At 44.4% G+C, this 288,358-nt stretch overlaps 1 protein-coding gene across 1 annotated transcript; it reads right to left on the minus strand.

The window, feature by feature from the left end:
• Nucleotides 1-17,892: 17,892 nt before the first annotated feature.
• MYO10 (myosin X) lies at nucleotides 17,893-208,822 on the minus strand. The gene is made up of 40 exons (XM_084881644.1): nucleotides 208,287-208,822; nucleotides 169,375-169,473; nucleotides 125,886-126,044; nucleotides 112,835-113,022; nucleotides 103,564-103,698; nucleotides 101,654-101,771; nucleotides 100,969-101,074; nucleotides 100,401-100,504; nucleotides 93,608-93,737; nucleotides 92,495-92,613; nucleotides 91,141-91,287; nucleotides 90,865-90,965; nucleotides 90,693-90,759; nucleotides 89,622-89,714; nucleotides 89,027-89,095; nucleotides 88,755-88,837; nucleotides 86,477-86,585; nucleotides 83,899-83,979; nucleotides 51,389-51,513; nucleotides 51,171-51,285; nucleotides 47,280-47,386; nucleotides 46,154-46,387; nucleotides 45,395-45,440; nucleotides 43,820-44,686; nucleotides 42,509-42,632; nucleotides 38,759-39,002; nucleotides 35,113-35,208; nucleotides 32,568-32,661; nucleotides 31,833-31,888; nucleotides 29,713-29,855; nucleotides 29,288-29,482; nucleotides 28,146-28,303; nucleotides 27,698-27,821; nucleotides 26,743-27,040; nucleotides 25,554-25,761; nucleotides 24,285-24,421; nucleotides 23,290-23,410; nucleotides 22,226-22,678; nucleotides 20,739-20,930; nucleotides 17,893-19,352 (listed from the first exon to the last, which is right to left on the minus strand). The coding sequence occupies exons 1-40, from the start codon at nucleotides 208,305-208,307 to the stop codon at nucleotides 19,251-19,253; spliced, it is 6,168 nt and encodes a 2,055-aa protein (XP_084737770.1). The 5' UTR covers nucleotides 208,308-208,822; the 3' UTR covers nucleotides 17,893-19,250.
• Between the last annotated feature and the right edge of the window lie 79,536 nt (nucleotides 208,823-288,358).

Consider the following 288,358-nt stretch of genomic DNA (forward strand, 5'->3'; position numbering starts at 1 on the left):
GCAGCCCCGACGGCGGGCGGGTCTCTGCCCCCGGCCGCCCCCTGGCCCGCCACCGTCTGTGGTGCTCTGCGTGCGAAGACCGCAATAATATAAAAGTGGGATTGAGAAGGGAAGGAAAAATACACGTGGCTCAACTAAAGAGCATCTTGTCCCCTCTTTTTTACATTCGCAGTAACAGGGGACCCCAGCTTTGGGGCGGGAGGCGGGACGGTGAGGGGGAGAAGGGGGCGTTTCCTCTCTCCAACTGTGGGCAAAGTCCTCTGGCTCCAAAACACCATTCGTCTGTGGGAGGCACTGCTGGGAGGCACTGGAAAGAGGTACAGATGAGCTCGGTGGAGAGAGCCTGGGTCTGCGGACTGAAAGGTCCCAGGTTCGATTCCGGTCAAGGGCATGTACCTTGGTTGCGGGCACATCCCCAGTAGGGGGCGTGCAAGAGGCAGCCGATCGATGATTCTCTCTCATCGATGTTTCTAACTCTCTATCCCTCTCCCTTCCTCTCTGTGGAAAATCAATAAAATATATTTTAAAAAAAAAAAAAAAAAAAAAAAAGAGGTACAGGTGAGCGGGGAGCTCAGAAACCAGAACCCGCGGAGAGTGAACACTTTGCGTGAATCCAAATGGTTTGGCAAACTGGACTGCGCTCACGTTCCTGTCACCGCAGGCGTGGGGACTGGGAAAGGCTCTGAGAGGGGGTGACTGGGAATCCTGAAACCTCGCATACCAGCCCTCACTGGCCCCAGTACTTCTGCGTGAGTGTGGGGAGACGGTAACTGTTTATGTTCACTTTTCACCACCGTTTGCATTGTTTAAATGTGTATTATTTAATCCCCCGGAGAACCCATTTGGCGCACTGCACACTCAGAGATCCGCGGCAGCTTCAGGGATCGGCTAAGCCTGGGCCCCGACCTGTCACCGACCCCAGGTCTTGCCTGCAGCCCCAGGGTCCTCAAACCAGTCTGGGAGGGGAACCGTGTTGACCGCTTAACAGAGGGGTGCAGACATCAGGTGGGAACTCAGCCCCACTTTAAATGATCACCTGGCACAGCCCCTGATCAGGTGCCCAGTTAGGGCCACCACCTGGCCCAGGCCCTGATCACATTCTCATTCCCGCCATCAGTGGCCCCGCCTCTGATTAGCTACCCACTTCCAGCCTATCATGTGGCCCTGACCCCTAATCAACTGCCCACTTCTGGCCTATCTCCTGCCCATTCAGGTCTGACCACTTTGTCCCAAACCCTTGAAACCCTGGAAGGTCCTGCTTCCCGGGTGCCATCGCCCTGGTTGGCAGTCTGACCTTGCTCTCACACCTGTCCACAGTCCCTTTGCCAAAGTCCTCCCCAAAAAATCCTTCCCGCTTGTTCTCTCTTTCATGTGGGACTCTGACAGCTGGGATTGGAAAGGAGACAGGAGAGTAGTGGCTTGTCCAGGTTCCAATCCCCCTGTCCATGCTTTTCTCTAGAATAAAATGCCCCTCCCTCCATCCTGGGGGTTCTACCTGCGATGAATCAGGGCATCTTACATACTCCTGAAGTCTCCATAACAATTAAAAAGCCCATTGGTAAGGGAGCCTCTGGGGAAAGTTCTATAATGTTCCTCTGGGTGGTCATTGTATACGTTTATATCTGTGTACATACTGCAGATGTGTGCACTTTACTGTATGTATGTAACACCTTAGAAAGTTTACTCCTTGACTTGATTCAGGTTTATTGAGCACCTACTATGTTCCCAACTCATTGCTAAGCTCTGTGGATGTGGCTTCCACCTACCAGAAGCTCCCATCCCAAGGAGGGGCCAATAACAATTGTGAAAAAGCCTGTCATAGAAATGATCCCTCTGTGCCCAGTCCTTACTTAAATCGTGCACCTGAAATTAGGGACGGATGGGAGGAGTCAGGTTTCAGGAGGCTCTTTGGAGTAGGTGACATCAGCCCTGGACTATGAGGAGGAGGGAAGTAGAGAAGGGGCTGGGGGAGGAGGCAGTAGTCTGTTTTGGGAGATCCAGAAGAGAGAGAGAGAGAGAGAGAGAGAGAGAGAGAGAGAGAGAGAGAGAGAGAGAGAGAGAGAAAGAGAGAGAGAGAGAAGGTGTGAAGGTGCAGGTAGAGGTGCACATTTCTTGAATGATCCACTCATGAAGGCAATGCAGAGTCTCTGGGGTTTCTCACGTCCCTTTGAAGAGAATCCCTCTGGCAACCCCAAAGAAAGTGGCCTGACAATGAGAAGCAATGTAGAAACCATTGGGGTTTTTCTTTATTTGTTTACAAAAGAAAAACTATCTTTTCCAGGTGTCAGTCCTTCCTCATGGCCCTAGTGGAGGAGCTTTGTAAAAAGAAATGATGCTGTACTGTGTAACCTGGCCTTTATTTAGCACTGGGTACAAGCCAGGGGGTGCAGTATGCTAAAATGTTCGCTAGACTCCATAGCTGGAGGGGAGAATTTAGGGCAGAGGAGCTGAGGAGCCAGACATCCTAGCGTCCAAACCAGTGTGGCTATGCTTCCAGAAGCAGTCTGCAAGAGTCCTCCCTCCTCCCCCAAATCCTAATTCCTGTCAGGATCTGTTGACATAGAAAAAGCTGTTGACAACCAGGACATGGAAAAGCTAAACTACATTTGTTCTATGTGGTTTGCAACCTTATCATTTTTATTTAATTGATAAATCTTCCTACCCACCTTTATGTGAAATCTTTTCTTTCTCTTTTGGTTAAAATGGCTAAGGAAAAAAAGTGCTACACTAAACTGTTTTTGCATAAAAACACAACTAATTGCTCTCATTTGTCTTTTTCACCTCCGACCTCCAACTATTACTGACAAAGGAATAATGTCCCAGGAGTTGACACTGGCATAGACATACAAATGGGTGCTACAGCTGGGTGTTTTTTCTTTGTCTGATTATCTTTGTGATGCTTGCATAATTTATTCAGTGCTAAGACTACATAAGAAGGATGCTAATGATGGTTAAAATAAACCTTGTCCCATATTTTCAAGAACTTGTCATGATTAAAACTCCTGCGGGTATCCTTGCTGTTTAAGATTCTCTTCTGAATTTTGCATCTCTGTATGTTGGCTAAGATTCTCTTCTGAATTTTGCATCTCTGTATGTTGGCAACAGAGTGATTAACATGAATGAGCCAGATGATTTGACAATATATATCCGGAGAAAACAAGGAAATAAGAGGGGAAAAGAGATAGCAAAGCAGTTGTAGCCACTGATTCTAAGAGAAATTTTAGAAAATAGCACAGCTCCAGCAAAGAAACTAAAAATACACATAGGAACTCTTAAAAAGAGGCCACTCACCTTTCCCTTCCAAAAGTAGCTAGAAAGTTTGTAATAGGAGAGAAAAATAATGAATAATTAATTCCCATTCCAAGAGGCCAAATAGACCTCATTAAGCTAAGCCTTAGAATGAGAGGGAAATGCCTCAGTATTATTTTTCTCCCTAAAGTGTTCCATGTTAGAATTCGTCAGCAGGTCCATGACTTCTTAAATGAAAGGAGCCATGCATACATGCTGTGTTGTATGCTAGTCCTGCAGGTAGATTATTTTTGTGCTGATAATTTTACGAAAGCAATTATACCCTCCTGTTCTTACCATATCCTCTACTCCGTTCCCTCATTTTCTTGTCACTGGGCCAAGAGAACCTCGGTAGTTCACACTAAGCACAAATAAATAGGAACCTCACACAACAGCCACCTGCAGGAAATGGAAAGGAAGATGGTACCTGGTTTCCAAGGCCCGGCTCTCAGAAGGGATTGGCTGTTTCTGTTGGGGGATTGTTAGGGTCACCAGAGGAATGCACCAGGCTGAAAGTGGTAAGGGATTATAAATGTATCAGATCATTTGAAAACCAGATGGGCTGAGCCCCAAAATGGCACCAGCACCCAGGGATGGGGAGTCAAAAATTGTAAAGGACTCTAGGCAGGCTTTTTCGAGTGGGAATTCTCTGGGCAGGTCCAGATCCTGGGCAAGTCCAGAGGGGAAAGTGACTGGTCTTAGCAAATGGCATGTGGCCTAAGTGAAAAGGAATGCGGGTTGTGTGCACCAGCTATGCTCCCAGGGTAGCTATTGCTCCCTAATAATAGACAAGAAGCTTTTTTAAGGCTTCAGAATGGTTAATTAGGACTTAAGCCACTCCAATAAGAATATATCCTGAAAAGGTACTGTTTATCCACAGGTACACACATCAACACACACACACACACACACACACACACACACACACACACACACACACACACCATCAGCAAGGATGCCTGCAGGACATTGACTTCCAATCCCTTCCCACCAGGCAGCAGCGGTTACAGTTGAATCAGCCCACCAGCCACTGTTCGGGAGGAGTTCATAGAGAGGACTGGACCGCCTGTTGAACCACCAGCTGGACCAGGCAATGGGGGCCTCCTCTCCCCCTCCCCATCCTTGGAATCTACGTTCCTCCAACTGTTTCCACAGTGGGAGCCGTTTCTAGGACACAAGTTGAGAGAGTGAGGTGTTGGTGAGACCATCTGGACTAAACCCTGTTAAAACCTGTGAAGAAACCCTTAAGATTCTGGCGGGCAGGTGTGGAGATCTCGTCTTGCAGCTGCCTAAGACAAGCCTAGCGAGGTCCCTTGTTTATTACACCCGCCACCTCCCAGCCTGGATGTGTTTTAGGGGGGCCTGTTTCAAATTTCACCCAGGGAAATCCTGAGGTTGCAAACCAACAACCTATTCTGCAGCCTCTTCTTTTTTTTTTCTTTTTGGTCCTGGTTCTGCCTCATTGCACTTTAGTTTCATTCATGCCTTATTCCTCCACTCATTGATCATTAACCACTCATCAAAGGCTGCTTGTGGGGCTCACAGTAAAACAAGCAGGACTGCTTATTTCCTTCATGGTGCTTAGGTCAGAGACACAGGAAAAGGAATCTGAAGAAGGTGGCTGGGGGGAGGGAGTGGGGAGCATGTGCAGGGGCCCGGGTAGGGAGAAGCTGGCCTGGCCCCAGAGGAAACCAGGAATAGTTCTGAATGAGGGGACAGCAGATGAGCAGGTAGGTGCTCAGAAGGGCCTCCTCTGGGTGCAGTAAGGAGCTGAGCTTTGGGGCCATTGGTGGGCTGACTACTGGAGAGTGAAGTGGCAGGTTGTGTTGTAGGGAGGTGTTTCTGCTCAGTGGATTTCATGGAGCCTGGCAAAGATACCGGCACTTTTCCTTGTCATTCACTAAGATGGGAGAGGAGGAGGAGAGTTTTGGGTCACCCTAGAAAATGCCAATTAGGCACTTGAGTACAGGGGCCTGAAGCTCATAACAAGAGATGGATGCAGGCAGGGTAATGGGCTGTATGAGAATTTGGTGGAGGGCAAGGCCCGGATGAGTTCAGAGATGCTGCACTGCCCACCTAAGATCAACTGCAGGGAGCAGAGAAGGTGATGAGACACGTGGATAAACAGACCATAGGGAAGAGTGTTTTGAGCATCAGTCGCTAATTTAGGCATGATCTTAATGAGGGGGAAGGGGAAGAGAGAGTTCCTGAAATTTGTGGGTTTCTTTGTTGTTGTTTGTTTTTATCAAGGAAGTGACAGACTCCACACACCAGCCTCCTGGGAGCCCAGGAGCTAAGCTGACTTCCCTGGAGGGAGCAAGGGAGTGAAACTGTCATGTGATTTTCTCTAAATCCAGGCCTCCGAATCAGGCCTCCAGTCTCAAGGGTATTTTCTAAGTTAAAATTAGATTAGCGGAATAGGATGGAGTAGCTGGGAGAGTCCCATCCCACAGGCATCCCTTCAGAGTGTGTATTTGGCTTGTCATCTCTTACTAAATTTAGTTCATTAGAAATTAGGCATAACACACTGGTGCCCCTTTAGGCTGGGCAATCAATGGCCGAAGGTCCTGTTGGGAACACACATTCAGGCTGTGTAACATGTTATCCTCATAGACTATGCTTGAATGGCACAACCGGATGTTTATGGCACAGCCGGTGATATTCACGGGGACCCTTCAGCTTTGTAAGACTCAAGTGTCTTCTGAACCATCAAAGGAATATTAAGGTTCTATTTAATATAGTCCAAAGTTCAGTCTACAGGATGTCTTCACTTAATATTCTCAATAGGTTCTTGGAAACTGCAACTTTCAACAAAACAATACATAACAAAACCAAGTTTCCCAGGGATTAACTGGTATAAACAAGAGTTCAGTTCCTACGGCATATTTCTGGTTGCAAAACATAACATCATCAAACTTTTAGGTAAAGACCCAAAACACTTCTAATATTAGACAGTGCAATAAATGCTAGCTATTCTTACATTTAAGGAAGATGAATAAAAATTATGTAAGATCATTATTCCAACCATCTTATTCCAGCCTCTCCCAGCAGCTCAGCGAGCAAGGACGGGACTCCCTTCCATCACAGGGCTGCTCACACCTACACTCACTCAGACTGGACAGCCGGCACACATCCGCTTGCCTCACATGCACATCTCTGGGACGTAGGAGGAGATCCATGGAGAGAATGGAGAGAATGGAGAATGCAAAAACCACACACATAGTGGCCCTGGACAGGAACCCCCTTATTTTTTTCTTCTCATCATTATAGCAAAATGACACTGAACTCAACAACATATGTGAAGACCTGCTATATTTGCATGTAGGCCAATTTATTGAAAATTGATGGTTTCTCTCTACCCCATTTGCACTCATTCCTGGCTTAAATCCAGGTCCTCTGGTGTCACAAAAATTATGTAAAATAATAAAAGAAAAAAAATTACAGGCCACAGAGCTCATTCTGGATTGCCTGTAAAAGCCTCTGGCTGGGACGGAGGCCTTTTTCCTTTCTCAATGAGAAGATGCATGTGAGTCAGGGTCCTACAGCTTCAGAGGCTCCTGCTTCCAACGCCAGCCTCCCGTGGGCCCTGAGTTCCCAGGTGCTGGGCATGGATTTCTCAGTGTCTGTCAACTGCTGGCATCCATGCACCTACCTCAGTTTGTTCTCCCAGTGATGGGGTTGCTCTGGATCTCACCCTCTAAGAAACAGAGGACAGAGTTGGAGGGGAGAGGCTCCTTCCACAGGAATGTGCACCCCAGTGGGTCCCAACCAGCCGCCTGGCCCTAGCACACACCTTATGAATTAAGCCTGCATCTTACCCTATACCATATGGGGCAGGGGAAGGGGGAGTCTGATTCCTCACAAGCCTGATTGAGGAGGACAGGTAGGGTTAAAAAAGAGTGGCATTTACAACTTCCCTGTCAGCTGCAGTAAGCCACAATCCTCCAGGCAAGAAATATGGGCGTAGGTTTGCTTCTGGTCTCTCCTTCATTCTGTCTGCAGTAACCATATGTCAGGTTTGCCCACCACGGTCCTGGTTTATGGCTGCTGTCTGGCATGCTTATTTATAGCACTTCGCTTTTCCTTCTCAAGGATGTCCTGGTTTGGATGATAAATTATATGCACTCGCCATCCATCTCCAATCTGTTAGCAACTATGAAGGATCCCTCCTCTTAAACACTCCCATGCCTATATCCCTGTTCTCAGTCTTAGGGCTGACATCGCTGTTCAAGCTTCATCATTTAGTGCCTGTCTAAACCGTGGCAGCCTCGTACCTCCTCCTCTTCCAATCCACCTTGCACGGCCCTCCTCTAAAACAAAGTTTTCAGCCCTGCCTGGTTTGGCTCAGTGGATGGAGCTTCGGCCTGCGGAATGAAGGGTCCCAGGTTCTATTCCAGTCAAGGGCACATTCCTGGGTTGCTGGCTCAATCCCCAGTAGGGGGCATGTAGGAGGCAGCCAATCAATGATTCTCATCACTGATGTTTCTATCTCTCCTTCTCCCTTCCTATCTGAAATCAATAAAAATATATTTTTAAAATAATAATAAAAACACAGCTTTCAACATGTGACATCCACCCAAGTGTTTAGGACAATGCCCAATTACCTAGAACAGCTAAACCTAAATAATTGCAATCCGTGTTCATCTCTATCTAAAAGCTTTAATTCTCTTTAGGCAGATTGTTGCTCCCTGTAGTCAGATTAGTTCTTGACTGAGTCCACACCCCAAGCAAACCCTCACATCCATACCTTTGCTCACACTTTAAAACCTTTTCCTGTCTCTCCAAGCCCTGGCTCTCCTCTCGAGGCTTGCTCACTCTTCTTCCTCTAGTGGAAAGAGCATGGGGTTCATAGTCAGGAAGATCTGAACTTGACCCAAGTGTCCAGTTATTAACATATCTGAGAATGAAATGCACTTTAACATTTATGCCATAAATTTTATGGCATCATAGACCCACTAAAATATACTAGCACTCTGACTCTGTATTGTAACACTGTCTCTCTGAGTCTTAGTTTCCTCATCCTTTAAAACAGGAGTAACTCCTGGCCCTAACTTGGTTTGGCTCAGTGGATAGAGCGTTGGCCTGCAGACCGAGGGTCCCAGGTTTGGTTGGGGGCACTTCCCCAGTAGGAGATGTGCAGGAGGCGCTGATCAATGTTTCTATCTCGTCAATGTTTCTAACTCTCCATCCCTCTCCCTTCCTCTCTGTAAAAAAAAATAATAATATATTTAAAAAGATAATAATTAAAAATAAATAAAATAGGAGTAATTCTTGGTTCTGAAGACTGTTGTGGGAATTACCTGAGGGAAATGCAGTGGGGACCCAAGGGGAGAGCATCTCCGTGGGAAGCTGGATTCCATGCCCAGCCTTTTGGGAACATTTGTCCAGAATCTCTTGGGAAGACCTGCACCACATGGAAAAAGTGTTGCAACAGAGACCAAAGTTTGTGCCTAATAGAATTACATTCAAATTCCCTGCAGTGTACAGAGAGAGAAGGAGAAACTGGTCTCACTCCTGGGTGGTTTAACCACAGCACTCCACTGAAAATTCTGTTCAGCTAAAGCAGACATTTCTCCAGCGGTAATGGATGAAGTAGCTTTTTGTTGGAAATGGTATTTGCAAGGAGAAAACGACAAAAGCAGTGTTGTCCTTAATTTGTTCTTAGGTAGCAAATCTTCCAGAGCTAATTCTATGTCAGATGTCCACAAATAGTTTCCTTAAGCATTGGGTCAGAGCTGGTGTTTTAATGTTGTTCAGTTGGACGATGGCCATCCCTTGTGAGACGTCCTTTCCTTGCTTATAAAACTTTGCTCACTCCAAGAGGCCTGGCAAGCCAGCTCCCCTGGGGCACGACCTAGCTAACTGGCAAGGGAACCTGCCTCTCTCTCAACCACATCAGTAACCCCACACCCAGATCATCAAGGCTGGTGTTTATCTCTCGCTCGTGGACCTAATGCTGGTTCTCAGTGAAGGGCAAGAGAACATCAGATATGGGAAGAGAAGAAGAACCCTGTGGTGCAGGGTTTGAATGGGAGCTCTCGGTAAGTATGAGATACAAGCTCATATACTAGCTCCGACAACTGAAAGAGCTTAGAATCCCTGACACCCCATGGCGATGAGCTAACTTGGGGAGCAGGTGCTGGTTTCTGGCTATTTCCTATCAAAAAGAACCAGGGCTCCTTAGAGAGCTGGCTGATTCTAGGTCTGAGCTAGGAACATTTGGTGTACTAAAAAGCAAAGACATGTGTAAAGATGATTCACAATCCATGTGAAAAGGACACAGAAGCCAGCTCAAAGGGGATCCCACTGACCAAATCTGGGAAACTTGGGGGATTAAAAAAATAATCTTGTTAAAGGATAATACATTAAGGTGTTGTTGTTTTTTGTTTGTTTGTTTGTTTGTTTTTAATCATGATTCTATAGTGATTAGCAAAAGAGAAAGAGGAAAAGTTCTGCTTTACAAAAGATCATTAACAAATACAAACTAAATTATAGATTTAGAAAAGCACCATTTTGTAACTCTCATGTTAATAATTGATTCAGGCAATGATCATCAATGAATAACATGACTTATTGGGGAAAAGACTAGGGAAGAGAGTGTCTACACAGCCTCACAGGTTACTTATGCATTGCATGGGGATTCTTTGCATTGGAGAGCTGTCAGTCTCCCCTAGCTGCATCTCCTCATGCTTGGGATCACCACTATCGGGGCAGTTGGACCTTATGAGCTCCCTGATCTAATGCTAGGGGAGGGACACAATAAAATGTATCGGGAATATTTTACCCGAATCAAATCCTGACAAATCAGAGGGATCCCGAAATAAGGATGATCTGCAAGTCTATCGACCTAGACCTTCAAAACGCATGGTATCAAGAACAGAGGAAGAGTTTGAGGAGAATAAAGAGCAATAGCAGCCAAATCAGTGCTTGAAATTTGATTAGATTCTGGGTGGAAAAATAATAGCTATCAAGGACATATGGAGAGATATTTAGGAAAGTCTAAGTCCAGACTGCACGTTTGGTAATTTTGTTGAATTAATATTGCTTTTCTTAGGTGAGATAATGGTGCTATGGTGTTGCAGGAGAACGCCCTTATTCTGAGCAAAGCAAGATGCAACACTTAGGGGTGAAAGCCATGGTACAGCCATCTGCTTTTAGCAAAAGGGAAGTGTGTGTATTATATATAGACAGATAAATAGAGAGAGGAAACGGGTGTGGCAAGATCTTGGTGAATGTATGTGAGGGATATCCGGGTATTCTCTGAATTTGCCTGTGGGTTTGAAACATGTTAAAACAACAAAAATGTTTTTAGAAGACTTAATGAAAGAATAGAAAATAAATTTCTTAATAAAAATATTTTAAAAGACAGTTCCCTTCAATTTATTTTTTCCTTAAGATATTTCTCCTTTCCATGAACTCTTGCTTGTCTTAAAATCAGTGGTGCCTCGCATAACGAACGCCTCGCGCAGCGAACTTTGGACAGGTTTTTCATGAAACCATCGGCCAAAAAGCAGAAAATGGATGAAGATGTGCAAGATTCGGTAGACTCTACTTAGTCTGTCTTAAAATTAAAAAAAATGTGTGTTGTTTTTTTTTAAAAATTATGTTTTTAGATGTATCTAAATAAAAATATGTCATCTTAGCATTTTTTTTTATGTCATCTTAGCATATTTTATGCTACAGAACGAATTATTTTTTTTAACATGTATTGTTATGGGAAAACACGTTTCACATAACGAACTTTTTGCATAACAAACTTGCTCCTGGAACGAATTAAGTTCGTTGTGTGAGGCACCACTGTAATACCACTTAGCACAGGAATGAAATGATGGTTGAAATACTATAGCAACAGGAAATTAAATATTTCTATTTTCTCCAGAGAACAGTAACTTACCTCTTTAATTCAACCTTTTTATATTGAGCATCATCTATATATAAGATACTATGAGAGGCACCATGAGAGATATATAGATGAACAACAGTATGGTTTCAGCCTTGAAAGACTTACTCTAACACAAAAATGAACTCAGCAATCATTTTTTGAGAGACCATTATGAGCTAAACAAACGGCAGGACTAGAAATCTAATTATGTATAAAACAGTCCCTGCAATAAAGAACCCCTTGTCTTTTGGGAAATACAGACACACATTAATTTCAATGGAATAAGACAAGATCAGATTAAAAGGTCTGGTTCTAAATATTGTGATCAAGCAATCAGGGACAACTTCAGAACAAAGAGTACCTCTGATCTCGGGCTTTAAGGGTAGGTCACAGTATTTTCAAGACGAATTGGAAAGCATTTCAAGCAAATGGAACAAAACGTGCAAAAGCATGTAGGTGTGAAATAGGCATGACATATTTGGGAATCTGCAGTTAAATATAGGTAGAACTGAAATATAGGGTATTTATCAAGGGGTAAGAGAGAGGGAGCTAGAAATATAACATGGGCTACTTGATAAAGAGCTTGTACATTATAATAAAGAGTTTGAACTATACTCTGTAGGCGGTGAGAAAACTTTGGAGGTGAGTGACATGATCAGATTCTTATCTTAAAAAGATAACCTGGTGGTGGAGTGGCAGATGGATTGGAAGAAGATGAGGCAGAGAGATAAGGTAACTGACATTTGTAATAGTCCAGGTCAGAGATGCCACGACAGGGACATGAAGACAGGGTAAATGTAAGAGACATTTAAAAAAAAATACATTTTTATTGATTTCAGAGAGAAAGGGAAAGGTAGAGATAGAAACATTAATGATGAGAGAGCACAGGGGGTAGGGGGGTGAGCAGAGGGGAGGGTTCCTGTTGTGTGTGTTGAAAGGGAAGATCAGCTTCTGACCCTCTCTGAGCAGAAGCAGAATCAGCAAAGCTTACCTGGACTTAATAATCACTACTCACACGAAGCCAAGTTGTGCTTCCTTACAGATACTTGACACATAGGTAATACTTTCAACAATAAAGATAGAAAAAAAAAAGGAAAGAAAAAGTGGTTGCTGAGCCTCGAGCTGCATTTCCAGGCACCCATGGCATGTAAGTACTAGTAAGTAACACCATGTGACTAGATCTTGCTGAAAGATTATAAGCAGAAATAATGGCCCTTCCAGGTTGAGATGTAAGTCCTTATCCAATCCACTGCTTCCTTTCTGCTAGCTGTTTAGGCACAGGTGACCTTGGCAGCTAAATGTTGAAGGCAGAATGTCTGTCAGCTTAGGCCCTGAATAACCACAGGAGCAGAACCACCATCCTCCCAATATGGCACCATGTTGGGTGCAAGAATCATCTTTAATATGGTCGGTGGTTGAGATGCAGGAGTTTGTTTGCTAAAGCAGCTGAAGTTACCATAGTACATGTTCTCTATAAATTCAACTTCAAACTGTTTTTGTCTGATGTGATTTTTACCAACTTTGAAGGTATGTTTGTGATGGTCTGACTTACAGAGTATAGATTGTGTGATAAGCCTGGATTATAACATTTACTCTGGGAAGCCCAGGATGTTTTACAGAGCTAGGCAGCTATTCTTTGAAACTGAAAATGACAGGAGAGAAAAGGCAATGCTAATTCATCCAACTTACACTTTTTTTCTGTCAGCTCCTTAGTATAAGCAGTGTTTTTTTGTTTTGTTTTATCTTCAACCAGGCAGGCATTAAACCCAGCCCCGAGGTATGTGCCCTGACCTAGAATCGAACTTGCGAACTCTTGGTGTAGGGGGTGATATTCCAACCAACTGAGCCAGCCAGCCGGGGCTGAGCAGTCATTTTAAGTGTGGGCCTATGTACTGTGCACATCTTGCAGACCTGTTCAGGTTTTCTGGCCTCTTGGGTCCAAGAAGGTTGGCGGACTCCCTGTAGGCCTGTGGTGTTTCACCCTTGAGAAGTCAGGCTGTGTATCTGGTGTCTCTGGATCCTCCTGCCACAGACTTAAAGGAAATGCTCCCCTACAGGATGTGGGTATTAATTTCCTACTGTTGCTACACGCAAGTTACCACAAGCTCAGTCGCTGGAAACAACCTAAGTGTATTTTCTTCCAGTTCTGGACATCAGAAGCCTGCAAAGAGTCTCACAGGGCTGAAAGGAAGGTGTCAGCAGGCTGGTTCCTTCTGGGGGTTTACAGGGAGAACCCATTCCTTGCCTCTCCTAGCTTCGAGGTGCCAGCAGTCCTTGGCTTGTAGCCCCTTTGCAACCTTTTTAACTTTTTTTTTTTTTTTTTTTGTCACATCTACTATGGAGTCTGATCTTCTGTCTCTCTCTTATAATGTGATTCTATTGGTCCCACATGGATAATCCAGGCTAATCTCAAAACCCTCAATTTGATCTCATCTGCAAAGTCTCTATTGCCAAACAAGGTAACATTCACATCGTTGGGGGCAATTATTCAGCTGGCCACCGTGTGGGACATGGCTTCGTAGCACCAAATGACATGGAAATGTGAAATCTCATCTAGTGAAATTCGACCAATGGAAACAGGAGACAGGACCAAGCCAGGAAGAGAAATTTATTTCCTTTCCTCTCTGGAGGACTGCTCAGAGGCGGGACTTCACCACAGCCTGTGCAAAGATATCCCATGTGGCCACACACATGCTCCTGCTGAGCAACTGGACTGGGACTCAAAGCAGTGGCTGGCATGGAAATACATCACTTCGCATAGCTTCCTACTCTCCCTGCCCAGGAACTGAACTTCCCAAAGCATCAGCAGTTAACCTCCATTCTCTAAGGAATCTCAGCTGGGTGACCCCCAAATTGAAAATCATTTATTTACTCCTCCACTTATTTAAGAAAAAAAAATATTACTGGTACCTACTATGTTCAGACACAGTTCTAGTTAACAGAGCGACAGTAATCAATACAAAAAAAAACTGCTGCTCTCACCAAGCTTATGTTTTCATTGGGGAAGACTTTCAATAGACAATTGAACAAACAAGAAACATCACTTAGAGGCAAACATGGAGATGCGATAAAGACCAGCTATTTTATGTTTGAGGGTGTGGAAGGCCGTTCTGGAGAGGTGCCATTAATGCTGAGGCCTGAATGACAGTCATTGCATAGAACCAATGGAAGAGAATTGCTTTTAATGGCAGGTATCAATTTGCAGCCGATGTGCTTCTCACATGGGTGATTCCAAGTCGTGAGCTCTGGTTGAACAGCAGCAGAAATTTACTTTTAAAAAATTCATGACTCTTCCAAGCAGAAGGCCAGATGGTTTAAAATACGAAATAAACATTTCCAGCAGAAGCTTTTTACTAACCCATAAATGGGACTTCCTTTTTGTCACAAAGGGCTGCATTTTGTTTTATTTTAGAAATTAATTTTTTATTACATTTACAGAGCACCACTGATGAGGAAGGACCATGAACTTAGAAGCCATATGTCATTAGCTTCCTCACTGGATAAAAAATAAATTGGGTTATAAATCCATTTCCTTTAAGCTGCAACATATTTTTGTGTGGTTTTTAAAAAATATATTTTTATTGATTTCAGAGAGGAAGGGAAAGGGAGAGATAGAAACATCGATGAGAAAAAAATCATTTATTGGCTGCCTCCTGCACACCCCACACTGGGGATCGAGTCCACAACCCAAGCATGTGCCCTGACCAGGAATCAAGCCGTGACCTCCTGGTTCATAGGTCAATGGCTCAACCACTGAGCCATGCCAGCTAGGTATGATATTTTTTGTTTTTATAATTAATTGACATTTGTTTCATAGTATTTTATGTTTCACTTCATTTCAATTGCATTTGTAGATCAGTTTACATCTTAGTTCCGACTGTAGCATACAGATATCATGGGCTTTGACTTCTGACAATATCTTATTTCTTCAGATCATCTCTTAGTTATCAAATGTTTTTTTTCATAACATTCTCAAAGGTATCATTTAAAAAATTATAATTGGTTGTTGCTGCTACGTAGAAATACTTTAGTTTTCATTGTCATTTATTTACTTATTTTTTTAATTTAAAAAGGCTAGCTAACTGGAGGATGAGAGACCACATGGAACAGAGCTCAACCCTAGACACATGAGAAAGCCAAGGCAAGCTCAACATAGTTGACCTGGCCGCAGCTGAACTGCAGCTGAATGCCCAGCTGAGCCCAGCTCAGACAGACAACCTAGAGAATTAACATGCTTGTTGCTTTAGCCACTGAATTTTGGAGTAATTTGTTACACAGCAAAGCTGTCACAGCAAGTTAAATTTTCTAAATCTCAAAAAGCTATGGACAGTAGGTGTGTTAGCACCTACATCATGCTCACCGTGAGAACACAATGAAATAATGATGGTAATGCCACCCCTGGGACAGCCTGAAACATAATGTGTGTTGAGCAAATGGTAATCAATGCCGCTGGCCACAATGGAGAGATGGTCAAAGGAAAACACATGGCAGTGTAAGAAATAATGCTTAGGAATCCACATTCTGTTCATTTAAAAAAAATATATATATTTTATTGATTTTGTACAGAGAGGAAGGGAGAGAGATAGAGTTAGAAACATCGAAGAGAGAGAGTCATCGATCAGCTGCCTCTTGCACACCTCTTACTGGGGATATGCCCGCAACCAAGGTACATGCCCTTGACCAGAATCGAACCCGGGACCCTTTAGTCCCCAAGCCGACGCTCTATCCATTGAGCCAAACTGGTCTCGGCTACATTCTGTTCATTTTTGCCTCATGGATTTTCTTCATTCATTTGTGCACTGTGCTACCACTACAAATCTGCGTTTGTTTTTTTCTTTTTTTAGCGCAGTATTCTCCTTTGAACTCTCCTCCTTGCAGAGGGTCCAGATATTTTTGCTATGACACAATCAACTTCTAGTTTCATATATTTATTATCTTTTACCCCCACCGAGGCTCTAAGCCAGTGGTCGGCAAACTGTGGCTCTCCAGCCACATGCGGCTCTTTGCCACATGCGGCTCTTTGGCCCCTTGAGTGTGGCTCTTCCACAAAATACCACGGCCTGGGTGAGTCTATTTTGAAGAAATGGCGTTAGAAGAAGTTTAAGTTTAAAAAATTTGGCTCTCAAAAGAAATTTCAATCGTTGCACTGTTGATATTTGGCTCTGTTGACTAATGAGTTTGCCGAATACTGCTCTAAGCAACTAAAAGACAGTTCTTATGGTTCATTTGCAAACCCTACAGAAATATATATTTTAAAAAGCTAAACAGCGAGAATTTAGTAAAAGTTAAATTGTTATGGTTGGTGTGGATCCTTGGAATTATCTCAAATAACGAGGCCTATTAAATTTCAATGTCAAGTTACAAAGTAAACTTATAGAGAACAACTCCCCCAAGAGATCAAAGTTACAGAAATTGCTCGTTTTCTTTTCTGGCAGGTCATGAGGAATCATGAGAACTCTAATCAGGCAGCCGGTTCCCACCAAGCAAACATCTGGGTGCCTGCGGGGTAACAGACCCTGTTTATGTCTCAAGCTGCAAATCAACTGTAATCCTGCTATTAGCTGAAAGAGAAAACAAAGTCCCTGGGAAAACTAAAGACAGGAACCAAGTATATACTTGCTGAAACCTCTTCAATTTTCTCATGTAGCTTTCCTCCTCACTCAAAGCACTTAAAGCTTTATGAGTGTCTTTTACTTTGAGGTTTTTTTACTTAAGTCATTTTCCTCTGAAGATGGCCTTTTTTTTAACTGAAAAATTACTTATTGACACGACCTTGTGTGCAAGGCCAAGCTTTCACCAGCGATGGGTCCAACCACTCATCTTGTTCCAACTCTGCACACACTCACGTCTCCTTGAGTTTGAAATGAGCCATGGCGGGAACACTGTCACCAAGACAACCAGCAAACACTATGAAGCAGACTGTCTCCCCCCACCCCACCCCCAAGAACCCCCATGAACCCTTACCAGCGCATCGCTGCCAGAGCTCCAGGTTCCGGGGAATTACCCCTCTCATCTTCTTGAGTACAGACACCGGGTTTCACCAGGAGACATCAGTTACCATCCTCACTGCTGGGCGGCTAATACCCCAGTTTGGGGGGTTGATAAAATAAGGATGAAACGACAGTGTGTGCTGTTGAGTCAGTTTGGCTGGAGGAGGAGGGAGGTGGAGTGGCAGGAAACAGAGGTCGAGGCAGCCAGGGCAGAAAACACAGGGTACTGTGGTGCAGATTACCATTTTGCAGAGAGAGTAATAGTTTTGAGTAGGAGAGGCATATATTTGGATTTACGTTTTATAAAGATCCCTTTGGGCGTCTGGTCTATGGAGAATAGCATGTATGGGGGCTGGGTGGCACGAAGGTGGAACCATGTGAGATTCATGAAGGTGCTCTTTGGGGCCAGGGCAACAGAACTGCAGCATGGCCCTGACGCCTGCTGCATGCCATCTGCACCTCCACCCCCTTCTCCTCTGCCATGTTGCCAGACCAGCTCAAGGTCCACCGCCCGCCCTTCACCTGTGACTTCCTCGAACCCTGCTTTTGCTCCGTGCCCACAAGAGCAGTCGAGACATCTACATGTCTGTTTTCAGACCAGTGATCAAAGGCATTGAACACCCAGCTGAGATACTCCGAAGCCCAAAGCCTTAAACCCCAAACCAACAACAAAAATCAACAAGACCCCATCTGAGTTGAGAGCCGCTCGGATAAAGAAAGCACACTGTAAGATATCCGCTAATATCTTTTATTGTCAGACTTTCTTGCAGCCAACAAACGATTTCACTTTCACATGGCTGTCCATAGGGGATAAGGCATTATTCTTTTCTTTGTGGGTAGACTTAATTGGCCTAAGGCTTTACAACTTTTCCACGTGAAAATAAAAGTCCAAGACCAGATTATTTTTCTCCCGGTCAGAAATGCTGACTTATTTACAGGCACCTTTTCAGACCACCGTGATAAACTTGAGATAAAATTTGTGTTTTATGGTAAAGCCTCAGCATTTAATGAAAGGGTGCTTTAAAGACTTGCACATGTGTTCACCTCTGGGGAGCACAGCCCTTCTCCTGTATTCAACGTGGTTATACTGTTGATTCACCCAGAGCCATATGAGCTAACTTTCAAAGAAACATTTTTTTAACTTAAATCTTTTAGAAACTCAAGACTCCAAAAAGACTTCATATAAAACAGCCCTGGAGCCAGCTGTTTAAGAGTGGTTTATAAATACAGTTATTTGCAGGCTGCATATCTGTTTATAGCACAGCAGACACAGAATGCAGACTTTGCTACATGAATAACAAAACTGAGTCCAAATGCCGCTTTTGAAATACAGCAAAGATGGGGGCGGGGTGGGAATCCGGGAATCGGTTTGTTAATATCACCACCTTATAAAGTAAAAACTGGAGACCGTAACTCTGAACTATTAAAATATACAGACAGACTGTTTACACCATTGCACTTCCTCTTTCCCTTTGCTTTTAATACTCTTGAGACAATGATTAAAGTGATGGGTTTATGAACACAGGCATGCACAAGCAAGCACATTATACTTAAAAGATGAAACAAAGAAAAAAAAAAAAAGTTAATACGCGTCCTCCGGGAAGGCTGCCAGCAGCACTCCGACTAAATACACCGTCCCCTTGCGCTCCCTGTCCCCCTCCCCCCTCCCTCACCTTCCCTCAAAGTCAGGGAATCAGGTGGGGAGGTTAGTGCATAGTTGATGGATAAATGCCCCCCCCACACACACTTCCAGGCTTTGCCAGTCTCCCCAGCAGGCTGGGGAGCGGTCCCCTCAGTAGCACAGTGAAGGTCCAACAAGTTAAGGCACTTCTGGCTGCTTTGGCAGCAGCGCGGGTATGTTTTCCTCTCTCTGTGTTAAGGCATACGTCATCTAAGAGTAGTAAAGCTTTGGAAATCGGGTTAAGGTTGACAGCATCATACATGATCACTGAAGTGGGCGGGGCGAAAGGTCCCTCGGGAGACACCTCCCTTCCGGAGGCTTCCAGAGGGCCCGGCAGCTCTGCCCCGGGCTTGGCACGCCAGAGCGGGGCATGTCCAGAGACCGAAGACACACGTAGTCCTGCCTGGGTTCACCTGGAGCTGCCCTGGCTGCTGACAGAGCGCGAGGTGCTGTAGCGCTTCTTCACGATCATGCTGATGTAGGCTTTCATGAGCTTGGCCACGTCCACCACCTGTCGGGAAGCAGATGGGCACAGGGTTACCAGCGGGCCCAGCCCCACAGCCACACGCCCTCCCAGGAAAAGCCAGCACCAGCCCGCCGTGCCAATCCACAGCCCAAGGTTTGTCTGAAGCCACACGTTTACCTGCTTTTACCTATCCCTAGCCAGGGAGCGAGGGAACTGTGGCTTTTCCAAACAGTGTGCACCACCTGGTGGTTCTTGCGTGCAAACACGACAATTCTGCTTAATGTGAAACTGTCGGACTTTGCATATTAAAAACAAACCAACAAACCCGATGATGCTAATGTTGGCATCGCTAGGACTGGGATTTCTCTACCCTCTTAAAGGAAGGGTGAACAACAGAGCCTACAATCAAGGCTGTGACAGACTGGATCGTATAGTTTGAGTCAGCACCTCATGGTGCAACTGAGAAAACAGAACTGAGACTCTGAGGGATGGGCAGAGAGCGGCAGGCGGCCAGCTCTGCTCCAGGCCTGTGCAAGCTCGAATCAGCTCCTCCCAACCCCTTTGGCCCATGGCTTCTCACGGCTGGCCTGGATCCCTGCTAAGACATCCTTACTAGCTTCCACTTCCCAGTTCTCTCTTTCCTGCTAACCAACCAATCCCCTCCCGCATCATTGCTTGTCCTCACTGTCCTTACTTCATTCACAGAGATCTCAGAGCAGTTCCCCGCTGTCCAGTGGAGTCCACCAAACCCTGCAGCCTGGCACCCGAGATCCCCTAGGCAACGGTCCCCACACCTCTCTCCATCTCAGGCCGGCCTCCTCTGCCATCCTTGGCCTGACCGCTGCTTCCAGCCCCTCCTCTCCAGCACTTAACAGCCAGATTGGCAGCGGGGATTCATCTCCATTCCCTGCCTCCACCCGTAGGCAGCTCCCTATGTGGAGACTTCAATGGGCTTCTTCTATCATTGTCATTATTATTATAGTGTAAGCTTTGGAGCGGACAGCACACACATTTCAGGGGTTTTTGATGACTCGGTGAGCCAGAATTAGCTCTACCCAGGATGGCCACATCCCTGGCTTGCTCCTGCTCCATGGACACCACAGAGACGAGTGTTACTGCTGCCATCAGCATCCACTGATCTTCCCAGACTCTATCACCAAACGATGTTTTCTTCTTGGACATCCATATAATTTCTCTCTATTCCTTTCCTCCCTGATATAAGGAAACCAGGTTTCTCTGTTGCAGAGGCATACAGAATAAATTTGGGGTGATCAGATTTCAGCTGGGAGAAACCTGAAGCTGGATAGGGACCGTCACACTGTCTTTTCCCATGCCTTAGTGAGAAATATCCAAATAAAACTACTTGGTCAAAGGCATCAGGAAGTGGCGTATTATTTTTCAATTTTTTCAAGGCCATGGTTTGCCTCTTACCTCGCTGGTTTCAAAGAGCAGCTCCCGCTCATCCACCACAATCTTGTACGTGTTGGCCAGGGGGGCCCCAAAAGAGAGGATGTGTTCATATTGGAAGACTTCTAAGGGCCTCCCCTCCCCACGCTTGTAGACGGAGACAGCGTCTGCGCTGACGCCCAGCCACAGGTCCTGGGGGAAGCCGCCTTCCTTGCACTGGGGATGAGAGTGAGTGTGTGGGTTAGATCAGGAAGCAATTAGAAGCACGGCACCCAGAAAACGAGACAGGCTTTCAGGCAGCCTCTGCCCAGAATATGGAACACAGGCAACGCGCACGTTTATGCCAGGGAACGGAAACACGAGGAATGGCATCTCTCCGACGAAACCTAGGATCACAGAGGAGATTCTTTACATCGCTCTGCGCTGAACAGTTTTGGCTCCTTGTGAACAACACATGTCTTGACAGGGAGCAGCAGTGACCTGCTGTGTGGCAGTGACCGATCTCCCTGGGTAATGACAGACTTGCCCGCAGGGTTCAGGGGAGGGAAAGAGAGCCCAGCGCAGGGAAATCAACATGGGCTGATCTGAACCAGCACAGTGGCACCCGCACACACAGGAGTGACACCAAGAGCAACCACTAGGACAAAGGATCTGATTTATACTCAGAAACCAATGTAATTCAACCAACCAACCAATCAACAACCAACCCAAAGACAGCACCCCATGGAAAGCCATGAAGGAACCTTGAAATATAAAATCAATCTGTAGATGTTTACACTCTCACTTCAAATAACATCCTGAATTGTGATAAGAAAAAAAACGGAAGCCCATCTGGTCCCAGGGCTGGTAAGCTTATGTTAAGGGACAGACAGTAAGTATTTCAGGCTTATTGGCCACATGGTCTCTCTCACATGGTCTCTTTTAATGTGAAAGTGGCCAAAGATATATAAAGGAATGAACATGGCTGTGTTCCCATAAAACTTTATTTAAAAAAAAAAAAAAAGAGGCAGGCATGGTTTGGCCCTCAGGTTGCAGTTGGCCAAGACTGGATCTAAACCATCAGTAAAATAAAAAATAAAAATAAAAAGTCTACTTTCACAAAACAGAAAAATTTAATGGCTAGATTCCAATTATGAAACAGAAATGCGTCCCTAAAAATACCCATGGGAAGGAAAAAAGGTAAAATAATCCAAGTATATACAAAGTTTTGAATACATTGTTCTAATTCTTAAAATTTTTTACATTGCATTTCTACTACTTTTTATTGGATATGTAGCTTCATATTATTAAAAAGCATTTACTATAAAGAAGAGAAAGAAAAACAACAACCACCTTTAGTGGGTGGGTGTTAAGAGTAAAATTTGGGGGGCTCTAAGAAAAGAGGGAGCGGCGTTCTGACCCATCCTCCCTCCTGCACACTTGGCCATGGGCGCACTGGTCTACGTCCTCAGACACAGCCTGGTCCCCGAAGCAGCCACTGCCCGCGCACCCGCCCAACAGCAGGCTCTCACCTCCACGTCAAAGAGCGTGGACCCGTAGCCGGGCCACTCCTTGATCACGGCCATATACTTGGCCATGGCCTGCTCCTGGCTCAGCCCCTGGAACTTCTTCCACTTGTCGATGATGCTGGCGCGGGCCGAGGAGACCTCTTCCTTGACCCACATGTCCAGCATCTGCTCCTCCTCCGCCTTCTGCCGGCCCCCGGCGCCCGGGCCCGTGCGGAAGCTCCGCCGGAGCGTGCCCTCCAGGAAGCTGGTCCGCCGCTGCCGCTCGCACGGGGCGCAGCTTTTGGTGGCCTGGCTGATGCGGGCCTTGAGCCTCTGCAGCGAGTACACCTCCTCGAGGGGCGGGACGGTGCTGTGCAGCGAGTAGTCCCCCTGCAGGTACTGCAGCCGCAGGGCGGCGAGCACCTGGAGGTTTTCTTCGGGGGCCGGGTAGTGGCCGTGGATGACAGCTTCGTGGGCCTGGAAGGAGCGGGCACAGCGTTAGGGGCAGGCACAGGATGCCCGCCTGGCTCACGCCTCCTCTGTCACATGTCTCTCAAATGTCACCTTCTCTGAAAATGGTACCCTGACCCCGCTTCCCTGCTTCCCCAGCAGCACAGATACCATTGAACACGCATATTTTATTCCTGATTGCCTCTTAGCACAACTAGAGCAGTTCCTGGCACAGGAGTTCAACTAAAATGGCGTAAGTTTCACCTACAAGCAGCCGACCCTGTCGATGTGGGGAAGTTGACTGCCATGTCGAATTTCTAAGGATTAGCAGTCAATGTACAAAGGTAGTAGCAATGGGTTCCACCCCTGTTCTCTGATAAAGGAATCTGTGTCTAAAAGTTCCTTTTAGCCCAGCCAGTGGTTCAGCATCAACCAATGAGCCAGAAGGTCCCAGTTCAATTACCAGTCAGGGCATATGCCTGGGTTGTAGGCTGGATCCCCAGTACGGGGCGTGCAGGAGGCAGCCCATCAATGATTCTCTCTCATCACTGATGTTTTTCTCTCTCTCACCCTCTCCCTTCCTCTTTGAAATCAATAAAAAAATATATATATATATATTTTAAAAGAAGTTCCTTTACCTGTTCAAACATAAACGCGAATTCCACACTGTCTTTCGGCACGTTGTCCGTGTCCAGGAAGCAGTAAAGCTTGAAGTAGAATTTCCAGGGCAGGTCGCCCAAATCAGAGGTGGCAGCCAGCCTACAGACAGAAGTCAAGAGACATTCAGGAAGCAAAATGGGAGGCAGCCTTGGGTGACCCACCGGGAGCTGATTGTCCACGGCTCATTCTCTGCAAGGATGCAGAGCTTCTGTCCATGCTCAGACAGCCCAGTGGGTAGAGATGAGGATGGAGAGAGCGAGAAAACAATAAGAGAGAGGCTTATCAGAGACCTTTCTGATTTCTCCTGAACCAGTGCTGGAAGCCATGCTTTCATCCGGGTCTCACTTGAACACAGCAAACAGGCAGCCTTCAATTAAACAGTGCTAACAAGTATTTTTCGAGCGCCCCAGTCTAGTTAGTGCCAGCTAAGCTAAGCATTATGCTGAATCCATAGAAAGGAAAGAAACTAAGGCGATTTCTTCATTCCCAACCCTCAAATAATCTACAACATTTATACAAATCCACATGAATATCACGGAGGCTGTGTTCATATGGAGCAGGCATATTCTTTTTTGCCATTAAAGGGACATAAGAGGCACAGATCAAAATTAAGAGTTCCAAGAGAGATATAAAGAGTTCTAAGTTGGCTTGTGTCTAACTAGCTCCGTTTCAAAGCTAAAAAACAAGAGAAAACCTATGAACCAGGAATACCAAAGCAATGAGTAAAAGAGGGGACAGAAGGAATGGGGCAAAGGAACAGTGACAAACTGAACCATGTCTCAGACAGTGAGTGGCTTTATCTAGGAATCAGAAAATCAGCCTGCAGAGATGAAAAGCCAAGCAAGCGTCAACACAGGTAAAATAAAACAAACTCCAGTGCACACGGAGGCTGGAAAGGGAAATTCAAGCCCCCTACTCTTGTTCTTAGCTGCTTTTAGTTACTCGGCTGGCACTTCAGGGAGAAGGAACGTACTTTTCAAACTTGGCTAGCACGTCGGCGACGATGGTCCGGCTCTCGATGGCCTTGTCGACGTGACCGTTGGACTCGAACAGGGCGAACATGTTCCTGCTGTCCTCCATGGCCAGGCCTCTGATCAGCTTCTCCACCACCTGGAAGACACGCCGAGGCCGTCAGCGCCCAGAGCTATGCTTCCGGAATGTGCCTTCCTGGGAACTCGGAGGGAGCTGCCAGCAAGGGAGGGTCCAAAGAGCCTCCCCAACTGTCCTGTGCGCCCACCCGGAATCCCAAAGTTTCTCTTTTGTTCTCTTGAAACCAGTTTCATTAGCTCTTTCTCGGCAAAAAGAACACAGGGAGGGGCAGACATTGGGCCAATGTCTTACAAACCCATATGAGGAGGAAAAACACATGAAAACGGAAGCCCTGTGCCTCAAAAAAACTGAGAGAGAGAGAAAGAGAGAGAGAGAAAGAGAGAGACAGAGAGAGAGAGAGAGAGAGAGGGAGAGAGATTTTAGTTCCCAGCATGTCATCAGTTTGGCTCAAATAAATTTTTATAAAAATTAAAACAACAACAAAAACCTGCAAGTCACAGCAGTGATTTCTACTGATGTATCTTCTACACAAGAAAATTTCGGCCTTTACTTAAATGTTAAAGGAGAGAGAAAAGCCGAAACCGGTTTGGCTCAGTGGTAGAGCGTCGGTCTGTGGACTGAAAGGTCCCAGGTTCGATTCCGGTCAGGGGCATGTACGTTGGTTGCGGGCACATCCCTGGTAGGGGGTGTGCAAGATGCAGCTGGTCGGTGTTTCTCTCTCATCGACGTTTCTAGCTCTCTACCTCTCTCCCTTCCTCTCTGTAAAAAATCAATAAAAATATATTAAAAAAAAAAAAAAAAAAAGGAGAGAGAAAAAAAAACAGAAAACAAAGAAAAGGTGTTCATTTGAGTGAATATTCCAGATATTTGTGTGGAAATAGCAACACCTTATTAGAGAAGTGTGATACCCTTGCCATAGCGGACAGCCAAATCAGGGTGGCCATCTCTATGAGATATGCCAGTGCTTGTCAGATCAGCAGGATTGGGACTGTCACAGATTCACGGGCACTTGATTTGCTGTCTCTACTCAGCTTCAATACCCATTTTTATCTCTTCACACTGTGGCTGGTTGCAGGAGACGTCTGTTTCCGTGTTTACTGAGCAGCCACACTATGTGAATCACGACAGCCGATCTGACTGTGCACCACTTTCCTGACGTAAGCGAGTGGGCAGCGAGGCGGGCGGCCCTCACCTCGCCGGCCGTGGTGTGGGAGTTGATGGTGATCTTGCAGGAGCCGCCGCCGTGGCAGTACACCATGGACGTCATTTCCTGCCTGTGGATCAGAGCTTCTATCTCATCGCGGGAAGGCACAAACTCTCTGCACTTGGTTTTCTTAAGAGATTCGTAAATGAAGAGGGCGTATTTTTCCATCTCGGTTCCTGGAAACTGTTCCCGTATCCTAGGAGACAAGTACCAACTGTTAATTGCCAGACTGGGGACGGCTGGCGGCTGGCGGCTGCTTCGAGGTGGCGGGCAGGCACCTGGTGGTGAATGGAGCAAACACCAGCCACGTCCCGGCAGGGGCCCAGCACAGCCTGTGCAGGCTCAGTTAAAATACAAACAACAACAACCCCAAAAGCCAGTGTTTGTCAGAGAGCAATTCCCACCTCGGCAGGGCTGTCGCACTTGAGAGTCCTGCCTCGGACTGTCCTGTAAAAATGGTTTTCCACCGTTAATCCGGATCTGAACCAGACCGTTTCTACATGTGTTTCATCTGGAATGCGTACCTCAGTTCGGGGTGCTTTCGCTCTCTATGTGACTGTAGTCATTAAATGTACCCAATGTCCTCTGACACTTTGGAAACTACCCTGAAGGCGACCTGGTCCCTGACACAGCCTCTGTGGCTTAGACAGACAAATGCTGTCTGTGTTCCCTCGGAGCTCACACCAGCCACCCACCGGTCTGACCCAGAGTCCCTGACCCCACTAGGTTGAGGTCCTCTGGATCCGAACCACAGTCCATCACACCACCTGCGTGAACAGCTCTGCCCAGGCCATCGCATACCTTTTCCTCATTAAAAATCATTTTTACATGTTTAAATGTTCTATTCATTTCAGGAGTACAGCTTAGTCGTTAGGCATTTATATACCTTACAAAGTGATCCCCCGACTGCCCCCTATAAGTACGGTACCCACCTGACACCATTTATAATTATCACAGTATTAGTGACTATATTTCCTGAGCTGTACTTTACATCCCCTGACTACTGTGTAACTACCCACCTGTACTTCGCAATCCCTTCACTTTGTCACCCAGGCCCCCTTCCCCCTCTTCTGACAACCGTCTGTGCCTATGCCTCTGTCTCTGCTTTGTTTGCTTGTTTTGTTTTTCAGATCCCACACGGCAGTGAGATGCTGCGGTGTCTGTCTTCAGCTCGTACCTTTTCAGGTGGAACTTGAGGTACTTGAGGATGCCCCGGCTGGGCAGGAAGGCGCAGCTCAGGCACGTCAGGATCTGCCAGCTGCACAGGTTGCCGGCGCTGCCCGGGTGCGGCACCTTGTTGGTCTGCTTGATGAGCTGGCAGTACAGCTCGTCGCGCAGCGGGCGCAGGTCGTGCCCCGTCTGCAGGATGCCCTGGATGATGGGGATGGGGTCGGACATGGACTCCAGCTGCTGCAGGGAGTTGAAGATCTTGATGGCTTCGTCCTGCAGGGTGGTGTAGCCTTTGTCCTTGAGCACTGGGGAGAGCAAACCGACAGGGGTCACGCCAGGGGGGCCAAGAAGGACAACGTGAGCAGCAGGTGAGAGGAAGGAGCGGGGACAGACAGCTACGCCGTGACACAGCGCTCACTGGTCTCTGTAACTTTGAGTCGGCTGGAAAAAGCTGTTAAAGCACAGAAGGGTGCCCTGGCTGGTGGCTCAGCTGGTTGGAGCTTCGTCCTGTTTACGGGTTCGTTCAATTCCCAGTCAAGGCACATACCCAGGTTGCAGGTCCATGCCCAGTTGGGGCATGTGCAGGAAGCAAATGATCAATCTCTCTCTCTCTCTCTCTCTCTCTCTCTCTCTCTCTCTCTCCTTCCCTCCATTTCTCTAAAATCAATAATAATAAAAACTATGGGGGTAAGTTACGTTCTGTAAATCACAACTGTTTATGAATTATATAATTACATAACTGTCTTGTTAGGTAATTAAATTACTTTATCGTACAAAATTCTTACTTAAAAAGTTGGTCTGTTGCCCATTGGTTCCATAATCGGAACGAAGACTGCAGCATCGGCTCTTGGCGATATTAAGGTGGCAACAGTCCTCGCACCACTACAACCACGGGGTGCTGACAAGTGAGGGGGCTGACGGGGAAGCAGGCCCAGCGCCGGGAGTGGTGGCCGGGGACTCACGGTTGAGGTTGATGTCTCCGTAGGGCAGGGGCAGCAGCGGGGAGTGCAGCGGGTGGTGGGTGTGCCGGAGGATGGGGTTCCGCTTGTAAATCTGCTCCACGACATCCGAGTTCAGGCAGTTCTCCTGGGCAGCAAAGGGGCTGTTACAGAACGCAAGCCAACGCATGGCAAGAAACATCACTGCACCTGTAGTCTCCTACACACCAATGTGTACCCAAAGTCTACACCGTCCAGCACACTTGAAGAGACCCCAGTCTGTGTCTGCAAACAAGCCAAAACCACACGTGTAGACTGCTAAAGGGAGGGCTACGCAAACACAGAATTTACCAAGCGTGAGCTCTGGTTACAGAATAAAAATGGAGCTTGACTAATGCTGATGCCTTGATGTGCTGAAGGTGACAATCTGGAGCGACTCTGAACCACTCGGGTGGGCTCGGAGGCGCCCTACCTTGATGTCCTGAATCAGCTGCTGGGTGGGCGTGTCGATGGGGGCCTTGGTGTCCGTCACGTTCTGAATGGCGCTGGACCACCTAGTGGCCTCGTTTAGCAGCTTCGTGTAGAGGCGATAGCAGTGCTTGCGTCCGTACACGGTGACGTTCCAGTAGCCTGCAATACGCACCGCACACATGTCAGCGCTGACCTCTGCGACCAAGGCCATGCTCCTGCACCTGCATCCCGGGAGTCCAGCCTACGCCACCTCCACCTGAGCCCCTTTAATTGCTTAGTGCAATAGTCACTGCTGAACTCGTGCAGATGCCTGGCCCTGCCCTGGGTATCCAAAAGGCAGGAGTTCACAGTGAGAGAGGAAGACAAACATAAGCTAAATAAACCCAGAATTCAATGTGCAAAGTGTAACATTTGATCTGGATGGAAAATGCACAAACGAAGCCCCTTTCATGGCTCCTGGACTAGAGAGAAAACGCTGCCCACAGTTTTCTCCTTCTCCCTCCCTGTTCTCCTCTCCCTTCTCAGACTCTCCCTGAAAACACCTGCGCTAATAATAAGCCGCTTCTGTGCTCAAAACAAGCTGTCAGTTGGAATAGAGTAACTAGTAACTAAAAACATACCAGTATTTTTTTTTACATGGAATAGTTATATTTTTAAAGGAGCACAAAATCACACCTAGCAACATAAATCAAAATAAGCCTGGAGCTATTTTGTATAATACTGAAAAGAAAAGAAAAAGGAAAAAAACTTAGCTTACCCTCTATTTTATTTAAGTTACATTCACTGGCAGGGTTTACCTTTTTCCAGATTGCATTCTGACTATCTTGGCAAAAATGACAAAAACAATGAAACTCAAGCAAATAAAAATAAAGCTTCCTGTAGGACAATCTTCATCGGTTTAACATGTTCCTGTTCTTAGAGGACTCTTTCTGCAACCCCATCCATCAAGACCTCTTTACGATGGTTTAAATACTAAGTGTTCACATACTAAGCACAGACAGCCTCGGAAGACAAGTCAGCCAGAGAAGAGCTTCTTTTTTTGGGGGGAAAAAAAGCACACCCAGAGCAGACCCAGAACCCTTCTGAGTTGATGCGGCCATTTTGCACTCAACTCACTCGCTGTGAGTACACGGCGCCGGTTACCTGTCTCTTTGAAAACCTTCTCGTCCGGGGGCACGACCGAGCAGAGGCTGTTGAGGACCAGGGTGCCCAGCTTCAGAGCATTCTTCTCCGAGCTCTTGTAGTAATCCAGGGAGTTGTGGGTGAGCACGAACCACCGCTTCTTCAGCTTCAGCGAAGACACCTTTGGGCTGTTCTTGACTTCTTTGTGCAACCACCCTGGAGAGCAAGGGGAGAGTGAAAATCGAGAACCAGGAAGGGAAACGCCAAACACCAGGTGATCATCGGCTCCATGCTTACAAACGATTTGCTAGAAACGACCGTGATCGTTTCTGCCTTATCTCTAGCAAGTCAATGGCTTGGAAAAGCTGCTCAACACGGAAATGGTGCAGACGCCCATGCACATGAGAGCAGGAGTCCGTGAGAAGGAAAGCGTCGCTGGCAGTCACCTCTGACGATGAACTCCTGGCCCTCCACGCGGGTGTCGCCCTTGGACCGCTGCAGCAGTGTGATCCAGTGGTGCATCTCCTCCGGCGTGTCGGCGTTGCAGTGCAGGACCCGGTTGGCCGTGATGATCACAAAGGAGTTGGGCCTGAGCGACAGGGCGAGAAGAGAGCAAAGCCGCTTAGCTCGACGGTGAGCGGGATCCCCTGTGTGTGAACCAGGCCTGAATGCCCTGCTCCGGGCTCACGGGTCCATGCGGACAGACGCGGCTCTGCTATTTGTGTTTTACGGTAAGGACGGCGAGCCTTGCCCATTTCCGCGGGATTTATTTTATGCATCATTAACCTTTTCACTTGGAGCGACACGTTCTGCGGGCCCTGGAAGGGAACACGTGTCTCCGTGCAAAACTTTCCAGATGCAACTGGGTTCCGGGAAGGCTACCTAGGGTGACCGTGGGGGAAAATTTTGTTTTGATGCCTCTCCAAAGTAAATCTCTTCCTGCCTCTGGGGCCTGCCCTGGGTGTATTTCTGTGCGTCGGTAATGAAATGTCAGGCACCAGTAATAGAAGATCAGTGAAAAGGTGTAAACGGAATATCTTACACACTTCATTATTCCGGGCGCAAAAAGCCACCTGGGCCCCTGTTTTCAAAGCAATCTAACAGGGGCTCCTTTCCCAGTCCGGGGTGGCATAATAACGGAAATTTACTTTTCCCCTTCCTCAGCGCCTTGAGCCTCTCACAGGTCCTTGGCTCATACCAATTCCTCTAACTAACCATGTCAGCTAGGGACTGCCTCTCTTGCAAGTTCAAGTGCAGCGAAAGTTCAAGGAAAAGGAAGATTAACAAGAGTATAGTAGGCAGAAAAAGACAGGTGCTCCTCAGCAATAAAGATTTGTCTATAGCTGGGAAGAGAGAAAGGTGGGCAGTTGAGGAGGAGGAAGTCGAAGCAGAGACGGGAGTCCTAAGCATGATCACACGCCCCACCTGAGGGAATGAAGGGCTGGAGCAGACTGACACTGATGAGGCAGGAGTGCCACCATCAGAGTAAGGATGTGGGCTCTGGGAATTGCCTGGCCTGACACACGTGTGGCAGGTTCCTGAGCCAGGCGTGGGAAGGTGCAGGGAGAAGCCAAAACAAGGACCTATGGTCCAGGACAGCCTTCATCAACGGGGCCATGACGCTCCAAAACTCTAATGCTGCCTAGTGGACACTAGTTTTGTTGTCAATCTGAATACATTTCACTTTCTGAAGCTGTTGCTGAAGGCAGGAGCTGATCTGATTCTTACTCAGAGTTCACAAACAGCAAAGAAAACCAAAGATGATAAAGGCAGAGGTCACTGAGACAAGGAGACCATCTCCAAAGACAATATGCCTTCAAAAACCAACGCTACTCTGAAGGCGCAGATAAGGTAGACAATCCAAGGAAAAGAAATGCATATAATTTAATTTATTAATACTCTACATATAAATGCCAATCAAAATATTTTTAATTCAGCCCTAGCTAATGTGGGTCAGTGGATAGAGCATTGACCTGTGGACTGAAGGGTCCAGAGTTGGATTCTGGTTAAGGACACATGCCTGGGTTGTGGGTTCGATCCCCAGTGGGTGGCGTGGAGGAGGCAGCTGATCATATGATTCTCAGCATTGATGTTTCTCTCTCTCTCCCTCTTTCTCTGAAATCAATAAAAATTAAAAAAAAATATATATTTTGAATTCATTATTAAGTTTAGAAAGAAGAGCTACACCCTTTCTGGAATACTGTGCTAAAACAGTTTTCCTACACAGGCATTTTCCTCCTGTATGAATCCTGAGTTCATGCTGTAACCAAATAAAAACTATTTCTCCAATATGTGTTTTTTTATTGTTTTAAAGGACTGTCTACATTAGGTTTCCACTATCTCCCCCAGCATTGCCAAAGAGACACAAAGAGGAAAACTTTCAGATGATGTAAAACTGGGTACCAAGAACGAAGACGGTGGTCTGCTGAGGTTGACCCGGTGGGAACATGCGGCTCAGAGAATTCTCACGGCCCCAGAAAGAGGGAGGGGGCCCAGAAGGAGACAGAGAGATGTGAGCGCATGCAGGTGACCAATTACTTTTGTTCAAAGTCACATCTGAGCTCACCTGTCGGGGCTGTCGGACGCGCACACGGAATCGATGAGCCCCACGTCCAGCGTGCCCTGGAACAGATGGGGCAGAAAGGAGAGGGCGTGAGAGAACTGTTCAGAGACGGAGCTCGTTACCTTAATCCCCCCAGACCACGACCCTCCAAGCAGGCCAGCAAAAGGCTCCTAAGAAAGGCATTTGGTGAGTACAGACAGCCTCCAGGCAGGACAGGTTCTACAGTTCACTCATTAAAAACAGTATAAATTAATCTGTCTGTTTCTTCTTAAAGTGCCTTCAGCGAGGAGTGCCTATGCACTTCTTTCGGTAATACAAATGTTCTGAATTTTATATTTATTCTGCTAAGAAACTTTGACGTTAATTTTTTCTTACGAGAAGATGAGACGTTATTTCTAAAACAAGATTTCTATGGCTCCGTACAGACGAAGACAGAATACCATTCAAGATTCACTAAGTCCTGGTAGAAAAAAAAGTGTAATGTGCTCCCATGATTTGGTAAAAATTGGGATTTGTTGTTGTTCTTGTTCTTTTAATGGTTTGAAGCAGAAGAATTGGAACCTGTTACTGCTTCTAATGTATAATTTATCCTGTTCTTATGTATGATTTTTTAGCCAGAATATTCCTGTTTTAATCTTTAATTACTATTCTGTCCCTTTAAAAATAAAGATTGCCTAGAAATTCCCAGCTCCCTCGCCTCCCTCGGGGCATCGCCTCCCCGCACGGATGCTCACTCACCACGGCGTTCTGCGGGTTTGCCTGCTCATCGTGCATCTCCCGAATCTCCTGGTCCGTGGACGCGTGGACCTGGCTCAGCACGCTGAACCACTGGCTGTGGGAAGGAGAGCAGCTGTCAGCAGTGGCTAGCCTCCACATTTGCACAACAGCAATGCCCTTGTCCAAGGAGGAAAACCACCGGGCCTCCGACCGACGGTGCTGTCCACTTGCTTAAACGTCAGGGCACATGGGGGTTTCCCACCACCAAGGAGCAAAGGTAAGAGAAAGAGCCGAAGCACCCATCCGTCCCAGCTGTTGCACTTTCAGATCATTGGGAGGGAGCCCCTCCAAATCCCACAGACCTTCACAGACATTTAACCATGATCACGAGTTCCTAGAGAAATTGACAGGAAACATGAGATCCTCAGTTCTACCCAGAACACTTCGGTGAAAGATCCTGATGGAAAGCCTGGGAATATTCAAGTGCTTTTTCATGTTTGAAAAGTAAAGTGCAAGGGGAGAAGGCCACTAATGTAGGACCTTCTCAGAATGGGCATTTGAAGTCCAGTTTCCTCCTCACCGCCAGGATGGGGGTTCCAACCACCAGGAGGATTCCTACTAACGTGAAGGAAACCACAGGAGAGATGGAAATAGAAAACATTGCTTGGAGATGAAAATGGACATTCATTTTGATCAGAGAACTCTTCATTCTCCATTTTGGAAGAGTTTTCTCGTTTCCACCAGAATCAGATAATAAAGGAAAACATGTCAACCCCAGGAAAGTCAAACAGAACAAAGGTTATGATGTAACTAGAAAATCAATACATGCTTAAGGAAAATCACCATGACTATCTCTCTGTCCGTCCATCTACCCAACATTTATTAAGCAGCTACAAAATGTGGGCAGTACCAAACAGGAGAGACGCTAGGACACCCTCCTCCTGTAGAGGGTAAATAGTCCTGGAAATGTTGGGGGATCCTCTGTAAAGTACATGACTGTCTAACCACTATGCTGTACACCAAAGTCATATTACATGTAAACTGTAACTGGAAAAAGAAAAGACATATGCATACTCCTACTAAATAAGGCAGAGAAAGTACCTAACACACATGGATATTTAAGTAAAATAGTAGCATCTATATGTAAAGAAAAGCCATGGAAATTATTTATAGAAAAGCACTAAAATCTATCACCTGGGATTCCTGCAGAAGAAAAATGTGACCATGTGCTTGAAAATACTCAACATATGCAGACACAGCATATACAGGGAGACACGGGCAACTTCCAGCATCAATTTGCTTTGTTGAGTCTGGTCAACCCAGAGGCAAGACTGCAGTCATTGTTTTATGTGGAAGCTCCAAAATATCCCAAATTAAACACTAAAAACACATGCAAGATGGAGGCCGCAGGGATCACTCACACACACACACACACACACACACACCCCACAGAAACAAAATCGGCCAAGCTTTCCATCAGTACAGACTAACTTGGACTCTGAAAGAAATTTTGAAAGATGCGTTCCACTGGTCAGAGGAAAAAGTCCTTGGCTAAAATCTTCCACATGTTAAATTTAGCAGGTTCATCATGGCACCAGACACACCGGGCAGCTGCCAAGTGCTGAGCCTGTAATCCAGCTGAAAGCTGTGGGCATTCCTTGGACTACAAACAAAAACAACAAAAACCTCCACACGTGGTCGCTATGCACCCCAGACAGAACGGTGGGCTACAACCCCAGGTTTGCTTGTTTTTCCAGTTTGTGCCCGAATCTGTGGATCTGGGCAGGGTTGTGTGTTGTCCCCGGGGGAAGAACTACTAGTGTTTTCTTTGCCCTTAATGCCGCTCGCCAAGGTGTTGTGTCAACACAGAAGCGTTCAAAGGGCAGGCCCGGTGATTTGTGAGCTGGAAAGGGAAGAATGTCAGCTGAAGGATGTCACCCTCATAAACTGGAAGGTCTTTCTCTGGCATTGCTCAGAGTGGATGACAAAGATAGGCAGCATCACCCTGCAGGCTTCAGAATACGGCCTGAAATACAGAAATTCTCTAAGCTTTAACTGTCTCTTCTGTCCTGCTGAATTCTTCCATATTAAGCCTAAACACCTTCCAGATGTCACTGCACCCTCATCCGTCTAAACAGCCGGTGGTTGACGCTCCTGCCTCTTCAATCCTTCAGCAAACACAAGCAGTACCCTTTCAAAGCTCAGAAGCTCCGGAAGGGCAGGCTCTGAGCTGAGGGTGGCTGCGGGTTACACAGGCAGCTGGTGACACTAAACTCCTAAGCTGGGATGACAAGGGTCCGGCAGGCAGCGCTCGAAGCTGGGAATCCTGAACGGGGTGCTGTGAGTATCCAGGCCTGCTCAGTGAAGAATTCCCCAGGAGACATGCACAGCAGTCTCTTAGGACGCAACAGTCCTTCACCCATCCTAATAGGAAAATGCCACTGAGCAATCAATCAAACCTTGTCAGAGCCAGCGGGGCAAGCAGTGATCTGGGTGACGCCCAGGTCTGTGGCGCAGGAGCGAGGAGGTAGTTACAATGAGGTCGACGCCACAGCGCCCGCCTTACCTGGCATCTTCGGGGGACTCTGCGATCAGGTGGAAGGTCCTATCGGCCATGATGATATCAATCCCGTTCTCTTTGCTGGTGTTATCTATGATCTCTCTGCAGGGGGGGAAGCGCCAAAAGCAAATCAGGAACACAGAATTCTTAACAATTGGTGAGAAAAGAGATTTCACCAAAACTGATGGTTGAGCTGGACACCTCCTTAAGCCTCATATGGCCTCTAGGGGGAGCCAGACTCCTCTCTCCTGCAGAGGGGGGCAGAAGGACTGCTGGCCTGGTCAGGGTACGAGCTTCCCAGTCTTCTCTAGGGAGGGGCCCCTCTCACCTCACACTGGCATCACAGGGCCTGGCCCTGCTCAGGCCCCAGATGGCTGGGGCAGCCCTCGGGCCTTTCCTTCCTGGGGTTCCTCTCACAGCTCCTCAATGGAAGGACCCCCAAAGGGGGGCTGGTTTGGCCAGAGTTCAATCCCAGTTCATCATAGCTTCCCATTGCGGTGGGAGGCCTTGGCTGACACCTCTGCTGTACTCAACCTGACACAGCCTCATTGTTTCCATGCGGGACTTTGGGGCCAAGAGCAGGATTGAGGTGTCATCCCAACACTCCCTGAACAGCCCTAGAGGTTTCAAGTCAATGGACGGGGTTAACAGCATTCGGATAAAACATCAGCAGAGTAAGGATTGGCCCAGGGAGGACAATAGTTGATGAGGGATCTTGGGGATAAAGCCAGTTTGCTTTGCCAACTGGAATAGTACAACTGCTCCCAGTACCACATTCATTTTACACCTGCAAAACTACAGAGTCAGACTAGATAGGAAAAAATAAGTGTATAACCTTATAGCCAGAATCACTGAGATGAGATAAAATATTACACAAAAAAATGAAGGTGAGTCTTTACTGAGTGGCCTGGGATGCCTCTTCCAAGCGGCAGGTGAGACCTGAGCAGTGGGGAGGGGCCAGCCAGGAGACTGGAGCAGGATGATAATTCCTTGGGCAACACTGTCCGGACCAGGTCGTCCTGGATTAGCCACTTTGTCTCCCAGGAACCTTGAGAGCTGAGGAGGTAAGACTGTGGTCTGGCTACAAGGCCATGGTCCCAAGTCCTGGGAATCATTCAGCAAACACAGGTGGGGGCCCTCTGCGGGTGGGACCCTGGGCTTGCCTTTGTAGAAAGCTTCCTTGGAGATGGGGTAAGATGAGATCTGGATCTGGAAACTACAGGATAAATGAGGCAGCATCTTCAATAATAGGTAGAAAGGGAAAGAAAGATGGAAGGGGAATTTATACATTAATGGACTTGGGGGATCTGTCCACTGACTGAAAATTACAAACCTTACTGGGATTCTAACGTAAATATCTGTGTTTTCCGATGGTCTTAGGCTCTACAGCAGCGATTCTCAACCTGTGGGTTGTGACCCAAAGGTTGAGAACCGCTAGCAGGGTCACCTAAGACCATCGGAAAACACAGATATTTACAGCAGCAAAATTACGAAAATAATTTTATGGTTGGGGGTCACCACAACATGAAGAATTGTATTCAAGTGTCGTGGCATTAGGAAGGTTGAAAACCACTGCTCTAGAGACTATGACAGAAATGACTAAGAGCTAACATTTCCTCAAGTCTAAAGTTTACAAATAGCTGAGGAACGGGCTTTATTAAGCAGCAGAGTGAGGTGCTAAAGGAACATACAACATGCAAAGTGTCAATCCCAAGACCATGACCCATATGTTTCTCGCAGCTTCCTGGCATCAGTGGGTCCCCCTCCCACGGGGTGAATAAAGAGGAACATCCTGGTCTGTAGGGCTGAGGGGAGACTGCGTGAGGCAAAGAGCTGTGCTATCTGTGAAAACCTTTTGGAGGATTCAGATTCAAACCGAGCCTGGGCTCCTACAATGAACCCAGCCTGAAGGCAGCCCGGAAAAGCCCAATACTCTGCCGTCTGCATCTCATTATTTGTCTGTAAACGCCCCAAACGCTTTCCTCTTCCTGTTTGACTTTCCACTTTTTCGAGAATCATTTTGTAAAGCTGATCATTCTGGATGGTTATTTTTAGGACTCATGACTTCAGGAGTTCATTTGATCTCTCTAAGCCTTTATTACCAGTTTTCTAAATACATAGGGTTGCTCAAGCAGAGTTGGCTACAGGTTATGATAAATAAGTTTTATGCTTAGCATCTAGTTTTCAGCTGCCCCTAATTCCAACATTTCCTGAAAATCTTACTTTTTTTTTTTTTTTACAAGGGGATTTGGAAACACTGTATGTATGTACGTATGTATGTATTGTTGTTAATCCTCACCTGGAGGATATTTTTCCATTTATTTTTATAGAGCGTGGAAGGGATGGGGGGAGAGAGAGAGAGAGAAACACTGATTTGAGAGAGACCCATCGAATGGTTGCCTCCCGCACACATCCTGACTAGGGCCAGGGATTGAGCCTGCCACCGAGGTTAAGTGTCCTTGACCGGAATCGAACCTAAGACCCTTCAGTCTTTGGGCCAATGCTCTATCCACTGAGCCAGGGCTGAAAAACCTTACTTAATTTTTTAACAAAAAAAATAGGTGCTCAAATGCTTTGTACAAAGAGGGTAACAGAGAAAGGAGTCTTCTTGGGTTCAAAGACCAGCTCTGCTTTGCTCATTGCTGAGAAAGAAGATGGTACATATTTTCTCCACGGGAAGAAGACAAATGCTTCATTTCAGAAAACACCTCACTTGGGGAGGTGATCAGCAAGTACAAAAAAATGGGTAAGGATGGTCAAAAGTAAAAACTCTCTGTTGTAAAATAAATAAGTTGAGGGAATGTAATGTACAGCATGGTGACTACCGTCAATAACACATATTGTATATTTTGAAAACTGTTAAGAAAGAAGATCTTAAGAGTTCTTATCATAAGAAAAAATATATAACTGTGGGCTGATAATCATTTTGCAATATATACAAATACCAAGTCTCTAGAGGTGGTACACCTGAAACTGATATAATACTACATGTCAACTAGATCTTTAAAAACAGGACAAAAAACAAACACCTCCCGATTGGCAGTCAGCTCCCAATTCAGCAATCTGGCACAGCTGGGAGTGTACGAGAATTGAAAGTGGTATGTTGACCAATAAAAGGATGATAAAGAGTGAGCTTCTGTCTGTGGACTGAAAGGTCCCAGGTTCAATTCCAGTCAAGGGCATGTACCTTGGTTGTGGGCACATCCCCAGTAGAGGGTGTGCAAGAGGCAGCTGATCAATGACTCTCTCTCATCGATGTTTCCAACTCTCTATCCCTCTCTCTTCCTCTCTGTAAAAAATAAATAAAAATATATTAAAAAAATAAATAAAGAGATTCTCAGCCAATCGTTCAACCACGATCCCTGCAAACAACCAATCACGGCTCCAGAGGGCTAGTTCCATGTCCAACCAGCATCGTGCAAACGAGAGCCATGTTTGCAGGTAGCCACAGAAAGGGACCTGTTCACAGGTGAGGTCGTTCCCCTCATTTCCTCCCCAAGCACGCCACTGAAGTGAACGGTTGGGACGCACTCAACCCGTATGGAGCCCACTGCCTCAGTGAGCTCGCACCGGCTGGCTTTGTGGCACCAGCAGATGATCCAGCTGCCCCAGAGCACCACCCGCAGGGCCACTCCAAGGCTCATCAACCTACTTTGCCGTCCGGATTTCCACGGTGCCCTTGAGCTTCTCCTCGCTGTCGTTTTCAAAGTACATCAGCTTGGACTGGCGGAGGACAAACCAGCGCCGCTTCCAGTTCCTCCTGGACAGCGTGGAGGAGCCGCCGCCCTTCTTGTGGAGCCAGCCTTGCTTGAGGGCCTCCTGCTTGGAGCGGAACCACAGGAAGGTCTCGTCTTTGAGGACGCACCAGCGGCGTTTCCAGGAGTTCATGAGGCCACCTGTTCCCCGCAAGATCGGGAGGGAGGGGTTTAAGAAAAGCCAATCAAATGGGATGACAGTAGCAGTGGGTCTTAAGGCTCGGCCTGCCCTTTATTTTGCCACAGGTGACCTGCCCTCAGACACCCCTCAATGAAGGATGGTGGCATTGCCGGCTTGTACAGGGGATGCTGGGTTGATAGGACACTTGATATTGGCTGGATGACACAAGAATGTTGTCCCCTTCGTATGCTGACTGACATCGAACCCTGCAATGAGTCAGGGGCTTTGGGACGAGAACCACTTCTGTATGTTTACCATCAAATGCCCCAGAGGGGAAATTAGTTTAAAATGGTTTCAAAGTTTATACATTTCTTCCTGTTTGGTCAATATAACATGTCTTGTCGGTGATTTTGTAGTTTAGCAATAAACTCTAACTTACAAAGAAAAAAGGACTCTTTTTTTTTTGGATAAACACATCTTAAAGAAAAAAGCAGCAGCATCTGAAAACAAGATGTGTAAGGTATAGGATTTAGAATATGAAATGAAGTAAGACTCCACAGTGAATTGTAATTAGACCTAAAAAATGAGGTTAGCTATAACTTATTTAGTGGGACACTGTTTTTTGTTGTTGAGCAAAATTACACAAGGAGACAAAGATATACGGACGTCACCTTTGATAAAATAAAAAATATTTCTAATACCTTTCTAGCAGGATAATTTTATCTTAGTAGTCTACACTTTTCAATGACACTCCTACCGCTATCATTCAATAATCTGTTTTAGCCCTAGCTGGTTTGGCTCAGTGGATAAAGCATTGGCCTGTGGACTGAAAGGTCCCAGGTTCGATTCCGGTCAAGGGCACATGCCCAGGTTGTGGGCTTGATCCCGGAAGGGGGGAAGGGGGGGAGAGGGATGCAGCCAATCAATGATTCTCTATTATCATTGATGTTTCTCTCTCTTTCCTTCTCCCTTCCTCTCTGAAGTCAATAAAAATATATTTTTTAAAAAATCGGTTTTAATGTATCCACTTTAGAACACAATCTACTTCAATAATTTATTATAAAATCTCCACATCTTTTTTAACTAGCCAGAAATTAAAGTAAGAGACATTTAAACATGGATATTGAAAGTAGGTATGAAGAAGTTATTTTTCTTTCACATATTAGAAAGAAATGTAAATAAAAGACCTCAGATTAACTTCTTCAATGACTGTAGATCTAGATCGCACATTGGAACAGATAAGGCAGTGACAACACTGCCTTTGTCTGGCGTGCAGAGAGCACCTGCTTCGTTGAGCAACACAAACTGCCGCCCTTTCCAGTATCTGGAGCACTGCTTGCTCACCTGGCTGAGAAGTCTTTGTGGTCACGCCAAGCTCCAGAGCCATTTCCTAACAAACAGCAAACTTGCCAAAGACTACCAAAACTTTCTTTCCTTTTTGATTTGTGACTTTAATCTGGGTTTCTCAAACAAGCCCAGAGGAAATGGCAATACAAAGTTATTCTATTATCTTATTGTCTTTAAATGATAAAGGTTATTCACAGTTGTTTCAAAGACAGATTACAACAGTCATCACCATAGCACTCACTGCCAGTGTATTCACTCTGTTGCTCTTATACTGTCAATAGGACTCGTGCCCAGCCCTTCCTCTGCAGTTTTGGGTGCTCTCTCAACAGGACTTCATTTAGAGAATTTGATGCAATGCTATGAGTTTCCAACTGCAAACACCTTTAATAGAAGGATGGGCTGGTGAAAACTCAATTTATGCCCATATCTGGTGGTTAATTTTCTTTATTAAGTAGAGGGCCAGTGCACAAAATTCGTGCACAAGTATGTGTGTGTGTGTGTGTGTGTGTGTGTGTGTGTGTGTGTAAGTGTCCCTCAGCCCAGCCTGAACTATCTCGAAATCCGGGACCTTTCAGGGGATGTTCCACTGCTGTTTTAAACCAGCAGTCGGACATCCCTCTCGCAACCCGGAACAATTGGCTCCTAACTGTCCACCTGCCTGCCTGATCGCTCCTAATCACTCTGCATGCCTGCCTGATCACCCCTAACCACTTTCCTGCCTGCCTGATCACTCCCCAACAACTTTCCTGCCTGCCTGATCACCCCCCAACAACTTTCCTGCCTGCCTGATCACCCGTAACTGCCTCTGCCTGACTGCCTGATCACTCCCTAACTGCCCACCTGCCTGCCTGATCACTCCTAACCACTCTGCATGCCTGCCTGATCACCCCTAACTGCCTCTGCCTGACTGCCTGATCACTCCCTAACTGCTCACCTGCCTGCCTGATCATCGCCTCAGCCAAGGCGACCCAGCACTGACTGCCGAGGGGGCTGCAATCAGGCCCGGATAGAGGCTGGGAGAGAAAAGCAGAGTCTGATTGCAGTCCCTGTAGCACTTGGTGCTGGGCTGGCATGGCAGAAGTCAGTCCTGCAGTCAATGAACATGGGATCTATTAATATCTCTTTAAGAGGAGTTGAGAATATAAAGTACAGTGTAGAGCAATTACTTATATTATTTCACATAAAACTCTTTTCAACTAAGGTATTTTCCTTTATTTGAAATGTATCTTTATTGTTGAAAGTATTATAGATGTCCCTTTGTTTTAGTCCCCCCCCCCCCCCCATTGATCTCCTCCACCCTCCACCTGCCCCTTCCAGACCTTCCCGAGACTATTGTCTGTGTCCATGGGCTATTCATTCCTATCTAATACATATAAATCTAGAAAGATTTAGAGAAAATAAAATAAAAGATATGTCAGGTAAATATTGAACAGAAGAGTTGAATACAGTCTTGAAGCCAAAACACAACTCATGAGATAAAGTTAGTCATTGTAACTAACAAAAGGCTCCTTTCACTAAAGAGATAAGATGGTTCCCAATACTTATACACATAACAGAACAGTGTGGGGGTTCAGAATGAGCCTCACCAAGATGTGTCTCAGTGGTATGCATATTTTTGAGCTAAGAGCAATTTTAGCTTCATGCTCAAGTGAAAATTCTGCCCCTCACTTTTAACTACCTAAAAATTTTGAATTAGAGGCCTTGCCTATAACAACACATTATCCTATATAATAAAAGGCTAATATGCAAATCGATCAAACAACAGAACGACTGGTCGCTATGACTTGCACTGACCACTAGGTGTTTAATTTAGGAGCTGTCCCCTGGTGGTCATTGTGCTCCCAAGGTCCCCAAGGAGTAAGGTGCAGTGCAGTACATTCCAAGTTCAACAGCAATCCCAACGTCCAACCATAACTCTCATCACTGGTAACCGTGGCTGCCAACTCTGTCCTAACACTGCACCAACCGAGGGCAGTCGGGGCAATGTTCTTCCTGGTGTTACCGTGTCACCCAGGTCACCCCACCATTGCATCCTCCCCGCAGCTAAAGACCCTGACTCTAGGTGGGAGGCAGGGGAGGGTGATATTTCCAACCCCCTCAGTCAGCCTCAGTGAAAACACAGCCTCCACACCCCCTCATCCCACCCAGACCCACGCGCCCTGGTGGCTGCAGCTCCTACCTTTCATGTACAGAAAGCTGTGGAAGTAAGGCAGCGTGACGCAGCTGTACACCGAGTCCCGCCGGTAGGAAAGTTCATCGTCCGTGTCGAACCTCGAGTCAAAGTCCTCTTCACTGTCTTCAAACTGGACGAGGAGGAGAGAGCAGCGGTGAGCGAGAAAACCAGAGAGCAGGCACAAGCGTGCCCAGCATCTACCGGCATCGAGAAAAGGAAGAACCACCGGCAATGAAGCCACACACGGTTCATAACATTACAGTGGCGTGGTCCCCAAGACACTCCCACGGTCCCTTGCACGGATACAAAAAATGCTAGACACACTTTAACCCAAAAGCCATCTCCTCGAAAAACAACCCAGCTATTTAAAGGCCCAATTTTCATCAAACCAGGCAAGAGTTAACTGCCTTTAAATTACTGAGCTAAAAATACCGAGTCTTAGAAAGTCAAGGCAGTGTTCAATTCATGGCCAACAAGGCGGTGGAGGTAGGGGTGGAGTTAAAATTAAGTGATAAATAGCCCTAGTCGGTTTGGCTCAGTGGGTAGAGTGTCCGCCTGGGACTAAAGGCTCCCAGGTTCGATTCCTGCCAAAGGCACATACCCAGGTTGCGGGCTTGATCCTCCCCCCCCCCACCAATAGGGGGCGTGCAGGAGGATCAGTCCCCAATGATTCTGATCATTGATGTTTCTATCTCTCTTCCTTCATCTCTGAAATTAATTAAAAAAATATACAATATATATATATACAACAACGATGTTTCTAGCTCTCTATCTCTCTCCCTTCCTCTCTGTAAAAAAATCAATACAATATATTTTAAAAAATAAATAGAAAAAAAAAATAAAAATTTTTTTTTTAAAGTAAGTGATAAATAAATGCAGACTCTGGAAAAGACACGTTTAAGCCCTGAAAGATCCCTCCCTTTCAACCAGAACAAGCTAGGACATCCTGTGGTGGGGGCTGTGAAGCTACTGTGAGCCAAGTTCTCCAAAATGCCCTCAGCTCTTCTGGTTCCAATCAGGGCAGGTCTCCTTCCCTGACTGGCTGCAGCGCAGGGACAGACACAGCCAAAGTCTCCTTAGGCTTTGGGCAAAACGCAGCGCTGGGCTTTGTGTCTGATCTACAGGAGACACATCCAAGTTCCATTTACTAACCCGATTGATTGTCATGGGGAAGAGAGAAAGTGGTTTGAGATCGGCTTTAGGAGCCTGACTCTGAAATCCTGGCCTGGTCCAAGGGATGGGGCAGCAGGGGTGTGGCTCAGGACAGCTCCTATCTCCGTGGGGGGCCCCGGGGACCCCGGGGGAGAGGGTCCTCACCGAGGACTGCGCCCCTTCGGAGCTGAAGCGGTAGGCCCCGGAGCTGTTGTAGGTGCCCACGGAGCAGCGGTAGTCGGGGGACCACTGGCTGCCGCAGGAGTTGGAGAAGGTCACGCTGCTGCTGGAGGTGACGGCGCCGTCCCCGTAGTCGTCCTGGTCGAGGTCATAGTCGCCCTCCGGGGAGGGGAGGCCCCCCGCGTTCTGGGGCAGGCAGTAGGTGGGCTCCCCGCTGGAGGAGCTCTGCTCGGAGGGGGCCAGGAGCACGGTGCTGTCGGCACTGGGGCTGGTGGGCACCACCGTCTCGTTCATGTAGGGGTCCTCCTCCGAGGACTCGTCGCTGGTCCGGATGCCGCTCGTGCGCTGGTCCGAGTGGCCGTGCTCGCTGGGGTTGGGCGAGTCCTTGAAGGCGTCGTCCTCGGCCTCGAAGCCCTCGTCCACCTCCTCCTCGGGGTAGGGCTGGCTGAAGTTGAAGGTGGGCTTCTCCCCGCTCGCGCTCTCCACGAGGTCACCCAGCTCCCCGGAAAACTCGCTGCCCACCGACAGCGAGCGCTCGATGTTGCGGACGCACTCGTCGATCTCGTCGAAGTTGAGCGACTCCAGGAACTCCTGGGCGGCCCGGCAGGCCTCGTCCTCCAGCCTCTTGAGCTCCTGGTCGCGCAGCTGCTGCAGCTTCTGCAGGGAGGCCTCGGTCAGGGACAGCTCCTGCCGCTCCTTCATGCGCTGCAGGTCCTCGATCTCCTTCTCCAGGCGGAGGATCTCTTCCACCTGCTTGTTTTCCTTCTGCTTCTCCAGTTCCCGGTGGAGTTCGGCTTCCCTCTGGCTCTTCTGCAAGGCTTCCAGCTCCTGCCGCTTCCGCTCCGCTGCCTCCTGGACGGAGGGGAAGGAGGCGTGAGGTGTCACAACAAGAGAACAAGCATCGCTCCTCCTCTGCAGTGACGAACCACCACATGCTGTTTTGGGCTATAACTGTGATCACCCTCCCATCCCCAAGTTGATATGTGGAAGCTTTAGCTAACCCTCAGGAGCTCAGAATGTGTCTGTATTTGGAGACAAGAGCCTTGAAAGAGGCAATTAAGTTAGAAGGAGGTTGTGAGGTGTGTCCCTAATCCAATCTGACTGGTGTCCCTGTGAGAGGAGACTGGACACAGAGGGACACTGGGGGTGCTGGCACAGATGCAAGACCTTGTGATAACACAGCAAGGAGGTGGGCACTGCCAGCTAAGGGGACAGGCCTCAGAAGAAACCAAACATTCAACATTTTGATCTTAAGACTTCTAGACCTCCGAATGGTGAGAAAATAAATTTCTATTGTTTAACCCACAGGGCTGTGGCACTTTGTTATGGCGGCCCAAGCACACTAACACAGTAGTTTAGAGAAGTTACGCTGTCATGATTCACACTAACATCTTGGACATGCACTAATTTTCACCCAACTGTAACAGGATAGAAATTGCACCGTAAACATCGCTCCTAATGTTCTTCCTACATCTCCGTAGGAAGACACTCTGAGTCAAAGTGTGTGAAGTGGGAAGGAAATGGACGGACGAGATGCCACATTGTCACTGCATTTGTCACCTGTTGGGCGTGGAGCTCGGCTTCTCTTCGTGCCCTCTCTCTTTCTCTAAAAACGGTAAAGAAAAGACAGTGAAAATAAACAAACATGATGGGGGGAAAAAGAAAAAAAAGAAATCCCAGAACCACTTGTCAGAGAATGCTCACTTTCTTTAAAAAGCTTTGCTAAGACAACTTAAAAAGCAAGATGGAAGAGGCCTCTTCCTTTGGCAATATACGCTGAGTGGCAAGATTATTATGATCTCCAAATGCATAATAATCTGACCACTCAGTGTATAGCCTATATAATAAAAGGCTAATATGAGAATTGTCCCCTCGACCAGCAGGCAGGCCAGGCAACCACCCATATTCCCCCCTCCGCGTTCCCCCCGTCGTGGCCAGGCTGGCAAGATCCCACCCATGCATGAATTCATGCACCGAGCCTCTAATATGTGTGTGTGTGTGTGTGTGTGTACACATACACATACACATACACACACACACACACACACACACACACACACGCACTGAGTGACCAGATTATTATGCGTTCAGAGATCATAATAATGTGGCCACTCCGTGTATTTACTCTCTGCATGAAATAAAAACACACACACAGAACCAGCTTCTCAGTGCTGCCAAGACATTTTACATTTGAGCCACCAGACTCTACTGTTTCCAACAGCAGATTGGGCAGCACCCATGGGGATCTCTTGGGGTGAGGATGGGCACTGAGCCTCCAACTCAACAGGTGTCCTCCTGTGTCATCCGAGGGCGCCATACCTTTCCTCTTGCTCCCGCCTCCTCTTCTCCTCTTCCTCCCGTCTCCTCTTTGCTTCCGCCTCCTGCTTCTCCGCCAGCAGCTGTCTGTACACCCGCCGAGCCATCTGACCTCGGACCTGCTTCTGGAAGACAATGGCTGCCCTCCGCAGGTGCAGAAACCGCCTCCTCAGCAGGAATGCTCTGTAATTCTTCTGGATCACCACCACGCAAGAAAGGACCTTCCTGTATTGCTTTCTGAAAACGAGAACAAAGACACAGCACAACAGAATAACTGTGGAGGCAATGAGGCTTCGAGGCCTTCCAGTGAGTTTCCGTTGATGCCACAAAATAAAGGAACTGGACCTCGTTTGGGAAGATGCTCTCATTATAGAGTCTGTCTTGAACAGGAGGCCCCTTTGGGCAAAACCAAGGCAGAAGAAAAACAAAATAACAACAACAAACAAAAGAAAAGCAAGAACCCTATCATGATCCTGGCTGAAAATAAACACATCATCCCTAATGCCGACTTTGAGAAGTTCTGGCAGGAAGCTGGGTTGTAAACAGGACCAAGAGATTTTTAAAGATATATTCCCCTGTTCCTACGAGGGGGGGGAGGGGAAGGACAACATCAAAAAAGTGGCCACAGCAGGACAGCTTTGGACTGCAGAACATGTAGCAGCGCGGGGTCTCAGGTGGCATGCTGGTCCACGGGAGTGGACAGAACTCAAACGCACATGAGAAGATGCTGCCCTCTCTGGTAAACACTGAAGGTGGGCCTCTGTGGACCCAATGAGACACCAATATCAGCAGCCAAAACACCAACGTTAACAGCCAGGCCGCCTCTGGCTTCTGTATGCCAGAGCGATGAACCTGGGAAGCAGTTTAAGCATCTCAGCACGGTCGCCTAATCCCAGTGCTCTAATGGAGAGGTTAGGGCCCCCTTTCCTACTCTCTGCCCAAGGCAAGCTAACGAGGCATCTGGCATTGGAAGATAGGAGCACTGACCTGGGGCTCTCCTTCGCCTGATCCTAACCTTCCATCCGGGTCCCCTTTAAGGAAAAGCACTCGACCAGCCTATCCCACCTGATGGATTGTATTGGGAAGGCTGCATGGAACTTAATGCCTGCTCCCCTCTGATGCTTCTTACCGTGCCAAGTAGCCCAAGACGTGGGCCCGGATCACCATGGCTGCCCGGGTAACTTCCTCCTCCCGCAGCTTCTCCAGTTTCTGCTCCAGGGATTCTCGAAGGAAGACCTGTCCAGGAGGGAGTGACAGGTCAGATCCAAAGCAGGTGGCTGGTAGAAGGAAGGCATCTCTGAGTCAGAGATATTGGGTGTGTGTGTGGGGGGGGTGTGTGTGTGTGTGTGTGTGTGTGTGTGGATGCACCAGGGGGGACAGCAGGGAATCTTAGGGCTTTTCTCCCCTCGCCTTAACTCTGCTGTAAGCACATACAGCCACGCTTTACAGCCACGTGCTTCCCCACTCCCCGTGGGGAAGGGCCTTGTTGTTATTATTACTTTTTAAACGAGGCATAAACTAACACATAACATTGACTTAGTTTCAGGTGGATATCATAATGATTCAGTATGTATACAGTCAAGGAGGGAAAATTTTCCTTCCTACCCTCCTTTGTTCTTTGGGCTGATCTAACAATTAAACTGACTCAAGACAGATGAACAGGAGGAAAGACAAATATAATTACGTCCACATGGAGGTCTCACAGAAATGGGCCCCGAAGTGACCAGAGCAGGCGGCTTAGATGCCAGTTGTAGGCACAGAGACGATTACTCATGAAGATTAGACAAAGCAAAGGAGTTTGTGTGTGGGGCAGCAAATGAAGGAAGTAACCAGTTTCTCCTGCAGCCTTCTCAGCCTCGACTCCCGCCTCTGGTGATAAGGATGAAGTCATCCTCCTTGTACTGGGAGGACACTTTCACACAGGGAGTCTCGGCCTGCTTTCAGGGGGAGTGCGGGGGAGGAATCAGAGTGCCTCTTTTTTGCACAGCTGTTTCTCAAGTAACTTCAATAACTTCTGAAAAAATATTTTTTTTGGGGGAAAAAATCCCTCAATCAAGATACCATTATGTTCTCTTGAGGGCACATTTTCCCAGACGCTGCTCTGCCTGCTCCCGGACGTTGGGCCAGAAAAGGAACTACTGTATTTTCCGGCGTATAAGAGGACTTTTGAAACGAAAATAAGTCAACCGAAAATCGGGGGCAAAAGACCAAAATTGCACAAAAATTATCTGCAGATCTTGACGGCAAAGTAAGTCTTTTCTTTGAAGTGGGGGGTAGTCTTATACAGCGGATATAGACCTAAACCTATGTTTTAACTGTAAAATTAGGGGGTCGTCTTATACGCCGGAAAATACGGGTAAAGAATCCGACCACCTGTGACCCACGGCCTTACCTACTCCTGCCCTGGGTTCCCCAACATGGGTAAAACCACAAGTAACGCTCCTAAGTAGTTTTTTTGTGCAGTCCTATCATTGCAAAAATTACTAGAAAATCCAGATGCTCATCAGAAGTTCAAGGCTTTAAACGCAAAGACATTCTGACAGCAATACCAACCGACACACACGCTAGTCGCATAATTAAGTCAAATGGTGGTCGGTTTAAGGTCAAAGTCACTTAGTGTACACAATTTATAAGCTCTGTTTACATTTACTTCCCAACTTTCTGTGAATTGATAAGCTTCCTTCCTACCGCTTCTTCCAGAGTTTTACCAATCACAACTTAAGTCTTCTTTAAAGCTCCACTTTTTGACTACTTCCCTGATCATGTCAACCCACGGGGAGCTCTCCTCCGGGGAGCCTGTGTTCTCATTCATTACAGGATGACTCTTCAGTTGCATGTGGATGTCTGCTCTCCCAGCAACACAGTGAACTGAGGGCCATGCCCACGTCTTTATGTCTCTGTGTTCCCTGTGCTCTGCTATGCCGGCTCCACGCCTGGCCCGGGCCGGGTTCCCATAAGGAAAGTTGTAAGTGAAGCTACACTGAATCCTCGGAGCTGAGCAGGGTCTGTTACTGGCTGCCTGAGTATAAAGCAGTGAGACGGGAGGAGGATATCTGTTTGTAGTAGAGAATAGAGTATCTTTCTGGTTAAAAAAAAAAAAAATCAAAGCAGACTATATCATACTGCCAAGAGTGGACCCTGAGCCATCTTCTTTAGAAAGTCTTCCTTGAGCGATTAAAGGTATGGCATCCTTGTGCCATTGACTGAGCTCCTACTATGTGCAGTGTGTACAACAAACAAGCAACTCTACATTCTCCATTGGGGAAATGCAGAGAAACCCACAGGCGATGACAAGAGATTACAACAGGGCCAAAAATGGGATGAGGTGGGATGACAGAGGAGGGGCTTCACCCAGTTCTGGGGTGAGCTTTTGGGATGGGGTACCCAAAGATTGTCAGAAAGGATTCCTGTCAAAATCTACATTTAAGTTGGTAAGTGAAGAATGAGTTGGATAAATTAGGAGGGGGAGCAGAATTCTAGGTAGAGGGACCCATAAACCTGTGAGGACACACCGGGAGGTGACACCCCCCCCCCCCCATGAGTTACTTTGCTTATTATGAGTGGAATGGGTGGAACCTGTGACTTCCTCTAACCCACAGAATATGGAAAAGGTGATGGGAAGTCATTTCTGTGAATATGTCCCCTTATATAAGACTCCATCTTAGGAGGGTTGAGGAAGGGGGTCATGTGGTCAAGAACTTGGGTAAGGGGGTGTCTAGAAGCAGTGAGCAGCCATAGGTGGTAGCCAGAAAGCAAGCGGGAACCTCACTCCCCCAACTGCAAAGAAGTGGAATCTGGTACCACATGATGTATTGCAGAATTGTACACTGAAACCTGTATAATCCAGAGGCAAAGGCTGCCCTGGAAGGAATTCTGCCTGCGGCCTGGAGACCCTGAGGGGAGCCTCCAGTACTGTTCCTGGACCCCTGACCCACAAGTACTGACATAATTGTTTGTAGCCATTCGTTTCACAGCAATAGGTCACTGATACAATACCGCTGCACACCATCTCTACCCTATTAGATGCTTGGACCTTAAATAATGCCTGGCCACTCAAAATAACTCAAGAGCAGAAGAGAAGAATGTCCATTATATGCTTTCCCTTGCTGAGTGGCCCTGAGGTGATGCCCAAACACTGGGTATTGCTCCCACATTGGTCCATGTTATGATGGCCTGAATGTCTGTGTGTCTGTGTCCTCACCAGCATCTTATGCTAAAATCCTAAGGCTCAAAGTGATGGTATTTGGAGGTAAGACCTTGAAGAAGTAATGAAGTTCAGGAGGGTGAGGCCCCATGATGGATTAGTGCCTTTATAAGAAAAGGAAGAAAAGGGAGGTAAGGGGAGGCAGAAGGGAAAAGGGAGATAAATGGTGATGGAAGGAGACTTGACTTGGGGTGTAAACACACAATACAATATACAGATGATGTACTGTAGAACTGTATACTGAAACCTGTATAATTTTATTAACCAACTAGAGGCCTGACGCACGAAATTCGTGCAAGGGGCTCGGCCCTCCCAGCTTGAGCTTTGTCCAGAAGGTCAAGGTTGTTCGGCTGTGCAGGCTAATGAGCATATTATGCTTTTATTATTATAGACGTTACCCCAATAAATTCAATTGGGAAAACAAGAGAGACACCAGAGCTCACTCTGTCACCCTCCCACCCCCATGTGAGAGAACCTAGCAAGAAGGCAGGCATCTTCTCAGACATGGGGCTGCCCAGCACGTCCCAAGCACCGAGCTGCCCAGCAACTAAAGTCTGCTGGCTGCCTGAGAGAATACAAACACAGAAACACTTGGGCCAGTGTTTCATGGTGTGCCCTAAGAAAAACAGAATCCCTGAAAAGTCAAGGACTTCCCATAAATACTGTTTGGAAGACAAAAGATTAAGTCGGGCATGATCCCAACCATATCCTTCCAACGCAAAAAACAAGAGGCCAGCAGGACCATAGGACACGGAGCTGGGGGCTGAGAGGGAGGAGTGAGGGTAGAGGGGAGGGGTTCCTTCCCTGTGGCTTTACCTTGGTCTTCCCCAGCTGCCACTCGCTGTGGGAGGAGTCGTAGAGCTGCAGCAAGGCCGTGCACTTCCCGCGGATGTCCTCGGGCACAGCCACGTTCTGCATCAGCACTTTATACCTGCAACGCAAGGGGGCCACAGGGGTTGGCGTCACCTTTCGCTGCCCTCCCTCTCCTCCTGATCCCTCTGAAAAGAAAGTGGATCTATTCCGCTCCATCTTGCCTCTTGTAAAAGTCCTGGAAGGGTCTCCGGACGGCATAGCCAGCCTTGCGGATCCTCACCGTCTCCAGCATCCCCGAGTACCGCAGCTGGTTTAGCACAACTGCCTGGTCAAACTGGTCTGGCATCTGAAACATGCGGAAGGTGAGAGATAAAGTTAACCAGGCCACCCCACCACTGTGCTACACACCCACACCCACCCACCCACCCCACACACTGAACCTACACCACAAACAAACAACAAACAAACAAACAACCGCCTTCAGAAAGTGACTCCCCCAGAGACCCATCTCTTTGCTTCAACAACCATCACATCCCCGCCCCCGCCCCCCCAAGCTGTCAATCCTGCCCACCCGGGAGCCCACTTACTCGTACCCTTGGATTTTTTTGGAAGCAAGTCCCAGCTATCACACTGCCTCACTTGTAAACATATCATTATCATTTTCTCATATCACAACCACATTATCATACCTTAAAAGATACCAATGATTCCTTGATATTAACAGCCATGTCTCAATTTCTGATTGTTTTACAAATATCATAAATGCACCACCATATTTAATTCTATGTTTCCCAAAGAATCCAAAGTGTCATACAGATATCCCTTTACTTACTTTTTAAACTTCAATTTCAAAGCACTTAAAGACATTTTTAGCTAATAAATACAGTGACCCAGTGAGGAGGAGGGAAGGAATGGGGGTGGAGAAAAGGGACAAAAAAGAAGAACTTTAATTGTCTCAATTTCCAGTCAAATACCCCATTTACGGAGAGCTCCATACCATGATGACTAAACAACCAAATCCCAGGACATGCAAATTCAAGACAGAGGAAATCAAACCAAGACCGAACATTCTGAAATGTATTCTCTTATCCATTCAGTTGCCAAACAAACTGGCATTGCTCACAGGACAATACAGCCTTTCAGAGTGAAGCCCAAAAGTAGGCCACTTCCATTCACAGCTCTGTGGGCAGTAGTCGCCTTTTAATTCCAGCACGCATTCCCTTTCATTAATCTGAAGTTTGTTACCCTACACAACAGTGTGTAAAATGGCTGGAAAATAGTGCCATGGGCTAGAAGTACATTGATTAAAAGTGCAAAATATGGAAAGTGGTGATTAAAAGTGCAAAATATGGAAAGTGGCTCACATTTGCCATTAATAAAGTTGGTCATTAACATAAAATGAGGCTGAGGGCCATGCAATTCTGTACTCGTTCCAAACTAGCAACACATAAACTTAAAGAATGCTGCACCAATCTCCCTCCCAGCTTTTGACGGAATAGCTGTCATCCTCTCCAGCAGCTGACTTATACTTAAGTTGACTTCTGCAAACACCGGTCAAATTGTCTTAACTCAGCAGGATTCTCCCTGGGGATAGCCAACAAGTTAGGGCAAACATCCCAAGAATTGTGCCTCAGAGGCTTCTAGTCTTGATTATTTCAAATATCCTTTGAAAAGTGGAAAAACATAAAAGTAAGAAAACACAATTACCCTTAGTTACTGTTCTTCTTTACTATTTGAATTAACAACACAGAGAGAGGCAAGCTGCCCTGAAGATATGTGGTTAAAATGCTTGCTTACATTTATTTGGTAACATAATCTGACCAGCCGCAAAGACTAGTGTAGCGCTAATATAAAACAAACCCCAGATAAAGCCTCAGACCTAGTCAACTTTGTTAAAGTCGTAACCAGAGGAACCTCCACACTTAGCATGCAATCACTGGATGCTCTAAAACTTTTTAAATAAAGAATCTCCTTGAAGCTTTCACCATTCCTGACCCATACCGTTTCCCTTGCTTCTTTTCTGCCAATCTCTCTCTAACAAAGTCCACACAATTCCATAGTTTGGCACTAGTTATCAAAACACTCTAAACGGGATTGCTAAAGGGATGCCCCATCCAAAAAGTGCAGCCGCACTTACCATCATCCCCGTGTCTCCGAGGAGCACTCCACTCTGTTTGGCTCTGGGGCCAGAATTCATATGGAACGCGACGGCCGCGCTGACCTTTCCGCCACAGCCAAAGACACTGAACAATAATGAGCACCATTCCTGCGCTTTAAAAAGTGCCCGGTTGCCATGACAACCCCTTCCATTCTCGGGCTAATTAGTGTGGTGTGGTTGTAGGATTTCATATGGCCCAGGGAGGGGTTGGAGGGGAGGGAGAGAGCCGCTGAGAGTGGCCACTCCTTCCAGGCGCCCACTGTGATCGTGTTTCTGCCCTTTCGCAGAGAGGGAACCAGGGGAGAGGGGTGGTGGTGTCTATAGGCAGAGTGTTGCAACCCACGCTGCCATCGTGAGGGGGCTAACCCTGTATTTCCACCGGTGGTTCTGTCTGGAGTTCCCACTTTCTCTTCTGGTGAACTTAGTGTTCGAAGATGACCCAGCTGGAGACGGGACAAGCCACAAAGTGAAAGGCACGATGGATGCCCTTTAACACTTCACAGTGCTCCCCAGGCTTCGCTGGTGAGTCCCTGTCCGGAGCTGAGCTGGCTCCCACAAAGACCGCCTGCAGGTACTCACAGTGAAGTTTGGATGGCGATAATTAAGTGAATTTTGGAAAATAACAGCCTGAAGCCAGGGCAATTATAGTCACAGGAGTCTGGTCTTAATCCATTTACTGGATACTAAATTAATAAACACCTCTGCATGCAAAGGTCCATGATTCATGCTTGGAAGGGGGCGGGGATTAAAGAAAAGGTGGAAGGTAGATTTTTTTTTCCTTGAATCAGCACCCCCTAACAGCAAAATACAATTGTCATGTAACTGATAAACCTACGTCATTATTACCTTAGCTGAGTCCATAGTTTACTTTACATTCTAAGTCTGGGCGATTGTAACATGATATAGAGCCACCATTAGGGCTGCATTCAGAGAGGTTTCCTGGCCCTAAAAACTCGCCATGCTCTGCCTAGTCATCTCTACCCTCCAACCGCTACTAGCCACGGATCCTTTTACTGTCTCCATAGCTTTATAAATCCTCACCTAAGGATATGTTTATTGATTTTAGAGAGAATAGGAGAGAGGAAGGAAGAACGAGGGAGAGAGAAGAGGGAGAGAGGAAGGGGGGAAGAAGAAAGATGGAGAGAGGGAAGATGGAGAAAGAGAGAGGAAGATGAGAGAAAGAGAGAGAGAGAGAGAGAGAGAGAGAGAGAGAGAGAGAGAGAGGGAGACATCAATTGGTTGACTCCCACAAGCACTCGACTGAAGACCTAATCTACAACCCAAGTATGTGCTCTGACTGGGGATCGAACTCACAACCTTCCTGGTGTATGGGACCATGCTCCCACCAACTGAGCCACCGGCCAGGGACCCATAGTGGCTTTTTTCAGACTTAATTTCTTTTACAGTTTTAGATTTCCCATAACCCCCTGCCTCTATACACTGCACAACCTCAGAGGGGCACAATTTTGTTTCCAGGGGCCCTGCATGCAGGATGGTGATGGGCACACCAAACACCACTACTTATAGAGTAGAAAGCCTAGTACAAAACATAGGAAAGATTAGAATGGACTTCCTCAGGAATATAGGAGAGGAAATACTAAGGAGAGGAAAAACCCCAAGTCCCACCCAGAGTTTGAGCTCTTACAAGTGCAAGCACGGATGGGCCATTCCCCACAGAGAACACAGCTCAAACAAGCACTGAGAGCCAGGAAAGAACCTGGCCTGTCCCACAGTCCGTCTGAGGGTGGACAAAGGAGGTGGGGAGGGACCTGGGTGATGGTCGACAAGGCTCAGCCTCCACAGCCATTGTTTTCGAGGTAAAGGCTTGGAGCAGGGGATGAACATGGCCGGACTCTGCCGAAGAAGGACCCCTTCCTGGCAACAGCACAACTGGAAACTGGGTATATTTGATATCATGTACATCATGAAATGCTACCCAACCATTTAAAAACAAAAAAACAGTTCTGGCCAGTGTGGCTCAGTGGGTTGGGCATCGTCCCATGCACCAAAAAGTCACCGGTTTAATTCCCAGTCAGGACACATGCCCGAATTGTGGGTTTGATCCTGGTACGGGGCATGCAGGAAGCAGCCGATCAATGTTTCCCTCTCATCATCATTGATGTTTCTATCTTTCTCCCTTTCCCTCCCTCTCTGAAAGCAATAAAAATAAAATAAATAAATAAGGAACCAAGCACTGATAATGCTACAATATGGATGAGCCTTGAGAACATTACACTAAGTCAGCGGTCGGCAAACTGCGGCTCTCGAGCCTGGGTTTGCAGCTCTGTTGACTAATGAGTTTGCCCACCACTTGGATAGGGGCTTAATCACAAAGAACAATAACAGCCTATAATTACAGGAATAGAGAGTCTAGGTCAGTAGTTGGCAAACTCATTAGTCAACAGAGCAATTGGAGCCGCAGTTTGCCGACCACTGCACTAAATGAAAGAAGCCAGCTCAAAAGACTACATGTTATCTCATTTCGTTCATATAAAATGTCCAGAACAGGAAACCCACAGACAGAAAGTAGAGTGGTGGCCGCTTAGGGCTGGAGAAAGGGCTGGGGACAGAGAGGAGGGAATCGCTGGGAAGACGGGGGTTTCTTTCTGAGGTGATGCTGTTCCAGAAGTCACTGTGGGGATGGTTGTGTGCACCATGAACCACGGAATTGTACACTCTGAAGGGCTCCGTTGCATGGTAGGTGAATTATATCTCAAGAAAGCCGCCCTTTCGTTTGTTGTGGTTGTGTGTGTACTGCCTTCATTTTTGAACGACTTTTGTTTTTTCAAAAGACAATGTTTTAAAAGAAAGGGAGACATGGAAGGATTCAGACTGGAGACACGGAAGGATTCAGACTGGACGAGAAGAGATGGTGCAGGACCGAGTCTGCATCCTGGAGACAGGATTAAGTATATTTGGTTTCAGGTAATTTAACTCCACACACACACACACACACACACACACACACACACAAGAAAAACCTTCCCTCCCCTACAACCTGAAAAAAGTAAGGTTTCAGGATGCCTAGACCAAACAAATAGAGCATGCTAAGCTCTCCACAAAACGCAATTACGGGCAAGCCCTGCCTTCTGCAGCTTAAAATCTAAATAAAGGGCCACGGGGCAGCGGAGTGATTTACGATGAAAGGACGGAGAGGAGTTCATGTATGCGTTAATGAATCTGATTACCCTGCACATCACCTCGCCTTCCATCATTTCATAAACACGGCACACAGAAAGCAAGAGGTGTGGCCGCGGGCTTGGAAATCATTGCCTGTCTACGGTGTGGGGACGTTCACGCTGTGCTTATTTAAGAAAATAGAGTGAGTTTATCATCACCTTTGGACCCTGGAGGTTCGAATGCTCTTTGCTATTTGAGAGATCTCACAGAAACCAACCAAGGCCCCGGGGAGAGGGGTGGGGTGGGGACCCAGCCTGCCACTCAGAGGCCAGTGGGGTTTGGTGCGGACCAACCAGGGCTTTCGGGAGAAGGGATTTTTCTCTAAAATGATGATAAAGCCGAAACCGGTTTGGCTCAGTGGATAGAGCTTCGGCCTGCAGACTGAAGGGTCCCAGGTTCGATTCTGGTCAAGGTGATGATGTACCTTGGTTGCAGGCACATCCCCAGTAGGGGGTGTGCAGGAGGCAGCTGGTTGATGTTTCTCTCTCATCGATGTTTCTAATTCTCTATCTCTCTTCCTTCCTCTTTGTAAAAAAATCAATAAAAATATATTTTTAAAAAATAAAATAAAATAAAATGATGGTAAAAGTCACCCATGCTGATGAGGCATTGTATCTGCAAGTCATGGAGCCAGGTGATGGCAGGGCAGTCAGCACTAGGGGTGAGGGGAGACCCCTGCCTCCTGGGAGAGGAATACAGGCCATTCGTCACTCTGAGAGAGGACACGCTAGACAAGGGCGTGGGACAGGCACATAACTGACTCTTATGGCACTCTGCCATCATCCATCGTTAGGCAATATCACTTAACTGGATCAGAGATTCAATTTTTCACAAATTTGGTTTGGGGCGGGGGACACCTCTCTAGAATGGCATACTTTGTTTGACCATACATTTGTAAACTGACAACCCTATATGTCACTGTAATTTACGGATGGACCTTGTGCCAAAGGAACTAAGGTAACGTAAACTGAAAATACAGCGGTAAAGTGGGAAAAGAGTAGAAAATGCACTGTGCTCCCCCTTCTGCCTTGGCTGACAGGAAGCGCAAAGTTAAACTTCATTCTCTTAATAACTGTCATTAACCAGGTATTTTATATCGCCTTCCTTTTTGAATGACTTCATAGATGTTAATCAACAGATGTCTCAATTCCTTTAAGAAGCGTATATTTTAAAGTCCAAAATAGCCATAAAAATATAATGTTAAGGACATTAATACATGTTTAAAAGAACATTTCTATCGTTCACCCTTCAAAGACCTGCTGTTGATTTTACACACAGAATTTCCAATTCTTGTGTAACAGCCTTGCAGGAACCAAGGCCTCTTTCATTTATGTGTGTGAGGTACCAGCAGCCATCCTTCACTGCATACACCACTGGACCACAGAAACCTGACAGGGCTGGCTGCGTGGGAAACATTCTTCCACTTTGTAGATGCGGACGTTGGGACTGAGCGAGGCTCAATGGCCTGTACAAACCAGTTTTAATAATTTGCTTAACTCAAACCATTTGTACTCCTGAAAACATGTAAATCAAATGTGCACACATCAAACCTATTTTCCTACTGATGTTATAAAAATTGGTGGCATATTTCCAAAGGATACAACTCTCAAAGCAATGAGTTGAAAACTTCTTTAGGGGAAAAATTATGCTGGAAACAAGAATTCTTTACTGTGATAAGCAAATACTGCATAGCAGGGAGGGGAGAGACTTTGCAACAAGCTTTATACGGATTTAATGTTTTGGGTAGACTGTGTTTGCATTACCATTAGGGGATCTGCCTCTATCCCAATTCAACTCCAAATACAAACAAGCAAAAAAAAAAAAAAAAAAAAACCACACCAAAAACCCTTACCTGTAATAACCCTTCATCAGCTTTATAAAGTCAAAGATTCCGGAAGTTGGTCATGTTACACAAGCAAAGTAATATTCCCAGCCCTATACTGATTGAGAAAGTTTTACTAATTAACAACAAAACAAAAAACTAATTAAAGAAGATCTAAGGCCTCTCGATCCTTATTTGCTCTCTCCGCTCCATCAAACTCCCAAAAGCAGTGAATACATTTTGGATAAGAAATGTATCAGGCTTTGAACAGTTTTCAAAAGCATAGTTACTAAAACACAATACGATTTTCCTGGCCTTGCACAGGCAGCAAACAAAAGCCAACAGAACTGGCGAGGGAGGTTCCTCCCCTGGGCTGTGAGACACTGGACACAGTTCCTGCCACCTTGCTAATTCTCGCATTTTGGTGGCAGAGGCAGAAACGAATTTTCCCTGGAGGAAGGGTAATGCCCTCCCAGGTGAGGAGCAGGGAGCAACACAGTTACACGACTGGCAAGACGGGCGAAAGCCATGAGTCAGTCCTGAAATTACTCACAACCCAAGCACAGCCTTCCCACCACCCCTGCCAGTCAACAGCTATCACCCCGAGCGGGAAGCCCCCGCTCTGGTGTGCTCGCCTCTGAGCCACTCGAACCCCACTTCTTAACGGGAAAGGGGAAATTAAAGTCTACGCAGGCACACATACCCATGCACGAAGACATCTGTCTGAGGCACAGCTGGTCCTGCTACTTGTGTTTCCCAAACTCCCAGCACACCCACATCGAGACAAAGGCTTCAACTGCACTATCAAGGCCCTCCCCTCATATGTTCCCTCCCCAGGCCGTACACCCCTACGCACACCCTACGTTTGAGCCAGATTATAGATAACTATTTCTGGACTAAAATCTTCACTTCCTGCCTCACCTCAGCTGAACCAGCCTTAGTCTCGCCACCTCAAATGTTCTCCCGTTGTCTTTCCCTGTTGAGTGTGATCCGTTTCTCAGATGTTCCTTCTTCAATAAACTGTTCCTGATGCAGCCAACAAGTAATCCCCTTTCCCTGGGTTCCTGGCACATGAGGTGGCCTTGGCCAGGCTTTCCCTCATGTCACATGCTGGCATATCCATTAGACATATCCATGTGAACTCCCCATTTGGATTATAAAGTTGTAGAGGGCCCCCTGGGAAGGCACATGGGCATTCTTTAATTATTGTCAGCTGAACCCAGTGGTGTTGGCAAAGCCTCGCCCTGGAAACACACCTTGCCAAAGGGGTGAGGGTGTTGTCAACTTGACCTTCATTTCAGCCAGTGGTGTGGGTTTTGATATCTAAATCCAGCCTAGCACTTGGAATGCTCAGCACCTACTAGAGAATGCAAATAATCTCCTTTGTCTTGACTTTTGGTGAAATTTCCTGGTATTTGGGGGAATAAATTAAACACGCTGCATGAGCTCTGGATCACTCTCTCTCCACCCGAAGAGGGCAGTGGTTCACCCAGCCCCAGCTTTTCTTTCTGTGTCTTGCCTCTTTCTTTTCTCAATCCCCAGCCACCTCTACTCAGGAATTGGACCCACTCTCTAGCCTCGCTGGATGCGGAAAAGAGAGAAAATAGTTACATAAAGTCTTCCCCTGGCTGGTGTGACCCCGTTGGTTGGGCATTGAAGGGTTGCTGGTTCAATTTTTGATCAGGGCACTTGCTCAGGTTGCAGGTTTGATCCCCAGTCAGGGGCATATGGGAAGCAAACAATCGATGTTTCTCCCTTTCTCTGCTTCTCCCTTCCTCTTTCTGTAAAAATCAATTTTAAAATCTGTTTTAAAAAATAGCACTACCTACACCTTAAACAGGAACTGTTTCCATTAACGTAGAATTAAGCACTCCACATGTATGATCTCACTTAATCCTTATAACCACGCTATGAGTTACATCAGACCACGTTGACCAAATTCAACGTGTGATATAAGGCAAACAGAGCAACCATTCAGGAAATGCCATTAGCTGACATTTGCTCAGCACTTCACACTTTCTGAAGAACTTGTACTAGACATCATGTGCTCATCTCCACCCCCTGTGAGGTGCACAGGACATTAGTACTTTCATTAAATAGGTCCAAAGAATGTGAGGGACCGACGCCACATCCACAGTAGTTACCAACCCAGAGAAGCAACAGATGCCCACTTCCAACATCAGAATCCCTGCAGATTCTGTCAAAGCTTCCCTGGGACACTTATCAACAGGTTCAAGTCCAAAGTGACACCAGGTGTGCAGCTGCTAGGATCATCTGTGGATGGTTGATCAAGTCGCTTCTTTTCTGGTGCATGGATTGGCTTGTATTTATGAACTTCTGTGGTGGCGGCAGCAGCAGCAGCATCACTTATACTACAGTAGCAACAGTCCTAGTAACGGTAGCCACAGCAGTCCTGGCAACAGTCCCTGTGAAGGCTACCATGCCCCTTCCGTACTTACTATATTCCAGGCACTATGCTTGCTATGCCATGCTGGCTTTATTATGTCAGCAACTCGGTATCAGATGGGTGTTATCATCACCCCATTTTACGGATGTATAACTTGAGGCACAGGGAGGTTAATGACCTGGTCTAGGGTCATAAAGCTCATGCTTATGCCAGGCAGAAGGAGCGTGATTCCCAGCCAGCACGCTGCCTGTCCCGTTGGGTGCCACTCAGGAAAAGGGGGAGGGCGAGTTCCCCCGGTTCCCAAGTATTCACCACTGAACAATGGAGTCTGTTTCCTGGTACACTTTTCCTGGATATTCTTGAATGAAACACATCACAATAGCTAACTTGGTAGTGGACGTTAGGCCCAAACAGAAATCAACTTCTGTGAATTAAAATGCAAATAAGACAATACATTGAACTCATTTCGTTAGAGCGGAGGTTGGGGAGGACAACTCCCAGCCCCATAGATTCTGCCACCTGTTTTTCTAAATAAAGTTTCCTTGGAACTCGGCCATGCATTGTCTGTGATTGCTTTCACACCACAGTGGCAAAACCTACAATGTTTACTATAAAAAAAAAGCCTGCAGACCTGAATCAGAGAATGAAAGACGGCTAAAGAATGCACTCAAACAGTGCAAATGGAAATTACGTGCTAAAGGTAATTATACAGAAGATTGGGGGGGGGGGGGGGAGGGGGAGGAGAGATACACAAAAAATAATGTAAGTTATTTCATTAATAACTTTGAAATTTACTATGTTGAAATGACAGCATTTGGGACATACTGGGCTACAACATATTTTTAATACTAACTCACAAAACTAATTCCTTTCTACACTTTCAAATGTGGCTACTGGAAGAATTTTAATTTCCTATCTAACTCACATTATTTTTTTAACTGCTAAATTAGGCTGAGCCTCTGGTCTACCTGGACCAGTGAAAGAACAGCAAGCTTGAAGTTATAATTTTACTAGAGGTCTGGTGCATGACATTAGTGCACTGTGAGGGCAGTGTGTGCGGAGATTTCTCTCTCCCAGTCCAGGACCCCTCAGGGGATGTCTGCCTGCCAAAGAAATTATAATTTTATTTACTTCGGTTTCATATTCAGAGAATGCTTTATATAAATGAACTGCGAGACCACTTTATTACTAGGCTTAGATAGATACTAAAATGAAATATATCACTTCTTATGAAAAAGTTATCTAGCATTCAGAGATGAAAAACACCCAAAGGTGAAACAGAAGAGACCCCATGAGTAGTTTTCAGGAGACTAACAAACAGAACTCTAGACAGATGTATTAGGGCATGAAGAATTTCCATCCACTTCAAATCAAGACAGTGTTTCTCCAACAAAATATATTAATTTAATTTTTCCTAATAAACTTCTATTTAGTTTCCAGAGTCACTCAAAGATTCTTAGGATGTTTGTTGGTTTTTTTTAGCAATCACTGAACTCCGATTCTTCAGCACCTATGTTAACATTGAAATAGAGCACCATTGGGGGAGTTGGTAAGAAAGCTAGACTGAAACGGGAATACACACTGATTCTCTCCCCTCCCCCACTCCCACCTCCAAACTGGCAAATCTATGCTTGGAAAGGCCAAGTCTAAAGCTCCCCAAAGTGCAATTCAAGCACTCTGTCTTTTAATTGCTTCCTTGGGACATAGACTCCTTTGAATCTCAGCTACCATTGTGCCCATGTCACACACTTGTTTCCAAAACCTGCAAATGGCCTGAAAACCACAGTATGGAATGCTTCCGTGAGCTGCAAGAATGCAAGCCCACCCTCCTCCGAAGGTCTTTCTTCCATTCTTATTCCTTTCCGGTTTCCTGATTTTAAGGACCGCCCGAGCACCTGCAGCTCGGACTTCTCTTCCTCTCCTTAGAATACTGCACGCTGCTGGGCTTCCTTCCCGCCTCTCCTGCACGCAGCAGATGCAGAGGCCCCCAGTCTGCCTCCAGCCCATCTGTGAATCCCCAGGAAACTGGAGGAAGTTCTCCATCTTCATGCCTGCCCCTCCCCTCTGGGGGACCAAGATGCCTGGGGCTTTTCCTGTGGACAACCGCTGCCATAGGATGTCCCTGCAAAGAGGGGACCCCTGGATCGATGACAGTGGAGCTGGTGTTTAAGTCTCAATACTGAATTTAATTCCTTCCTGAATTAAGAGCAAAACAGCAGCCCTAACCGGTTTGGCTCAGTGGATAGAGAGTCTGCCTGTGGACTGAAGGGTCCCAGGTTCAATTCTGGTCAAAGGCGTATCTTTGTTGCTGGCACATCCCCTGTAGGGGGTGTGCAGGAGGCAGCTGATTGATGTTTCTCTCTCATCAATGTTTCTAACTCTCTATCCCTCTCCCTTCCTCTATGTTAAAAAAAAATAATAGCCGAAACCGGTTTGGCTCAGTGGATAGAGCGTCGGCTTGGGGACTGGAGGGTCCCGGGTTCGATTCTGGTCAAGGGCATGTACCTTGGTTGCGGGCACATCCCCAGTAGGGGGTGTGCAAGAGGCAGCTGATCGATGACTCTCTCTCATTGATGTTTCTTACTCTCTATCCCTCTCTCTTCGTCTCTGTGAAAAATCAATAAAATATAAATAATAATAATAATAATAAAAAAATCAATTTTATACATATACATATACATATACATATACATATACATATACATATACATATACATATATATATATATATATATATATATATATTTTTTTTTTTTTTTTAAAGGAGAGAAACAGCAAATAAGTGGTACCTAATATTTAAATAGGGGTTAATCCAACCAAGAATTTTAATTCTCAAATAATCCGATTGAGGCAAGTAGATAAGCCAGAATTATACATGAAGGAAGTGAGCAGATACAGCCTGAGTGACAGGCCCAAAGTCACCTGACTAGTAGGCACTAGGACCTATACCTAGATTCTGTGCTCTTCCTCCTCTTAGCAAAGCCAGAAGGGCACGGCTCCACGTGTGGCCTGTGATGGCTGCCGTCTGAGACGTCTACCAAAAACGGGAGGAAGCACTTAGGAGCTTCACAGCAATTTGACATGGCTGCTTAATTTTTCTTGTATTCAAAGGTCACAGTGCACCACCAATTGGCAACAATAAAAAAGAATGGCTCTTTCACCACACAGTTTAAGAAGTGCTGCTCTAGAAGTACCAATGTCAAACTGAGTACTGCTTTTTAAAAATATATGTTTTATTGATTTTTTACAGATTAGAAGGGAGAGGGAGAGTTAGAAACATTGATGAGAGAGAAAGATTGATCAGATGCCTCCTGCACATCTACCGGGGATGTGCCCGCAACCAAGGCACATGCCCTTGACTGGGATCAAACCTGGGACCTTTCAGTCCACAGACCAAGGCTCTGTCCACTAAGACAAACTGGTTAGGGCCTGAATACTGCTTTTAAGGAATTTTTTTTTAAATATTTGTGTGCCCACAAATCTATTATTGTTATGTACTTTTAATTAATATTAAATAAAGTACCAAGCTCCATAGATAAGTACTAAGCTCCATAGATAAGGAAAATATATTTTATCTAAATTCTTCCTCAGTACTTACAAGTGCAAAATGTCTATCCCAAAATCTGATATCACATCCTGACTAAAAGTTCTCCAAACTGCACACAAGATAAAATCCAGACATTTTTTTTGTATTTCAATCTTTCCATCTTCATACCCTCCACTCCTCATCTAAAGTTGTGATACTGTTATAATTTAACCTAATGCTATATAATAACAGGCTAATATGCAAATTGACCGAACAGTGGAATGACTGGTCTTTATGATGCGCACTGACCACCGGGGACAGATGCTTAACGCAGGAGCTGCCCCCTGGGGGTCAGTGTGCTCCCACAGGGGGAGTGCCGTTCAGCCAGAAGCTGGGCTCATGGCTGGTGAGTGCAGTGGTGGTGGCAGGAGCGGGCCTAAGCCAGCAGTCAGACATCCCCTGAGGGTTCCTGGACTTCAAGAGGGCACAGGCTGGGCTGAGGGACACCCCCACCAGCACACAAATTTCGTGCACCAGGCCTCTAGTAATTAATAAAAGGAAAGGAGCAAAGATAAGGCCGAATATGGGTTGCCCAGTAAAGTCTGGGTGAAATAGGAAATGTACTTGGCTGTCAGTTCACACCTGGGAACAGCTAATTGGCTAGAATGGGCATGACCACTGCAAGTGGGGGAAGATTTGAGATACCTTAGGCTCCTAAACAAAGGATTTTGCTCTACTGCCCTCTTGTGCTCTTGCTCTCTTGGCTCCTGGCTTTTGGATCTCTCACACTCCTACATTAGCCCATGTGCGCCGACTAATGGAATGCAACTAGCCTAATGCTATACTGGACCCAGCTCCACTGGGAAAAGAAAACTCCGGACGCTGGCTTTGCTTCTAGCTCTACTGAATCCTCAACTGCACCTCTTCCAGGAGTGGATTAAGGGAATGGGACTTGGCAAACCCAGACTTGTAATTCCACGAAAATAAAAGCTTTCAACCACATATCATTCTCCCATGGGGAAGGTGGCGGCCTCCGGTAATGCTTATTCCAGGGGCACCCTGCTCCCAGGAGCAAAGGAGAAAGCCCATCCACGCGTTTCTCCGATAACAGTTTTACTCAACCCTCACTCGTTCATGGAACGCTCGCTGCACTCAGGGCAGCTGGCCTGGGAGTGAGATCACTCACGCCAACCCTGCAAGCCCCTTCACCTTGGCCAGATGCTCTCCCAGCTTCCTGCGGAGTGAGGCTCGGCCACAGGCCTGTCTGGGCCTAGAAACTGGGAAAGATGAGGCAAGCCTAATCAGGGGATCCTGGGAAAAACTTTTCCCTTCCTAGTAAAAGAGCAACCCACTGAGGCACCGCATTCCATTCAGGGGTTGGTATTTACTCTCAGGTGCCGAGGTCTTTGTTTGCTTTATTCAGTAATGCATCCTCCCAGGCGCACAACAGGTAGTCACGAACTATTGTTGAAAGAAGTGACTGTGGAAGTGCTGTGAGGATGGGATGGCTGAAGGACCAAGAGAATCACAGAGGCATCTATGCAAAGCCCCGACATCGCTGAGCCGCTTAAACAAGCGCTTAGTTTTAAATGTGATACTTGTGTGTACAAACTGTGTAGGTCACTGGTGGTCCAGTTATTCCATTTAAAAAAAAATTTTTTTTAATTGATTTCAGAGAGGAAGGGAGAGGGAGAGATAGAAACACCAATGATGAGAGAGAATTATTGATCGGCTGCCTCCTGCATGCCCCCTACTGAGAATCAAACCCGCAACCTGGGCATGTGCCCTTGGCTGGAATCGAACCTGGGATCTTTCAGTCTGCAGGCTAGCGCTCTATCCACTTAGGCACACCAGCCAGGGCGGTGGTCCAGTTATTCTGTGTCTTGTTGCTGAAGAGTCCGAGTCTGCCCAGAAGGAGACTGAGGGGTTAGCATGTGTGTGTGGTAGACAATGAAGAGATATCGTAGAAAAAGGGAAGGAGAGGACACCAGTGGGGAACAGGCTGAAACTCCAGAAGACCAAGATCTGTGGTGATCATGAGAGGCTGGGGTCTAACTTAAAACTGTATAGTGGTTAATGCTGGTTAAGTCTCCAAAGGCAAATCAACAATGGAGCAGGGGTCAGCAGTGCCCACAGGAGCTGGTATATTATGCCAAAGCCAGATGAACATCACTAAGTTGTGGTCAAGTTCAAATCTAGGTCAGAGAAGTAGAATCAAAGACAGAATGCACGGGCCCACGTTCTGTTGGCCACAGTGAGAACCACTAGGTTGTGGCCTCACCTGAACCAGCCAAAGAGCCGATGGCCTTGGGATGGGGTCGCTTTAGGAATGCGGTTCTCAGAATATGGTGAGGACCTGCCAGAAGGAGGAAGACAAGGAGAAACAGGCGCCTTGGAGGAGGGCAGGTGAGCTAGCTAATGACAGATGCTCTCAGTTCTTCCGTGGATGGCACGGTGAGGTCATGCTGGAGTGGGAAGGTTGACATCAGATTCTGGAGTATGGGAAAGCATGGGGGAGTGGGGTGAGGGAGCAGGGAGGCCCCCTCCTCTTCCTAGGCTGGCACGAACGGGAACCAGGACCAATCAAAAAGCACAATGCTCGATGACTGGCAACACGATAGGACCTGCGACAGAGAGGGGCACGTGGGCACTATCCAGACAGGGCTGGCAGTCTGGAGGGAGGAGAGATCAGTGAGTCCAGAAGCCGCAAGTTCATGACTAAATGAATGGTTCACCAGCTCCCTGATCCGGGACATCGTTTTGTGTCTGGACTCACTTTGTGTCCATTCAAAGCTGGACACTTAGAATTTGATCACTTTTTAAAAAATAGGTATGTCGCCCTGACCGGTTTGGCTCAGAGGATGGAACGTTGGCCTGCGGACTGAAGGGTCCCAGGTTCGATTCTAGTCAGGGGCTTGTACCTTGGTTGCGGGCACATCCCCAGCGGGAGGTGTGCAGGAGGCAGTTGATCGATGTTTCTCTGTCATCGATGTTTCTAACTCTCTATCCCTCTCCCTCCTCTCTGTAAAAAATCAATAAAATATATTTTTTAAAATAGGTATGTTATGTTCCAATTTTATGAAGTTTTTAAAAGGCCTGCCAGTCAATGTAATGGAGGCAGGGGGGTCATGGGGAGACCATGAGAAATGAAGGACTGAGAGGCCCGTGTGGCAAAAAGGAGCAAGTCCACTCCGATTAGGGAGTAAAAACAACAGGAAGATAAGAGGCTGAGTTGGAGAGACAAATTTAAATTCTGGATAGATCCCATAAGTGTAACATTTGGAGTTCTCCGTAGTTCAAGATATTAAAAAAAAAAAAAAAAAATTGATCCTGAAAGTCAATAAGTATGTGTTGAAAGAGACTCAGAAAAATACAAAGAAGGGAGCAGGGACGAAGGGCAGGAACTAAAGACTAGTTCTAAATCAACCCAAAAGCCCAGGTAAAGACTGAAGGGCCAATCCTCGGTGTCAATAAAGAAAACAGAAGGTCCAAGCCCCGGCGCCAATCCCATCTGGCAATCCTTAGAGCGGCCTCCCTCTGGGATATGACCTATTGCCATTTTATTTAATGCTCGTAATTAAACCCTTTTTATCTTAGCGAAACCCTAATCTCACTCTGTTCATCATTATGAACATTTCTGCTTCTCAGTCCACCCTACTGAGCAGGTCATACATCGTCCCTTTATTCAGACTCGCTCTGAAAATCCCGCTGAGAAATACAAATTAGAAGAGAAACACAAATTAGGAGGCAGCTGTCCCTCTTTGTAGACTCCGGTAAGACATCAGTCATGCAAATACTGAAAGGGCCCTGGAACTTTGCAAGTCACCTATGCCGGCACCTGGGCTCTGTGAGATGGATAAGGATGTCGAGGTAGAAAACGAAAGGCAGGGGATGAGGAGGGAAAGAAGCGGCCACACACTCTCCCTCGCCCACAGCCAGGAGAATTCGTCAAACATGCATTTTCTGTGCTTGGCCAGTTATTACTTCTACTTGAGGCCCCAGTGCACAAAATTCATGCATGGGGGTCCCCTCAGCCCAGCCTGCACCCTCTCCAATCCAGAACCTGTCAGGGGATGTCCAGTGGTTTAGGCCTGATCCTGGGAATCAGGCCTAAACCGGAAGACAGATATCCCTCTCACAATCTGGGACCTCTGGCTCCTAACCACTCACCTGCCTGCCTGCCTGATTGCCCTTAACGGCCTCTGCCTGGCTGTCTGGTCGCCCCTAACTGGCCCCACTCCCCCCTCCTGGCCTGGTCACTCCCAACTGCCCCCTCGCCAGCCTGGTTGCCCCATACAGCCTGCTGTTCAGTCGTTTGGTTGCCGCTCACTGCCCACCCTGCTGGCCTAGTCACTTCACACAGCCTGCTGTTCAGTCGTTGTGTGAGGGTGTCCCAACCAATTTGCATATTCCTCTATTATTAGTATAGACAAAGCTCCACTTCATCTCAGTTTCCTCCTCTATGAATGAGATGATGGGGTGGGGTCACTAGTCACCATGGCAGCACAAACCAGTTTACAGATATCACCAGGAGAGCATACTAGCATGGGTTCTTGCTTTGACGTGTTTGAATTCAGAGGCAAAAATCCCCCCACACCAAATTTTTTTAAAGTTAGAATACAGAAGAAAACAATGTTCTCAGAGACAAATAAGTAAAAAGCCAAATTGGGAAGGAAGAGTTTGAACTGCCATGAAAAGTGTGAAAAATAAAATGAGCACCTCAAAATAAATCTGAGCCAAAAACCAAAGTGATGGCAATTATTAGAAACAGCGTAAGTCCATTGGATTCATGTTAGTTGAGAGCTGGAAGGGGCCTGAGAGATGACCCCATCCTATCAGCACCCGTACACAGGAACGCGCTGAGATGAAGTGACCACTTTCCAGTTGCTAAAAAAACAAAGCCAAGGCCCTGGCCAATTTGGCTCAGTGGATAGAGTGTTGGCCTGAGGACGAAAGGGTCCCAGATTCGATTCCGTTGAAGGGCACATACCTTGGTTGCAGGCTCCATCCCTGGCCCTGGTCGGTTGTTGGTGAGAGGCAACCAACTGATGTGTATCTCTCTGTCTTTCCCCTCCCTTCCCCTCTCTCTTAAAAAATAAATAAATAAATAAATAAATAAATAAATACACGCGAGCGCGCGCACGCACACACACACACACACACACACACACACACACACACACCTCCATCCTTGGGATGAGGATTAACAACAAAAATTAAAAAATAGATAAGCAAATTAATTAATTAAATAAAGTAAGTCAAGGAGAGAACTACCTCTTTGAGAATGGATATAGCTGATTTATAAATACTCATGAGTGTAGCTTGGGCTATCAGAAAGAAAAAAATCAAATGGAGAATCTTACTTGGAAACTGCTGAAAGCATCTGCTCTGAGAAAACTGGAAAGTATGGGCAAGCCCTTGGTGGATTCTACGTTCCAGAAGGAACAGGAGGCCTGGTGGGGAGGGGATGTGGGTCGGCCCAGCTTTCTAGGACTCCTTTCTCTTGCTTATTCATGTATTAAAATGGACATTAGCAAGGCCTAACGGGAAATTAGCCAGTCCTAGACGCAGCCAATATCTGTTACGTAGAAATGAGGGACACCACCACATAGTCCGCTGAGCAGCTGGGAGTTGCTAGGAAACAGGAGGTCAGGCGATGCTCAGAGGCCAGGGTATTCCCAGCCCGGGGCCTGGAAAGGACTGGCTCAGGCTGCACTCTGCGCATCGCAGATCAGAGATCAGGGTCCCTATGAATGACTGGAACTGCCCTTCGGGGTGAACTGCTCGCTCCTCTGCAATTCCGCACTTTTCTTCAGGACATTGTGCCTGGGCAATAGCATGAAGGAAGGAGTTTCAAGTTGAAGACTACTTCAGCGACTCGGCAAAATGGTACAAAATAAAAAATGATAGAGAGCAAACGTGCTCCTAGGTCCAAGACAGACAGGAAACACATGTGCGACAATAAAACTTTCTCCTCACCCGCCCTTAGAGGAACGGATTTCACCCACATCATTGGTGATCCAACCGGCATTACCAAACCCAAGTCCCCATTCTCCGAGCGAAGGATTGTCCCAGGGTTCTGAGCATCCTTTCCCCGTGAATTTACTTATCTTTCTCTACACCATCCCCCAAATGAATGCATGTCCCTCCTAAATCCTAGTGGAGGGTGAGGTGCTGAGTTCAGTCAGTGGGGAATAAGTTAAGTGACAAGTCCCAGGAGGAAATGAACACCTTTAGGCTGGGACAGCCACACAACAGTTAGCATCAGCCGTCTCTGCCCTGACACATCCCTTGCCTCTGTCCGTAATGACAAGTATGATCGTTATTATGTATTAGCCACCATGACCATCAGCCAGAGTCTGAACGAGGATCCAGACATGATCAGTTGAACCACCCTAAACTGGGTTCTTAAATGACAGAGCCGTGGCCCGTGAAAGACAGTGGTGCTGCATTTCCTATAAAACTTCACCCTGTCCCATGAGACACGCCTCCCGTGTCTACACCTTCATCAGTCACTCAAGCCTGAACCGTTTGGAGAACAACCCATTGAGTCATCCCATCAACCACACACTGCCTGAAGGACGACGGACTGCCTTCTTCCCCAGCAAGAGGCCACAACATCGGCTTGTTCTCTGAGAATTATGAGAGCTTTATGCCCTGGAGTATGTAGAAAAGCAGCCCCAAGTTCAGTGATTGCTACAGTGTCACTGTGCTTGAGGAGGGGGAAGAGGGAGGGATGTTGAATTAGAGTTTAAATTCTGTGATTCAAAACAAAACTGATGAATCAATTAATTAATTAATTCTGTGATAAAGGCAATAAAACTAGGGGACCAGGATACACAGGACCAGTTGTCTATAAACACTGGTGAACTCTAAAAACCCCTCCTCAGTCTGCCTCCGCATTCCCCTTATCAGTGATCGAAGACCAGACACCAATCGATGAACAAAAACAAGAAAAATTCAGACATGACCGGTTCTTCTCTTCATTCCCTGGTCCATTTTATTAACTTGCACCCACCCCTCAAAAGAGTTAATATTCCACGTCAGAGGGTCTGGAGGTTTATTCCTTTACACCTGCACATCGGTGCCCCCTCCAGGCTGTACCCGAAAGCCCGTGCTCTCGGCATGCTTACCAACACAACCAGAACAAAGAACGAAAAAGCCTGGGCACCCAGGCCAGTTGCTCAAGGCCCTGCCACTATTCCCAAACTGCCTCCTCAGCGGTTTAAAACCTTTAGATCAACATGCTGCAACAAGGAAGAGTGCGGGAGCTGTGGGCAGGCCAGGTGAGCCATGGGGAACAAGCGGCGATTGTCCTGCAGGCAGTCTGTTAAAGGAGCACGAGAAGGGGAAGGCCTGGACCGTGGACACTGGCAGGGCCGCAAGTCTGTGTAAACCAGGACCCGCCTCAGCACAGCCCCACCCAGAGGGGGCCCCTGAGCAGCAGAGGCCTAATCTCGGATGCAAGGAGGCTGGTCCCGGAGATGGGCAGTGACATCCAGCTTTGCAGTTTTTTAAACTTCCTGCACCTTGCACACCGCTGGCCCTGAGGACTGACAGGCTGTGTCCAGAATCCAGGAACTGCATATCCAGGGATTCGCCCACTGCCCGCCCCGCTGACCTGGTCCAACCTGCCCTCCCACCTCTGCTTAGGACCGCATTCCCCTCATCTGCAAGGTGCCTCCAGCTGTGAGGTCCAACACGAATGGGATAAAGTCAGTGAGTCAGACTCGTACAGGCCCGTGTTTCGTACAGGCCCGTGTTTCGGAGTTAACACCAAAACAAACACCCAGAGGAGGAAATGAAAGGGGAGCAGGCCAATTTCCCTTCTGCCGTTTCTCCAGCCACAAGGAACGTATTAAGCGAGCTTTACCTTTCGTTCTCATTATCTTCTGGGGTTTATTGATTCATTGGCTCAGCAAAACTGGTCCTGGCTTTCTCCTCATGTAATTTTAACAACCTTAAACTGTCCCATCGAAAACAAGATCCAGGTATGCCTACAAGGATTTCCCATTCAAACCCTTGTTCTTTCCCTCGCCCCAAGCTTAGAAAACCAGCTAGCCCAATGTATGAAAGAGACTTTTCAAAGCGTCACCAAAGAATACTACTCTGATTAAAGGTTATACGACCCTTAAGCAGGTGCTGCCAGTGAAGTTTCCATCATTATAAACACACAGAAGAGCGGGTGCGTGGGGGTGGAGAAGTGACAATATTTTTAACTGGGGTACTTGTCTTCCATGTCACGGAGACAAACTCGGAGTCTATCACACTGTCATTCCAGAGCATATTCCCTTTGAAGTCCAGTACTGACGAGTGAAGCATGCGGCACCCTCTAATGAGCTGCTCTGTCCTTTCAGAGCAGCTGAACTAGGACAGCCATTCATTGGAGAAAGCGGGGAGCGCTGAGCAATTACCTAATCCTGCAGGCCATGCTGATGCTGAGGGTGCCCAGCCCCCGCCTCCCTTCTCCGCCACAAGTAACGTTTCTACTACCACTTACTAGGAAAGGAAATAATAATATATGTTTAACTTAATGACTCAGTCCATCTGGAGAGCGTTAAATGCTACTCAACTTTCTACTTTCACCACATAGTCAACGGTAAGGCGCAGGGTTCAAAAGCCCTAATGAGAACTGTAATAAACATGGAATTGCATATAGATGCCATTTTTACTGAGCAAAGAAAGAGGGGTGTGGGGGAGTAAAAAATAGTCAGCATTGACACCTTAACCCGGTGAGTTTGAATCAGGGGCAATTGTGTCCCCTGGGGCATGCAGACACGAGGGGGAGGGGCTGTTGCTGGCGCCAGGGCTGCTGCTACACATCCTGGGATGCACAGGAAGTGCCCCCAGCACTGAACCGGCCCGTCCGAAATGCCAGTCGTGCCAAGGCTGAGATGGGGTCACTCTATTGTGACCCAATAAATAAGAAAATGGTGAGAGGAGGCAACACGGAAAGAACGTGAAATAGAATTCTGAGCACATTTCAATATGAACTGCTGGCCAGGTGACACAGGCCAGCACAGAACTAGAAACTTTAGAAAACTAAAAAGAAAAAAAAAAAGAAAAAGTAGGTTACAAAACTAGACTACGAGGCCACCGCGTGGAGGTGGGCTTTGGGCCGGAGAAACACAGAGGATCGGTACTCACGTTGGCTGAGAGTGGAAGGAGAGAAGTGAGCATTCCTTTAGAAACCTGACAGGTGCGGGGAGAAGCTGCGGCCGGGCCTCCATCCAGGGAACCAAGCAGGAGTGAGAGGGGGAGGGGATGCTCCGGCAGAGAGGTGCCAGGAAGGAGGCGGTGCCAGCAGAGTCACAGGCCCGGGGGCGGGGGCGGGATTAGGAAGGCCGGCGGAGAACACCGCACCTGGAAGCTTTAGCAAGACAGAGGCCCGGGCAGATTGGATGGCACAGCTTCCGCAATGAGAAAGAGGGCAGGGGATCTTGGTTGAAATGTTTGGTTGTGAAAAACGACTGTTCAAAGGAAAACCCTATTCACTCTCACCTCCTTTATATATATATATATATATATATATATATATATATATATACACACACACACACACACACACACACACACACATATCTAGATTGATAGATACATAGATAAATAATTTCTATATTTAATATTACATTAGAATATTTAGATGTACTGAGTACAAAGAGAGTGTGAGCAAAGAGATGGAACCCCGGGAGAAGGAACTTGTGACAGCACAAGAGAGAAAAATCTGATGGGATACGGTCCCAGGGAGGCAAAAAAAGCGAAATCAAGAAAACAAAGATCACGGATCCGAAAGGCTGCCACAATTTAATCCCCAGCTCCCGAGTGCATTAATCGTAGTTTCTTAACTACTTACAGACCCGGGAAGGGAAGTGTTGTTAAAAAACAACACAGATCAACAGCCCGTCCAATTCCCCACTGGCAAAGGTCTCTCACTATTTTAAGTTTCATTTATTGGATAATACCATTGATGCTGTCAGGATATTTTCCATTTGTATTTCACTAGTTTGGAAACTTCTCATTTATGTGCTTTACTCATTTTCCTACTAAAATCTGTATTATTTCCTTATTGATTTGTTAGGGCTCTTTATTTATTAAGGTTATAAGTCCACGGTTTGAAATGTTGCAAAAACTGTTTTCCTGTTTATTGTTGCCTTAATGAAGAGCAGTTTGCCCACGTGTGTATGTATACATCAAAGCCATAATGCGAATGCTGATTTAGCAAATCGACTTCTGAGACTTTACCTAAGGAAAGAATCTTGAATGTGCACACTTACACACATTGATAATACGGCAACACTGCTTAAAATAATGGAAATAATCCAATAATAGAAATTTGACGAAAAGTATAGCCACTAGCAGAATTCTAAAGTCATGAAAAAAAGCACGGGAATATTTTAAGACACAGTAATTTTTTTTAAAGTAAGTTACAAAATCAAGATAGAGTGTGACCCAAGTGTAAAGGGCGGAAAAAAGTTTATATAAACACAATGTAAATAGGATTGTCTCTGGGTGGTGAAATTATGGGTAATTGTAATTTTAAGGTTTTTACCATTTTGCCTATTTTCCTGATTTTTATAGTCAACAACTATTGCCTTTTTATTGGAAAGGGGTGGCCACAAAAACCAGGAAGTCATGTGGTGGTTCTTATTCTGGTCACTACCTTCCCAGCAGCACATCTGAGGATCAGAAAGAGCCCACCTGAGCAGGAGCGGGGCCTCCCCCAGGGTCAAAGGCCAGCGCAGGGAGGCGCGGAGGAGAAGGAAGGTGCTCAGAGCTTCCCCCAGGGTGTGAGAAGCCCCTGGAAGCTTAGGCGGAGCCCAGCACTATCTCAAACCTGCCCTTTGTTCCAGAGTAAAGAGGGGTACTCCAGCTTTCCAAGGGGACCTTCACAGACCCGCTGGGGGAGCGGTGGTGGGTTGCAGCCTGAGAGCACTGACAGAAATCACCGGCTCAGGAGGCCTGGGGCCGCCAGTGGAAATGCTAGCACAGGGCCGCTTAGGCTGGAGATCAACAACCACCAGGAGGCAGGCGGATGAGCTGGGGCTGGGATTCCATTTGGGTGCCACCCAGAGTCCATCAGGATCAGCCCAAGTACAATGCACAGCCCCAGGGGAGCCTCGGCTATGGACACAGTGGGGCAGCAGAAAACATTTACCCCGTTTTACCAGCTCGCACCCCGGGAGAGAAGCGAGCAGGGCAGACTGGGTGGTGTCTTCTGAATGCACCCTTTAACACGCCATGGCACTCATCAGAGGGAGTGAAGTACCACTCACCAGAGAGTGAGTGTATCCATAGTCCAGTGGTCGGCAAACTCATTAGTCAACAGAGCCAAATATCAACAGTACGACGATTGAAATTTCTTTGGAGAGCCAAATTTTTTAAACTTAAACTTCTTCTAACGCCACTTCTTCAAAATAGACTCGCCCAGGCCGTGGTATTTTGTGGAAGAGCCACTCTCAAGGGGCCAAAGAGCCGCATGTGGCTCGGGAGCCGCAGTTTGCCGGCCACTGCCACAGTCAAACCCTCTTGCAAGTCGCAATGGGATTATGGAACCAGGGACCCAATATTCAAACACAGAAATGAGGGCGAGAAAACGCTCTAGGAGAGGCAGAAATCTTTCCCAGGACTTACTCTCAGCTTTTCTCTTATGCTGTAATTAATTTTATGTCAGAATAATTACTATTAACTTTTTAAAAACTGATGGTAAAAGTAAAACCATCTAACATTTGGTTTTCAATGAGCACTACAAATTATTTCAATAGAAGCAGGTGGTGCTAAGTAGCCGCCAGACACATTATTATTCATTTCTTTTAAATGTAACTCCATTTCATCTGAAAGACCACCTTCTTCACATTTAAAACTGTGACTCCCTTAAAAAGGCACTTTTAGCAACTGAATAGAAATCAACTGAACACATTCATGTGTCCCCTAGAGGAGGGGATTAGCATTTCAGCCTCTCTTTATTATGTTCTTTTCTTTGGAGACATTTACTTTGGGGAATCAGGGAATCTCTACAAAACGTGCCTTATCAGGTTTCTCCAGGCAGGTTGCAAAAACCCGGCGTGTGTAAACTCGCGAAACAGGCACAGAATATTCACCAGATTACCATTCAGCTCCGGTAACTGCCCCCATTCCCGTACTGGTGCAGACACCAGTTTATAAGGCGATTTACAAAGAGATGGTTATCCTTGTGCAGATTTCTTAGTCATACAAAGCACAAGGCAAGGAGAAGCTGCACGGCTGTAGTGCATAAACTTCTGAAGAGAAATCTTTTGAAATAAAAGAAACCACCACTCACACCCTCCCCCTCCCCCACCCCACCCCCTCGAAAACATACCATCCAGATTTTATCTGGTGCAGTAAAACTTCACCTCTGGCCGACTGCCACTCAAAAATAATATGAAAAATTATCTTTTCTTCTAAGAGATGAATTCCTTCTCCAAAAACACGTTGCATGATCAGTGCCTTATCTGGTAAGTCTGCCCTGTCCTTGATTTTTACAAAGCATGAGTATCGGTACACGTGATCAAAATCAGCACTTACCCATACGTTTAGAAACTAAATACGGTGCTCACAGTGACGGCAAAACCTGTTCCCGTGAGGTTTAAAAAAAAAAGCCCTCTGCAAAACGTTACACCATCGCATTCACGGCAAAGGCACACACAACGCTTCAGCGGTGCAAGTGAGAGTGAAACCCCTACCTTGCGTGTCGGCTCCCCCGCTTCAGTTTCGGTCCCCAGTAAATGGCCGATGGCATCGTTAGCAGTCCGGACCAGGAGCCTGGGAGCCGACAGACACAAAAACGGGCTTTCTGCAGCTGGCCGGAGCTCCCCGTCTTTTATGTGGTGTCTTGGGCTCTGCTTGCTTAATTCATTCCTCACTCTCCTACTGAAAGGAAGTCCAGCCCGGCGAGGCTGGCGGGGGAGGTCTTGACTGGGGGAGGAAAGCAACCAACCGCCTTCTATGCACTGACAAAGGCCAGAGAACCTTGATTTTAAAAGATAGTAATAATAGTTATTATTTCTTTCTTTTCTTTTTTGAAAAAAAAAATAAATAAAATGCTCCAGGACAAAATCAAGTCGGTTGTGACCTCAGAAAGTCTACCCTGAGAACAACACTCTTCCCTTGAGCGGAGCTTCACTGACCGCTATTTATCCTGGTCTTTACACAGCGCCACTGAATGGTTCCCATGGCAACTCGGTAAACAGGATTCGAGTGACCACCGAGGGGCTCAGTGGCATTGTCTTCTTGAGGGAGAAGAATGGCAGCCTTAATGCTTCCTTTACTGAAATTTCATGACAAAGCAAAGCTCCCTTTTCACAGGTCCTCTCCTCTGTACGTGATGTTCTCAAAAGTCCAAGATGCTCCCATGACAGGACGACAGGCAGCGGGAGTGGCAGCCAGGAAGACGGGAGGAATTGTGGAGGCTCCCCGATGCCAACGGGGCACGTTTCAGCAAGGAGGCAGCGGACACGGAACACTCTCGAATGGCTGTCAGGCTAACCGAACGGAGGGAGGAGGAGCAGGGGCTGATGATCCATTTGGTTCTAAGGCAATCCTAGCTCCCTGGGCTTTTGCTCTCCCCGTTTTTCCATTTAATCTAAGTACATAAAACATGCCATCCACATTGTATCCGGTGCAATAAAACTTCGTGCTCAATGCTTCACCTCTGGCCAATCACAAACTATCCTACTCTTATAAAAATATTACTTTGAAAGAGTTCATCCTATTGTGAAGAGGGTATGAAGCACTGGGCATCTGGACACATCGTGATGGTATGCATTTGTCAGAGATCAAAGACCCGTTCGGCACAGCGGACCTCTGTGATTCAGCGAACTCTGTGATTCAGTCCTGGTTCACTAATGATAACAGATGCGCCACACTAATTTGAGAAACTGTGTGTGTGTGTGTGTGTGTGTGTGTGTGTGTGTGTGTTGGAGGGGAGAGTGATTGATATAAGAACTCAACTATATCCTCAAATTTTCTGTACATTTGAAAATGTCTAAAAATAAAGTCTATTACTTTAAAAAACTCGAAATAAAAACGTCCATCCCATAACAATGTCAAGGATTAGAGGCACCCGTGGTTAAAGATAATTACAACAATCTACCAAAGACATGTGAGTTAAAACCAAACCCGAAAAGGAAAAAGCCTTAGAAAGATTTTCCACGATTGGGCTGAAATTGAGAGGTTAACCTTTGAGGACGCATACTGTCCACATTCACACATGGAACTCAAGTGTGATGTGTTTCACACCGTCAAATGCAGCTGGCTGCATGTCCACACTACGTCCTTTAATGTCTCCACCTGCTCCTCAGGGTGGGCACTGTCCTCACACACACACTGGAGGCACCCGGAAACAACCCCCCAGGCCCCCAGCTGCTCAGGGACAAGAGGCTGGACGGAAACCCAGGCGCACACCTTTGATCTATTTCTGGTTCGTGGCTCTGTGGGCTCCTGCAGGGGCCTCCCACACTCACAGGCCTGTGGTGCACCCCAGCCCGCGACCAGGACACCTCCTGCCCCTGCCTCACTGGGAACGGAGCAGAGCCACCATGTCCTTGGCAGGGAGCACGGATGACCTAGTTACCAAGGTTCTGGAGGTAACCCTGCATGAAGGGAGAGGGCTGGGGGCGGTGGGAAAAGTCACAGGGGAAGGAGCGGACTAAACAAACACGAATGAGATGCACACCGTCAGCAATAAAACAAGCAAAGTCTTACAAACCCAGGTACCCCAGGAGCCTGGAGATGTTGGACCATCGTGCGCTAATGTCTGAACAAAAATTCTGAGATAACGTAGGAGGTGTTTAGTAGAGCAGGGAAATGGATATTTATTAAGGGTTTAAAAATATTTGACACATTATTTGTGGAATCTAATGAACAAAATGAATTGGCCAACAAAATAAGATGGGAAGCAGGGAAGGCTTGGGGCAGACTGGAATACCTCAACGGGGGGCTGGGGGGACACGAAACCAAAGAACTTGTATACTTATATGCAGAGCCCATGGACACGGGTCTTTAAATCTTTATGCCTCTGGAAGCAAAAGGCTCACGTGTCCATAATGCATGCTCATCGTTGTAGATGCTCATCGTTGTCACGCTGTGTGTGGCTGCGGGCTGTCTAGGGTGCTGTCCAAATGGGACCTAGTCAGAGGTCAACAGTTCTAACGTGAAAGACAGGGACACAGGCCATCAGGGTTCATTTAAGTGCAGGACAGTGGCATTCTCCAACTTTCCTCAAAGACTGTGTGAGACCCTTGACAGCCGCATGTCTCAGAGAGACAGCGCTTCCACAAGGGCCAGCCCTAGCTGGGTAGCTCATTGGTTGGAGCATCGGCCCATATACCAAAAGGTTTCGGGTTCGATTCCTGACAGGGAACATACCTAGGTTGCGAGTGTGATCCCTGGTCTGGGTGTGTATGATAAGCAACTGATAGATGTTTCCCTCCCTCCCGTCTTTCTTTCTTCAATAAATAAATAAATAAATAAATAAATAAAATCAATAAACATATCCTTGTGTGAGGATTTTTTAAAAAATGGCAAGAACCAAACCTTATGTCTCCAGCTTCACTCTCCTCTCTGACATCCCTTTTTCCAGCAATAGGACTGCAGTCTACCTCACAGACCACACAGGTCCCCTCCGGGTGGCCAGCCCTCTGCTCTCCCTTCTCTTTTAAATAAACGGCTCCGCGTGGCCTGTCTCCAGCCCAGTCTCCAGCCTAGACCTCCTCCGGGGCTGCAGGCCTGCCTTTGGGAAGACCTGACAGGATGGTTCAGGATATTGTCACGTGGGTTAAAAAAGGAGAGACAATGCTGCTGAAATCAAACTGGTCCCCCCGCTAGCACCCGAGTGCTCCCCACAGCCATGGGGGGAGAGGCTGCCAGTCCAGCTCAGTGGGAGGTGACAGCTGCCCGGCCAGGGTACACTGCAGGGCTGTGACTGCAGACAGCCCGTTCTCACACCTGGGAAGGCTTCCTGATGTGTATTGGTCTGTTCCCTTCTTTAATTCCGCCCTGCACCTCCTCAGGGTTTTTCTGAGGAATGTTAATGACAGACTTTTCTTACTGGAACTCATTTGCTGAAATACCTGGACGGGGGAGGGGAGTTGGTAGATCACAGGCCCTGGGTTACCCTTGGGGGGAAATTCTGAGGAGGCAAAGCAGGTTTCCTGGCATCCAGGTATCTCCTGGGCTTGTTTTGGGCACTTCTGGCCAGAAACTGCTACTGCCCAAGCAAATGCAAGAGAAAATGCTAACTGGCCACACCCCCATCTAAAAGTCGTTCAATAGGGAAGTCTGCTGTTTGCAAACTGAAAATTCCGAGGCGCGTGGAGGAGTATATCCTTCAGGGCTACCTAGGATAGAACACTGGATCAAGGGCTGTGCTTTTTAAAATTCACCTTCTAAAGCAGCACCAGGAGGACTTTCCAATGATGCCAGGCAAGAGCCTGTCCTACAAAACCTAGCATTAGCTACCAGTTGTTTGCAAAAAGAAAGAAGTCCACCTAGTACTATAACTGAACTGACATAACTGTTCCATTCTCCCTGCACGCACCTGCTTTTCAAAGCAAAATACAAAACCTCGCCATACTCCCGCAAAGGAGTTCCAGATGCTAGAGGCCAAAGCACCCGCATTGCGGGGGGGGGGGGGGGGGGGGGAGACAGCCAGTCTGGCAGCCTGGGCCAGGGCTGTGTGCTCACACTGGCCCCAGGCCTCAGGGAGTCTTGGTTATGCGGGACATGCTGCTGAGAGCTCAAAGCAACTACTTTGCTTTTTCTAAGGCCACAAACTTGAGAGCTGCTGTTCTTATCCTTTTCTGGTCACAGAATTGCCAACAAACAAACAACAAAAACGCACTAAAAACCCACAAACAAACTGCAGAATCTGCCAAAACCCATGGTCCATATTCCAGAACGATACACAAAGTACCTTCATGCACATGTATTTGAATAAATGCTCTCAAGCCGGTGATGAACAACTCATTTGAGAAGGGTGGGAGGGACGCGGAGGGGAGGAGACACGGCCGTACCCCTCCTTGCCGGAAACCCACATGTCCCATCTTGGGGCAAAGGAAGGCAAAATTTTCCCTGTTAAATTTCTAGAAGCATCCATCTTCGGACAAAAGAGTATTCATAAAAAAACTCCAAACAAGGACTGTGTATACGTCATGTAACCATCACCAGTAACACACCTGAATTTTCAGTGGAACCAACTGAAGGTTGAGCAAGTCATATTTTAGTATCTCTATATTCTAATTAGCATCGTTACACTTAAAAAATCACACCTTCATGTCAGGCCTCATACAAGTCAGTTCTTTTGTCTATAAAATGTCACCAAGACATTTTTTTCGAAGTCTGTACAGCCCATCCCTTGGTGTGTTGGGAGTCTGTCTGCCCGGGTCAGGAGAGGAAAGGGGTGTGAGCGAACACAAATGAAAATGTGAGTTTGAGCTGCATCTTTTTTTTTCTTAATTCCCACATGACAAGCCCATTTATACTGTCTTGTAAATACTGCCCATTGGGGTTATAAAATGAAATAATAGCTTTTTTATTATATATATATATATATATATATATATATATATATTTTATAAAAAAGCTATTATAATTTAAAGGAATGTCTATTCTTACAGCAATGCTGAGATAGTAAGTTCCCCATTTCATTGAATCTGAGATGCCACCGCTAAGAAAGAAATATAAATGTCTTAACTCATTTTTCCAAACTCATTATTTCCACCTAAAATATATATATATATATATATATATATATATATATATCCATATCATATCTCCAAAAATATCTCCCATTTTTCCTCCCTTCCCCCCATTCCTATTTTTCCTAAATGCCAAAACCAAAGCAACTAGACACAATCAAATCCCAACGAGGAAAAATAAACATCAAAAATAGAGTAATTTATTTATTTATTTATTTATTTTTTTACTATTCTGGCTGCGGAACAATTTTCAATTCAAGAGGGCCTAATTTAAAAAGCTATCACAAAAATATGTTGTTGTTGTTGTTGTTTTTAAATCAAAAGCTATTACAATTTAAAGGAATGTCTATCCTTATAACAATGCTGAGCTAGCTCGTCCCCCGTTTCACTGAATCTGAGATGCCACCGCTAAGAAAGAGCAAGAGCCTGCACTAAACTCTGGCTTGCCAAAAGCTGTAAATCCAGCCCGAGCTCCAAGACCTTAAGTTGGAAAAAACCATGCATGTTTAAGGATGAAATACAGTATTATCATCTCCGTTACAAAATCAGAAAAGAAATGCTGACAGGTGTTAAACAGCTCCTGTGGTTATAGACCCCACATGACAAGCCCATTTATACTGTCTTGTACATACTGCCCATTGGGGTTATAAAGTGAAGTATAAACCAGCTGGAATGACATGCGGTTATGTCTTAACCATTCATTTCCTACATAATGTCAAAAAAGCTATGTATTGCTTCTGTGTCCTTTTTTTTTTTGTGGTAACCTAAAACACTTTTTAATGTAAATGTGAAAACTGCCAGAATAGATGCATATTAAGTCATCACAGATCTTCTAGGTAAAACCAGTCTCGACCACCTTAATGCCTTATACGTGCCAATTCTCACCACTGTACTACCCAGTAGGGTAACAAAATGAACAGGTTATTCTTTAGTAAAGAGAACATACACTTCGGCCTTCCGAGAAGACAGAGGATTCAACTCTAATTCTTATAATTAAACATCTTTAAACTATAAACCAGGAATCCCTGTAATACTAAGTCAAAGGCAACTGGTAACCACTATATAAAGATCTAGTCCCACCCAGCCACATTAACAGAATCCAACACAAAACTCATAGGTCACAGTTCAGGTCAGGTTCCTTATCTTAATGCTTCTGAGGATGACACCTGTTTTTCAACATGAGGGGCCCTTGACATTAGTACTTTGTGGGGGTTTACCTCTCTCCAGTGGGGGCTACTAAGAGCTGATATTCGCCAAATCAAGATAATTTCACATTTTTAACAACACGCTAAGGCAAGTTGTCCAGTTGAGTCTTGGACTGAGAAACTGCATCTATATCTAATGCTAAATTTAAATTTTCTTTGTTAAAACAGCTTTTCCTTTTAAAATTCCCATTATTTCTGATCGGGATATGGCCTTCAAAGCTAAAATCTCGGAGCCTACATAAGAAAACTCATAATGACAACCTTCCAGGAGTTTTCAAATTAGTTACGACCACCTAACGTCCTTAAAACACAGAATACAGACGCTTCATCACATATAACAACAAAGCAAAAGAAAGCCAAACAAACAGAAAAATCAACCACCAAAAATACACCAATGATTTCTTCTAAAATAGAAGCTTGCCCAAGAATTTCACATCAGGTGCTTAAAACAAAAAAAGAAAGAAAAAAAAGTGAAGGCTTTACAGTGTTTCCTTTTCAGCTAGACTTCTTTAAAGCTGAATGGCATCATTCAAAAGCAGCAGAATAGACCCAGGAGACAAAGGGAATCTTTCCATTCAGAAACGTTAGGTTATAATAATGCAGCATACATCTCCAACCATCTCTAAGGAACGGACTTCGGAGAAACCCGATCTGAGTCACTAACCCGGGAGGCAGTGTCCTCAAAGACGGGGTCTCCATCTAGAACCGGCCCCTCTTACCTTCTGCATGTTGGGCTTGACACAGCGAACAAAGAAAGGATTAGAGGAGCTCAGGGTTGCCATCAAGGAATGCAGTGAGTCCTAATAGAAAGACAGAAAAGTGCATGTCGATTTAGTCTCTTAGTATCTCGTTCTTTAAGTTTCTCAGCACCTTAGACACTTACCAGAAACAAACAAAAAACCCTTAATCATAGGAATAATAATGGTCTTTATTTTTAATTATGTCATTCTAAGATAAAATAAAGCGAAAATATTATAATTCACTGTCACTGAAATTATTGCACAATACGGTATACAAATTTTATTTGCTACTTCCTTGAAATAGTACCATTAAAAAAATAACATTATTCTATTAACCAGCAAAAAAAAAAAGCATAGGCTACTTCAATGGTTAGCATAGAAAACCTGAGAATTATGAGCTCTCCCACTGTAGTTATTTGTCCAAACTCATTATTTCCATCCAAATGACAGCCACTACCAGCACCTCGCAGGTCTTGGACCTACAATCTCCACTCTAACCTTCAATTTCTGTAATACTGCTTTCTTTTTTTAGTCTTCTTTAAGATTTTTTATTGTGAATTTTTAACATTTACCAAAGCAGACAGCATGCAACGAATACTCATCATCAGCTTTAGCTAATCCCATGTCCTCTGATCCCTGACTCCATCTGTACTATGCCCACCCCTTGCAGAAAAGTAAATCCGAGATATTGCTTATTTCATCCCTCAAAATTTCAGCATGTTCTTTTAGAGGATAATCACTTTAAAAAATAATAGATAACCATATCCATATCATCCTAAAAGATTTACCATGAATTCCTTAATGTTAACATTAAAAAGTGCAATTGTCTCATTTCACGTTAAAATAGTCAACTGTCGCAAATTTCATTTTAAAATGCTTTGTTCTTTGAATTCGTGTATTGTAGTCGGTTGGTGTATCTCCCCAGTCTTTTAATTCATTGGTTGCCCCCTCCCCCACCCCATCTCTCTTTTTCCTTCTTACAATCTTGCTGAGGAAACTGGGCTGTGTGTAACACTATGTTGATTAGTTACTTCTCTGCTTAAAAGCTTTACGTTTTTCACAGATGACAAATGTCCTGGCTTCCATGCCCCTCATATCCTGGTACCAGCTTAAGTTCGTACAAGGTGCCGGGTCAGCTGGCCTGTATCTATGCACAATCCTCCGGGGACAGGGCTCATCCCACTCCTGCCTCAGGAGTCCTTCTCTCGCCCTTGTCTCTACCTGGTAGGTCCACCCACTCTTTCCCGTTTCCTTGATTCCTAGTCCAATTTAGTCCCCAAATATCCACAAAGCCTTGCGAGAACCTAGAAAAAGAAAGTTCCACCGGGAGAGTAAAAGCTAGGTTTTGGAGTCAGACAGACTTCCGCTTAATTCAAATCCTGCTCAGTCCTCAGGGGGACCAAATGGGTCTCCATTTCCCTAAACCTCAGCATTCTCATCTATAAAATGGGGACAATAATGTATATTTATAAAATTATGAGAGAAGTGAACAAGATAATGTACATAAAGTGATTAGCCCAATGCCTTGCACGTAAGTGTACATAATAAATGGCAGCTATTATTATTTCACCTTATCTCACCCTCATTGCCAGCCATGTTGGGTGTATCTGGCTCATCGCCAACCATACTGCACAACAGACCACACACAGACTCCCACTGATGCATCCAACAGTGAGTAAATAAAAGCCCCATAGAGGGCAGAGGTTCAAAATGTCTGTTGACTGTCCAGCTGGTGTGACTCAGTGGTTGCATGTTGAGCTATGAACCAGGAGGTCACAGTTCTATTCCTGGCCAGGGTATATGCCCAGGTTGCCAGCTTGATCCCCAGTAGGGGGCATGCAGGAAGCAGATAATCAATGATGATCTCCCATCATTGATGCTTGTCTCTCTCTCTCTCTCTCTCTCTCCCTCCCTCTCTCTCTCACTCCCTCTCTCTCTCTCTCTCTCTCTCTCTCTCTCTCTCTCTCTTCAGTGTTCCCCCTCCCTCCTTCCCACCATCTCTGAAGTAAATAAAAAATATATTTTAAATGTCTGTTGACTGATGTGCTTCCGTATCTCTTCACATTAGGATTAAACTGCAAAAATGGTCATCATATGCTCTACCTCTAAACTAAATAAAATGAAAATAAAAATGTTCCTTATTTTCCCTGCATCCTGAACTATTTTGACAAGGTAACTGATATTGATCTTATTTAAATATGCACTTGGTTATTATTCCTAGTTATGATATTATAAATAGACCTGAGAAAAAATACAAATATTCAGACATGGGAAGAAACAGACACAATTTCCACATGATCATCTGGATACAAATCAGAGAGAGCCCATGTGGCCAAACACAATCCCACAGGGCAATTCCTAAGAAGTGCCATTTCATAATCTAAGAATAAGCAGCAACTTATTTTTTTTTAACAACGAAAAAACTATGTACTATTTCCGGTTTATAGGATGATTTACAAGACAAACACTGGCTCATGGAGCTCTTGTTCCTAGCTCCAATTTCCAATTCTTAGGTGCCGGGAACAATGAACCATCACAGCCAGCAGAGGAGACTGACCTTGAACTGTGAGCTGACCGTGGGCCGCCGGTGCTTGCTTCCACATTTCAAGGTATCCTGGTTATTGCGGCTTGAAACGTGTTCGAATAGGTCATAGATGAAGTCGAATCTGTGAGAGCAAAGAGCAGGGGACCACGAGGGGCACATACCCAGTTATTAGGTGCTGGATTACTGTAATTACAATGCATTTTCCCACTGACGGTAACACACCGAGGCCTGGAAGAGCTAAGACAGCTCCAAAGATTTCAAACTAACCCTGCATCAGGCATTGAAAAAAAACTTGGTGGCCTTCAGAACTCTAGAGCAGGGGTCCTCAAACTTTTTAAAGTGGGGGCCAGATCACGGTCCCTCAGAGAGCTGGAGGGCCGGACTATATGAACTACTAATTCCTACTGTAACACCTCGGCTGCTCTCACTGCCCAAAAAACCTGGCGGGCCGGATCAGACTCCTCTGAGGGCCGCATGTGGCCCGCGGGCCGTAGTTTGAAGACCTCTGCGAGTCTTACAGAGAGTGGATTGGATGAAAGTGACGCAGCCCAGGGTGCAGTTAGGAGAGCACCACCCCAGCTTCTGCAGCCTCGACTTCCCTCCGATTGGAGGGACATATTATTTTGCTCATCTCACAGTGTTGCAACATCCATGCATTTAATAGGTGAAAGGTGCTAACTCTAGAGTGAGGCAGACTGGGGTGCGAATCCTGCCTCTGCTATTTCTAGGCCATGTGACTTGGGCAGGATGGTGGTCTCTCTCCAGGCCTCAGTATTTCCATCTGGAAAATGGGGCTAATTTTAAAACTTACCCCATCACTCTGGGGTGAGAATGAAACGAGAAAATACACAAAAGGCTGAGCAGGGTGCCTGGCACATGAAAAGTGCAGAAGTTGATCGCTATTCCTGTTACTAAAATGTTGTATAGAATTCATTGCCCCTACTAATAAAGTAGAAAGAAGGCTTTTCAGTAACTTCTCTTTATCTTCCTTGCAAGGAAAACATTTTAGGCTGTAAAGTGGGGCATTGGCGGGGGGATGGAGGGTGGTTTGGTGGCTTCATTGAGACCAGGAAAGATGGGGACAACGTCTGGGCATCCATAACTCCCAAGGTGGCAACGCCAGTGCTTCCTCTGTCACATCTCACTTTGCCCCAACCCTTTCTCAATTTTGTCCCCAGCTGCTACTCCAGCTGCTCGCCCCCACATGCTTTAAGTGCTCTGAAGGAAAGCTCTGGTTCCATGACACTGTCACAGATGAGCTTCTCATTACAACAGAATGCTTCCATTTAACACTGAGGTGCGGCTTCAAATGCATCACAGTAACCCAGAAACCTCTCTGGTAGATCATATGCCAGAGAATTTTTAAAACATCGCCGCTTTTACAGATCTAAAAAGCTCATCTAAGAGTAAAAATGGCGACAATGTGTAAATAGGGAAGGAGAGTTGAAACACATCTGAAGATGGACTACTTCCAATTCTGAGCTTCTAGGCTGACACTTGCCATGGCCTCCCTTCCCCTCAGTACTCAGCTATTTAAATGACAGCATGGCCACCTGGTCTTGGCATTCCTAAAAGTATTACAACTTTAAAATAATTGGGCTACTTTCCTTACTAAGACATTAAAAATTTATTTGTGTTATATTCACTCGGGATCTGACACAGGTACTGAAAGCTTCAACGTAGGCTTATTTTCCTCCCTTTTTTCTCTCACAAAGCCTCCTAGTTTAGTATACACACATAGCAACGCTAATCAATTATCGACTGAATGGTGTGGATTTACAATTCATACATGAATAATTGACTGTGAAATAAACTTATCATTTGAGCTGAATGGATACTGGTTTATTTTTTCCTGACAGCCTTTGCACTAACTACAGACACAGGGGTCCTACAGACCCAAGGCTGAAATCAATTTAACCGCAGCCCTAAACTTGTCAAGAGGAACCCGCGTGACACTGGTTACAATCTTGAGTTCTTGAGCCAAGACGACCAATCGAAACTGGTGAGATCTTGGGCAAGTCACTTAACTGCTCCAAGTCTCAGCTTCCTCATCTGCATAAGAGGATTCATAATAGCATCTAAGTCATGGATTTGCTGTTCTGACAGCACCTGATTAAATGGTAGTCGCCGCTATTCATATATCTGTGGTCGTTTTATTGATGAACTATTGCCCAGGGAAGAAGAGATTAAGTTGCTTCCATAGTCATTGTTCCTATATTTGTGAATTAAAAGCATTTGCACAAATATTACTTTGCTCGCTAATGATGTCTCAGGGAAGAGACAGACATACCGGCTTTCCCTGAGCAAGTTGAGAAGGTCATCTCTAAAGGTATCTCTGTTCTTCTCCAAGATGCCCCGGACATCGTACTGCACCTGGTTTTAAAGAAATAAATGCGTGAAGGTAGAACGGACCAAAAGAGCAATTTCAGGGGATAAGCATGAAACTCCCTTTAAAGATAGGCCCATGAAGAAAAGTCCTATGAATATATTTATGATTGGCTTCTGGAAGTATTATTTCTCTAACTGGGCCAATGTCAATAAGGATCTAAATTAAGAACTTACCTCTCCAGCGTAGTGTTTCACTCCAAAATTGTTGACTGCGACTCTGGGCTTCACGTAAAAGTGGTTATTCTAATAAAACAAACAAACACAAATGCCTACTTTTACTTACTGGTGTCCACTGAGTTCCAGAGGAAACTAACTACAGCAGCCAGTGAAAGCAATTTCAAAACCAGTCATATATCCACATAGCCGGTGATACACATAAGGAAAACCATGTCCCTCCTGTCTGTGTCATCACAACAGGCGAAAACCACAAAATTCTATACTCATAAACATGGGCATAATGTGACAAACAGCCCCAAATCTACCCCCGAGGCTTATCTTGATTTGGTTCTAACAATCGAAGAGGAACATCATTGGCTTAAGAGAATAAAAAAAAAATTTAAATGTGGAGGCACAAGGGGGCCAAATCTACCCCTTTGGCTTATTATAACTTAGTTCTAGAAATCGAAGAAGCGCTCCATTGGTTATGTGAAAAAACAAAATTAAATGTGGAGGCTCAAGGGGGCCAACAGTACTGAAATATCTCGAAGGTCATTTTAATCCACAGATCTGCTATCCAGACATAACTAAGAATTGGCAGGTAATGACATACAGCGTGTTGATTGTGCAGTTTCTCCAACAAGGTGCTGTCCGTGGCTTGAGGGAAATGGCTTTCTTCATTGATCAGGGCCAGGAGACCAAGTTTCTAGAAGAGGGAAAGAAGGCTAAATGAATTAAAAGTGAACATAATATGCTTCAAAATATTTTACAACTCCTTTCCTCTCTACTCTCTATCAAATAAATGGTTAAAAGAAAAGGCACAGCCCGAAGGTGTGGCTCAGTTGCTGAATGCTGACCTATGAACCAGGAGGTCATGGTTCCATTCCTGGTCAGGGCACGTGCCCGGGTTGTGGGTTTGATTCCCCACGGGGCGTGCAGGAGACAGCCGATCAGTGATTCTCATTCATCATGGATGTTTCTAACTTTCTCTCTCTCCCTTCCTCTTTGCAATCAATAAAAATACATTTTAAAACAGAAAATGAAAGGCACAGTAACTCTTTAATTGAAAACATGCAAAATAGTATTTCAAAGAAATCCAAAAAATTTAAATGCCACATAAACATTAAAAAAAAAAATTGAGCCGAAACCGGTTTGGCTCAGTGGTAGAGCGTCAGTCTGCGGACTGAAGGGTCCCAGGTTCGATTCTGGTCAAGGGCATGTACATTGGTTGCGGGCACATCACCGGTAGGGGGTGTGCAGGAGGCAGCTGGTCGATGTTTCTCTCTCATCGACGTTTCTAGCTCTGTATCTCTCTCCCTTCCTCTCTGTAAAAAATCAATAAAATATATTAAAAAAAAAAATTGAATCCACCACAATTTTGGGGACAAAACTCTTACTGGTACTGGCAAGGCCTTGATGCTGACTTCAAATCTATGTGAGTGAAGCGGCTCTGCCCACTGAGGATCCTAAAATACTGAGTTCAAGGAGACAATAGACTTGAAGCAGCCAAGTGTTTAAATCCAACCTTGCACATTTACATTTACTTTTCCAAACGGTCCATTGTGTTCTAAACATTCACATCTCTGATGTGCGTGTTCACACAAGCTACTTCGTTCCCATAAAGATGAATCAGCCCAGCTGGGCACCCTGGGGACTGAAACGACTCTTCTCAACAATACATTACCTTCTCGATCAAGTCCAGGCATTCGCCATTGTCTATCCAGTCGATATCTTCCCACACTAATCCTTCTCTGTAGAAAGATTTAAAAAAAAGTTGAGTTATAGCAACCTGTACCTCTTTAATTTAGTGGCTAAGTAAAAATAAGAAATTGAAATAGAATTGCATGAGTGCTTACCTGCTATATTCTAGTTGTTCTAAGGAAAAAATATGCTTGTTGAAATATTCCTGAAGTTTCTCGTTTGCATAGTTTATATTGAACTGTTCAAAGTGATTAACCTGAGGGAAGAAACCATTCAAAAGGTATCTTTAATGCTCTTGCTATTACATATGAAGAGGAAAAAGATCTCCAGAAAAAAAAAAAAAAATCAGTGTTTGTTATGAAAGTTTTGCTGAAGATCAGCCAACAAGTAGGTAGAAAAGAATGCATGGGTCCCACCCGTGGGAAGCATACCTCAAAGTTTTCAAATCCGAAGATGTCAAGAATGCCAATAGATTTAAAGTCGTCTTTGCCTTTGATCCTGCTGTTGATCTTCTTGATCACCCACTCAAAGCAGCGCGCATAAAGTGCCATGGCCAGGGAGTCCCTGCTGTCTACTGCCTGGGGGTGAAGGTGGGGGGAGAGGAGACATGGTCATCATGTCCCTGACCAGGGTCAGCCAGCAGGCAGGTCCGTCCCACCCACTCGGGAGCTCTTGCGAGACACATGTGGCAGGGGTGGCACCATGCACCCAATGGCAAGTAAATCAGTGCCACCTCGGAAGAAGGGATAAACTGGAGCTTGCCTGTCACTTGACAACAGGACTCACCAAGGATACCTTTAAATACAGGCTCCAAAGTCAACTCTGTATGTTGAGTTTAGGTGAGAATCCGAGCTGATATATAGGGTTACAAATTTTATCGGGTTGAAAACAATAATTAAGACTGTTTGCATTTTATCTTCTTCTACTGTACTTTATACACATAAAAGTTTCCTTTATGGGACATGGTTAGTAGTTTTGACTTATCTAATCAAGAAACAGGTATTACACGGGCTAGAGCATGTAACTGGCTCGAGGCCGTTACAGAGGCAAAAATAAGTAATACAACATATGGTTGCATGTTTTCATGTACAATAACGTATTATAGCTCATGTTTACTTAGTTCTTATTCTGTTCCAATCAGTAAGGACTGAGAATATACACTGCATGGCCAGATTATTATGATCTCTGGTTGCATAATAATCTGGCCACTCAGTTTATACCCTATATAATAAAAGGCTAATATGAAAATTGTCCCCTCGACCAGGAGTTTGACCAGCAGGCAGGCCGGCCAACCACCCATGTCCCCTCCCCCTGGCCAGGCTGGACAGAACCCTCACTCCTAACCCATGCATGAATTCATGCACCAGGCCTCTAACACACACACACACACACACACACACATACATACACACTCTGAGAGGCCAGATTATTATGCATTCAGAGATCATAATAATCTGGCCATTCGGTGTATATTTTCTTATGACCCTTACAAGAATCCTCTGAAATAGGTCTTACAGAGGAAACTGAGGCACAGTGAACAAACTTCCTAAGAATAGACAGAGTAGTAAAAGGTGGAAGAGTCAGGACTCAAACAGAGGCCATCTGCACCAGACCCAACCCTCCTAATGAGGCAGCTACACGGTCTCTTAGAAACGACTGAATAACTTATTTATTCCCCTCATTTATTTTGATTGTGACCCACAGTTATTTATCTGAATGAAAGCCATGGATCTGAAACCCCAGGAGTGTCATTCAAATCCAGCCTGGATAGCAGAGAGCACTTACCTGCTGCACGCTGAGCGGCGTGAGGATCTCCTCCCCCCTGAGGAACATCGATCTCTGGGTCAGAGCGTCCGTGAGCTGCGTTGGGTCCAGCCCAAGTAACTCTGCAGACCTGCCCAAGGCTGGGGATGGAGAACAAAGTCAACATGGACTCCCAGCCCCCAAGAGGACCAGGCCGAAGGGACGCCAAGGGGGTACAAAGCTAGCCACTCACAGCAACACATGAAAGCAGCAAGCACCCCTGAATCCCTCAGGCAGAATTTATGGGACATACGTTCTATTGTAAGTTTGTCGTTCCTTTATCAAGTCCTAGGTTAGTGGCTAAGAACCTGGAGCTTGGACCAAGTGCAGTCCAGAGACCCCCAAGATTAGGGGGGTTCCCAAGACACTGTAAGAGGTTTGTGAAGTCATAACTATTGTCAATGGCAATACCAAGATGTCACTTGCTCTTTTATTCTCATTCCCTCACCAGTATTCCAATGATTTTTCCAGGGATTACATGACCTGAGGTATCTCGAACAAAATAATTGCAACAGCAGATATGAGAACCCTACTGGCCTCTATTACATTAGATATTAAAGAAACTTGCAAAAATATAAGACAATGTGACTCTTCTTACTGATTTGTTTTTCTTGGAAAATAGTCTTATATACAAATATTGTATTTTAATATGCAAAGGGTTTATTATGGTCATTTTGCAAGGCCTGCTTCATTCCTGATATTGTGAACACCAACAGGTAAGACTCACAGTTCTAAAAGGAGCTCTCTCTCTGGGGTTCTCCATCACGTTAAGATTATTACAAGGTGCTGGGGTCAAACAATTGAGAACTACTGGCCTGCAACCCTGGGCTCTTTACAGCCATTTGTACTTGACCTCATTAAGTTCCCAGCTTCCATGCCCTCATATAGTGCTTCCATCAGAACAGTTTAAAAATAAATAGAGAAACCGCTCCAGGAAAATGACAACTGACACAGCTATGCGTGCATGAACTCACTCTATCTCCACAACATATCCCTGAGGCACTTTACCAACAAGAAGTTGCTGGTGTTGAGGTGATAAATAACCCAGGAAATAGCCCAAGAAAAGGGGGGCGGGGACAGGAGGGGTGACCTTACCCGTTTTGAAGGAAACCTGCGCCCCACCAGCAGTGATAAATTCTATGTTCCCAAGATGCAGTATGCCAGCAAGCAGCCTCAAAACCTCCCGGACTTCCTCCTTGCTAAACTGCATTACGTCCATTGCCGTCTGGAAGAAAAGTAACGTGTTTCATTGTTTATGTGTGTGTTCTTTTCATACTAAAAAAAAATTTTTAAAAACGCCCATTGCTCAACAAAATTACCAAGTATTGTTCTAAAAGGCGAGAAAATAAGAAATAGATGCATGACCAGTTTTAAAGATAAAGACTTTTCACAGATACACACAAAAGAACATGAGGTTAGGAACTGTAGAATGTTGAGGAAGAGCCTAATCGATGACACAAAACTAAGTATCCGCCTAATGTACAAGCCTCTTAGTTATGCCACAAAAAATTATATTTCTCCCTACAGATAGCAAAGCATGATGGAATATTTATTTTCTTACACGTGAAAATAGGAGGGCAATTTGGGAAAGCTAAGCCTTCCTGAGAGTTCTGCAGGATCAAAACTATGGGGCTTGTCCTCATAGTTACTCACAGCAGGAACCCAAGGAGGTGGAATAAACTCTATAATGGGAGAGTCTTTGTATCCTCTTACTATAGATACTGGTGGACCTAGGAATGGACCTGGGTCTATCTGCCTTGGACATTCTTTGACATCTCTACTCCTCATTTCTCCAAAGGGATCTTAAGGTCTTATCTTGGCCTCTAGGTAGTAAATGGAACCTTTCTTAATGCTGTTTGGGGGGAAAATAACAATCAACAGGCATCAACCTACAGGAGCACTGTAACCAGCAAGTATCCAAACAACTTTAGCCAGGAGTCTTCTCAATCCCATCGAAGATGTGTTCATTTTCTATTGGGATTTAGGAGCCATATTCAAGTCAGGAACTCTGCACTCACACCCACATCCACAACTGAGGACAAAATTGGTGACAAGGCTCCTGAAATGACTTGGGCCCAGCTGGTGTGGCTCAGTGGTTAAGTATTGACCACAAACCAGGAAGTCATGGTGCAATTCCCAGTTAGGGCACATGCCTGGGTTTCAGGCTCTATCCCTGGTGGGGTTGTGGAGGTGCAGGAGGCAGCCGATCAATGATTCTCTCTCATCATTGATGTTTCTATCCCTCTCTCCCTCTCTCTGAAATCAATAAAAACATATTTAAAAAAAGAAAAAAAAAGTGCACTTGGATCTGAAATCAACGCACTGACCGCAGGAGACGTGGGAGAAGGAAATCATGAACCACTTTGAAGCAATAGAAATCACAAAAGGAAACAACTGGAGACTTTAAAATGTGAGACACATCATTTCTTTACAAGGAAAAAACAATGATGCTGAAACAAAGGGCAAAAACAATAGACAGGGAAACAAAATTAAAAGAGGAAAAATGCAAGGGAAGGAACAAGAGCTATATTGGGAGATACACACGCAACAAAGATAAAATAGGCCCTTCTTACACAGGAAGTGCAAATCCACGGAGATATTAGTCTCCATCTTAGAAACGAAACATGCACAAATTAGAGAAAATCGGGGATCATTTCTGTTACATTAGCAAGACATTTCTGAAGGACTGACCTGAAATGGTGAAAATGGCATGTTTAGGCACTGGCCACTGGTACTATAAGTGAGTAGAACTTTTTGGAAAAGAAGATTATGTAGCAGGACTGCGTTGGGCCACACGTGCATACACTCTTACAATGTTTAGAGGTTAAGGAATTTTCTCATGGTTGCATTAGCAAGATTCAAAGTCCAGGAATTTGTTATCTATCCAACTTTATTACTTTCCAAGGACATTTAAAAAAATAATAATAACTCTCCTGTGTAATCTTCCATAACTTCAAAGATGAAAATTTGTTCCAAGTAATTTGTTGACAATAATAAAGTTTTGCAACATGTCACTACAGCATTATCTTAACACTTTCAGAGAATTCTAACGAATAGAGTAAATAACATTGTTAGAATAGTGTATCATCTTTAAAGGAAATTCTCAGCATCATGTAGAAACATGATTATATTTTGCTTTATCCAAAGAGTAAAAACTACATTTTTTTTAACCATAACTAATAAAATCAGGATGGGAAGAAAACTTACAAAATGAAAAATATGGTAGTGTTGGTAGGCTCATAAACATTGTGTTGTATCATGTCCTTTAATGTTGTTAAAGTAACAGAACATCTTTCTGAACAATAAATGAGACTACTATGCAAATTGCTCAAATGAGACTATTATGCAAATCGCTCTCTACCCAATGGCATACCACTCCCAATGCAGAGGAATGAATTGTGTTATGTGGGATGTGGATGAGCCAAAGAAGGTAGATACAGGAGAATACATTCTGTGTGATTTCATTTACATAAAACTCGAGAAAAGACAAATCTATGCCACGTATGATAACTGAAAGATCAGTGGTTCCCGAGGCTGGGGTGGGGTAGCTGGGATTGTCTGGGTAGGGGAACAAAGAACTTCTGGGGTACAGAACTGTCCTTTATGTTGATTGTGGTTGAAGGTACATGTGTGTGCAAATTAAAAATTCACTGAAATGTATACTTTACATGGGAGTGTTTTATTTTATGTACACTATAGCTTAGTAAAGTTTATTACAAAAAAATCAAAGACCATGAATTGTTTAATCAATAATGAGAAGACTCATTTCAGGGTACGAACAAAACTTAATGCAAAAACAACTATTAGTCAAGTGTTTACCAATAAATAGGTCTATGGAAAAATAATTATTCAAATTTATTTATTCTAAATGCAAAGAAATACGGCTAAGAAATACAGAACATTTATTATGTTCAGGACTTTAAAACAGTGGTCAGGATCAAATCAGACATCAGCAAAATAATTTTTAAAAATCACCTGCTATGCAAAAGTTAGTATTTTCTTTTTCCATGATGAAAGTTTTCCTCATATTACCAGACACAGTCAATACTCTTTTGTAAAAATGTTCTAAGCTCATCTTAGAATGACCACAGAAATGAAAATATTCACTGCTTTAAGTCACCTTCCTGGACTTGAAACATCGATAAAAGAAACAAGATTTTTGAAAACCAGTCTACAGTAGCAGAAAATTTCAAACGGTCAAATGAAAAATGTCAAAAGATGCCTATGAAAAAACTGTTGGTTAAGTTCTGAGAATACATACAATGTAGAAATAGAGATTCGAAAACAGATGGATAAAGTGTGCTTACTGCATTAATAAACTTGTGACTTCTTCACTTTCAAGTCCAACTCTGAGCGAATTAATTAGTGAGGAGTGCGGTGATAAGTGGTAATTGCATTAATAACTCTATGGGGTAATTTAATGGTTGCAACCAATTATCACCAGCGTGGGAGTGGGTGCCAAAATTGCTAGCCAGAGCTCCATCCATTGTCTCTTACTGTCCTATTTACGATATTTTTAGTAGCAATCTCCACCCCTAGGCAAGAGTAGCACTTTAAGGTTTATTATAATTATCTTATTTTCTCAACAATAGGGCTCAAGACTTAAAAAAAAAAAAAAAAGAAAACCCTGGGAAATTCTCAGTATACTTTAGAAGCACTGAATAGCAATTTAGTTATGAAACTGGCACAAAGTTAGACAACATATTTTCAATAAAGTCTGTGCTAAGCCCATAAAAATTAAATGTTTGTGAAAGTGTGTGTGAGAGATGTTGGGGGTGATACAGTCCCAACCATGAAGGACTGAAGGCAGCGAGGCTGTCACATTAGAAGCAAATAGAGAAGATTGGCGAATTGAGGGTAATTCACTGCTAAAAGGTACATCTGATCTGCTCAGAAGTCAGTTGTACCCCAGCCCAGTCTGGTTTGGTGCTCACAGAATCACAGAGGTCTTTCTTTTTTAATTTGCTCCATTGGTGGAGATTTCCTAGAAGTTGCAGGCTGTCTTCCTTTTAATTTTTCCTCAACACTCTGACTTACGTCTCTCACCTTTGCTTTCCCTCCATCCCCTACCCACAACAGTAACTTGCACCAGGCTCACTTCACTCGAGTGTCTAGGAGACCATGCAGTGCGTCTGCCACCAGAACCACAATTCCCAGCTTCTGCTCCCTGTACTCTCAGTTTCTGCTTCCGGCCTGAGGTCCCTCCCCTCCTCTCCCTCAGGGCAGGAGGTGGGCATGGACTCTGGCCTACTGTTGCCAAGGCAATGCTGCCAGCATCCCTGCCCCCGGCCACAATGGGTGCCACCATCTCTGTTGTGGAGTGATGGTTAATTTACATATTACCCTTTTATTATATAGGATATGACTTTTAGGTTATCATAATAATTATTACAAAGTTGGGATGTTTGCTGTAAAAAATGTAACACAGAGACTGGTAAAAAATATATACTATCCTAGAATTCTGCCTCATGGTGACATTTTTGGTATATTTTGTTCCAATATTTTTCTGCATATATAATTATTACATATACATGTCATACATTCAGGGTGGGGCAAATGTAGATTTTACAGTTGTTTGTATGGAAAATAATACAATAATTAATAAATAATCAAAGAATAAACTCTGTTTCGCATACTCACAATTGTAAACTTACTTTGGCCCCACCCTGTACATATAATGCTTATTATTTAAATAAAAAGATTATAGTGCTACACACCACCTTCCTTATTATGTAATAAGCAAGTTTTTCCATACTATTAAATATACGTGAGCATGTGTTTTGCTTGTTGCCATGGCTCTTACTTTATGGGTTTAACGAATTATTAAAGCCATTCTCCAATTCACGATTTAGAGAGTTTAGGGGGAAAGAATCTTATTTTTTATAGAAAAGAATATTTTTCCTCCTTTCTGAAAAGCTGCTCATTTATATTTCTTTTCCGACAACATTGCTTAGCACTTCCAGAAGAAGGAAACCACATTTTCCTGATTTAAAAAATCACCAGCTGCATCGTCTTTGACATTTCTGACGGGTCCACACTAAAAGTATTAGGATGTATTAATAGAATACTTTTAAGTTTGTTGTGTACATTCACAAAGCCAAATTTATGTCTACACTTTTCTTCCTTTCTGGAAGACAAAGCCTTTCATCATAAGACCACATTTCAAATGTCAAAACCTATCATTTCAATTTAAAAATAAAAGCTACCAATCACTGAAACTAGGGCACGTTCCAAAAATTAACTTGCAGCTAACAAGAACAAACAGTTCTGAATCAGAAAATGGTGCCCCAAGAGAAAAACCATCAGAGCACCTTCTCCTGTCTGGCACTCAGGACGAGGGCAGGCCTCACTGCCAGTGCCCCCTAGTGGCCAGTCAGCTGGTCCGTCTCACCTGCAGTGAAACTACCACTTAGATAAACAGGAGTCTGTCCATTACCAGGAGCAACGTCCTATCACAAAGCACTGCTGGGCAGCTTCAAGAAATAAGCAAAACATTTTGTTGAGAATTTGCGCATCTATGTTCATTGGCGATATTGGCCTGTAATTCTCTTTGTGGTGTCTTTGTCTGGTTCTGGTATCAGAGTAATGTTGGTTTTATAGAATGAGTTTTAAAGTGTTTCTTCCTCTTGCATTTTTTGGGGGGAATAGTTTGAGGATAGATACTAATTCTTCTTTAAGGATTTGGTAGAATTCACTTGTGAAGCCATCTGGTCCCGGGATTTTGTTTGTTGGGAGTTTTTTTTTATTACTGCTTTAACATCATTGCTACTAATTGGTTTGTTCAGAATCTGTTTCTTCTTAGGTTCATGGGACTCTGTTCGCATATCATTGTTCATAGTATTTTTGAATGATCCTTCGTATTTCTGTGGTGTCCATTGTAATCGATCCTCTTCCATTTTCCGACTTTATTTGTATTCTCTCTTTTTTGCTTGATTAAGTCTTGCTAGAGGCTTGTCAATTTTATTTGTCCTCTCAAAGAATCAACTCTTAGTTTCCTTAATCTTTTCTATTGTTTTTGTTTTCTTTTTATTACTTCCTTCTGCTTACTTTTAGTTTATTTCCAATAGCCAAGATGTGGGAGCCATGTAGGTATCCACTAATAGGTGAATAAATAAAGAAAATGTGGTGTGGACACACACACACAATGGAATATTACAGCAATAAGAATGAAATCTTGCCATTTGTGACAACATGGATGGATCTAGAGGATATTAGGCTTTATGAAATAAGACAGAGAAAAACAAATACCATATGCTTTATTCACTTATATGTGGAATCTAAAGAACATAAATGAACAAAATAAAAACAGACTCACAGAAATAGAGCAAAGGGATAATCACCAGAAGGAAGGGGGGTGGGAGGATGGTTGAAAGGGGACTACAGTCAACAATATTGTGGTAAGTTTATACGATGACAGATGAATACCATACACAGTGGGGCAATCACAGTGTAAAGTATATAAAAATTTAATCATTATATTGTACACCTGAAATTAATATCACCAATATAAGACTGCATTTCAACTATACTTAAATAAAAATAAAGTTTAATAAAAGAAAGCAAAAATAAAACAAAATCAGAAAAAAATCCTGAGACAAATCTTTTTTGCAACTCATCAAAAATAAGAATGAGTTTTTTAATTTATTCTAAGTAAGATCTTTCGGCAAAGGGAGTAACGCAGTAAATGAATTGTGAATGGAGAAAAATCTGAGTCACGAGAGACATTGAGGGAGCCAAAATAAAATTGGGAAAGAAGAGAAATACCGTTCCCAGACAATGGTGCAAATGGAATTATTTCTGTTTTTAATAAAAGTTTTATTTGAAACAGAAAATAAAATTTGTTCTTTTTATGTCACTCTTAATAAGGGAAAATAAGAAAGTAACTTACAATTACTTCCCTAAAGGATTCCTGGTCACTGATTGTCTTGTCTCCTACGCATCCCGACTGATTCAAGTAGTGGTAGTTTTCTGGTACAGATAAATAAAATTCTTCTACAAAAAGGAGAAAACAAAAACATCAATACTTGACTGGCCAGGATAAGACTGAATCTGAGTTTTTTACTTTGTGATGTTAAAATCAAGTACATAAATAATTCTGTGCTTGCCGTGGCCGGTTTAGATCAGTGGATAGAGCGTCAACCTGAAGACTGAAGGGTCTTAGGTTCTATTCAGGTCAAGGGCACATGCCCAGGTTGCGGGCTTAATCCCCAGTGGGGGGGGGGGGGGGTGTGCAAGAGGCAGTTGATGGATGATTCTCTCTCATAGATGTTTCTAACTCTCTATCCCTCTCTCTCCTTTGTGAAAAATCAATAAAATATATTTTATTAAAAATGAAAGAAACTCAACATTGTCTATAGTCTCATACATTTTGAATCAAATGATGGAATATCGACAGAGTTCAAACAGATGTCTTCCCATTCCTGACGGTTTTTATAAAGGGAAAGTGGGTGACTCACCTCTCTGCTCGCCCTCCAGCCCTGCCAGCAGTGCATAGAATATGTGGTAATTCCGCTCCCCAGGATTTTGCCTTACTACTCGGTTCTGTGGAAATAAATCAGATTTCTATTCAGAGATGTTTTCCCCTGCTTAATTAACACAAAACAATAATTTCCGAAAATTGTAATTGTGAATTAAATCATGTCTACTTACTTTTTCTAATAAATCTTCATGTGAAAAGCAATGGCAAGTCAAGGAACAAAACCAGGATATGACCCGCTTAATTATGCTCTCATTTTCTGTTCTTTGTTACCCAAATAATTACAATTCCCCAGTCCACTGATATTGAGACTTCCGGTGCCAAAAGATAAGCCCTGAAAGCATAGACTATTTCACCTAAATCCAATTTCAAAAAATTGGGCAGAAATGATTTCAAACAACAGCTGATGTTTCATCAGAAATCCATTTTTTTCAGGTTATGAACAAGATATCAGAGATTTCCAAGAGAAGACTGGTTCTTTATCCCCTAGAATAATTAATAGGTCAAACACAGTAATAATAGAGCAATAATTGGATAGGAAGAACCAGACAGAAATGTTTCATTCATATTCTTCATCCATCCTTTTGACAAGAACAGTTCCTACTTGTGGAGTCAAATACTGTAGACAAAAAAATAAGTAGATAACGAAACAGGATACAATCTACAATCCTCCCGCCCTGAATATTTCCCTTCTGGCAGATGTTCAGCTGAACGAACTTCCCAAAGCGACTGGAGTTGTTGTTGTACACGGTCTTTGCGTTGCCGAAAGCTTCCATGATGGGGCTGAAAAGAAGTCAGGACAGCAGCAGTGTTAATGAGGACAGAGCTAAAAAACAGCAAGGACAGTCCCTACAGACGTCAAAACACTCGAGTGCAAGAAAAGTCTGAGATCAAAAGGACCAACGGTGGTTATGTTCCTTCACAGAAGAGCCCGGCTTCCAAAGCACTTGCTGAAGTGGGTTTATCAAGAACATCCACCTTGAAGGGTAGCTCTCAGGGCTGTTTGTGAGAGTACAGGATGCATCACTGAGTGAAGGAGGCCAGGAAGGCTCATTCCTGCACAAATTAGCTTGGGCTTATTTAAACCAGCCAGGGATTGCACAGAAAAAGCTCCTCTTATAATTCTAGGAACTGAATAAAGCCCATCCTGAAGATTCTACCCATTGCTTGTGTCTTGGGAGTAACTTCTTTGGGTCATCTCTAAGTGGTCAGGGATCAGCCAACTTTTTTTCTGTAAAGATCCATGGGAGTCTTCATTCCAACTACTCAGCTCTGGCGTGATTGCATGAAAGCAGCCAAAAATGAACCGTGAACAAATGAGTGTCTGGGTCCCAGTAAAATGTAATTTATAAAAACAGGCTGCAGCCGAAACCGGTTTGGCTCAGTGGATAGAGCGTCAGCCAGCAGACTGAAATGTGCCAGGTTTGATTCCGGCCAAGGGCATGTACCTTGGTTGCGGGCACATCCCCAGTAGGGGTTGTGCAAGAGGCAGCTCATCGATGATTCTCTCTCATTGATGTTTCTAACTCTCTGTCCCTCTCTTTCCTCTCTGTAAAAAATCAATAAAATGTATTTAAAAAACAAACAAACAAACAAACAAACAAACAGGCTGCAGGAGGAAGATGAAAAACATCCTGGAGCTGGATGGTGGAAATGGCTGCACAACCTGGTAAATGTACCTAATCTGGTACTTGGGAAAATATTTCAGGTTAGAAGTTTCATGTTATGTGTATTTTACTACAATTTAAAAAATAAGTTTGAATGAAAAAAATAAAAACCAGTTGCAGGATCTGGACTAAGTTTGCAAACTTCTGGACTAATTTCTAAAGAATCTTCTATATATATAAAAGGCTAATATGCAAAGTGTCCCTGCAGGAGTTTGACTGGGATACCAGGAATTATATCACTCGCTATCATATGTGCTGACCACCAAGGGGGTGATGTGGAACAAAGGAAGGCCCTAGCTGGTAGCTGGCAGCCACTAGAGACCCTATCTGTGCATGAATCTCAGGCACTGGGCATCTAGTAGGATCTAAAAGTCTCTATAGGTTCTAAAATATTATAAGGCACAAACCAGACTCTGGGCAACTGCATATTTTAAAGATAATTCCAGATGATACTTCACCACACAGTCCTCTTTCAGTCATGAGGCTCACTGCCATTGGATGGATCAGTAATTTTCTGCCACATGAAGCTACAAATAAGCGACCTGCTCCCGTGGCACTTCCAGGGGCAGAATGCAGAAGAGAGGCTCATTTGTCTCCATGCTGAGCCCCTGTCCCCCAGTGGCTGGAGGCAGAAATTCCTGCTGATAACAAGGCCTCCAAAACGCCGGTCAAGGACTCTGTTAGAAGGAGGCCTTCCCAACTCAACCCTGGCCCAAGGATGGAGGGTCAGGTTCTGTTGCTTGGGTTTCTAGAAATTGCTATGTGCATGTCAAGACCTTTCCTTGAGGAAAGAGAAGTCAAAAAAGAGAGAAAACAGATCCACTAGTTTTAACTCTTCCTTAAAAAAGCCATCCCCTGAGGAAAGTGAATCCTATTTGCTGGAAACGAGAGAGATGACGAAGAAATACCTGCTTTCAAGAATGGCTTGTTCAACACAGGAAGTCTTCTCCTTCAAAGAGAGTTCCAAAGACTGTTGACTGATGACCGATAAAAACTTGAGGATCAACTTTGTGCTTTCGGTTTTACCTGCCCCGCTTTCACCACTGAAAGACAAAACGTGAAAGTTTGTGCTTCTATAATTTCCTTCACAAAAACCACCTTGGTCCATGTCACTGCAACCCATCCACGGAACAACTGGTGAAAGGTGGGAAGAGAGAGCTCAAAATGCCTGTTTCAAGAACTGAGTTGAATGAAAGGAGAAGTCCTTTGTCCCGCTGGCCTCAAAGGGCATAGGTCAACAGAACTACCTTTGCTAAGATAAGGTAATTAGATGGACGGTGCCCTTCATGGGAGGGAAGGCCTACTAGCATACCCCAGACACCTCGGCAGGGTCGGGCTGGTCACAGGCACTGGGTAAGACATTGCTAAATGAGTAAGCCCATTATCAGCGTGTTTCTGGGGCACTTTAAGCAGGTAAATGTGCATAGAAATGCAATCAGCCATACATATTATTGAGGGGATGGAGAATGGACCCTCAGGTACTCAACCCACACTAAGTCATTCTATTCCCAGGATTGTCCTAAGAGGGAGGCAGTAGTTAAGCTTAGTCCGAATTTAACACCAGATCTGTCTGCGTCCAAAGTCCTGGAGAAGCCCTACTTTAATGCCGGTTAAGGAAAAGGGAACAAAGCAATACAGAAGGGGAGGGGGGTGGGCAATGGGAGAACTGAGTAAGGTACAAGCAGTGCCCTAAAGGACTGGCAAACACCAGCCAGGCAAAGAGGAAAGGGGAAGGACTGGGTTTAGACAACCATGTGAGTGAGAGCACAGAAGTCAGATGACCTTGGAAAGGTCTATGAGGGAGTGCGGTTCTGGTTAGGTCAGCAGGACTGAGGAGAGGTAGTGGAGAGAGGGAGCCAAAGGATCGAGTTTGACCATTCAGAGGCACCTGCATGAGACAGAAGGCAAAGACAGCGCATCCGAGTCGCTCTGGAGTTAATGCTCCAGGAGAGAGGGTCTCTCAGAGAGATCAGCTGCCATAATAACCCAGGCGTGTGGTGGTAGGTCCTGGACAAGCCCATCTGGCTGGAGCCAGAAAGGAAGGTATGGGAATGCAAGGGATCTGAAGGGAAAACTTAATTTTGTTTAAGGCACCGTGCTTGGTACAGTGGGAAGAGAAGTAGTAAAAAGGCAGAGAACTTGCAAAAACCCAGGACATGAATAACAGTACAGCAATGCCACCGACATCACAAGGCAGCATGCTGGGAACTGCTACATGGGTGGCATGAACAGATGAGCTCCATGCTCCTTGTAGAGAAGAGCTCTGTGAGTGCCAAAATCTAGGAAGTTATCACCAGAGAGGAATGTTGCTGAACACTTGGTGAATGATTAAGCACGTGTAATAAAGGAGAGGAAATGACTCAGAAATGACATCTCTGTGCCCTGCTGGGTGCCATAGGCCCTTGGGGCATCTCCACTGGTCCAGGCCGGTTGCAGTCATTCCATTCCCTTTGCAGGCTGGCCAGGACAGGCGCCAGCATTTCAGCCAAAGAGCTGAAGTGTGCTGAGGGCTTCCGGGGAGGGCGGCATGCACACCAAAGAGAAGAGGTAGAAATGCCCTCCCACCCCCTGCTGGCTGCAGACAACAAGCACCTGGGAATCCACACCCACCTTGAGAAAGTGAAAGCCAGTGGGGGCGGCTGAATCCACAACCCTGGAATCGCCCTGTTGTCTTGTCTGAGATAATAAGAGCCATGCAAGCCAAGCCAACTGTGGTAGGGTTTTTTGTTACCAGCAAACAGAATCTCCCCAGCCCGGGACTTAGCCTTCCTCTTCCCATAGCTGGCCCCTGTCCAGCCCCATGGCTGGCGGACCCGAGGCATTCAGCAAGGATGCACCAAATGAACAACACAGAACCCAAGAGAAATTTACAAGAAGAGATTTAAATAATTCTTGATAGTAAAACACGCACTCACCTCTCTAGTGGTTGTGGATCATTAAATTATGTTAACAAAACAAACTCGAAGGCATGCGTTCTCTAGTTAAAACATGTGAGGCAGAAATAAAGTTACATGTTCCCCAATCTCACTCCCCATGCTCCAGCTCACAGAAGTAGACAACATTTGCACCTCCCTGTGGTAAGAACAGCGATCAGCAACAGGGACCGAGTTTGGCCAACTCAACAACGGAGCAAGAGGGACAGGTGCTGCTCCCATGTTGGTGGCTAACACCCCTCATGGTCCTCTGGACTCTACCTGCCACCCCTGCCACCCAGGTGCCCTCAGGAGTAATACATCTCATAAAGACAAAGGAACACCAAGTCAAGTTGAGTTTCTTCGTCTCCCATGTCAGAATGGGAGATGAGCAAGAAATAGAGCATGCTCATGGTACACCCCTGAGATTCGGGGGCTGTTTGTACAGCAATCAGCCTACCCTGAGGAACACAGCACAGCAACAATACAATCTCGAATATATCCTTCAAACTGGACAGCAAAGACTTGGTAGAGAAGAAAACCCAGGACATTCGCTGCCATTAACCAGTAACTGATATAGACCTACATCAATCTTCAGCCCCCCTTTTCACATTGGACCACATTTTCTGCAAGTGTCTCCTTTAAGTACACCTGTTTGGGTTCATCTGGGTGAATGTGGGAGAAAAACAAGCGTGGAAGAAAAGTAAAACTGAGGTTTACGCCATGCTCTGCAAGCTCTCCACCTTGGCCGCACACTAGATTTCCCTAATATGTGGGTCGTGTAGGTTTGACCCTCAATCATTTTGCTACTGTTCTGAATCGTAATGTAAACATCTGTGTTTGGGAGTCGTGGCATTAGAAAAGCTGAGAAGCACTGATTTAGATGGAGGGTAAGGATTCCGTAAACACCTCTCTGGGAAAATGCAAAAATATGCTCTGCGATTAACTGGGTGAAAATGAAGAGAGGGAATGGGAAGGCGAGAGGAGGGGTCAGGATTTCAGCCAAAGGGAAAATAGAACACACACACACACACACACATACCCCCCCCCCCCACACACACACACAGCCAAATTAACAGGACTAAGTGAACCCTCTGGTTCATTTCGTTTTGCTCACTTTGCACTCTGACTGCCCTATTGCTTCGGTTTCAGCCTGCAGAGCCTTTTCTACCACTAGGTTGTGACTCACTTATGCCACCCCCTCCCTGATTCCAGCCATGTAAAACAGTAACTCCTGCAACAATTACGATGCTATTTCACCTTCACTTGGAGCAAACCTATCACTTACATCTCCAGTCCTACTCTTTTCTCCTCAGCCCAGGGCAATGAGTCCTAACCCTTGACGCCAACCCGATTGCAAACAAAAACATAGGCTTCAGCAAAAACGCGGTCACCCAGATGAACCCAAATGAGCTTATGCTTTACAATGATAAACAGGAAAATGAAAAAACAAAAAAACGATAACCCAGAGTACTGACGGGAGCCTCGCAGGCTGTATCAGATGTTTTGAGAATTTTATCACTGGCAGAATGGGAAGTCACAAGACCGGTGGTAAGCAGGAGAGGGTCATGATCAAGTTCAAGGTGTTAAAGAATCACTGTGCACAGTATGGAGTGTGGAAAATGGATGGAGGGAGCGAGGGAGGAAGTGGGAAACAAGATGTGAGAACAGATGAGAAGTGAGAGGCCCAGGACTGCGGCGGGAGAAAGGAAGAAGGGCTGGGGGCCACCGGGTCAGGAGGGGTGGTTGTAAGCGACAGGGAGCATGGGAATGACTCCTGAGAGCCGGGAGCTTGCTAGCATGACCTGGGCGTTGGTAACACAGGTACAACTGTCAGTACTCATCCAAGTGTACATGGAAGAGCAGCACGCGTTGCTATATGGAATTTTACTTTCTAGATCCAAGAATGACTTCTTGATCTCAGGCTTGGGATCTCCAGAAAGGGGAAGTCCCACTTGCTGAGGATGTAAAGCATGAGAGGAGAAACACGCTTCTGGGAGAAAACGAGGAAGGATGTAGGACATGCCACCCGAGAGGCCCGAGAAACACCTGTGATGACACCAGGGGCTCATGGACGTGTGTCTGGAGCTCAGAGGAGAGACTGACGCAGGAGGTGTTTCAGTCTGCGGTCATGAAGATCTGAGAGGAAAGGCAGGCGTTGGAACAGAAGGTGGAACATGACTGAGGGAAGGCGTGCCCACAGAGCCAGGAAGGAGCCCCATGGAGGAGATGGGGGGAACATGTGGTGTAACGGGCCATGAACCAAAGGTGCATGCATTTTTAAAAATATTTATTTACTTTTTTATGAAACACACTAGAAATTTTGGATGATGATGCCAAACAGCCAAAGCATCGGGACAGGCAGACTTCAGAGACGGAGGAGCGAAGTCCCCAGGGGAACAGGGGAGGGATCCGGACCACACAGGAACAAAAGGGCCTCTGCCACAATGGGGCCCTGTAGCCACCCGACAGGCCCGGTTCTCAGACCAGTGCAGGTGTGTCCGAAAACGATGGCCCCCAAATCTGCTCAACTGCCCATTTTTGTAAATAAAGTCTTATCAGAACACAGCCCGGCTGTTACTTGTGGACTGTCTATAAACACTTTCACACTCCAAGGGCAAAGCTGAGCAGTTGGAACAGGGAGTCTCGCCCACGAAGCCCGAAATATGTACACACTGGCCCTTTGCTGACATCCCAAAACATATCCGTCCTGTCAATCAAATCTCCCCACTTCACATAGTTTTCTCAGAGTGTACACCCACCACTCCCTTGCTTGTAGAAGACCAAGAAGACGTCTGCATTGCCCAGAGGATTCAGTCCAAAGATCTTAGCAAGCTGGACAAAATCCTTAAAACTTCGACTCTGTGCCAGGAATTAGGATTCTGATCTGAAACAAACACTGGGAAACTCAAGTTCAAATCCTGTGTCTGTCGTTCATAGCTGGTCTCTTTAGCAAGTTATTCAGAATCTGAGCCTCAGCTTCCCCAAAAGCCTGGGCTTTCCTGAGGATCACACACAAGCCTGTCTTCTCAATAAATATCAGTTCCGTCCCTCTGTCTTTCCCCAGCTCCTCCATCCCCTCAGCAAACGCCATAGCCTCAGAGGAGTACCTTCCACTTCCTAAGCATCCTTGTTTGGCCAAATATCCCTGTTTCTGCAAATGCTCTGTGTCCTTCCTCCCCTCTCTGCTGGCTGTCTAACCACCTGGTCACATGTCACCTTCTCTGTGAAATGCCCTCTTGGCATCCTCACTGAGCAGCCATGTTTTCTATTACAGCATTTGGCAGGCTAAATGGAAATTATTTACATCGGTCTCTTCCCGTCAGAGTAGAGGTTCCTGAAGGGCAGTGATTGGGTATTCTTCTTTTTAAGTCCCCAAGCCTAGCACAGGACCCTGAGGTATGACATGAGCACGAGGCACACCCTGCACCTTATTCTGGTTGGCACCTTTCCGGTCCAGGGTGCAAGTTTTGTTCGCTGTTCCAACTCAATCACTTCTAAACATATTACGAGAAAGAGAAAAACACCACACACCCAATTATCATTCCAGAATCTAAACGACAGTTAAAAAGAAATTGCTTTGGTTTTGGAAGACCAAAAAATGCAAAGGATGCAGAGCTCCTAAATCCGTGGTTGACAAACTGCGTCTCGAGAGCCACATGCGGCTCTTTGGCCCCTTGAGTATGGCTCTTCCACAAAATACCGAGTCTATTTTGAAGAAGTGGCGTTAGAAGAAGTTTAAGTTTAAAAAATTTGGCTCTCCAAAGAAATTTCAATTATTGTACCGTTGATATTTGGCTCTGCTGACTAATGAGTTTGCTGACCACTATCCTAAACCAATAGTTGTTCCTTCTGTCCATCCTTTGATTGACAACTGTTGAAGGCAGGCCCTTTGCCAGATGCTGTCCTGGACAAGGTGAATGAGCCACAGGCGTTGCCTGCACTACATCTCTTAAAAGATCACATACACTGAAAAGACCATCATCAACTAAACTCTGCCTGCCCAACACAATGAATGCAAAACTGAAGTCAATGCAGAATGTAGTAGGTCAACCAAGATTAAATGCTGACCTGGTCTGTTAGATGAAAAAAGAATTCTCAAGTAAATTCTAAACTTATGGTATTGAAAACGATAATAGTGTGAGCATTCTTCATTTAAATGTGCACAAAAAGTGAAAACTACGCTTAATAGAGAGAGGTAAATGACCCTGAAAGTAAGACCAACAAAAGAGGCTTGAACTGGAAGCTGAGAGACATGGCATTGACACCAACCAGCTGTGGGCCTTGGCCAAGTGATGAGGGCTCATTAAGGGAGAGGAAAATTGATGTAGGAAGTTCTAATTCTACAATAAATAGGCTTATTTTGCAGCCACCAGGGGGCAGACTATGCCTGAGGAAATCTAAATAGGGCTCCAGTATCCTGCTATTTTTATTTTTATACTCAACTTTCTCTTCGTTCCAATAGCCCCAGCCCTCACTTAAAAACAAAAAAAACAAAAAAAACAAAAAACCCTGCTGGAGAGAGCTATTAAAAGCCAAAATACATTTTAATGAGAAATCTTTTTTGAAAAACTGTTTCCTGAGTTAATTTAGATAAATACAGTTAGTTTTTTTCACATCAGCATGGCACAATGGGAGCTTTCTGTTAGGGATCCACTTCCTCCCTTCCCTTCCCCCAATCCCTCCACCTGACTTTTAAAGACCACAGTCTTTGGCATGAAAATGCCAACCCTTTTCCGTTTTATTGCGCGCGCACACACACGCACACAAATGCACAATGATCTCATTTGACTTTTCACTTTCTGCCTAAGCTGCTTGCTCTGTCTAGCAAGTGATATATTAGTCATGCTCTCATTTTTTTCCCACTTAAAGTAATAAGCGCAAGCCATTATCAATGGCAAATATTCAGGTGCCTAAGTGTGAAAAACAATTCCATCTTCTTAAAATAGATTAAGTTCTCTTTCTGTTAATCTTATAAACTAGATTCTGTGACCTGAAATAGTGACCTTAAACCCTAACTTCTGAACTTTTGTGAAGTCATCTGAAAGAACCCAGAAATAGTGCTTGTAGTCAGAAAGCAGCCCACTTTATTGAAAATATGACTCTTAAAAGCTCTGTTTACATGAAGCAAGTAGCTTTATTTTCACTAACTGCAAGTTATAATCCTTCATATTTTCTTAAGTGAATAAATTGGTAGTCCCTCTGAGTGGATTCCACAGCTCAGCACATCAGCACCAGTAAGGCGATGGAGAAAACGAATATGAGCCGTTAAAGAGGCCGGGGTGTGTGTGTGTGTGTGTGTGTGTGTGTGTGTATGTAGAGAATGAGAAAGGTACCGTTTTGTTCATATTCATATCATGTCAACTTGTTACAAAAGCAAGGAGCCAAGAACCAGAGTTATGGGCAAAAACTGCTAGTGAGGAGAACACACCCTTGACAGCAGTGTTCTGTGTACTTGTCATACCGAACCCCCACATCAAAGGGCTGTCGGGAGGTTTCGATGAGCTGACGCCTGGACAGCTCTTGGCACAGTGTCCCATACACTTAATCCTTCAGAAACAAACAGCTGTGGCTTCTTAGCCCTTTTCGCTCGGGTACCACATAGGGCGGGGTGAGCACCTTGAGAAGATCCTTGGCTAGAGGCTCCCCCATTTCCCTTCCCTGAGGTTTCCATGAAGGGCCTGCAATAGCATGTCTGCCCCACCCCCACTCCCTACTCCCCACCCCATGCCCCACAGGACCAGGAGCACTTGTGACAGGCTGGCCTGCTTCCCGCCATCTGGAGCTGGTTTCCCAGAGGAACTGCGGCCACCAGTTACCTGGCTGCACCCTGACCAGGTGGGCTGTCTATCTAATTCGGGGCTGCCATGTTAGCCATCCTGATCGGCGGGAAGTCTACAGGGTCCATATGGCTGTCCATCTGCCTCCTGGGCCTGCCTTTCACTCAACCAGAAACCCGGCAGGGAGGTGGGATCTTATTTGTTAGCTTCCCCAAGTGCACGCCCCCCTCCCCCCACCCCCACTCCCCGTTTCCTCTTAAAATAATCAAGTTACTTTGCCACAGGTTGGGGCTAGAAAGCCATCTAAAACAGATATCAAAACCCTTCCCGGCAGGAAATTCCCAGTAACAGCCATGTTCCAGGAGTGAACGCCTGGAGGACAGATGAATGAAATGCCTGGGACTGCACGGAAACCCACTGAGAGTGCCATCAGCCCGCCCTCCTTGGACCCCTGCCAGGGGTGTGCTGATCGTCACCAGGAGTCCCATATAAACAACTAAGAAGGTCCAGTAAAGATGTCACTAGAACATAGGTGACAAGCCACTTTGAATTAGTTAATAAAAACAAAGAAGTGGGGGGGGTTTTTTTGGTGTTTTTTTTAAAAGAAGACAGATCCCCCCCCCCACCCCCCCCCTCTTAGACAGTTCCTAGCAATGAGGGTTTTGACATTGGGGCTTCTGGTGGCTTATTCCAATCGATGAGGAAGATTGAGCTGAAAGAGATGTCAAGATCCAACCTCCTCAAAAAAAAAAAAAAAAAAAAAAAAAAAATTAAATCCAATAAGCATGCTGTCCTATCATTTGCTAAACATGTAACAACAGTCCCTTTTCTATAGCCAATTCAAAGGTACACATTGGGGAGTGTCCAGTTAAATCCACCAAACAGTCTTCCGTTTGGGAGATGCCATTTAGAGCAGCCACACTGTATGCGGAAAAAGAGGCTTGCTCAAACCTGCCACGTGCAGTCTAGCACAGTGGTCGGCAAACTGCAGCTTGCGAGCCACATGCGGCTCTTTGGCCCCTTGAGGGTGGCTCTTCCACAAAATACCATGGCCTGGGCGAGTCTATTTTGAAGAAGTGGCCTTAGAAGAAGTTTAAGTTTAAAAAATTTGGCTCTCGAAAGAAATTTCAATGGTTGTACTGCTGATGTTTGGCTCTGTGGACTAATGAGCTTGCCGACCACTGGCCTAGCACTCTGGAGTATCAACCTGCTCAGGAAAAAAACTATGACACTTCCTTTCGTCCACAGGCAGCACGGGCCTCACACCTAGAAGCTGAAGCGTAATTCAGGCAAATTTCCAAAAAGAAACAAACGGAGCAATTGCTCTAAAGCGAGTGCTTCATGTCTGTTGGAAGCGGCAGGGACCCAGCCATCACCCCAAACAGAAAGCTTCGCTGAGCGTCAGGCGCTGATGAGCTTTCCCATGAATGAGCTGGGCGGGCATGGGTGGGGGCCGCCCTGGAGAGCTGCGGGGGAGACTCGGTTACCTGATGAGGATGCACTGGTTGTCGTGGCGCTTCCACAGGCAGCGGTAGCACTCGTTGGCCACGGCGAACACGTGCGGGGGCAGCTCGCCCAGGTGGCTCTTGCTGTAGCGCTCCATGGTCGCGCGCTCGTACAGGCCGGCGATGGGCTTGTAGGGGTTCACGGAGGCGATGATGGAGCCGATGTAGGTCTGCAAGGACAGGGGCACGGTTACTCAGGGTCCTGGGGGGGAGGTAGTGGTTATGGCTGCATAACATCCCAAATGCATTTCTTTGTTGTTAATTTTTAAATTACAGTTGACGTGCAATATTATGCTAGCTTCAGATGCCCAACCCCATGATTAGACATTTATATAACTTACAAGGATCACCCCTGTAATGCAAATGTATTTAAGGCACTGAACTGTATACTGAAAGCAATCAAAGTGGTAAATTTGATTGTGTGTGTGTGTGTATTGAACCTCAATGTGCAAAGGGTAACAAGACCGCTTGAAAACCCTGGGTAGTCCAGTCATTCCAATGGCTCCTGAGCGCCTGTCACTCGGCTGGAACTGAGCAGACGGACAGGCGGACCTCTCTGGAACCAAAGCCAGGCCAGACGTTAAGCTAGATCTTCAGAGCAGGAGGACAGGCCCCTGAGCTGTGAAACAGGAACACCCCTAGCCCCCTCCGCATGGATGTAAGCGTTCGTTTGCACTTCTGCAAGATGCTACCGAAGTGAGGCTGTTTGGTTCCCAGTCTCAGGCCCAAGTGAAGAAGCCAAGGGGGGGGGGAGGGCGCGGCAGGGCCACCAGCCAGCTTTTATGGCACGCATGCCATGTGCCAAGGGCTTCAGGGGGGCCATGGGCTGAACTGTGCCCCCCATTCTTATGCTGAAGCCCTAAACCCCACCACCACCTTAGCATATGACTCTACCGTAGATAGAAACACAGCCTTTAAAGAAACGTTGAAGTTTACCAATAGAGTGGGCACTAACCCAATCTCACTGATGTTCCTACAAGAAAAGAGGTCTGGACACACAGAGAGGCCCAGGGATGTGTGTGCACAGGTAATGGCCAGAGGACACAGCACGCTGAGGAGGGAGCCCTGGGAAGTAACCAACTCCGCCAGATACCTCGATCTTGGACTTCCAGCCTCCAGAACTGTGAGAATATCAGCTTCTGTTGTTGAAGCCACCCAGTCTGTTACATTTTTTTCACGGCATCTGGAGCAGACTCATACAGAAGGCCTGACCCCTTTCACAATCACAATAACCCTGGGAAGTTCAATGTATTACTCTCCCTGTATTTCCAATGAGGAAGCTGAGGCCTGGAGAGAAAATTCCATGGACAGCCACACAGCCAGTAAGTGGCAGAGGTGAGATTTGAACCCTGGCGACCTAATGCGAAGCCCACTCTCATGCACGGGCAAGGCTGGGCAGTGCAGCAGAGCAGGAGGAATGCAGGGAACACTAGACAGAAAGCAGGAAACATCCGGACCGCATCTGTACCACATTACAGCAATTTGTAATCATTTATATTCACGGTGACTGCCAGGAACATCAAGCAAAGGATCTACGTTCCAGATAACTGTTCTCAAGTGGAAGGGGGTCTGTAATGTGTTTGGGAAATATATTGAACCAAAAAAGGTTAAAAACATAAAAGGGGTATTACCATATGACCTAATGATTCCTCTCTTAGGTATATGCCCAAAAGGATTAAAAACACATACTTTAATAAAGACACAGCAGCATTATTCATGATCGCCTAAACATGGACATAACCCAAATGTCAATCAGGATGTGGAATATCCATACAAGGGAATATTCGCCACAAAAAGACCGAAGTACTTGCTCCTTGATACCTGCTGCAATGCAGATGAGCCTTGGAAACAGTATCCAATTAAAGAAGCCAGACACACAAGTTCACAAATCCAGAAATAATAAGATGCATCATGTTCCTTCACCTTCATAAAAAGTTTTAGAGTACACATCTTCAGATGTCAACCCGAACCGAGAAACATGCTCTGGTGACCATCACAGACCACTGAGTAAAGAACAGAGCAGAGGCATTTAGATTTTCAGGGATGGAATAGTTTCTTTAGAGTTCAAATAATAAATACGTGTGCCGTGATGGATAGTAAATTCAACAAATGGACTCCCGTGTACCATAGCAAACAACATGTACCTGATGGCAAACAAAGGATTACAAACCAAATGCAATAATCTGAAATCTCTTATTAAAGAAAAAGTAAAGAAAGCAGCAAAGAATGTGTTAAATGTGTGTCTGGCTGGTGTGAAGAGATTTCCATTTTGTTTATTTTTTAAGATTATAGAAAATCGCTGAAACCGGTTTGGCTCAGTGGATAGAGCATCTGCCTGTGAACTGAAAGGTCCCAGGTTCGATTGCAGTCAAGGGCATGTACGTTGGTTGTGGGCACATCCCCAGTGGGAGGTGTGCAAGAGGCAGCTGATCGATGATTCTCTCTCATCCATGTTTCTAGCTCTCTATCTCTCTCCCTTCCTCTCTGTAAAAAAATCAATAATATATATATATATATATATATATATATATATATATATATATTTAAAAGATTATAGAAAATCTTGCCTCATGTAGAGTTAAAAAGGCCTCTCTATTGCAAGAAACTCCATTTAGTACCAGAGTAAATTAGGCTCTTACAACATGAAGGCTCAAGGTTAGCAATTTCACCTTCTCACTAACGACCCAAGTCATTTCTCAAAAGGCTTGTCACCGATTTTAAATCACAATCGAGTCTACATGTTCCCAAAACAACTCTACCTGACATGTATAATCGTGGGGCACCGAGGACGATACTGCCTGCGTCAGGACATCATCACAAGGCAGCCTGGAGGTGTGGGCAGGGCAGGGGCGCCGTGCCACCTCCTCTGGCAGGGGGCCACTGGGCAGAGGATGGTAAGCACTGCCCTGCAGTCACCGCGCCAGGGACCGCTGTCAGGCTGCGGGTCTGCGTGACCGCCCTCACCGCACATCCACACACAGAACGGGGATCACTCCAGACGCTGCCAGTCTCATCGTCAGCGGCCAGAGCCTCCACACCCTGGAAGCTTCGCTTTCAGTAAGCTCTAGAACAGTTCCCTTTCCCGCCCTCTCCGCCGCCCAGCCTCGCTTGCTTAGATTTCCATAAACGCCTCCTTCCTCGCTGGTGTCCCACGTGGCCCTGGATGCTCCATCCAAGCTCCACACTGGACCAAGAACATCTGAAGGTGAAACTCTCCTGCTTAAAACTCTTCATCCCTCCCATGACTCTCGGGGTCAACCCCAGGAATGTTCGAGAAGGGAGTCTGAGTGGCTCAAGCAGGTGACAGGACACCCCATGTTCTACTCTATTATTCTCATTACAGTTACAGGTGTGAGGGGGGCGGTTCAGTTCCTTGAGGGTCTTCAAGGATAAGGACCCATTGAGTGTGTATTGCTTGTGCCCATGTGCACCCCAGACAGCACTGGTGAGCCTCCTTAAACACAAGTGTAAAGTAACATGGCAACAAGAGCAACAGTTCCTAACGCTTTATCCAAAGAAAGACCTTGTGTGACATCTCAGAGGTCCATCAGCAACAATACTCTCTGCCCAGACAAGACAACTTATTTTCCCCACCACCTTACATATACCACGTTGCATGAGTGATTTTGTCACTGAATAAAGAACAGATTCCTTGAATAAAGGAAGTTCAACAGGTAACAAAAAGTAAAGATGGCGACTGGGGAACAGAAGGGCAGGAGACGGAGGGAAGCAGAGAAAAGATAGTACAAAACCCTGAGAGCTAGGAGGCGACGTTTGTTGCTTGTACCATTTACCACTCTACAGAAATGTATTGTTACTGCTCTAAAATGGGCCCTGGGGATGCCCCGTAGTTAAGATTCTAGGCACATGCAACATGAAGTGGGACTAGAATCTGAATTCCGCATGAACCAACAGCCTGGTCCTTCTAACGGCTTTCCAGAAATAGAAAGGACGTTCTATTTTAAAGCACATAAAACTTTTTTTCCTGCTCAGACTCAGAAAAGTTCCACATAACTCACCAAGAAACACAAATCCTTGCCCATTTTAATAATCTGGAACAGCTGGGGCACGCATTGCTGCAAATGGTTGGGAGGAGCTCACTGTACTTCTTCAGTCCAACATCTACCAATTCAAGGCTTTCCAAAGACATAACAAGGGTATAATACCTGCTCTCCAACCCTAGACACACACACACACACACACACACACACACACACACACACCCCAACTACAACTAAGAAAGCAAACAGCCCCACCCGAAGCCTCAGCCGCAGGAGCAGTCCTGCTACTGTTGGGAAGTGGCTTCTCCAGCTCAGGAGCCGATGACTGGACGGCAAGGTGTGGCCAAGTCAGAAGCTGGAAGTCCTCAGCTTGGGGCTGCCTTCCCTGGGACACACTCTTCCGGGCCCAGGATTCTGATCAGTAATAACACAAAACCTGTCTGTCACCCCACACGATTGCTCCATAACACTGGGGCATAAATCGAAGTTATCTACGATGGCTCCTGTTAATGAAAATAAAACCACAACTGCTTTTTGTCACCTGTTTCTTCACAGTCACCTCATGCATGACAAATAGCACCAGCATGGTTAACCTAGAAATCTAGGTATCATCCTACAGAAATTCAGCCTGCCTGCACTAAGAGTAAATCACTTAAGATTCTCTCTCTCAGTATCTTCTGAATTCAAAGCTCTCCCAGGATTGGGTCAGAACCCCATCATTTCCCATCTGGTTGGCTGGTCCCTTCTCCTCCTACACCCCCCTCCCACCCCCCGCCCCGCACTCACCCATCACCCCGCAGCCAGAACTCAAGTGTAAAGCTGTTCCCTGGAGCCCTCACCAATAAAGCCGAGGTCACTGCTTTGCACAGAGAGCCCTTCCTCACCTGCTCCTGAACCCCTTGTCAGCCCGCCACATGGCAACCTTTATCTCCATATCTTCAGTGTCCTGCAATTGGACAAATGCTTAACATTACAGGATTCCATGCCTCTGTTCGCACTGACCTTCGCAAGGAATGAGGCACCCTCTTCCTGGACCAAAGTCCCCAGTGAATGCTCCTAGACTCGGCCCGACTGATGCCCGGGCTGGAATCACTTCCTGACCCTGTCCTCACCGTGTCCTTCCAAGGCCCATTCTGTGTTCCTGGTAAGTACCTTTGTCACATGTATTGTTACCCCGAGCTACTGGTCAATGGTGTGCTGTGTCTTATCTTCCAATAAACTGGGAGGTCCTGCAGGGGCAGTGTCCTTCATTTATCCAATCTTTCAAAAAGCAACTACCTTGAAGAAGGGTAATTTGCACCCTCGGGGCCGAGCACACATCCTGACACACAGGCAGGCAGAATTGGTGTAGATATGCTGGGAGCCCGAGACATGACCACCAACCCACCCGATAACCTCACACTGTAAGTGTGTTCTAGTTCTCTAAGCCACTACCTTCTACATAACAAAACTGTTTGCCATCACTGCCGATTAAAAAATTAAAAACCAACACCATGAAGTATTCAAGGCTGCTGAAAACTACATCACAACAGATAACGCAAGCTGTTACTGAAGTCAAGCCCTTACATTTAGAGGGGACATTTCTATTTTATTCGAGTGGCTTTCAGACTAAAATCCCTTCCTTGCTGAAAGGAATCTGACCCCAAAGAGAGGCAGGGAAAAAAGAACAAAAAATCACGAAAACTAACTTTGTAATTGCCACCACCATGTGCTGACGTGGAAGTGGCCACTCAAAGCATAAACGGTTGGTGAAGTTTAAAAATACATCCCCAGTCAGACAGATGGTTACAATCATCTTTTGGCAACACCAGTTCTTGACTTCATGGGAGAAAAAAAAAACACACACACACAAAAACGGGCAAACCACTCTGGACTCAGCTGTTCCCGGTAGGAGACACATGCCAGGCCTACTCTTCATCCCACCACCAGCCATCCCGAACCCGTGAGAGGAGGCTGTTACTCGACACTGGCTTTGGAAAGGAAAAGAAACAAACCAAAAATAAAATAAAAATAAAAGGTCTACTTTGGGAAAACTCGACTCAAGGAAATGAAATGCAGATTTCAATCCCCATGTCCAAAATGTACCCTCCACGGCATGGTGTCTGTCTAATGCCTCAGGCCACCTGTCCCCTGCAATCAGTAGGTCTTCAACTGGTTGCTGCATTTTTTTAAATTTTTGTCTTGTTTTGTTTTATTTATACCCCCATAAGGATATTTTTCCATTGATCTTTTAGAGAGAATGGAATAGAGAAAGAAAGACAGAAAAACATCGATGGCAAAGAAACACACCGATTGGTTGCCTCCTGCACACGCCCCAGCCAGGGCATGGGGCCAGGGAGGAGCCTGCAACCGAGGTACCTGCCCTTGACTGGAATCGAACCCGGGACTCTTCTGTCCGCAGGCCGACACTCCATCCACTGAGCCAAGCCGGTTTGGGCTGGTTGCTGCCTTTTAGAAAAGCTAACACCTTTGGCTTGACAGAAACAGGCTTCAAAGTTAATGCGGGAACAACATCAAACACATTTACAGATTCTGCCTGGAACGCCACCTAACCGAAGAAGAGTATTTTTGAAACACCTAAAAATACGTTAGCTGTGAAGAACCTTTGTGCTGACATGAGCACTTATCCTTAGACACAGCCCCACGTCGTTAAACGGGCTGGCTTGATTCTGATCTCTGCCCTGTTTGTACAACAAGACCAACAAACTAACCAAGGGCTGGGTGGAACAGCAGGGCCTCCTCGGAGCCGTCTCCTGCCCCATAATTGCAGGCGGGCCCCGAGCTCCCCGCGGCTCTCCCCCTGATGTGGTTTGGAGCCATTCCTTCAGGGCTGGGGCAGGAGTCTCCGTGCAATTGACCCAGAGCATGACAAACCCTTTCCTGGGGAGAATGGGCTTCTCTTCCATTCAGAGGGAAACAGAGCGGCCACACCACCGGCCTTGTGTGGCAGGCCCTCCCCTCTGGACACAGAGCTCACCTTCAAGATAACAAGACGCTTCATCTACTCTTGTCAACACTGTGTTTAGATCCTAGGCATATAACAATTTGGAATGGTCCAGGCTCCAGAAACTACAGTACATCGGGCATCCCAAACCCACCTCCCCGCCCTCCCCTGGCTGCCTGGACCAATGGTGCCAGGGTTTCAGGGGCTTGATGAGGGGTGTCATTAAAGCTAATCCTGTCCCCTTCACCTCCCCCCGACTCCTCATATCCGTTCTTATCTTGCTCACTACCATGTATACCCTGGTCTAAAACCCTCGGCTCCTCACCCTTGAATTACTGCAACACTCTGTAAGCCAACTGACTCTCCAATCTCATCTCACATCCCCTCCCTATCAACTCTTTTAAAAAGCGTTCTCTGATAGATTCTCTCTTCATTAAACCATTAACAAAGACGGCAGAGTCTGTACAACACTGAGCCTAAACTTTGCTGACCAGCTCTAAGGAAGGCAGGTTTCTCCACCTCGGCCCTCCTGACGTCTTGGCCCAGGTGACTCTTGGCTGTCCTGTGCACTGCGGGACCTTTAGCAGCATCCCTGGCCACCACCTACCAGACACCATTAGCATTCTCTTCCTTAGCTATGACAACCAAAACTGCCTCCAGATATGGCCTGCTGTCCCCAGGGGCCGCATCACCTGCTTGAGAACCACTGCTTCGGGGTTCCCTGACCCAGCCTGGCTGCCTACACCCCAGCGTTCCCCAACAAACACCAGATCCCAATGTACTGAGGCCATCACCAAATTCACTCTCATCTGCATCTTCATGCGTAGTGTCTCACTAGGCTTTCCTTCTAACCAGCTCTCCGTAGTGTCATCACGGCCCCTGCGCCAGAGGGCTTTCCACCCCCAGCTTGGGCTTCCTACTACCTCCTTGTACCACAAACACACACCCTGCCTTTCTACTCCCTGAGTCTTCAGGAACTTACAGAGTGAGGCTGTCTTCACCAGGTTTCCTCAGTGGTAGGAAGGGACAGAGGAGGGTGGGACCGTCTCCCAGGGATGAGACCATCTGGAAGCCCAGAGGCAAGAGATTCAAGGTGGAAGCTTGGGATGGGTTCACAGGTAGGGAGCAGAAGTGCTGAGCTGGGCTCTCGCCTGGGGTGTTAGCAGAGGATTGGAATGGCTGACATGGTGGAGCCTTCAGCAGGAGGAACCTCAAGTTCCACGAAGAGGGTGTCTAGAAGCTGGACTAGCCCTCAGCTGCCAGCCAGCAAGAAAGCGAGGACCTCAGTCCCCAGGGAGCTCTGCCAGCACCAGGAACGAGCAGGAAGTGGGTCCTCCCCCAGAGCCTCCAGAAAGGCTAGCTCTCACCTATGCTGTAAGTCAAGCCATCTTTCCCCTCCTTTAAATGTACAGACGGGCATCACTCAGAGTTGAGATAGAAGGTGGAAAAGCCATGCTTTTCTCACAGGGGGCACCCGACAGTAGGCAGCCACTGCCAATGGCTTCAGCAGTGATAAGAAAATCATGGTGGCCGCTTTATGGATAATAATCTAATTATCCAAGTCTCAAAAGGAAGTCATATAGGTGAAATTAACTGAGTCGACCTGCAAACCGGATGTACAAAAATGTTTTTCCCCTCAAAGGAGAGGAAAAAAATATTCACTTCAGAAAAACAACAACAAAAACAAGATCCTAAAACCAGGGTTATATGGGCAATTTATTATTTTTCCAATAGCACTGATTTTTACTCATTCATGTGAAGTCACCTGAAATATCTGTTGAACTTAAATGCTCATTAATGTCAATGGTCGAACAAACCCATTTCAATGGAAACTCAATATCCCACATAGTTAAGTCACTTCAACACAGCCTCTCAACAACTCCCACACCAAACAGGGCTTCATTTTGTCAATTTAAATCCATTATTCCTACCATATTATAGTGTCTTTACCTGTCAAGTGTACACGAAGAAGAAAAAAATTAGTTAGATAGAGGTTGCACCTGGAAAATAGGTTTTGTTAACTCCATACACATGTTCAAAACTGCTGGGTCTCCAGTGCTCCTATGAACTCCAGGGTTGCCAATATCATGCACAGCACACGAAAGCCACACTATCCGACTATGTTATTAATTCTGCATAAATCAGGTCAATCAATGTGTCACCCTGTGCACAGACCATGCATGTTTAAATGAACATGGCAAAAATATTCACTCTTCTGAACTGTGTATCACCATCTGATGTGAAACAATGAAGCAAATCCCAACAGTATATACAAAAATAGCTTTGCATTTACAAAAGATTGTTTCCCCATGCTGTTTAATCCAGCAGCTAACTCACTGGTTTATGCAACTTTATTGAAGAAAAAGAAATCAATGACTAGCAGAGCTATTAGTTGATCACTCATCCATTGACAACATGCATCATTTATTCAGTGCTATATGAAACAGTGCATTGGAAGACAGATTAACTAATAGCTTCGAGCCTTCTAACAATTTAAATGGAAATCACAAAATGTTTGAGACCTTATTATGGTATACAAAGGATGTTTGACTTCCCATTTCCATTCTCAGCAGAATAAGAACAGGTCATTCCTTTGTTGACATGCAGAAGAGACATCACATTTTCTGTTCTGCTGATGCTAAAAATTCAATACCAGCTCTCCAGCCACATCAGTGAAGAGTTCAGAGTAGATCATGTGACCTCAGATCTCTAGCCATGGAAGAGGTGGATGCTGCTAGACTAGTGCTGTTTCCTTTGATGGGATAACTGAGCACCCACCTCCCTCCCACTCAGATGATCTCTTCAGCATGTTAGTCAAATCAGCCAAGAATGGTTTCGTCTCATAACCAAAGGAGAGTGAAGATATTGGCCACAAAATACACATGCCCCATTTTTTTTTTTTTTTTAATTCTGAATCTTGGGCAACTGTCCTCTTGTAACTGCTTTACCGTTTCTAAAAGCAGTTATTGTCCCAAGCTAGAAAAACTTAAGTCTTCTAAGATGAGCTTGATAATGAATGGAGGGAGGTAAAGAAAAAATAAAATTTAAAAAGATGAGGTCTCATAGGGGAGCAGCCGGATAAAAGATTTAAAAAGGAACAGTATTGCCCTAACCCGTTTGGCTCAGTGGATAGAGCGTCGGCCTGCGGACTGAAGGGTTCCAGGTTCCATTTGGGTCAAGGGCATGTACCTTGGTTGCGGGCACATCACCAGTAGGGGGTGTGCAAGAAGCAGCTGATTGATGTTTCTCTCTCTCTATCCCTCTTCCTTCTTCTCTGTAACAAATCAATAATATATATATATTTTAAAAGGAACAGTAATTTCAAGTTTATCCCTACTATAATGCAGGTAATTCTGACTTAAGGTAGCTTCAGATCGCATACTTGGAGTCCATTCCCGACCTATTCTCTTGTACTTATCTCTCTGTCTGTTTTTTAGATCCCTGCAATCTCTGGGGTCATCTGGATTTGGATCACACAGCAGTGAACAAATGGATAAAAGCATTTTAGAGCCTGGCCGGCTTGGTTCAGAGGTTGAGTGTTGACCTTCGCACCAGGAGGTCATGGTTCGATTCCCAGTCTGCGCACATGCCTGGGTTGTGGGTTTGATCTCCAGTGTGGGGTGTGTAGAAGGCAGCCAATCAATAATTCTCTCTCGTTGTTGATGTTTCTATCTCTCTCTCCTTCTCCCTTCCTCTCTGAAATTAATTAAAATATATTTTTTAAAATAAGTAAATACATCCATCCATCCATCCATCCATCCATTGGGCAGTATTTTTCCCCTCCTAATTGACTTATCTGTGCTTGACTATTAAACGTAGAGTAAGGACCTGCATGAAAAGAGGTGAGTTCTGAAACACTCACCTACAAGAGACATGCACCAATAAAAAATATTTCAACCTAGCTTCACATTTCATTACCAACCAGAACTGGTTCTTTCTGATATGGATGACATTTATTATACAAACATTTATTGCACAACCACCAGGTGCCTGGCAATGTCCTTGGCTCCAGAAAGACAAAATAAGTAAGTCCTTGACACTCTGAGGAAGGAGTGTGCTATGTAAACAAGTAGATACACGGAACTGTCGGATACCGAATGCTGAAAGCACAGGGCAGCAGCACGTGGGAACTCGGACACCCTTGAGCATTCCCTGGGAAGGGGGCATTCACTGTTGCCCACGAGATTTCTGAGATGGAAGCAGAGGAATAAATGTGCGACCTGCCAGCACATGTAAGACACAGTCTACACAGCCACCTTTACACAGGCATGGAAGCACGTTACCTATTCTGAAGAACATATGGAAAACATTTTAAAGCTGAAGACTTAGTGTAAGCAAACTCAGCACGTCAGAGGACTACAACATGATGAAATTTCTCTAGACAGGTCTGTTTGAAAACATTTGGCAAACATTAGGTCGATCTGGCAAAAATGACACTTTCCCAATGCAAAGAGAAGGCAAATAAACACATTTGTTAAAAAGGTGAATAAAATGAAGCCCCAAACCTCCAAATTTCTCATTCCTCCTCTTTCCCAATTCTTCTCTCCTGGTCTAAGGTAGGTAAGTTGGAGGACCCTAACTCCTAAGCGTGCCTGAAGTATCAGTTAGTACCTACTAGCTTTTCCAAAAGCTGACGTTACTCTTCATCATAATCACAGACATGTATTAGCCAAGTTCAGTGTAACTCCGAAAGGACAAAAATTATTCAAAGATGAAGGGTTGTCACACAATATTAAAATGTTTTATTAAAAGCTATATGAGCCGAAACCGGTTTGGCTCAGTGGTAGAGCGTCGGTCTGTGGACTGAAAGGTCCCGGGTTCGATTCCGGTCAAGGGCATGTATGTTGGTTGCGGGCACATCCCCGGTGGGTGGTGTGCAGGAGGCGGCTGGTCGATGTTTCTCTCTCATCGACGTTTCTGGCTCTCTATCTCTCTCCCTTCCTCTCTGTAAAAAATCAATAAAATGTATTAAAAAAAAAAAGCTATATGAATTTGAACTTGATAGGAAAAATAAACACACATAAACAGTTGCCTCAGTCTGCTGTAAAAACCTGCAATAGAATCAGAGGTATGGAAGGGGAGTGGACTGACGATTCTCGGGGAAAAGAGGAGTGGGGGTGAGGGAAGAGACTGAACAAAAACTGGGCACCTATGGATGAGGACAATGGGGGATGGGGAAAGGACAGAGGGTGGAGTGGGAACCTGGTGGAGGGGAGCAATTGAGGAGGGAAGAGGAAGACATTTGTAATAATCTGAACAATAAAGATTTATTTAAAAACAAACAAAAAAAACCCCTGCAAACAGGCAGATATAAAATGGGTAAAATCTGCAGGCCATTCTACCTTGATGGGTAATGTAATATATATGTACTTTAATGTAAAAGATGGTTATTACAGGAGTGAGTTTTAAATACTACTTTATAACGCAGAAGTCACATGTTATAAACATTGAGAGAAACATGCGCATGTCCGCTTCTTATGGACATGTCTCCATTCAAAACAGATCCCACAAGTAAGGTAGATGGTTTCCCTTGAATTCAAATATATCCCTGGGTGGAATCCAAAGAGAGACAAAAAAAAAAAAAAAAAAGGAAATCATAAAAGGAGAAAAAAGCTTAAGCTCAGGTACATTGCATTGCAAATCCACATTTTCCTAACCCTTAATTGAGGAAGTCAAACCACTCCTCCTGCCTTCTTTGTACAAACACAATGCATTCAGGAGAAGAAAGGTCACAATACCCTTCAATCTAAGTAATCCCTCTAATAAAATCAAGGCAATAAACACAGAGAACATGACTTATCGAGCCATGTTTCTAATTTGGCAAATCATTTTTAAACACATAGTTTTACTTACCTTAACCAGAGGTTCTCAAAAGGCAGGAAATACTCTTTGAAAACAATAATTTTGAAAATAGAACTAGATTTATCGGGGGCTTCACTTTGTAAGTTATAGAAATGTCTAACCACTATGCCGTCACCTGACACGTGTATAACACTGAATGTCAACTGCAATGGAAAATTAAAAAAGAAAAAGAAAAAAAGACAGTCAAACTTGAGGGGCGTTTCGAGGGCATCGAAGCGGCACTTACGTAAATCTGGTCTCTCTTGTATCGCTGGTGCAGGTTGTGCATGATGGAGCCCCCGTGCAGCTCCGTCAAGGTGGCCATGTCCTCGACGCCCTCCTCATTCGTGGGGTGCATAGCGGTCACCTTCTGGTGCGTAATTGTGCTCTGCTTGTATGTGAATACCTGAAAGAGGGGGTGGGATGAAGTCATTGGTTATCAACAGCAAAGCGTTTCTAGAAGTTTCCTGAACGTACCGTACAAACAATACACATTTCAGCAACAAGATCCTGAATTGGCCAACACAAAAAACAAACTGCAGAGAACTTTTTCATTTTCTTGGTGCCACCCATCTCTGTTTAAGGGAATAAATTGTCTTGACAGTTGCTGTTCGATATTCTTAAGAGACATGAGTTCGGGGCTAACCATCCTTTGGAAACCACAAAAATTATAATCTTACAGTTCACTTCTCTGCCTATTTCTCCAACTGATATAAATCAGTTAAGAAACTGGTGAACCGAGCTTTTCAAAAGCAGTTTGGTTTCACTGCAAAATGTTTCACACGGGATCATATATTTCAAAGCTTCATAATAACATTTTCCCATTGAAGTGGTACGTCAGTTCACTGCATGTCTACAGATTTGTTCAAAGATTGGAATGCATTTGCACAGGAATGTTTGAAAAGTATCCCTGGATGCTCTCCCCTCACTATCGGGATACATAAGATTCGTGTGATCTTTAGGCAAAACAAATTCCCTCTCAGATCCTGTCTAATAAAAGAGTAATATGCAAATTGACCATCACTCCAACACACAAGATGGCAGCCCCCATGTAGACACAAGATAGCCAGCACTTCACACTTTTATTACATCCATCCAAAACAAAACAAGAACTCCAAGATGTCAAAAACAAAAAAACAAGAAACTAAAAGACATGAAAACATGCAGTCTTCATACATACCCATTCTCACGTGTGCATATACACACACCAAACAACCTTCTGGAATATTTGCAGAACTTATGACTGGGAATTCTGTTTTTAAATATTGACCAGTTGCCTACATGGCAACAAATGGTATGTTATTGCAAAAAGAGAATGACACACCAAAAAAGCCAAAGTACCAATTCGATGGTTTTCCTAAGCCACGGAAAATGGCATGTTTTCTTTTTCTAGAGAAAAATTAAAACTTCAGCAGTGGCATTTCTTCCATGTGAACCACAAGAGCGGTACAAAACCAGTCCTGAGAAACTGCTCAAGGCCAGGGCAGACACCCTGCTTGCCTTCTGAGGACCAGCCACTCTCCCCACCTGTTTCCTGTGCCGGGACACCCACCAGGAGACGCACCCCTCCCAGCAGCCTCACCCCTGGAGAGGTGGCCAACCCTGCCACGTGAGCACCCGCAGGCTGGGGCAGGCCCGGGCCCGGGGAGGGCGCTCAGGGTGGAGTATGCCAGGATAGCAAGGTGGTAAGAAAAATGCACAGGCACATTCAAGAGTGTGAAAACACTCAGGACACCCACGCTTGCATTTTAACTCATAAATAGCATGGAAGAAAGTTAAACAGAGAGATGTAGGCTGAAAGTCCAGGTAGTTATGTTAGCGCAATATAGAAAATCCCAGAAGCAACAGCCGGACCCTCTGCCTTCCCCAGCTTTCTACATGCCCATGATGTCAATCCAGGCACGTCTGCCAGAACCACCACCACTGGGCAGGTTTATTGGTCTTCCATGGGAAGTGACTGTGAGGGTGGGTGCAGAAGCACAGCTGGGCGGGGCCAGACAACCTCTGGTGGGCTGAGTGCACAGAAGCCCTGTGCATTGTCCTCTCTCTGCTCTCAGCACTCCCAGGAAGGTCTCTCCTCGCTCTGTTTGCTCAAAGCTCCTGCCAACACCACTGGCAGACAGGTCACTTAAGTTCCCAGAAAAGTCTTTCTCGTAGGAACCAAGACATGCCACTGAAACCAGCAAAACTACTTCCTCACCACCAGCAAGTCCTGCCCAACATGAAAACAAACTACTTTTTCCACGAATTGTCTGGGTAGATGGAGAATCCCAGAATTTGAGGACAGAAATAATTTAGACTATTAAAATTGTTGTCTGTATTTCTGTTGATTCTGCTTTAAAAAAAAAAAAAGTAATACACACGGTACAACACTTAGACACTAAAATATATATGAACAGTGATTAAATATTTATGTCCTATGTAAACATTGCATTGTTTTTTAATGTGCTGGGAGCAGCAAGATCATTTGTGAGCACAAGTAAGCCGCTCAGAACTGATCACATGGCCACTGAAAAAATGGCCGTGACCTGAAAATAGAGTTCCCTACCTTCTACACTAGTTTCCTCAGGTATTTTCTGGAACGCACCTGGGCCCATGCCCAGTCCAGGAGAGGGGTGATCAGGAGACCTAGAACAATCCTCATAACCTCAGGGAGAGGAAATCATGATGGAAGAAAACAATTACATCAACAAGAGGCTAGGAACAGAAAGAAACATTCTGCTAAGATACAGGAGTGCCGCTGCTCAAAACAATGATTATTTCAAAGAAAAGGGGAATCGTAGAGAAAATGTATTTGTGAAGGAAAGGCAAGGATAACCATTCACTTGTAAAAATATATTAGAATGATGTCTGGCACATCAAAAGTGCTAAATAAGTGATAAATTAAGAAAATTCACTCATTCAAGCAAATATTTACTGGTGTGTTAGGAATATAGCTTACATTCCAATAAGGAAAGGGAGGATGGAACCAAACATGCTAGCAAGTATATAGCATCACAGATGGTGAGGAATGTCTATGAAGACATCATGCAGGCTTGGGGACTAAGTACCAAGAGAGGTTACTTTATATTAGGTATTTTGGGGCAGCCCCACTGGTAGGATAATGTCAAAGTAGAAACCCTATGTAAGTAAGGGATGAAACTAGCCCCCTGAATTCAGGATGTTAATGCATACAGAGTGAGGGATACATGCTATTTGTATGGAAAATAATAATCCTATATAATAAAGATATAATATGCAAATGGTCATTATGCCGTGAAGCATAACAACCAACCCCATAATGACCAGATCAGCAGGAGAGTGGGGCAGCGAGCTACAAGCAGGCAGCGGAGAGCTACAGGAGGGGGTAGGGAGAGCTACAGGAGGGCAGGGCAGCAGGCAGAGAGCTACTGGCCAGCTACTGGTGCACAGATTCGTGTGCAGGGCTACCAGTACAAGAATAAACTCTGTGTTTCGCACACTCACAAATATAAACCTACTTTTGCCCCACATGATTGAACTTTCAAAGATTTCAATGGGTTGATAAGACCAACAATCTTATTCAAGGATTTCTTTAAATATATATTTTTATTGACTTCAGAGAGGAAGGGAGAAGGAGAAGGAGAAATAGAAACATCAATAATGAGAGAAAATCATTGATTGTCTGCCTCCTGCACACCTCCTACTGGGATCAAGCCTGCAACCCAGGCATGTGCCCTTGACTGTAATTGAACCGGGAGTCCTTCAGTCCACAGGCCGATGCTCTGTCCACTGATCCAAACCAGCTAGGGCTCTTATTCAAGGATTTTTAAGGAGAGCCCTTTGAATGATAAAACTCATTTCTATGTACAGTAATCAGCAGGGTATTTAGTTGCACAAGATTATCCAAAATAGCAGAAAGGAAAATTCTAGGTTTAAAGAATGGAATTTTTCTTCAGGATTTTTTCAGGAACAGACAATTGCCAACATACAATAATAAGATGTATCCCTAAAAACCCAACCCAGAATAGACTGAGTTACTTCAATGGAGCATTTATTGGGAGAAATGTAGTGAGGTTACAAAATGGAGCAAAATAGGGAAGATTAAAAGACAGGATATCAATTCAGAGAAAATAGGGCCTCAGAACAAATAGCTCCTGTTACAGAATTACAAGCCTCTGGTCACAAGATGGACTGGGTTAAGCGTAGGGAACAAAGGAAACCAATCAACACGATTGGAAAAACAACTCAAAGGAGGCTTGCCCAAGGCTGGGTCCACTTCAGTATGAAAAGGCACGGAGTCAATTTATTAGATAAAACAGCTGAGCCATTATCCATCCCCTTTTATGTTTAACCTTTAGGATAGTACACATTGCAAGGCAACCCACCACACTTACACAATAGTTTCCATAGCAAAGGAGCGATGTATACAGACTTTCTTGAAGTTATTAGGAACTTTAATTCATAAAACCTAACTTTTTCTGTTGAAGAGAGAAAGGAGAGGAAAAGGAGAGGAAAAAAAGACATCATAATGAGAATGCAGCATCCTTTGGTTGCCTCACACCCCAATTAGGAACTGAACTCACAACCTGGGCTTGTGCCCTAACTAGGAATCGAACCTACAACCCTTTGGTGCATAGGACAATGCTCTACCAACTAAGCCACACTAGCTAGGTCCGAAACATGGTCTTGGAGTCAGATCTGGGTGGATTCATTTCCCCTAAATCTATGCTACCTACAGCTCAGGAACAATGAGTAAGATAACCTCTGGCTCACAAGTTTCCAAACCATCTGAAAAGTAAGAAAGGCAATAATAATAATACCTAACTCAGAGAATTACTGTGAAAACAAAATAAAATAATGTAGATAAAAGTCACAGTAATTGGCACCCGCTAGAGTAAAAGTTGCTATTTTTGTGAGAGGGATGTAATGCTAGGAACAACACAGAACATTCTATCAGGAAATAATCAGAGACTCCCGCACGGAAGGGGGAGCTCCCACTCCTTAGGCGAGGGCCGAAGCCCAGCTGTGCGGGAGAAGGGACTGAGCCAGAGGGAGGGCTGCACATCTAGTTCTTCGTATTCCATAGCGATCTCTTGACTTGTGTGCTGATGAAAACCCTTTGACATAACACTTGCTTCTTCTGTTCTAATCCCTTCGCACAGATCCGGGTGGCCTTGTTCCCATTTCCCCTGGAATTCTACATTTTATCTGGGGATGCCTCTCAATTTACTTCCCTTCTTTCATTTGCTGACTGTCTCCTTGACTCACAAATTAAAGTATGATACACGACAAAGGTTAAGACATCTGCCTCCTGACGCGGCTCGAATGAGCAATCACGTAAATAAAAAATGAGCTTCCTCGTGTTAAGCTTCACCGACTCAAGCTATGCTCTTAGGACGAGTCTAAAGAAGCCGACCACTTAACTGGAAATCTGCCTGGCCTGTTAGTGTGTTGCTCTGTCGCAGAAGGCTGGAGAAAGCATTTGGGGCGTGAAAATGTAAACTCCACTAGAATGTTCCATTGGGATCTAATCCAAAGCAAAATTATACATGCCTAATGGTGCTTTTTTAGGCTCAAATTTGTCAAGAGACTGAGGATCCTAATAACCATGGCACACGGGGTTAAAATAACCATGATATAAGTAAGAATCTATTGCTTTGACCTCCTTTGGGTTGAGTTAGTTAGATAACCGACTACAAAACACAGATAAAGCAAAGATGGATATCTTCTTTTCCAGAGACTCACACTAGTTTGTGAGATTAAGTCCCTTAAACTGTCATCAGGTTTCTGTTGCCCAGGGCAGCACCGTGCACAGCTTTCGGGCACAGAACCAGAGTGAGGAGGCAGGCTGGGCGGAGGATAGGTACTGACTGAGTGCTGGCTGCCTGCACCGGGCACATGGGTAAGTTACCTCACTTGATCCTCAGGGGAGAGGAAATGCTGTTGCTCATTTTTTAAAGGATGAATTCACAAAAGACCAGAGAGGTTAGGAAACCTGTCCCACAGCACACAGCACAGCTAGCGTGGAAAAGCAGGCCTGTTGGAGGGACGCTAGTTTAAAGATGGGCTTTGCATCCAGCTCTGCCAACTGACTGGCTGTGCAGCCCTGGGCACAGAGTGGAGCAAACGGGAAAGAGCTCTGTGACCCTCTGAACCCCAGATCTGGGTACAGAGGGGAAAGGGAAAACACATCGATGCTGGGTTTAATGTCTCATTTATTCCATTATTTCTCATTTACTCTCTCTAGTTCCCCAGTCCTCCATGCCATGCTGTGAGCAGGACCCTGGGAATACAATGATAAAGTAAACACTCCTCCGTCAAAAAGCTTACCATCCACTGAGGGATCAGAAAAACAAACAGGCAAATCCTACCCACGTGGTGGGTAAACAGGAAATTCCCAGGCCACAATGGGAACTGGTCAGGTGGGACGGAGGGCAGCCAGGAAAGAGCAGACACAGAGGCAGGGCTGCACAAGGCAGGTGCTTGGAAGAGTGCGTGGGGGCGGGGGCGGGGGCGGGGGCAGCATGTGGGCCGGGCGCCCTGCAGTGGCACTTGGCCTCTGACCAGAAGGAGCTAAAGGCCATGCAAGCAGCTAAGTGGGGGCAGACACTCTCTACCTACTCGCCGTCAAGGACAACCATACTATCAAACCTAACACTGACACTGCCTTTCTAGAGACCAGACACAAAGAAGAAATCTCACTACAAAACTCAATTCAATGAGACCAACTTTCTTTTTTTCTTTTTTTTTTAAATATATTTTTTATTGATTTTTTTTTTTTTTTTTAAAGAAAGGAAGGGAAAGGGATAGAGAGTTAGAAACATCGATGAGAGAGAATCATCGATCAGCTGCCTCCTGTACACACCCTACTGGGGATATGCCCGCAACTAAGGTACATACCCTTGACCGGAATCGAACCTGGGACCTTTCAGTCTGCAGGCCGACGCTCTATCCACTGACCCAAACCGGCTTTGGCGAGACCAACTTTCCAGAAACTCCCCAGGAAGGCCAGGTCTGAGTCTCTTCTGGGGTGACACTACAAGCACTGTTGTCTCCCCATGGAGGGCCTCTCCCTGCTTTCACATGCACAAGTAACGCACCAGCAAAGACATGCACAACCCAGGAAAGATGAGGCTCTGCAGGTGAGCCCGAGCAGGAAGTGCTAACCACTGCGCAGGGATCTTCCTAATGGCCCTGCAGAGTCTGCGGCGGACGGACAGGGGTGAGAACCCGAGAGTCCAACACGCCCAGGCAGTTCCTCTGTGGACGCTTGTCTGCCGCTGGAGAGGCAGAGCCACTTCACACAACAAGCAGTGCTAAAGGCACTAGCTCGCCTGCTTGGGCAACAGCCTGCTACCAGGAAGGCCTTCAGGGGTCCTCAAACTTTTTAAAGTGGGGGCCAGATCACGGTCCCTCAGAGAGCTGGAGGGCCGGACTATATGAACTACTAATTCCTACTGTAACACCTTGGCTGCGCTCACTGCCCAAAAAACCTGGCGGGCCGAATCAGACTCCTCTGCGGGCCACATGTGGCCCGCGGGCCGTAGTTTGAAGACCTCTGGATGATACACTGGCCCGGACCCTTCCCGGTGAACTTGAGACGAAAGTGAACTCACTGTGAGGGAGTTGGCACAGTTGGAAGGAATGGCTAACACACACACACACACACACACACACACACACACACACATCAGCAACTGTACTCTGGAACATTCATTCCAGATAATAAAAAACACTCATTTGCACAAAAACTTAAATGTTCACGGCAGCTTTATCTGGAATATGCAAAAGCTGAAAAAGTCAGTCCCAGAACGTTACAAGCAGTATGATTCTATTTATATAATATATTTGAAATGACACAATTATAGAGCATGGAGCACTGGTGTTTGCCAGAGGTTAAGGGGAAGTGGGTGTGCTGTAAAAGGCAGCATGTGGGGTCCTGGGGCTGAGGGAACGCTTCTATATCTTAACTGTATCAGTGTCAACACCCTGGCTGGGATCGTGTGTAAGATCAGTGTGTGTGTGTGTGTGTGTGTGTGTGTGTGTGTGTGTGTGTGGTAGGGGTAGGGGGGAGGGATTGGCAAAGGGTCCTGGGATCTTTCTATATTCTTGCTTACATATGCATGTGGGTTTACAATGATCTCAAAACGAATGGCGTCTACATATATAGAGGAAAAAAACTGGAAGAAAATATATCAGAACTCCAATGATGGATTGCAAGTTTTTGGTGTTTTTAATTTTGTTTATTTCTATGACACTTTTCTAAAAATTTTCAACATTTCTAGACTTACAAAGATAAATCAGGCCAATCAATATAGCTATCAATGAGCATATCTGGATACATTCAACTGATTCAATTTTAAAAAAAATTATTTTCAAAGAGCAACAAAAACAAAGCAAAATTAAATACTAAACTTCCACCAAGAATCGCAAACTATTAGAAGGAAAGAGGGCTTCTCTTCTAATCCACTGGTCTTATGCGTAGTAAATTTCAGCCCAGAAATGAAGAAACAGGGATGGAGTGAAAGTCCAGGAACCCCAATTCTTGGCCCAAACATCACTTGGCACCTGGTACCTGTCTTATGTGTAAATGTCCTGGTCTTTGTTCTAATTTTAAGGACCCCTTTCTGATGTCTTTATTCTGCATCATGAGCCAGGACCTTTATAGCATGACTTGAACCTCCATTCCTACAATTCTGACCCGCACTGATGTTTCACAAGTGTCTCCAAGAAAAGCAACCAGTGACTCCATCTCCTCCTCATCCTGAGCTACTTCCTTCCTTATCCCTTCCTCGGAGAATGATACCTTCAGTACCAGCTCCAAGGCAGAGACCAACATCAGCCACCAGTCCCTCCACATCTCCTTCCACGTCCTGCTGAGATGACCAACACTCCCTGGAACCCATCTCCTCTCCACTCCTGCCTCGGCCAGGGCTCACTCCTCACGTTTTTCATCCAGACCCTCATCTACCACAGCTCTCTCATTAGTATCTCTGCCTCCAGTGCCCCATGCCATGAATTCCTACCGCTCAAGTTGCAGTCCATGAAACATTTAATTTTGAGTTTTAATAATTAAAAAGGTTTATGGTGGTTTTTTTTTTTTTTTTTTTTTTGCTCTGGCCAATGTGGCTCAGTTGGTTGGGTGTTATCCAATGCACCAAAAGGTCGCCAGCTCCATTCCAGTCAGGGCACATGCCCTGATTGTGGGTTCAATTGCCAGTAGTGGGTATACAGGAGGCAGCCAATCCATATTTTTCTCTCCCTCTCCACTTCTCCCTTAAGAAAAAAAAAAAAAGTTGGTTTGTTTATTTTTTGACTAATTTTAATTTTAATGATAAATTTTCCTAGCACTGATAACTTAGAAGTGAAAGACATTTTCAGAGAAATATCTCTGGTTTCTTCGGCTGGTGTTTCCCAAAGTGGAGTTGACTAGGCTCCATAAGGGGACACAACTCAAGTCTGAACACTATCATCATCTTTGGTAAGCTTGAACCTCATTCGGCTCCCCACTGGCCGAGCAACCTTAACTTGCTCTAGTGACTCAGTTCTGTCACTGTCCACTTCATCATATATTATACAAGAGAAGGAAAATCATCACACATATACCTCGCAGAGTGGTAGGGAGATAGTTCCTGGAGCTGAGTAAGCACCTCAGGTATTTCCACTGTGGATCCTGTTACTTTTATCAGTGATGTAATCTGATCCTGCCCTGACAGAATTCTCAGTTTGTCCCAGTCACTCCCAGGATGAAGAGTAATCTCCCTAATGTGGTTTCCTACCGTGCCTTTCCTGCAGGCCCGTGCTGCTCCACCAAGCTGACTCTGGCCCTGTCTCTAGCCCTCTCTCCTACCCCTCCCACCTTCCGCACTGCAGTACACTCTCCTGGGGTCCACCCTTCCTTCCTCCTGGTCACTGCTCTTCATGTCTCAGCCAGCACCCCCAGCCTGAGCGAGGGCCTTGCCCTCCCACAGCACCCTGCTCGGCACCTCTCCTGTCACCACGTTATACTGTGCCCTCTTCTTAAACCTTTATTACCTTTCCTGGGGTGACATTACTGTACTGGTCTTGGATAATAAAATTATATTGATTTCAAGTGTAAGGGGTTAATATCCAAAATATATAAAGAACACATACAACTCAAAAACAACAACAAAAACAATCCAATTAAGAAATGGCAGAGGACCTGAACAGACACTTCTCCGAAGAAGACATACCAATGGCCAATGGATATATGCAATCTCTTTCTCATCTCTTCCTGGGAACCAGGGTGGCAAAACTTTGGGCTCCTGCTGGGAAGTGGCTGACTTCCTGGAGCAGCATGAGGAGGATCTGGGGCTCCAGAAGGCCAGCAGGAAGGAGGGCAAGACAGAACAGTGATGTCTACAGCAGTCAGGGCCACGCTGCCGGCCTTGTCCTGGACCCATCGGGGAGGACCAAGCTTGTGAAAACCTCGGGGACATTATCGCCTACTGACCCGTCTAGCACCACTGGCTTCCTAACCGTCTGCTAGAGGGATGGCACCAGCTGTCCTTCTATGTGCGAGGAGCATAGAAGGTGCACCTCGCATTTGCATGAAAAACCTAACTCCAAAGGCTGAGCTGTAAATCAGCATTTTCGTTCCCGGCTGCCTTGGAACTGCCTAAAACTGAATACTGTTATAGTAACTCCTTAGCTGCTCTAAAGTGAAATGAAAAAGGCACATTTGGGCCAAAATGGCACACATCTTAAAGTTTTAAAACAAAGTCACAATCAACTTTATGAATCCTAGCTTTAAGCACTATGTTCCAAGAGGCAAGTAAGAGATATGAAGCAAGGCACTTATTCATCCAGCGAACAGTGATAGAATGATTCCAGATTCCAGACTGAAACCCAAAGTCATTTTTGGCTGTTATTGTAGTTTGGTGAAATATCTATTGTACAAGGGGGGCCAGGAAGCCAGCTTGGCTCAAACTTATGATGCAAGAAGCAGAGGAAACCAAGTCCTCTGGGAGATAATAGGAAAGGCCAGAAACAAAGCACGCAGCGTGGAACATGCAAGGGTTGGTTCCCACACTGTCCCTGTAAGCTAACCCAACCCCTACTGCCAAGGAATCCTCTGGAAATGTCAGGGAAATGCTACTTTGATTACTGTAAGGACTAGGAGGAGGCAGTAGGCTGGAAAGAGAAGAGACTAAAAAAATATGGCATTAATTGATGGCAATGATCCCTTTAGAAATATATATATTTAATAAAGAAAAAGTAATACTATATAGTGAGTTTTGGACCACGAACAACTTAAGGGGGCTAAAAAAATAATAATGCTTGCTTGTTTCTCCCTGAAAAGTATCAACAAAGCAATAGTGTTCCTCTGAAAATGTCTGTGAATGCAAAGGCTATAAGAGCCTTGCACACCTGCTGTCAGAAATCAGGCCCACGTATCTGAAAGCCAGAGTACCTGAGCTGTGGAAGACTGATGGAGAGTTGGTTGGAATCTTGGTCTTGGCAACAGGACAAAACCCGACGCATTTCCAAATGCCATGATGGGCTGGCAGGAAAGCACCAGGCTGCGTATAGCAAGGCATCTGCAGTGAGGCCAAATCAGGGACACAGGGAGCTACAGCTTGGGCTGAAGTAGAAAACGTCAAGTCCTAAGTCACCAGCCATCGCTTGCTTGATCTATAGTACACCCAGTAATTATGACGGGTCATTATAGTCTCTGGCATCCCACGGACCCCAATTCAAACCCAGCTCACATTGTTGCCTTGTCCAGTCAAGGCCGTGATAGGAGAGAGAAACATCCACCAGTTGCCTTCCCTACATGCCCTGACAAGGCATCGGTCTGAAACCCAGATATGGAACAGGCAGCTTTTCTGTGCCCAGGACGATGCTCTCAACCAACTAGCCACTCCAGCTGGGCTGATATTTTCTTTAGCCAGTAGGAAATGTTTTCTTTAATATGGAAAAAGATCTTTCCTTAATCTATTAGTACAGTCTTGACTAATAAATACTTACTGATAAATCCTCAAAAATCATTAAATGGGTGAAGTGAGAATTTTATTTCAGAAATATATGCCAGTAGACCCTTTCTCAGGACTTTCTACTACTAGAAATGACCAGGTGCTATGATGAGCACCCCGCCAGCTGGTAGTTCTGCAGTGGGAGGCGACCAGCGGCAGCAAAGGCAGGAAAGTTAGTGGGGGCTGGCGAGTGGGTGGCACCAGGCTGGCCAAGGTGGGTGCCAGCAGGGGCCCCCCAATTGCCTCACAGGTCACCCCACAGATCAGCCCTGATCACCAGCCAGGCCTAGGAATCCTACCCATGCCCAAATTTTGTGCACCAAGCCTCTAGTTGTGAATACGATGTTACATGAACCAAATAGTATAGAGCTTTTTTTTTTACTGAACTAATCTCTCAAACACAGTATTTATTCAGGCAGAAATGAGGTAAAACCAGAACTCCCAGAAACTTTCACACTGTTTTTGTTAACTCTGCAGAGGATTATAGGATACTTAACTAGCTCCCAGGATAAGAATCCTGCTCAGGACTCATATCCCTTTAAAAGGATATACCTGCCATTCTAAATGACTGTGAGAGCATCAAAAAGCACCAACGATGGACTGAATGTTTTTTTATTGTTTTTTAAATCCTTCTCTAAAACGTGAATTCAAGCACTGGTAAACACACTAGACCAAGAATCACTGTGAATACCTGGGTGGGCAGTAGTGAGTCCCAGCAAAACTCAGAGATATGGCATCTTTTAGTTCTCTCATTGAGACATTCGCAGTGGGCGTTAGCATGCATAACAAAATCAGCACTGTCACCTTGCTTTCCTGGCTTGTTTCTGAAATTTCACAGAATACCTAAGTCAGGGAGCCGTGTGTGGTACCAGAAGGTGGGACCCGGAGTTACAGAGTAGGACCCAGAGCAGAGGCCAGACTGAGGCTGGCGTAGTGAGAGGTTCATCCTCCCGCTGTGGTGCCTCCAAGAATTCTCAGCAGAACTGTGTGTAGTGCTGCCATCTGGTCCCTCCCTCAGAGGGTGTGGCTGGGTAGAGGTCTGGAGTGGAGCCAGTCAAGTGGGTGTTGGAATCAGCTATAAAGATGAGAGCAGGTGACAGCTGGGAACCATGGAGCAGCACCTGAGACCACGATCGATCACTGTTATTACTAATGTACATATGTATCTGGGTGTGACTGGATGGGGAAAGAGACTCCAGAAAAGCCAGCACAAACAGATGTGGATCTGAACCCTGGTGCTGTCAGCACATGAAGACAGACTCCACACGACATGAGCCAACTGAGTAGCTGGCAAGAAGGGCTTCAGGATGTGTGTGCTGGGTGACTTACCAATACATGTGCAGGGAAACAAAGCTAGGAGGAGGAAGATTTCGGAGATTTTAGCAGCAATTCAGTGCCTAGGTGGTTAGAAAAACAAACCAACCTCCATATTCAACATTCCCTGTAAGTCCAGGGTTCAAATCCCAGTTCCCCCATGCCCTCTGCTTTGGTGAACCACTCTGTTACAGCTATAGAGACAGTGTGCTTTAATTGCACACTTAAAGTAGGAGTCTGGGTGGCCGGGGAAAGATGGGTGGGCCTGTGGGTAAGACAGAACTGGGATGCACAGTCTAGCGGGCTCTGACAATCCCCGGGTAGATTTCCCACTAACAGACTGTAACTCAGCCATTAAGAAGGAAAAGTAACACAGCAGAGCCTGAGCACTCCTGTCCTGAGACTCTCTGCTTTACATTTTACTTGCAACATTTGATTTTTCCCCCCTGCTCTTAGAAGCCCTTGTGACAAATACGGGGTGGCCCCTCCCACACCATCAGCTACACCCCCTCTACAGGGTTCACATGGCTTTCGAGGAGATGCTATAATTGCTAACAAGGTACAATAAAAAACAGGCCGTAAGCCTTTCTTTACAATGTCTGGCTGCCACAAATAAAGCCAAAACCAATGGATGCAGAGTTGGGGGAAGGCCCGACATACAAAGAGCTAACTTTGTTTAAAAAATTAAAAAAAGAAAAAAGAAAAAAGGAAAAAAAAGAGGTGATTTACAATGTTTAGAAGCTGCTTACATCACCTTAGGGACCCAGAAAAAAAATCTAATTCAGAAACAATGCAGGTTTTCAAACGAATTCCGCTCTGAAGTCTTTTGCCGTGAATTAGAAGAATTGAGATATTACGGGTAATTACTCCGTGGATTGAGCTAAGCCTATTAAAATAGAGGCCATGTTTCTGTACAAAAGGTCAAAAACAAATTATTAACAACACGAACAATTCTGTTAATCGGGCTAACGCTCGACGGGAGGGCGGAATTTTCAGATTTTAGAAGAACGGCTTAAAATGTCTTTGCTCTGGACCGACACCAACATTGGCCTCTGCACATGTAACACCCTTTAAAGTATGCATGAGCGAGCGTGAAACAGCGGGGCTGAAGATTCATTTTCATGTGAACATTTTAATTTTCCCTATTTCTCCGCGACAGAAAGGATGGTTCTGTTTCATGAGCTCCACGGACCCTCCCAGCCGAGCAGCCTGTGGCCCGAGACACGAATAGCTGATCCCGGCGCTCCTTCTCCAAAGCCAAGTGCACTTCGGATTTTTAATACTGGAAGCCGACTTCGGTGCCAGCTCTTCCCGCAAATGCTTTTCATCGATAAGCTTTTTTGCAAGTGTGTCTAATAATAAAGCCCATGATCTCTTTGTCCCAGCCTCATTATTTCAGACCCGGGCAAGCTGGGGGGCCCGGCGTGTTTTTAACTGGCTGGGCACACAGTAGCCCACACTCAGGCACGGCCCCGTTCCCCGCGGAGATTAGCACAATATCTGATACCCAGACAAAGAGGACAGAATCATCGAAGTTAAGAGACTAATCTTCTGGAGGGATTGTTAGGAGCGGGGGTAGTATTACACAATAAATAGATAATCAGGGAGCAAGGGCAGCCCTGGTTCCACACGCTCCAGTCTAAACCATGTTCTCCACTCCACCCCTCCCTTCCAAATACAGTGTAAAAATAGGCCCTAAAAAAAAATAGCAGGTAGAGAAAACTCTCTACACGTATCTGCACACTTCAGGGTATGTGGCCCACACCTGTCCAGGTTTAGAAAAGTGTAATTTCTGATGCAGGTGTTGACTGAGATGGAGGTTTAAGTCTGCTCACCTGCCTTTTGCCAAAAGCTCCTTTTGTTCAAACTGTATTGACTCCGTGCCTGGCATGTTCAAGGAGCTGAGGAAATACACTGAGTGGCCCGATTATGATGATCTGTGAACGCATAATAATTTGGCCACTCAATGTATATCCTATATAATAAAAGGCTAATATGCAAATTGTCCCCTCGACCGGGAGTTCAACCAGCAGGCAGGCCAGGCCAACTGCCCATGTCCCCTCCCCCTGGCCAAGCTGGCCAGACCCCACCCATGCATGAATTCATATATCAGACCTCTAATATTCTCTCTCTCTCTCTCTCTCACTGAGTGGCCAGATTATTGTGATCTTTGAATGCATAATAATCTGGCCACTCAGTGTAAAGACAGATGAGAAAGACAGATGAGAGCTGGTCAAGGGAAGGGGCGGATGAAGAAAACAATCCTGAAAATGCCCTAAAAGGCGCCATAACGAAGGTGAGGGAGACCAGCTCCACCAGGGAGATCCCCTCCTCACAGAAGTCCGGCACCTTCAGTGATACCAGCTGAGAGAAGTCAATCCACTCCTCAGAACCGTCCTTCTGTCCAAAGGCAGGAAAGAAACTCCCAGGCACAGGCTGTTGTGCTCATCATCCAGGCGTTAGCAATGCCCACGTTTACGGGACCTGAAGACTGGGCATCGCCTGTGCCAACGGAAGATCCCCGCTATCGCTTGGCAGAGGGCCCGTGCGCTCAAGCACCAAACTGTCAGAGGCTTGTTTCCTTGGCAATCCTGCTACGGATTCTGGTTCCATTTCCCTGTTTTGTCCCATTCTTCTAGTACTCTGAGCCCGTGGCTATACATTCCTGCAGCCATTCCCTGCCGTCCCAGCAGCCAGCCGAAGCCACACCCAGAGAGACCAATGTGGCACCGGCCTCTACACGTCATCCGGCCGTCCACACGCTCCAGTCTAAACCATGTTCTCCACTCCACCCCTCCCTTCCAAATGCCTATGGCAATGACCTACTTCCCATTAGTTTTGTAACTCATATGTGTATCTACATGCACATATATGCCTACACACACACACAGATATACATACATAATAACGGCAGTTCTTATCTGTATAATATGGCAATCAGCCCTCTGGGAAGGTGCTCTTCGAATCCCCATTTTATAAATGGGAAAACTGAGGCCCAGAGACCTTCAACAACTTGCCCTAGGTCAGTGTGTGGCAGGCAGGGCTGGGGAGTCAAAGGCCCATCCATCAGAGTGGACCTATTTTGTAGGTCAGTGTATTTTGATCATTAGATTCCCCGTATACATGAGATCATGTGATGTTTGCCTTTCTCCGACTGGCTTATTTTGCTTAGCATAATAATCTATCTAAACAGTAGCTCCTGCGTGCCCATTGTTAAAAATCAAGTTCTAAACAGAACAGTATTTTAAAACTGCATCTATGCTAAACACTTGGACTCTTAGTATAGCACACCAAATGTATTCTGATGGGTTAAAGCAGACTTTCTTTCTAAAGAAGTAAAATAGTCACAGGAAATGGGATGCCAACACTTAACCAACAGCTTCTCGGTCTTCTGAACTTCCTTAATAGCATCAAAACTAGTTTGCACAAGTTAGGCAGAAGGGTTAAGTGAGGATACCAATAAATAATAATTACATGGTTACATAAGAACTTTAAATACTTAACCCATATTCCTTCATTATAATTTATCCCAACAAACAAAAGGACTGACGCACAAGAGGGAAAATTGGACAAAATAAGCAAAGTGGGTTGTCCCAAGTCCCTCAATGAATCAGCCAATCACAATCAACTCACTTCTTGTTTTCTGCTCCCCTCAATCCACCTGAAGAACTCTGCTCCATATTTCTATCAGGCTGTCCCTGTACACCCCTAAAATTATTCTTTAAATCATATTACTAGATTAAAAAATGTTTACAAGCAATTTTATCTACCTTTTTGTCTTTGATTAATTAATCCCTTACCCAACTCAGTGTTGAGTATTTGGACCCTGAGTATTACTCACAAATCACAGGGGGGGAAAAGCCATACATTTCACTGCTATCAGGCCCACATCCCATATGAACACAAATCTTTAATTTTCACGTAGTTTTTCACTCTCAGACACCTCAGTGAGCTAAGAGGAGCAGAGAACAATGATTCCTGAAAATAAAGATTGCATCCATTGACTTCATGGTTTATCCACTACACTTTCTCCAACAAGTTGCCTAACTGACTTTTTTTTTATAGTCTCAATCAAAAAGGGCAAATGTATAGTGATGAAAGTAGTCATAGTAAGAAAAGAGAAATATGAACAAATGAAACAGGAAAACAATTTAACATTTTGCTAGTTAGTCTACCAAAACAGAAAGTCTACTTGTTTTCTGAAAAGCAAAAGATGGTCTTACACCATATTAACACAAAACTGACATAAACAAAATTCTAGAACCCAATCTATCCTCAATGACTAATTCCAACTTTCCCCTGGTATATTAATTGTTGCCCTAAAAGTGTGTCAACCCAACTATGAAGCTAGGTGAAAATTACAGCAGCACTGAGAGCTCGTGTTATGTTCACTAGATTATTCTCAGTTAGCGGTGTTTAAAGCTAGCTCTGAAGAAGTCCAGGTTTCACAGAAACCAATGAAGAAACGAGGGGGGTGTTTCTATCCATTCCTCCTCCTATTGTCTATAAAATCTGTGAACTCCCAGTAACATTGTATTTGAACAAAATAACTCCAGATATATGTGTGTGTGTGTGTGTGTGTGTGTGTGTGTATCCTTTTTAAATAACTCTCTTAATTATCCTACCAAAACTTATAACTGAAGCCATAACTAGCTGCATTAAAACAACAAAACCCTTATCTTTAAGCAAAAGGAATGAGAGTAATTTAGAATACCTGCTACCGAACTAAACTTCTTGCTGAGAGCAGGCTCAGGAATTACAAGCCTGGGGTTGGGAGTGCATTTTCTGCTCTGAAGCAAAAGATCCCAATTGTTGAATTAATTACAGCAGGGACTCTGAACACTTAAGTGGGGCTGCTCATTATCAGTAGCCAAATAAGAAATATAAAGACAATGGAATTAACTTTTCCTAAAGCTTAATTTCTTCCATTTAAGATGTTATCCTTTAAGGTGAAATTATGTCCTTCAACACACTGAAACTGTATTAAAATTGTCTTTAAAAAAATAAAATGATGGCCCAGGAGTTATGAAATATAAAAGATGGGCAAGCTCTCTGCTGGTCTCCTGGAATTTCTGGGTGGAGAAAACCAAAGGCCTGGGAATCAAGGGGCTGCAGCGTCCAGGCCCCAAAGAACAGCAATGCAGACTGATCATGGCTAGGTGTTCTCATGGGCTGTATTATTGACTTTTTATATATATATATATTTTATTGATTTTTCACAGAGAGGAAGAGAGAGGGATAGAGAGTTAGAAATATAGATGAGAGAGAAACATCGATCAGCTGCCTCTTGCACACCCCCTACTGGGGATGTGTCCGCAACCAAGGTACATGCCCTTGACCGGAATCGAACCCTGGACCTTTCAGTCCGCAGGCCGATGCTTATCCATTGAGCCAAACCGGTCTGGGCTTGATTTTGTTTTTAAAGTAAAACGAGGCCAAGCTATTGAAGGATTAATTGGACATTACCATCTTTAAGTGTCATAAGACAAAAAGGATTCAAATGAAGTTTCCTTCACAGCAAGCTTTTCGCAACACTGAAAACCACTTTGAAGTCAGGGAAGGGTGACAGCTATTCCTGGGTGTGAGACAAACTGTACTAGAATGGACCTGCCAAGTCCCTTTTCTCCCTCTCTCCCCCTCCCCCCCACTCCACCCCACTCTGACCCTCCTCCACCCCAGTGCCACACACACCCAAGCAGAAAGGCTCAGAGAGTCCATTACTATAAAGAGAAATTTCCTAGATTCTGGTCATCGTGAAAGCACAGATTTCACTAATCAACTTCCAAAGCCTTTATTATCTTGGTTCTTTGTTATCAAAAGTACAACAAACCTCGTTTTTACTGCACTTCACTGATGTGGCATTTTGTACAAACCAAAGGCAAGACCTTCTATCAGCAAAAAGAGCACCCCTCCTTTACTGCAATCCATTACAGAGGTCTGGACCTGAACCTACCATACAGGCGTGCCTGCAGCTAAAGGAGGATGTAGAGAAGCCGGGTGGCCACACACAGGTTCCTGACTGGCCCACCGGTATTAAAAGAAGGAGAAATCGTCACTGTGCAAGGCCTGCCAGGGGAATGACTCTTCCTAATACGTGGCGGGCACTGAGTATATAGGACGTGAGCACATCCCTAGGCACCCTCACGCATTCCCTCCCTCTTCCTCCAGACACCCCTGAAAGGCCAGTATTCCCATCCCCATCTCCCAGATGGGAAAACAGAGAATGAATGTCATGGAATTGCCCGAAGCCGGTGGCAGGCATAGCGAGGACTCCGCCCTCTATCACCAGTCACATCTGATCTCTAAGATGCTCCTCTTCAGGCCATTCAAGATAAATCACGTACCCGTGGCCTCCACACAGCTGTAATTAAGTTGAGAACACAGAACTCATCTCCATTCCTTCATCCACGCAGTATTTACCCAACAGCGCCTGTGTGGCACCGATCTGGGAGGTGATCAGAGGAACAAACACCGTGTCCACCCCGGGGACCAGAGTCCAGGAAGGGACACACACACAACCGCACACATTTTTTAAGGGCATGGAGAAACAGGAAAACATCCAAATGGGACACAGAGGGGGCCCATATGCCAGAGAAGATGGTGTTGGTATGAACTGAGCTTCACAGATCTAAGGACCCCAATGAAAGGCAAGCATATAAAAGGAAGCATCCTTCTGGCTCAGAGTTCCCCAAAGTGAATGCGTGTTCGTTAACGAGCACCAATTTTATGAACGGCTTCTCCCGAGGTGTGTGCAACATTAATAAGCAAAGCATGCAAAGGTGCTTCTTCACCTGCAGAAATGATGATGGAACTAGAGGCTGATGCACGAAATCCGTGCAAGAGGCGGCCTTGCTCCCCCTGGCTGCCAGCACTGGCTTCCCTCGGGCACCAGGACCCGGGCTTCTCTCACAGCCCCAGCTTCAACCGGAAGGTCATCCGGAAGGACGTCTGGTCTAATTAGCATATTACGCTTTTATTATTATAGATGCGTGTGCTTCATTCCTGATAAATAACGTAGCCTTTCCCAAACTTAAAGTAACCCACCCCACACCTGCTTCTCCAACCACCAGTTAGTTGTCTGTGGGGAACACTAGGCACTAATACTGCCTTTAATGAACCGCCTGGAGTTGACACACAGAAGGAAGGACCAGTCTCTCCTCCAGACTCCAGGGCCAGTGTCTACACCAGCGGGACGGGTCCTGGTTCACATCACTGACAATGCTACTGAGGAACCAGTGCTCAAAGGCAGAGACCACGGCTCTTTCTTCAATTCTGCCTTGGGCCTGAGCATACTTTGTGGGCACAAGTGTTTTCTCAACTACATTGGAAACATGAATATTATTCAGGAAGGTTAATTAATAGCAACGAGAAAAGGTGCCCTTAAAGTCTTTATTCGAATAAATTCTTTTTAAAGCTTTTTTTTTTTTTCCTCCTTCCACTTGGTAACTGGAAAATGCCTTCAATCCATACTCTGCCATGACACGCACTTACTGATTGCTCCAAACGAATCTGCACGTTGGAGATTGAATCCCCTCCCCCACCTTAAAGAAATATAACGGCTTTTCCACGGGTAAATAAAAATCAACTCAAAAAATGGCTTGTAGGCATAATCTTAAGAGTAACTGATTAACTTAAAAGTCAGTTCTAACTAAAATTTTATTAGGGGCAGCGTCTATGTGTGCCATCTAAATAAGGCACACACCTTTAAAAGCACAAACTGGCAAAGATAAAAGGTACCTCTGAATCAGGAGGATACGTTTCAAGAGTGCTGCAGAGTTTGTGTTTGGGAGAGAAAACATTATCCCACAATTCATTCATGCACCAAAATATTTCAAGATCTAACACTCTTTCCCTATATACTCTGAACTCAAAATATAGTTATATGATTCAGACATACATTAAGCATCTGGAACAAAAATAGAAAGATTAACAACAAATTTGGAGAAGCATTCAATAGTGTTAAATAAGTGTACTTTTTTCTAGAGAACACTTGTTCACAAAATATTTGAACTAGTAAACTTGGTCATGGAAAAAAAAAAAATCAACATATGTTCTTCCCTAACGTGATTTGAAATTTTTCCAACATTTCAAAGCAGCTAACATACACACCAAGCCATACTAAAGAAATTAAGATGGCAGGCTGTGTACATCTGCTTCGATCTGAAAACAAAAGACGTGTGCTCTTGCGAGCCAGCGGAATAAAAGCATGTAAAAGCAGATGGCTTAGTCTCAGCACAGAGTAACCGAGAAGACTGACATCAAACTGTTGATTCAGCAAGTCTGACCTTCATGGCAACTTCAGACCCGGCATATAGACAAAGGAATGCTTTTAGGGGAGTGAAAAATTAATTGGTCTGCACCAATATCTCTCGGCATATCAGTCATTCTGCCCAGCCTAGCCATCGTAGTAAAGATGTTTTATCAGAAAGCACCATCAATTCCTTCGCTATTTCTTGTTTATACTGGCTTGACAGAGTCAATCTGACATTCCAACTCCAATCTAATACTCTGCTTGTACTTTTCTGAAAAAAAGAATTTTCAGAAAGCAACGTAAGAGAAATTCTCAGCTAAAGAGCTTAACAGTGCCATTAGCAAAAGGAAGGGACACTGGCAGGGAGAGAGATGGTTATAAAGCCATTGCATAGGTAAGCACAAGCAAAAGGCAGTTCTGACACCTCTAAAAACAGGGGGGGAGGGGGGAGGGGGGGAAGAAGTACATAATGCATTCTGGATTTTTCCTGCCATGTAAAAATGGCTTTTAACTGCAGACTACACAGCAATAAAACCTTTATTTCTACCCTGAGGTCCCTTTTACATTTCTGAAGCTGAGGTCTTTCAGGGAGAGAATGAAAAGTGCCGTTCTGTTCAGGTGGTTTTTGTTTTATTTTGTTTTTCCGCTAGAGAGGTGACCTGAGGCCTCTCCCCCAGCTTCCTAGCCTTGTTTTACGCTGCAGACTCAGGTCTGGGACTGACAGACCCGAAACTGCTTCTGTCTCTGCAATGGAGAGGACATGGTAAGAACTTAGATCTTTATAAGTGACATTTTAAAAACTGGTCTTTTGGGTTGCATGATTGTTATGATCAAAACGAGACCCATAAGTGAAAGTGCCTTCCGAACAGGGGAGAACTATCTGAATGCTGGGCTTCTGCAAGACTTCCTCACAGGGATGGTGGGAGGCAGGGACCTTTCGAGATAAGGACTGCAAAACTGTGATCATGATTTCTCTTTTATTTGCCAAATGGGGTCCTCTGGAAAGATTAAATAATACACACTTAGAAAAAGCGACAAGTAGCAGATAGTACACAAACATAATATGCTGTTCCTGGTTAATTTAGTGAAGAAATCAGAATTTGCTAACCATCAGTTAGGATGGATGAGAATAGAAATATAGACAGAGACAGAGACAGATGTGGTGAACAAGCCCTAAAAAAACAAGTCTGCAAGCAAGTTTAGGCACATTCAATGAGAAGCACAGTTGAGGATATAAGTTAAAAAAGGAACAAAAAATAGAGATTCTAAGTCAGAGAAGACATTTACTGATTACTGTCATGAACTATTTTGTATAACGGCTCAATCGTGGATATATAAAACAGCCCTCCTCTCTCCATGCATATGTACATCAACTCGTTTCTCATTCAGGGCCTGATTTTGAGAGTTACCCCAAATACATTCATTCGCAAGGGTTAATTGGGCAGCTGGTACCAAAAAATTAACTCACTCTTTTTTGCTTCTGATTTTCAGACATTACTTGAATTTCTTTTTTTTTTTTTTAATATATATTTTTTTATTGATTTCAGAGAGGAAAGGAGAGGGAGAGAGATAAAACATCAATGATGAGAGAGAATCACTGACTGGCTGCCTCCTGCACATGTCCCACTGGGGATTGAGCCTGCAACTCCCTGACTTGGAATCGACTTGGAATCGAACTGTGATCTCCTGGTTCATAGGTTGATGCTCAACCACTGAGCCACGCCTGTCGGCATGAATTTGTGATTTCCTGTCGTGATTTCCTCACGTCTTTAGGCTCCTTCATGTTAGTCTCCAGGGTCCCAGCCGCCCCTCGGGACTCTCCCCGGAAGACGGCCACAGAACCATTCGGGCCCGATCCGGAATGAAAACCCTTCTTTGCTCCCAAAGCCTGTTCTCTCTCTCAGGTGACTTTAATTAAACCAACTCCACTCACACATCAAATGACTCCACAAAACTAGGTGGTCCCCTATGCCCTTTCCTCCCCAAAGGTCCCCGAGTTTAGCAGATACTAAAAAATGCTGGAGTTAAAATGAGCTGTGCAAACCTCCTGGGCAGCCACAGAGGAGCTGAGGAAAAAGAACAGGAAGCTGTACCCTCGGGATCCCTGCGGACTGGGGAGGGTGGAACTAGAAGGAAACGGTGATGACTTGACACACCGCTAAGAGACTCTCAAAAATCCATTATAAAAAAATCTTCATTTCTTCAAGCTACACCTTCTCTAAAAGTCGACACTGCTACAGCATCGTCAAATGTCCCAGCCGCCTATAGCGATTACCGTCCATCCCGTCGAGGTCAGGATGGCGACACAGTCTCACCTGCACAAGGAAACACGAGTGACGCGCTCTCACCGGCCTGCACAGAAGAGGCAGAGAGATAACGACTCTGGACAGCCCTCAGGTCTAAAACCTAGGGCATCGCTGCTCTTTCAAGCAGGACAGGGGCCAACGCTTTCTTCTCAATGGCTAAGCTCGCCAGCCTCCCTGCTGCTGTCCAACCTGTCGAGGTAACTGTGTCCCAAGACCTGACAGCGCAGGAGGGCCATCCCGTCTGGACTGAAGGCCATTCTTCCAGGAGGAAAGAGTAGCTGGTCTGCTCCAGCTAAGAATCCTCTGGGCTTTAATTAACCTCCCGGCTAAACAATCCACCCCCTGGGCTGCTTCTGGGGAAAACCGGTCTCTACGCCTCGAACCTCTCAGTCTTCCCAGAACTATACAAACAACAGTGAGCCCATTTTCAGATGTGAGGCCATAACTAGAAGTATTGCCTAAGAGAAAGTCTAAACTGTTGTTATAATGCAAGTAAGAATTATCTCATGGCCCTCAACTATTATCCTGACCTCCAGCCTACACATTAAAATATCACATTTAATATTTCCAATTTAATTTTAGAAACATTAAATGTGTGACCATTATTAACCATACAAAAAGTGGCTACATATGGCTTGCCATTCTTTTGCTATCCTATAAAGTGGTGATATGCAAATTGACCCTCATGCCATCACAAGATGGCTGCATCCATAGAGGAGATGGGGTTCCTATAATGAGGCATCAGTAGGGACCTGAGGCTGAATGGCGCCAGGCTGCAGTGGGGGATCTGAGGCTGTGCCCCTGCCCAGTGGGGCTTGACTAGGGAACTCAGGCTGCACCTCCCCGCCCCAGTGCCAGGCGACCTCAGGTCGCATCCCCACCTGACAGGGTTTGATGGGGGACCTCAGGTCATGCCCCCTCACCCAGCAGGGCTTTATGGGGGAGCTGAGGCTGTAACCCCCAACCCGGCAGGGCTGGCCGGGTCTGGATCTTGTGCAATTTCAAGATGCACACAGGTAGGTGGGGACTTGACTTTGGATCCCGTGGCACGCACCCAACTCTCTCTGACAGGAGGAATGTTTTCATATACATTTTACTAATTTTCTTTCATCTCTGGCAGTTCTATTATAGAGAAAGGGCAAATAGCAATATTAAAATATTTCCTCTAATTCATTTCCTTTTATGTGCACAAATTTTGTGCACTGGGTCACTAGTCTAAAAGTTGTTAACTAATTATATAGACTATAATTATAGTCTATATTTTTCTTTCCACTTAGCTTTAAAAGATCATTCCTTTTCAATACAATATAATCAATACAATGGAATATTACTCAGCAACAAAAAGGAATGAAGTACTGATACATGCTAGGACATGGATGAAATGGAAGAACCTTGAAGACATTGTTAAGTGTAAGAAGCAGGTCACAAAAGATTATAAACTGTATGATTCCATTTTTATGTCTAGAATAGGCAAATCTGCGATGACAAAAAGTACTTGCCTAAGGATGGGAGTTGGGGGTGAGGTGTGATAGGAGGGTTTAGGGATGATGGCTAAGGGGTACAAGGTTTCTTTCTTTCTTTCTTTTTTTTTGGGGGGGGTGGGGGGAGAGTAGTGAAAATGTTCCAAAATTGATTGTGCCGATGGCTGCACAACTCTGTGAATATAATAAAAGCCATGAAGTTGTGTACTTAAAATGAGTCAATTGTGTTAAATTAAATTAAAAAAGAAAACAGTCCTTTTCATTTCAGGTCGAAGCCCAAACTTATGAAAGTTGTTAACTAATCATATCCTAGGCGCTAAAATGCGGCTATAGCCTCTTTTACTCTCTTAGCTAGAAGTAACATCTGCAAACTATTTTAAAAATCTCTATCAAAGATCGCCAAGGGCCAACAATGTTTACTTCTCAGTGTAACTTCCCTCAAAAGACAGGAATTCTGCTCTCCGTGGCACTGACACCACTGCAGGGATGTCCCAAGCAGAAGCCCCCAAAACAAGCCTGGGGCTCAGATGCCGACATCCACGCTCACCAGTGACACTTCCGGTGAGGGTTCCTGAGGCCCAGGCACGACCTTCTAAGGCAAGTTAAGTCCTTCTGATGAAGGGTGGGGGGGGGGGGGGGGGGGGGGGAAAGAAGCATAATACATTTGTTAAATTAAAAAGAGGCTTACATTGTAATTACAAACATTTTTTAAATCGCATTATGCTAAGCGAAATAAGTCAGTCAGAGAAAGATAAAGATCACATGATCTCACTCATTTATGGAATATAATGAACAACATAAACTATTGAACAAAAACAGATCCAAAGACAGAGAAGCATCCATCAGACCGTCAAACCTCACAGGGAAGGTAGGGGAGAGTGGGGGTAAGAGGGAGAGATCAACCAAAGGACTTGTGTACATGCATATAAGCCCAAACAATGGACACAGACACCAGGGGGGTGAGGGCATGAGCTGGGGTGAGGGGTGGGGGGGAGGAGAAGGGGAGAAGAATACATATGTAATACCTTAATCAATAAAGAAAACAAAACAAAAACAAAACAAAAAAGAGGCTTAATGTATTTAATGTAATTAACAAATGTAATTACGAACATTTTTTAAAAAGGGGGCGGGGGGGGGGGTGTTAACATTGAAAAATCTGCAATTTTAATCATCCTGGTTTAATGCTCCAGGAAGGAAATTGGGTTAATCGGCCAGGACCTGCCCTGTACAGAGGCCTGCTGGCAACCCTCTCCGGTGGCCGGATCTCTTTGGAGCCCTTTGTTACAAAGCTTTCTGGGACTGGGGACAGCATATGCTCCGGCCCATTGTCCTGGGAGTGAGCGGGTCTCAGCACCACCCAGCAAGCATCTGTCCTCAGCTCCCCGCCAAGAGCGAAAGCAGATGATGGGAGCAAGCCGCCATGAACCCTGACACGCAGGAAGATGGATGCATTTCAGGACAGAAGATCATTCCAGAAGACAAAAATACTCGCTGAATTCTCCAGGGTGAGCTACTCAGTTACCCTCGCTGGCGAAGACTTAGAAATCAGGATAATTAATCCAGAATCAATACAAGACCCATTTGGAACACCCGAAAAGCAGCTGAAGGCCGACTGGAACCTCTGAAACGAAGCCAGTGCCAAATGCGGAGCGTCTAATGCGGTCCATGTGCTGAACTTACAAACGTCATCCCGGCCTCAGAGGAGACAGCGCAGCCTGCGAGCAAGCCTTCGTCCGGGAAACCCTTGGGGACGTTTTTCTCTTCAAAACTCCACGTGAACACTCAATACCATCATATCATACACTGCACTGCATGCTGCAATGATTTAGTCTTAAAGCAAGTTCACTAATAAAAGGTTTGCGAACACACATATTTGAAAATAAGCACCCAAGAAAGGACTGTTCAAAATGAGTTGTTTCTAAGCGTCTTTTTAAAATACCAATAAGTCATTCAAAGTAAAGAGAGGGGAAGAGGGGCGTCCAATTGGACAGACGGACCTCTTGTCCTAGGGAGACTTGGTTAAACTCCCAGGTTCTGATCAGGACCAGGACTGAGGTGAGGCAGGGGCCGGGGGCACCGTGGAAGGATAATAAGTCAAGTCCACACTGGGGTCATGCAAATGCAACTTCTGTGCATCCCTGCACCCTACTCACCCCACCCACTCACCCGGTCCTGGCCCCCTTTCTTGCTCCTGGCACATGTTCTCTCTGCAGAGTGCCATGCACAAAGGGACACAACGGCATGTTAACCTCAGGGTGACTGTGAAAAGCTTGGGAGTCCTCACAGCAGCTTCTAAACATACAGAATCTCCGCTTCCTTCTCCGGCTTTGGCGCCTCGTTCAGAAAATAGGGGCTGCATTTGTGCCTACCGGCAAAGGATGAGTTAACAACTTAACTGCTCTTCAATATTAAAAATAAGCACGCGGTCCCCGAACTGGTTTGGCTCAGTGGATAGAGTGTTGGCCTGCGGACAAGGGTCCCAGGTTCAATTCCGGTTAAGAGCATGTACCTTGGTTGCGGGCACATCCCCAGAAGGGAGTGTGCAGGAGGCAGCTGATGGATGTTTCTCTCTCATCGATGTTTCTAACTCTCTATTCCTCTTCCTTCCACTCTGTAATAAAATCAATAAACTATATTTAAAAAATAAGCACGCAGTGTCAAAATTTACACAGCACCTTCTGAGCATGCACAAGCACAATCAGCTCACTTCTGAAATACTTCCTCGGACATGTTTGAGAGTACAGAGCCCATAACCCACAGGCTGTGTTCTTGTTTTTGCTGTGCCTGGGAGTGACTTTGCATTGACCCAGAAAAAAAGCCTGGGCTGCAGACTAAACCACCGGCAGGTGTTAGCCCTTAAAACCAAGATCGCCAGCCTGTCCCGGGCCTGACAGGCGCTGTGCACCATGACCCACGGCTACAGCCGTCAAAAGCTACTTGGACTGTGCGAGCGACCATCTGTGCTTCTATAGAACATGCTTGGAGGAGAAGACTGTGTATCAGATGCTTTTACTTAGAACATGGGCATGGATTTTTTTAATGCACACACAGCCTGCCTAGCCCCATCCACTGGTTCTCAAAGGGTGGCTTCACACCAGAGCAGCACCCGGGAGCAGACACACCACTGTCCAGGCCCCACCTGAGCTTCGCTGAAGCAGACGCTCTGGGTGGAGGCCCAGGACTCGGTGACTGAACAAGCCGTCCGGGTGGTTCTGAGGCCGGTTCAGGCTTGAGCCACTGCCCTACAAGCAGCAGGAAACGTGGCTTTGCCACTGATGCGCTTTATCCTCTTGGGCAAGCATCACCCCCTCCCAGGGAAAACACAGTATTTGGGGCTTCACGACCCAATCTGTTTGTGGGGGTCACAGCACGGATTCCTGGGCCCACCCGCTGAGAAGCGGTACCACTGGGCGCAGGGCAGAGGCCCAGGATTCTCAATTAGCAGCCCTTCAAGTGATTCCAACCTGCAGCCAGGACTGGGAGCCACTAAAGCTCCCCCTTCCTCCCCCTCCCTCTACCCCCCTGACCCCCTCTCCCCCCGCTGCAGCCCTAAATAGCATATCAGAAGCAATTGGGGAAAATGAGCCCTCGATCAGGGTCAGCAAACTCTCCTGCAGAGGCCAGATGGCAGGTCCCCGGGGCTGCCCGGCTCTCCGTGCCGCTGCCGCCGAACACGTCCTAGTGACAAGCCAGCGAGTGGCCGTGGCCGAGGGCCAGCACCACTCCATCCAATCTCAACTTCTTATCGTTTTCGCGTGTCATAAAATAGGATTCTTTTGATCGCTGCCCCCCCCCCCCCCCAAACATTTAACAACGTGACAGCCGCTCTGAGCTCACAGCCGGTAAACCCAGGCTGCTGGCGGGGGCCGGGCTGCCGCTGCCGTCTGCGCCGAACACGGAGTAATTACATGCACTTTGTTGAGCTCAGGAATGTGGTGTCCCTGACATGTGTAACCTCAATACAAACAGCTGCCTTCAAAAGGGCTACATGTTACTTAAAAAAAAAAAAAAAAAAAAACCCTGAGGCTTAACACGGCAAAGTATACAGCTTGACGAACCACCCAGAAATCATGTGCTGACCTCAGGGAGTGCCCTGGCCCTCTCCTCCCTTCACACTGCTTAGGAGTAGCCCTGTAGCACGGCTCCTGCGATGTTCGTCACCTTTACTCGTTGAGTAGCCTGAGGTGGAAGCCAGAAGTTGACGCTTTCACTGCAGGGCTAAGCAGGATAGCCCCTCTCAAGCCCAAGTGACCCAGGATAGCCCCTCTCAAGCCGAAGTGACTCCAATGCTGGGCGCCACTTGGGATTCTCCCTGCCCCTCTTCACCCGCATCTCATCCAGCCCAGGGGCGGTCAGGTCATCTCTGGAGGAAGGGGGATGTCAAACACCAGAAGGCCGGCCCTCCCAGAGCCATGGCCTTCCAGGGCAGGGAGCAGCCCCATGTGAAGTAAACAGCAAATGAGAGGCGGTGAGAAGAGGGGAGAAAGACACTCCCCAATGTATCGCAGGTCAAAATACCCACGGTGTCCATGGTTTTCCAATTTCAACATGATCAGATTCATCCGGGAACTCAGTTAAACTGCAGATCCCAGCACCATGTTCACGGAGACGTGGGCTCCCACAGATCTGGGGTGAGGGCCCCACGATTATCACACATCGAGAAACACTGCAGTGGGTTTGGGACATTTAAATTCAAAAGCCCCACGCTCGTGGCATATCCCCACGTGAGAGGGCAGGTGGGAGCAAAGAGGTGGAGATGGGGAGATGAGGAGCAGGTACAAGGCCCTGCAGAGAGAGATGGACGGGCAGAGGGAGCCGCAGTCACAAAGAATGCGTACCCAGGAGGCATTTCACAGAACCATGTGAGAAAAGACTTCCAGAAAAGGAGCCGCATGGGAAAAACCAAGGCCCAGGAATCCTGGGTAACATCAGCCCCAAGTCCACTATGCAAAAGCTGTGCCCTTTCAACAACTTTTAAGGTAATATTTTGAGATGAGGCTCCCTCTGTCTCTGAAATGGCTCTGAATTTGGCCGCTCCCAAAAGGGCACCCAAGAACCTTTTGAAAAACACACGCTGGCCTGAGTCCCGGCCCAGACTCGGATTTCGTGGTTGTGGAGCAGGGCCAAGGCTCTGGGTACACGCTGCCCAGCGAATTGTAACGTGCGGCCAGGCTGATAAAGACACCGTCAGGAGCAGCAAAGCAAGTCTGTGCACACAAGATAATGAAACTTTTTTTAAAAGTGATTTTTGCTGACCCTTATATTCCCTGAGTCTAGAGCAGTGGTTGGCAAACTCATTAGTCCACAGAGCCAGATATCAACAGTACAACGATTGAAATTTCTTTGGAGAGCCAAATTTTTTTTTAAAAAAGATATTTTTTATTGATTTTTTACAGAGAGGAAGGGAGAGGTATAGAGAGTTAGAAACATTGATGAGAGAGAAACATCGACCAGCTGCCTCCTGCACACCCCCCACCGGGGATGAGCCCACAACCAAGGTCCATGCCCTTGACCGGAATCGAACCTGGGACCTTTCAGTCTACAGACCGATGCTCTATCCACTGACCCAAACTGGTCTTGGCAAGAGAGTCAAATTTTTTAAACTTAAACTTCTTCTAATGCCACTTCTTCAAAATAGACTTGCCCAGGCCTTGGTATTTTGTGGAAGAGTCACACTCAATGGGCCAAAGAGCCGCATGTGGCTCACAAGTCGTAGTTTGCCGACCACGGGCCTAGGGCAATAAAACAAAGGTGGGGCGGAGCAGGGGGAGCCACCACAAAGAGTGGCTTCAAGAGAAAGCACAAACGTCATGACAAGAGGATGAGGGGCCTAAAGAGAGAAAAGAAATAACCTGTATGAGTGAGAACTGAAATTGTCATCTCCCATCACCACTCTCACCTCATCCTCCTGCACATCCTCCTTAAGAAGGGAGGTGATCCACCATGGACCCAACCTCCAGCTCTGTCACTCATCGCTGACCAAGTGTGGACTCGTGTACACGTTATTTCACCAAAGCTCCATGTCCATACCACTAAAATGCTCATAATCACGCCATCCTCATAGAGTATTTGTGAGGATTCACGAGGACACACAGACAGAATGCACCAGCATGCTGCCAGGTGGAGATGCCACTCAACCAATGGCATCCTCTCCCCTTGACCCGTCCTGAATGCCAGCCCTGCTGAGGAAGCTGTGGCTTAGAAGTGAGGTGCCCCCTTTTCTCACACTTCTCCTCTCAAGGAGGTGATCATGGGAAGAATGCAATTCCCTTACCTCACTTGGTGGCATCCTAGGTTGGAACTCTGAACACACGTGTGAAGTCAGAACCAGGCAATAGAGCTTTCTCAGCACTGCGATAGGTACACGGGTCTTTGGAGATGGGTTGGATACACCAATTCCCCACCTCTACCGTCAAGTCTTCGGGAAAACTGGTTGTAAATGAATTTTTGAAATAGAATGCAAATCAGTCACACACTGACAATTGCCTGAATTGGTTCTAACACATTGCCTCTGCTTTTCCTGCTGAAATCACACCCAGCATTCAATGGTGCCATGTCTGGTTCCCAGGGATAATTTCTAAATTGTTTTGTTTCCAAATAAGGTCTTCACATACATTTTTCATACAATGAAACTTATAATAAAAGCACAGTATTCATTTAAGCCTAAAAAAAAAAAAAATCAAGTTTTGATTTAACCTGAGCTTAGCACCCAGCGTTAATTAACTATTTTCAGTTCTCGTGGGTAGCTAAAATGCACGTTAGTGTCCTGCTTACCTTCAAGTATGAACAACTGAATTTGCTGAACTAATCATAGAACTAAAAACAACAAGTCCAATGGCACAAAATATCTATCAGCTCTTCTCTTTGTGCCTGGATGATACCATTGCAGAACCAGGATTCTCGCTGGTTGTAGGAAGGGTCTGGATAGGCCGCAGGCTTACACCGGCACAAGTCAGCCGAGCTACCCCAATGCAGAACTTGGAACCCAGAAGCCAACTAAAGACAGGAGGCACAGGCAGGTCAGAGGGAGGCTTGAGTCCAAAGAAAGAGACCAAGCCTAAGGAGTGGGAAGAGGGTCATTCAATATATCCAGGGAGGAAAGAAGACGTATCCACAACGGAGAAAGTCAAGTTGGCCAAAGGAGGACAGGAAGCCAAAGCAGGTGTGACCCAGGGCAGAGGCCATTTGCTCTCCTGCAAACAAAATGTTTCGTGTGTGTATGTTCCACTCCAGCTTCACTGGAGCAGTAAATACCTCTAATAGCCATCCATTCCTCCCTCCCCATCCAACCACCTGCCCAGTGCGAGGGCCAGGCAGGGAGGGGCCTGGCTGTTTAGTTCAAGGGAGGTGAGGGTGGAAGACAAAAGCTATGTTGTAAGCAAGGGCCGGAAATAAGCTGGATTCCTAATCCACTTAAGCTACATCCACTTAAAGAAACAGGGAGACTGACCCCAGCGGCCAGGAGAAGACTCAGGTCTTGCCAATGGGATTTTCCAGGAGCTGGGAAGACAGCAGGAAGCAGAACAGAAATGGTGTGCGCCCTTGCTAGCTGGGGTCTACAACACTTGACCCAGACCACAGTCCTTAGAACACCGACCAAGCTTACAGTGTTTGTCGCCGTAAACTGCTTCCTGTCTCAGGGTAGAGGTGGAAGCACATGGAAGAGCAATCTCAGGTGTCAAAATGCCAAACCTTGGGGAAATATTCTGAACCAAAATCAATATTCACCTCCTCCCTCTCAAAAAAAATGAAAATGCAGTTCATGTAAGTTTGATGCCTATCACATGAAAGAAGTTGGAAAAAGGCTCAAATGATCTCCGATGCCCTTTATTTCACTCCGGTCCTGTGGAGTCCTCAGGTCCAAGGAGGGGAACTGGTGTGTCCAATCCATCTCCAAGTTTATATACCGCCAGGGTAGGCATCACACAGCGAAACTCCCACCCCGACGCTCGCAACACGAGGCTTTTTCTTCTGTCACTTGTGGTCCTTTAAGACTCGCCATTTCTTTACTGAAATGCTATAAAACAGTCTCAGCAGAGCCCACAGCATTCTAATGACCAGCCTGGCTTCGTATTTGCTGAGGGCCTCCCCAACCAGGCTTTGCTCCTACGGTAGTTGCTACGGACACAACAATGAGAAGGCCCCTTCTCAGAGAGCTTGGTGGGGAAAGAGAACGAAAATCAAGTCAGCACAGTGACTGAATGTCAAGGGGGGGCTCCTTCGGATGGAGAGGTCGAGAAGTTCTCTCTGGGAGGGTCTCCCTTGGGTTGTTCATCCCTGGGTGAAGGTGGGAGAGCTAGGCACACTCTGCAGGAACCAGATTCCCAAAAGGGGGAAAGATGAGCACCCAGGCTGCCTGAGCAACAGTCTACTCCAGGCTACAATAAGGGAGCATTCCACCCAGAGCTGTGACTTGCAAAATCTCACATGTTTTTCTCTGGAGCTAAGTACACTAACAAGCCCTAGCTGGTTTGGCTCAGGGGATAGAGCATCGGCTTGCGGACTGAAAGGTCCCGGGTTTGATTCCAGTCAAGGGCACATGCTGGGTTGCAGGCTTGATCCCCAATAGGAGGCCTGCAGGAGGCAGCCAATCAATGATTCTCTGTCACCACTGATGTTTCTCTCTCTCTCTCTCTCTCTCTCTCTCTCTCTCTCTCTGGATAAAAATACATTTTAAAAAATTAAAGTACACTAATAAACAAGCTGACATCATTTTTTTCTATCATTCCAGAGTGAAAATTAATGGAAACATTTGACTTCCTATCTCTGAGCCATAAGATGCCAAACCAGATTCTCAGAAGAGGTCTGGAGGGCCAATCACATGGCTTTCAGAACACAGAAACATTATTTTTTCCCACTCCAAACCAAGCGAGTTGGACTTGGTCTTCAAAGCAAGACTGAAAGCCCCCCTGGCGCTCAGTCTCTGGAGGAAAATGAATTCTGATTCTAAGAAACTCGTGTCATATCCATCTCAGAGGCGGGTATTTCCAGGATGAAATAGCATATTGTGGGAAAAGAACAGAGAATTTAGAAGTTTCCCAGCTCTGCGTTGTCCCTTTAATACAGCTACACTGCTTTGATTGAAGTGAATTCCAAGAATAACAGATGGACCCATACTAAAGTTTCAACAAAAAGAGCCAAATGCATCTGATTCTTAAAAATTGCCATTTGTCACCATCATGCCCCTCGTTCCCCTTAATTTCTGAATGATTGTGCAGCCACCTTCCTCTTGGGAAGGGCCCTCTGCCTATCCCGGGTAGTATCTCCCCACCACGTGCACTTCCATGGCCAGTGCCCAATGCTCAGTGCTGGGCCGCGGTCCTAAGTCACCCAGGAATCTGGAACTGAGTAAAGCTATTGCTTCCTAATGCTGTTTACTCCTTAAGAACACAGACAAGAATTTCTAACATCCTCTTATTTCTAAAATCGGCACAAGAAAGGCATCCAAAACGAAGGTAGCTAAAAAATAAATTGTGTAGAAAGTCAGTACTTAATGATTATAGAGTTGCTGTTTGGGGTGAGAAAAAAGTTTTGAAAATGGATAATGGAGATGATTGCACACACTACAGATGTAACTAATGCCATTGAATTATATACTCAAAAATGGTTAAAATGGCCAACTTTATGTCATTTATATTTCCCACAATAAACACAAACACACAAACATGACAATATGGAAAAACCCAAGCTCCAGTTCCAAAGAATAAATTGTATATTCATTCATTTTTCTTTTACCTCCAACTTGGACACTTGCAGTAGAGACCCATCGAGGCAAGTTTTTTAAGCATCAGAAAAATGAAAAACCACAAAAGGAATGCAAAATGCAGTAACAAACATATGCAACCACAACAGCAGTGAAGATGGCAGTGGTACTGCAAGAACCAGGGCTGGATATCATTATAGGGACATGCTTTGCCCCTCACCTCACCTGCAGAAACATGACTCTGTTTAACTTTACTGTACACCATCACAAAAGTTCTAGCTTTCAAGTCATAAGCATATAGATAAGCTAAAGCACAAAATTAAAAGAGGGCCACATAAAATTGCCAATATTCAACTCTCTAATCCTAGAGAGATGGCAATTTCATATGGTTCAACAAGAGCCCGCAGGTTCAGTTGGTTGGAAACTGCAACTGCAAAATATGGGACATCTGAGACTTGAGAGGCCATAGGAGCCTAAAGACACAGCACCTATGTTTCTTTCCTGTCCAGAAAAAAAAAATTTTTTTTGGTAAGGTTTCTCCCAAATACATGCATTAATATAAAAATACTTACACACAAAAAAGGACATAAGAAAGTTTGAGGAGATAAAATATACTTTAAAAATAACACAAGGGGTCTGGATGAAAGAGGTGAAGGGACTAAGATATTGAGAAGGTTTATAGTTTAAGCCTTGGACTGACCTGCTGGCAAAGTCGCAAACAAGTCCCAGCTTGGAGGGCACAGTCCTCTAAGCATAATTAAGCTTGATCTTGTGACTGCTCCCTAGATCTTCCTGGGTAGCTAATGGGCTGTGGGAGGGGCAGCAAGTGCTGCCAAAACAAGTGAAACTTATAAGAACATTGTAAATTACCTTGTTTGTCCTTGACTATAAATAAAGCCTCAGCTTTGCAGTCTGGATCAGTTCTGTGGCCTCAGCCAGGCACAGAAGATCCACCTAGACCAGAGGTTCCCAAACTTGTTTGTGCCGTAGACCCCTTGCCATGTTTTTCGGTTTTGGGTAGACCCCCTACTTACCTGATATTGATTTTTTTGTAAATTTCTAACTGTAGTGAAGTTTAGTGTTAAAATTTAATAAAAAAATAATGTACCTACTTTTCTCCGGCATTCTCAAACAAAATAATACTGATTCACTATAATTTGTATGATAAACTACCAGTTTATATTTTTTAAAATATTTTCTCAGCACTTTCCTACTCAAGATTCAGGAAACGAATGAACGTATTTTTCTCACATTCATATTTATAGAGTGACGAATTCGGTGCAAGTTCGCGAAGTCGGTGCAAGTTCGCGAAGCTTTGAGACAAAAATTGGCAAGAATGTTTACTGCGCGTATGCTTGTAACAAGATGATACTGGTATATCATTATGTGCAGGTTTTTTTCCTACAACTTACACAATTTTATTAACATATATAATAAATTTTTTACTTCATAGGTACTTTTATAAATAATTTATATGTTTTTATATTATAAGATAATATGATGTAAGTAAATAGGTACTATCAGTGTATGTTGAGATCCACTATCGTGGACCCCCATTTTCATTTCATGGACCCCCAAATTTTTTTTTCGCTGACGTAGACCCCTTGCAGGTTGTCATAAACCCCTGGGGGTCGATATAGACCACTTTGGGAATCACTGACCTAGACCCAGCTTATTCGCTTATTCTCTTGACTGTCCTTTTTCTTTATCCTTCACCAGCCCTCCCTCAGGCTCACCGAACCCTTGGCTGTGCTGGTGCAGCACACTAAGAAGCCCAATTGGTAATTATGGAACAGTCCCCAGGCAGTAGGTGCAGCAAAGGAACTACAGCCAATAATCCTATCCTATATAATTCCTATATAATAAAAGGGTAATATGCAAATTGACCCTAAGGGCAGAATGACCTGTCACTGTGATGTGCACTGACCACCAGGGGGCAGATGCTCAATGCAGGAGCTGCCCCTGGTGGTCAGTGCGATTCCAGGGAGGAGCAGGCCTAAGCTGTTAGTTGGACATCCCCTGCGGGCTCCCGGGCTGCCAGAGGGGTGTCTGACTGACAGTTTAGGCCCAATCCCCTGGGGAGCAGGCCTAAACCAGCAGATGGACATCCCACGAGGGCTCCCAGGCTGCGAGAGGGCGCAGGCCAGGCTGAGGGACACGTCCCCGCCCCGAGTGCATGAATTTTCATCACCGGGCCTCTAGTACTGTAATAACTATGTATGGTGTCAGATGGGGTACTGAGAATGTTGAGGGGCACACCATATATAACCACTAAACTGTATACCTGAAACCAATACAAAATAAAATGGGGGGGGGGGGAATATATCCAGGAAAGCTGACTAGGAAGAATGTCCTGCTATCCCTGAGTTTGGCATGTGGCCCCTAGAGTCCAAGGACACTACTTCTACATCTTTAATACTGCCCTCCATACTCCTTTTTCTCCATCTTCATAAGTTGAGGTCTGTCCCCCTTCCTCCACCAGTCATAGCCTGGAAACTCTCCTGGGCTGTGGGCTACCCTGGAGACTCCAGCTGGTCCCCCGCTGCTGGCCACCTCACTTGGGGGCAGTGCCAATGGTTGCTCACATCCCACCGGCTCCTGGAGGAGGAGGGGGTGGGAGGGACGTCTGTCCCCAGGCAGCTGCCCCTGCCAACAGCTGGCTTTGCGTGTGAGGCCTGGAATGCGGCTCCCCTGGCTGCTGAGAAGCACAGGCATTCCTGGGCCCTTGGGGCCAGTTTGTGCAGTCAGCTCCCTTTCATGGGAGATGTCTCACTCGGCTACACCTACGATCCATCAGCAGTCAGACCCGACTCGGACCCCCCCTCCCCCAAAAGGTTGAAATCACAGGGTCTAGTTGTCCAATTCCTGACAACGTGCGGTCCCGGTGTTATTTGGAGCTCTAAAATGGGACAGAGCCGTGCGGGCAGGCCGCAGTCAGTAAGCCAGCACGCAGCAGGCCTGGGCAGATGTCTAGGGGCCACATGCCAAACTCTAGGGGCCACATGCCAAACTCAGGGATAGCAGGACATTCTTCCTAGGCAGAGTGCTCCAGAGGGAGGGGGTGGAGAGGTCAAAAGGCCACACATGTCTGTAGGCATTCAAGGGACACAAAAAAGGAACCCATGGGGGCAAAGTGGAGGGGAGGAGGAAGCAAAAAAAAAAGTTGGCCATGGAAGAAAGTGTGAAAATTACTTTAAAAATTTATTAAAAATCACTACACTGACCCATTATCAACTTTCACAACATTGGGCCCATCTTATATGAATTCTAACAAGCCAAAACCAGAATGTCAAACCAAAAAACGCTAGAGACGGCTTTGAATGAGAGATGTGATTATAAATAATGAGGATTGTGTTTCCTGTGTGGCCGGGGAAGTCTTTCTTGGGGGGTGACTTCAAAGTGCCAGGCAACCTAATAGCCTTTTCCCGGATTAATAGGATGAGAAGAATAACTTTGAAAAACAACGTCTAATTATGTTTGTTGCAAATAAAAAGTGAAGGGCACGGAGGAGGGCATCTATTTGTAGATTGGGGCAATTACATCTCCTGCCAGTAGAATATTTCAGAAGACCCCATACAGAGACTGCTCACAGAAAATCCTACAAAATCATTGCATGCCGTAATCGTCCTACGTTTACTGGGATACGTTAAATAATTACCCTTTAAAATACAATTAGGTAGACTGATCTCTCTCTAAGCAATTTCAGAGCAGTCAGAGATAATAGTTCACTCTCCAAGTAAAAAAAAAAAGAATTTATTGCTCAATTCTACAATATGCATAAAGGGTGCCACTGTGATCCCCAAGTGCCTCGTGCATGTTCCAGAAAAGACAGCCTCACGTCAGAAAGGGTAAGACTGGAAGGCGGTCCTGGACAAGCATTGAGCGCCCCGCCACATCTGCACCCGGCAGAATCCTGGTGCCTTCTAATTTGCCTCTTCTCAATCTCTGTCCGAAGCTTGTTATCTGGGACGATAAGCTAGTAATTTTGACATTTCGGGGCATGTGCTGACCTGCCTGTGTACTGCCTCCTCCTGAGGACACAACTATGCATATTTTTCAACCAAGTGTGTTAGCTTGTCACTTGCACATTTTCTTTTTCCTTCTGCAAATATTTGCTGGTGAGTGTAGCGTAAGTTATGAGTCCACGGGGAGTATTTCGATCCTCTGTATTCCGAGGACCCATCAGCAGCAATTAAAATGTTCGTGTGGGATGGAATGTTAAGGGAGCTTTAAAACTATCTCCCTTGCCAAGAAAGAACAGCTTGCATGAGTGTGCAAAGTTCTCAGAGACTAAAGGAAATAAGAAAACACGCCCTTTTGTGCTGCCTCCCTATCGCCTACGACCTCCCAGGGTCCCCGGGGGTTCTGCTGTAGGAGTTGAGTCACAGGAGGCTCTCCTCGGTCTCTAACACTAAAGAGAATTTTAAAAACTGCTTTTTCATTCACTTGAGGATTATTAGGCTGCAGCCAGCACCACCCCTGGCCACGCTCAAGGTGAAATGGTTCTTGGAAGGAAGGACACCAAGAAAAGAAAAGCCTTGAAAGACCGAAGAAGTATTTTCCAGCTTTCTCTCTGAAGTCCTCCACCTTATCTTTATCGTTGTTTCCTGCAAGGAGGCGGATGGGAGAGGTCGGGGAGACTTCCCTGCCGTAACCATGGCCTTAAGGTGACTTCCAGGAATGTCTTTAAATCCTCACTCCTCCACTGGGGCTCAAGAACCAGCAGCATCGAGTCACCAAGGAGCTGGTGAGAAATGCACGACCCTCAACCCCCTCCCAGACCTGCGATCAGAACTGGCATGGGAGGGAGCCCCCCACCATGTGGTCCGTGGATAGCAAGGTTTGAGGTGCTCTGCTCTGGGCCAAAGAGTCATTAGTTTTTCAAGCCGTCTATGTTTCTGAGAAGTCATATTTTGGCAACATAAAATTTTCATCAAAAGACCTTTTAAAGATATTAAAAAAAAAATACCCATCGGCATGTTTTACCAGTTACCATCTGACTTCAAACATTAATATCTTTTATGTGTGTGCACAAAAATATACAAATGAATATAAAAGTTACCATCTTGACCATTAAGCAAAGGTTCAGTGGCATTAAATCCACTCACACTGTTGCGTAACCATAACCATCACCACCATCCACCTTCACCGCCTTTTTCACCTTCCAAACTGAAGCTGGACTCATTAAACAATAAATCCCCATTCTTCCCTCTTCCCCAGAAACAACAATTTATTTTCTTTTTAAAAATAATTTATTGATTTTATTTTTTAGAGAGAGATAGAGAGAGAGAGAGAGAGAGAGAGAGAGAGAGAGAGAGAGAAAGAAACAGCGATGTGAGTGCAGAACATCTATCAGCTGCCTTCTGCACACCCTCTACCAGTGATTGAGCTTACAGCCTAGGCAAGTGCCCTGACTGGCAAGCAAACCAGCAACCTTTGGTGCATCAGAGGACGCCCAACTGACTGTGCCATATTGGCTAGGTCAGAAACAACATTTTCTTAACACCCTTTTATAACATTCCAAATTGGGTTGAAATCAGCCAATGCCTTGGAAAGTTACTATACACCGGCCTTGACTAGGACAAGGAAGGCCATGCTGGGCATCTTTGACCAGATTCCTTCAAGAATTTATCCCAAAATAAACTGTTCAACAAAACAGATCCAGAGACACAGAAGCATTTGAACAGACTGTTGAATCTCAGAGGGAAAGTGAGAGTGAGTGGTGGGTGGGTGGGTAGAAAGAGATCAACCAAAGACCTTGTATGCATATGAGCATAACCCAGGGACACGGATAATAGGATGGTAAAGGCCAGGATGGGGGCGGGGGCAGGCTAAAGGGGGTCAAAAGGGAGAAAAGGAGGACATATGTAATACTTTCAACAATAAAGATTTAAGAAAAAAGAATTTGTCCCAGCCCCGTTAAAAAGCAGGTGTTTCTAGGCATCGGGAGCAGTAAATGAACTTCTACTCCTCGGTGACCACACCCCTATGCCCCACAGTGAACTTGTAGGTCAAGAAAAAAAAGAAAACTAGAGTTTTTGGCCACTGCCCGTTCTTGATCCTAGTCTGAGCCCAATTCTTTCAATCTCATCTCACTTTTCTCATATTTTAAACCCTGCAATTCCTACACAAATCACCGAGCTAATTATACTTGTTAGACTTGGGAATGACAGAGTAGACAGCATTAAGACCAAGTATTTGAAGACGCACTGAAGATCAGAAGTCCACGTTGAGCGCTGTTTTCATGTGTAAGTACACGTTATTCTTGCTCCGTTCTTTCTAAACCCACAATCCATAAATACTGTCAAGAGTGAACAGGACGGCTCCCTGACCGTCCCATCCCATTTCCACCCTCTCAGAGAGTTGTCCCTGGGCTGTGACACAGGCTGCTGACCACAGGTCACAGGCAGGAGCACCACAATGCTGCCGAAGGTGCCATGTGAGAAGCCTCCATCCACCAAGCAAAGCGGAAATAAGGACAGAAAGTGTCTTAGAACCTTGAGGACAGTTGAGCAAAAAAAGCCAGTCACAAATAAATGGCAAATATTGTATGATCCCACTCCTATGGATATGTGAAGCAGTCAAAGTAACAGAGACAGAAAGTAGAAAGGGGGTCACAGGCCCAGGGGAGCGGAGATGCGGGACCCGTGTTTGGTGGGTATAGTTTCCATATTATGGGAAGAAAGATATCTAGAGCTCTGTTGCACAGCACATGAATGTACTTAACACTCCCGAGCTGCACGATAAAGTGCTTAAGATAGTAAATTTAATGTTGTGTGTATTTTCACCACCTTTTTTTCAAAAAAGAGGGGAACGATTTAAAATGTTATCTTTGGAATGAAAAGATAAGTCAACAACAAAAATAACTGCATTATAAATCTTTTAGGAATACTTATGTCCAACTGGTACACTAAGTATTGTTTTCCTTTTTTATTGCATCTTGAGAAGTATGTATGGAGCCTGAAAGGGACTGGATTCGTGGGGCCAGTGAGAAAGAAAAAGGCAGAAGTCAAGGGAGGACAGAAAAATGCCGACCAGGCCTGCACTTCAGCATCACAGCAGCGCCTGACTCTGCGGGTCCGCAGAAGTCATTCCGTCGGTTAATAGGTCACACAACACGACCGGACAACCTGCTGGGAAAGGAACCAGGCTGGGCACCGGTGCAGCGACCACACCTGCAAGGGCTGTTAAACATGAGATCCCTTTGCCACCTTCTCCCGATGCCACCCCCCAATCTACAAAACACAGCTATCGCCTCACACCACCAGGAGAATTCTGGAGAGCCATTCAAGACTCAGATGAAAAAGCATCTGAGGAACTACAAAACAGCCCAGGAAAATTGCTCCTCATGAAGCCAAGAAATGAGACAGGTACCACCCCACGGGGACCAGCTGGGCTGAGAGGCAGAGCGCACCCAGGAGCGCGTCTGCCTCACACTACGCAGCACTGGCCTTGCAGCTTTCCTGCTCAGCACGACTTACCAATGAGACTCAGAAACTCTGAGTTTTAAATACTGGCTTATGACATCCTCTTACTCCTTTATGTCTTAAATTTTGACATGTGCTTCTGAGGGAGGAACCCATTCGTAATATTAAAATTAATCTCCATGAAAACGGAGAGACTGGGCTCCTTTCACAATTATTCAGATACAGTTGAAAAATTTGCATATAACTTTTGACTCTCCCAAAACTTTATGAATAGCATACTGTTGGCCGGAAGTCTCACCAATAACATGAATAGTCGATTAACATACATTTTGTACATTTATATACATTATATACTGTATTCTTACAATAAGGTAAGCTAGAGAAAAGAAAACGTTGAGAAAGTTATGAGGAAGAGAAACCACATTTATAACATTTCTTGGGGGGAAAAACGCAAAAATCCAGGGCTGCCTGACGTGGCTCAGTGGTTGAGCATCGACCTATGTGCCAGGAGGTCACGGTTCAGTTCCTGATCAGGCCACATGCCTGGATTGTGGACTCAATGCCAGTGTGGGGCATGCAGGAGGCAGCCGATCAATAATTCTCCCATCATCGATGTTTCTCTCTCTCTCTCTCTCTCTCCCTCCCTTTTCCTTCCTCTCTGAAATCAATAAAAATATACTTTAAAAAAAACAAAGAAAAACCCATGTATAAGTGGGCCTGCATAGTTCAAACCTGTGTTGTTCAAGAGTCGGCTGTACAATCAATGAGCCAGTTTCTGGATTCACATCCTATTTCGGTTTTCAATGACAGGGCTTTTCATTTGTTTTACACACAAAATGGAGAACCAGGAGCAGCAGAATTCCCACACCCAGAAGGCGCTTCTGCAGCAGCTAACAAGGTAGATAGGTAGCGAGGGGGGGGGACGAAGGGGGGCACGGACGGGGGTGGTGGTTTAATCAGTCTGATTCTAACAGGAATCAGGACACCGCCACACTCGTCTCCCTGGCAGCCAGTATCTCCGATCCTCTAGGAATAGTTTAAGAATTCTAAGGGAAAGTGGTAATAAGGAAAGCAATGAGCAAGCATCAATCTACTCGGACTTTTCCTCCAGCTGCTTGCATTCCATACTTCTGATTCTTGGACATGATCCCCCAGGAGGGAGAGCGGCCAAGTGGAGCCGAGTGGAGGCTCTGTGCCGCCCCGGCTGGAACCTCCATGCCCCCCTGCAGAACACACTGCGTCGCACACACACTCCAGACGCGCACTTGGCATTCCTCGGAGAAGGGACTGTGCTCACCTGACCGTAGTCTGTCTGGAAGACTACGACGCCCTCCGCACAGGAATTGACGGTACTCGGAAAGTGCTGGCCATTTTCTCTCAGCCAGACCCGTGCTCCCTGTAAACAAAATAAACAGAATTTAATGATGCATTTGGTGGCAAAACACTGCCCTCGAAATTACTGTGACTACGAAATTCCTTTAAAAAAAGAAACTATTTTGCCCTAGCCGGCTTGACTTAGTGGATAGAGTGTTGGCCTGTGGATTGAAAGGATTCTGGTCAAGGGCACATGCCCCGGTTGTGGGCTTGATCTCCAGTTTGCGGTGTGCAGGAGGCAGTCGATCCATGAGTCTCTCTCCTTCTCCCTCTCCTCTCTCTCTCTCTCTCCTTCTCCCTTCCTCTCTGAAATCAATACAAATATATTTTATGAAAAAGAAACTTTTTGAAATGCAAATGTTCTTCTCAAACAAGCAAAGAATGACTCTTCAGAAAGAAGAGTCATCTTTCATCTGAAGCTTTACCATAGAGAGGTGTGACTGAGAGGAGGCCCACTTGGACAGAAAGAACAAAGAAGGGTCTGAGAAATGGTAGCCCCTGTGTTACTGAGTGCCACTGACTTAATAGGGATTGTCTCGTTTCATCACAAACACACCTGTTGAGGCAGGAACTATTATCACCCCCATTTTACAGATGGAGAAATAGAGGTCCAGAGGTAAAGTTTTATGCCCAGCATCTCAAGACGAAGAGAGAACTCAACCCCAGGCAGTTGGCTTCCAGAAACCACAAATTTGGCCAAGTCACTACTCTGCTTCACCCCAAGTTGAGAACTCTTGGGACCTGCGAGGGCTCCCATTTTCCTGGGCCCAAGCCCCCTCTTAGAGGGCATCAGACTTCCTACTTGTACCAAATCCATGAGCCAACTGGATTCACCAAGAGAGGGACTAAGGTTTTAGTAAATATCGGAGCCCAATCCACCGGTAGGAATGTGGGTAGGATTCCAATAGACACCAAATGCACTCCAAAGTCTGGGGTTGGAGTCCAAAAGATAACTTCCAGACCCCACTGTTTTAATGAAGGGAATATTTTTTTGGCATTGATTACATTTCCATTGTAACTTCCCAAGTGGACAAACGAAATAAATATATTTTTAGCTTTTCTTCCTTTGATTTCACAACATAGAAACTATTTGTTTCCAAGAAGGAGTGGTAAAGGAGTTTGAGGAAATTACTGGGTGTTCACTAGTCATTCCAGTTATAAAGAATTGCCTTCATGATGTATACCCGTATGATGGACAGCTTTAGTGTCTCATTACGTTATTTCTACCGCGCTCAACCATTTCATCAACTCCAACAAAAAGGAAACTGGAAAAAATATACCAAATTATAACTTGACATAGCAGTGACACTGAACAACTTCTTTCACTAGAACTTTCAACCTCATTTCAATAGCCTGCGTAATTTCTGTTTTAATTTGAGCTGTTAAGTGAAATATTTACAATACACTGGTTATGGTATGTGAAACTTCCAGTTTAAGGGGTTACTACTGCTCTGTTAACACAGAGTTGGCAGGAAGTAATACAGACGTATACTGAATTTATGCCACTTTTGCTCTTTATAAATAGCAAAAACAGTAGCATGCACTAAGGGCGTGCCACGAGGTGTCCTGGCATGCACTAACAGCCTCAGTGACACTCCGTATCTAATACTAATCCTCAGCCAGATAGGAACCCCTCCCCTGGGAGGAAACAGAAGCTCCGAGCCTCACTTCTTGCCTGATGTCAGTAAGTGATCAAGCCGGGTCTCAGATCTCTCTAATCCTTAACCCCAGGCTCGTTCCACACATCACACCGACTCTATTTGTGTCTTGAAATAACTCTATTTGTCTCTTGAAATAAATCAAATGTATTAATAGATTAGTCAATAGTTAAAGTATGATATAATACAAAGGCCCCTTTAAGTGGCCAGTTATCACATACAATCGTGACCTCTCTCTCTCTCTCTCTCTCTCTCTCTCTCTCTCTCTCTCTCTCTCTCTCTCTTTCTTTCTCTTTTTCTCTCTCCCTCCCTCCCTCCCAGGAGGAAAATTTTAAGAAGATATACAAGTCCAATTTTAAGTTACTCCCTTGGTGCCATGGATAACCAGACAGGACACAAAATGTTTGCTGTGACACCACTGTCACTCAGGATCCAGGAAGTCACCTTGAGTTGGATAAAGGCATCTGGGGCCAGCGAACTGGACCCAGGGTCTCTGGATCCAGAGGGACCCAGAGGTGGGGGCCACATGTGCATGAGGTTTTACATACATTTCCAAGATCATCAGGGTGGCTGAGGCCTAAAGTTGAAAGGGCACCAGCTCACATGATTCCCCGGGTGAGTTCCGCAACTTTCCTAGCATCCCCTATGACAGCCCCATGCAAGGCCCTCCCCACGGGCACCCATTTCTCATTATTATGGGAACTTTACGTTGTTAACCCCATCCTTCCTTCTATCACCACCCCTCCAAAGAGGAGTTGAAATCCTCCACGATCGAGGTGGAAAAGACCATCAGAAATGAGTATGAGGGGTTTCTCCACAAACCCTGAAGTCCGCTTATTTAAAGAACCCGCATGACACCAGCAGCGGCGAGTTCCCATCTCCACAGGAGTGGGTCATGTACCTCCGATGCCCAACGCAGGCCAAGATGCTATAACACCCAGAGACAATGAGAACCAACCGCCGGACGGTTCTGATTCTTTATTAGCAAACAGCTGCTTCCAAAAAGAACACGTACTTTGGGCCTCCTCTAAGACTGATCCCTCAGATATCAGTCCACACCAATCCGTGTTAGTAGTAATGGCCGAGAAAAAGATTTCCAAGAGCCTCAGCTACCTTTTGCATCTCCTGTTTAATTCACACTTTGGAGAAGGCATCATTTGGAAGCTCTGAAATACTTACACACGAGTGCGCACACATGCGTGTACCCATGTTCAAACAGAAATTTTCGAAGTCATGTAAGGTGAGAATTTTGGCTCATTAGGTAAAATCATGAAATACTAATTCAATGGACCACCATCCCAGATCCTGGGTCCAAACACCTGCATCATTTTTATCAAAAAAGGCTTCCAAATACACATTTCCCAATTATTAAAACTATTTGGTAAAAGCAAGTTAAGGTTTTTTTTAGGGAACATTACTGACTTAATTTAATTGTCACCAGGATTAATATAAGCCTCCGAATTTATAAACTCCCAGAAACTAAAAGGCACACAGCTTCTACTTGAGTTTTGTTGTTCCTGTTTACCTTTTCATGTGAAAGCGCCATAAAGCCCTTTGTTGACACAGTGGGCCATGGTCAAACACCAGTTCAACTTCCTTAGTCCAAAGGTTTTACTCAACAGGTGTGAAGAATGGCTGATAAGCAAGTTTTATGAAATATGGCCCCAAATAGCAAATTTAGGGCCCCCAGGCCAGTTCCCCTACACCTGTGGCAGCTGGCTCCCACAGGTAGGGAGGGAATGCATTCAAAACTCCCTTTGTTCTTCGAGAAAGTTTAAACTGGCCATTTTCATAGAATCGGAATTGCAAAGTAAAACCGTTGCAATGACTGTTTTCACATAGATAAACTGTTTCCTGGCCGTTTCTCTGAGTCTCCAGACTTTCTCCTTCCATTCTGTTGGAATAGAACACATATGCCCAGGTCCAGAAAAGAGGCCACCCACAGGTATTTGAAAATGAAGTCACAAGCAGACATTTACCAGACCATCCAAGTTTGAGTGGGAAAGAAAAAATTGCCCAGCATATGCAAACCATTATATTCTGTCATGGTGAAATAAGGCTGATAATTTAATGTACAATGCAGGCATATGGAGGAAGCTCACAATTTGAGTAAAATATGCCTTTATAAAAAGGTAGAACAAGTTCAGCCATAACACACACATTTTATTAACACTTGGGCAAGTTTTCATCTTAATCTCTGAGATGGATATGTGTTAAATTTAACAGCTAAATACTTTTCTGCACATACTCAGCAGTAACAGTTTTACACTATGAAGCCCTTTCCCATAAATTTCCATCTCCTTTGATCTTCAGAGCAATCCTGTAAGATATAGGGAGGCAAGAAATACCATCCCTTCTTCAAAAGTGAGGAGGTTCATAGGGGTTCCACTTTCCATTGCCAACAAATGATTTTCTAGCTATAATAAAAAAAGGACAGATTATACCAAGTGTTGGTGACAATGTGGAGATAGTGGCGAGCACGTAAAACAAAAATGTTTCCACATAATCTTACCATATGTCCCAACTATTCAACAGCTAGATATCTACCCATTCAAGAAAAAAAATGTAAAAGTCTTGCAAGCAAATAGTCATAGCAGTATTATTCATGATAGCCAAATTCTAGAAACCAATCAAATGTCCACCACTGGTACAGAGACAAAATGTGATAAATCCCTACAAGAAACTCTTCAGTAATAAAAATGAATCACTGATAGAATCAGCAGATAAAGATGAATCTCAAAAACTTCATGCTAAGTGAAAGAAGCCACACACAAAAGAGTACATATTATAGAGTTCCGTTTACATGAAATGTTCAGAAGAGGCAAGTCCAGACATAGAAAGTAGAACAGCTGCCTGGTGCTAGGATGGGAGAGACACTAACTGTGAATGTGGAAAATGGAACTCGAGGAATGATGGAACTGTTCTAAAGCAGGACTGTGTTAATGGCCACACAACTGTATAAATGTACAAAAACTCATTCAACTGTGCACCTATAGTGAGTGCATTTTATTGTATGTTATTATTACTTGGTAGTTTCAAATCACCTTTAAAAATTAATTTCCCAGTTTATATACATCTCCATTGTACATAATTATTTTTAACTATTCCATAATTGGGGAAACTCAATCATGTTTCTGTATTTGAGTAATGTAAGTAACCAAGAAACATACAAAAGAAACCAGTCAATAAATATCAAACCCATAACAATTAATTGTAAAGGTTGTGTTAAAACTCAAGAGTTCTGAATTGAATTATTATTAGTATCTGTTCTCCACAAACATTGACCAGGTAGTCTTGACACCACACAAGACATGCCTAAGATAACTGAAAGGTGAGATGTCTCAAGGAACTCAATTATCGTATATAATAAAAGCCTAATATGCTAAGTATCTAGGCAACCAGTCGGCCTTTCAACCAATCAAAGCATAATATGCTGATATGCTAAGGCTACTCAACCACTCGCTATGACATGCACTGACCACTAGAGGACACACAGTAAACCAGTTGACCAGTCCTTATGATGTGCACTGACCACCAGGAGGCAGACGCTCCGGCCAGTAGGTTAGCTTGCTACTAGGGTCTGGCTGGTAGGGACTTAGCGAAATGGGCTGGACACACCCACAGGCCAGGCTGAGGAACCCCACTGGTGGGTGCATGAATTCATGCACCGGGCCTCTAGTTAATCGTAAGTCCCTAGCCAGGGCCCCTCTGGCTCCTTCCTCCTACCACGGCTATGTGAGGTAGCTATACAAAGCCTAAAATATTTACACAAAAATGGCCCTCTGAATAAAAGTGCTTATTACTACCTACCTTAAGTAGAGAAGATTAAAAATTTCCACATAGATTTCAACCTCTTATTGCCCTTTGAAAACCTATGATATTTCTCTTTTGGATTTTAAAAAAATTATTTTCCTGGCTTTGAAAAAAATTAGGTTTAAAAATATGGTAAGAAAATAACCCTTGAAAAGCAATAATGATGATGGACTTTAAATACCATGCTGTGTGGCATGTTCTAATTATAGATTCATGGAAAAAAGAATATTCTTCAGCAAAGCACACAACTCAATCTAGACCCAGAGCAGGGCACCACAGCTACTTTTGTCCCACAACCGCTTACTTGGCCTATGTTAAGTGTCGCGGTTCAGGATTCTCTAACAATCTACGTGAGAGTCACAATTTGGTCCCAAAATGTGATCTGCCTTTTTTTTTTTTTTTTTAAAGACAAAGAGGTCAAATAATTCTGTGTAAAGGATAAATTAAAGATATTTCGATCTGCAGTAAATTGAGCAGCTGAGAGAAATTTCTCACTTTTTTGCCTGTAGTGAATTAGTAAAGAAGCAACCCAACTTGGCCTAAAAGTCTCCTGTGGAAGGCTGGGGGGGGGATCTTGGATGTGAATGGTGTTGAATTCCAGAAGCCAGATGTGGGCCATATATTACAGTACTAAGGATTTAAATAGCACTTTTTCTCCTGTTGATAATGAATCAATATTTGTGTATATTATGAAATGATTACCACAATATGTCTAGTTAACACCCATCACAACACATAGCTACAAATTTACTCTCTTGTGTTGAGAACTTTTAAGATCTCCTCGCTTAGCAATTTTCAAGTACACAATACAGTATTATTAACTGTGGTCACCATGCTGTCCACTCGATTCCCAGCATTTATTTTATAACCGGAAGTTTGCACCTTTCTACCCTCTTCATCCATTTCTCCCACCCCCACTTCTGGCAACCACCCATCTGCCCTCTGTACCTCTAAGTTTGGTTTCTTTTTATTTCGCTTCCACATGTACGTGAGATGTCTCCTGTTTTATTGTCTTTTTTTTCCTCTTGGAAGTAGGAATACCTTTTCAACTTAACAGATGTTATTTTTTCCTAATCCTTATTACTAAAACCCACTTCAAAGGACGCACGGCTTTTGTAACATTCAACGTTCTAATGCTGCTTTCTCAGCCTCGGCATTATTGAGGCTGTGGGCACAGGGACTGTCCCAGGTGACAACTGTGGATCTGGACCCATACAAAGTTCTGAAGGAGTTCTCAAAACCATTCATTGTCCAAGACATCATTAGCTGAAAGCAGACTCCCTTGTAAATTCTGGGAATTTCCACAACCTCCCAGAGTAGGATCAGCCCGGGGAACAGCACACCTGGGACAGATCTAATTTGCAGCGACTCTAAACTGAGTGCACACAGCAGGGTCTGGTGCACAATGGAATTCAACACGTCTGCCAAGCCTAAGGGGAAAGCCTCTGAGGCAGCAGGGTAGAGGGTGGTGCCAGAGGGACTCCTCTTCCTCCGCTCTGTCCATTGGGCTGTTTCTGGGTTTGTTTTTCTTGTTTCTTCCAATGCTCTTTAATGTTCATTAGAACTGACTTTTAATGTTCTTATGCAGGCCATTGGAACTGCTCACTGTGCTTTCCCGGAGCTATTTCCACCCTAAGTGCTTGCAAACCCCGTCAGAAAGCTTGGACACAGAGAGGATGAAGACACGACATAATCACACCACAAAATAAGTACGAAAAATGCAGCGTGAACACAAGCAGCGGGGACAAGAAGTACAGCTGGCTGGGGATAGACACAGGAGATGGAAAATAAAGAGGAAGGTGGAACCTCAGATCCTCCCACTAAAGAATCTCGAGGCCCTGGAAGTAAAGTGAAGAGGGCGGGCGGCAGGCTCTCCAAGCATCCCGCAGCCGTGGGTGGTCCCTGAGCCGCTGCGGCTCGGTGCAGAGTGAGGACCCACAGCGCTGAGTGAGCTCATGACTCATGCCTGAGTGCAGGGTTTTAGACCTGAGCCTGGCAACTGGTTCTGAACTGTATCCGATTCCACAGAGCAAAGCTCCAAGTCAGCCCGGGCTCTGGGTCTCTGAATGGAACATGGGCAAGTATAGGCTCTGTCCTCAAAGGCCAGCACCAAGCACTGAGGAGGAAAAAGTAGTATAGGGGCTCAAAGAGAAACTGTGAGCATACAGCCCCAAAAGTTAGAAATGCGGTGTGGGGATCCCAAGTCTGTGCCACTTGACTGTCGGTTGTGAGACCGCAATGGCGTTTGTTTCCTATACAGGCAACCCCAAGAACGACAGTCCTGCCGCCACCGGACTTGATGCCACCATTCAATTCTAGAGGAGCATGAGTGGTTGACACTCCACTTCAGGACTCAATGGCATAATCTGCCTCCCCTCCCCAAAGATTATAGCAGAAATATTGGGTTATTCCCAAGGCTGGTTTACAGAAGTCTTGAAAGGTGTTGCTTTTAAATAAGAAATGCATTCAGCTATTGTAGCTACAATTATTTGTAGATGATGATTATTATCATCATCATTAACATCATCTCTTGGAATTGCCTATCATCATCATCATCATCATCATCATCCCTTGGGATTGCCTATGGGCCTGGGATCACTTATAGCCCTATTTCCACAGGCAGATTAGTGTCCCAAACAATTAACTCAAATACACCTACAACACACTATGGCTGCTAACTGAGGCCTGTCTGCATTCTTTGCTATCAAGTTCACTGACAATCCATCCAAGTCTTTGGCCAGTCCGGTCTCCAGTGCACCCAGCGAGAAGGATCGCATGGCACCAACGTTCTTTCCCATTGTCCTGCCCCTAAGGTCAAACTCTGTCATCACTACCAGCTACTTAGAAGGGCAGCTTCCATGCAGAGGGCACAACACAAACTGAACAGAGTATCTGGTGGAAAGGGAGGAACCAGAGGAAAGAAAATGGAAAAAAGTATCAGCAATAATAAACTAACTTTTATATCTAATAAAGACTCATTGGCATTCCCCACTTCCACCCAAACAAAAACAAAAGCCAACTAGACTAAATGGCAAGATGCCTACAGGAGGAACTTATGCCCCTGTAAAGAGATTATTCTCATGATATTAGGTATTCAACTTGACAATTGATTCAGTCCTGATTTCATATTCTGATTTTCCCTACCTTCCTTGCAATTCCTTGAAATAGCTTTTCAGTTAAATACAGTGACTAGAAATACAAGAAACAATTTAACACTGAAAGAAATGAGACATCTCCACATTGCTGAAACAATCTCAACACTGTAGGAATATGACAATCCAAGGAACAAGAATCTAATTACTCCATCTATTAGCCAACCCATCATCACATAGCCAACAAGGTGTTTAAAACAAACAAACAAACAAAAAACACACAAAAAAAAAAACACAACAGAAAATGGACCTAAGGAATCAGCCAACACCCCTAAAATTCATTCAGTATGTTTAAGTCATTTACCCATAAGTCTGTCCATCCGTCCATCCACCCATCATCCACCAGGCCACCTTTCCACAAACCCATGCTTCCCACAAATATCTTTTAGGCTTCCTATTTCATATTAGCACTACAAAACAGTATAAAATGGTCCCTGCTCTAAAGAGCTTATAATATATTAGAAGTAAACTATGCCTATTCTAAAAAGCTTCCCTACCTAGTTTTGTTTGTTTGTTTGTTTGTTTTTATGAAAAGAATTTTTTTAAATCCTCATCCAAGGATATGTTTATTGATTTGAGAGAGAGAGAGAGAGAAAGAGAGAGAGAGAGAGAGAGAGAGAGAGAGAGAGAGAGAGAGAGACATTGATAGGTTGCTTCTTATACGTGCCTCAACAGGGGACCAAACCCATAACCTAGGTATGTGCCCTGACTGGGAATCAAACCCACAACCTTTTGGTGTACAATACAATGCTCCATCCAACTGAGCCACACTGACCAGGGCCCACCTAGTCTCTTTCAAGGGGAAAAGTTATGTAACACAAAAAGCAGTATAAGAAGACAAGGAAGAAAAGCAGGTAAGTGGGGGAAAGCTATGCAAATTTAATAAAATGAATAAAACGGTTCTGAGTCTAAGGACTATAAAAAACTAGTGGGAAATCCTCTCCAGGAGACATAAAATAGCTGGTTCAGAGCTGCATTCCATCCTTCCTTTTAGTGAAACAGTAGGAGATGGGGAACAGAAGGAGCAATAAAAGCCACCTCACGGTGTTGGCACTCTGCATGGCATGTAGTACCAGACGGCCTTTATCTCCCCTTTCCTAGGGTTCATTGTCCTTTCCTCTTCTTGATGTGAATATATTAAAAAAAAAAAAAAAAAAAAAAAAAAAACCCAACTCACAAATAAACAAAAACTGATAAAATTATCTTGATGAAATCCTGGCTGTGTTCTGGCTACCATCTGTTTTTAGCAAAAAAAAAAACCCAAAAACCAAAAAACACAAACTTACTCAGAACAGGAGTTCACCAAAACTCCATAAAAACAAACGACCCAAGTACGCGGTGGGAAGTAAATAAACTTAAAACAGCTAGTTCTAATTGCTGTCGTGTCCGTGCTAATGAATGCCTCTGCAGAATTTCATTACATTTCAAAAATAGTTAATTTTTTCCCCCATAAAATCATACTTCCTGAATGTAAAGGTGCTTAAAAGGTAATTTTAATCCCGTCCAATCCAAAAAAGAACAGATGGGTGTTGATGAGAATGTGGAGAAACGGACCTCTCATGTGCTGCTGGTGAGAATGTAAAAATGGTGCAGTCTGGCAGTCCCTCAAAGTATTAAACACAGAGCCACCCTATGACCCCGGAATTCCACTCCTTGGCACATCCCAAGAGAAATGAAAATATATGTCTATACCTCAAAACCAGTGCACAAATGCTTGCAGCAGCATTAGTCAGTACAGATTTTTAAAATATGGTACAACCACATAGTGGAATATTACTCGGTGATGTAAAGGATGGAGACCTCACCCATGCGACCCCATGGAGGAGCCTTGAAAACATGATGCTAAGTGGAAGATGTCAGGCACAAAGGACCACTTATGATATGACTCCGTTGATATGAGATATCAGACAGCAGTGGTTGGTCTCCTAGGGCTGGGTGTAGGAGTGACCGGGAAATAGGTATGGTGTTTCTTGATGGGGTGATAAAAATATTCTGGAAATTAGAAGTGGTGATGGTTGCATTACTATCAGTGTATACCAGTATGAGTATACCAATATATACAAATACTAGTAGTTAGTGAATATACCGAAAACCACTCAATTGTACACATTTTTAAAAGGTGAATTTTGTGATGCGTGAATGATATCTCAAATGAAAAAAAAGAGAAACGGAAGAGACAGACAACTACACAGAAAAACAAGCAGACCCATGCCTGACTCCCCTTGATTAAAGTCCTAAATCAGTGGTCAACAAAGTGGCTCACGAGCCACATGTGGCTCTTTGGCCCCTTGAGTGTGGCTCTTCCACAAAATACCACATGTGGGTGTGCACATACAGTGCAACTGAAACTTTGTGGCCCGTGCGCAGAAGTCGGTTTTCGGCTCTCAAAATAAATTTCAATCATTGTACCATTGATATTTGGCTGTGTTGACTAATGAGTTTGCCAACCACTGGCCTAAGCTGTTCAGAGGATCACAGGTCTGGTAATCTGTAGAATGCCCCTCAGTTGATGCTCGTCTGGGGTCTTTTCTCAAGGTTAAGACTACAGTAAGGTGGTTTCCAAGGATGGCTCCAGGCAGGCGTCACAACGCCTGAGGGAATCCTGGCTTTCTGGGCCAAATGAACCACCAGGGAGCTCAGTGTCCTCATCTAAGAGGAGAAATAAACACCGCCTACCTCCCAGGTAACTCTGAGATGAGGATGAGCGGAAAAGCACAAATTCCCCAACCAGAGCAGAAGTGGCCACTGACCACTGAGCCAGGAAGACGCTGTGCCAGAGACACAGCCCAGGGATGAGCACACAGCAGACTTTCAGTCTAACAGAGATGCCGCCGGGTCATTTACACTTGATGCCACAGGGCTAGTTTGGAGACACAGACACAGAGAGTGCTGGAACCTGGGGGTGCCTCCCAAGATCTGGGTCCTGAGGGATGAATGACTAGGACAAACCCTACGGGGCAGGTGGAAGCATCAAGATGAAAGGCCCAACTATGCAAATTAGCCAAGTACCAGGTAACTCGGCTCACCTGCTTCACTTAATCACCAGCTGTAAACTATTAACAGCTGCACACAATGGAACAACGAAGGCATTCACCTTTGTTCAGTCCAAGAAAAGAAATAAGTCTTAGACTCAAACCCACCAAGCGCTAGAAACCACTAAGGACTGACTAACTGCCTCCACCCTGACCAATACAATAGACTGTGGGTCAAATTCCACTGCCTTGCAAAGCAATAGATTTTTTTTTTCTAACTATGTTTTTACAAACACAAGAAACAAAACACAGCAGCCACGTCGTTTTGAGGTATCAACTTTGAATCCCATCTCAGTTCCAAAGACCCTCGGGTCACGCAAAACTTGGACATTCTCAACATCTCCTGGAGTTGATTAAATGGTGGGCAGAAGCAGGGGCTGCAGACTGTAGTTAAGACCACTGGGGTGGACCAGGAGAACAAGCTGTATCCGGTGGGCTGAATCTGTGGCCTGCCAACCAAATGTGTGTGTGTGTGTTGGGGGGGGGGGGGGGGTGTTCAGAGCAGGTAATACCAAGCTCTGAGATCTGAAGCTAAAAGGAAGTTCCTCCCACTTCCTCCTGACTCCTGGTCAGCTTCTACCTGCCCCTGGATGCCAAGCCCCATCTAGACCAAGTGGCCCCGGTCCACATGCAGGGCCCTTTGCTCCCTTTCTCATTCCCAGGAGGTCTCTCACTACCTAAGAGCTAGTGGTGAGAAAAGGCTCCGCCCTGCAAAGAGGCTGCTTCCCAGCGAGACCAAAGGAAAGTTCCTAGGAGTGGAGTCCAGTCCTTGGCCCCTACTGCATCCTTCCCACACTACTCTAGCCACAATTTCAATTTCTCTTTCTCTCTCTCTCTCTTTCTCTCTCTCTCTCTCACTCTCTCACTCTCTCTCTCTCTCTCTCCCTCCCTCCCTCCCTCCCTCCCTCCCTCTTTCCTCCTCTCTCTCTCTCTCTCTCTCTCTCTCTCTCTCTCTCTCTCTCTCTCAGTACAAAGCCTGACTCCTGGCTGGAAGCAAGGGCCTGCCTACAATAAACACCCCTATGGTGAGCCCGTACAGAGGGGCTCTCCCCTAGGACAGGATGGGTGGGCCTGGGTGCAGGATGAGCAGGCCAAGCAGGGCCGGGCGAGAGCTCCACCCAAGGAGGCAGGATTCTGCTCCTAAGCCATCCACCTGGCCCCACGGCTTCTCTCTGCAAAACAGGGCACCATGCCACACTGCATAGGCTCACGGAAGGAAAGTCACTGCAGGCAGAGGAAGTCATAACTCAGATGCCAGGCCAAGCACCGGTCCAGGAAACTATCCAGGGATAGAAACGCCCGAAAGGGAGACTCTCATCCTTGACTTCACAGCAGAATCAAAAGCACAGAAGCTTTTTAACGTCGACAGAATCCAGGGGCCCAGTCCAGATGTGCACTCCTAGGAGGGCAGGCGCTGGATCTTCTGTGTCTCCACTGCGATTCTGAGCCGGGAAGGGGTGAAGGCTGAGGGCTCCTTCCCCTGCCCCCATCAGCACATTCACCAATTCAGTGACTCTCAACACTGGTGGGCTCCGAGGAAAGGGGTCTGCACAGAGCAAACACCAGCTGAAACAAAGAGCACTGGCTTTAAAGCCATGAAGCTAAGCAGCTGCCCTCAAGGGGAAAGCATTAGGTCCGAGCAAAACCAGGAACAGGATGCGGGAGAAAAGTTAAGTTAGTTACTCTGTCACCAAACAGAACGCCTTGCTCCTGAGTTATGTACTATGCCAGTGGTTGGCAAACTCATGAGTCAACAGAGCCAAATATCAACAGTACAACGATTGAAGTTTCTTTTGAGAGCCAGATTTTTTAAACTTAAACTTCTTCTAATGCCACTTCTTCAAAATAGCCATGGTGTTTTGTGGAAGAGCCACACCCAAGGGACCAAAGAGCTGCATGTGGCTCGTGAGCCGCAGTTTGCCCACCACGGACCTAGAAGGTCAGAACCAAAAGCATCCAAACCCCTCACTTGACAGGAAAGAGCAAAAGCCCCCTCCTCCGCCACCCCAAAGAGGCTAGTTTAATTAAATGCAAGGGGATCATTGAAAACTAGCAAGGACCAAATGTTCTCTGTCGGTGGCTAACCCAGAATTCAGAAAGATCCTGGGCAACCCACCAAATGCTATGGAGCACTTGATGACTGTCACTAAAACTCTCCAGGCCCTCCTCCTAATCTCAAGAACTCCTTGAACTCTTTTTGTTCCAAGAAAGAGCTGACCTGCAAGTCTGTGTGCCCTCCTGCTGTCATCAATCAGGCCTGGCAGATAAGCAGACTTCTCCTAAGAAACTGCAGGCAGGCAGGGGAGGCCGGCCAGCAGAGCGATGGAGGAAGCACTGTGTTCTCCTTGGGGGACTTAACGCCGCCGGCAGCTCCCAGACTTGGAGATAAAGCCTTCAGGAGCTCCCTACCCGCTCCCTCTGAGTCCCGCTGGCCTCCTGGCTCTGTGCATCTTGAGACCAAGGCTCACAGCAGGATTCAGGCCAGCCACATGTCCGATTTTAAACTTTCTAGCCACCACATTTTATAAAGGAGTAAAAAGAAACAGGTAAAACTTCACTAGAATACTACCTGTTCTTTAACCCTAGAGGTGCGAAATATTATCACTTCCTCCTGTCATCAATATAAAAATGTATGAGTGAGAATTCTGCATGTTTTTCATGGTAATCCTCTAAGTCTGGGGGGTATTTTAGACCCTGCACATCTCACTTCAGAACAGCCGGATTTTAACGGCCCACTGAACTGGATCACAAAGTTCTAGACCAGTGGTGGGCAAACCGTGGCTCATGAGCTACATGTGGCTCTTTGGCCCCTTGTGTGGCTCTTCCACAAAATACCACGTGCGGGCGCAAGCATACAGTGTGAGCGAAGCTTTGTGGCCCATGCGCAGAAGTCCGTTTTCAACTTGGGGGAGTCTATTATGAAGAAGTGCCTTTAGAAAACTCTCAAGGGGCCAAAGAGCCGCATGTGGCTCACGAGCCTGTTTGCCGACCACTGTTCTAGACACTAGAATCTAGAGACATCATTATATATGAGCTAAATTGGGGGGGGGGGTTCCTTTTAGTTTGCTTTTTCTCATTTTAAGGAACAAACTTCCCCAGGGACAACCAGCAAAGCTGTGTATGAATTATTCATCATCTCACCTGCCCCACCCTAACCTATGCAACATTCACTTGGGGGAAGAAAGACCATCCTTTTTCTCTAGCTCTGAAATAATAAAAGCACGTGATAAATTAGAATTGCTCCAAGAATGTAAATTCGGCATGCCCACTATATAAGATGATTAAACGGCACTGAGGAACTTGGCACATAAATACCCGTGACATTTTTTTTACCCAAGGGAGGAAGAAAAACATATCTGTTTACCGTAATATAAAACTAGCGGCAATTCCAACAGCAATGTTTTAGAAATTCTTGAACTCTTGATTGCATATGTCAGCTCATTAACTGAGTTATTGGTGATTAAGAGTGAAGACAAACAAAACTAGGCAGTTAATTATATATACATCCAGCAGCAGAAAGCATGTGCTTTCACCCAAAACTGCCCCCTCCTCCTCCCAACCATGACCAGATATTTTTTATGTGATAACAGAGGAGGAGGAAAGAGTCTATATGGCAAATGCGTTTTGAACTGGGGACTCCGTGAGCTCAGGGTTAGAAGGGGAAGGTAACTGAGCAGCAGTGATAACTGGCCTGTAGTCTGGAATAGGGATGAGAACAAAGACTGACTGCAGAGAAAACTTGTAAATCCCCCCTCCTGCCTGCTCCCCAGGACTCAGCAGGGAGGTGAATCGCTCAGACAGACAAACTGGCTTTTCAAAACATGGGCTGCGCCATCCAGGGACAAAGACCCAGTTAGACCATCTGTTCTCACCACCTTCCCATGTCCGACGCCCCCGCCCTGGTCCCACACCCCACCCTGTCCCTCTTTAGTGTCTGCAACACCAGGAAGCCAGTGTGGTCCTTGCAGACCAATCCCTCCTGTGGCCTGTGGCCCGTGGGCACTCTGGCCCCTGCCTCCCCGCCTCCAGCCTCGTCTGGACTTTTTCTCAGGTCTCAGCCATGCGGAGCCTCTCCCCACTACTCTGCCAGCGATACCATTCACCCCTCTAGCCTGGGAACCAATATCAGCTCCCCCGGGCGGCCCTGGCCTGCTTCCCCAACACAATCACCTCTGCTCCTGCACCTCTGAACCCGGACGGAGAAATCAGTGCTTAAGTAGCTCCTGGAGGAAGAGGCAGGACCACCTCTGCAAGGAAAGACAGAAGGACAGACTCATAACGAAGACCCGAGAACACAGTGGTGGGCTTCAGCATCAACTCCACCCATCTGGACGCTTGGCCAGGAGAGTGCGTCTGTCTTTGACCAGCCCTCTCCTATTAATAATGACCTTGACCTTTTGTGTCCAACTCACTCCCATGAGCTTATCTCTCCAGCACTGAAACAGGTGGGAAGACTGGCGTTACAGTTTCTGGGGTTCACCCTTGTGGAAGCCAATAATACAGTGATAGCTACCCCCTACAACACTTCAGATCCTGATTACTTACCAACGCCGGCCCTCTGCCAGAGTCCCTACAATGACAAGTCAATGCCAGGGGACCCAGGGACCCAGGCACTGATCCGCTCACTGCCCAGCCCCACCGTGCTGCCTCCTGCTGGCCAGACAAGTTTTCTAGATGGCAGAGGGGGCACAGGAATTCAACCACCACCTCAGCCAGAGTGCCTGGCTCCCTGGCAGCTCCAGAGCCAGACCAACAACATGAGGCCATAGTTTCCACATGGGTGGGCGTTCCTTTAAAATGACTGAGTTGAGAAGTGTTTGTTTTTTCAGCCCAGGCTGAGGTATACAAGAGGACTTTCCAGAGCTCTGACGTGGTGCTCCGTTTCTCCCACGAGTCCCAAGGTGGGCTCTCCACGTTTAGCAAACTCCTTTCACCTAGAGAAGCTCCACCACCCAAAATTCCAAATGCGTTCATTCATTCCACAAATATTGACTTAGCCCCTGTTGCCAGTCTCTGGGCCAAGAAAGACAGAATTTAAGGATGAGGACATGGGCTTCAGAACCCAGCAGCCCAGACTCCAATGCCCCGACGGGCTACCCTGGAGAATAACAGTCACAGCAGACATGTCTGCCAGCCGCTGTTCTAAATACTTCACATGAGCTAACTTGTTTTGTTTTGTTTTTTTAAATATATTTTATTGATTTTCTTACAGAGAGGAAGGGAGATAGAGAGTTAGAAACATCGATGAGAGAGAATCATCGATCAGCTGTCTCTTGCATACTCCCCACTGGGGATGTGCCTGCAACCAAGGTACATGCCCTCGACTGGAATTGAACCTGGGACCTTTCAATCCGCAGGCCGACGCTCTATCCACCGAGCCAAACCGGTCTCAGCATGAGCTAACATGTTTAATTCTAACACCAGCAAGGAACACAGACAACTAATATTGCCCCCTTTAACAGATGTGAGAAATGAGGCACAGAGCAGTTAAAAACTGCCCTGAATCCCACAGGTAGTGGCACTGGGTGGTTTTTGGTTGTTGTTTTTTTTTTCCTTTCTTTTATTAAAAGAACTGCTTTATTACAATAAAATGTATATACCATCAAATTCTCATCATTCTGCCTCTGAATTCCTCATCATTCTGCCTCTCCCGTCACCTGGCTTTCCTGAGACACCGTTTCCTATCTTATGAATTAAAATTGCGAATCAGCTCCGATCCGCAGAGCAGCGAAGGGGTTAAATTCAGGAGATGCAGGAGTCAATGGATGTGGATGCCTGGCAGAGAGAACTGCTCCCCAGCCTGAAAAGGGATAAGACAGTGCGCTCTCAGAGTTTAATCTAATCAGAGACAAAACCCGTGAATGCAGAAAACAGCCATAACAAAATGCAGGGAGATAAACGGCACGGGAAGCGCACAGGAAAAGACAAAGGGCGATTGTGTGTTTGGAGGAGAGTCAGGATCTGTGTTTCTGGAGCTAAGTATTTGTAAAAGAAGAGGACGTTGGCTTGGCTATCAGGTTAAATCGCTTAAAACACAAACTCCGGAGGGAGCCTGAAGCATCCACAAGGCGAGTCTTGCATATGTGACCAGCATAACAGGAGGCAAAGAATCACGTCTGCTGGAGGCAGCGGTCTAAGCCCTTTTGGAGGGATGGGTCTGACCGTCTCTAAACAAACCGACACCCACTTGGCTTCCCAGCTCTCGGGAAACACTTCCAGGAATGAAATCAGTATAGCCCGCCTCAGCCATTCGTCTGGCCTCATTCTGCAAAGCTTGGGTTATTGTATGCGGAGAGTAGGCATCGCCCTCAGTGACCTTGAAACCCTCCTCCTCTTCAAACTGTCCCCTGCCCTTGCAGCTGGAGTCCCCTGCCAGTGCCACCTCCCTGCCCGCAGCCTTCCCCTGGGGGCAGGAGCCGCCCTCAGCCTGCCAGGGCAATGCACCCCTTTCAGATCCACTGATTGACAAGCTCCCCGAAAGTTCCGCTCTAGGGATTGCCAAAGCCAAAGGCAGCATTTACCTTAGACCCGTGGTCGGCAAACTGTGGCTCGCGAGCCACATGTGGTTCTTTGGCCCCTTGAGTGTGGCTCTTCCACAAAATACCATGGCCTGGGCGAGTCTATTTTGAAGAAGCGGCCTTAGAAGAAGTTTAAGTTAAGAAAATGTGGCTCTCAAAAGAAATGTCAATTGTTGTACTGTGATATTTGGCTCTGTGGACTCATGAGTTTGCCGACCACGGCCTCAGACGTAGTTCGCTTTCAAAGACAGCTTATGATTCTCGGGAACCCGATGACACCACCGATCCTTTGTTTGCTGTAAAGAATAAACTCCCTCGCGAGGGGAAGAACTAAGAAACGTAATCCCTGATCTCAAAGATACTAAGGGTCTCGGAGCCTTTACACACGTCATCCTGTGCACTGGCCCGCACGGGACAATGTATGGGCCCAGGATGCGCGCTGTGGGGGCTTAAGAGACGCTTCCGAACAAAGTGACACCTGAGGAGGGAGAACAATCCGGCAATTGTTGAGTCCGATTTCCTGTTCCATATCTTCCAAATCAGAAACAAACAAAGAGGGAAGAGAAGACCCCACAGATTAGGATGGACACATCCTCAAAGCAGTCCCTGTCAGAGGCAACAGAGATTCTTATACTTGGCATGTTCACAAAAACGGTAACAGTCTCTCACACAGCCCATATCCGGTATTTGTTTACAGGTGCTGAAGGCACCCACCCCCTGGGCATCCACTTCCTCAAGGTACCTTACCCCATGAAGGCACCCACGCCCTGAAGGCACCCACCCCCTGGGCACCCACTCCCTGAAGGTAGCCACCCCCTGGGCACCCACCTCCTGAAGGCATCCACCCCCTGGGCACCCACCCCTTAAGGTACCCACCCCCTGAAGGAACAGCTGCTCCCAGGCCTTGATCAGGGCATCCCCCAGGATCACTAGGGGTAGGGTCCATACTGGTCATCCCCCCACAACCGCACGACCTCACAGCCACATCTCTATAGACTGGAACGAGGAGCACAGATTCGCCCAGAACTGAAGGAAGGGCCTAAAGCAGGTTTCCCAACATCAGTGCCGCTGACATTTGTGGTCAATTGATTCTTCGTTGTGGGAGGCTGTCCTGTGACCTGCAGGAAGGTTAGCAGCCTCCCTGGCTTCTGTTTACATTGTTAACTCTGCCCCTAACTCAAAACACAAAAACTTGTTAACCCTGCAAAACTATCTGCAAATATTGCCAAATAACCTCCAGGGGGTAGAAAATGACCCCACTGAGAGCCAATGTTCCTTTAGACCAGGGGCTATTTCAGGCCCATCGAGTCCTCTGAGAAGCAGTTTCATTTATTCAATTTTTTTTTTCAGTTTTCAATCAAGCTTTTTAATGAAAATAAAATAGCAGTTTCTCATCACTGCACATTCAGACTACACACTTCTGAATGGAGAGATCAGCCTTTAGTGAATTGATTTTCTTAGGTCAGTTACAGCTCTGAACTGAAGTTATCCAAACTCTCAAGGGGAGTGAACTCAAGGTAACAACTGAGAGCAGTGGGGGCCAGGACAGGAGTGCTATCTTATGGCCATTATGAATCATTAACTACCCCAAGGACCAGTTGCCTGAAATCAGCATGGCCGAAACCACCCTATCATCTCTACAAACCTCCTCCTCCTCCACCCCCATCCTGAAGGTTTCTGCCATCATTAGGTGGAAAACTGACTTTCTAAACAATCCCATCCCCTACATCCAAGAGGTGCCAGAACGCTGTGGATCTGCCATCAGTGTCTCTGATTTACCCCTAGGCTAATGTGGAAAGGAGAAAACTATGTATATTCAAGGACCCAAGTGAATGGAACTTGAAAACATGCTAAGTGAAAAGTCAGACACAAAAAGTCATATACTACATGATTCCATTTGTATGAAACCAAAGGCCCAGTGCATGAATTCATGCACAGGTGGGGTCCCTCAGCCTTGCCGGCAATGATCTGGAGGATGGTGACAGTCTCGCCCAGTCCCGACAGGGGCCGATTGGGGCCGGCTGGCCAGGGGGAAGGAATGTCAGAGGTTGGCTATGAGAGCACACTGACCACCAGGGGACAGCTCCTGCATTGAGTGTCTGCCCCCTGGGGGTCAGTGTGCATCATAGTGACTAGTCAACTGGTCATTGGTTTGAATAGGTCGTAAGTCATATATATATATATATATATATATATATATATATATATATATATATATATATATTTTTTTTTTTTCAGAATAGGTAAACCCATAGAGACTTACCTATTCTGGCAGTTGCTGGGGATGGGGTGAATGAGAAATGACTCTTTAATGGGTCTGGGGGTTTATCTGGAGGTTAAATTAGGCCATAAAGATGAAGCCCTGACCCAATAGTATTAGGGTCCTTCTGAGAAGAGACACCAGAGACCATACTCACACAGCACAGTCTCTCTCCCTTCTATGCTGAGGTCACAACCACAAGGAAGCTCTCTGTAGGAAAAGAGGCCTCTCCAGAAACTGAATCGACCAGCACCTTAATCTTGGACTTTCAGCCTCCAGAACTGTGGAAAGGAAGCGTCTGTTGTTTAAGCCACCAGTCTGTGGCATTCGGTTGTGGTGACTCAAGCTGACTAAGGCAGGACAGCTGTGATCAGACCCATTTTACAAACAGGAGCATGAGCCACTGAATGGTGACTAGCTTGCCCAAAGTCATGCACTGGGCAGTAGGAGGACAGTGTGCCTCCACAACCTTCCCCTCTAACCTACCCTCTGAAGGGGAGTCCTCAGCCGCTGTGAGTGAATGCTAAGTGAGAGAGGGGGTGGGACAGAATGTTAGCATGGCATTCAACTCTCCAAACCTCACAGCTCTGCAAAAAGAACAGAGTGAACTTTTAACCATTTTCCCCTTTCAAAGACAAAATTATCCAGCTTCTATCCCAAGTAAAAATGTAAGGAATGGGCCAAAAAGACTGAATAACATGGGGATCCATTCTGAAAGTGCAGAAATGTAACCTAGATACCATCCTCTCAAAAACAGTTTCACAATATAGCCAATATTTTTTGACACCCTCCCTTCGTGGTCTTAGACTCTACAACAGTGGTTCTCAACCTGTGGGTCATGACCCACAGGATGAAAACCACTAGCAGGGTTGCCTAAGACCATCGGAAGACACAGATATTTACATTACGATTCATAACAGTAGCAAAATTACAGTTATGAAGTAGCAACGAAAATAATGTTATGGTTGGGCATCACCACAACATGAACTGTATTAAAGGGCCGCGGCATTAGAAAGGTTGAGAACCACTGCTCTAGAGAGTACAAGCCCCAGTCAAGTTTTGTGTGGCCCACTCAGTAAAACCCAGAATGTCTGGCCCTGCCCGGATAGCTCAGTTGGTTGGAGCAGAGTCCCGATGCGCCAAGGTTGCGGTATCAGTCCCTGGGGAGTGCTCATACAAGAATCAACCAATGAATGCGTAAACAAGGGGAACAACAAATCAATGTTTCTCTCTCTCCCTCTCCCTTTCTCTCTCTCTCTCAAATCAATAATTTTTTTTAGAAGCATATACTTTAAAACTGTGTTTTGCATTACCTCTCAATGTTTTCCAAATTGAGATAATTCTAAGACCTCTACATATCTGGCCTCTCTTTAAAAACTAGAAGGCCTGGCAACACTGAACCTTAACCCTAACCCTAACCCTAACCCTATGAGCTTGTCAACCACAATCACCACCAGGCCCTATTGCCCACAAGCTGGCTCATTGCACTCATTTTCCTGACCTGTTGGGCCCTGTGGTCCAGTATCTTCAACTCTTTTACATACTGCCTCATGGATTCTGGGTCTCAATATAGGTTTTAAAAAATATATTATTTTGTGCATAGTGCCTCCATTCAGCGTAAGCTTTTGAAAGGAAGTGTTTCAATTTTTAATGGGCTTGTCGAGCAGCGCTCTTAATTAAACTTGGCTCCAATCAAAAAGAAAATGAGTATGTTCTTAAGCCAGTCTTGGACATAATATATTGAATCAAATCTTAATTCTGACCAAATGGCAGAATAAAGCCCTTTTTAAAAGCATGAATTTTAGCCATTCAAGTGAGTCAGTATTCTATTTATAGCTGCCAGGGGTTAAGGCTTCCAACAGCTTCCACCCGCCATCCTGCCCCACCACTAATGCCAGTGCACACACCCATGCGTGTGTGTGCATGCATACACCCACACACCCACACATGCACCACACACACACACACACACACACACCCCATGTCACCACCTTGATATTGAATTTCAGCCTCCAGCAAGTCAGACTTTTTCCATTACTTTGGTTTGGGATAATTTCTGAGCTAAAGGCATGCTTCCTGGCTGGCTGCCAACTGAACTCCAGAATGCAAGGAAATTCTATGTATCCCTTAAAAAACGAAAACAAACAAAAAAGACTGATCATGTCTTCCCTTTAGTGTTTGTCAAGCTCACCAAAAAGGAGCCTACATTTCTAACAGCGCTTCCATTCTTTTGTGACTCCTATCCTAACACAAATATCAAAAGTTGTTTGCTTTCCCCAGATATAAAACAAACAACTTTCATGTTCAGAATTGAAAGGCGCTAAAAACTCACCAAATAAAAAAGGTACAAGCAGCTATCAATGTTTTCTTAAAATGCTTGCCAATTACTTTTAAAAATCCGAACCTTGACTAGCAATAGCGCAGGAAGTGGGACACACGGTAATTTTTGCCAGGAAATCCAGGCCACTGTTCCATAACTTGGTGGTGAAAATTTCAAACTATGCTGTCCTGCTTCTCCCCAAGGACACCTGACACTCAAGACTGAATAATTAATTTCAAGTTCCGCCAGGAGGAGAATCTCCTCCTTCCCAGGCCTGTCTTGGAGAAATGGCATCTGCAGGGCAGAGACTCCTGCTAAGAACTGTCATCACTGAGACCCCAGGATGGCAACCAGTCAGAGATGGGGGAGGAGGCCGGGAGGGGGCGGTTCTACACAGAAGCATGATCCCCCTGGGCAGTGGCCTAAGCAGGGGCCACTCTGTGTGACTGGGGTGGGCGTGGCCAGGGGACCACCAGCTCTGGAGTCAGAACAAAAGTGACCAGTTAGAACCACGATACATCCATGGGTATTCAAGTTCAAAAATAAGGACAGCAATGAGAGCTCTAAATACAACAGGCAAAGCCAAGCCCATACCCACTTGGGGTGCGCAGGGCAGGGCGTGTTGAGGATGCTGCTGAGGAGGCACCACAGAAGGAAGAACCTCCATCATGGGGGTGCTCTGTACCTCAATGCTGAATTTTTTTTTCCCTTTCACTGAGGCAAGAAACAAGATACGACACCCATCTTTAGCCTGGGCTCCTCACTGGAAGCAGGCACCGGAGGCCATGGACTTGGGCAATAAAAATGTCCGGCAGAGCAACATCTGTCTGATCCCCATATTAGAGCAGCCAGACATAGAGGACTCACCACTGGGATCCACTCTGCTGATCCCACCTGCTGGCCACACAGTCACTCTATGTGATTCTGACCCGTGACACCTTCCAAGGAACTTCATGAGCTTCTGCAGGAACACCCTACGAAGCCCGCAGGGACCCGTTTGTAAAAGAACCGAATGATGATATCCGTCATCAGTAAGTCTAGGCTATCAGAGAGCAGCCAGCAAAAGAGCAAATCACTATGTCCCATCGCATCTCAGGACCAGGGATGTCCCAGGAAGCCTAAGTGGCCCATCTATGTCACTTAATTCTGTAGACCTGTTATTTTTGCTGAAGCCACCGTTTTTGTTTTGTCCACTTGCAATGTTGAGTTTCTAGCCCCAGATAGGTCCTACATTTGAGGGAGCCCTAGACAAAACACACCCTCAATCTGGGTACACAAGCCATGACAATAACCTTGAAACATGATCGCTGCCCAGGGTGGGATCATATCACAGTAAGAAAAGTCCAAACATTTGATAAATCCACAGAAATTCTTGTAGACTGGCAGTGCACCTGGCCGGGAGACCCTGATAAGCTCTTGAGACATCAACTCAGAAGAAAAAAAAAAATGAAAAATGCTCCAAAGTCACACAAACAAACTTGGAATTCCATCTCCCAGCTGTGACTTAACTAGTAACTTAGTCTCTCAAAGCCACAACTGGTCAACTCTATCTGAGATTAACAAGAGTTGCGAACATGCAGAGGATGTACCGTAATTGCATGATGTATATGAAGGGTTTAGCATAGTATGCTACCAAGTTAATGTCTCATAAATATACTGTATCTTGTTAGTTTTAGAAGTTTACAGCGTCTGGATAAACCTTAGGGACGTTTCAGGTTCATGGGTTAATCAACAGTACCTCCTCTGAGTCCTCTGGTGCCCCCTTCATGACATCATGGTCTCAGTAAGGCCGGGGTGAGAATCCTACTAAGCCTAGATGTCAATTTTAGCATAGCCTTAGTCTCACACCTGCCGGGTCCCTCACAGGTCCCTTCACACACCAGAATCTTGCTGAATTCCACCAACAGTGGTCTTTTAACAAGGTGATCTCTAAAGCAAAGAAACTGCTCACCATACTCAGGTTGCTTATTAATCTGAATTAACTGAGTGGGGAGAATAAGTACTTGGTGCGGGTCCCTTGCAAGTTCAATGGCCTTGGTCAGAGTGTTAATTGGTGACAGTGTCATCGCTGAAGCCTCATTACCGACCTATCAAGCCCAGACTTCCATCAGGAACCATCTCCAGAAACCTTCATTCCATGTCAGGGTCAGCTAATGCCCAACAAAATACCCACTCAAGTTAACCGTGTGTCGGCAGATAGTGGCACAGACCCTTATTCTAACAAATGAAACACCCCATATGGAGTCCTGCAGAGCCCATTTAAATGATTCCCAATCGATAAACAAAGCATGGCCGAAACTGGTTTGGCTCAGTGGATAGAGCGTCGGTCTACGGACTGAAAGGTCCCAGGTTCAATTCCGGTCAAAGGCATGTACCTTGGTTGAGGGCACATCCCCAGTAGGAGGCAGCTAGTCTATGTTTCTCTCTCATCGATGTCTTTAACTCTCTATCCCTCTCCCTTCCTCTCTGTAAAAAAATCAATAAAATATATTTTTTTAATAAAAAAAAAATAAACAAAGCATGCATGACTCTACAGTTCATCTAGGAAGATTGACAGCATCTTACATGTTAAGAAGCAGCAAGGTCCCAAGAACATCAGATTAAATTGTGTTCTTCTGTCCTGCTAGAAGGGGGAGGAGGGAGAAGGTGAGGAGAAACATAAAGAACTCACTCCTACCACAATGTACACTTTAAACTTCTTACAATTTTATATGTCAATTCTATCTCCATAAAACTAAACTAAAATTTTTTTTCTTAAAACCGCTCACTCCTAAAACCGCAGATTAAGCCCAGGAACTTTAAAACAAACCCAATTTAATTCCCCTCCTGCCTGCAGGTTTGGGGAGCACAGTAAGGGTGTAAACTTGTAAATAGCCTCCCAATTATTTTCAGCAAATGAAGAGTTCTCCTTGCTCATTCAACAGCCTTTATCAAGCTTTCGGTGATTCATTCCTGTGGCTTGCAAGGAAACAACAGGCCAGGTGAAAATTAAGCAGGAAGAGAAAAAAATCACACCCTTACTCATCCAAACTGAGGTGTGGCCTTTCACTGGTTCCAAGAAGCTGCCTCTTGTTTTATCAAGATGGGTAACCTGAGTGCTGGGTTATTATCAGGGGAGGGAGGTCCAGGGAGCAGAGTGCAGATCCCTGATGCTGGCCCGCCCTAGCTTCCTTCCGTCTCAGAAACACACATCAGGTTTCCTGGTGTCCGATGACACAACTTGTTCAACTGTCTATTTCCCCGCGGTTTTGGGATCAAGTGCAAGCTCATAGTTAAGGAAGCCAGGAAAAAAATAACTTTATATCTCACTATATAAATATACATTTTTATACCTAATAAGTGTATTTACTTTTCATTAAATACTATAAAAATAGATTTTGGAATAAATATAACTAACATAGCCCTAGCTGGTTTGGTTCAGTGGATAGAGCGTTGACCTGCAAACTGAAAGATCCCAGGTTCAATTCTGATCAAGGGCACACACCCGGGTTGTGGGTTTGATCCCCAGTGGGGGACTTGCATGAGATAGCTGATCGATGATTCTCTCTAATCATGGATGTTTCTATCTCTCTCTTCCTCTTCCTTCCTCTCTGAAATCAATAAAAAACTTTAAACTTCTCACTTGAAGGAAGGTCAATCTCCCAAATAGTTCCTTAAAATTTTATTGCTTGCTTTGAACCTAAAATTCCTTTAAAAAAAAAAAAAATCCCTGTAAAAGAAAATGTATCCCTGAACGGGAATGAAGCGGCACTTCCCCCCTCTTTGCTGAGGAAGCTATGAATAGCTCAAACGCCCACATCTGTGATGAGGGCCGCTGACATCCACAAGGCGGACAGCAGCTGTCCGCTCTGCAGATGACAAGCAAGATTCACAAAACTGTCCACAGGTTCCAAAGCAAACATGCCTCTCGCAGCATCACTTCACAGGAAGCTGGGGGTTGTCAGAAACAGCCAGGACAAATGCCAGGACAAATGACTTAGGAAATCTAGTGTGACCTTCGCCTTCAGTAGAGATGCTCCCCAGAGAAACCTATAAAAGTTTCTTTGGAACTAGTCTCTGAATCTTCTCCCCAAACAGTGTTCACCTACGAGTGCTCACTTGCTGCTATCACATTAACAATCAGAGGACTGTGTTTTCGCTCTGATGGATTGAAGGAAAGTTTTTATTCCTTACTCCAGTTGCTGGCAAAAATGGGTAATTCTTCCCCTCTTGCATCACAACTTTGGAGAAGCAAATACACGTTCCCAAAGATCCCCACACAGATGCTATCCATTCCTCCTTCTATTTATAAGACCCACTACCTGCACCTCCACATGAATCCAAGTCCATCTTTGGGTCCAAATCCTGGTCCCACCACTTCCCAGCTGTGCGAACTTGAGAAAATTACTCAACTTCTAAGACTCTGTGTATCTCCTATGTAAAATGCAGAGGAGAATGGTACCAACCACATTAAGACTGTTGGGGAGATGAAATAAATTAATCCACATAAGGTAAGTGATCAATAAATTTAAACCAGTTAAAATAAAATATAGAGGACATGAAGGCTGAACAACAACAAAAATAATAACCCTGGTTAAGCCCCAGGGCTGAGTTCCTTTTTGAAAAAATATATTTGTATTGATTTCAGAGAAGAAGAGGGAGACAGAGACTTTAAAAACATCAATGGTGAAAGAGAATCATTAATCGGCTGCTTCCTGCAAGCCCCATACTGGGGACAGAGCCTATAACCTGGGCATGTGCCCTGACTGGGAATCGAACCGTGATCTCCTGGTTCATAGGTCAATGCTCAACCAGTGAGCCACACTTGTGGGGTCTGAGTTCCATTTATTCAATCTGTTACCAAAGTCCCTCAGGATATCAAATCCTAATGATACATCATATTTCTTCCTTGGACAAATAAACCACTGTCAACTTAGAGAACACTACTAGAATAAATATTTTTTCTTTAAAAGGTAATTTTGTCCTCTGTAAGGTAAAGATAGGATATAGCCTTTATATAAACAAACAAACAAACAAACTTCCAGAATTCTGCTTTCCTGGAGGGACTAGCTCTTCAACTTCATCAAACATTTTACAATAACTCAAAAGAAAACCCTCCTGGGGCCTTTAGCTCTTGAGGATAGCCCATTTCCTGTCTCATATGCACAGGCCAATTCTAGAGATTACCATTTAGGGATCTGGTGGGGGTTTACGAGCCTGTGGGGATTTTAAGAGACTTAAAAGACACAACCTCAGTTATATTTCTGACCCCATCATCTGTGGCAGATTTTCGGTAAAGTAACCCAGTTCTCTGTGCCTACGGGTAAAAGGAATCCACTTGATATCGCAGAAATAACAGGAGCGTAAAGACTGAGCTCCAGCCCTGTCAGAGCTCTCTGAACTCCTTGAGGGAGGTTGTCCACTTCCGAAGCACACTTTCTGAGCACCGCATACAACCGCAGAGGAGCAGGGCCTGGGAAAGTCAAGCTAGGATGAGTTTTGCTCCCCATTTTTACTCTTAGAATCAATGACTCATATTTTAATTTTTTTTTTAAATAAAATACTGAGAAATAATTATGTTGGAGAGACAGATGTCCAAATGACCCTTCACAGCTTAGGCAAAACAGCCCCTGCCTGTTTTGCCTAAGCTGTGAAAAATTGACAAACTGTCAACTTTTCTCTCCAAAATATGATAGAATCCACTCATCCTACTTTCACAACCAAGAGCTCATTTTATCCAAAGTTTTTTCTTCTTATGGTAACTTTGAAAAACAAGAGATTCCATCTTTGAAAAATTTATAGGAAAGACACAGGGCTTTTGCAACGAGAACCTTAAGTGAATATGGTTTAGGACCCAATACAGAGTAAGGTAACCTACCAGATCAGCACAAAGGCAAGAAGGAAACTCTTACGGCTGAAAAATACCACGTTACCAAGAGGTACATCCAAGAATTCCAGTGGTTCTCAAGGGCTGAAAAAATTAAGGTCAGAAATTACAGTCTGCACCTGACTTCATATTTTTGAAGTTGAACTTGGCACCTATTCTTGAGAGAATCCCTGGAGAATGAAAATCTTTGGGAACATGGGACCTAGGATTCACAAGCAGTATTCTGATGACCCCAAGGCAAAAATATGTAAAAGTGTGGGGAGGCTGCTAACTTTTATCTTCTTAAAAATCTGAAAGCAGTTCAGCAATAGTGCCCACTGAAAACTCCACGTCTGACAACACATCCACTAGATGTGGAAAATGCCCACAGGCAACTTGGCCTTGGAAAGATAACATGGTTTCCAAAGAGAGGCTCCAAGGGCAGCGGTGGAAGAATTAGGAAAGATCACCAAGAGCAAACATGTGCCATCAGAGACCAGGGCTGAGACCATCAGACTCCTATTCTCAATTAGTATGTATGGATTGGAAGACTGGACAGTGAAGAAGGCCGATAGGAAAAACATTGGTTCTCTTGAAATATGGCATTGGAGAGAGTTCTACAGATACCCTGGATGACCAGAAAGACCAATAAGGGATCCCTCAATTAAATCAAGCCCGAAATATCGCTGGAGTCAAAATTGACAAACTGTCCTACTTTGGGCACATCATGACAACGCAGAATTCTCTGGAAAAGACAACAATGCGGGGGGGGGGGGGGAGGATAAAAAGCAGCAGGAAAAGAGGAAGACCAGGTATGAAATGGATGGACTCCATTTAATTATAAAAAGAAAAAAGGAGTCGAAACCGGTTTGGCTCAGTGGTAGAGCGTTGGTCTGCGGACTGAAAGGTCCCAGGTTCGATTCCAGTCAAGGGCATGTACATTGGTTGCGGGCACATCCCCGGTAGGGGGTGTGCAGGAGGCAGCTGATCGATGTTTCTTTCTCATTGACGTTTCTAGCTCTCTATCTCTCTCCCTTCCTTCTCTCTGTAAAATATCAATAAATTATATTAAAAAAAAAAAAAGAAAGAAAGAAAAAAGGAGCAAGATCAGAGACCCAGGGGGTGACAGACAGAGCCTAGTAGGTTGGCACAGTAATTGGCTATGTGTGAGAGCAGTTCCGATGTGTCCCAGGACTTGGGTATCGGGATGGCCCAGTCCCTGGCTGATCAAGTGGGTGGAGGCTATTGCTTCTCACACCTCCTACAGGATGACCCCTCACTGCTGCCACCACCATACACCTGACTCAAGTCAGGGCACTGTCAGTGGCCTTTGATTTCCTAGGAATCAAATCCCCTTTCCATTCAGTCCTGCTGAGATACTGATGGATGATAGAAATGCCTTTTTTTAAAAAAAAAATATATTTTATTGATTTTTTACAGAGAGGAAGGGAAAAGGATAGAGAGCTAGAAACATAGATGAGAGAGAAACATTGACAAGCTGCCTCCTGCACGCCACCCCCCCCACTGGGGATGTGCCCGCAACCAAGGTACATGCGCCTGACTGGAATCAAGCCTGAGACCTTTCAGTTCACAGACCTACACTCTATCCACTGAGCCAAACTGGTTTCGGCAGGAATGCCTTTTTTTAAAGTTTTTCTTAAAATTGGTTTGAGAGAAAGGAAGGAAGGGAGGAAGGGAGAAAGAGAGAAACATCGATGTGAGAAACATCAATCAATTGCCTCTAGCATGTGCCCCAATCGGGGATCAAACCTACAACCTGTGTATGTGCCTTGTCCGGGAATCAAACCTGCCACCTTTTGGTGTATGGAACAACGCTCCAACCATATATTTCTCTAATGCTCTGGAGAGAGGATCTGAAAAGGAACTTAGGCAGTGAGAGGTCAAACTCTAGAAGGGGGACCAGTAAAAGCCTTGGACAGAGGGTACAGCCGGATGTGGGTATTCTAACCAGACCAAACAACTTAACCCACGACTTAGATGATAATCCAGGATTTAGGGTTTGGATACTAGTGAGACCCAACTTTAACGTATGGCCATGAAAGTATGGACACAGCAAGTGATTCTCAACGGGAGCCACTTTGCGGCCCCTCCTTCCCCAGGGGACATGTGCAATGTCTGGAATCGGTTTGGGTTATCACAGCTGAGGAGGTGAGTGCTACTGGCATCTATGGGTTAGAGCCCAGGGATCTTACTCAACACCCCACAATGCACAGGACAGCCTCCAAATGCAAAGGCTGATCCAGCTGAAAATGTCAACAGTGTTGAGGTCGAGAAGGCTCAGAGGGAGGGCACACTTATCCACATCTGCAAATTTGGGGCTGAAAACCACCGGAGGGCTGAATACCCTGGCCCTGAGCCCAGTCATTAAAAGAACAAAATGGGGGAGGAAATAAACAGAGGCAAGGCTGCATGCAATGACAACATCGGAGAAGATGCAGTGCTATTGGCACCTAGCACTCAACACTTTGATTTCAAAGTTCATGGAAAGGCTTCCTGGGGGTAATTCATAAAAATAATAAGTCTTCAAATCAAACACACACACACACACACACACACACACACACACACACACACCAGTGCTGCATGTCACCCAAATCCCTACAATTAAAACAACCAAACAACCACCCCATTAACTGTTGTGGCCCAGGATTAACGCTCAAGGATACTTACAGTGCAAAGGAATGAGAAGTAAAAGAAAAATCCATACAAATAACACCCTAAACAAATGGTCCATGGTTCCCCACGCAGCCCAACCTGCATCCCTTGTGTGTGCTTTGGTCTGAAATGAACATTAGCAACCACACAGGGTTTTCTGGGGGCCATACATAAATCACCAGCCCTGCTAATAACTGAGAAGAATGCCTCTCTCCTCCACCCAGACTTCCAGAAGAACCTGACAGTGGCCACAGAAATGTTAATATCCTCTGGTAAGCAGTGCATGTCACTAACAAGAAGTTACAAGATCCCTCTTATCATAAGTACATCATGACAGAGTGTCTGGCTGTGCCTGCAGTAAGCTGCACTGGCACATCTCACAAAACTTTTTGTGCCAAATGGTAAGGAAAAATATGCCAAACCCTTTGATGAAACATCTCCACCTTGATGAAAATGGCACCCTTAAGACATAATCAGACAAGCATGCAATGATACAGGAACAAGAATGTTTGTGTGATGTTTTCTGTAAAAGCAAACAACTAGAAACAACCTAAAATGGTCATATAAATGAGGATACATGCCCAGGAGAGATGGGCAGGCCCACTCTTAGAACAAGACACCTAGGACACCTGCCTTGGGCTGCAGGCTTTAGAGTGCCCTGTACATCACAAAGGCGCACACACACACACACACACACACACACAAAGTTAACAGAACTTCCACAAAGAGCTAATCATGGTCTTGGGTGAAAAATATTATTAATTTCAAACTTGCAGTAATAGCAGTAATTTGATATGAACTATTACTTACCATTAATAATACTAGCAAAATCTTCCCCCAACCCCAAACAGAATGAATTTAGCTATTTCACTTTAAACATATGTTTTTTAAAATATTAGAGAAAAAATTTCCTCAATCAAAAAGGAACAAATGTGAAACATGCAACAAAATTGATATTTCAAGAAAATACTTAAAAATCAGATAAAGGAAATAACTTAGTATGACTAGAAAGGAAAAAAAAATTACACACACGATCCCCAATCATCTTTATGTAAACTATTTCATGCATGGCTAAGGTGCATTAAGGTATAGACTCATCTGAAAACAGGTTTTTAATGAATTAACTTCTGTGTTCAGTTTTCTTTATAATATGCACAGCATTGAAAACTTTGAAAAACAATTTAAAAAATATTTAATTGGCCAAAAGATCGTTTTAAGGGATAGTATGGCTCAGTGGTTGAGTCCCAACATATGAACCAGGAGGTCATGGTTTGCTTCCTGGGTTGAGAGCTCGTTCCCCAGTGGGATTCTGCTGAAATATGGGCAATCAAAATAGATTTAAGTCTCTTTGGCCTGGTGGACACATTTTCTGAAAGCTCTCAGAGCGAAAGCAGAAGAAAACGTTCTTCAAGGAAGGCTCCTGCTCTCTGCCATCATGATCACCCCACGAGCGTTCACAAGCTAACAAGTAGAGCACAACTGATATACAGAAAGGAGCCAGAATCTGTACTCGAAAGAGGAGATTCCATCAGGAAATCTGAGGGAGGAATACTCCAATAACTGAGCAGTAGGATTGGGGAGAAAAATTATAGTCTTCCAACCCTTTCTTTTCATAAAATAAACACTTCTCAAAAACCCAGTTTTATAAGCGCCTTCTTTTACAATCTCCCTACCATCCTCAGGAGACTGGGGCCGGCGCCTTTACAAGTCACATTTTACAAAGCAACAGAAGATACTTGTCTTTCCTAAGTCAAGAACAAACCAAATAAAAATTAGTGGCGTCTTCAAACGCTGATTCACAATTTCCTGCTGCGTTTGCAATGTTTCTGGGGTGTGGATCATGCTGTTTTCTACTCAAAAATCACTTACTAAGTGCCTACTCTACGGGGCACTTTGGCTAAGGACACCACCGGCAGAGAAAAGCGTGGCCAGGCTGTGAAGAGCACCAAGGCTCTGAAGACCACTGGTCTGGGTTCCAATCCTGGCCGTCATTTTCTAGCTGTGTGACACCGGGCCAATGACTTAACCTCTCTGCGCCTCACTTTCCTTACCCATACAGTTGCTAAATGGATTAAATGAGGTAGTGAATGTGAAGTGCTCAGGAACATGTGGGGCACACATAGAGGCACTCAGTAAACGTTAGCCTTACTTATATCATTGTCTTCAGAGAACTGTAAAATGCTTTGTAATTAATAAAAAAGCTTATGAACGTCTCCCCTCCCGTCATACAAAGAAAAAAAAATCTGTACTTGAGGGGAAAGTAAAGGCTATTCAAGGATAGAATCCCATCCTTAAGGACCTTTCGGTGCAAACGAGGTGATAAAATCTGTAAATGGGATATTTAACCTCTCCAGGCTCTGTTTACTCACTTGAGAGGGGGTGGGACCGGAGAAGGTATGTAAAGTCTCTAAGGGCAGGAGCAAATTCCTAAGATGACCAAAAAGGAAGAGCCAAGTTCAGAGGAAAGAGAGGTAGGGGTCAGCGTGAACTAGACCTGTCACAGGCGGTTTCGAAAGGCAGCCGGGCAGGCAGGCCATCTGATCAGCGGCAAGGGGGGCCTGCACAGAGGTGCGGGCAGGGCTGGTAAGGGAGCTCAGGAGCCCCATCCTGGGGTGGGGATGAAGGAAACAGTGGCGAGGTCAGAAGGCCTGGAAAACCAGACTCGGGAACGTGAACTTGATTTTGTAAGCAATCTGGAGATGCTTTAAGACAGAATTCTGGAAATACAAACTCCGTATTGTATTGTACAGCGTGTACAGGTTGAAAGGGAGCAGGTTAATATATGCAATCCAGCACCAGAAACAATCCCTGGCAAAGCTCTAAGGCCTGTGGGTGCTGGGATTCACTCGCCACGGACAGCTGCCCGTGCTTCACTGCTCAGTTACTAAACCAGTCCCTTATTATCAGTCAGCCACCTACCCCGTGCCAAGGGATCTGTAAACCTTATCTCTAACTCCATGCAGGGTCAACACCATTTTGCCCAATTACAGACCAGAGAAATCAAGGCCAGCAAGGTCAGGTAACCCGGCCAAGCTCCCTCAGCGGGGAGGGGGACAGGGGGCTCCCCAGAGGCCACATCTTTCCTACTTTGGGGATGGGGTGCTTTCCCTCCGCCCAGGGGCCTTTCAGCACCAGGAAGTCTTGCCAAGCTTAATGCAGACTTGACGGGTTACTCATTCTTGAAATGTTCCCTGCAAATGAATGACATGAAAATGTACGTTACGTGGCAATGGCCCTGAAAGCAAAATTCTGCAAACCCATTAACCCAAAAGGGAGCCTCACCCACGAACCTCAACAGAAGAGCACCTCCCAGGCTCGTGTCCTTACAGGCGACCCCTCTTACAGCCAGCAGAGCTGGAACAGCAGACACTCTGCTCGCTCCCTCCAGCGCTCTGGTTAATACTATGAAGGCCCAGCCCAGGCCGGTCTGTGCCTGGTTTTGTAGAGGCCACATGGCATGTGGGGAGCAGCCCTTCCGCAGCCCGGCCAGGGAGATCAGGGCTCCCTGCTGGCAACAACTGTCTTGCTTGCAGCTGCTCCCCGGGCTTTGCTGTTCCCAACGTGACAGGGGCCAAAAAATGTACTTGACAACAGAAATCTTTGAGGGTGTGCAAAAAAAAAAAAGGCAAGACACTGTAACCCTACAGTGAGAGAAGGCTCATGCTCTGGTTCTATTATACAGCCGTCAAAAGGGTGGGTGCTTCAGGGTTTGGTGAGACAAGGCAGTCCTCAGCACTTCCCGTCGGCCTGGGAGAGATGGTTTGCGGGGAGGGAAGGAGCTGCCAAAAATAAGAGACTTGATTTTTTTTGGACAAAAACAAGAAATACCAAGAAGCTCTAAAAACCAAACAAAATAAAATTCTATGAAAAAATAAGCTCAAACACTCTTAGCACCTTAAAAAGCGCGTTGAATGCCAAAGCCGGTTTGGCTCAGTGGATAGAGCATCAGCCTGCGGACTGAAGGGTCCCAAGTTCGATTCTAGTCAAGGGCATGTACCTTGGTTGGGGGCACATCCCCAGTGGGGGTGGGTAGGAGGCAGCTGATTGATGATTCTGGCTTTCTATCCCTCTCCTTTCCTCTCTGTAAAATACTTTTAAAAACAACAACAACAACTCTTTGAACAACTCCAGGTACATATCAAACACAAACAGTGTTGAGGAAAAAGGTGTTTCCACTGAACCTCTTGCGAGTTGAGTTTTTTCAACCTGGAGTGAAGCAGGCTGTAAGAAATAGTGGGAAACATTCTAGTTGTACCTAACGATTTATCCCTTAAAACATTCATACCTGCTTTCTGTACCTGGATGTCTGAATATATGTGTGTACGTTTTACATATTTATTCTGAAAAATCAAAGTGTATGAATGTCCCATGATTAACCCTCAAAAGAGAGCTTTTGCTTGAACAGCCATTGTAATGCCACTCCTCTCCCTAGAATGGAAAATAGAAAAGTCAAGCTCATGTATGAGTTCAACTGGTAGGTGCTTATTTGCCCACCAGTGTCCTTATTTGTCCACCTTGGCCCTGGAAACAGCATCCACTTCAAAATATCAACAACACATTTGCACAGTCATCTGGCCGCTGTGCTGGTTGAGATTGTTTGGCTATTTTTTTAATTGCTTTGGTTACAGGCATACCAAATCTAGTTGCTGCCTAAAGTAAACTTTTTAACAACTTACCTCTAAATGCTAAAAAACACACACCTTGTTTTCCCAGAAGTGTACACACAATTTACTTGAGCGCAGCCATAAATATCTAAAGGCAGACCATGAAGAAACAAACTCTATTAGGGAGCGTGGGGTGCTCAGTTTCTCCAATCCCAGGGTACACACACTTTGAAGGCAGCAGCCATCAGCTGAGGGGTGCGAGCCTCACAGATGTCTGCTCCTTGCTTACAGCAGGAACTCCAAGGCCAGAGGGCTGTGCATGCAACACACACGAGAATTCATTCCACGAGGCAACTGCTTTGTGGGTACAGCTCAGTGGTTCTCAAGTGGCGGTGATTTTGCTCCCCATGGCTCATTTGGCAATGTCCGCAGACATTTCAGTTGTCACAACTTGGGGGCTCTCCTAGCATCTAGAAGCCAGGGATGCTGCTCAACACCCTACAACGCACAGAACAGTCCCCCTAAAACAAAGAATGAACTGGCCCAAAATGACACTGGAACCCAGTTTGAGAAACCCTGGCCCTGCTCTGAGTAACCGCTCCAAGTCCCACGTAACTCTTATTTCCTTATTATTTGGCCATTCATACATGGAGCTAATAAATGTAACATTTCCTTCAATGTTTTGTTCACAACCGTTAGCATTAGCTTCAAGTTGTTGTCCAACAAGCAACAAGTCAACATGCCCAAATCACAACGGGAAAAATTACCAAAGAACAGGACACCATTAGTGAACAGGACACATGTCCTTGGAAATATCACTTCCACACTTACTGTTTCTACTCTCATGGGACATAACGAGATTTTCTTCACTGGACAGTTTCAGAAAAGGAGACTCTGTTATAGAACACTAAACAGAGAGACTAAATTAGGAGTTTGTTTTCAATTAATACAGCCATGTGTGGCCACCCTCATTGGCCCTGCTGGCCTCCACCTCAGGGGCGGAACTTTGAAGGCTGATTAGAAATACACCACAGCATTAAAAATATAACTTGAAATAAATGAAAATATCCTCAAAATGAACATTTCCACCAGCAACAGAGGGGAAAGGCTCTGGATTCTATAAACTCTTCAACCTTGGGCAAGTGACTTAATCTTTGACTTAAAATGCTTCGACTGGGAAATGAAGGGGATGGATGATCACTAAAAGCCAACTCCAGTATTATATTCATCACTGAAATAAAACCCAGCAACCAGGTTACCTTACACTGAACCACAGTAGAGTGTAAGGAAAAAGTTTTTCAACCAGAAAATGTGAGAGGCATCTGTCCCACGTTATCCTGAAGTTCCCCCCACTCGCACTAGGGGGCAGAGTTCTTCCCAAGGGGAGGCCACAGACCCCCTGTAATGCAGACAGGCTTTATGGAGACTGGGATCCCAAAAAACTCAATACAAGTCCTATATCCCATCATGTCTTCTAAGGAACCCAGAACAGGCAAAAGCAAAATAAAGGCAATAAAAGTTAAGAATGAGTGTCCTGCAGCCATAGCCTAGGTTTTCTTACAGATAAAAGCCCACTGGTCTTTCATCATGGCTTAAGCTGCAAAAAGTTCTCGTGCCTTCTTGCAGGCAAGAAGTTCTACGGATTAGAAAACGCTACAGTCTCACATTTATAGATTTCATTCTCTAAAAAAGGGTAGAAATACATATTAATGGATGACTAATTCCTTTCCAGCCCACATCTTGGAGAATATGGGTATCACATGTGAGATGCCACTATGAACAAAACTGGGTATTACTATGACACAAGAATATATTTATCACTTTGGCCATCATAAATAGCTGTCTACGTGGGCATCCCGAGAGCAGAATGACTTCTATCCAATCGAGTCTGAAAAAGCAAGTCAGGGAACACAGATGCAAACCCCTCCCCAACCGCATTTGCAGGAACATTCCAGAACCGTCCTGGATTCACAAAACACCCTCCACCCCCTTCCCTGGCTTTCCATGAAAAGTCACATCTGACTCCCTTAAGTCAACCAAGTTTACTTTTGAGCCACTTCAAACCTCCAACTTAAACAGAACTTTATTAAATAAACACAGCCAAGAAAGGAAAGGGAGCCAAGAGAGGACAGTACCTCTGGACCCCAGAGGGAGACAGGGGAGAGGGCTCTCCTCCAGTCAAGAATTTCAAGTCACAGAGGTGTCCCGCCCTCCAGGAACCTAAAAAGGAGCATCCGTTAAATCTTTTCTAGATGGCCATGGTTAGCCCTAAACGATTTTCTTGACATTCACATTCAAAAATCTGCCAAGGGCAGTCAGCCACAAACACCTGATCTTTTGATCTCACCCCCCGGGAGGATCTCAGACCCTGCAGAGCGCTTGCTTCCAGGGGAGAAGTGCAGGTCACACGCCAGCGGTCCGGCGGGCGGAGGACACGGTGAATGATTAAACTGGCCTTTCCCGCTCACCCTGCATCGCAGCCGTCTCCCCTGGAAGGGTTTGCACCCCGCGCACAGGAAGCCGGCACGTTTGTGGGGTTTTTTTTTGCAAAGGAAATGCCAGACCTTTCTTGGAGAAAGGCGCGTCCCGGCGGAACATTTTATGGGGCTTCCTGCACCCAGGTAGCCGGGCGAGCACCAGTCCCCGGCCAGGCCCTGGGCGCCGCCGCCGCCCCTCCGGCGGGGCCCCGGTGAGCCCGCTCCCCGCGCAGAAGGGAGCTCACCTTCGCTCCCTCCCGGGGCAAAGGGGGAAAGAAGCGCGGGAACCAACAAAACCTGCCTGGGCTCACTCATCCCGAGGGGGTGATTCCAGGCGATTCCTGGGAAGTCTCGCCCTCCTGGGCTTAGGGCAAGGCACCCAGGCGGGCGCCCGGCGCGGGGGCAGGTCCCCCCTCCAGGGCACCCCGGCCAGGTCCGGCAGGAAGCGGGGAGCCCGCGCGGGGCCGCGGGCGCACTCACCTCGGGGAAGAAGTTGTCCATTGTTCCCGTGCGTCTCCCGACTTGCCCGCGTCGGGTGTCCAGCTCCAAGAAGTCAGCCCGGCGGAAGGTCCGGGGTTAGAAACCGTGCATGTCACGGCGCGGCTCCCAGGCACTCTGCAGCCCTAGGGGTCCTCCCGCGGCCATCGCTTCATCCCCCGGCTCGTCTCCAGCACCTTTTGTCTGCCCAAAGCCACTTCTCTAACTCATCGGTCCCGAGCGCAGCCTTTGTCTCCTCTTCCTCCTCCAAGTTCTTCACTTCTGGGCGCAGCGCACGCGAGCGGAGAACAGCTGGTGGCACATTCTTCCCCGGGGCTAGGGGGATCGGCGGGGGGTAGGGGGTTCGGGGGGTGCTCCCCCTCCCTCCTGAGCTGCGGCCCGGAGGCGCGGGGCGCCGGCACGGGGACAGCGGCCACACAAGGCGAGCCCCGGAGTCGTTTTCCCGGTGCGAGCGCCGCCGCGAAAAGTATTCGGGCGCCGCGGCTCAGCCGGCTCAGCGAGGAGGCTCAGGGACTTGCAGACCGGGAGCACAAGCCCCGCCCCGATCCGCTCGCCAGGCCACGCCCGCCAGGCAGCGTCGCCCCGCCCCTCCAGGAGCCCAGTCCGGGAGCCAACCCCGCCCCGCGCTTCCGCGGCACGCCCCGCCCCGCCCACCACCCAGGCCCCGCCCACTCCGCGCCTGGTCGGTAGGCCCCGCCCACTCCCCGGCCTGGGCTGCTCCAGGCTCTGCGGCGGCGGCGGCGCGGGCGGGGAAGGCGGGTTCCCAGTGGCTCCACTCCTGTCCCCGCCTCCCCACCTAAAGGCTGGCGGGGGAGTTGACTTTCTTCCTCGGGTGATAGAAACCAAATAGTCGCCGGGGAGGAGGGGCGGAGAGATTCTTTTGTGCCTTTGATCTCCAGCAGACCCTGGAACCCGCTCAGCGCGGATCTCATTAATGCAGCTCGGCCGGAGGAGCGACCCCGGGAAGGAAGCGCGGTCCGCGGAGCTGCCCCGGCGGTTGGGTCAGATCAAAGCGGTGAACGGAGGCTAAATCAGAATTTCTGGAAGCTGCTTTCTTCCCCGTCTTGAGTTTCTCTCCTGCGGTCAGGCTAACAGACGTTTTCCTAGCCGCGGGGCGGGGGAGGGGAAAGCAGTTTTGTAAACGAAGAGGGCGTGGCCAATTGCACCTTTAAAAAAAAAATGTAACCTTGTTCTGGGACCTAAAGGAAACAGATAATAAGAAAGTCGAATGGACGAAGGATCGAATCCACCAGGTACGGACGGAGTCCTGGTTTCCTCTATGGCAGGTCCTCAGACTTGAGCGTGCACAGGAGTCACTTGGGAAATGTGTTCAAGTGCAGGTTGGAGGTCAGTGGGGCGGGCGCTGACCACCTGCATTTCTAACAAGACCTCGGAGGGTGGCCCCTGTTCCTGTGCAGATGTGCGAACTTCAGCCTGTCTGTCACAGGCAGAGCAATGCAGGACAAAGGTTTAGAAACTTCTGTAACGATTTTAAAATGCTACGACATCCTAACGCATGATCCTTGGACTCTTTGAACCGAGTTTAAACCAGTTTGGGTGTTGTCAGACTGCACGGTGAGTCATATACCTGGCACACAGGGATCTCCTATTGGTTCCCAGCAGATGGGAGACAAAAATGACTGGTTCTTCACCACAAATAGTTAGAAACGCGCTCCCTGGGATTTGCCAACTCATGCTTTGAAAGTCAAGCCAGAAAGTCACTCCTTCCAGAGGAAGCCTACCAGATAGATGCCAAGCCACTCACCCTGCTTCCAGTTCCCCCAAGCCATGGGTGTGACTTATTTCTAAGACTGTTGAAGAAATTACATCGTATTGTAAGGGACGTTTTATTGGTGTCCTACCGGTCTTCAGTTGGGAAAATGGAAGCTCCTTAAGAAAGGGAACTTCGATTTAAAATTTGTATCTTCCTCTCTTTCTCAAAGAATGAATGAATCCTTGTGTGAAACTCCTCACATGTTTATAACCCTTCTCAGAGCAGTTCCCCAGCCTTAATATTTATTCAGCCGGCCCCCCTTTGGAAAATGTCATGGTGTAAATTTGTGATAGTGCACTATGCTATAGTTGCCCTGTTTCGTAGGTCTAGACGCTTAGGCCAATAAAGACTGTGTCCCGGATGGAAGATAGAGCCAGGATAAATAACAGCAATCCCTGGCACTAGTCAAAGTGCTTAGTCAAATGAGTCCTCCTGCCACCTGCGTTCAAATATGGGAGCAGAACAATTACCGTCATTATGCTATTATTAATCTGTACAGAACATCTTCCAAGAGAAATTACCAGGCAGCTTGTTCAAATGGGTGTGTGGGTGGGTGGGTGGGGCGCCGGTCCCAGCAACAGCCCAGGCACTGAGTAATGTATTGGGCAGTCTTGGCCATGAGACTTTCCAATATTGGATCATCAATTGCAGCCACTTACCGCACTAATACAACATGTTAGTAATAGAGGAAGCTAAGGGAGAGGGTGCAGTGAGGGAATAGATGGACACATTCCCCTCCATTTTTATAGAAACCTAAAACTGCTCTCAAAATAAAGCCTTAAGTTTTTAAAAGTCACATTTTTGTTGCTTAAGAAGATATAGTTAATTACCCCCCCCCAACTTGACTCATATGAAGAATATGAGCCAGATCCAATCCATAAGGGTTGAATTTTACTAACTTATTATAATTAAAAAGTTTATCTCACCTGTGACTGTTGTTAAAAAACAAAAACAAAAAACAAAGTATGTTTCTTAACCTCAGGTGTGGGCTGAGTGCCTAAGAATCTGAATGTTGGTAAGCACCCTATTAGGCAATTCTGAGTGTGAGAATCACTGCTTTCGGTTGTCAGAATTCATCAGATTTTCCTCATAAATGTATATTTTCAACAAGATGTAAAGATAAACCGAACAGTTAGGCTATTTGCTAGATAAACAGCAAAGGTCATGTTACATATTTTAAGCTTTCTAAAAAGGATATCCAACTTGCATGTATCTGGGGTTGAATCGCTTGTTTAAAAGTCTTACATTTACAAGGGCTTTGACAAAATTGGGTAAAGATGGGGAAGCATTTTAAATCAATAGATTTCTAAGAATGTCCACTTTTGTTGCCATTTTTTAAAAGTTAAGTGCTTCCTTTCAAGGATCTGTGGAATCCTTTGGTCAAAGCTGTTTGGGCTAAAACAGTTAAACCCTGTCTTCTGAGAAGTAACCGAGGCTCAGGAATGTTAATACTCTTAAGGCAAAGTTCCTTCCCACTTATCCTACTTATTTCTCAAAGGCACCATGTTGATGGAGTGTTATATTTTCAAATTAAAACATCAATAAAGCTCAAAAGACATTCTCTTATTTAACTGCACAAATTAATCTGCAATTGACAAAACTTTATCTGAATATAGGTGGGGCCATTCTGCCACTCTAAGGGAGGATTATGTATGCATATATGTGAGTGGAAGTGCTACAATGGTCCTGTTTTGTTTTCCACCAAGAGTTTGTTTTTAGTTGAAATGGGTTGTCTTAACTTCCTTTGTGATTTCAAATTGCTTTCTTTGCTGTTATTCGGCTGCTTTTTAGCAGTTCTTAATCTGGATGTGTTTAGTGTGTAGCGTCTTTCCCATTACCTTTGTTTGTATAAAACACTCACCTCTAATTGCTCCAATCACAGTAATGGTTTAATTACTAGTTACGGAAAGGGAAAGTTCTAGATGTCTCTTTCACACAAATTAGAGGTTAATAACTGACACAACTGTAAAACACTGTTCTTCAAGGTTAACAAAACAACATTTCCTCCTTTCAGGTCACTTGTAGACCTGGATGTTTAAAAATTCACTTGTGTTTGTCTTTTTGAACAAACAAAAATTAAGGGAATTTTTAAATTAAGGGAATTTTAAACATTTGTAGACATGTGTTTCTTTTATTTCTCATAACTTGCAATTGAAAAATCCGGAAGGACTTTTTTTTTTTCCACGTGAAACTGTGACTGTGAAAGATTTCTTTACAAAAAGAATAAAAATGAAGAGGGGGGAAATTTGAAACGATTCACCTTGTAATAGAATTAAACAAGTACGAAAGTACAGAAATAAAGCCAGGATAAGACACTCAAAAAACTAATTTGTAAACGAGATGAGCTAGGGCACTCAGTGGACAGTTGATTCTGACTAAATCCCAATGATTTCAAAACCGCAAGAATGCTTTCTAAATTGAGAACCCACACAAACACAGAGTTGTTTTCATAAATTAATCCACGTCCATTTATAGTGGTTAGTCCGGTCTTGCTGAATGTGATAAACAAGTGGTATAAATCCTGGGAACACTTAGTGATGGCCTATTCTGCTCCACAGCTCCCCTCCTTCCCCATTTCTTTTTATCTCCATGCTCCCATCTTTTCTTACAGAGATTCCGAGGCTGACTCTCCAGAGTTACCATCTTTCCACCTCTGTTGTTACTGTTGATTAGGCTAATGTTAACCACTTCTGAATCTTGTACTCTCACATATTCCTCCCCTTCCTGAATCTTTCTGCTCACATTATCCAAGCCAATATATGTGATTGTGTGTATTTGACTTGAAAGTAGCTGTGTGTTTTTTTCACCTAATTGCTCCCTGAATTGTTAAGCCATCTCCTTTCAAACCCCTAACTTTTCACTGTCTACACTTCATCTCTAAACAATCAACTCCAGCGGCCTTACTGTTGTGGATTGGATGCAGGGGAATGACCATTGGAGCCTTTATTAGCCGGCCGTGTGAGCGACTAGCCTGGCGACTGCTCTGCCATTCTTCATGCAGGGAGACCAGAGAGCAGCAGCGACCCTTTGTACAGGACCACTTTTAAGCACATTAACCACATCCTGTTTTGCAGAGCAAGTAACCCAAGACAAAACAGTTTTTCCTAAGCTATGTCAGGATCATGACATTGACAACCATGCTATTCACAGGGTCATCCTGTTCTTCAGAAAGCTGACAGTGTTCTGTGAAAGAAGGCTTACGTGCTGAGAAGGGGCCATGAGACCATATCTCAAGGCCTGGCCTGGTGTCAGCACTGACAACTCCATCTGGGGCATAGTCCACAGCCTCTCTGGAAGCATGCTCAAAAATTCCCACTCTCTAATGCTTACAATGGGATTTTTGCCCTTCATCCCACTCCCTTGAAGATGGCCATGATCTCAAAATAATCAAGTTCAAAAGCTTGTTCTCAAATTTCATTTTCCTTGACATTAGCCCTCTTGTGAAACTCTTGGCTTCCAGGGCCATCTTCTATGTGCTAGAAGGTCCTTACATTGTGAATCTCTTCAACCAATCAGAAAACCTTCAAGTTCCATTTGCTCCAAAAATGTAACTTCAGTTCTACCAGTTGGATGTCCCCACTGAAGGTTTAACCCAGGAAACAAACTGCATGTTGGTGGCCCAGGCCATGGCAGAGGCAGCATGTTTTTGTGGCCTCTGACCAGGCCTGCTCTGTGCTGTGGTTCTAAGAACTGTTTCTGGAAGCTTTGCCTAAAGCCCAAACTCCAGTTCTGCCAATGATACAGCAAACTTTGTAACACTCTCTAATAAGTCTCTCTTTGTTCTCTGAAATAGATTTTGCTGCCTACAATTTGCCAATACCTTAGGAGGACTGACATCTGTAGATTGAAGAAAGTGGACCACTGTGCTTGGGAATGCATTCCTCAAAACGGTCTATGGCCCTTTTGGTGCCAGGACTGGCTAGGACTAGTAGTGCCATCCAGGCCACCCTGGACTCAGATAAGGTCCTGTGTAGGCTTTACTCTCAGTCTTTCCCCATTTGGGGTCCTCACGAACCCCCTATCACGCACATGGTGTCATCCAGAAGTTCAGAGCTGGCATTTATTGGGGACCTGATGGAGCTTGTGGATTCTCACTGTGGACAGAGGCAGACTGCAGTACTCTTTTCCCCTAACAGTCCCCCAAGGGTGGGACTGTTGGACTTAGCCATGTGTGTGACCTCCTGTGTCAGGCTCACCTATATGATCTGACAAACAGTGGTACTGCCTGGGTCTATAGCAGTGTTTTTCAACCTTTTTTGGGCAAAGGCACACTTGTTTCATGAAAAAAATCACAAGGCACACCACCATTAGAAAATGTTAAAAAATTTAACTCTGTGCCTATATTGACTATATATAAAGTAATTCTCTTGAATAGGAATCAAATAAACACAAAGAAAGTATTTTATAATTACTTTATTATGAAATATTAAGTAAACAAAATAGTGAAAAATTATAAAATTCTTGTCTTGTCTGCACCTACGGCACACCAGGCAACATCTCGCGGCACACTAGTGTGCCGCGGAACAGCGGTTGAAAAACGCTGGTCTATAGCACCCTTTTTAGTGGGGAGGTGGCAAGGGTCTTCACACTGTGGCCCCACCCTAGGCACACAGAACAGTCATCCTACTCCCTTCACTGGCTCGGAGGCTCACACCAGGCAATCTTCCCAAGTTAACTGCACTTACATTCTTCCCAGGTTAACACACACACACACACACACACACACACACACACACACACTCACATGGGTCCCACACACCCTATGGAAAGCCTCAAAGGGCAATATAGAAAGCCTAAGGCTAGCATACAAATGAAAACTTGAGGATATGACTCATGAGATACATCACAGGATCGATTCTACACAAACTCTTCAGCAGCCTGGCAAAGCCTTGTTTTCCAAGCTGATGTGGCCTGAAATCACCACTATTGCTTTTGCTTCTTTAACGAGTTAGTGATGTTTAGAATGTTCTTTCCCTAATGTTTCCAATAAATGCAAGTGTGCTGTTGCTGAGAGTATTAGGGGGGAAATCAGCTGAGTGCAGAGAGTTGTTTATATAAGAATGTCCCAGACAGAGTTGTATAGAATAGTTAGCTGGACAAGGCATTGATGCCTTGGGGCAGGAGGCAGGTTGACTGATAACTGCATGGCAGCCACTCTTTATGTTAGTGACTGTTTCTCTGTATGAGCCACCTAAAAGGAAGTGGATTCAGACAACAGTGATTTATAATTTCTCACAGTTCTGGCTTGACTGGACTTGACTGGGCTTGATGGCTGCTGATGGCAAGTGATCTCTCTCTCTCTCTCTCTCTCTCTCTCTCTCTCTCTCTCTCTGGCAGCTTCATGCAGACCGGTGCTCCGCTGTGCCTGGTTCTAGAACAGGGCCTTCCTCACACAGCAGGAGCCTGGCTGGGGCAATAGGGACAGCTGGCCGCTCTCTCCATGTGTCTTTTTCCACACTGTGGAAATCCCAGGATTCATTTACAGTATGTTCACTTGCATTTCATGCAGTAACAATGTTGTGCAACCATCTACTTAGTTCCAGAATATTTTGATAACCCCAAAAGCAAACTTCATACCCATTAAGCAGTCACTGAGATTCCCACTAGCCTCTGGCAACCACTAATTTGCTTTCTGCCTCTATGGATTTGCCTATTCTGCATATTTCATATAAATGGACTCATATATGCCTTTTGTCCCTGACTTCTTCAATTCAGCGTAATGTTTTCGATGTTCGTCAATGCCATAGCGTGTACCAGCACTTCATCCTATTGAATGAGTAGTCCACACCTTGTTCATTCATTTGTCAGCTGACGGACAGTTTGGTTGTTTCCACTTTGGGGCTATCCTATATAATAAAAGGGTAATACGCAAATTGACCCTAAAGGCAGAACTACTGCTGGACCCAGTCACTAAGTGCACTAACCACCTCTTGGTCCCTTTCCCCGGCTGGCAGGCTCCAATCACTTGATGGCAACCAGGGAACCGGTGGGGGAAAGGGGAGTATATGGATGCAGGCAGGAACAGGCCAAGGCCCCGCACCAGCGGTTGCCCTACACACAGAGGACAGCGGGTACAGGGCCGGTGAGCAGGTAGGAACAACCGATCTCTCAGTCCCTTCCCCCGGCCATCAGACACCCAATAGCAAAAGGGGAATTGGGGATGGGTGGCGGTGGGGGACAGGCCAGCTCTGGGAAGCCAGGGAAGATGGCCCTGATTGCAACTAGGCCTAAGGACCGTACCTGTGCACTAATTTCGTGCACTGGGCCTCTAGTTGTGAATAATGCTGCTGTGAACACTTGTATTCCTCTTTCTAATTCTCATACCCAGGAGTGGAATTGCTAGGTCACATGGTAATTCTATGTTTAGCATTTTGAGGAACCAGCAAACCATACCCCTCGTGGCCATTTTTAATCCACCATACTCTCCATACTCATTGATGTGGAGATATGAATAAATAAAAGTTACCGAATGTTATGTTTCATCTGTATGTTACAGAAATTTAAAACAAACAGTGGTTTAAGGCAGGCATGTTTATGTTTCCTTCAAAAACAAAGCCTAGAGGCCCAGGATGTTCCATAAGGTCTCCAGGGGCCCTGCCTTACAGCAGGCTGTTTCTGTGGGTGTCCACAGGGGCTCAGGCTTGCAGTTTGAGAAGGAGGTTTCAGCTTCCTAAGCAGCAGGAAGCAACGAAGGACGATGACTGACGAGGGTTGTGGGGGAGTGTGTGTGTGGTGGAGAGGGTGGGGCGGGGGGGAACAGGCCTGCTGCCTGTTAAGGCAGATTCCCAGGAGTCATCACCCAGCACACTGACTCCTATTCTATTGAGCAGAACTTAGTCATCAGTTGCAAGGAATCCTGAGAAATGTAATATTCATTCTAGGTTCTTCTTTACTCAGCTAAAAGCTATTACTTGCAAGAAGGAAAGGATAGATACTAAGGAACAGCTGCCTGTCTCTTCCCATCTGATAAAATTAATCGTGTAGAAAGCTTTGAAGAAAACAAACAAACAAAATGTTTAACAGCTGTTATCTAGAGATAACAAGGACCAGGACAATTTAAAAATTATTCTTGGGCCTTGGCCAGGTAGCTCAGTTGATTAGAGCATCGTCCTGATATACTAAGGTAATTTATAGGTTTGATCCCTGGTCAGGGCACATATAAGAATCAACCAATGAATGCATTTGGGTGAACAACAAATCCATCTTTCTCTCTCTCTCAATCAATTTAAAAAGTTATTCTTGACCCTTTTCTATATTTTTTTGAAAATATAGATACCTGTGAAATTAGAGAGTAATTATTATTTTGAAGAGCAAAACACACATTTCCTCTGTAAAAACCGAACTTTATTTCTTTTTCTATTCTTTTGATTACTTAAAATTTTTTCTATGTATGTATGATGCAGGTATGAGAAATATAAAGATGAGTAAGTCAGGGTCTCTAATGAAATTAATAGAGCAGTTACACAGAAAGATACTAAAAGATAATTTCAAAAATGGCTATGGACGTTTCCATAAGAGGGCTAGAGAGTTAAAAAAAAAAAAAAAATCAATGAGAGAGAAACATCTATCAGCTGCCTCCTGCACACCCCCTACTGGAATGTGCCCATAACCAAGGTACATGCCCTAGACAGGAATTGAACCTGGGTCCCTTCAGTCCGCAGGCCGATACTCCATCCATTGAGCCAAACCAGTTAGGGCATGTATTTGGAGATAGGGTCTTTAAATAGGTGATTATGTTTAAATGAGGCCACTAAGGTAGGCTCTAATCCAATCTGACTAGTCCTTATCAGAAGAGAAAATTTGGACACACAGGAGATACCACAGATGCATTTACAGAGGATAAGCCATATGAGACACACGGAGAAGACAGCCATATGCAAGCCAAGGAGAAAGGCCTCAGGAGAAACCAACCCTGCCAACATCTTGCTCTTGGACTTCTGGACTCTAGAATTGTGAAAAAGAAAATAAACAACAACAACGTCTGCTGTTTAAGCCACCCAATTGGGGGTGCTTTGTTATGGCAGCATTAGCTAGTAATTAATACTGGAGTCAGGAAAAAAATTCCCAGCGCTGCACTTGAACCAGGGCTCTGTGGATGAGTAGGAGTCTACCAGGTGGAAAAGAGAAAAAAGTACATTCTAAGCAAAGGGCACGTGGAATGACCCAGAAGTATAAAATATTTTCAGCATAGAGTACCAAAAGTTGTTTAGGGGATGGGGAGAGAGATCGACTGTGTATGTAGTTATAGGAGATAAACCTGGAAAGTTTGTTAGAAGCTTCTATTAAATTGGTTTACAATCAGCAGTGTACTGGTAAATGACAGCTGACCCTCTTGGGAAGATAACCCTGAATTATCCACAGCATGTGCCAATTTCTGTGGTGTTAATGCTCTTACCTGATTTCAAGCCACCATCATTGAACATGGTGGAGAAGAGATGCACAGAAACTCATCATTAGTATTTCCACCATGTACATAGATATAGTGGACATAATCTCAAATGCGTAGATAATAGCAAAAATGCACCAGAATAATTTGTAAAACACGAGTGTTGAGTTATTAAGATTTAGTGTTATTTACTTAACTATAACTTTATGTAACAATTTTGAATAATGGCTGTGTTTCACAACTGGCTCACAGAATTCTGAAAAGTTTACAATCTGTTCTCTGAGTCAGTACGAGAACACTGCTGTTCCCACTTACTATTTCATAAATTATTGAACTTGCCTTTGGGGGGGGGTTAGGACTAAGAAAATGTCAGCATCTGCTTGAGGAGATTACATATATGCATTCAAAACGAACTTGAGAGAGAATTGCTAAGAAGGTAGAGGGTTGTGCAGAAGAATCTCCGTGGCTGTGGCTATAGTTTCAGGCATGGGGAACATCTGGCCCGAGGGCTCTTTAAGGTCTGAGAAATAATTTGGTCTGGGCCTGCTAAGGCATTAGGCCTGAGTTAATTAAATGTTTGGCCAAATACAGCAGACTAATTTTTAAGTTGATAATTTTGTATGGCCCAAGACTGATGTTATAAGTATCCAAATGGCCCTTAGCAGAAACAAGTTTTCCCGCCCCTGGATCATCAGAGAGAAGGTGGGATTAACTGGAGTGAGGGTGATTTTTTGGAATACAGAAGGAAGATAAATATTTCAGGGAAAGGGGAGATTGATTGTAAGATGGAGAGGACAATGGAGGAGGGAGTTTCAAATTCGATGCCTTGTATCAGCTCAGTCCCTTAGTAAACTGGGAGATCAGGTGGTTTGCACATTTATGCTGAAAAATGTACTGGGTTAACTCATTATCTTGAAAGGCAGAGGATTACAGCCTTAGAGATCAAAGGATTCTGGCTACTACATACCGTTGGGTGAGAGGGTTAGGGAGAGGAAGGGCAGTGTATCCATGGTGATGCAGGATCAAGTTCAGGTCAGGCACAAGTGGGAAAGGCATCAAGAGGAGAAGATACTGCGGACCCCACACTCACTGGACTCACAGATGGGGGCTCCTCCATATTCTCTTTCAAAGCCATCATCCAACCTGCTGCTTTAGTCCCTGCTCTCACCAGACTGCATCATCTCCTCCCCATTCCCCCTGAGTCCCATCCATCCTTCCCTCCTCTTTCCTCCTCACTCCAGCATCTCCTTCCGCATCAGACCTTCCTGCTCAGCAGACAACAAGCTCTAGTAGCCTTTCCTTAAATCTCAATTAAGACACACCTTGCCCTGGCTGGTTTGGTTCAGTGGATAGAACGTCAGTCCGGGTTCTATTCCAATCAAGGAATCAACATACCCAGGTTGTGGGATCGATCTCCTATTGTGCCGGAAGCAGCCAATCAATCTCTCACCATTGATGTTTCTATCACTATCTCCCTCTCTCCTCTCTGAAATCAATTTTAAAAAAAGACACATCTTCCCCCAGCTACAACCATATTGTCTTCCCAGCGAAACATCCCAGGAATTCTCTCCTCAGGGGGTCTCCACTGCTTATCACCCCTTCTTCCTCAACCCTCCCCACTCTTCACTGTCATTGTCACCAGTGATGTCTCTGTTCTACCGCAGCTAGAGTGACATTTTAAAATTAACTCAACAACACTTTACTGTCGCATTTAAACTCGGCAAGGGACTCTTAGACTTAGCACCTAATACCAGCTCCTTTAGGCTAAGTAAGTCCTGCAGGACCTGCCTCCTGTGTCTTCCTTCTCTCCCTGATGCTGCAACCATACTGGCCTCCTGGAGCACACCAACACAGCTTGATCCTGCCCCAGGGCCTTTGCACACATGTTTCCTTCATCTGCAATGTTTCCTCACCTTCAACTCACTCCCATTCACTGCATGGCTGCCTGTCTCCTAGCTCAGTGCTCAGCTCAGGTGCCCTCTGGTCAGCCCATCTAATTTGCACCGACACACCTTTCATACTGTAACACACTGCTCCACTGATTTATTTTTTTATTTTTTATAGCATTTAGTACTTCTTGGAAGTAATCTTGTATAATCCTTGTTTCCCTCAGAGGTCAGCCAACTGTGGCTTCTGAGTTAAATCTTTCACAAAGCCCGGTTTTGAAATGCATTTATATTGGAACAGGTACACTCTTCATTGACAGACTGTCCATAGCTGCTTTTGTGAAACAGAAGCCTTATGACCCACAGAGCCTGAAATATTTCCTACTATCTATCCCTTTCAGAACAGATTTGCTGGCCGCTGGTTTACTTGCTTACTGTGATTACCTGTTTATTGTCTGCCTTCCTCTACTAGAATATCAGCACCTTGAGAGCAGGGGGTGTGTCTATTCCATAATGAAGGACCTCAGGCACTCAGAAGGCTGTCTGTCACTCCTGCATAAATGAAAGAGTGATAATGAAGGGGTGAAAATGAAGGGGTGATAGTACTGTTAGTTAAAGTACTTGGGTGTTAACATTGGCCAAACCTAATAACAACATCAGTGCTGTTAGCCCTACTGGTGATAAGGGCTAAGGTGTTTGAACAAGAGCTAGTGTTGCTCCGGGCACTGCTCGAAAAGCTTTCTTTGCATTCTGTTATTTAATCCTTACATTAACTCAGCAAGGGAGGTTCTAGTCTATCCATTTTATACAGGAGGAAACCGAGACTCACAGAATTCAAGCAATTTATCCCTCTTCCCACTGTTGATTAGTGCACACAACTCCATGAGGTCTCTCAAGTCTATTTCTTCCTGAGGTCATAAACTTGAGGTGGGCAGAACTGGGTTCATAATTGAACTTTACTGCTCTACAACTTTGTCCTTGACAATTTGTCTAACCTGAGGCTGGGAGGTTATCACCCATTTCCGAGGATTGGACGGATTGAGTGAGATGGGTGTACCTGATGTCTAACACAGTACCTGAGACATACTGGGAGCTCAGAAAGGTAGGTTCCCTTCTCTCTTTCATAGGACAATGAAGGACAAGTTTCAAAGCACCTGGTGGGCGGGCGGGCAGAGTGTGTAGAGCGAGTTCCCTGCCTAGTAGCGATTGTGTTTTCACAGCTGGGACAGCCTCACCTGGAGCTGGTGAGAACACACGCAGGCCCCCAGCTTTCTCCTTTTGGCTCTGGCCACTTAGCTTGAAGGAAAACAATCCCACCACCTCTTCAGCTGCTTTCTCTTTTGAGAGGCAGAGATCTCTTTAGGGTCCTGTTTCCACCTTCTCATACCAAGTTCCCTTGTTCTGGTCACTGCCACGGAACAGAGAGACGTTGAAATGGAACACCATACTCAGCAACCTTCTGGTAAGAATTCACTCTCATCCCAACACTCCCAGGATTCCCACCAACGCAGGTCAGCCACACAAAACACACAATAAAACAGAATACCCAAATAATCGGGGCTTCTGTAGGTCAGGAACTTGCTTTTTCTCTCATTAAAATAAGGGAGTGAGCCAAAACCGGTTTGGTTCAGTGGATAGAGGATAGGCCTGAGGACCGAAAGGTCCCAGGTTTGATTCTGGTCAAGGGCATGTACCTTGATTGTGGGCACATCCCCAGTAGGGGGTGTGCAGGAGGCAGCTGATAGATGTTTCTCTCTCATTGATGTTTCTAACTCTCTATTCCTCTCCCCTCCTCTCTGTAAAAAATCAACAAAATATATTTAAAAAAAAAAAAAAAAACAAGGGAGTGAGCTGTCTGGGACTGTGGCAGGGACTCCAAAGCCCCGGGTCCTTTGTTTTCCACCAAGCTGATTAGAATGGGTTGAAGAGACAGTGGAAGAAGAAAACAGGATGGCATTGAGCACAGACTTGCTGGGAGTTTTGTGATCAATAGAAACAGAGACACGAAGTGGTACCCAGGGAGGAAAGTAAAGACACAGGAAAGGTTTTATTTTAAGATGAAGAAAGCATCCATGTTTGGAGGCTGGTGAAAATGGCTCAGCTGAAAGGAAAAGGAGATAGACAGAGGGAGGGGAGCATGGCTGGAGAGAGATCTTGGTGTTGGTGAGAAGGAAGGAAATTTACTCCCCACACCGGATGGTGCATGAGCTGACTAGGAAGCAGGGCTCCGAGGAGCAAAGGGCCCCTTAGCTTCGGAGGTGGGACCAGGAGGGAACTGATCAGGGAGCTCACCCAGCTTAAGCTCCTGGGGCCTCTCCCTGGGAGTGTCTTGTAGGGCATCATGAGGCCATTGGTAATGCATTCCCATAATTTTGTAAATGTGGTCCCACAGTTCTGTAAATCTTTTATGAGATCTTCTCATTGTAATCGAGTCACCATAAGACTGCTGTATTTTTATACTTGGAGTCTACTCTGTCACATCTCTGTACGTTCTGTATATTGGGGTGGATGGGAGCCTTTTGGAGACCTGTCAAAGCTTGTGTAAGGGGAGGTTAGTAGTGTATTAGTGTGTTCTCCAGAGAAACAGAAACAACATGAGATTGTCTGTCTGTCTATCTATCTATCTATCTATCTATCTATCTATCTATCTATCATCTAGACCAGTGGTTCTCAACCTTCTTAATGCCGTGACCCTTTAATACAGTTCCTCATGTTGTGGTGACCCCCAACCATAAAATTATTTTTGTTGCTACTTCATAACTGTAATTTTGCTACTGTTAGTGAATCCTAATGTAAATATCTGTGTTTTCCAATGGTTTTAGGTGACCTTGCTAGCGGTTCTCAATTGAGAACCCACAGGTTGAGAATTGTTAGCAGGGTCACCTAAGACCATTAGAAAACACAGATATTCCCTCCTGCATCAGGGAATGACAGTCTTTGTTCTATTAAGGTCTTCATTGATGGGATATGTCCCACCTACATTATGGAAGGTAATTTACTCAAAGTCCTCCAATTTAAATATTAATCTGATCTAAAATCACTTTCACAGAAATACTCAGAATAAGGTTTGACTACGGTGCAGCCAAGTTGACCTAAAATTAAGCATCACAGGTGGGATATTATATTTTGTGTGTGTTTGGGAATGTTTTCTCTTTGTCTTTAAGTCAATGCTAACTGTCCAAGTGCCCTGCTTACTTCAGGAATATTCCTGCCTTGTACATTGCTGACTCTGCTGGATGGAAAGCTGGGGATGTGAAACCGAAGGTCTCATGAAGACAGGACCATGACCCATGCTGCTCAGCACCAGAAACAGAGGGAAAACTGAGTTTGAAATAAACAAAACAAGCCTGGGGGGAGTTCTTCTAAATCTGACAGCTCGTAGGGAAGAGAAATGTGAATGAAGTCTGCCCAAACTTGCCAACAATCCTAAAAATGTAAATGACATTGACATTATTCCTGGTGGGCCGGAAAGAAAACTCTCCGACATTAAATTATAAAACTAATTTCTATTCATTGTGGGAAAGCAAGATGAATTATCATTCTTATTCTATCAACAATATTATGATAAACAAACTTTATCATTTAAAGAAGAGATTAATGAGTATGCTACCAAAAAATGTAGCAAAATGTTATTAGAGATGAGTGTTCATGAAAAACAAGCTTTTATAAATTTGCAATTTTTAGCAATTTATTTATCCTACAGAATGCTTACTTTTGATCCAATGGTGAACTTGTAATTTTATATTATTTCTAAAAAAGGTACCCCAAATTGCATAAGCTCTCAGCCCCACAAAACAAGGACCTCTGGGATGGCTAAGGAGAAACCTTTGGCAGTGGCAGGGGTTGGAGGCTAGGGGGGTAGGGGTGGGGGGTGAGAAACAGGAGTGCTCATGGAAACGAAAGAAGAGACTATTTGAGGAGGGAGTGGCTGGCTGTATAGAGTGTTCTGGGACTTCAGAGTCATCACAGTCCAAAACCTCTCACTTGCTCATCCAAAGGTTCTCTGGAAGTTATGCTTGGTTTAATTTTCCACTGCTACCAGCTTTGAAGTTCTGGATAATCTTGTCTTTGATCTTGTGTTTTGTAGGACATGGCGCAGGTGAGCAGAGGAGAACACACAATATGTGTGTACCCAGCCATTTCTTGCTGCCTAGTGTTCATAAATGCCCCGCGAGCACAGGATTCTGGAATTCAGTGAGGCTCTGCATGGGAGTTCAGTGAGGCGCAAAGTGAGTTCAAGGTGTCATGTGTCTACGAGTGAGTCACGTGGGAGAGGGGAGTGCTGGTAGCCCAAGTGGCCTCACTTCTGTTCAAATCAAATCTTGCTGTGAATGCAGAAAGAAAGCAATGGTGTTTGGAGAGTCACAAGCCACTGAGGAACCCTATCATACCCTGTTACTTCCCTGTATTCCCCAACGCCTTGTGCTGAAAGTGATGATCTAGAAGGAACAGAAAAGCAACTGCAGCGCACTGTCACTTTGCATTTCAATCCTTCCTGACTCTCATCAATTCAAAGGTAACGTTGTGGTTACAATGTGTGCACAGCAGGAAGTGAAATTAAAATGGTTCAGTGAGTTTTGTGCCTCATTTCCACTGTTTTTTTGTAAGAAAAAAGACACATGATACGTGGACAAACAATGAATCGTGTCATTTCAGTGATTTTTTTTGTATGAGTCAAATGTAGTCAAAATAAAAAATTGGCCTTGCATCATGTAAAGATGGGCAGTAAAATTCCTGCTAATGAATCAAATGTTTATCTTTCCTTTACTTAGAATGACACTAAATAGCAACTAGGAAACACCGTGACAAGCCAAGAAAGAATACAGAAGGAAGGAAAAGGCTTTTTACTTTAGTGCTTCAAGTGGCACTGTTTCTCCTCTCTCTCTCTCTCTCTCTCTCTCTCTCTCGCTCGCTCGCTCGCTCGCTCTCGCTCTCGCTCTCGCTCTCTCTCTCTCTCTCCCAACAAGGGTCAGGCATTTTCATTTTGTACTGGGCCCCATAAATTATGTAGGCAATCCTGACAACCCCTTATTCTCAGCTACTTCCACAGTAGTCTTACGTGCAATTAGGGAAGCGGGGGAGGGCTGAGGAAGGGCTCCAAGTGGCATAGTGTTATTTTAGGAGGGGTGGGGCGGACCAGGATTTGGTGAAGGAATGCACTTCAGAAAATAAGCACACAGATGAAAGGGCCTGGAGACATAGTGTCTCAACATTCTCATACTGAAATGATTGACAGATATGCTATTTTAAAGGAAGAAAGAGAGGGACAGACAGACACATGGGCAGGAGGGCCACGCTTCCTTTCCTTTTTAGTAAATATAACATGTCACACAAATAAAATTGAAGAATTATAAGTGTAAATAATAATAATAATGATAGGCTCTATATTGTTGACATTGTTATAAACATTATATAAAAGATAAAATATATATATTATCCAAAAATCAGTTTGATGAGCTGATGGATGTTTAAGAAGACTTTATTTTTATTAACTGCTCATAAAAATAAAATAAGCTATCATGCCTCATACTTTTAGATTTCTTAACATAAATATTTTATGGAAATTAAAGTAAGCCAACAAATATCAGAAATAATATCAGAATCAAATATGATAGCCCTGCTCTTCTTTAGCAAATTTCAAAAATTTGTTTTACTTAAAAGGTACTCTAAAGAAACATAAAATATTTTGGATTAGTGATATTGAAGGTTTTTTTTTTTTTCTTTCAAAAATCCTGAATATGTTTTTCCAGAAAGTTTATTGTCTCAAGAGAGAGAAAATGGGGGACATCTGTAATACTCTCAATAATAAAGATAAATAAAAACAAAGAGCGAGAGAGAACTAAAATTAATGGTGATATTTCCCAGGTTTCCTGATGATCTTCTGCTTTTAATCTCCCATCAATCAAGATAGCCAAGTGACATTAAAAAAAGTAATCAAGTGTGTCTAGGCTTTGCCACCTGGGTCATGTTGAATCAATGCCATCTGTCAAGGAGTAAGACTTGCAAAGGCATGCACCTCCCATTTTAAAGGAAATGGCAGTCAAATTTCCCCAAGCACTAAGCAACATCTGGTCTATACTTAACTCATCATGATTTCTCTTATCTCATATAATAGTTTAGTAGGAGATAGGTACTCCTTTTTCATGTGCTATTAACCAACACATTAATTTACTAATTATTTATTTTTATGTCCTGCAGTGCAAGGGGAAATCTTATATAACATCAAAAAAATTATTGAGCACTTATTTTATTCTATGCTATTTACCTGGATTATCTAATTTAATGCTCCCAATAACATTACAAGGTCTATATTATTATACTACTTCACAGATGAAGAAACTGAAGATGAGAGATTTAAAAATCTATACAATCGCATGTAACTTGAAAGTGATAAAGACAAAATTCAAACACTGGTATTTTGATTCTGGAGCATACTGAACTATGCCATGCTTGCTCCTCAGGGAGTCTACTAAAGTATCATAATTTGCTTAGTTAATATATAGAGATTAAAACTAGAAAAAGAGACTTTTGCACAAATTTCTCCTCCTTCTCTTTAAAAGATGACTGCATGCTTGGGTACCTGCTACATTTGATTTTTAAAAGGCAGGTGAGCACAAGGGAAATATAGTAAGGTATGGCAAGTCTAATGTCATTTGTCTCTGCTCAGGATTTTTGCAGTCAAGCTAAAACCATTAGAGTGCAATATAATTTCCCTTTGCTGTCCCAAGTATGAAGAAATGGCCTAATAATGCCATTTAGGACAAATATACAAATTAATATTTATATGAACAATTTTAGAATCTTTAATAATCAGATGACCTAGGAGTATTTAGTAAAGAATGTGTTGTTTACTATAAGTTGGTTTGGATTCCCAAATTGTCACACTAAATTAATTAAAAACATATATGTATATATGCATACATATACTATATATTTATTTTAAAAAGTATATAATTATATGTATATTGATTTTAGAGATGAAGGGAAAGGGAGAGAAAGACAGAAACATCAATGATGAGAGAAATGATTGATTGGCTGCCTCTTGCACATCCCCTACTGGGGATTAGGCTGGCAACCTGGGCATATGCCCTGACTGGGAATCAAACTGTTACCTCTAGTTATATATAGGTCGACACTCAACCACTGAGCCACGTGGATTGGGCAACTAATTAAGAAAATTTTTTTTAATTGATTTTTTTACAGAGAGGAAGAGAGAGGGATACAGTTAGAAACACTGATGAGAAAGAAGCATTGATCAGCTGCCTCCTGCACACCTCCTACTGGGGATGTGCCCACAACCAAGGTACATGCCCCCTGACTGGAATCGGACCTGGGACCCTTCAGTCCGCAGGCTGATGCTCTATCTACTGAGTCAAACCGGTTAGGGCAGGCAACTAATTTTTTTAAAAGGCTACTAGAATTATAATGAAAATATTCTGTGAAACTTAACTTTGAAAATTTTATGGGTAAGATGAAGAAACATAGTCTGAATGGTAATGCATCTATATGTACTACAGAGTTGGATGCACTGGTCCTAATAAATGTTTTCAAATCAGTAATTTTGAAAGAAAAAAGAAAACCAACACAGGAGACATAATTATCAGATTTTAAAGTCATCAAGTATATATTGTATATCATGACTGGATCAATATTATTAGACTTTGGGAAAGTCTTAAAGACTTGGTCACCATAGAAGAGATGAAATTTAATGGGAATAAGTGAGAAGTTCTCTGTTCAGATTTTAAAAATAGACTTATTCATAGAAAGAGTTTGTTATCAGTTAGGATAGACTAGATTAAAACAAATAAGCTGCCAAAGTCCAGGACTTATTTCTTATTCACCTAATGTACCCACAGTGGGTCACCTGGGAGCTTTGCTCTATATTTTCCTCACCTTTGGATCCAGGCTGATGGAAAGCTATCATCTAATTGCTGTCATGATGTCAGAGAAAAAGCTCTCATCTCTCAAAGTGCTCAGCAAAGCTATATAGGTCATCTCACATCATGTTGACCAAGAAAGTCAGAGGACCACATCTCACTCTAGAGGTGGAGGTAGGTATACTCTTACCATGTGTCCTGAAGGAGGAAGTCCTAATGGCCATCACGGGTTAGACCAGTCACCATAGCTGTTGATGAGAAAAATAGCATGAGGGTTTTAATTGATGGCAAAACTTGGTTGATGGAAAAATGAACGTAGTCTTAAAGTGCCTTGATGGAAGTATCTGTGATAGGCTGAATAACAGCACCCAAAGACACCCAAATCCTAATCCCCAGAGTCTGTAAATGTTACCTTTTGCAAAGGGTCTTTGCATCTGTGATTCCATTAAGGATTTTTGAGACTGGAAGGTCATCCTGGATTTTCTGGGTGGGCCTAGAATGTAATCACAAGCCTCCTTATAGAAGAGAGACACAGAGGGAAACTGAAGTGATGAACTTTGAAAGGACCAGCCCTGTTGACACCTTGATTTTAGTTCAGCAAGATTTATTTTGCACTTCTAACCCCCAGAAATATAACAACAAATAAATTGTGTTGTTTCAAGCCACTAAGTTCTAGGTGAAACAATCAGAATAATAAAGAGGAGCAATAGCTCATTACAAACAGAGTTGTTGAAGCTGCAAGGGATGTTTACCTGGAAAAGAAAATACAGTGGAGGCTTTCTTATGTAAGGGTTGGCTCCTAGACTTGGGTGAGGCCTGCTTTGTGTGGACATAGAAGCCAGAACTTAATTAGTGCGTGGCGTGTTATAGGGTTTGGCTCATGACAAAAATGAAGCTTGTTCACATTAGAACAGGCTGCCTTGGTGCCATTGGATGGAGGCATAAATATGCTAGATAACCACTGGTCAAGGACACTGTAAGAATGAATCCTGTATTGGGTAGGTAATTTGAATAAATAACTTCTCAAGTTACTTCCATGATAGTTTTTTTTTCTTCTTCTTCTTATACTAGAGGCCCGATGCACAAAATTCATGCAAGTGTAGGCCCTTGGCAGCCTTGTGGCCCTGATTCCCCCCCAACACTGGTCATTCTGGAAGGTCATTCCACTGTCAGGTCTAATTAGCATATTAGCTCTTTGTTATATAGGATTTAGTCCTGATAGTTACCTGATGAGCAACCCATGGTGGTTCACAAGTGTGGGAGGTCCTGGAGCTATGCCAAAAGGGGCTCGTTATTGGCTCACACTTTGGTAAAGTTATCCGTCAAAGGGAATATGTGTAGTTCAGATTAGAAGTCATTTCAAATGCCAGGAGGCAGGAAGATGCCCAGTCAGAGCATCTAGGAGGAGTGACGAGGCAGAAGACATAGAGCATGGCGAGTGTGAATAAGCCTGGCCCTTAGGTAAGCTGAAGCTCAGATGGGTAAAAATGGACCGTTAGTTCTGGAACGAACCCCACGAATACTCCTAAATACAGTATTTTAAAATCCCATGGTCAACTGTATAGCCTGTGAGTCAGCAGCTTCATTTCCAAAATCAGAATTCCTCACTGGAGTTTGGTCCCCATTTCTTCTCTTCTCTTGGAGCATCAGATAACTTAGGCGTCCCAAGCATTGCACAGACCTGTGTTTGAATCCAGCTACATTTTCCATTTACATATGAGAGCATGCTAATGTGACTATTTGAAACTAAATCGTATTCACAGATAATATAATCATAACATTCTAGCTGGTAGGATAAATACTCTTTGCATTTTTCAGTTTTCCCCCAACATTTGCAAAATAGATGCATATGATTTCTATATCCAGAAAAAAATATAAGGTGAAAATAAATAAGAGGATTTGAGATATTTAAGAAGTATTTATATCTCCTTCTCTCCCTTCACCATATCAAAATAACAACTGAATTAATTGCTCCTTCCAAAGTTATTTCCTAAAACGAGGCCAACTGGTTAAGAAGGAAATTTAGAACAAATACAAGGAAATAACTTCATGCCGCTTGTGGTCAGCTGGAGGAATTTGCTGTCACAGAAGGTCAAATGGTCTAAAGCAGTCGGATGACTTGAAGGCATTTTCAGGGTGCAATGGCTGGAGGGAGGCAGGCCCTCCCACCCCCAATCGGCAGCTGTTAAGAGGAATGGAGATGTCCAGTTTTAGGGTGAAGAAAATTTCAGCTGGAACTGGTAAATAGGAACAGTCTCTGACCTTGATTTGAATATCCAGAACAAGACGCTACTAATAAGTTGCTCATTCAAACTGAAGCTACTTTCTGTTTTACTGTCATTTTGACCTCTGGTCTGCCCTATAGACTCACACTAATGTGCCATGTGGCGGTCATTGTTATTCATGGATGCACTTGGGCATTGATTGAGTGTACGGCACCGTGCCAGGCGCTGGCAACATGACAGCAGATTAAAAGCAAAGCGCTCAGAGTCTACCAAGGAAAACAGATATGTTAAAAAAAAAATTATAGGACAGCCCATTAATGCTGTGTCACAATTAAGGATAAAGTGCTTTGGGAACCTAGAGCTGATTACCTTTGCTGAGTTGGGGATCAGGAAATACGTTTTCCCAAACTTCCCTAAGGTAAGAATCATCCTTGCTGGGGAAAAAAAAGAAGGAAAAAAAAAAAAAAAAAAAAAAGACTCCTGGACTTCAGCTCAGAGCCCCTGAGGAGAAGGTCCAGGGAAAGGTGGGGAATCTCAATGCCCACCAAGCACCCTGGGGGATTGTTACCAGAGGGCCAGTTGGGAAACGGGTGGGTAGAAGGGAACAGGGTTCACCCAGTTCCGTGGTCGGCAAACTCATTAGTCAACAGAGCCAAATATCAACAGTACAATGATTAAAATTTCTTTGGAGAGCCACATTTTTTAAACTTTAACTTCGTCTAACGCCACTTCTTCAAAATAGACTCACCCAAATAGACTTGCCCAGGCCAGGGTATTTTGTGGAAGAGCCACACTCAAGGGGTCAAAGAGCTGCATGTGGCTCGTGAGCCGAAGTTTGCTGACCACTGACCCAGGATAGAGAAGTATGTCTCAACTTTGTGTGTGCATATGATTCTCCAGCGGGCATTTTAAAAGGCCAATTTTGACTCAGTAGGTCTGGGTTGGGCCTGTGATTCCATTTCTAATCACTCCCAGTTATGCCAAAGCTGCTGGTCAGCAGGTTGCATAGGACTTCTCTATTGCCTTTATGATAAAGCACAAACATAACCATCCGTAATCCAACCTTTCACCTCTCCCGTCTTATCTTTCATCCATTCCATCCTGTATTCTGTTCTGACAAACTCATCTGTGTTTTGTCTACAGACATTCGCAGGCATCTTTTCTCCTACCCATCCTCTCTTTCTCTGGTCAACACACTTCTGGTCCCCAGATTGTGGTTCCTGGGCATTTTTTAGGCTCCTGCTTCACTAGCGTTTTCTTCTGGAAACATAACCTGATACATTGCATAGAGCAAGGACAGAATGGGATTTTTTGGACCCCTTTGAAAATTTAATATGGAGTCACTCACTGTCAGCCATGACAGCTATGTCAAGTGCTATGTCAAGACAGGTAATGAGTGTAATGGGAATGCCCTTAGGAGGAGCCCAGAATGCTCTAAACCACAAGTCTGGACCCTTGGGTAAAGACTCCATCTGGACACAGACATGAGTGGGACTGCTGCCCATTGAGGGCTCTGAGAACTCTGACTCTCAAGCTTGGCTGTACTATGGGCCACGCTGGGAACCCTGCCAGACTTCCGCTCCACTGGACAGTGCTGGCCCTGCAGCCACCTGGCCAGAGACCCATGCCCGCCTCGCCACCTGTGGAAGCTACCAGGAGCCCAGACTTCCTGCCAGTGGCTCACTCTGCTTGCTTCTATCGCTGAAGCTCCCCCTCTCTGTGCATAACCTGCGTGGGACTCTATTGGCTTATTGGGAAGGTCTCCCCTAATAAACCTGGCTTTGTGCAAAGACACAAACATGTGTGAGGGACTTTTTTGGGGGGACAATCCTTTGCTCCTGACCTGCTCCCAAACCCGGGTTAGGCATCTTTTACTCTCCCTGCCGCACTGATTGGTAATTGGGTGTTTGAGGGTTGAACTCATTATTCCCAGAACACACAGCCTAGCTGTAAGGGGCTGTTTCAGAAATGGGTGCTCATGGTTGAACTGAATTAAATTAGAAGTCCACATCAAACAGATTCAACTTGAAAGTTGTGCAAAATGTTTTTGGGACCCGAGTAAGAGGTTAGTGTGAGCAGGGCGGTTAGCCACGGGAAAAGTAACTAACAATAGAGTGGGCATGAGGGCTCTTGCAGAGAGGAATCTCAGGTCTAACTGTTTTTGGGGTCACAGAACCGTTAAGATTCTGATGAGAGCTATGAGCCCATAGCTCTCATCAGAATCTTAACGGTTCTGTGACCCCAAAAACAGTTAGACCTGAGATTCCAGAGATTTCAGGGGGTAACTATTGTTAGTTACCCCCTGAAAAAACAAAAAACAAAAAACGCCCATACAAATAAAAAGACACGCAAACAACACTTTGCAAAGGATTTCAGGAAGTTTAGAAACCTGGAGCCAAAGGACCCCACATTAAAAACCTGACGCTGAAGGAGATCCTGTGGGGAGAGTAACTGTTGCCAGAAGGATGGATTAAGTCAGGCCTGCCTGTTTTAAAACAAAGGTATTGGAACAGGGCTGCGCCCATTCACCTCTGTACTGTCTGCGGCTGTTTGGGAGCCAGGCAGCCACCGGTGAATGGTTGCAGCAGAGACCTGGGAGCCTGGAAACCAGAATGGTTCCGGCTGGCTTTTTCAGAGAACACTTGCTGAGCCCACGATTAACTCATAGGAGCGTAACTGGGAGGAGGCTTGAGAGTTTTGTAAACATACACTCTGCTGTTGGCATCCTTTAAAAACAACAACAACAACAAAAAAATAAAAATAAAAAGGGATTATACATTTTAAATTACTTTCCCTTTTCCAGGTTAAATAAATGAATTAACAACCATAACAACAGAACTCAGAAGAGAGATTTTTATCTGCCACCTCTTTCCAATACATTGCACAGTTCTGGGGCCATCTGTCGTCTCTGCTTTTACCACTGGAAACAGGAAAGCAACAGAAAACTAAAATGTTGTCTTTCTGTAAACATGTGTGCTTTTTTTTCACCTTCAAAAAATTTTGTAAGGTTTAATTAGCACATCTCTATAAAGTGCTTTGGTATTTTGAAGACGATCCATGAATGGACTTATCTGGCCTAAAATGAAATTGTTAAAATAAAGCTACAGCTGGTTGGAATCAGTACCTTTGGTTTCTTGGAGACCTGGGTTTTAGAAAGCACGCGTTAACCACCAACTACAGTGTAGGGTTCACTCTGGAGAATATTTAACTTCCTCTTAAGATTTACTTTAAATTCTAGGAAGCAAGAGCAGTAGAATGTCTAACCTGAGGTACAAATGTAATGGATAAAAATGTATTCCTCCCTTAAAAGTTTGTTTTTGGAAATTATTGTCATCACTTGGAAACCTGTGAAGCTGATATGATTTGAGTTAGGTGAAAAAAAAAGGATCATTTTAAAAAGCAGCAATTTCATGTTCTATCTGGAAGAAACACGTCTGAGGAATCCCATGAAACCCATGATCCAGTCTTTTGAATACGACAGAAGAGTAAATTGTGAAAATAAAACAGAAAGAAAGGTGGGGGATAATGCCAGGTAATTTCTGATTTTAATTTCACCATGAAAAACATTTCTGTTAGCCCATTTCAAACAAGGACCTTATGTTATGGATTTATCTTCTCATTTTAGGAGGTACATGGTCTTTCCTTCCCTTCCTGCTTCCTTTCCCCTCTCCTCTCCCTTAACCTCAACCTCACTGCATCCTCCACACACCTCATTTCTCATGTGGACGCAGCGGGTGATGTAACTGCTGTGGGCTGAGCCGCAGTGACGCTGACAGCGGTGGGCGGGAAGGCCAGGCCTCCGGGGATGAGTCTGTGCAGGGGTGTGCGTGGAGCGGTCTGACTAATCCGGGCGTGGTGCTGAAACCCGCGGCGCGACCGGCAGAAACCACCGCCGGTGCCTCCACACTTTGATGGGCTCCACATGTGGACTTGCCTGGGGTGTGAAGAAGGGATGATGAAATTCAATTTGTTGAGATAAAAGGAGAAGTACATGTTCTTACTTGGAGGGCAGAGGATGCTGTTGCCTTGGTGAACCATCCACGGTTCTGAGTATAGAAAGCTGTGGTATCAGTCCTGATAGTTGGACATATATGGGAGGTGCTGGGCAGGGCCCTGGGCTGTGTGAAGTGAGTTTCTTCTCAGCTGTGGCATCGCACAGCCGTCCCCTCCCTGGGTCTCGGACACAGCCTTGGCAGCACAGGCTGCACAGGGAAGGCCCTGTCTATTCTGTTAAGTAGATGAACACCAACTTGTCCCCATTTATGAGTGAGCTTTTCCTGGAGAGCGGGTAACTGCTATGTGGCATCTGACTGTTTTCTGTCATTATTCTTGTAGGGACTTTTCTGAGGAGCTTGCTCATTTCCTGCAGCTGGGCATGACTTGTTCGTTATTTCAAAAAGCCAGTCTCTTTCTTGCCCATCAGTCAAGAACAGGATAGAGGGGAAGTGGCCAGTCTTCCCTTCAGCTAAATCCCATTTCTCCTCTGGTAGAATTCCATTCTCCTTCACTTGTCCACTACATTTTCCTCTCCCTCTTCTGTGTCTAGACCCAGAGTATCAGAATGAATGGCAATTTCATGTATTCATATTTTCTTCAGCACCTGCCATTTCTGTCATATTTAGCAAGAACCACTCTGGAAGCCTAAAAGTTGGAAGGGAAAGGGGGAGAGATTAGTGGAATGTGAGCAAAGAGGAAGACAGATAGAAAACAGAAATAGGGGAAAACTAAGGAATTGGATAAAGATGAAATGAAAGAAAAGGGAACATTTTGAATGTGTGTGTTGTTTAAAAATGAAAGATGAATTCAGAACTAATGTACAATGATTCTGTTGGGACACTGGGGACCATGCATATCGATCAGTCTTCGTCTCTCCCTCCAAGATTTTCCACCGAAGAGCCAAATTCAGCTGTAAAAATATGGGAAGACACATTTGTCTTCGGCTATTTATTGTGTTTCCTGAGATACAGGTGAAGAGAGCTTTGGGTGGTGAACACACAATACAATATACAGATGATGTACTCTAGAACTGTACACTTGAGACATATATACTTTTATTAATCATTGTCATTTGAATAAATTCAGTAGAAAATATAAAAAGTAAAAGTAGTGAACACATTTTACTTCTTTATGAAAGAGCTTCAAGTGAATGGATGAATTTAAAATCTAAAATCTGTGCTCTGTTGCTTCTAAATCCCTTTTCTGTCTTGGGGCCCCGGCTGCGGGCTCTTCGGACATCCAAGTGCCCCATCCTCTCCAATGTCTTAGCTACCAGAAAGCTGGGAGGAAGAAAGGACGTATTTTCTCCTCCCTCCCAAAGCTGTTCATGTCCTGTTCTTCAGTAAACAATTATAACAATCGATCTCTGTGTGGTGGTGAATAGGATGCTCATTCCATGCTCCTGTGCAGGACTGAGCAGAATTCCTTTACACATGACCTCTTCTCTCCTCATGGACAATCACCCCTGAGCCACAGGGCGGCTGTGGTCCCAGGTCACTGCCTCCGGCAGCACACACTGTGGTCGGAGCAGAAAAGTGAGAGGGACTTGACTCCCTACAAGGCTGCAGTGAGCTTTGTGCAAGGTAAACATGCACTGGCCTTGAAGCAGCAAAGGAAGCCGGAGAAAGGAAGTGTGCCGGTGGGTGCCTGGGATATTTTTGGCCACAATGTCCTCACTACCTGCTCTGCCTGTTCGTGTCTACTATGATGTTTACGGCAGCGTGTAAAAGAATAGCTACTAAATTGGGATATGATGAACTTCTCAGCTGGAGAGAGAACTGGATGGAGCAGGGACACATTTGGGATTTGAGATGCCGTGTTCTCCTTGGGGTTACGTGTAGATGTTTGGATAAGGAAGGGGAAACATACTTCCAGAAAACAAACAGCTTAGCCGGGCCCAGTGCACGTAAGAAAAATGGAAATGTTTGAAGTGACCTTTATTATTGTTTTGTCTAAAAGAGAATCGGCTCCAGGCTTTGTCCACTTCATCATCACATCCTTTTAGACGTTTGGTTTGGTTGGTGAGTTTTTTTTTTTTTTCTCTCTGTTTTATTTCAGTGAGTTTTTGGTGATCCTGGGGGGTGGATTCATTAGGACACTGTTTTGGATTTTGATCCCTTTTTAAGACCAAAGGCTCTACTGGGTTGTCCCTGAAAGGGAGTTGGAAAGCTCCATAAAACTTCTAGCATCTGCCTTTTAGGGATGAAGTCAGACCACAAAAGCGGTTGTTTCCAGATTTGTCAAGAGCTTCTAGCAGTACAATTCAAAATGATTTAGGCCTGGACTGTGAGGAAAAGATGAATGCTTTCTTCAGAGGGAGGCCATTGGGGGTCTAGATGGAGGGACCTCCGGGCAAACCCAACTCTTTAGAAGGATTATTAGTGTGTGAAAAGGGGAGTACAGACAGTTCTGGTAGAAAATCCCTTGTAATTACCCCACCAGGAATGTTCTCAGGATGTTATTAAAGAGTTTGTGGGACCGATTCAAAGGGGTTGAATGATCAATGGTTGACCTTTTATCCCAAGGAGAATTTTACCAAAGCTAAAGTCCTCTTTCCTGATAGTTTGCCTATCAAGAGAGTAATAACCAAAAGCAGTGGTTCTGGTGCCAGATGGTTACTAGATTTCATATGGTGATCGTATCATAAGGTGTATAAACGTCGAATCACTACATTTTGCACATGAAACTAATATAATATTGTATGCCAACAATATTTAAATTAAAAATTGTTTAATGGAAGTTTAAAATGGAAGTTTAAACTATGTAATCTAACTTTTACTTATTAGTGTAACCAGTAAGATTTCCAAGAATGTATCCCTGGGATGTTACACAAATATAAAAACTATAATATTTGCTGCATATATACTCAGATAGGTTCAAATAAACATCTTGATGAAATTTTTTTTTTAAAAAAAAGCAATAGTTCACTTGTTAATTCACTTTTTAGGTCTGTCTATTTTCACAGTCCCACACATCATGCATAGATTATACTTAATGTATGCTATACATGTTTAATAAAACAAAATGCACAGAAACCATGTTTGAAGATCCGTGCACTATCATTTCCATGAGAGTTGGGGTGAGAGAAATTTTCTGAAACAAGACACTAATAATAATAATAATAAAAGGTATTTTGTTAAATTAGACTCTTGAAAATTCACTGAAGAGCCGTATCTCATTCCTCACTACTCCCCCCCCCCCCTTTTTTATTTCTTCATTACAGAGCTAAGGGGTTTGGGATTGGGATAGATTTTATTCAATCACATCCGCCCCGCCCCCCCCCCCCCCCCCCCGCGCCCCTCTATTTGCATGAAAAAAAATTTAAAATGATTCTTAGAATATTTGGTGGTCAGGCCCCAAATCACATGCATTAAACTCGGCTCTCCCCGGCTGCTGCTGGGACTCAGGACCTGCTGTGCAATTAGAACTGCTCACCCCGCCCACTTCACATCCTGCCCCCTTGGCTCCTCCAGCAGAACAATAGGCTTTTTCTGCCTCACCATTTGCCCTCCAGCAATGGGAAGTTGCTTTACTGGTTGCTCACTTTTGACTTACTTAATTTACTCTGTTCCCTTCTGAAGTTCACCATGTTGCTGTTTTTCTGATGTGTCAGCTCAGAGTCATCTGAGAAAGAGAAAAGGTTATTTAGTTAAAAACTTGATAAATAGGTGAGTAAAAGCTTTTTACAGGAAATCAATCAACTGCCTTAAACTTAGAAAATTCTTAATTATCCATGACTAACAGGCACCATGGAGAGAAATGCCCTGAAACACAGATCATTAAAAACCTTTGTGAGCCAATGGTGTAAACTATTTTCCTAACACACTTTTATTTTTTTAATTTAATTTAATTTTTAATATATTTTTATTGACTCTAGAGAGGAAGGGAGAGGGGGGAGAGAGATAGAAACATCAATGATGAGAGAAAATCACTGATTGGCTGCCTCTAGTACTCCCCCTACTAGGGTTTGAGCACACAACCCAGGAATGCACCCTGACCAGGAATTGAACCATGACCTCCTGGTTCATAGGTCGATGCTCAACCACTGGGCCACGTGGATAGGGCCACTTTTATTTTAGTAGAGCCCCTTTCTCTTTTCCCATCCAATATTTTATTATATTAACCACAAAAATGCACCAAAAACAGTCTGGTGGGCAAGAATAAGAACCAATGTCATTTAGAAATTTAATAAGCAAATGTTGAAAATGAAAAATTAAGTATAAAAGGATAGTCTTTCTTACTCTAGTAACCCATAGCCCTTATAATGATTATCAGATTATTGAAACCACCCAAAAAGGAAAGGATGAATTCATAGAAACAAAATTAGAATGGTAATTGTTAGGGATAGGGTAAGAGGATGGGCAGTTGGCATTTAATTGAAACTTATCAGAAGTTTCAGTCTAGAGATGGGTGGTGATGATGGTTACAACAGTGTGAATGTGTCCAATGTCACTGGAACATGCACTTAAGAATGTCTAAAGAATTATATATATATATATATATATATATATATATATATATATATATATATATATATATTAACCACAATAAAAATGTGAAAATGTGGGAATGAAGAGAGAGAGAAAGAAAAGAAAGGCAAAGAGAGAGTGCTAGAGAGAGAGAGAGAAAGAGAGAGAGAAAGAAAGAAAGAAAGAAAGAAAGAAAGAAAGAAAGAAAAGGAGTAATTTTAGGATCGGTTGCAAGAATTCATAGTTGATAGGCTGTTTGTTGTTTGGGCCTAGTCCTCCTGAAATTCCTTTTGGCACATATCTCTGCAGAAAAAATGAGGAAAGAAATCTGAACACAATTGGGAGTACAACAATGTGAAAAATATCAAGATAGAAGGTCTTTATTTAAAGTGTAGTTGAAGGACGCTGAGTCACTGGATAACTGAAGTATTTGTGGCTTGAGTAATGGCCGAGCCAAGAATCTTAGAGTCAGCTAGACTCTTCTTTGAGGGAGGAAAAAAAGGAAGGTCAAGCAAATTCTATTCCACTCTATCTTGAATATTTTGTTCAACAAGGATTTTGACCAACTCCAAATTCCTCAAACAAGAGAGGAATGTTCAGTGTTTTTATAACCTTGATTAACTGTGATATTATTTCAAACAAGGAGGCATACCCATATGGGGGCTAGAGGTAGGAAGGAAAGAGCTAACTTAGGAATTTGTTTTTGTTTTGGAATGATGGATGTCTTTCCAATAGGGTCAGTGCCACCTCTACTCTCATCCTGAGCAAAGACACTCTTTCTGGACTCAAGGGTGAAGCAACTTGATTGATTAAACTAAGCACATGAATTATTATATTATTCTGATACAATTATACTGATTGCTTGCCTTCCTAAGGTTGCATTTATTTCTGAGTATTTTCTGGCTGGGGTAAAGTGTTAAATCAGGTGCTTGGAAGTGCAAGGACCAGCTTTGCTGTTTTCTGTGAAGTCCATGCACTGGATCAGCAAGAATCTGGTCATCTTAGGAAACTTGTTGAGTGTGGTCAAGCTAGGATATTCCTGAATGGCTATGTCAAATAATCATGTTTTGCACATTAAATGTTACTATTTTATTTGTCAATTACACCTCAATAAAGATGAAAAACAAAAAAGGGAAAAAGCCTCCACGCTACTATATACATGTATAGCTGAAAATAAAATACTGGTTTTAATGAAACACTCCTGCATTTACAGATTTATTGCTTATCAAGTGCCAGGCATTGGGGACACCAAGTCAATTATGATATGGTTTCTTATGGTGCTCAGTTGAGTGGTAGAGACACTCTCATAAAGAAATTATTACACACTATGTAGGTGCAAAGATAGAGATAAGTATGAGGTGTCACTGAGATGTAATGAAGGGAACCTCATGAGTGGGAGAGACAGTGGAGAGCAATAGACAGACAAAATTCCTGGAGGAAGTAATTCCAGAAAATATGGATTTGTCAAATAAAAATTGATTTGGAAAAAATATCTAAATATTTCAGTTTATATCTCTAAAAGAGTCTATTTTTCTTTTATAACCAAAATATTATTATTATTCCTAAAAAATAAAAACAATGGTCACTTAATTATAATAAAATAACTGATTGTTTATCAAACCTATATAATAAAAGCCTAATATGCTAAATGTCCAGTCATTTGTTCAACCAATCAAAGAATAATATGCTAATGATATGCTAAGGCTGCTCAACTGCTCACTATGACATGCACTGACCACTAGGGGGCAGATGCTTCAACCGGTAGGTTAGCTTGCTCCTGGGGTCTGGCTGATTGAGACTGAGAGAGATGGGCTGGACATGTCCTGGAGGCCTCCCACATCCCTCCCTGGTCCTGATCGTGGGCCAGTGGTGTCCCTCGTCCTGGCCTGCACCCTCTTGCAATCCAGGACCCCTCAGGGGACGTTGGAGAGTTAGTTTTGGCCTGATCCTGCAGGTCAGGTTGAGGGACCTACTGGTGCATGAATTCATGCACCAGGCCTCCAGTAGTCTCATATATGCCATATTACTTTTTAGTTGTTTTATATGCTCAAGATACAAATGAAGGCATGCCTGTAAGGGGTATATGTCTTTTAATATTCCCTTAATCTATGTAGGCTCTTCCTCCATGTTTCCCTAGCTTTCTTTTTATTCCTTGTCATTTATTTGCTGAAGTACTGAGTTGTTTATCTTGTAGAGTTTTCCATAGGTGGATTTTGCTCATTGCATCTCCATGATGTCACATAACATTTTTGTCTAGTCTTCATATCGCCTCTAAATATCTACTGATATTTAAAGGCTTATTCACATTCAGGTTCATTTTTTTGGGAGGCATATTCTGTCTGGTTGTCTCTTTTTAAGATGGCTGCAGTCCATTCATAGCGAGGTCCATTCATTCACTGAGTTTGTAAAGCGGTCCTATTCTAATTCTAGCATTTCCTTTTTCAGCTGGACTTCTAAAAGAGTAATTTGCCCTCATTTATTTATTTATTTATTTTTGCTCATCCAGTGGTATGGTTGGCCCAAGAAAGGCAAGGTGAGTGCCTGATTGGAAATCCATATTGACTGCGGCCCCATGGCATCACAGGACCACGATCTTTCAAGTCAATAAAATTCTACTCAGCATACCGTTTTACTAAAGCAGGAAAGTGAACCTATGGGTTATTATAAGTACTTGGCATGAAAAAAAGAATTTTCTGCTTGTAACGTAGCTTTAAAAATACTCTAACTGTCCCCCAAGCTTTTAGTAAAAATAAGTTTTTGGTGGTGGTTGTTCTTTTTTTTACAGAAATTACAAAAAGATAATCTTACTGAATTGAAATCCTAGACTACATCTGATATCATTTTAGTTTTCAGTGACCTACTTACTTCGTGGCATGGTTTTCCGTTGAGGTTTATAGCATTAGCAAAATAATGCTTTGGTCGTTCACTGAAAATCCTCTCAGTTTTAGTCTCTGGTATGGAATGGAACATTTCAGTCAAAACTGGCTCGAGGTTAAGTCATCATTAGAACAACTTTGTACTTTGGACCTAAAATAGAGGCGCACCTTGGCATTGGTGTATACAGAGCCTGTGTTTCCTCAAAGGCAAAAGAAGAATATGTCCTCACCACTGTCTGCAGAACGAGTAAACACACACAGGCTAACTAAAAATGGAACATTTAAGATACACTGCATTTTAGGAATTTTGTAAAAGTCTCTTATAAATTTAGCCCCAAGTGAAATCAGCTCTTTGCATTTGGTTGGTGCTATAAAACATCAACAGTAGTCGAAACACAAACAACCACTGAGTTGTTGGGTGGATTCCTGTGTGACCCCAAGTCCCCACCTCAAGTGACCTCAGATCCCGGATTCCCTCCAATGGGAGACTGGTGGACCCAGATCCTGACCAGTTTTCCTCTTGCCTTTTCCCTCCAAATCACTTAAATCCTTTGTCTCCAACTACATAGATCTATTCTGTGTCTCCTTCTTTAATGCCTCCACAATTTCTTAATATCTACAAAGAGCGAATTGATTTCCACCCTGGGAATATGCCAGCAGGAAGCAGTAGGGTGTGCATATCGGACTGGCCCCAGTTTGAGGAAGAAACCAACAAGGCGAATATTGTCTTCCTTTTCATTCTTTATTTTTTAAGAGTACTTTTCTTTCTGATCCAGATTAGTCTGACCTCAGCCCAAGACAACTATATATTACTTTTAACAGCAAACTTGAATGTTGCCTGGGTTAGTACGTTGGTGGTTTTCCATGAATGTAATACGATAATCCCCATGGAGCCACCACAGTCACTTTCTACTCTTACCCTGATAAAAATACTTGGTTGGGGCTATTAGGATGTATTTTATTTTTAATCCAGCTGAAAATGGAAGCATTACAGAGCTTAGAAATATTAACGAGACGTTTCTCTGCTCTACATCACAGAATACCCCATTCAGGATGGATGAGAATAAAAGCAATTTGCCCCAGTTTTACCTCAACAGAAACATCTTAACTGAAGCTTTCAAGCGAGGCTTTTAAGGAAGAATCATATGACACAAAAATGGAAATGTCCTGGCAGATAAAATTAACATTCTCCTATTGCACCTGTAGTGCAAACAGTTATAAAAGGAGTTGCTAAATAATGTATACTCTGATGATTTAGCATGCAGCTGTGCTCTTTTCTATTTTAAAGATCCCGAGGGTTAAAGCCTAATCCAATCTTTTGTCAGGTTTCTGTCAAACCATCAAACCCTCGGAAACATGTTCAGTTGGGAACAGTGGGTTGTCTTGCCTACATTATTAACAGGCTGTCCATACACCTCTCAGGACCTTGTTTGTTTATGAACAGGTTGAAATGGACCTGCCAACTTACTCTTGTTCTAATGAAATAAACCTATGTCAACCCCCGAATGGGTGTTCAAAGCAGATGTGTCTCTTCTTCCTAAAAGACATGACTTACTCTCCTGCTTTACCTCCAGGCACACACCTGTCAGCAGGTTTTGTGAGGTGACGCAGTATTTTAAGTGAAAATCACTTGGCAAATGAGATGTTCTTGTTCATTTCATAAAAACCACAGAGAGCAATGGCTCCCTCTCTTGTGGTCATTGTGGAGGCAGGATGACTCACACCCAAAATTTGCTTTGGATGTCAAGACAGGTGAGAGCACACAAGCACCACGAGGGACTGATAAGTTATATGACTCACATATGGAGGCTTTCTGGGGAAAGCAGGGCAGGCTCCCAAACAGGTCAAAAACTGACTTGAGAGAAGAAGGAATGGAAACCAGCTTGGCTTTTACTCTGATTAGGAGGTAGCCAGGTGTCCCAAGGTTTGTGTGGTTTGAACTTCCCACGGGTGTCAGAGGGAGACACCAGGGCTTTCTTGTCAGCTGGCCCAGTCACGGGGCAGAAGGGGCAGGGGTAGGGAAGGGGCTTGGAAGCTATTGGCAGTCAAACATCAAAATGGGCCCAGAATCTTTGTCATATACTTTTCTTCTCACTGAAGACCTAGAGCCCTCTGAAAAATGCTAAATGCTTTTATACTAATATTAAATGCTGTTTGAAAAACAAAGCTTTGGGTATTTGGGGGGAAACTTCTAAAATTCTGCTATTTCCTTTTTGGGCTTGTAGGTGCCAAACAATGTATGCAGTAAGCCAATCCTCTCTGTTTCTGATAAAACATTCAAATAAAAAGTCATAACATTTCTAGATTATTTGTGAAAAATTAAAAACTGCCTCATTAAAGCCAATGAACTCTTACTGCTGGTAGATTATTTTTCACATTTTAACCTAATTTTTTTTGCACATTAGGTGGAGGCATTTGTTGGTTCTCCACATGGCACTTGATGGAATGATGGGTAATCAGAACTCAAGAGACATTAGAGATTGCTTAAGATAATCTTACTCATTATAGATGGAGAAACTTAAAGCCTGGAGGTGCCTAGTGTTTTAGCCAAGATCCTGCAAGACTAGAATCCAAGCCCTAAGCTTGGTCCAATGTTCCTCACCTAATTTAGAAGGTTCAGTGTTGTCTTATATTTTCCTAGGCTCTTATGATAATACTTTCTCTATGGGATGGTATTAAAGACCTAGGTGTTTTTTTAAAATCATTTCTCCCTAACCCTCTAAGTCTAAATATATCATAAATTTTTATGTAAATTCTAAATAGAGAACCTATATTATATTACACTGAAAATGTTGAATTATATCTTAGCATTGGTTAAGACAACCAACGACAGATCTTCCCTTTTGTCTAATTCAGTGTATTAAATTTTAGAATAACATTAAATATATATTTTAAAAATATTTCTTTATTGACTTTAGAGAGAGAGAGGAAGGGAAAGAGGAAGAGAGGGAAACATTGATTTATTGTTCTATTTATTCATGCATTCATTGTTCACACTGGTTCATATGAGGATGATGCTCTAACCAACTGGGCTTTATCTGGCCAGGGCCATAAGATTTTATATTCTATTTTATTTTACTTTTTAAAATATATTTTGTTGATTTTTCACACAGAGGAAGAGAGAGGGATAGAGAGTTAGAAACATCGATGAGAGAGAATCATCGACCAGCTGCCTCTTGCACACCCTCTACTGGGGATGTGCCCGCAACCAAGGTACATGCCCTTGACCGGAATCGAACCCGGGACCTTTCAGTCCGCAGGCCGATGCTCTATCCACTGAGCCAAACCAGTGCAGGCAACATTTTATATTTTAAAACATCTCTTCCTTTTTGTGCTACCTTTTAGGATTCTTTAAAAAATGTATTTTATTGATTTTTTTTTTTACAAAGAGGAAGGGAGAGGGATAGAGAGCTAGAAACATCGATGAGAGAGAAACATTGATCAGCTGCCTCCTGCACACTCCCTACTGGGATGTGCCCACAACCAAGATACATGCCCTTGACTGAAATCAAGCCTGGGACCCTTGAGTCCGCAGGCCGACACTCTATCCACTGAGCCAAATCAGTTAGGGCCCTTTTAGGATTCTTAAAAAAAATAAGCTTAGTTTTAAAATTGTTTTAGACTTACATAAAAGTTTTGAAGATAATACTGTGAGTTTATATCTATTCCATACTCAGTTTGTTCTACCAATAACACCTTACATTACTATAGTACATTTCTCAAAATTAATTAAACAATATTGATACTGTATTATTAACAAAAGCTTATATTTCATCCTCATTTTCTTTTACCCAGTGACCCTTTCTGTACCAGGATCCCATCCAGGGTACCCCATTACGTTCCATTGTCATGTCTCTTTAGGCACCTTCTGGCTGGGACTGTTTCTCAGACTTTGCTTCCTTTGTTTTGATGTCCTTGACAGTTTCAAAGCGTGCTGGTCAAGTATTTTGCAGAACGTCCCTCAACTGGGATTTGTCTGATGTTTTCCTCATGTGTTAGGCTGGAATTGTGGGATCTTAGAAGGGAGACGTGTTAAATAGCCATTCTCATTACATTGCATCAAGGGTACATACCAGTACTGTCAATATGACTGGCCACTGTCTATATTAATCTTATTCACCTGTCCTTGGGAGTGTTTGTCAGCAGAGAGTTCAGGAAACCCACTGATAAGACAGGAAGGACAGAGGGCTTATTATGAATAATTTCTACACAGAAAAGTTACCCTCTTGCATATGAGAAAGCTATTATGTGTCACCTAAACTTAAGGGGTGATTATGCTCCTCTGTCTTCTTAAGGATGAAATATGTACTCAAATGATTTTGAATTCTGCATGAATTGTTTGTCTATCTATCAATCAATCAAGCATCTATAACAATATAAACATGTGGATATTTATAGTTTACGTTAAAATCCAATGCTACTTTGTTTTGTTGCTTAAATGGTTTCAGCTTTGGCCACTGGGACCTCTTTTAGTTAACTACTATGAACTTTTGACATACCCCTATCTTGTTCCTTTTTTAAGCACTTCCTACTTCCTGGAACTATAAGATGTTCCAGTTTCATCTTGTACTGTCCCTGCACCAATCCCTTTTCCTAGGGGCCCTGATATAACTTACCGGAGAATGACACTAGAAATCTTTTTTTGGGTGTTAGGTTGCTAATGCAGTCTCATTGCTTCTAGGTGGTCCTCAGCCATCAGAGCAAGGAAATGTATGTGTATGTACCAATTCTTGTATACACATACATCTATAAATATGTCTGTGTGTATCCATCTTCATATCAAGCTAAACATGAATACGTATTGATGTCTGCAACTCTAACCCAGCACCATATGGATTATTCTAGCCTCCTCCCCTTGCTTGTCTGTGACCTCCCACTTCAATAGAGTGAAACCTGGCTGCTACTATCTGCCATCCATTTATTTAATTGCTCAGTTCCAGTTATACGTGTGTAGTGGTTCCAGAATGGTTAATCTGATTTGGGGATATTTTTCAACTTTATCTATCAACCCATCTCCTGAGGTTTTTTTCCCAATCGTTTTTTTTTTTTCTTTCCAATTTACAAGATCCCTTTTTTGTTCTCAAATGGTTCCTCTTATAATGGGTTGATAGTTTTTTTCCTCTTCCTAAAGATGCTAATTACAGTTTACAAAATTCATTCTGTATTCAGGATTATCTCTGTTTTTTTGTTTGTTGATATTGGCCTTTATATTTTTTTTCTTGGAGGCTTTCTTCAAATATCTGATCTTTGGCTATTTAAATATGTCTGATCATGAGGCAAAATGATTTAGAAATTATAAAAAGTGCTTAAGTAAAACATGTCTAAATAATGCCTTGTGCTAAACTATTGATTAAATATACAGATTGGTAAGTACAAAGAGAAACAAAAGATATCATTATTGATGAGTTGTTAAGCTATTTGTGACCCAGAGACACTCCCTAAGTTATAAGTCAGAATTAGAGACAGATGTTTATTTTTTAAATATAAAATAGAAAATATCCTAGAGATTACTTTTATATGATAAATAAGAATACTTAAGTTCAGTTACCCACCCACCATGAGATCCTGGAAGACATATGTGTGTGCAGAAAATAAATGTGAAAGAGCAAAACTAAGAGACACTTCATAGTTCCCTGGGGTTTGTCTCTCAGCCTGGTGTCCACCGGTAGAGACCGGCTGGCCCCCATGAGAGCTCCTTTAAGCTGAATGTTCCCAAAAGGTCCAGGACACAGGCAGGCAGCAAAGTGCACTTTGCTCACATTCCTAGGCCAAAGCTCAAGTCCTTACTTTTTGGAAGTGATTTGAAGAGGAGCACTCTTAACCTTGGGTTGCTGAGAAAGGAACCTGTAAGATGAAATCACACAACTTTTTGCCCCAGGCCTAGAGACTTCATTCTAGGCCTTCTTATCTATTCATCCAACAACCATTTGTGGAACACCTATTACCTTAGAGGATTTAGAGGTGAAAAGACAAACTAAGACCCTGAAATCATATAAATTATAATCTAAAGGGGAAACACTTTGACAATGCTTTCAGTAAGGTGTCAGCAACCTGCTGCGTATGATAGCAGTTAGGGGCCCAATCTTGGCTTTGCATTCCAGCTCAATGACTTTGGGCAATTCAATCTCCTTACCTTTGAGTTTCTGGATTTGTGAATGGAGATGACAATAATGGTATTACCCCATGGGTTGCTTAGCACGGAGTCTTACATAGTGAGTGCTAAATGATACCACAGAAATTACTCTAGTTAAAAAAAAAAATAAAAATTGGAGGAAGCTGAGTTTGCTTACCATGTGTCTTCCTATTGTCTCGTCAGGGAAGGAAAGAATCTGCACCCACAGCTGTTGTCATCTGCATGCCTTTGGAAGATTCCAGAACTACAGTGTGGGCCAATATAATTGCCTAGACTTCACTCATTCTGTTCAGGACTTCTTCATGAGAGTCCAGTGGCTGTTCCTTTCACCTAATTCAACCTAGAGGAGGAGAGAGTTCAGGGTGGAACAGGCAAACAGGGGCCTGAATTTCTTTGCCTATAGGTCAGTATCCACTTGCTTTATATTCTTTTTCCCTGATAACTCAGTAAGCCTGAGAGTCAGACTTGTGTACCATCTCCCTGAGTGGTGGGCAAGATCAGTGCACTATCAGGTACCCCAGGGTTCACGCTCTCTCTTCCTCTCCCGGCTTCCCCAGGGTTTCCTTCCTGGGCAGGGAGATTAGGTAAATTCATCCCCTGACCCGCTGATGACCTTCAGAAAGTACCCCTTTGAGGCTTCCGAACAGGGCAAGAGAGGATATTGAGTTCTTTCTAAGGTCATGATTCTAGACTAAGAATTAGCTTCCAATATCATATAAGATTCCCTTTCTTTAATCTGTCCAACCCATTATATGACAACATTGGTTTTTAGAATAACTCCAAATCGTACAGTACTGGCAACAACAACAAAATCAACCCATATAAATTATCTTCCATCATCCAGTGAATCTGTTAATGTAAAACAAAACAAAACAAAACAAAACAAAACAAAAAAACCCAAAAAACATAATTGGAACCTGTAAAGAATTTTTGTGAGTTTATTTGAGCCAAACTGTCAACATATGCCAGGAATCAGAACCTCAATGAATTGAGATAATGCTCTGGAGAATGGTGGGTTACATCTATATTTATACATTGCAACCAAAGGAAGGAACGTAGATGGGTTACATGAAATCCATTGGTGATAAACCAGAGAGGCGGGAGAAAGCAAAGTGGGGGAACCCCTGGGATTGGATATAAAGTAAAATGATAAATACGTACTTAGGTGAGTGCAGGAACAATTAACATGACAACAATGAAGGAATTTGTGGTGTCTGTCCTGGCACCCAGCATATTAGGTTGTGCCCCAAGAGATCCAGAAAAATGGGAGTTACAAGTTACCGAGACATTTCAAGGGTATGTTATCATAGATTTAAAAAGACAGATAGGCTCACTTAAGGTGAAGGTTGACCTTGTCAGTGAAGATACCGGCCTAGGATGTGACTATGCACCATCACTGCATTTAGTTAAAGTTTAATTTCAGACCATCCTTTGTGGCTACTTTAGGTCTCTGAGTTTGCAAGACCTCCATGCAGGCCTTCCCTGAGCTTGTCAGGTTGGCATGTGGCCACTTTTGTCCACACTTTTATTCCCTCAGAGAAATGACACAATTCAAAGTAAATATGCTTCATCTTGTGGCCACAAAAAAATGTAGAGTGTAAAGAAGGAAGGAAGGAAGGAAAAAAGAAAGGAAGGAAGGAAGAAAGTGGATGTAGAAAGAAAGAAGTTTCTTTTGTTCTCTGTGTGAAAATTAAATGGCAAAACCCCCTTCCACATTTGTTTTGAAATTTACCACACTATTGTCCCCGTTTTATGACTTGGTCCATGAGTTTTGGAGACTCCAAACTTGACCAGGCTACATGCTAGGAGGGCACCCCGCCTGCTGCTCACAGCTCTTGCTTGTTTCTGCTTCAAGCTCCTCCCTCTTCCCCATTCCCAAGGAGACAGCTTCTTTCCTCCTGGACACTTTTCCTGCAGTTTTGGGGAACAGGTGTACCTCAAGTTTGAGGGGTGCAATTATCCTGGGGGGGGTTTAAAAACAGGGGTTCAGTGCACACAGTTCTTCTTTAGCTATATAACCATTATTATGGACCATAGAGACAAATAACAACTCTCTAATTTGTCTTACTTTGTTTTTGTTTTTCTTAAAATAATTAAAATGTCATTTTATTAGTATGCATGTCATGCCAAAGTTTCAGACTTAGGACAACTTTATATAAAACAGCAAATAATAGAATGAGGTGATTTTGATCGCACAGATGTGGGTTTGGGACATGGGATGACCTTTGCAATCCTCTGTCAGCCTCAGTAGTCTACTTTAGTTCCTTGCCTTGTGTTGGGTGCATCATATTGAGTAAACCACAACATTTTAAAAACGCCTCATCTTGTAGTCTTGGAGTCTCTCCAGTTAAACTCAAGCCCGAAATTTGGAAGAGGAGTAGCAGGAAGTGTTGGTTTCAAAGTTGAATCTGTAATACCTGTATTTTTTTTCATTCACTCCTGATTGCATAACTGACCCTTATCCCTGGACTAGAATATGTGTGACCCGTATGCCTGGGGCTTGTGGGAGGTTTGCATGGGGAGGCTTGCTTTTTTTTAATCTTCGTAACCATTTTTTGTGGCAGTAAGTACATTCACAATGTTGTGCAACCATCCCTGCCAACCCCTGCTTTGGTTTTGAAGTTATTTCCAAGGGTCTGTGCCTTGTTGCTTTGAAAGGGACACATGTATAATCAGTCATTCTCTTCAAGTCCCACTTATGTAATAGTCTCATTATTAATACTTCAGTTCATGTTAATCCCAGCTCTGAATAATCTAATTTAAATGGGATTTGTTTTTTTCCTTAAGGCTAGAATTTTTCTGGACTGTCCTGTCCTGTCCTGGTGGTGTTTCCAGAAGATTCAGAACCCAAAAGGATGCTGGGAATTAGAACTTTCAGGTGTGACCTGATTCCTCTCTAGTGTCTTCAAGACTTTAAATAGCTTGCTACCCTAATTTCTTTAGTTAGTGTCTTCCCTGAGCTGATACTAATGACCTGAAATCACATAATCACAGCACCTTCTTTGCGAGAAAAGCCGGAACATTCACTCCTATGACATCCTTTTGTTTTGTTTTGTTTGGATCAGAACGAAAAAAATAGAGGATCAACTACAAATTTTCTTGTATATATACAATAAATAATGATTGTTAATTTAAAGGTCCCGTTTTGCTTGAATGATCCTCACAATAGCCCTAGGAGGATATTGTTATCATCTCCACTGTCTAGGTGATAAGATGGAAGCACAGAGAGGTTAAGCAACCTGTTTCAGAACACACAGCTAGGTAAGTGCAGAACTGGACAATATGCTCCAGAGCCCACACCTAACCACGGAGCCACAGTGCCCGCCTATGAAGGATGGCTTCTGCTGGCATCACCATGATTTCTTTCTAGAATTCCAGCTTCAGGGGGAAATATTGTCAAACAAGAGAGACATCAGTGCACTGGGAGCTGGAGTCCTGGGTGCTTATTCTAGTACTTTTCCTCTCTTCCTGTGTGACTTGGACACACCCCATTGCTCTTCTGGGTACTACTCTTTATGAAACAAGGGCATTGTGAGTGATCGTCATAAAAAGAGCTGAATCTGAGGACTGGTAGAACAAGGGGCATAGTTGGGTGAGGGCAAGGCCATCTACACAGATTGCACTCCCCAGGGCAAAATGAAAATACAGAGTCTTTTATTAAAAAATTAGAGGTCAGATTCGTGCAATGGTGGGGTCCCTGCCTTGGGGTCTCGCAATCTGGGATCCCTCAGGGGATGTTGGATAGCTAGTTTCAGCTTGATCCCCACAGGCCCCTTCCAGACAGGAGGGAGCCTGATCCTATGTGTTAAGCAGCTGTCTCCTGGTGGTGAATGTGTGTCATAGCAACTGGCCGACTGGTCGTTTGGTCTTTCAGTCCCTTAGGCCAGTGGTCAGCAAACTCACTAGTCAACAGAGCCAAATATCAACAGTATAACAATTGAAATTTCTTTTGAGAGCCAAATTTTTTAAATTTAAACTATATAGGTAGGTACATTGTTATTAATTTAATTAGGGTACTTCTAAGCTGGCCTTTGCTAAATACTCAAGGGGCCAAAGAGCCACATATGGGTCATGAGCTGCAGTTTGCAAAGCACTGCCTTAGGATTTTATATATATAGATACAAAGAAGGTAAGACAGTGATTGCAGAGCATTCACCCAGGTGTAGCGTCTTTCTGAGGATGGGCCCTGTGTGGTCACCCGTGAAGCTGGCCTGTGGGGAGGGTGAGTGAGTGTGAGTGTGTGTGTGTGTGGGGGGGAGGTGAGTTTGTGTGTGTGTGGGGGGGTGAGTGTGTGTCCCCAATCCACAGAAGGAACTGAGAGAGTCTGGATCCAGAAGCTCACACTGAGATGACTCTTGGAGCCCTTATCAAGGGACAATTTAGCTCTGGGCAGACTCCAAAATTTCAGCAAGATCGGTATCCTAGTGGCTGGAGTTGGGATGTAATCAGTGCCCCTGGAAGGGTGTGCGGACACAAGGAAAGAAGGAGAGAAACGTACTAAAATTGAGAACCAGCTTCGAGATGTTCATAACTCTCTCATTTCATGAAGAAAGCAAGATCCAGAAGAACTATCGGTGTGTCCAGGCCAATTGGAAGATAGAGAAAGTACTGAAACAAAAACCCAAGACTCCAGCTCCCAGTTCATCCAGTCTTTCTTGTCTGTGACACAAATCTGTCTCCTGAAGACAGAGTTCTAGGGAGGCGTCATGATGGTATCACAGGACAAGCTGTTCTTCTTTTTTTAAATTCATTTTTATGTTTCAGATGTTCTCATTTCCCCACTTTGCTCCACTCCACCCAGCTCCCGCCCCACTCCAGGCCTTCACCAAATTATTATCTGTGTCCATGGGCTATGCATATATTCGTATCAATTCTTTGGTTAATCTTTCCCCCTTCCTCCCACTTCCTTCTGAGATCTGTCAGTCTGTTCCATGTTTCCATGTCTCTGGACCTACTTTGTAAAAAAGAAGGATCTCTTACCCTTTGGGACAGCATGGAGGGACCTGGAGAGCATTGTGCTAAACGAAATAAGCCAGTCAGAGAAAGACAAGTCTCACATGATCTCACTTACATGTGAAATCTAATGAACAAAATAAACTGGCCAACAAAACAGGTCCGGAACAAAATAGGACGAACTGTGTTTAAGCTGAAGGTACTGCACTAACTCAGAGGTTAGTGTGGGCTCCGGAGCAGACTGCCTTTGTTTGAGTCCCAACTGTGCATTTACCTAGCTGTGTGACCTGGAGCAGGTTGCTTCACCTCTTTGTACTGCTAGCTCATTATTTAATATTCTTCTCCTGGGAAGTTGTGAGGATCATGAGGATTAATGCACATAGAGGATTTAAGAGAAAAAACTTGAGAAATGTTTGTGTCCCTCTAGAATTGACTGTATCTTTCCATGTATAAGGTGCCCCATGTATAAGATGCCCCCGACTTTTCCAACCACAAATTTAAGAAATTAATATTTTAAACATTTTGCTGGTTTCCCTCTTAAGGGCTTCATTTTTTTTTTTTTTTTTTTTTTTTTTTGGCATCTTAAGGAGTTGTCTTACCTGTTTTTCCCCACGTCTGATCATACACTCAGTGGGAGGAGATCCAAATTGTCTCTCTGCAGCTCTATTTCCATGCTCTTTGCATAGCTGATTACATTCAGCTTGAATTTTGCAGAGTAAGACAATCACTTACCGGCATTTATCTTTTCATTTTTTGACCTCTTTATGGGCTCAGAAGGTTCTGGTCCCTGTTGCATCTGCGCACTGTTCACCTCCACCTCCAATTATGGGCATCAGCTGACCAGCTGACGTCACTAACAATAAGGCTGGAGATTGGAGGAAGCCTGTTTGACAAAGTATAAATAGCTACACACACCCGAGGCTCCCTCCTGGGAGGACTTCCGTGTACAAGACACCCCTCGATTTTCAGTCTAACGATTTTAGAAGAAAAAAAAAATAGCATTTTATACACAGAAAAATACGGTATATGTTGACCTCCTAACCCCCAACATGGTTGTTTTAGGAGGTAGGAGCTTTGGGAGATTATTAGTTTTAGGTGAGCTCTCAAGGGTGGGGCTCCCAGGATGGCTTTAGTGTTCTTTTTTATTTATTTTTTAAATCGATTTCTCTGCTGATGGACATTCGAGTTGTTTCCATCTTTTTAAAAAATATATATTTTATTGATTTTTTTTACAGAGAGGAAGAGAGATGGAGAGTTAGAAACATCAATCAGTTGCCTCCTGCACACCTCCTACTCGGGATGTGCCCGCAACCAAGGTACATGCCCTTGACCAGAATTGAACCTGGGACCCTTCAGTCCGCAGGCTAACGCTCTATCCACTGTCAAACTGGTTTCGCCGGCTTTAGTGTTCTTAACAGAAAAGGAAGGGACAGAGTTGTTAGGGTTTCCCCCTCCCTGTCCTGTGAGGACACAGGGAGAAGGTGACAGTCTGACAATCAGGCAGAAGGAGCTCCTCAGACACTGAATCAGCAGGCACCTGGATTGTGGACTTCCCAGCCTCCAGAAGTGAGAAGTCAGCCTATCCTCTTTTGTTATAACAGCCTGAGCTGAGTGACTAAGCTGATGAGCATTAGCTGGCTTTATTTGGAGACAAATAGATGGGCTTAGTCTTTCACAGCAAGTTACCCAGCTTCTCTCAGCCATTGTCTCAGCCAAGACAGAAAGTAGAGTACAGTAAATGCATAAACAGTAACATCGGCGCTTATTTTCATTCTCAGGTGTTAGGTACTGGCACGTAATTGCATGTGTTATACTTTTTAAAAAAATTTTCTTTATTAAGGTATCACATAATTGTCTTTATCCCCCCATTCCCATCCCCCACCCTTCCCCACTCATGCCCCCACTCCCTTGTTGTCCTTGACCACTGGTTAGGCTAATATGTACATAAGTCCTTTGGTTGATCTCTCTCTTTTATTCCCACCCTCCCTCTGAGGTCCAACAGTCTGATCCATGCCTCCTTGTCTCTGGGTCTGTTCTTATTCACCAGTCTATTTTGTTCATCATTTCCCCTAGATGAGTGAGATCATGTCCTACTGGAAATATACTTATAAGAACCGAAAATGAGATAAGCAATAATTGTTATGCTGAAAGGCAAATGAATCAGTCTGTAGTGAGTTTCTTTCGAGTCCCAATTTCAATGTCAAACAGTTCCTTATGTGTACATGTCAGCAATGATATTTCAGATCTGGATGGTGGACAAATGGTGGTAATACAAGTCCGACCCTCTCTGGTTTGGTCCTGGGCAACCTGCTGCGATGCACAGCTGCTGACTGCTATTATGGCAAGGTAGCATCAGCATCTTCCATCTCTAGCCTGTTTCTCTTCTGTCTTCATGGCTGGGGCACTCCTGTCAATTCCTCTCTCTTGCCGGAATCCACATGGTCTAGGAGTTGTTTTCTGAAAATATACAAACACATTCTCGACCAAAAGTTAATAAAGGAATATTTTCTATAGCATGTGTTATACTTTTATAAGACGGGCAGCACAGCAGGCTATTCACACCAGCCTCACCACAAACACCTGAGGACTGGGCTGTGCTGTCACTAGCCGGTAGGGAATTTTCAGCTCCATTATAATCTTGTGAGACCAAGGTCAGGTATGTGATTTGTGGTATATCCTTCTGCAGCACATGACTGTATTTAAAATGAAACAATAGTATGTACCTTCCAGGGCCGCTGGCAGAGAGTTTGGCAGATGAGGGCAGCTGAATAAAGAGTTGTTTTTAGCAATATTAGCTATTATATAGAATCCCAAGTTCTAGAAACAACTAATGTTTTACAAAGAGGACCCGCCTCTCATTAAACAGAGGATACAATAAGGACCTGAGGTTTCATCCCCTCCAGGCAGCTTCCTGAGGGATCACCCACCCTGAAGCTCATAAACCAGAGACAGGCAGGGGAGTGAGCTGCTGGGTTAAGTCTCCCCAATGAGTTGTTCACCCCTAGTTCCACCAAACACATCTCATTTCCAAAATGCTTGTTAATACCAACCTTAAAGTCTATTAGACAAGCAGGAGGAAAATAAAGATAATACAACCACACAAAACACCAAACCTGTGGCATCTGGCTAGCTTGTAGGATCAAGGAAGGAATGACTCTGTTTTATAATATACTAGGGCCTAAACCAGCAGTTGGACATCCCTCTCACAATTTGGACTGTTGGCTCCTAATTGCTGCCTGCCTGGTTGCCCCTAACTGCATGCCTGCCCTCCCACTAGTCTGGTTACCTCTTACTGCCCCCCTCTTACTCCCAACTGCTCCCCTTGCTGGCCTGGTCACCCAAACTGCCTCTCCTGCTGGCCTGGTCACACCTCATTGCTCCTCCTTACCCCCAACTGGCCTGGTCACCCCATGCAGCCTGCTGTTCAGTCGTTTGGTCATCCCTCACTAACTCCCCTGCCAGCCTGGTCACCCCACACAGCCTGCTAGTTTAGTCGTTTAGTCGTCCCTCACTAACCCCCCTGTTGGCCTGGTTGCAGGCAGCCATCTTGTGAGGGAGTGAGGGTTAATTTGCATATTACCTTTTTATTATATGGGATAGCATATAACATGCCATGAGCTGTATACACAGACCTGGGTCGAACTTCCTGAGGTGTCCTTGTTTGGTCACAGGAAAGTTGGGGTGAGGGGACAGCTTGGGGCAGTGTTTGCAAAATGACCTTGAAACCTGTCAGGGAAATCCCGCTTGACAATCAGGCCTAATATGTATAAAATTAAAAAGCAAGCGGTGGCTCTTAATTCCATTCAAGGCTATTTTTAAAAAAATGACCCAAAAAATAATGCTAAGGTTAAAATAACAGTTTCCAGGCTGGTTAGAAAAGGAGGTAAGAGCATTGTGAGTGAGACAGGAAAAAACCCAAACAAATCAAACAACCTCAATTAAAATAATTTTCCTTTGTTGGGAGATGTGAGTTTCAAACAATGACCCTCACATCCTGCTTATAGCAGCTGTTGGAAATAGCATTCTGGGCTTTTGTTTTAGTCTCTCCTGGGCATAGGCTCTGATACCGACCACCTTTGTACATGGAGCAACTTCATCCTAAGAAAAGGGAAGCTGGGAATTCAGAGTGGCTAAATAATACAGAAATGAGAGGGCCCCCCTCGAGCTCCCAGCACAGTCTGGAAGATTCATTCTGCCGGCACTGTGTCCTCCTCCCCTCCCCTTCCATAATCTCACTGTTCTACCCTGTGTTCTCAGCAATGCAGAGAGGCTCCGTTTTGGAGACTCTGTTTGCCCACTAGGTGCTATGTGATTTCAAGCAAGTTGTGTAACTCTTCTGTTTGCTGGGACTGAATAGGAAATAATTGCTACTGATAGGGAGCAAAAGAAGCAAACATAACCTTGAAACTCCTAAAAGAAATTTCATTTAAAACTCAATGTGAGGTTATCAGTCTACTGGAAGTCTCATTTCACGCTAAACACGGAGCCTAAGTTTTCATTGCAACCTGTTGAATGAACGTGGGTAAACAAAGTGCAGCACAAGAATAATGCGTTACTAGTTCCCCTGGGTAATAGGGAGCTCCAATTCTGTTTCAATGGATGGTGAGTAATTAATTTAAAAATGCCAGCTGGCAATAACTAGTTCAGGAGAATTACTGGCTCTAACATAGTACCACAAAGGCAAGGTAGTGGTTCTCTGAGTGCTGTCCCCAGGCCAGCAGCATAAGCATTACCCGGGAACTTGTCAGAAATGCCCATTCTCAGGTCCTAGACCCACTGAATCCGAGACTTAGGAGGTAGGGCCCTGAAATCTGTGTTTTGACTGCCATGTGGGGGATTTTAATGGATGTTTTTCATCATTTCAACATTTTTAGCCCATTACATTTTAATGAACCATTATTCTCAGTAAAACTTGGTAAATAGTATATATATTTTTTTTTAAATATCGTTTATTTTAGGATCAAAATTCACCTTTATGCGCACCAGGATGGTACCTACACTGGGATGCAAAGCAAACCTGTTGGAGGATTTCTTCATGCAAGTCAATCATAGCTGACCTTGCTCCTGCAATGAGGTTTCGACGAGACACCCAAACCCTTTTTGCTGGGGACCATCTCGGTGTCTGCCAGGCACTTCTGACTTTGTCTCTTCTAGATGCTCAGAGCTGGTCTGCTGGGCCATTCCTAGGTGACTCCCTCTGTCCCCCTTTGGACTCTTTCTCCTTTGTCATCTATGCCAATGTCACCTGGAGAGCCAGAGGTTTTAGTGAAAGGGCGATTCCCATCTCAATGTATAAAGTTAACGTTTACTAAGCGCATATACTCTGCTCCAGGTACTAGCGAATAACTCAGCCACATTTAGTATTTACAGAAACCCCAACACATAGCTACTACTAGTGAAGAAACAGAGTTAAGTAAAAGCCAAGATCACAGAGGATTTGAACTTGGTGTGTCTGACTGCTATCCTTCACCCACATAGGCCTGAGTCACAGACATCAAACTCCACTTGGAATTAATCTTGTGCCTCATTCTTTGTTCCTTTAGGCTGTATTATCTCCCTGGAGCCCTGGGCCTCTGGTGCAAACAGACAGCTGGTGGGTCTGCCTCAGCAGGTCCGCAGATGTGCTCATGTCTCTATCCCGAGATTGGACAGACTTAGGCTCCAGACAGACAGCCTCCCCAACCCAAGTAGTCAATCAGTGTTTTACAAAGTGCTTACTCCAGTGATTTTACTTCATAATCATCCATCGAGCTTTAAAAGCATAGAGATGCTTTGGGCCCTGACCCAGAAATTCTGATTTATTGATTAAGGAGTAAGGCCGGGAATTTTTAAGAAGCACTGTGGAGAGAGGGAGACAATTAGAGCAACCTCCCAGTGTTTGATACCTAGAAAAGCCAGACAAATGTTACAACATCCTTTTAAACGTGTAACTGAGCTCTCAAAAGTCGTCTGGGCTGAAATCATAGAAGAAACTGAAAACCAACCAGACTGGGCTGATTCTGAGAATGGGCTTGGTGATGGGGAGGGGTGACAGGAAGTGTGTAGTAGTCCAGCATGCTATCAGCGGACTATTAAAAAAATTATTTAGTATTGATATCCACAAAAGAGTATTATTCTTTCAAATGTACTACTAAGATCCATCCATGTTGTTGAAAGATATAGTTCATTGACTTCATGACTGTGTGTTATTTCACTGTGTGACTGTCCCACCATTTGTCTATTCATTCTTCTGTCAGTGAGCATTGGTAGGAGTCAAGCATTTTGATTCTTATGCAGTTGGAAACATGCTCACACATGTTCCCTGACACCCATGTGCCAGATTTTCTCCTCTCTGTAAAAAATCAATAAAATATATTTTAAAAAAATAAAAAATAAAAAAAATAAAAATAAATTTTTTGTCCAAAGGGTTTATACCAGCATGTGGGGTAGGAGGTAAAGTCCTGGGTCAGCAAAAGGGGGAGAAAGAAACAAGACCCTAACATAAATTTGAGAACACCAGGGAATTCTTCCCACTGCTAAAGGGATTTTGTCTGTCTTGGGCTGGGCTCAGACTCCTAGAAAGCAGTTTAGTGTTGGCCAGGGGCTGGGAGGAGAAAGCAATAGGGGGTCACTGCTTACTGGGTATAAGCTTTCCTTTTAGGGTGATGAAAATATTCTAGAACCAGAAAGTCATATAACAGTTTGTACTAAATGCTGCTGATTTCTACACTTAAAAATGGATTTCCCATAGTAAAAGTTCTCTGAGCTTCCACAGGACCTACTGGCCTACCCTACAGTCACATGGATTTGGGATTAAATTTACACTACCTGCTGGGTCAGGGTCTCCCAAAGCCAAAAAATTAGCATAAGAATCAGTCTCAGGCTGGTGATATCCCTTGAATCTGTGGGAGAAGCAAATGCTTCTGTGAATGTGGAGGAGTGATATGCCCTCAGGCCAGGCAGCTCTGAATTCCCACAGGCAAACCTCCCTGAACATGAGCTCACCACCCCAAATTCCACATCCCACCGGGGAGCCAGGGAGCCGCCACGTGAACAAATGTCAGCAGGTGAAACCAACAGCAGAGCTAAACAGCCAAGAACTAGAAGCGTTGGTTAGAGACCACAGATATGTTTAAACTGAGTAAAGACCAAAATAAGCAAATAAACAGGAGACATGAGAAAAGAAGAATGCACAAGAAGACTAGGATTCTTGGAAAAGAACAAAATAAAAGTTCTGGAAATTAAAACAGAAGACTTTAAACCCCTTAAAACGACAGATCAAAGCATTACTTAGGCAGGGCCTAAGAGAGAATTGATGAGCTAAGAAATTCATTTGTGGCATTAATCCAGAATGCAGCCCAGAAAGACCAGCTGATGATAAAGCAACATAGTGTGGAGAGTAAAAAAAGCCTAAGTGATCTATAATAGTCTTCAGAAGAAGAGACAAAAGAGAAGAGGGGACAGTCAACGTTTAAGAAACAACAACAGGGAACTTTCCAGAACTGATTAAATATAGCAGTTTCAGGAAGCACAGTGAGTCTTGAGCTAGAAAATTCTCCTGAGGTGACTATGATGAGCAGGTAAGAGATCTCCAGCCCACAGGAGGCCCCACAAACACTGAAGGAGACAAAGGCAGCTTTTTCCAATTCAAGTTCCCCTTTTATATGGTGAGGAGCTACCAGTAAAGATAGCTTTGGAGGCAAAAAAGAAGCAGTAATGTTCTAAGAAACAGGAATGATTCAAATGAGAGAAAGAATAAATTTTTTCTGTTCTGTGGAATTGGATGTGGAATTTGAAATATGGATTCCTTAAATTGGTGTTAAATATTTATAAATGTTGGCATCTCTATACCCAGAGGAACTCTTGGGCAGAACTTGTTATCAGGAAGATGTGCCTCTTGCCATCCATTTCAGTGGGTTCACCATGGAAGTTCTATTGAGGATCAGAACTTCATCTCTAGCACTTAGTTTATGGGTTAGCTAACCCTGCAACTCCATGCAAAAGCTAAACTCCTTTTTTTTTTTTTTTTTTTTTTTTTTTTTAATGATTTTAGTGAGAGAGGAAGGGTAAGAAAGAGAGAAACAGTGATGGGAGAGAGATAGATTGATTGGTTGCCTCCGTATGTTCCCTGAACGGGGATCAAACCTGAAACCTAGGCATGTCCTCAGACAAACGGCTCTGCAAGAGATAGATTGAGCTGTTAGGACATATCCCAGTTCTCTGTGAAACACAGCATGCTCTTTAGCTTGATCAGGACTGTTTGGTGTATTTTAGAAATATCTGCAATAAAATAATGAGGCAATGAATAAGTATGACACCAAAGGCATTAATTAAAGAGTTGACCCCAACACTCATGGCCAACCTAATAGGAGAGAGTGACGGCAGAAGCTCACGGGGAGGCCAAAGCACCTCTATCTAGTTATCCTGCCTCAAGAGGAGGCAGATTCTTAGGATGATGTTTGGGAAGGATCTCCTTCAGCATCCTCTGTTTCCATAAATGGTATGGCCATGTATCCAGTTCCTCAAAATAGAAGCAGTGTTATCATTCTAGATCTCTTTACCTCTCTCTCACTCTCTCCCTGCCTCCAACCCTATGTCCCCACTCCCATACCCATTCTCCAATCAACCCCTTATCCCACCATTTTCCTTCTAAATGTTTCCCTAGGATAGTTTAACTGAAATAGACTACTAATGTTGTAAATCACTGATTTTTGTTTGTTTTATTTTTCCAATTAAAAACCTTTAGGAGAAGTGGGATGATAATTACTGAGACACAGAAGAGAATATAAAGCTTAATACACTTTCAACCAAATGTAGAAGTGCATATATTGAATTCCAAGAAAGATCTGAAGATTAAGCATGATGACTTTTTCTCTTACTAATTGTAATTTTCTAGGCATGTTGCCCAAGCTAAGGCAGGATAAGAAGTGGCTCTGGAGCTGGAGTGTCTGCTTAAAATCCGTGGCTACTTTCCTAATCCGTGGCTCCTGCAGTATTTGTCTTGAGCAGCATAATAATTTTCTAGGTGTTCGCTCTGCTCCATTTGAGCTCCTCTGTTCCATTATATTTAGAGGGATCCACAATTCATCCCTTCAAGTGTAAACATGTGTATATGTTTGCATGTATGTGTGTGCACATATGTATGTGTGTGTGCATTTTTAATTAATATCTATGGACAAGTTCATGAAGGATCCAAAAATGAATGGCAAAGCAAATATAGTTCTTGCCCTTAAGGAGCTTTTATGTTATATAAATTAATAGATGGCTTTAAAGAACTTAGTATATTTGAATGGTTAAATGTAAATTAAAAACATTCTCATTACACGCTTTGTTGATTCTTAAAGAACAATGCAGAATACAAATTCCTATTTGCTGAAGTAAACACCGTCAACAATAGCATGACCTCACATTGCAGGTTCATGTTATCGACATGGGTGCCAAGTTTTGCTTCAAAACTTTTGCATTCTTATGGCAGCGTGCACAACAATACTACTGGAAACTAGTCAGATCTGATGGTGTGGGAAAACGTAACAAAGTTTATCAGATCTAAAAGGCTACAGATGAGAATTCTCTTCTAGGTGTAGTGGTGACTGGCCTGAGGGCTTGTGAAGGTTAAACTTTATACATTTGTGTGAAATAGCACTTGTTCTTTGAGAAAGCTTTTAATGTAGAAAGTGTTGGAAATTTTTTCTCTAGGATGTGAAAAGTCCTGTCCCCATTTAATATTTGACTACTACACTGCTGAGGTTATTGTCCAGATATGAAAAGTTTTCATCTGAAGATAATATGAATAATAATGAAATTGTTTTCCCCTGGAATCTGTGTGGCATTCAAGCTTTACCGTACAATGTGTTTATGAACTAAAGTTGAGTATTTATCAACTGGAGAAACAGCTTGCATTTTTCCTAAAGTTATACAATTTATACCTTCATACTTTTAATTTCTGGAATTTCATAAACTCTGAGTGAATAAATTCTATGCTAAGTATTTTTTAAAATATATTTTATTGATTTTTTTACAGAGAGGAAGGGAGAAACACAGAGAGAGCTAGAAACATTGATGATAAGAGAGAAACATTGATCAGCTGCCTCTTGCACACCCCCCACTGGGGATGTGCCTGCAACCAAGGTACATGCCTTTGACTGGAATAGAACCTGGGACTCTTCAGTCCACAGGCTGATGCTCTATCCACTGAGCCAAACCGGTTTTGGCTATGCTAAGTATTTAAGCAAAGTGCAGAGCTGAACAATGTGTTTAACTGGGAAAGATTACTAATAAAAATTTAGGAATGACTTTTTTTTTTTTTTTTTTTTTTACTAAATAATACATCTTTAGGTGAAATGGGTGAAATGGGATGATAGCTTGCTCACTGGGACAACCCAGAGGATATACATATTTAATAAGCTTTCATACATTTAAGATTGAGCATATAGAATACCTGAAAGATTTGAAAATCGAAAGTAGACACTTTTTTTCTTTCTAATTGCACTTTTCTAGGCACATTGCCCAGGTGAAAGGCAGTGTAACTGGGTAGCTCAGAGGCTGGCTTTCCTGTCTCTGACATTCACATCCTGAGGGTGTGGGCAAGGCCTTCTCTGACTCAGTTACCTCATCTTTAAAATGGCGTGGTATTCAGTGCTTACATCCTTGGGCCATAAGGCGGACTGATCCCTATAATATAAGCAAAACACCTTGAATAGTCTGGCACAACTTGGCTCCTAGTGAATTGCTCTATAAATGTTAGATCCTTGATTTTGTATTCTGTCTAATGGGATATAACCATAGAGTTTTGCAGAACACTGCGGAGTTTTGCTTGGTACCAAATGAGTATGGATGAATCAAAACAAGAACATGAGGGTATGCTGGAGGGGTACACTTAGAACCAAATGCCAGAGGCTGTTGGACAGGCATCTTTTTGATTTCCAAACACAGCTGATATGTGATATGTCCTTTTCTTTTAAGAGCCCCAGCTGCAGTAATCCTTCTGTGGACTTCTTCTATTATTGTTTTGGGACCATGCACACAAAGATAGGAAAACTTCATGTAAGCAACCTAAAAATTTGCTTTAGAGACATTTTAACTCAATTGTTCTATCTGTGGCTTAGAGATATTTTATCTTATTTGTTTGGCAGAAGCAGAGTAGAATTTTGAAAAAAAGGCTTTACTGAGGAATTTTATATACATTCAAATACTTAAGTGTTATCTGGGTAAAGCTATGCAAAAACCTTGGAACTACATCCGAGTTTGCATTATGCTTATGTAAGAGGAGCCCTTTGAATAGTTTCACCTGAATTTTTGGAAGAACTTCTCTCATGCTCACAGGTGTCAGCTCTAGCCTTCCTAGGACTCCAGCCTCAACGCTAACTGGAGGCAGAGCTTACTCTCCTATACAGAAAACAAATAGACACACAACATCCTGACAGCAGCTGCTGCTTAGAGACATCTCTGGCCGGTGGTTACTTAGGGAAGGGGTTCAAACAGGAAGTGGTGTTTGTCTCCCGCGTTGGTGACCAGTACTGTTCTGAAAGAAGCCTTCGGAATTTCCTGCCATTGAGGAACCTCACTGCGAAAAACTCTCTTCAATGCCACCAATGACACAAGCCACTCTGGCATCATTCTACTGAAATCCAGTGCCTACCTCTTTGCTTTTTACATCGAACGCTAGGATGTAACTTCATAGTTCTAGAATTCTAGCTTCTTCTCAATACCCACCCAGAGCATGAACTCATTACATGAAAAGACCCCCTATGTGCTAGGCATGGTTTAAAAAGGATGATGTTGATAATGTTCACAATAATATCGATCATGTTGGGTCTCTCTAACACTAGAATGAAAGGAAATAATTTGTTCACTTGAGCAGGTTACTAACATGAAGTTTTAAATTACATTAAATATTCAACTCTATGACAATTACAACCTGGGAATAGTGCCAAGAAACTAAAAAAGTGAAACCAAGGAGAAGGTTTCTTTATAATATCTGCTGTTCTGAAGTAGTTAAATGAAATGGTGTGCAGGAAAAACTAGAGATTGATCATTTTACTATCCTATATAATAAAAGCCTAATATGCTAAGTGTCCAGTCAACCAGTCAGCCATTCAACCAATCAAAGTGTAATATGCTAATGATATGCTAATGCCACTCAACTTCTCACTATGATGTGCACTGACTACCAGGGGGCAGAAACTCCGACCAGTAGGTTAGCTTGCTGCTGGGATCAATATGATCGGGACTGGGAGAGATGGGCTGGACATGCCTTGGAGCCCTCCCGCGGTCCTGCCCTGGCTGGCCAACCTCCCTAATCTCTCCCTGGCTTTGATCGTGCAACAATGGGGTTCCTCAGCCTGGCCTGTGCCCTCTTGCAATCTGGGACCCCTCAGGGGATGTTGGAGAGATGGTTTCGGCCCAATCCCACAGGCTAGGCTGAGGGATCACACTGTGCATGAATTCATGCACTGGGCTTCTAGTATTAGAATAATACAATTTCCCTGGAATTTTTTAACATATTAATCAGCCATTGAGTGGGGCTAGTTTAATTTAGTTAAATTAAGTTTAGTAGAAACCTCCTGATAAACCCAGTGGGGAAAGGAGTAAATCTCATTTTCACTAAATTTTTGGTCTTGGAGTCACATTTTGCCTCTGCACACAGACTATCCCCATATCAAGCCAGAGGAAAGCTACTATACTGAAAGCAGACAAGTAACAGCGGTGTTGAAGGACTTTGAAGCCATCCAGTGGATTTTGACAATCTCCAGACAACCTTCCCTGTTACTCAGTTTCTGCTCATCCAGAAGCGACCCACCTAGAACCACAAGATTAAAACTCCAGGAGGCTGACCCCCAGCACCACAGGGCAGCCAGGAATCCCCGAGGGTGAAAGGAAACTTGCTGAACTGGTTCTTGAATCACTTTGATTTGAATGAGACTCCACTCTGAGAGGAAGAAGCAATGTGAATAAGAGGAAAAAATATGGAAGTTATGCTTCTCCTTACATTTCAACCTCAGGAAGTGGTGTAGCTAAATTACAAAAGGACATCCAAACAGGAGTGCAATTCTAGGCAACATCCCAAGTGGGGAAAATACAAAAAGATAAACTCCATATTGCAGATCATGTTTTCTACATGAAGAAGAATGTAAATTGGAGACAGGGCCACATTAAGAACCGACATGCATGAGCTATTCCTCTAGAGGAAAGATGGGGGAGATTCGCAAACCCCTAGAAGCTAGCTTTTCTCTGCTTTGTTTTGCAATAGAAAATCCTGAATCCACTGCCTGAGTCAATCCAGGACTAAAGAAGTTACAGTCCTGGAGGAAGCAGAAGGGAGAAGAGCTTCTTCCCCACAGTCGGTTTTCTCCCCTTTCCAAACGGTATTGCAAAAGTATTTCTCAAATACATCAAAATTGGCACACATAAAAGACGGCATTTGGGATTTACGGAGGGCACTGTGCAGCAGTGGCTGTGGCTGGAAATCACTCAGGGAACACTTTCCTGGGCTAATCCCTCACTGGCAATAGCCCCAACTTTGGCAACGTGTGGGAATTCCCCTAACAATAGTAGGATGACATTTTGGCCCACAGATATCTTGAACTTCATCCTAGACCAACTTTCATTTGATTTTCTCATCGTTTGAGTCCCTCTAAGTCACCAAATTATTCTCTAATACATTTTTTTTTTGTTATATACTATTTTAAAGCCCAGATTTTAGAGTCTGTTTTTTTCTATACTTACTAATTCTTACAAAAAAAACTTTAGTTATTATCTCCATTTTCCAAGAAGCTTGAGGCTCCGGCCAGTGGCATGATACCAAGAATAAAAACATTCCTTCTGGCATTTAGGTCAGTGTTCTGAATTATTTCCTGTAAAATCCTCCACTTAACATCACAATTCTAGAGTTTTCACCTGGTTGTCTTCCCAGGTACAGTTTGTAGGGGAAAGTACTTTGTTTATTTATTCATTCAACCGACCAATATTTATTCAGCATATGCTGTGTGCTGGGCAATCTCTTTGGTGCTCAGGAGATAACAGTGATCAAAACAGGGAAAGATCTCCGCCTTCATAGTACTTACTTCCAGTGCAAGGAGACACACTGCCAACAAGATAGACAAGGAAAATCTGTGGTATATTAGAAGTGATTGTAGAAGAGAGAGAAAAAAAGACACCTTTTCCTCCAGGTGCAGTGGCTGGGGTCTGTGAATTAAACAGAAAGAAGACAGATTAACAGGAGAAAGTGCTTACAAATCTTATTAAGATTTCAATTTTAGCCCTAACCGGTTTGGCTCAGTGGATAGAGCGCCGTCCTGCTGATTGAGAGGTCTCAGGTTCGATTCCAGTCAGGGGCGTTTGCCTTGGTTGCAGACACATCCCCAGTAGGGGGTGTACAGGAGGCAGCTGATGGATATTTCTCTCTCATCTATGTTTATAACTCTCTATCCCTCTCCCTTCCTCTCTCTATAAAAAAAAAAAAAAGCAATAAAATATATTTTAAAAAAAGATTTAAATTTTATGTGCACAGACTTCATAGAAAAGAAATGAAAACCTAAATAAGTGGTTAGACTTGGGGCCTTATATACCATTCTTGACAAAGGGTGATAAATTGTGGAGAAATAACTACACAAAGAGGGGAGTTTGGGCTTTTAGAGCCGATAAATTGTGGTAGGGTGACTCGAAAGTTTATAGGGGAAACTAATAGTAGGTAAGGCTTACTTAGTAAAGTTTGTTCATGCAGACTTGACTCTGGTGATAAGGGTTGTTCTCTTCCTGATACCGGGGCACCTGCACAGAGAAAATGTATGCTCTGCTTGTGGGCAGATGGGGGAGGGCAGAGAGCTCTCCCTGTGTCTGCTTTGTCTCAGTTGCCTTCAGCTCAAAATAATCCTTATGCTCAAGTGGCATATTTTGAGGTGGCACATTCTGACCCTCTTCAGGAGAAAAGGGTGGGGTGGGAGGTGTTTTGCAATGTTAGACAGAGTGCTTGGAAAGGCCCATGTAGTAGGATAGCATTTGAGAAAAGACCTTGAAGAGGGGAGGAAGCTAGCCACGAGGGTAAAGGGAAAGAGCATTGCAAGCAGATGTAAAGAGAAGGCAGGAGAGCACCAGGCAGGGTCAAGGAAAGTGTGCTCAAGGAGGAATGAGGGAGGAGAATTGGGAGACAAAACAGAGAAGGAGGGACAGGCGTGGGCATGTTCAGGTCACATGTAGATCATCAGATGAGATGGGAAGCTGCTGGACAGTTTCGATCAGAGGAGGGTGTGATCTGATTTATGCTTTATGGAAATCATTCTGACTTTGGGGTTGAACAGACCAATTCAACCAGAATCTCAGGACAAGGCCAGGAAAGTGGTCTTTATTTTTAAAAAAAATCTATCCGGGCAATTTTAATGTGAGGCCAACCTAGGCAGCACCAACTTATGGGATAGGACAAAGTCAAACACAGGTGAAAATTATAGCCATTTAGCTAGATCAAAAACAGGTAAAACTCACATGCAAACATAGTTGTTCTAATGCCTTTTCAGTTCCCAAGCATCAACGAAGGACAGTACATACCTGCTAGACCCTAGAGTGGGGAACCACATTGACTATGTCTCTCAAATGATCTTGACTGATGGGCATGGTGTCATATCCTCTCCTGACCCAGAGGAAAATAGGACAGGTTCAAACTATTTGGGGTATTTTGTGCAAGATGCAGAGGAGCGCCATAGGGTGAGAGGGGAGACTTCAGGGGTGAATTGTCAGGTGGTGACACTCAACAGCTGGCAGGAGAAGGGACTAGACAAGCAGGCATGCATGTTTCTGCTTCCCCTCTGTTAGGGGTGTCGAACTCAATCAGAGAAGGGGCCAAAATCTAAAATCCAGCCTAAATCACGGGCCGAATGGTTTACTGAACAGTCATAAACTGACAATGTCATAAACTGACAGCAGAGTGCAGTGATGACAGCGCGGTGCGGGCCACATTGCAAGGCCTGGCGGGCTGGATTTGGCCCTCGGGCCTTGTGTTTGACACATGTGCCCTCTGTGAACCCCATCCTGGCCTTGGGGCCAGTCCTGGATTCCAGCAGGAACGGAGGATGGCTGAGCAAGTTCAGGCAGGCTCAGGGGGAAGGGCAGAGAGCTCTGTGGCCCACAAGAGTACTGAGTTGAGCATTCATTCTGGGACAGACACTGTAGGGCGGCTGACATGCATGTCTGTGCAAATTTGGATTTAGAAAAGATAACTTAATTTTATTTTTTGAAAAATTTGTTGGAGTCCCTGAAGTAATCTCTTTACCTCTTTCTATCTTTCTAATATGTCCTTTTTTGGGAATAAGTTACTGTGGCATAGCTGAAATGCTTTCATTGATCTTTCTTATGGGAATATTATGAAAAAACTAGAGTCCTAGTGCATGAAAATTCATGCAATAGAGGAGGTTTCCCTCAGTCTGGCCTGCCTCCTCTCACATTCTGGAAGTCCTCAGGGGTGGGAGGCGACCCAGCAATCAGGGGAAGGCGATGCCCCCATCACATCTCTGCTGCTGCCACTGCTGGCAGTGCAAGTCTTGGCCAGCCCTGGTTACCAGAGCCTTGGGCCAGCTCTGGGTGGCTGGGCACCTGCCATCCAAGGCTTGCCTGCATCTTGGGCCAACCCGAGGCAGCTGTGGGGCTGAGGGACACTGCCATCTTTGAGGGAGTGGCAGTCAATTAGCATATTCCCTCTTTATTGGCTGTAGGTGCTGCCATCTTTGTGAGGGAGTGATGGTCAGTTAGTATATTTCCTATTTATTAGATAGGATATTACTTCTTGCAGAGTAGAAACCTGAATATTGCTGGAGACATGATTGGTGTGATTGCTGCTGTATTTTATTTTATTTTTATTGATTTTAGAGAGAGAGAAAGAGAGAGAGGAGAAGGGGGTGGGGAATGAAGAGAGAAAGAGAGAGAGAGAGAGAAAGAGAGACAGAGAGAGAGAGAGAGAGAGAGAGAGAGAGCTCAATCTGTTGTTCTACTTATTTATGCATTCTTGGTTGATTCTTTTATGTGCTCTGACTGGTGATCGAACCCACAACCTTGGCATACAGGGATGATGCTCTAACCATCTGAACTACCCAGCCAGGGCTGGGCCACAGTTTAGAATTGGCACTTAGATTCTGTCTGGCTGGTTTGCCAGAGGGAGAGTAAGCCTCTGCGCCCGTAGCAATGCCTTTCAGTCTCGTTGCTCTCAGTGCACTTCAGGTAAACCAGTTTACTAAACACAATGGCAACTTTGGCACCAACGTTTGTGACGGGACTCTGCCCAGGCCAGTGTCTGGAAGCGGGATCTGTGGAGCATGGTGATAGGCAGACAGGGCTCTTTCCATTATTGTTCACCCAAGGGACTTCTATGACCTGGGGGTTTTGATGTCCAAGGTTAAAGATTTAATAAACGAGGTATAGGCCTCAGTGCACATCTTCTGCTTGCTTTCCTGACCTCCCTTGCACCGAGGGTGGTCTGGCCAGGCTGGAAGCCAGATGAGGGATGAGGCAGGAGGAGCACGCTGGCGCCCTGGCAGCTCTGCTGAGGTTCCAGGAATCCTTGATCTCAAATGTCTTGCCAGACTCTAAAGCTCCTCCCGGACAAAGGAATCTATATTCTTTAAGCAGCATTGCATTTCAGAATGCAGCTCAGGCAGGACCTACTGCGGACTAATAAACCAGAATAATATGCACATAAAACGGTAGAAGCCTATAGGAAGCTGCCTCACCAGCCAGAATGCGGAGCCACCATTTCATTTTTGGAAGAATGGCATAGAATTGTTGGTGTTTTGCTATGGTTTGTTTTTGTCATCTGAAACCCTGTAAAGTATACGAGCAGCGTGAGAGAAAGTATCCGTGTAGTTTAAATAGAAAAATGAATGAACAGCTTTTAAACCACCACGGGTGCCAAGAAATAGAACCTCACCAGTACCCCAGAGTGCTCCCCTTCTATTGCATAGCCTCCCCCACCGCCAGATAACCACTGTCCTTAATTCTGTGCGAATTATTAAACCCTTGCTTTTAAAATATATATATATATATATATTTTATTGATTTTTTACAGAGAGGAAGGGAGAGGGAGAGAGAGTTAGAAACATCGATGAGAGAGAAACATCGACCAGCTGCCTCTTGCACACCCCCTACTGGGGATGTGCCCGCACCCAATGTACATGCCCTTGACGGGAATCTAACCTGGGACCTTTCAGCCCACAGACTGACGCTCTACCACTGAGCCAAACTGGTTTCAGCTAAACCCTTGCTTTTTATTGTGCGTGTGTATGGCCATAAAGTGAGTGTATCAGTAAATAGTGAATTTAGCTTTGCCTGTATTTGAACTTTATGTGAAACAATAGGATTTGATTTACTTTTTTGGCTCAGTGTTTTTTTTGAAATTCAGTCACACCAGTGCATGAAAGCTGATCCATTCATTTTCACTGCTGTGCCATATTCCACTGTATGGAGAACCGATGACCTGTACTCAGTTGACTGTTGATGGATATTTGTGTTGTTTCACTTATGAAGAACAAGGCTAAAACATTTGCAATGTCTGCTGCTGCACATGTGCTGAGTTAGATTTTGACAGCTCTTTGTTTACCAAATACCTTTCATTGAGGAATCATCAGGAAATGTGAAAAATTCTTAAGGCTGGAGTTGCCAAGCATTTTCCTACTTTTAAAAAGTGGGCAGGGTTGGAATCTGGGATATATTGAAATAATAAGTATGATGAGGGATCTTGGCTAAATTCTGTAAAAGAAAATGAGATATTATTTAAAAAATATATATATTTTATTGATTTTTTACAGAGAGAAAGGGAGAGGGATAGAGAGCCAGAAACATCGATGAGAGAGAATCATCGACCAGCTGCCTCCTGCACACTCCCCACCGGGGATGTACTCACAACCAATGTACATGCCCTTGACCGGAATTGAACCCGGACCTTTCAGTCCGCAGGCCAATGCTCTATCCACTGAGCCAAACCGGTTTCAGCTATGATTTGTTCTTAAGAGTACTTCACTAGAAAATGAGGTACCCACAACTTGGTATAGAGTCACTAAAAACAGGCTGTGACAAATTATTTTAATTAATCTCTTTGGTAGAGTCATTGCATTGGTAGGTCCAGGAAATGCTACATCGACCTTTTCCTATGAGAATTTCACGAGGCGCTCACTGTACAGAACCCCCATCATAGGACTGTTCACAGTGGCTTGTTTGTATCTTTTCATATCAAGCTCCTGTGGTGAGGAGCTCTAACTTGTCCATGTAAGGGATTTGTTGGATGGATTTTTCCCTTGAAGACGAGGTACACAAGCTCAAGTGGTACAGGCAGGAGGACTAGTAGCTTTATCTAATGATTATTGATTAGCACATAAATATCTATTTAGAAAAATTTTTAAGAAGTTTTTTCCTTGCTCAGTATTTATTTAAGGGTTCAGATAAGTTTATTTCTTCTATATGACAATTTAATTGAGATACAATTCTTATACCACACAATTACACAAATTTACCCACCCAAATTATGCAAGCCAATAATTTTTTTGTGCCCTAACCGGTTTGGCTCAGTGGATAGAGCGTCAGCCTGCGGACTGAAGGATCCTGGGTTTGATTCCAGTCAAGTGCACGTAGCGTGGTTGCGGGCAAATCCTCCGTGGGGGTGTGCAGGAGGTAGCTGATCAATGTTTCTCTTTCATCAATGTTTCAAACTCTCTATTCCTCTTCCTTCCTTTCTGTAAAAAAAATCAATAAAATATATAAAAAATATATTTTTGTATGTGCAACTATCACCATAATCAATCTTAGAACATTTATCACTCTAACTCCCCTATACCCAATATAGTCACTCACTTCCCATATCCTCCTCACCTCTCCCCAGGTAACCAATAACTTACTTTCAATTTCTATAGATTTGTATATACTGGATATTTCAAAGAAATGGAGTTATACAATATGTCTTTTTGTGTGACCAGAAGCTTTTTCACTTAGCCTGATATTTGTGTGTAGCATGTATTAATACTTCATTTAAAAATATATATTTTATTGACTTTTTTACAGAGAGGAAGGGAGAGGGATAGAGAGTTAGAAACATCTACGAGAGAGAAACATCAGTCAGCTGCTTCCTGCACGCCCCCTACTGAGGATGTGCCCACAACCACAGTACATGCCCTTGACTGGAATCGAACCTGGGACCATTCAGTCTGCAGGAAGAGGCTCTATCCACCAAGCCAAACCGATTAGGACAATACTTCAGTTTTTTTTATTGCTGAGTAATATTTTGTTTTATGAACATACCACATTTTACTTACCCATCCATTCCTTGATAGACATTTGAGTTTTTTCTACTTTTTTACTATTTTGAATAATGCTGGTATAAACATTTGAGTACAAATTTCATTTCTCTCTGAAATGCTTCCCTTTTTTTGGGGGGGTGGGGTGGGAAGATATATCATTTCTTTGGGCTCCATCTTCAGCAGCTGTTGTGCAGAAAGCAGCCTATTGATGTTGATATTTCTCTCTCATGGGTGTTTCTATCTCTCTCTCCCTTTCCCTTCTCTCTCTCTCTCTCTCTCTCTCTCTCTCTCTCTCTCTCAAAAAAAAAAAACAAAAACAAAAACAAAAAAAAAACACACACTCACAAAAAAAAAAAACCAAAAGAAAAAAAAAAACTCAATAAAAATTATTTAAGAAAATAAGCAATTTAAGTAAAGATGAAATCCAAAATGATCAGATTTGTGAATGGTATAATCCTTCAAGAAATCAGTGCTCCAGGGTGGCCCTGTTAAAAATGGTAACCACTGGTCACGTGTGACTGATGAGCTCATGAAATGTAGTTAGTCTGAATTAAGATGATTTATAAATATAAAATATATCCTGGATTTTGAAATCTTAGTATGAAAAAGAGAATACATTATTTCATTAATGATTTTATACTGATTACATGTTGAAATGCTAATATTTTCAATTTATTGGAGTAACTAAAATGTTACTAAAATTAATTTCATCTGCTTCTTTTTATGTTTTCAATGTGGCTGCAAGAAAATATGAAATTGCATATGTGCCACACATTCCATTTCTTTTTAAAAATGCTTTTGTTGATTTTAGAGAGAGGAAGGAAGAGGTATAGGGAGATAGAAACATCGCTAAGAGAAAAACATCTATCAGCCGCCTCCTGCATGCCCCCTACTGGGGAATGAGCCTGCAACCTGGGCATGTGACCTGATTGGAAATAGAACTGTGACCTCTTGGTTCATGGGTTGATGCTCAACCACTGAGTCACATTGATCAGGCCCTCACATTCTATTTCTATTGGTCAGTGCTGCTCTATTCCTTTTGTATTCCTTTCCTCCTTTACACACTGGATGAATATTAGCTTATTAGGGCTTGGAGTCAGACTAACCTGAATTCAAAACCGGATTCTTCTTAGTTATAAAGTCTCAATTCTCTTAACTTTAAAAATTAAAAAAAAAAAAAAAAAAAGATTGCCCAGCTGACGTAGGTCAGTGGTGAGAGTCAACCTATGAACCAGGAGATCGTGGTTCAATTTCAGGTCAGAGCTCATACCTGGTTGTGTGCTCAATCCCCAGAGTGGGGTGAGCAGGAGGCAGCTAATCAATGATTCTCTATCATCATTGATGTTTCTATTTTTCTCTCCCTCTCCCTTCCTTTCTGAAATCAATAAAAATGTATTTTAAAAAGTAATATTTATTTTATCAAAATGCTACAAGGATTCAATAAAAGAAGTTATGTAAAGAACTGAGCTGAATGCAGGCACAAGGAAATAGCTAAATAAATGTTGGTTCTCATCTTTACACATTTCCATTCTGTTAAGTGATAGGAAATTAACCTTATTGCACATTTACAATTCTGGGTGGTAACAACATGTGCATCTTGTGTGACTTACAATGTGTTTAGTTGAATAGGGGACTTGAAGATATCATGCTTAATAAAATGATTTCAGTGGTTGAATTTTTTGGGGTAGGCAGGATCTCATAAATAATATGAATATCCACTTCCATCTCTTCTTTGATTTCAGAATTTAACTTTGCCCATTTGCAGTGCAATATATGCCAAGTCTTAAAACACTTCCAGGCTGTTTAAACTTTACTCAATATGAAGGATATGTTGAGATTGTTCGCATGTGTTTCAGGATGTCATTTGAACCATCCTGAACGCATTCAATATGGAAAACTAAGTGAGAACTTCTCAAGGGAACTTGTTCTCTCTCCAAGGTCACTGGAATTTCCTGTTTCTCTTTGGACTCAAAATATCACATGAAGCTCTACTTTCTCTGAATACTTTGGATGTTGGCTTGATCCAGGAGGGCATAGTTTAAGTGAAAAACACACACATATCATAGACTCTTCACCCCTTCCCCCACTTCTGAGGCCTGTCTGGTTGACCAGAAGTTATTTTTGCCCAACAACATTGATCAAAGATTATACTCTCTTCACTTTGCTTAGGGGATTTTTCCCCCTCTCCATAATCAGCAACCATCCTTGATTTTTTTCCTACCCTTTTGCATGTTTGAAAGCCGATTGATGATCCAATATAGAAAGAAATTAATGGAAAGGAATTGGTAACTACCTTTACTTAACTAAGAAAAAATCCACCTGTAAAAATTGAAGTTTTGTGTAATCAAACAAAATGTCTTGATGTACCGAGACTTCAAGGCTGTCCTTTCGTTGCTGTAGGTTTACGTGAGGACAAATAGATGCAATAAGGTTCTCATTGCTTGAACATTAATGTCTTTATTTTCTGAACTTTTCCTTCCTAGGTGACTTATATCTAACATTTCTATTGGCATGCAGTTAAAAAAATGGTTAACAAGCTGTCTCTCTACTTTTTAGGGAAGTGTAGAGAGTTGAGTCTAGGGTAATAAAATGGGTACCCTCTGCATTTCCTCTGACCATCTTGTTCCCATTTGCTTGATTAGAGATTAAACATCTTTCAGCCATGTGTGAACTTGGCACCCTTGAGATTCCTCCTAAAAGTTGCTGGTTTTTTTTTTTTTTTTTTTTTTTTTTTTTTTAAGATATCCTGTTGTACCCTCTAAGAGAAGTTTCTAAGGACTTCCTTCCAGCTGTCACCAAAAATGATGAAGGGCCATTTACTGACAGAATTGCTTTGATTGCCCCTGCCTAGGTATACAATGGGTAGAAAAGCATTTATTGCCATTTCTGGGCCAGTGGAATATGGGAAATATTATACCAACTTAAATAGGTTCTTTGCCTAAAGGATGGGAGAGGCCATGGCCTTGAACTGACAAATTCATCTACTGACAAAATTCTTCTGTTTGGGGGGTAGCAGCAGAGATCATTCAGTTTTTCAGCAAGTCAAGTCAAAATGCAAAGCAGTGTAGATTGACCAGGACAGTGGAAATAATGCCTGGTAGCTTCTAGTCCATACAGTTTTTTCTCAGTATCCAATTTCTAATACATACAAAAAAAGCATCAGTTTGTTCTAACCTTTTCAAACCTAAGTCATGGTGTTCCCTCAAGCAGGAAAGAGGTCATTGAGAAGAAGCCAAAAGAACTGTGTGTTGCTTATTCCTCCCACTCATTTACAATAGAATTTTGATGACTCCTCACCTTCTGAAACACAATGCAGATGACTAAGTGTGGGTTCTGAACAAAAGTCACCATTGCCCCGAGGCAATAACTAGACACAACTGCTTTGTTTTCAAAATTAAGTTGTTTGATGATGAGCAGATGGCAGAGAAGGTGGAGATGGCAATAGCTATGTAGTCTCTTTCGGGACAATTGTTTTTACCTTATTTCTGTCAACATGGATTACAAATTAAAGGATTATTCAATTAACTTAAAAATTATTTCAGTCAATCGCACAATTATAATCATAATAAAAAGAAATGAGTTCAAAGAATATGAACTCATAATTAACTTCCTTAACTCCAAAATTTTCCACATTATTTCCAGGTTTTGTTCATTATAATTCAGAAAAAACTTAGTGCTCTTCTTACATTTGAAAACTCTCATGTTGTTTAACCCAATGGTTTAAAATGAGATATGAAAACATATATTTGCACATATTAAATGGAACAAAGAGAAATGTTATTTGTAATAAAAATATACAAACCACAAGAATTTATTAATTATGAGCCTTTATGCTAAAGTAACATAAAAGCTCAATAGAAAGAAAAACTCTTTTCTTTAACTCTCCAGTGAACTAACAGCAGCCCACCTTGGCTTACTTTTCCCACATAACATTTCCAGTGAGCCGAAGCAGCCTCGACTAGTCTCTCTCCTGTTTCTTCTTCTGTCTTATGTCTTTCCTATTTCACTGGTCCCAGCTTTAATAAACATATTCTTAAAATCACCTGGACTCGTTTGTGAAATCTTTTCTGCATGAAGTCAAGAACCACACACTACAGGCCGGCCCAAGGCAAACCTGCTTTGATCACTGTCCTCTTTCTTATAACAATATCCAATAAAAGTGAAAATCAGTAATGTACATATAGATATCTTGAATTAAAAAAAAGCATTGCATAGCCTAGTGCAGTGGTTGGCAAACCATGGCTCGCAAGCCACATGCAGCTCTTTGGCCCCCTGAGTGTGTGTGGCTCTTCCACAAAATACCATGGCCTGGATGAATTTATTTTGAAGAAGTGGTGTTAAAAGAAGTTTGAGTTTAAAAAATTTGGTTCTCAAAAGAAATTTCAATCATTGTACTCTTGATATTTGGCTCTGTTGACTAATGAGTTTGCAGACTACTGGCCTAGTGAACCTATTTAATATCATATTTTATTGGCAGGGAGTAACAAATGGTATAGAGGTCCTACATAAGTTGAGAACTTGTGTATACAGGTACAGCCAATGGTTGTAGCTAATTGAGAGACTAGGATCTTATCAGGGAGGTTCTAGAGTCTTCAGAGTACCTGAGTCATCCTTCAATCCTTTGGAATATTCCCACAGAGCCAGAAAATTTTGGCAAGGAATCGGCTTAAGGATCTGAACAGCTGACAAGCCAGAATAAACTTTCAATGTCATTTCTTTTTCTTTCTGGCGTTGAGGAAACGAGGACCACAGTTACAATGCAGCTTGTCCAAGGGCCATGATAAGATCTCCCTTCCGTGTCTGGAGCACTAGACTCTTAATCAGTAGAAAGAGGAAACCAGGGCTTCCTTCCTAGATCGTCCTGGACTCCAGAGAACAAAGTTACCTTTTGCAAAAATTTCTGGATGCTGTCCGCTCAAGATCCATTTTGTTGTTGTTGTTGAATTCCCCTTGGCAATAGATGAAACAAAGGACTGTATTCCATTTCAATGTGTGGCCCCTTAGAAGAAAATTTCCCCTATTTCATAAAGCAGCTTAAGTTATGCTTAATCAGGCTGTTCTGTTAGTATTATGACCATGTACGTTAAATATAAAATAAACCTGTTAAATTTAGAGATAGAGTTCCTGGGTCTATCCCTGCCTTGTATCAATAAGAAAATTTTATTTTATCCATTCAGGAAACCTCAGAAGATGTGGGAAGGGTGCCGATAGATGGAAAACAGCCTCTCTCTTTGATTCTGCTGTGTAAACAAGTCATTTGAACTCTTTCCATATTCCAAATCCCCATTTGTGAAGTGGGATCAATTAAGAACATGAACGTGAGCTGGCACTGGCTAGTTGTGAGTCATCCCCTTACAAAGCCCCGAGCTTCTTGACAATGCCACGTTGCAGAGGACTTCTAACAGCATGTTCTGAATTAACTAGGAAGAACTGTAGCTTCATTCTATAGGAAGAAGACTGAAAAAGCCTGAAGTCTACAGAAGACTACAGGTTGGAAAACTCTCCTTTGCATCTTGAAGGCTTACACACATGGAATTCTATTGCCAAAGCGGTGCTGACAGAGCCGGCGTGTTTCAGTAAAACAAGGAGCCCAGTTTAATAATGACTACCGTATGAGGCTCTCGACTGACCCTTCTATTTTTTCTCTTTGTACCTTCCCCTTTGGGATAGCTCCCAACCCTGGGCCTCTTCCCCAGAGACCTGGTCCTCTGGGAGTGGGGGGCCTCAAGGGAGGGAAGGATGTGTCCTGAGAGCTCAGGACCCCAAGCTTGGCTCCCAATCTACTCCTTCTCTACCACTAGCCTGGCCAGGCTCTGTTATTCAAAAGATTAGACAGAAGAGCAATCCCAGCCCCACCACCATTTAAGGCACCAACCTTGACACAATTCTTCGATGCCCTGTGAAGTTACACAAAATGAGAATTGTGCTTTCACTCAACCTCCTTTATCATGAAGGGGAACAAGGTTGGTTCATTTACTATGAAGTAATATGGTTTGGAAGTTTGTAGAGATGGTTGCTAGAGAATGAAAATATGCCCCTCACCCAAAGAGCTTCCTCTCGCCCCCCCCCCCTCCTTAGTGTTAGCTTAGAATAGAAAAAAAGCAAACAGTAGCATTTATTGTCTATTGTGTAGTGATTAAGTAAGAATAGATGTGTGTACACAAATGAACGTTTTTTAATTTCTTAAAAGGAAGTTATGGTATTCTTACATCTAAAATAGCAGAAATGTCAGTATTTAGCATACACTGACTTCAAACACGAGATTCAACTGTTTGGAAAAACCTACCAGTTTAGAACAGATAGAAAGGAAGGAAACAAAAGAGTCAGAGCATTTATTTTGATGAAAGTTGATGTTATTAATGACAAAATTCTCTCTCATTTACTGTAATAATTATAGTCAGCCTGAAGCTATGGTGGAAATTTTCCAAGTACACATACAGCTGACGGCTCACAGTTGAGGAACTGGACCTTTCAGAACATCGAGGTTGGGCGATTTGGTAAGCATACAAGTTTGTGTCTCTCCCTTCTTTTTGCCAGAAAATCAAACATTTAGGATTAATTAACAATAGATATGCATAAAACCCAAGGCAAATTTACTCAGCAGTAACTTTAAACATACCCAGGATAAGAGCAAACATTAATATGCTGGTAACTCATCAAAACTCATGTTCTGTTTTAGCACCAAGTTCATCAATTCAATTTGCTCCTCACTAGTAATTGTGGGTATTCATTTTGTCAATTTGGAGGAGGGGCTCCCCAGATTGTTTTATTTATGTCCAGCAAATCCTTATGTCTTAAGGAAAGGATAGGACTCAAAGCTGGAACGGGGATGGAGGTGAGAGCTAACAGGATCAAAAGGCAACTAGAGATTGGTGGAGAGACTCCCATCCAAGTGCCTGGAAAAGAACCTTCCGCTTCTTACCCACAGGAAAATGTCCAGAGGAAAACCATCAGTTGAATGACACACGGAAGTGAATCAATGAGGTAATTTCCTCCCCTTTTTACTACCGGTCTATGCACAGTGCAAGACACTGTCTTCATTTATTGTTTTGTCTTCCCCCTATGAAGTTTAACATCCTATTGATTCACTCAGCTTGTACTTACTTTATATTGGACTTAGGCATTGTCTCTTATTTGAATGACTTTTAAAAAGACTTTTAAAGAGGATTTCTCAGAATCAAGTGGAAAAAGAAATTTCTATATATTTTTAAAAATATGTTTTATTTATTTCAGAGAGAGAGAGAGGAGGGGTGAGAAAGGAGATCTGTGGCCTCCCACATGCACCCTGGTGCCTGAAACCTGAGCATGTGCCTGGAATTGACCCGGTGTCCTTAGAGTGACAAACGTTTCCATTTCTATTTTGCAGATAACTAAACTGAGGCAAGGAATTTATTTAAGAGCAAAGGATTCATGATGAAAGTGAGAGCTGGTTTCTTACTGACATGTCAGTAGTTTAGTTTAATTCTATTAAAAACATTTGTAAACACTTTTGTCAAGTACTGGGCTGAATGTAAAACATTTCGATCTCTTCCCACAAGGAAATTATCACAGTCCTTTTATGGAGCAGAGAGGCATAAAAAATAATTACAATCCCAGTTGCTAAGTACAATGCCAGAGACGTCGATGGGCAGGTTCTTTGGAGTGTAGACTGCAGATTTTAGAGAAGTAAGTCTACACTGGTCATCAGCCAGTCAATTAAGGGTTACATTTGTTGCTTCTAGAAGCTGATTTCATCTGGGGTAGACATGGATTGCTTCCAGTGAAAATGAAATCAACATTCCACGGCTCATCCTAAGTTTAGTTTTAGTCTAGGTTGACAATCTTTTTGTAAAGAGTCAGATAATAATTATTTTAAGCCTCGTAGAATACAGTTGGCTTTTGTTGCATATTCTTCTTTTTGCTTTTTTATTTTTCTACTAGAAGCCCGATGCACAAAATTTGCGCAAAGAGCTCAGCCCTCGCAGCCCTGGCATCGTCCAGAAGGTCATCCTAACGGTTATTCCACTGTTTGGCAGTTCAGTTGATTTGCATATTACGCTTTTATTATTATAGATGATCCCTTGAAAAATGTAAAAACTATTCATAGCTCTTCAGTCATATAAGAGTGTGAGTGGGCTAGAGTTGTCTGAGCAGTAGAGTTGTTCTGTTCTAGAGTGAATCTTAAATTCACTCCACCCTGATCTCTAACTCTTGGGGATGTCCCTAAAACCATCAAAAGAGATATCAGCTCAGAGTGTCATTCAAAGTTAACCAAAACTCAGAGCGTGGTGCACTGCGTTACTCTTCTCATTGGCTGCCCATTGTGGGAGATGGTATGTGCCCACTCCTGCCATGTGGCTTGCGGTGCTCTACCTGTGGGTGAATGTACTTCACCACACAGGGATGGTGGGCTTGGCCACATCAGCTGCTTCTGTAAAACATGACTGGGAATATGGTGTGCCTCTTCCTGGTAGAAAATGAAGACTCATCCTGTATATCAGCCATTGATTTCTCCGTTTTCCTTGAGATCAATACGACCTAGAAGGGCTTGACCTAGAATGAAGACACACAGAATAGAGTCACAAACAATTCTCTGTTGACCTAAAAATAAACAAGAATCAAAGGTTTGTTCTTAGAAGCCCATGGAATTTTTTTTGCTGGTTAAAAGTACATTATCTAAGAAAGTTGTCTACTACACAAAGACAACTGTGTCCCCACTGAAGTTATTTTAGTCTAGTCTACCCTTCTGAGCTGAGCAGGCATGGATCAAAAGAATGGAGTACCTTTTAACATATGAATAAACTTTAAAATATATAATTTTCACATTTCTTATTTGAACTACAAAGTTAGTTCATTTCAGAGAAGGGGTAAAGTTTGTCATACATCAGTTAGAGTTCTAAGCAAGAACATATCAAGTTAACATTGTCAGCATAGCTGATTGTCCAGGAAACCCAGAGAACAGTGCACTCAATAGAACAATCACTGTAAACATGATTTGTATTTATGAAGAATGCGTAGCTAAAAGTGAAACAGCAACACTATAACTATTTCTAAACAACGGATGATAAATAAAAGGCATAGTTTTAATCACTAGACCAAATGATTAAACCGCTCTGCTCTGCTGAGCCTGTTGAGCTTCAGAGCACCCATTGCTCACAAATTACTAACATAATTTAGTACAGATGCTACAATTTGCATCTTTGAATTTCACTGACAACTCAGGATTTTGTCCCTGCCAGTTAATGAATAGACAAGATGAATTTTTAATGTTGGATATTCTTTTGCAGACTGCTCTTATGTGGGCTAACCATATTTATTAATCATAAAAGCTGACATTTACTGCATAGCTTACATGTGCCTGGTATTAGGCTAAATCCTGCAGATAGCTTCTTCGTCATCCTCAACCCTGGAACAACTTTTTGGAGAAGGTACTATTATTTTTCCAGGCTGAAAATGAGGCTCCTAAGGTGCAGAGATGTGAAATAATTTTCCCAAAGCTACATGGCTAATAAATGGCAGAGTCAGGGTTTGAATTCAGGTCAGTCTGATCCCAGAACTCACACTCTGGCCTGGAGGACACCTCTACGGATGTCTTGAGCTCTCTCTGCAGCTGACAGATCATGAGCCCTTTCAAAGCCAATGTGATCACATCTTGGAGAGCCCTTTGAAAACTGTCTAGTGCTGTGCAAATGTAAGGGTTCAAGGTTAACATTTTTTGTAACCTCAGATTGTCCAGGGACATAACAAACAACCACATTTGGGGGTTTTAAGTGCAGGAGTTGTGTGGGTGTGCCTGGTGGGGTCTCTCTTAGGTATGATGAAATTATGAGAAGGCCTGTCCATCAGAAGAGATGTAGGAGCCAGTGACTAAATTCTGACTGAATTTACAACAGAGAAGCTGTCTTCTGCCCTCACATCTACTCCCAGAGAGACCTGGTTAGCACAACATCTCATATTTTCTAGGGTAAGCATAATATGTGGCCTGAAAACCAACCTCTGGAGACCAGTTCCTTGGACTCCTCACACCTGATTTATTGGATCAAATGTCTAGTGTTTCAAGTGGATTTTAAAAATGGAAATGAATCAAGAGGCCGAGGGTTCCTCTGGGACCTGAAACTGGTTTTTGCCCTCTTTTTATAGAAGAGAAAAGTTAGGAGATCTGTATTGAAATCACCTTGGTGGACAGAGCTAAGATTTGTGAGTAGAAGGCGAAGAAGTGAATTCATTATCTAGGTTACGGCAGGTGGGGTGCTCACTGTGCTCTGATTGGAGGAGCTTTCAGCTGGGAACCCCGGGATGCGGGTGTAAGTCAACATGTGTCATGTACTAGTGGTTTTCCAAAGGGGACCCCCAACCGTCGAGCTGGCTGGTACGTCGCTCTGATCTTCTATGGAGTTGGGCATCTGTGACTTTCACGGGCCCTTGACTGTACTGGGGTGTTTAATTGTGAGAGGAGAGTCAGAAAGGAAAAGGAGAAGAAGAGATGAATGAGGGAGGCAGAGAGGAAGGAGGAAGCTTAGAAGGATTTAGAAGAATGAGGAATGTGTTGCCCCAACCAACCAGGGAGGAAAAGAATAGGAAATACCCAAACCAAAGGACAAAGAAACCCAGTGTTGGATCTTTTACCTAAGATCTTTTGTCATTTAATTTTCACCTCCAGGGTATGAAAATAGAATCAGATAAATACAAGGTCAACTGTGGCTCTTAGAAAAAAATCACTAGGCCTCAATCAGAAGGCAATTCAAAATTTCTCCACAACCATTAATCAGTTGAAAAAGAGAACAGTTTATGGATAGTTTCTTGTTTCTTTTAAGAGTAGCTGTCACTAAATATATGCTGTCTCATTTTGAAGGATAAATGTTAAAAAAAAATTTAGAGCCCAGACCTAACCGGTTTGGCTCAGTGGATAGAGCGTCAGCCTTCGGACTGAAGGATCCCAGGTTCGATTCTGGTCAAGGGCATGTACCTTGGTTGCAGGCACATTCCCAGTAGAGGGTGTGCAGGAGGCAGCTGATCGATATTTCTCTCATTGATGTTTCTAACTCTCTATCCCTCTCTCTTCCTCTCTGTAAAAAACAAACAATTATATATATATTTAGGGCCTAGTCTATCTTTTAACATTTCAGGAGCCCAAAGTGCCACTCAATTTAGAAGTTAAAAAACTTTTTAGATTCTAAAGTTTAGAATAAATTCTAATTCTGATTTAACACCAGCTTTGATACATTTCAAATCTTCTCCTTTTCATTATTATTATTATTTTTTTAAAGAACCTTGTTGAGGTACTATCTATTCCTTTGGGGGCAGGGTGGGGAGCATTTTAGTTCATTGTTTCGTTCCCATTGTTTTCCCAAGGACAGCCAGCATGTTTGCAACACTGGGGCTTGTTTGAAATGCATGTCATCCATGTGGTTCTAATGGGGCAATGAACCAGCTCCTACAAGTTTGCCAGACTTGGGAGGAGACACAAACATCCTGTTTTGGGTCATGGAAAAAGGCAGAACTAGAGCTGTGGACTTGACTTCATCAGTTTTACTTGTCTTAGGGTTTTGGCCCCTGAGGCTGTTTCAAATGATAAGAGTTGGCTTCTCACATAAATATTACAGACCCTGCCACTATAAAAATGCTGCATATACTTACTTGTATCACCCACGCTTTTGAAAATTGGCAACAGGGGAGAAACTTAAATCATGCACTAGATGGAGGGAGGTTTATCCCAGCAGTGGGAGGGAAAGGCTGAAAGTGTCAAAACTGCATCAGTTCAGCAGAAGGATGAGTCTGCACTCCTCTGACTGTTAGGGAGTAAGAGATACAGGACATAGAAGCATTTTAAAAATATATATATTTTATTGATTTTGTACAGAGAGGAAGGGAGAGAGATAGAGAATTAGAAACATCGATGAGAGAGAGTCATCGATCAGCTGTCTCTTGCACTTCCCTTACTGGGGATGTGCCTGCAACCAAGGTACATGCCCTTGACCGGAATCGAACCCAGGACCCTTCAGTCCACAGGCTGACGCTCTATCCACTGAGCCAAACCGGTTTCAACTAGAAGCATACCTGAATTTAGGGGAAGATAGTGATGGGACAGATCTGTTCTGATCCCTGGTGGTTTGAATTAACAAAATAAATCTCTTGTAGTGGTTAGGCAGTGTCTATAGAACCACGTTTTAGGAATCTGGTGGGGATTCCTGTATCCAATGGGATTTGTTGAGATACTGTCTTTTCTGTGCCTCCATGGTGTTTGATCTGAAAGCCTTGAAGATAACCTTACTTGAGAGAGTTTATGAATTCCATCTAGGGCCTTCCTTCCATCCCAGACGTCTCCAGGACTGCGCTTTGTAAACAGGAAATGCATTTCCTGATGCCCCTCATTCCCATCCGTCTGCTTCTGCAAACCAAAGTAAGTTCTAAATAAATGTGGTCAAGGAATCAGAGCTAACGTGACAACCAATGAAGTAAAATCCAAGGTTTTCTTGCTTTCTCCAGTAGAATATTGGTTGCCCTTCTGAAAATTGCATCTACCTTGGTGATTTAAACCCAAACAAGTGACCCTGAAGTGTTTCTTAAGTAGGCGAGGAGGCCCAGCTAGAGAGAGGTATCACATATTTCTACTGGCCCAACTCCCCAATTAGAAGCATTTGGGGTGGGATGGGGAAGGATGCTGTGTGCATCCCTGGTGGCCATGGGTCAACCAGAGGGCTTCCAACAGATGCAGATTTATAATTGGGAAAGTCTGTCACGCGCAGAAACACTTCTCCCTTTTTCTTTGTCTCCCTCTCTGTACAGAGCTGCACAGAGTTTGTATATCAATGTGGATGATGCACGGAAGGAGCGTGCTACAGTGCCATCTAAGCATCTCCCCCTCCCATCTCACGGAAGAGGGTCCTTATGCATGATTGGCCGAACATCTGAGGGCCATGATAGATCTCCGCAAGATCTTTCCACCTCTGTTAGACTGCAACTCCTCCCCATTTCCTTTCTGGGAAATTCCTTTGACTCAGTGCTTCAAGGTGAGTAGCTGGGACAGTGGAGGGGGAGTTGGGAGTGACCTCTATTTCTCTTTCAATTGGAAAATGCATCTGAAACTTGAACCAGGAAGATTTTGTTATAATACCTACTGCAGCTGGGAGTTACTGTTATACAATAATAATAATAGAATAATAGAATACAATAATAAAAAAATAATAATACTAATCCTATCTAAGAAAAGGATAATATGCAAATTAACTGTCACTCCATCACAAAGATGGCGGCGTCCAGTCCTCTCAGCCCTGTTGGAGTCCCCCAGTCCTGGGGGAGGGGAGTGTCTCTGAGAGTGGGCAGTGTAAATGGCCCGGTGGAATGCTTGCCTTGTCTCCCAGGCAGAGGATGGGCCTCTGGGCCATGGAGAGTCTCTGGGTAGTGGGTGTGGAACAACCAGGCCCCGCAGAGAGCTACTGGTGCCTGGATTTGTGTGCAGGGCTACTAGTAATACCAATAAAAACCAAAAAAGTAGTGGAAAAATAAAAATTATGTAAGTCATGGAGCAAGGGGTCTGAGTATCCAGCTACTTCTAACTGTTTCTCAAAGGGTCATGGTGTTTGATCAGCAAGTCATACAGATTACCCAGAAAACATCCAGGAAATTAACTAGCAGTCAGTGTTATCCTTTGGTACTTCCTGTGATGATGGAATTCCTGTGATGATGAAAATGTTCTATATCTGTGATGTTTCAATACAGATGTTTCTATATCTGTATTCCCCATCCCTTTCCTAATTTTTCAGTCAACAATTTGTTTTGGGAACCTGTAAGAAAATTCAATGCAAAGCGAATCAGAATATACCTGTGAATGTTTTACCTGTGAATGTTTTACCTGTGAATGTTGTCTCTGTGGACATATGGACCAATCCAGTCTGCTCAGGGGCTGCACACTAGGCTGATCTCCCATCTGCCTGTGGGTTTTATTTCTGAGAACCAGCTAAGCTTATTTTGTGAGTTAAAGGTTCTCCAGGCTCCGGCTTCCTATTATTGTTTGCTTTAGCTGCAGTTTTATTCATCCAAGTCTATAAATTTCACCTCCAAGTCTATAAATTTAATTGTGGTCAAACAACTGAAGGAGTTCTCTGCTTCACTTGGATTCCTCCTGTGTCCATGACATTGATTCACATCCCTTTAAATACCGCTTGGAAAGATAAACGGAATCATCCTGAAACTCCGCACTGTGTGTTCCTTGCTGGCCTGTCCCAATCAGCGACCTGCTAGAAATCACCAGAAGCTGAGGGATATTGATCACCCTCTAGCCTTGCTGCTTCATTTTACATTTGGAAAAATTATGATGTTTGGGATTAAAATAACCTACCCAAGGTCACACAGGTGCACAGGTGTTAGCAAAACCAGAACTAGAACCACAGGTCTGGACTCCCAATCTAGTGCTCTTTTTCATTTGTTCATTTTCCACCACATGGCACTGCCCCCCCACAGGTGCCAAAGTACAGAAGAATAAGCTGTACATTAAGCATTGCATCACTGCATGACTACTAATGCCGCCCCAAGTGCATGTCATTTCAAGAGGTCAGGTTTCTAAAGGTTCCCTGCTATTGTGTGCCATTCCCTCAGGGTTGCAAGAAGAGCCTCTATTCAACCGATTTTGTAACTGGGCTAGGCTCATTCCTGACGTATTGTCTGTGGCTGCTCACCTACTACCATAGCAGATTACATGGCCTCTTGGCCCATAAAACCTAAAATATTTACCACCTAGCCCTTTATAGAAAACATTTGCCAACTCCTGATGTAGCAATAAGAGTTATTATTTTTCTAATTTAATTTAAAAAATTTTTATTATTGATTTCAGAGAGAAAGGGAGAGGTGGAGAGAGATAGAAACATCAATGATGAGAGAGAATCATCTCTTGGCTACCTCCTGGCACATCCCAACCTACTTTGTCTTCAAGAACAAAGAGCTGAGCCCACTCATTCATTCCACTCGGGACCACCTGGGTCAGGGGAAAACACATTGTGGAGGAAGGAACTGAGCTAAGACTTTCCTCCACATGAGTTCTCTCTGGAAGTTTATGTATTTTCTTTATAGGTAAGGGTCTAGTTACAGAGACCCACCTGTATTGAGCCTTTGAAATGGAATCTTAATTAGATGTACTCATGGTAGGAGAGGAAAAAATGGAACCAGTATGTGAATTCCAAGAAAACTTCCAAGTTCAACCATTTTCCACACTGTCTCACTATCAGGATTCTGAAAAGTGCCGCCCTTCACACATGGTT

The sequence above is a fragment of the Pipistrellus hanaki genome, assembly GCF_964339955.1.
Source record: "Pipistrellus hanaki genome assembly, chromosome: 4".
NCBI classification, from domain to species: domain Eukaryota; kingdom Metazoa; phylum Chordata; class Mammalia; order Chiroptera; family Vespertilionidae; genus Pipistrellus; species Pipistrellus hanaki.

Bases quoted from the DNA above. Each gene is read 5' to 3' on its own strand.
- MYO10 (XM_084881644.1), bottom strand. From the start codon at position 208,307: ATGGACAACTTCTTCCCCGAG. The intron at 113,023-125,885 runs GTAAGTGCCGCT...CTGTCCTTGCAG, and splicing joins ACAAGAGAGACCAGATTTAC to ACCTACATCGGCTCCATCAT. The intron at 27,041-27,697 runs GTGAGTCCCCGG...TGCTCTCCCCAG, and splicing joins CGGAGACATCAACCTCAACC to TGCTCAAGGACAAAGGCTAC.